Source organism: Dermacentor andersoni, chromosome 10, assembly GCF_023375885.2.
Source record: "Dermacentor andersoni chromosome 10, qqDerAnde1_hic_scaffold, whole genome shotgun sequence".
NCBI classification, from domain to species: Eukaryota; Metazoa; Arthropoda; class Arachnida; order Ixodida; family Ixodidae; genus Dermacentor; species Dermacentor andersoni.
The window spans coordinates 102,543,384-102,802,697 of record NC_092823.1 but is presented as its reverse complement, the minus strand read 5'-3'; the positions used below and the strand labels follow the sequence as shown (position 1 = coordinate 102,802,697).

Below are 259,314 nucleotides of genomic sequence, written 5' to 3'. Positions count from 1 at the left end.
AGCGTGAATGTATGGGATGACCGCTAGATTCCTGCGAGCAGTATCACGTGGGCCGATCAAGTGCGCGAGAGTGTATATACATTAATTAATTATAGGGTTTTACCTGTCAAAACCACTTTCTGATTATGAGGCACGCCGTAGTGGAGGACTCTGGAAATTTCGACCACCTGGGGTTCTTTAACGTGCACCCAAATCTAAGTACACGGGTGTTTTCGCATTTCGCTCCCATGGAAATGCAGCCGCCGTAGCCGGGATTCGATCCCGCGACCTCGTGCTCAGCAGCTTATATATATACATGCCTTTTTGTAATACACACCAGTTGGAAGTTTGCGCTTGTCCTTGTCGCCTTTTTAATATCCCGTGTCCACTCCTGCGCTAGTCACTTGAGCTCGCAATAAGTTTCGCAGCGCACATATTTTATTACATGAAATTCATACGCAAAAAACAACCAGCGCGATAAACAAACATGGCAGAACGCCACAGCGCTATTGCGTGCAGCAACCTGTGTTTGGGTTTCCCTCGCACTTGGCTTCAGCTATGCACTAACGAAACGCCTGAGCTGCCATCTTGTAGGTACATGGATCTTTCTTAAATCTGAAACGTGCACCCCATGGCTGCCGCTTTCTTTTATCGTTCTCTTTCTTAGCGCCCGTATTGCAGCCGCGTATACGCGACCGATAACACGACACGAGATTCGTTCGCTGCACTCGCTTCCGGTAACAACTTCCGGGCTACTGACAACGCAGCGAGTCGTAGGGAGTCAGGCCCACTCGCCAAGAAACGCCCCGGTACATCGCGTCCACCGCTGCATTCGCGAAGCCCAAGGAACAGCAAAGCAATCACCGGGATCGGCATGGACGGGTCCCCGAATCTTCGGTGAGGCGGAAACGATAGCAGGGTATACATGGACCGGCGCCTAAGATGAAAAGATAAACTTGTCGCGACGCGTAAGATCAAATGACACAAGGAAGGGAATCCGCGACGAAAAAAGAAATCTCCTTAATCTCAATCACCGCCCAGAAATGGGCGCTGCTAGACTTTTATTTCGCGTTGGGTTTTGGGGGGAACTGGCGTCGCAAAACGTTCTCTGGAGTAGTGTCGATGTCACAGGCGTTTGCTCGGTTTGCCTGCAACCTCATGATTGTTATTGTAGGTTCTTCTTGTCTTCAGCTGGTTATTTTTATGTTTACGTATATTCTTTTCGTTGTGTGTTGCAATTACCTACAAGCATCTTGCGTTTCCCTTCTGAAATTGGCTGTGATTATATATATATGTATATATATATATATATATATATATATATATATATATATTTCTTGGGGGGGGGGGGGAGAGGTGGCATCCCTGAAAGCTGCTGAGAGCCTTTAGATTGTTGACAAAAGATGTTTGACAGCTATCACTGCAGAACAGTGGCATTCATGAGTCTGTTTTCTCGGCAAGAAATTCTGACAGACCCTTTCTTTCTCATTTTCATTTTACTGTGGTTGCCGTGATAGCCTCTTTTGTTTGGCTTTGGAAGCGTCTACTGAACTATATATATTTGCGTCTAAAAGCACACATATACAAAATGAAAAAGCGAGAAGCATTCACGATGACACGATTGTATACGTTAAGTTTTGTCTGTTTCTGTGCGTCATCTTTCCAGCAGTTATTTCGTTCGGCAAATGATGGCTACGCCAAGGAGCACGTACAAACCACATTACGTGTAGGCCACTTGTGGCCGTAACCCCAGTGAGTCGCAAGTTGAAAATTTAAAGAGTGTAGGCCGGTTGGTGATTTCAAATAAAACCTCTGTTTATTCGATATCGTTGGCATTGTGGCATGCTGGATTAGTTATCTATACTATACATGATATTGCAGCTAATGTTAGCTAAGCTGTTCAAAGAAAATGAAAATCCACGAAACACGTGGAAGATACCAATAAAAATCCTGCGGTGTTACACCCCAGGTTTTTAGTCAAGCCACTCAAAGAAATAAGCAAGATGTAAAAAGAAGATGGCTGGGACACACGGTATATACTAAAAGCGCAGATACACTGTGTATATATACTATATAGATATAATGCAAATGTCTATTTATACTAACAACTGAAGAAGTACTGAGTCAGGGAGAGCACACGATACAGTGCCATTTTCCAACAAATGGTCCATGCTCTAAATATAATAAATACCTTCGATATAACGCGTCACCGAATTGCTGCGCGTTCTCATCACCTTAACTCACTTTTCAAGACAGCTTCATCTCTGCATTGTACATTAGGTTTGAGCAATGTTTTAGCTCCCTAATGGATGTTCCTCTGCTTTTAAGTAAGGGCTTGAAATTGCTGGCCAAGTTGACGATTGTCTGTGCACGTACACAAGGGACGGATGCGATAGGCTTAGTTGACAGGAAGCACAGTTTAACCGCTAACGGCAGCCAAAAAAAAAAACATTTTGTATCAAGCTGAACTAGAGCCTTCGCCAAGGTGCACTCGCAGCACTACACCACTGCAGTGACGAGCAGCGGTCGAAAAAGCTATGTCTCGAGTTTTGGCCAACGTTTCAACAGAGGTAGTCGTCTTCGTCCGAGCAACGATCCTGACTACAATTCACCTTGTCGAAGCGTCTCTACCTCCCTGCATGCATACCCATCACCTAGTTTGCATTTATATTACTGTAGTCAGATTTCGTATTCTTACGATCGATGCGCCCTACCATCAGTAGGCCCCTTTTTGGTCGCACGGGGACAGCGTCCTACAGGATCGGTTTTCGAAATCGCAAATGCAATCACGTGCAAGCCGAAAAAGGAGTTAGCATAACTCGGCATGCTCAATGTATAGGCATGTTGGAGACGCATGCAGTTGTCGAGACATATAGAGCCCCTCCCTTCACTAATCTGTGTTGACGGAAGACGAACCGATGCGATAGCCAGTGGCACACTTGAGCTTCGTCTACGCCCACTGACGCGGTATGCCATTAGCATATATGCCAGTCTCACGACACATCCGCGGCGAAAGACAAGAAATGGCGCGGTCTAGTGGTCGCTATACCGCTTTCAGGAGTGTGTGTGATAGCGATCCACGGTGGCTCATACGTCTAATGCATGAGATCGAGTAGGTGGTGTCAGCCGCGCTGTCATTTTGACCGGCAGCAGGGGATTAGCGAAAGCGTACCTCTGAGGAAGTGGCTTCGTGGGCAGCGCAATGAAACATGTACGCGACATTGCTTGCGGCACGCGCCATCTCGTCGCTGATATACGGAGGATAGCTGACAGCGATACTTTCTTTCGGGACTCGTGTAGTGAGGGGAAGGGTGGGCTTCGGGCGGCCGATATTGGAAAGCCAAAGCGTTCCATAAAACCGACACTGCAGATAAACCGACATTTTAGCATATGATAGCACGTCGAGACCAAGGCAAGGAAAAAGACTTGCCCAAACTTGTAAGATCCTATTGGCCTCGATGTGAGCTAAAGTACGTATTTACAGTTCGGCAGACGAACGCAATTTCTAGAAGACTAAAGGCAGCTTTTATTCCCTGTCCTCGCATTCATATTGTAATTGAATTAATCAATGTCAAGTGAATGACTATTGACTGATTAGTTGAAAAACACAAGAGCAAGTAACCAGCGAGGACACCGGTGCTGCCTTCTAAATTGCTAATAAAGAAAATTACTCAGATGTAGCGAACATGTTGGAACCTCTGTGTAGCGACGCGTCTGTGAAGCGCTCAATTAAATGCTATAAAACCAAGGGTGCGATCGGAGATGGTTGTTCGGCGCGTTCGTTCGGTTACCGGCGCGCGCGATTGGCCTACTCCGCGCCGACGTCGCCAGCCGCGGGGCACCGCCCCGTTTTTGGTGACGTCAAAATGACGACACGCTCCTGTCAATCATCCGCCCACCGAGCATTTCGCCCGAACGCGACGGGAGTTGAGAGAGAGAGAGAGAGAGAGAGAAAATGATAAATGAAAGGTAGGGAGGTTAACCAGGACTGAGCCCGGTTGGCTACCCTACACTGGGGAAAGGGAAAGGGGGATGGAAAGATTAAAAAAAAAAGGCAAAAGAGAAAGTCCACTGGAGATATCAGTCGGTCACTCAGTCTGGATCACAGACGCTGACTCAATCCGGTCGCTTTCAAATATCGCAGCAGCGCTTTTGTGGCCTTTTGTAGCTGTGATATGCGAGGCCATGATCCCAAGATCTTGTTCAAGGTGAACGGCTTTCCATCTAGCTGATGGAGAGCTGTGCAGAGGTCTTGCCTTTCATTTTCATAAGATTGGCAGTAGCACAGTAGGTGTTCGATGGTTTCCTCGACACCGCAGGTATTGCACTCGGCGCTATCAGCCATTCCAATCAGAAATGCATAAGCATTTGTGAATGCGACGCCCAAACGTAAGCGGCACAGCACTGTTTCCTCATTTCGCGGAAGACCGGAAGACGGGAGTTGAGAAGTTTGGAGCGATCATACGGCTTCGCATAGCGCGTCTGGTGGATTGGATTGGATCCAACAGGCGGCCTTTTCGGCTGCGGAATAGCACGTTTGAATCCAATCCATAGTTTAATTCGAGAAAATGGCGCTTCCGTTGGGAACTTAGGTTGTTGCGCTGGCGTTTCTAGAGGAAGGAGGAGAGCGGGTGGCGGTGCGAAACGCGTTTGAAGAAATGGCAGAAAGTGAATTCCGGCGTCGTTTTTGTTTCTCAAAACAAATAATTCGTTGGTTGTACAGATAAATCGACAACATCATTGGTGCCAGCGAGCCACTGGAATGTTGTCGCTGCCCCTTGAAAAGTGCGCCACTCCTCCCGTCGTTTTCTTTTTCTTTTTTCTTCTCGCTGTGCGCGACACCACCTAGGGACGACGCAAAGAACCTAATAGTTATAAATTGCAGTAGTCACACGTACTACTATTTGAAAACGTGTTTGGGCTTGAGAAGAAAAAATACATTTTTTTAGATAAAGATTTAATTCATTTGGAAGACGAGAAACATTTGGTTTTGTAGTATACCGTTTGCAAGCAGACGACAAACGACGGAAGTAAACTTCCGGGGAGGTCACCGCTTCCTGATTGGCTGCTCTCTCCGCCCCGCTGTCACAAATTTTGCATACTGCAACTTTGTGACGTTGCAGCAACTGAACAGAACGCGTATCGAACAGAATATCTCCGATCGCGCCCCAAATGAGTACAATTGCGTTTACTGCAATTATGTGCGACAAATAACCTCACGAAATGCTTGCGTTTATACACAACAAAGGTCACAACTTTATATGTCACGCATTGTTTATGTCCATGAATTTACACCACGCGCAAGCAATGCCGAAATTGAAATAGCAGTTCTTGCGAATGCCCGCTCTGACACGTGGACGTAGTGACGTCAGGAGAACGAAGACGGCGTTTGTTGTTTGTCGAGGGAAGAATGACGAGGAGCACGTGGAATACGCTGGTGAGGTTAGCTCTTATTCGCTCGCTTTGTTACAGCGTTAGTTGCCAAATGCAAACTGGCACGCACACGTGATTTAGCACGCACGTGCAGCACGGTGTCCCACACGCGGCGACTGCCTGAAAGAGCTACTCAGCATGGGTACGAGAGCACTGTGCGGCCTAATGGGTAAAGCATCGGAATCATGTGTCAAAAAACCGAGGTTCAATCTCACCGTTGGGAACGTACTTATTTATTACTATTTTCTGCTTGTTACCTATTCGGCAAGACGACGGCGGGGACAAGGACAGTAATGGCGGCGGCAGAACCAGCCTCCAAGCCGCCATAGTCAGCAAAGTCGGGGTATGTTCACTAAGAAAGTAATTCGCTTTAAAAAATGCAAATAAATATATAAATTCAAGGCTATTCCGCACTGCGAAAGTGGATGACCAGTGGAGCTGTAAACATAGCGGTAAGAAATGTTCGAAATCGCTCATAGGTTCTTTTCAAACCAAAATCCGTCACACACACGACAACTGAAGCCAAACGTTTTGTCCACGAAGTCTCGGCGGAATCGCGCATCCGCACCCCTGTAAGCATCATCCTTGCGAGCGCGGTACCTCCGTCGTTGCGCCGCACTTATCGCTTCGCGATCCGGGGAGGGCTTTCGGCCTGAGCCCACCGCTTACGGGCAGCCTCCTCAGCACGCTCCTCGCTGGTTCGTGCCGCCCGCAGCTCTCGCTCATGATCACGTCTGCGGTCCCGAAGTTGAGCCTCGTGAGCAGCTTGCTCTTCGGCAGTACGTGCTACACGCCGCATCCCCATACGGTCCAACGCAGCATACTAACTGCCAATTCGGTTCATTGCGCAGGCGCGGAAATGCAGCAGATGACGTGTTAGCAACCACCTGTCACACCAAGTGAGTGAGTGAGTGAGTGAGTGAGTGAGTGAGTGAGTGAGTGAGTGAGTGAGTGAGTGAGTGAGTGAGTGAGTGAGTGAGTGAGTGTGAGTGAGTGAATAAACTGTTATTGGGTCCCGCAAAACGCGATAAAATGCTCACCCGGCTAATCCCATGACGGCACTGAGAGATCTAGTCTGCCGGCCCGATCGCGGGCGGGCTGGACAGCCAGGATTTGGTCCTCAAAGACGGGACTTTGCAGGAGCGCGTCCTAGACTTCGTTGGTGAGCTTCAGGCCCAGTGACCCGCAGTACTAGAGCATATAAGGCAAAGTAGCAACCTCAGAAGTTTGCAGGGACGACATGGCCACAATTAGTACATGACCGGGGTTGTTGGAGAAGTATGGGAGATACCTTTGCACTGCAGTGGGCGTAACCAGGCTGATGATGATGATGATGATGATGATGATGATCAACCTCACCACAGGGCACGCAAGAACAATTCGGACAAATCTCGGGGTATATGCTGTTAATGGACGCCGGATTTGGGTAGGAGTTCGTTTGCAAGAGTCTGAGCGCGACCGCCGGCGGCCTGCTTAGCTTGGAGTGAGGCGGCGGGAAAACCCTTCTCTCTAAGCAAAAGAATATGATCGATGCGTGCTGCGGCCATTAGCGTTCCCTCAGCGCAGACAAACCGAGCAGCTGGCTTAGTCAGGAGCTGGGGTATCTGTCAAAACCGCATTACGTCCACACTTCGCGACATCTCGAACGTCACCAATCGCCATCAGATTGGTCTCTAACAACAGTCTGTTGCACACCGCACCGCTTTGTGCCTGTCCCTGATAGTTTGTCTTTCGTCGGTCCCTACGCTGTAGTCGCTTCGGTATGGATTACAATCTAGCCCGTTCTCATGTTTTCTTGCCCACTATAGCATCTGTGTAGATTGAAACGAGAACGCAAGATAACTGCTCCTCGGAACACCTTCGCACTTAATTACATGGAAGTATTATGTGCAATTGCTCTGCAGCCGGTTTTCAAACGTGGAGTAGTTACAGGTTACATTCCTAGGTCACAGGAATTCCTAGGTTACAGGAATTTGAAATGAGCCACTGTTACAAATGCATGTGGACCTGCAAACAGAAAAAGATGCATCGGAGTAGCTTCAGAATCGGTTGCGTTTGAACTTATGCTAGTAGCACTTCTGTCAAAAATATGACTGTAATGTAGCGCCCGTATACACGAGCGTTTTTGCATTTCGCCTCCAACAAAATGTGGCTGCCGCGGCCGGCAACGAACCTACGACCTCGAGTTGAACAGCGCAACGCCAGATGTCTTTACCGTGAAGGGTAACTGAACTGTGGTGCATTTTGAGTACAAAATAATTATTTTGTTATAAGTTCAGGCCTCTACCCAACACCTACACAGGGTGTCCCAACGATCATGCACCAAGATTTTAAAGTATGGAAATGTTACTTAGCCGGACAGAACCAAGGTATACTGTTGTTTGCCGAGTGACTGTTCGATCGAGGCACTTTGCGTCTATTTGCGGGTTTCTTTCATGCTCGTAACAAAACACTTCTTTGAAGTGCGTATTGAGCAACAGAAAGCTGTATCAGGAGTTTTTCATGTTGCTCTACAATTTTCTCATTGACACTTTTCATCTAGTTATAACATTTGAGAAGTTGATTACATTAACTACGTAATGAGGTGGAATGCAAAATTTAATCTGAGTACTTCCAAGCGACGTCAAACGACGTTAGCTTGATTCTGTTTATCTACGTGAAATTTGGATATATTTGAAACCTCAGTGCATGATGGTTTGGGCATCTTGTTTAATCATTGTATTCCTTCCTTGTCACCATGCGCGCGATCGGCGGGTTCGAGCGTAACAAGCTAATGTTGAACTAGGCGTTTTCCTGTTAAAATTTCTCCCACTTGATCGTGTGCTCTATACTTGCAATCTCTAAACAAGAACAGCGTTTCTCACAGGCACCAACAAGGCTTCCCTTATACCGACTCCCACAGTGCATGGGATCCGCATATTCACTGTTCAATATAAAGCCGACTACCCAACACCCATATAATGACTCCATTCTCTTGTGCTATCACCTATCCGACAGCTTCGATAAGGAAGCGTTAAAAGGCTGGAGACCCCTTTTGGCATACCACCTAACGCAATTTTCGTACGCGAATTCCGCAGACTACCCCGCTTCGCCATTTATGCATAATCATCTCCTAATCGAAACACGTCGAGAAGATTAGTGCAGCGCGAAGGACAAAAATTAGGTGCGCAGCTATTCGCAGACAATGACCTGTGACCCCTAGGGCATCGATTAACCACGCCGCTCTTCTCAAGCCGTCGGTAAGCGGCGATGTCACCGATAATTACGACAAACTCCGGTAATGGCTTCGCGAGCCATTCCATAATGCGACACGGGGTCAATATTTGAATAGCCAGCCATTCGGCTGTGCTAGTTCCATGCTGTGAGCCAGGCACTGTTGTCAATCGCGTCACTGTCGCGGCCGGAAATGTGTTGGCGTTTTCTGGTAGCGCCACGTAAACATGGAATAAAAATGCAGTGAACTAAGGCACCAGCGCATTTGCAGGGCCCCCGTCAGACTTAGCCCGAACAGCAATTGAGAGCGTTTTCGTACCTCCAACAGAATGACGATACATATTTCTGGCTGAACGTCTCGAAGCTGCTAGCTAAACTAAGCGAAACGATGGTTCGGGCTATCTGGTAATGCGCAACACTTAAATTTTTAGCGCATAATAGGACAAACGATGACGCAAAACATGCTTGTGCCTGTCGCTTTGCGTTCTCTTTTGTCCTACTCCGCGCTGAACAACTATATGTATTACATTTTAATGCGGTTTTCTCTCCACAGCCTTCGTTGTTTGCTCCTTAATGATTTGCTCCAGGGTGTCAAACTGCTGGGCATGTGTATGTTTTTCTGAGTAAGCTTGAGGGCTCTAATACATAGTGAACCACATCGGGACCTCCTGTGCCAATTAAGTTCTCCGCCACTCTTTCTAGTAGGTCTAGCTGCTCGTCCCCGCCTTTTTTGTCTCTATATACATGCTACCCTGTGTCTACGGTTACACCAGAACCTCATTCACGCTATTGGTCTCCATTCATGATTGACTTTTTTTTTCAAGTTGCGACGTTCACCCTTGTGTTATAATAAAGCGCAACTGTCATTCTCGCAAACGAAGACAGGAGAGTGCAATCCGCAAGCCTATCGTGGACCGAATAAATCGAGAAATCCAGCCAGTTACATTGGATGATAATATTCGACCTCGCCAAAGCAATCTGGAAAACTTTTGCCTTCGGTGGACGTAGCCCGCTCAATTCGTCTATGAGAAAGACCAGGTCGTCAAGTCCATACAAACCGACCACGAAAAATGCGAACGTAAACCTGCGTAGCGGATATCCGCACAGCATCTAATGCTTAAGGTTAATGTGATCTCCTTTTTTCTCTCTGTGGTTATTTTAAATAAAGACGTTACAAATCAAATCCCTTCCCCGATTTTTGGTGCCAATACGCAACTCTCTGAACGTTGAGCGAGCTAGTGGCCATGACCGCGCCAGGGTTCTGTGTAATAAAGCAATAGATTACGGCATGAAACCTATACGGGTAATGTCGGCTCATAGGTATCCCAAAAGCACCGAAAGTTTTTATTGGAGTAGCACGTGATGTTCAGCGGCTTTTTGGTTTTCCTAAAACTAGATGATCGTCCTCTGAGTGAACATGTATACTAGAGCACCATCCCCACCGATCATCGGCTCAGAAGGCAGTGAAGGCACTTCTGTGCTTTTTGAGAACGTCTGGTTTGCATGAGCGGCTTTGACTCAAGTACTGTCCCGTACACGTCTCTGTACTCTATCTCAATCTCGTTTCCCTCTCTTTCCCTTCTCCCTCCGCCCAGCGTAGGGTAGCCAATCGGCCTTTGGACTGGTTAACATTCCTGCCTTCCTTATATCCATATCTCTCTCTCTCTCTCGCTTGGTTTTCGTATATTAGTTGTATTTTTTGAAACAACATTCTTGGGGGGAGGAGAAGGAGGGCACTGGTCATGTGCCCATTCTGCGCCGATCCCCCAGAATATATATTTGCCACTGTAACAAACGGGGCATAAAAGCCTTAAATCTATTTAGACGTGTACATACTTGTCGATGTACATACGCCTCTCTTCAAAATTGCTCGCTCGTCTACACAGTACTACATCTTCCTCCTGCTGACGAAGAGAGCTAATTAACAGCTACACGCGACGAGGCCTAGCGTGTGTCGTCCGCTACTGCTGCTACCTCACTAGCGCAAACAAGATTCGTCTCATTTAGATACAAACACTGATGTGTACTTGCCTCATTTTTTATTGTTTCATTTAATTACTCTCATAAAATGAGCCACACCTATCAATCTTTATGCTGAGTAAAGATATTTTAGTTTTACTTTAATAAAAGAAAGGCTAATGCACTAACTACTGCAAGAATTCTATACATATGAGAAAAATAGAGGATAAGTAACACGATAGTATGTGCCCTAGTTAGAGACTTCCAGAGCCGACTTTGCCTCCTCCTCCTCCTCCTCCTCCCCACACCGTAGGCGTGCCTCGCATTGAGATCATGGTTTCGCCGAATAAAACGTCGGAACTGAATTTTCCTTTTTGCGTAGCAGCATGCAAAATCAACTTCATTAGAAAAAGTTAATGCTTTATCACAAATCGTATTTCACATTCCCCTAATCTTGCACGAACACAGCTGCATACCAACAAAATCGACCTAAGCAAAACTCGAACGTACATTTCGCTCACATCATGAAGAGTGAGCGAAATCCCATAAACTGAGACTGTATATAAAATATCAATCCTCCTAGCCAATTAGGTATCTCGAAATTGGTCACGCGTATCCTTACAAAGGAAGCATGGATTAGTAGCTTTATCGTGCCCATGAAAAATGCCTTAGAAAATTTTTTTTTCTACGAGGCGAAGCTCGAACTCTTGGACCCTTTCCAGAAACATAACAATTCCATTGAATCAGACTTGTGCTGCCATCTATTGGATTCTTGTTTACCTAAGACAGTGCGAGCGTGACCTCCGAGATAGTCGGCTTCGGGAGCGATCGATGCCTTGCAGAGCGCTGGGGACATCAGACGCCATGGCAGGAGCCAGTGCGGCATCTCGCCTTGCTTTTCGAACCTGAGACAGAGTTAAATTCATCTATGACCAACATCATTGAAGTACACCGCAAATGCATTAACTATCTCACTTTCCGAATCGGAATTCTATTCTTTTTATTGCCGACGAACGCTCGGGAAGTTGACAATGTCAAAAGGCTCAAAACTTGGGTGAACTCAATACTGATTCAATCTCTTCACGCTGCTAGTTTGAGTTACGTAATTAGAAATAGGCAAGTAATAATGCCTGTTTGATGATATCAGATTTCGGGCGACGCATGTCTATTACGCTTCTAAAAAATGCTTTCCAGCGTCTCAGACTTGTCACTTATCCTCGTAGGTAGAGCCATAACATTTTGACAAAAGTGTATTTCGGGATCAAATTCCGCATTACTGTCAGCAGTGTTCATAATTAAACAGAACTATGGTTGATTGCATGAACATTAGCCTGCAACTTCATATTAGGCGTTCTCATATAACTATATTTATTCCTTGTTTAAAAAGAGCACGCAGGTGCTAAGGCAAACTACGTTTATGTTCATCAACAAACTGCAAAAGCAAATCCATCACAGTAGTGATCTGTGAAATTGCGGCATACTGCGCCCTATATCACATACGAAAACAAATGAAGGATATGTAAGGGTAATCACGCTATAATCGAGTGTAGCACAAGAAATTTCAGAAACAAATTCAGTTTTTTCTATTGGTGGCATTGCTGCAGTTACTTGCGTGCTTCAGTGCATGAAACGACGTTTTTGTTAACAAATTAATTGGAACGCCAATGCATTTCTCCGCAAAGTTCGGGAATTTGTATCTCGAAACTGGTATCATCTTGAAAATTCGTTCCAAATTAATCCGCCTTGCGAACTCCACGGCTACAATTTGCAAATTGCATTATTTGCCATAATGTAATTAGTTAAAATATTAATTAGTTGGTTTTTTATTAATTAATCAATTTTGCATCTCAATATTTTTTTGTGCAAGTATTGTCCGCCGCTTCGAGTAGGCCAGCTCATGAACTAGAATTGCGATATCTGCTACAGGCAACTTGTAAAGATTTTTGAAAGTGTTCGCTGAAACACCCTGTATATACCTATACTACGTTGCCGGGTCACACCACAGAATCATTACAAAGCGGGACATACGCAAGGCACATGGCAGGAGGACAAAATACATTAACTTTACACATGGCCATGACTGCTAGTGGTGGCACCCTGTTGCCATGGTAGCACATTTTCTGAATCAGCATGGCCTCCGTGATCTGACGGCGCTCGTGACCCAGTGCGCCACCAGATCCTCTGAGGCGTCAGAAACAACTAAGTCGTTCCGGTTCCTTACTGTAGGTGGCGCCAAATGTCTCGGAAGCGCACCTCTCCCTACCGATAGACAGCCGCAATGGTGGCTGCACGTAGGAATAAATAAAAATTGCGTAGATCCAACGGTGGTGTGTGAATCTCTGCGAAACGAAGCTTTCGTGATGCGGTTACTGAGATGCTTACAAATTTGTCCATTTCAATCATGCGCCTATAGCGTAACGAAAACTGGCGCGCGCATGGGCTCTCTCGAACACGTGTGCTACGCATTGTGACGTTTGCTGTAATGGCTCATCTTCCTTTATTTCTCCAGGCCCCCCTTGTGGGTGCGTACCTATAATGTGAAAAATCACCATCATAAACAACGCATGGCGAACATCTGCGTGAGCTGGTTGGTATTGGCACGGGACAAGTATACGTGCGTTTGCTACCACCTGTATATAAGTTGCCTGCCGTTGCCACTTTTACAAGTGCGAAACTTTTGCTTTTTCTGTAGTACGTGCTGCGCACGTCGTGATTTATAGATGCTTTCTAGGTCATCAATATGTTGTATGTTGGCCAGGGCTTGCATGTTTCTTGCATACAGTGGAATCAGTACCAAGTAAGATTGCAAAGATCGTTTGTGGCCTAATGGTTAGAGCATCGGACAGCTTCGATCCCACGATCAGACGCGTGATTCAATCTTCTCATTGGTAGGGTTCACAAAAAAAATGGAGCTTCGCTTTAAAACAATGGACGCTTTGCCACGAATCAATGAAAGCGCATTGACTGAGCAGAGAGACAATAGCTGGAACGTGATTGTACGAATTGAGCCATTCAGCACGGAATTCCGGCAGAAACTTCCGATAATGATTGTCAAGGGAAACCTTAGCTTCTTTGAAGGTATTCAAAGGAACTAACGGAATTCCTTCTTTCAAGGAATTCTGTTGAGTTGCGGCTTCTGCACGCCGCTTTTCCAAGCTCCCTCGAACTGCAGAGCCAGCGTCTCGTAACGATTTTCTTCATTTTCCATTATTTCTTCCCTTCGTCATTGTCTTCCACCTAGCCGCGCCGCCGATATCGTCATAGTTTTCCAAATAAAAAGGCCGACGATAACAAATGGACGCATTCGTACGGAAAGAATCTTCACAAAATACAGCCACATGTGCTCTTTCTACAATGATGACGAACGGCACTCTTATGTTGGGAAATTCCTTCCTTTCTGCAAGTTGTTTTCTTAGCAATTCATCATGTCTTTTAAACACCACTTGCCTACTCACGCAGTTCAACCTGCATTGGTTTCTAGTCTTCCTGTTCCTTCAGCAAGACAAGCAACCAGATCTCAATGTGTGGCCTGTTTTCCGGTGTCCTCTCTGCCAGCGCAACCGCAGGCTAACCACAGTCACGTTTTAAGGCCTACTTTGCGTTTGTCCTCGAACGTTTACTTAAACTAGCCCGAGCAGTTCAACCGAGTTGTAGGCGTACTTACATTCCAGGTGTTGCATGTGATGACCGTGATACCATACTTTCTACGGGTGCGAGTAGTTATGCATCCTTGGTAGACAAAGCACGTTTAGGTGACGAAAAGAAACAAAACACCACTGTAAAGATGGTCATGACCGTAAGGCGTCGATATAGGCCCGATGACAGCAGCGTGACGTAGTTGCAAGTCAAACAGATCCATAACAAAAAAACTAGATAAACCACTGCTGCCAACATGCCAAGCGTAGACAAACAAACTTATGCCGAGACCATCCACTCGACATGAACTGAATCTCAGAGGCCCTGCCCACTGTAACCTTGCCCGCTGCTGTGTTTATCCGCTATATGTTGGCGAGGTAGCGGACGAGGCATCTAAGATCTAGTACTACGGAGATTGATTCCGAACATGTCCAATGTCAATAAAAAAAATAACTTCCATTCGTTTGCCGGTTCTAGCCGGATAGATAAGAAATCTAAACTTGCATAGCCAAGCCAAGCCTGTGGAGAACTCTGCAGTGGAAGTCCGGATAATTTTACCCCCGTCTAGTACTTACCTTAGGTCAAATGGCGGTGGGGGCTACAAATTTATTTAGGCCGCAAGGGGTTATTTAACATGGATTATCATCAAAGTAGACGAGCAAATTGGATTTCCGCCCCACTCGGAATGCGGTCGGCACGGTCGGAAGTCGAACTCACAACCACGAGCTCAGTGGAAGAACGCTACAGCAGCTGAGGCTCTCTGCGTGTACCCGGTCGAAGTATAAAGGCTTTTTTTTCATGAGAATGCTGCTATCTACACATTGTCTCGCTGGTTTTTTTTTACTTTCCTTCCGAGCGTAACGTCCCGTGGTACGAGTCACGGCAGCGATGGCCGTGCTAAGCTTTTCTGCGAAGGATTGGGCACTTGTGACAGTAGTCTGCGTGGTCAAATTTATACCCGAGCTCTACACCCATCTGTCTCTCATAGACCCTCTGTTGATTCGGGACGCTGAATGTCAGCAATCAGTCGGGACGCCACCGAATCCTGCTTGGCGTATAGAACCACTGACCTCGTATGGGTAGTTTACACTTCGCGTCACGGATGTCATCATCTGACCTCATTCACAGAATCGTCTGCCACGCTAGCGCTAAGCTTGAAACAAATGGGTCAGATTAAGGATCAGCTTCCCATCCTGTTACTACGGCTTTATGATGTCGTTGCAAACTGAGTTTTAAAAAAAAATAATTCTACAAAGCTCAGCCACTAAGGTAATGTTGGTCCATACAGGCGGGTTTGTCTCATCTTCGTGTGTGTTGGTTCAAACGTGCTTGTGAAGTTACTTATTACGCTTTATCTTTGTAAATTATGAAGCATTCACTCTCCTCTAAAGGCAGCTAAGAAATTAGTATCTGCATGTGCACGCTATCTTTGCGATTATTTCCATTCATAACGCATTCGGTTGTAGAAAGTTATAAAACTGCCTGGTCACAAAGCCGGTTGAAGTTTCAGCAATGTAGTCAAGGCACATCCGTCATTCCTGCTTTCGGTGAACCCCTATTTTTGCAGGTACCATTGACACTAGCGCCACAGATCCCACTAGTAGGTTTTGTTAGAAACTATATGGTTGTACACTTCATATCTTAACATATGTAATACATCTGAATTTAATTTCAGGATGCTTTAGACACTATATGACAGCAGTGGGTGCTTTTCGGGCGGTGTGAAAAAAAAAATACACGAGGAATAAATGCAAACAGTACACATCAGTTTCGTTAAGGTATCTCAGTATATTTATTCTACACATACGAAAGAAAGTAAAGAAAAAAAAACACGGAAAAAAACTCGGGGATCTCACACACAACATTCAACATTTTGACACGCCGCTCGACTCTCAATGCGGCAATGGTCTCAACTCCGCCGACATGTGACAGAATGGAGCGAACAGTTGAGGTTGAAACAAGCAGCATTGCACGACCCGTGCCAGTGTGTGGGTTGCTGACAACCCACGCATTCTTCGGGTTGCCTCACGTTAGCAATCGCGGCGAGAATTGTTCGGTTAAGGGCAGAGAGCAACCTTGACTTAGGAAAACCGCGAGCGTGCGTACGCTGGCACGAACCTCGTTTAGTGTAAATAATGTTTCGTATTCGCATTTCTATATCTCACACTTACGACTAGACATCGGAGCTAAATAAGTTTCCGGCGAAGGCTAGAAATAAATGGAAACACAAGTAGAGCAGATATTTAAGCACGACTGTTAGGGAATATAAAAGTACAAAACGCTCCCGTGAAAGAGCAGTACAAAAAAGGTTGCGCAAGGTTCTTCAACATACCTTGAAAGCGCGGATGGTTAGCACAACTTCGCACGACATATATTGTATGTTACGTCAAGGAGCATTCGCGTGATAGTGAGTGACAGTTAATAAATGAAGGCTCAAGAAACGAAAGTTCGTTGGAAACAGGTGGCTGCATGTTTGAGGGGGCGCTTACTAGTGCACAACTTCATAGACGAGGATTCAGCACTGCAGATGAACGTGCGCAATATCTATGTACACTATATAGAAGAAACAAAAACACACACTGTGTCCATATACAGTTGACTTGTTTGTCTTATGTACAAATGTTATGTATGTATATATTTATATGTAGCTCACAACGGTAACTGACAAACAGACTTTGTGAGAGTTCATCCGCATTGTACAGTTGGTAATGATGCACAGACCAGCTAAGTAATGCAACATACAACACTTTCTTTGTGCTATGTTAGCAGAGCTGTCACAAGTTGAGAAACTTGTCCAGACATTCAGCGCTCCAACAGTGTGTAATAGCACAGAGATGACTAAACAGACAGTGTGAGGTCTTTAGGCCAGTAAAACAACGAAAATGAAAATGTTGAACAAACACTTGCATATTTGTGAATCAGACTGAAGTTCGCTAAACAAACGTTAGTCCACACTTGCACACTAAGCTCCATTGTTATAGCAAACTAGAAATAATTATTTAGGGAGTGGTTAGAGCGTTCGCTTCAACAACGTAGCCGATGATTGTTTTACCGATATAGGCCCTTCGTAGCGTATCTCATAAAAACTCTATTTTATGACACTGATGATATATTCAAGTTATATTGTTTTGAGAACTAATTAGGAGCGGCGTGTTAAAGTGGGGCACCCTGTACACTAGCAGATAACAACCAATGAGAAAGAAAACTTCCTAAAGGCGCGTTAGAATGGGTTAAAACGAACAGCATAATTATAAGAACAATTAAAATGTTAAGAGTTACACGATCACAAGAAAGTTTGTTTTAGATGAAAACCCATGACGTCAGATGATCGGTATAAGTAAAACATCATCAAGGCGGTCACGAAATAGATGTTATAGAGGCCATCTTACTTGCGATACGATGCTTATATATTCAAGGACAATCAGACCACAATATCAACGGCAAGGACAACGCGGAATAAGAAAGTATGCAAACGCGTTTATTCGGAAACATTATCTATCAAATTACACTTTTATTTTGGTGAGTACGGCAACATTGGAATGCATTTCGCTTCGATTTCCTTCTTCCTGTTGTACAACGGAGTCACCTTATCACATATGTAGTCGTTATATTCACGTATTCGTGAAAGCTGTGCGTCTGGTTCAATGCTTTTCCGAAGAAAACAAACTAATTGTCGGTAAAATTACAACACTGAAATTATCCTAGAGGACACAGTTTAGATGATTGGAAAGGCGGCTTTTATTGATCCTTCTACATTTGACCAATACTTTGATCTCGTCATCATATCTGTGCATTTACCCTTAGTTCCTTGCACATATGTGTGAATTATATGTGAATTGCTCACACATAATTTTTAGTTACACAAAATATAAAGCTATCTTAGCTGCCAATTACCGCGGTGAATTTATTTAACAAACTCATTTGCGCGCGTTCTCTCATACCGTTCGATTTTGAGTAAAGCTTCCAAATTTTGAATGTGCGTTTGCTGAAATTGCCTGAAGCGAACGCATTATCGACAACAGAACGATTATTACATCAGATCAGCACCTTATAACCTTTCCTTGCGACCGACTCCTATGAGTGACGATGGCTATTCACAAGTTTACGCAAGTAAATTTCTTAAGTTCTGGAAATGTCTCGCTCACGTACTCGTAAGTCCAAGCAGGCTTGTCAAAGTCTATAAGCATCCGGATAGACCTCTTACATTAAGATATGTTTCTCTGTAATACATTGCCTTTTCGTGTCGCATAGCGAACAGACTGATACAGTCACACAAACTATAATCGACGCAAAAGAGCAGTCACTGTTTGTGTTTGGATAGATTACAGTGTCTCACAAGTACGAGAGTCACAACGGAAGACCCGAGCAAAAGCTGGGCCACGTGACACAATTACCATATGTAGCTGCGTGGTGACACTTCTCTATATGGCACTCTTTCTCCTAATCTAGAAATGGATGAGTCTTCACAACTAAAAGACAGACAAGAGGGTGGAACATGTGTCTAAGTACTATAGAAATGCTCACTCACTTGTGTCTACTAAACACACATACGCAACCTGACTGTAAATTTTCAATTACCTGTACCGTTGCGTATGCTGCCGTTTCGTAAACCCATATCAGTAAACAACCAGTACGTGCACATAGTCACTTGATATTCCGTGCCTACTTCCATCCATCTTTGCTTCAAACGTTTCAGTGCTTCCGGAATCAGAAAGGTTCACCACCCATCATATTAGACACGCAAGCAGAAGTTGTTTTAGAGGCTATTTACAGCAAGGAGGTTTATCTCCAAAGCTAGAACTACGAGCTACGTATTAGATAAGTTCACAATCAACCCAGTCGTCCAAACGATAACGATCGAATAGGAAGGTTGCATCGTATCGATAAAAAAACTTCGCCAGGCCGGTCGTCCTTGACTACTTCGTTTGTTGCCATCAGCACCTTCATTACGTAAAACTAATATGGCCAGTTCAGTAAGGAAGCTTTGATAAACAAAATGTAAAACTGCAGTTTCGGTCCTGTTCCGTGTACTGCATTTCTGTTCAAAGTTGAACCGAGATGCCCATTACTCCTGCGACATCTTAGCACCTCAGTGCACTGACCAAGCCTTAACTAGCTTACATTTACCCATTTAATACAAATAATGTAACATCCGCGCTGACAGAAAACGCAAACCCAATGGTCCACCGACCCAACCACTCATCAGCATGTCAAGGCAATAGCCATGAGACATTAAGTGGCTTAAGTACTTGTGGCAGAAGCTGTAACGTTAGCACTGACTACCGCATTGAATAAAAAGCAAGCCCAAAGGTTCATCCTCTACGAACAAAGCAAGCACAAAACAGTAGGAGCAGTCTGATGAACAAGGCGTCACATCGGCCAAACCCTTCCCAACACGTAAAGGTGTTAGTCTTGCGGGGTTAACTAACTTGTGTACTTAGAAGCTGTAACATTAGCATTGACTTCCGCCCTGAAAGGAAAAAAGCCCAATGGTTCATTCTGTAGAAAGAAAGCAGAAAACAAATGGGGGCATAGTGATTGAGCAGGCCTCATGGACGGCTCAACCACGTTTCAGCGCGTCAAGGTGACAGTCATGAGGCCATAACTAGTGTACGTACTTATGACAAAAGCTGTAACGTCCGCGCTTACCGCCGTCCTTTTAGAATTCAAGCCCATCGGTCCATCATGTGTGAACAAGGTGCAATACAGAATAGCAGAGGCAGACTGCTAGACTAGGCCTCATGACTTTAGCTTCCGCGTCACTATGCGGTCCCGAGAGGTGTCGTGCAATGCCGACCCGTTGACGATCACGTGATGCCCGTTCTCGGCCAGCAGCGAGGAGGCGTTGTTAGCGGCGGGGCTGCTGCCGCGGCGTCGGTTGCGGCGCGTCTTGGAGAACTCGTCGCCGAACACGTCGCCCGTGCGGAGCGCCGATATGAGGTCGTCGAACTCTCCCTTGTCGTCCGCCGTCGCCCTGCCGTTGAGGGCAGCGGGTCCACCGGCCTTGAGGCTGTTGATGGAGCCGTTGAGCGTCGCCGAACCGTTGGCTCGGAGTGCGGCCAGGCCTCTGAGGGTGCCGTCCTTGCGTTCTCGCTTCTGCAAGGACGAAATGGAGAAAGAAAACAAAAGCTTAATGAGTTAAATAGACATGAAATACAGTCTGTTTACACTGACATTCTTTGAGAGCTATTTTCGTAAGCGTCGTGATAATAGGTTGGTTCTTATCAGATCAAAATAGGGTGAAAGTTCAATTTCTTTAAAGTTTCGATGCCGAACCCCCGTGCCTTTATGTGTGACGAAACTTATTTCATGGTGTTTCTTTCGCATTTGCGCTTCGTTGGCTCTGTAAAATCTCGTGAAACTTCCCAAAGTTCAATTTTCGTCTTTTCTAGAATACAGCGTAGGCCATTGTTACCAATTAACAAATAACTATGCCCTATCAGATGCCGTCAACAATCTACAACGTTACGTCGAACTTACGTGGCGACTTCAAGGCGGCGTCGACATCCGTCTTTCGTTTTTGCGGACTTTTGGTTTATCACGCCTCTTATGGTAAGAGTGGCTTTTTGGTATATTGCAGAACGGTAAATTATATTACAGGTAAAATCGCTTTTCTCTTTAGTGTCCCTCTAAATCTCTTCAGGCACTGTGTGCTCAGTGGTATACGCCATATTGGTGCATCGAAAGGAAGAGCACGATGAAAAGCAATAATATAAAGCGCGTCGCATACATCTTGAAATATTGCCGATTTGACCTGCGCTGTAAGATTCTGCTGCGCGCGTAAAGTGACCATGTTTCGAACACGAACGTCTTACGTCGAGAGGCTTAGATGAAGGTTACTTGGCTTTTTGTTTAAGAACCAGGCCAAGTAGGAATGCCCAATGTTACATTGAACGATGAGCACCATACAATGTAAAGGGTTTGGGACAAACACATTTTCCAAGCCTTTAGATTATCTAATGGCCGGGCACTCAGGCGACAGGGAGCTTGTAACTATTAATGCGGCAGCGTTAAGTACCCCGTGTCACAGAAAATCAGGTGACGGCATACCGCGTCCTGCAGCGACCGTCTTTGAGCGAAAAATCATTCCGAACCACGCATACGCAAGCAGTTGATAGTCCAGTCGTTGTGGTGTGAACATCTCATCTTGTCCTTTGTGTTTTTGACTGGTTTTCTCGTTCAAGTATGTACCAACTGGCCCAGATTTCAACCCTTATACCCAACCAAGCAGGCCGTCCGTGTAGCGCAAAGACGCTACTGAACTAATTGAATTAGTCAAAGTAAAATGCATCAAAACAATCGTAAAGTACGATTTACACACAACCTACAGACATGATAGCGTCCGATTGTAACTTGAATTTACGAGAAAACACAATTCTGTTACGCGGAAACACAAACCCCGTTTCCAGCGTTTGTACCATTCACAGAGCGGCGCACCTGGTTTCTTTCAACGCCATCCAGATGGCGCTCGCCTCCGCGCATACGCGGCCTATGCAGAAAGCCGCGCTTCTGCCAGAAAGCTCGCACTCGTGCATAGCGTTCGCTGCCAGCATTTCCGGGTAAACATTAGGGTTACATAAGCTGCAGTTTCCGGGAAGCGTGATAAACCAGTCAGGGATCTTTGAATGCTATCTCTTTCCACTCTTAAAGGCTAAGCTTAAGCGTCCTCCAAATTATTTCATAGTTTCGGTACATGGCGACCGCTCACACGGCCCCGGTGGAAGCTCTACGACTAGGCCAACTGTGGTTGAACAAGGGGTATTCATAGACCACTCCTACAAATTTCCATATAAGGCTCCCTTTCGAGATATGAACCCAAGGACCAGGGCGTGGTTCATCTCTGCCCAAGTTTCTAGTTATTTTGAGTTGATTGAAACATGATTAGAGGATTAGAATATGCACAAAATGGTCCCATGGTGAGGCGACCGTACCGGGACCTTCTATACGTAATTGATAGAAGCAAATCACACACTAGCTGAAAAACTGAAATTTAAGCAAGACGATGGAAAAACTGAAATTTACGTAAGGCGATGGAAAACCGAACCAACTGTAGAAATAGGCCATAACAGAAAAAGTGAAAAGGCAGACTAATCAATACACTCTAATTATAGAAACCCGAAGTAATAGTGCGAGTACGCAAAATTATCTTATCTACGACACCAGAAATTTATTCCAGAAATAGGAACTCTAACCAACAGTGAAAATGTACAAGTGAAGTTACATCGTTATTACATAAATTGGTTACAAACTACACAAGGAAAATAAAAAAAAAAAAGGAATTGAAACTTACCCATACAAATGCATGTGAATAGGGTATTTATTAAAAAGATGTTTTTGATTTATGTTAAATATAGAGACGTAGATGTTTTGATGGGGTAAGGAACACAATTTCACATTTTAATAGGGTAGAATGAAGCTGTCATTTTGGCATAATTAGTAGATGCTTTAGGAAGTAACAAAAATTCTTTTTAAGAATGCGAGTAAGGTTAACATTCGTCAAGGAATTCAAATGAATGCAGTGTTACCTGAGCTCACTAGAAAAAAAATTGACCGCCTGGCCACTACTGTGAAGAGGGGTGCAAGCGCAGCTCAGGATCCGCAGCTTTTCGTTGTAACGCCTCGGCTTCGCGATTTCTCACGGCGAGGTCGGCACATCGACGACGAGCGCTTTCTCGAGTGAGTTCCCGGCGACGTTCATCAAACATAACCTATTCTTCGGCCGAATGCACAACGTATGGCCCGCTCCCACTGCCGTTCCTTCAACGCAGCCTGCTCTTAGGCAGAACGAACCAAACGCGGCCTCCCGATCTGACGGCCGGGCCAGAACTGGCGGGAAAAGGCGGGCGCGAGGCGAGTTACCACGCGATGACACCCTTTCCCTCCTTCGAAGAGAGAGGACGCCTGTGACTGGCTCGCACGTGGCGCTGCGTCTACTTCTTCACACATATAAAACTCTGCTTTAAATGGTACGTTTAATGAAGCGACGGTGGCTGAATCGGTTAGCGTCGTGGCCTCGCAACCCGGAGGTCGGTGATTCGAATCCGCAGCCCGACAAGCAATTTTTATGTTGGCGCGGCTTGGGTTTTTTCGTACAACACCAACACCAGCAGGAGTGAGGGAATATAAGCTTGGCTTCAAAAGCTATGCGTTTTCGGTGGCACCGGGATTCAAACCCAGCACCTTCTTAATGCGAGGCAGGTGCTGAACGGGGGGACCACCGTTGCTATAGAGAGTAAGAAAAGAGCAGCAGCAGCACGAAAACTTCCTTTTTTACATTTTCAGGGGGAAAACGCAGCTCTCTGAACCTAGGCTAACGATGATGAGAATGGCTCGCCATCTGCGACCCAGTTGTTCTCACCTCGGCCTCTTGCCTGCTGCGCCGCTCCTCGTCCTCCTTCTTCCGCCTGAAGTTTTCGTTGTCGTTCTTGGCCTCATTGAACGAGACCAGGAACGAGTCGAAGATGCTGAAGAACTCATCGGGTGGCACCTGGACCGGGTCTTCCCCAAACCTCCGCGCAGTCTTCTCGTACTGGCAAAACAGAACAGAGCAAGGCATAGGCTACAAAAAAGGCATATGTAGGTTAAAATTTGAGCAGGAAAGAAGCTAACCAGGAGATGAATTAAGAGGATATGATTAACAGCGGCTCACTCACTTTCCACTCACTCACTTTCCCTTTTTATTTGGTCTGAGAAGCGGTTTCTTTCTGTCTTATTAATCAGGGATGAAGTAACCGAGTACTGCGCCACAATATGCCCGTCAAGAAACTAACCCTGAAGCAGGGTACTACTCACCCTCGATTTCATGTCGAGAAAACTGTCCTCCAGCTCCGAGAATTTGTACGTGGCGCCGGTGATGAACTCTTTCATGACGAGAACGAACTTGTCGCCTGGCTGGGCCGGTTGTCCTCGCAGAAAGTCCAGCTCCTTCTGAACCTCGTTGAGGCCAGTCTTGAGATCCCTGATCTCTCTCTCAAGCTCGCCCAGGCTGCGAAGGAAGTTGTTAAGATTAAGATCGGCATACTGAACTTGTAAATGCGCCTACTTGCAGTCTCCATGCATCATCGCCATTTTGATGATTTGTGAGCATAAAAGCTCAGACAGTGTTAAATATGACTAAGTAGTGGTTGTAGCTTTGTGCCATTTTATTCTGCTACATGATAAGCGTATAAATGCTCCTAACAGGTCATGGCTGGAGTGGTTCTAATAATAATTGTTGCATTGTTAAAGGATAAGCGAAATTTTAAAGCCTAAGCATACTTTTTTTGTGGTGGGCGAATATGCGAAAGTTGGAATACGGTTTGAACATTACACATTAACTATTCGTATTCGAAAATGAAGCATTTCGTATTTTCGGATATTCAAAACTAACCAAACATACCGCAGCAGCCGAGTGTTAAGTTCTGGTTACAGCTCTCCGTCTGCTGAAGAAAGTATCGTAATTTATGAGAAGTGAAAAGATGCACAAAGCTTTTTAAGCAATTGAGAGAACTAAAACGGGTAATGCAAAGCTTTCTTTAAGGTTTCGCGAACGAAGGGTACATTAAAAGCTGTAACATTTGTTTTTAGCCTCTAATTTTGTGTTTCTGACAGCCTAGTTATGGAGCAGTTATTTATTAATGCTACAGCCAGTGATGCTTTCCTTGTAACGGGCTTTTTTATATTTGTCATTGGCACACAAATCTTTAAGCCGATTTTCATTAGCCAGAACTTCTTATATATATATATATTTGCAGCCATGTCTTTAGCGTTTTTTGGATAGCTAGTGATACAGCAACAATCCTTGCAAATATTGTTTTAGCCAGGCGGTAGAAATGTTGGAAGGCTATTTATGCAGGTTATATTAAAACAATTAGTAACCTTGTGTTTAAATCTCATCCAATGTCTCTGGCAGTTTGCTGTCCTTATTGCACTACGACGTACAGGCTTGATGCCTAATTATACCGAATATACTTGCTGTAAATATATGCGTGTGCACTGGGATATTCTATATTCGATACTTACATGTCGTATTCAGTTCGCACTTGAAATAGTTTATATTTGCCCACCTCTAATATTATTTTATTTGCCCACCTCTTTAATTTTACAAATTATTTAACAAAACTGCCGAAACCTGGATAAGGACGCAGCTACGACGATTAATTTTGTCATTAGCTCAATACCTGTTTGCATATCTTCATCCACAAAGAAAATGGATATCACAATTCTAAGAATTTTCTTTAAAACGTCCAAACTGGGCAAAATGGACATAGTATGTGCTGCTCCGCAATGTGAATTTGAATATTGTGAATGAGATTGCTGAAAAACTCACGCAAACGTTCTGACGACCTCACGTAGGTAGTAAACCAACATAAGCTACCTGTACTTTTTTTAACTGTGATAGATAAAGCTTATGGCAGAATGCATCTATTTTTAGTGCAGAATTACAAAGTAAACTTTGTAGTTGTATATTTTGTTACATTCAACGTTCTTTAGAAGCTTCGTGAAGCATCTCAGGCTAAACGGTCGGTGGAATTTACCTGTCTTATTTGCGATATATTTTGTTCAGAGTGGTTGGGATGATTTTGACAGGAAAAATTGCTGTTCGGTCCACGGAGGATGATGCTAGGAAGTGTTCTTATTACGACTGACTCATACAGCAGAAGGACTGATTTCGCAGCGTTCAAATAAAGTGATATATTCACACTCGCACTTGTTTATTTCTTCACCGACGATCAGCCATTACAAAATTAGTGCTCCCCGTCAGAGGCGCTTTCATGTATCAGAACTTCCTTGTCTTGTCGCTGATACCATAGCAAAAGAATCTTGTCCGCAATCAGATTACATGAGGGAGGAGAACAGTGGTGTACATTCTATTTAGTGCACAAGAACCAGAAATTACGCTGAAATTGATGACGAGCCAGGGTGCAAATATCCGACGCACTTGACCCATAGATCAGATCTCGACGAAACACACCTGTGCTCGCCACTATCGTGGTGTCTGAGTGTGCTTTGTTTCTGTGGGCATAAGTTCGATCAATAAAGAGTTAGTTTCGTGACACTGAGCCGTGCTATGGTCAAGTCGTTCAACGTCATGACAATTTGACAATATGCCCCCACTTTAGCTAATATGCTGTGATGGCCATGCTCTGCGCATAAACAAACTGCCGTTTTCAAAGTGTCGAGTTATTCCTAACAGAAAAAAAGTGAGGCATTCTTAAATATTCAAGGAAATTTCTCTCTCCATGACAAAATCATCTATCGGTTGACACTTTATTCTAAAAACAGCTTTGTAGATTCAACATAACTACATTGTCACTGCTGTCTAGCTACCGCCAACATTCTTCAAACATTTTCCATATTTCTTGCTACTAACTACGCAGACTAATGACGGGGTAACACAACTTTGTCTAAAACAAAGATTGTCAGCTTTTACAGTGAGGATGCGTTCATTTCTCATGAGATAAAAAAGAAAACGTTTTCTAATACTCACTTCACTTTCGCCGCTCTCTTAACATGGTGTATGTCCTCCTCCAATTTCAGCGTATCTTTGAACTGCAATTGAAAAAGTTCAATGATATTCATAGATTACGCACAAATTTCTTAAAGTAAGCAAGAATGACAGCATATAATGGCAAGAACAATTGTACTAAGTGCCAAGTGCTACAAAATATATTGGGAGCAAGGAATAACTAAAGGTTCTTCTTGTTCATGTTCTATTGGGCTCAGGTTCACTTCCAACGGGGCAACCATATTTGATACTGTGTTCTGTTGAAGACCGATTTCACATGACCGGGCTGCTGCACTAAATATATTGCCATTCGAAAATTCGTGCTTACCCTTAGCACCAATAATTTCTTTGTAAATTCTCGAAACTAAATGCCAAATTGATTAACTTTGGCTGAACGTACTTGCACAAAATTTCAACAGGACTCGAGCACAAAGCGGGTAGCTATTTTGCAAGTATTTGTCCTTGGTGAGCTAGGAAATACCTCTGGAACTCTGCAGGTTAAGCCAGCAGAGTAATTGAAAGCGTTTAAAATTTTTAAATTGTTTAAAACTTTTTAAAATATGCTTATAGATGTAGATGAAGACCTCGTTTTAATGGTCATCGACAGCTGTAGGGATGTCCATCAAGAACTGGAGCATGAAACATTTTACCTATAGTCAGCAGACTTTAATCACATGACCGGCTAAAACACGAAAATAGTGGTTGAAGTAAACTATAGCGAGGTCTATATGGTGAATGTTAGTGAACTGAAAAGCTAAGTGGCTTGCTGTTGCGTAGAAGACCGAAAGCGTAGAAGTAAACTCCAAGGAACTACTTTGACATCAAACAGAAATCAATTCAACTTTTCCTTGTAACTAAAGCATAACCACTTTTCTGGAAATTGACTACTCACCTTCTTCTCTAGAGTCTCAATTAAGTAGTGAAGCAAGGTGTAATTCCTGTTGGTACTGGACTTGGTGTCGGCAAGGTGGTTGAGACTGGACAGTTTAAAACCCACTGCATTCCCCCGCTGGCCGCGATTCATGTAGTTACCGAAAGCCAGCACAACCTCCAGGAGTTTCTTGAGCCGTTTGCTCCGTTGTACCTCCTTCGATGCTTCCACAACAGCTGAAACACGAGATGACCGAATGAATGATGTGGACCGTTAGCAGTGTAGAAACAAAGGCACAGGTACGGTTCACTCAAGGTACTCAAAAAATCATGTATATCCAAATCGCACGCTGAAACCTATGTGAATCGAAGCTTCGGGGAAGTGGTTCTATTTGTGCTGTATACATTTAAAATGAAGCATACAATTGCATCTGCGCTCTTCTTTTTCAACGAATGATCTCATGCAACGTTTATGCCCCCCCCCCCCCCATGTTACAGCATTATTGTCAGGCGTTCATTATCTTTACTCACTACAGTGTTCCCAAGCTTGGCAGAAATGAAACCACCAGTTCAAGTGGATACACACTGTCCGACGATGGTCATGCTTGATTCTTCACGTAGCATGAATTGTGTGAAGAGGTGTATGACGATAGTAGAACGATACACATCTACATCTCAGATAAACTTATATCAAAGTAAAAATGTGCAAGCACATTTAGGGCTTTTGAACCCCCTGTGGGAGATTGCCCAGGGATGGGCACATACATTGTGGCCAAACAATGGGGGTTGAGTAAATAGTAGAAATTTCAAAGAAACCATTGGATATCACACTTAGTTTCGTTAAGACGTCTGTGTGCTTTACAGGTACTTATGAAGTGGCACTGCTTGTACATGTTGTATGTCGTTATTTACCACTTGATTATGCACAAAATAATGTGCATGCACGGACACTACATATCATGTCAACATGTCATGCCTGTATAATCCGGTATTCATGCAACATGTATGTATGTATGTATGTATGTATGTATGTATGTATGTATGTATGTATGTATGTATGTATGTATGTATGTATGTATGTATGTATGTATGTATGTATGTATGTATGTATGCATGTATGCATGTATGCATGTATGTACGTATGTGCGTATGTACGTATGTACACATAAATAAATCCTGTGAGATACGGACAGACAGAAAACCATGGTGGGTTAGGCAAAGAAAACTGCTCTAAAGCTCGTCTGCCAAAATAATGTATTTGTCAAACTTCCTGGCACCTGTTTGATACGACGTGGCCATTCTAATCAGCTTACAAATTGCTTGATACCTTCAGCCACTAGAGAATAAGAAACAGCCAAAAGGGCTATAAAAAGTGTTTCATTCTCTTCTGCGATATGAACTGACATCAGTGGAGCTCGTTTTGCCAAATTCTATGCATAACCCAGCCTTTTCCTGACACTTTCTGTCACCATGACCAAAGAGAACAAATATTTATTATCAGTAATAGTAAAAAGGTTTGTTTGAACACATTATACCAAACAAGCTCGTACTCTTGCTCTTTGAACAGCTGTAGTGTGCTCAAGCACCCGAAAACACAATTTTAGACTTCTCGTTTAAAAACCGAAGCTGTGGCTCACATCTACATACATTAAGTCAAGCCTTTGCGTTTTTGTCAATGTAAATTGTTCAAGCATGTAAAAGTAGTATAGTGTGATAATACTAAGTTCATAGCACTTAAGTAGCTCGAAGAATTAAAACGTTTGTTTCAATTGCATTAGTGTTTCGAAATGAAGTGTACACTGTTTCTTCAAAGATACCACTGGTAAAGCTGCCTGAAAGATGCACATTGACATGCCTAAAATGAGCGAGCGTACATTTAATAAACAATTGTGACGAATGCTGGCCAAACTTTTGCTTTGTCCAAGCTAGCGCTGTGAACTTTCGTGTTCATTACGCTATGATAAATTTTGATGGTTCACGTATAATACGCAGGTTCGGGCAGCAAGAATGCTTGTGAAACTCACCAACGATCTTCGGTTTGCAGTCCGAAACTCTTTCCTGAAACTTTTTCTTGTAGTACAGCGTCCTCAACCGCTGCTCGTAGTGAATTATTCTGGAAAAGAGCAGCGATATATTGTAATCGTTTAAGTGCCCCCTATACATTTAGGTTGCACGAAGTCGTGAGAACAGGTTTGCAACCCTTGGGAGAGCAGTTCTGAGGAGCCTCGTGATAGGATCACAAAACGCACCATAAGTGACTCTATCATATATAATAAACAACCCTGGTGAACGCTAAACTACAGTTTAATTGTTATCATCAAAATTGGAACTAAGCTGCCCTAACAGCAACTACAGGAGACGCTGTTGTATATATATGTGAGGTGATTCAAAATTACCTTAGAACTAATAATATAACAAAATCGAACGTGTTTATACCGTTATACCGTACTTGATGCTTACCTGCTGATTTCGTAGAGAAATCTGTCAGCCTTCGCCATGCTTTCCATCTCACTGCTGTGTTCCTCCAACAAAACTTTTTCTTCAGGGCTTGGAAGGAACTTGAGTAGCTGTCACAAAGGGAAATCAAATACTTCAGTTCATTTATTTTCTGCCTTCGCTGGCGAACCTAATTAGAATTGCAAAAGCTTCCAATGTTGCGCCATAAACATGGATACACAATCAACAAATCTGCACTAAAGCTTCTAAAAAAGTAAAAAATATATTTCACGTGCCAAAACCGCTTTATGATTATGAAGCACGCCGTAGTGCAGGACTCCGGAAATATTGACCAACTGGGGTTCTTTAACGTGCACCTAAATCTAAGTACACGGGTGTATTCGCATTTCGCCCCCATCAAAATACGGCCGCCGTGGCCGGGATTCAATCCCGCGACTTCGTGCTCAGCAGCCCGACACCCTACCCACTGAGCAACCATGGCGGGTAGTAAAACTTTTTTGACAGCCTTCACAAGTCATCAAAAATACGGTTGAATGCCTTATCTCCTTCTCCTAAATCATTGCACTAATCTTGAAAGAACAGATTTTACAGGGTGACACTGGACACAGGGTGAAAACCACAAGGACAGAATGCTAACAACTTGATGCTCTACTCACGAATTCGGCATACAAGGACATGTACTGCACACGAATTTTTTTAAGAGATCCCCATCAACGACACTCCATATATTTTGTCAGTGCTGAAAGGAACGCCATGTTGACGCATGTCTCGCCATCGTAATCGTAACCCGGCGTATATATTTGGTCAAATTACTCAGCAGAACTACAATGCGTGGCCGAAAAAGAAACGGCGTGCTGTCGCATTGGGCCAGTGAAGTATTGTGATGCGTTAGATCTCATGAACACACAATTCTGGCTTTTCTTGTTACGCCCCTGGAGGGCACATTAATGCGATAATGCATTTCGAGTGCTGTAATGCGCAAATACTTCGCTAAGAGGCTCACCTGTTCCACCATGTCCTTAGGCAACTGGTCCTTGGAGTCCATCGAGAGGATGGCGCGGCAGATCTCGTCGTTTGTGAGTCTCAGCTTCGAGAGCAGGATGGTGCAGTTCTGGGCCCGGCGGCCATCGATGAGCGAGAGCTCCCGGACCCGAGGGCTTCGGCACGTGAGCGCGGGGATGTCCTCCAGCGAACCGTTGGTCTGAAAGTAAATAGTGGCTGGAATCGTGAGGTTGTTTTCGTAGACGCTTAGAAAGTCAGTCTGTAATAGGGAGTATCTATAGTAAGCGAGTACCTAAGGATGCCACGTCAACTACGCTACTGCCCATCTCAAAGAAAACTTGCGTGCAGACCAGAGAGGACGCCGCTACATTGGGAATGTCGCACCATCTCAGCTGTTCCTCTCAGCTCAGCTGTCAGGCTGGTTGCACAAGCGTTTGGCTTTACGAGAAAAGCCGTTCGCCGAGCTGCGTAATTGCTTCTTTAGCATGTTCTCGTTTTAAATTGTGGCGTGTGAACGTGAACGTTATGTGGTTCTGTTCTCTCGACAATTAATGATTATGTGTATTTCTGCCTCTGCTCAGAATAATTTTGCAAATCGTTTTGGTTAGTGGGGCATCAGCTCTGCCCTACAAGTTTCCAGAAAGGACTGCCCTGCGGTTCCTCGCTATTATAAAGAACGCACATATCGCTAGACAACTACAATGCATTTGGCACAACGCAAGAACAAACATCTTTTTCCTGTGTTCCCACCTACATTTCAACTTATTTATGTCGGACTTGCGCTGTCGTGCGCTGGATAAATAAATCTTACACGTAAGTGTAATCATGTAGCGTATCAGAAGAGTGGTATCCCGATATGTTTGAGCATCATTCAACAAACACGTTAGAATCGCTACTTCACGATGGCCAAATCACAACTGCAAGCTACCGCTGGAAAAGATGCCGGTTCACTCCTCCTCGTAGTTCACACGGCGAAGAGGTGCGCGTCGAGGCGGCGAAATTGCGCTGAGTTTAGGGCTACGTTCCTCTTAGCCCCGAAAATGGTAGATCGATTACGTTCACACATTTCCATGGCGTCACAGCGAAGGCGTCCATCTCGACGACTCTCAGGAACTATGTTTTGGAGTGCGGGAGCAGGCAAGCGTATTGTGGTTTTGTGGGCGAAGCGTGAACTTTATTCTTAGGTTGTCACTGAGCATAGTCACTCCATAATGAAATGTATCTTTTACTTGTCACTGCTATGCCAGTACCACTCTGATCCTCCGCTAATGTGAGAGAGATTCCACAAAGTCGACTTTTTTTTCAGTTTTATGGTTGTTGTACATCAGGTTACTGCACTAATAACTGAACTCCTCCCGAGACATGCATTCTCAGCAAAAAATGTTGACTGTTCATCTGCCATTCCAGTAGAGCTAAGGTCAAATTTAAAGGATTTCTTTTCTTCGTAAGTTCTGTTTGGCATCGTCCGGACCCTATTGCTAATAATGTGTCCACTGTCACGATTGACTAGCCCGTGCTTTTAAGAAAAGTACTGCAGTAAGAAATTTCTTGTGAATATCAATTGTTATCTTTCTATAAAAATATCATTATCCTTCATTCACAGATGTGAGTGGAATGATGTCGAATAAGTTGAGCGGGTACTTTACATACCCCGCACCCCTGCTGCTTCTGATATGCTGAGAATGTCCTGTCGATGTCGGCCAGGTCGATGTCCTTGTACAGTTTCGTGTCGTCCAGTTCAGTCCACACGGTGCCGTCAACCCTAGCCTGCAAAAGTGAAACAGGCATATAGAAACTAAACCTCACTCCACCTTCAGTTTGGCATAATCATATTGGATATAATTGTTACGCTGTTGCAGTACGCCTCGAAGAGCACAGCTCTCGTCAAGTTGAACGAATCAAGGTATTGTTACGGCATTCAAAGCGTTCCCACCACAGAGTTTCTGCAAAATTTGACAGAGGGAACTCTGGCACCAGTGCCAGAGTTCATGGGAGGTGCAAGAACGGTGGTTCAGCTAGTACGGGAATAGTGTGAAGTACGTCGATTTCACTAAACGCCGTCATTATGGCTTCAAATTGCTTTGTGGCTTTGTATATCGTTAACTTTAATTAATATACTGTGTCATACGTGGAACATTTCGCAATGATTACGAATGTACGTTGAGAATAATTTCCTTGCAGCGCTTATGAAATTATGAGTGTTTGTCCAAACGAAACGGCTGTTCGCGCAAATATATGAAGGCTTGAAGTGAATAACACCGCTCGAACAAGCCAGGCTGAGGCTTTCCTGATCCGCACGCTATTGATAACTTGTTAACATATTTTGCCATAGTTACTCTTACATACTATCTGACATTTCGGGGTGGTTGCGGGCTTGGCGGCCTTGGAAAATATTCGGCCGCTCGCGTTTGCTGGCACACTTGGCAAGGAAACAAAATTTACTTTCCAATTTAATAATTCACATTTTACTATTTTCGGTAATTATTAATTTTCACTGTATAACTTGCTGTTTTCACTTCTAATTATTCAATATTAGTAATATTTTCATTTGCAGAACTACAAGAAGCACTCATGGCTGCCTGAGCGCGACCTAAGACAAGGGCCAAGAATCGCTCATTCCATACTTTCCAGTTTTATACTTTTGGAGCTTAGCAGCTTGGCGCTGCTCTTTCTTCCCACTAAATTGAGCGGGCTACAAGAAAATGTGGAAGTTGGCAGGCGCCTCCGAAGTATTTGTGACCCTGATGTCAAAGGAAAGCTTCTTTGGAAAGCTACAAAAGCTGCAAGCAAAAAGCTATTACAAAACTGACAGGTTCCACCCAAGGACGAAGCATTTACAGTGATGGTAGGGTGCACTAATGTTCTCTAAAGCTCCTCGCGGTGCGCTAAAGCTCTTCAGCCGATGTTATGACACTACACGGATGCGACATTTTAGCGCGACACTACACGCGACGCAACCTCTGCTGTGCAGCATAAACAGTGTCCTGGACGCTACCAGGCGTCTCACAGTACTGACGTAATGGACAGTGCCAACAGTCCTCTAGTATCAGCTGCTGGGGGAGTATAGTCCTGAGGCAATGCGTGGGAACATGCTGCTCCAGCCGTTGGTATGGCAAGAGGTTTTGGGGAAAAAGGCTTGCCTACTGCACCGATCTATGTTTAATTTGGCATTCAACCGTCAACGCGCAGCGCGCGTATACAGATCTGCGTCCCCCCTGCCGTATACATTGCGATGTGAATGAAGCAGACGCGATCACATTCTGCTTGCATGCCCAGTCTACCAGAGTCAAAAGAAAGTAAACACGGTCGCTGTGGCCGGGAATCGAACCTGGGACAATGTGCTGAGCATCGGAACGCCATTGACACGGAGCCACGGTAGCGGGTACGCTTAAATTGGATGCACTTTCAGTCGACACCACCACTTACTTCTGGCAACTTGGACCAGTTGAAGGACTTCAGAGGGTTCGTTGGCTGGGGAATGTTCTTGATCCTCGGCGTCCGTGTCGAGGGCGGAGGACATGGTGGCGGTGGTGGTGCCATGCCCATGCCTGTGGGGGAAATAAATAAAAGCAGCACCCCTCCAGTCACGAGTTATCATAGTCTGCCAATAATTGCGTCAAAGTTGAATCATTTTTATTCCAAGCCTCCGCAGACTCAACAAAAGAAAGTAAAGCTAGTAAGAGAATGCAATTTAAAATTTAGGGGTTCTTCATATTTATAAAAATAAGTAAACTGATAGTACGCGTTTACGGCTAGATGCGCCCGGCGTTTTATATGAATGCACAGAAAGAGACAACGGCCGAGTGGAGTGAGCTCGAGCAAGAACAACAACCGTCTTCTGCCTCTTCGTCGTCTCATGGCGCCCGTATTTCTCAGTACGATCACTCCCCGGCGAAAAAGAAGCCATCCTGGCGACTTCCACTTAGTGTACAGTAAACAGTATCCTATTTTATTGCGATAGCAACTATATAAACACTAAGAGAATTTTTGCCGTCGTCGTCGCCGTGAGGTTCAGTATATATTTAGACATATCTATACTGTATGACATGCGATATATGGGGGTTATATTGCCACGCGGTTCTATCACTAAAGTTGCACGTGCCAGGTCCTACATTCCTAACAAAATTATTCCTTAGTATTTTGAGAATGGCCGCCTACAAACAAATGTAACGAAACAAAACACTGACAGCGCATGCCTTTTATCTTAAATCTTCTCAGGCTTAAGTATTAAGAGCGCAAAACAATAACAGAACTCATACCTGAAAAAGATGTAATTTTATTGGCGCAGCTATGCAGCTGCCTCCAGTATCAGTGGATAAAGAGATTAGAAACAAAGCCCTTGCGCAAAAGTGGTGGTATACTCGCTAAGAAAGATGTAGGCTTTTTTAAATATAAATAAATGAAATTGTCCGATGGCAGAATTCAAGCAGACGACCCCTGGTACAACAGCTCGTTTTTACTTCGCTACGTTTACTCCAATTCATACTGCCGCTACAACGACAAGTATTACAATTCGTGCCATATTCCAACATGCTGCTATCGCATTCATTGTTTCGCTTTTATGGCAAAACTATTATATATATTTTTGTCATTTTATAAAATATTTTAGCTGCCGGCTTATGGCTCGTGCTAGAGTGCACGGGCCATTTGGCTAAAGGCATAACAATGAAACAAAAAATAACTCCTTCACCATCGTTAAGGGAGCGCGGCACACCGAGCGTCCCGTGAATCATGACACTGCCTTCTGTGTGGAGGTCTCGTGTAGCAGTACTCAGCGTGCTTAACTGAACTGGAGCCGCACTGAATATTCAGAGGGTTCAATTTACCAGGAGTGAAACGTCGGATGTTTTTTTACTTGCCACAACTCGACAGAAATGGCAAAAACAAGTCGCGCACACAGATCTTTGCCTCGCGACTGAAGGCAGCAGTATTTTTTTTTTTTTTTGCAACTGCGGAAGCAACGTTGCCGCACTCTGTCCCACCTACACAGTCAGTCCAGCGAAACACACACTTCAGCCAGTGAGTAACGATAACCAGAGCACGTCAACCGTGGAAAGCAACTATTCAGGATGAAGCGGTGCGCAATGGGCGAGCTGATCTTTCTGTCAGACGCACAGCTGATAACCCTTCCTGGTTTGCGGACGCGCGAGCACATGAACGAAATCTAGAACTGCGCACTCAGTGACACCGGTATCGTGGCACTGCTCGCGTGACTTAATCAGCCAGCCACGAGCCATGGTTCAGTTCAGTGCAATTCAGTTTATTTCTCTATTATGCAAGAAAGAGCAAAAGCCAAAGGCCATGTGGCCTGGCAGAGGCTCTCGCTCCTGTTGACCTTCGGGATACAGTTATATTTCACATTCCATACAAGCATGTTTACATGTATTGTATGCACATTTACTCATTTGAAATTGTTCATTTCAAATTAGTAACTATTTCGGAAGACCAGAAGCCCTGTTTTGTAGACGCACAGGTTTCCTCAAGTAAGCTGCATTTTTAAGAGACTATCCTCATCTGAAGCCACAATAGGACAAATCCTAACTGCTCTAGGAGGTTCCAGCACCATGACAAATGTTTGACCCTTGCGAAGTTAACGCGCTATGACACACGGTCGCAAGTTTAGTCCGACTATACTCAAAGTGCCAACCAGTGATGTTTGCAGTAATGATGATGATTATGTTGATGATGATTTATTGGCAACCCCTCTTAAACGGAGCGGTGACACATAGTCACCTTCCTGTTAGGATGATATTAATCACGCCGACGTGTGTCATTCTAATTCAACATACACTTCACAAAGTGTTTGAACATCTCCGATAAGTTATTATTTGTCTTATCGAGGAATCATCATCATGTTACCACAGCGTCAGATACCTTACCTGGAAGTGGCGGTGGAGCCGGCGGTGCTCCATTCGATGGCATTGGTGGTGGAGGTGGTGGCAGCGTGCCCATTGACCCGATGGAGTGCAGAGGCCCACAGGGCAGGCTGCCGCGGTGAATGGACAGGCGCGAGTCCTCGGGCAGACCATTCCTGATCGTGCTCTCGGCATAGCTTCTCTCCCGTCGCTCGGAGTCCAGCTGCAGATGAAGCATCGGTATTAGAGTAAAACCTTCCGCAGAAATTATGCAAACATTTCTTTCATCAATTTTTTTTCTGAATGCCGGGCAACACAAAAAGCAGCTCCAAAACAGACCCAGCAGAAGGTATTCTCACTGCCCCAGCATTTTTAATTATATTATTGTCGACGTTGCGTTTCACACATCATGTAGTCTTTGCGCACGTGGTTCAAACTCATTGCGTGCTTAAGACATCAGCCCCGAATAGTGTTTATTAGGTCCTAAAGCTCAAATTTCCCAATAGTCGGATGATTCGAATACTTCGGACAAAACCTAACTTGCATAGAACGTTTCTATGAACAAAAAAATTGGTTCAACATTTTATTAGCACTGAATTCAATACGTTATTACTGGACTAGTTGAACAGATAGCCAAGAGCTGATCGGTACAGAACTGAGCATACATTTGACGCAGCGTATCATGAAAAGTACGTACCAATTATTTCACAAAACATGGTCAACGTACAGGCAGTATATTGAATACAACAATGCACATATATTTTCTTGGCAGAAGCAACGACATCTAACAGAGAATTAAGGTAGTAAGTCATGCGCCTCGTCAATGTACACTACGCATAGAGTGCTCTGAGAATACTTTCCACAGTCATTCCAAAATACAGCACGAAAGGCTGTGCAGAAATGGTCACCTTTTGCGTCATTTCTCTTATCCTGTACTCGAGTTCTTCGATTTTCTGCTTGTCCTCCAAGTGGCTCACCGTCTCGCGTTCCAACTTGTCCTTTGTCTTTGCCAACGTACTCTGAAGGTCCTCCTGCACAGGCAATTCACAGAAATGTGCCATTTGGAAGCCTAACAACAACCAGTACAAGGAAATACAGCGGAGCATTTGCAATTGATATTTCCTAGCAGCCCATTCGGCGTACGAAGACTAAGTTGGTATGGTCGTGTAAAAGCGCTTGATGCGCATCGCGGGATTAGTGGCCGATCTGATGTAGTCATATTCGAGCTTTCTACAGCAGCACTTCTCAAATGGGCGAACGTTTATGATCAAACCAGCTCAATTTACTTGGGCACAACGTGCCACGGACTGTTAAACCTTACCATGCCCTAGCTAACTGACAGTGCATTTATGTGGCGAAACAGAGGAAGCAGTGTGAAGGAAGCCGTCTTCGCGATATTACAGCAAATTTTATTTGTAACCTCAGAGGGATTCTATTACCCTGAAGAACCTTTAAAATCTGCAAACTCTTAACTACTTTTGCACGGCAAGTGTCTCTTTAATGAAATTCTATCTGGGTGTAGCTAACCTGTAACTTTGTCATAAGACTTCTGTCTTTATAACGTCTATCATGATAATCCTAATAAATTATTATCCTATCTTATTAAAATTGCACATTTATTTCCATCAATGACAATTAATCTAGGTTTAATATTTCACGTTGCCGCACTGGTTTGTTTTTTCATTCTTTTGTTCTCGCGACCTGCGGCGGCAAGAACCATCTTCTCGTTCAGCATAGTACTATGTTGTTTGAGTTGGTGCATAGTTATTTCGACTCACTCTGGGGCAAAGTTCCAATATGTCTTGGTTCACAAACTACCCGCTTCATTCTGTTATACCTCTGCCCTCAGATAAATAACAAAATTATTGATATTCGTGTTCCCCACCTTTTCTTGCGTACTCTGTTCCAGCTCTTGTTCCTTCTTCACAATTTGAGTCGCCAGTTCGATGTTTTCCTTCTCGAACTTCTCGGCATTCTCCTTCGCAATCCTCAACTCCTCCTCAGTGGCAAGCCTAAGAGAGCACGAAGATTCAATTCATGACGACAAAATTGAAAATTCGCGAGTCTCAACTTTTACAAGCACAAAACAAGCAGGCAATGACTACCAATTCTGCATCCAGAGTCGTGAACTCTGCTGCACACAGAATTATCAAACGTATGTTCAAGCTTAAGTGCCAACTTAGCGGCACTCAAGGCACAAAATCGAATGACGCACTTGCCTGCATAAAATTAAAAGGCGTCACGCGTGTTGTAGAGAAATTAATTTCAAAACAGCGAAAATTACCGGTGCTGTAACACAGTAATCAGACTTACTCCTTGAGTATTTTCTTGACGTTGATCTCAATTGGGGCGAGGTCGTAGTTCTCTCCATTTTCTCCCTGAACAACGATTTGCTGAACGATTCTGTCGAACAGTATCCAATGTTCCGCAGAGCCTCCAATATCTGGTGCGAAATAACAAAACAAGATATACAAATCTGGCGCATTTTATTGCAACAACAAATTTGTGAGCCCAACTTCCATTGCAGGGGCAAAACTAAATGTTGAATGCAGCGACCATCTCGTGGCGACAGTTGTACACTTTGAATTCTCAAGTGAAACAGCAAAAAAAAAAAACAAGCATATTATGTCAACACGCAAGCGACTCATGTGTAACACCAAAGACTACGCAAGGACCTCAGTTTTCTTGAGCGCAGAAGCTATTCGATACAATACGCTTACAATTCAAAGCACGCTTGATTTGTCGAAAGCTTTGAAGACACTGAGCGAGTGGCGATATTTGTAGCCGGGTCCTGTCTCAGGTTTTCATCTACAAAAAGTAAAGATCTAAAGCGCAGGAGTGTGAGAAGGATAGTCCTTAGTTTATGAAATCTTCACAAAGCAAACGCTCAAAGAAGGTATACCCGGAAATTCCGGATGATGATGCCTATAACGGGGTTTGTAGTGACTCCGAAACTTTCGCCTTTAGCTAGTGGTTTCCCTTTGCCCATTTATGATTGTAATGATGGCAGCATGTGTTACAACGGCAGCTCTACCTGGTCTGTGAACCTTTCGCATGGGAGTTTATTTTGCACATGGCCCATATGCTGCATCATTAGAGAACCAGATCACAAACTTACATTACCATAAAACGTAAAATAATGTTATGTTCCTAACCCCACAAGCGAAACTAGCTAAACGGTGAAATCTGGTGCAACCCTGCAAGTACTTTAGCACTACATTTCACTGTACGCATGTACGAGTTCCAATTATCTCTTGAAAGCACCTAAAACACATGCAAAATATCAACAAGAGAGCTCTGCCGCTAGTTTATCAAAAAGTACTCAACTGTTTTTAGTAGTACTTAAGAGAAGACGAGCATCTTAGTTAAATTACATTTTCTTGAGTCAACAAGTCCTGAATAAATGCTCAACTGATAGTCAAGACTCAATTTGGTCGAGACGCACATCGTCAAGATAATGATAAACAAGCTGGTGGTTCGGGTGATATGGTACTGTATAGTCATAGTATACCAGTACAGCAACAGATGAAGACAAAGGACAAAGACAAGGACCAATACAAAAGCACCATGATCAAGATTTTGAAATAGTGCTAGGGTGCTACTTACAGGGTATGAGCAGTGCATGATGAAGTAGTGACAGAAAGTGTGGATAGGCAGGCGTCATGCAGAGCTTCTTTTTTATGGCTTCCACCATCGCTGTACAGCTTTTAGTGTCTACATGCGCCTGGAAAATGACAATAAAGTAGACTTGTAAGTCGCAAAAAATGTCTTGTGGACAAACGCTAGCACTCCTCGACACGCATTGCTACAATGTCAACACCCACCATGTCAAATTTTCGTGCAAGTTCCTTTTCATCTTCGATCCTGACCATGTCAAAGATGTCAAGATGCCTGAAAAGAAAACATTTGGAATTTGTGTTACTCTAATCTTCTACTTTTTTTCTTTTGCTGATATTACGCAGCTGTTAGGTCAGGTAACTGGTACAATTTTTCTTCTAACAAGTAAAGCTGCTTGCTCTCCGTGATTCCAATCGTCTTCTTTCTTCGCAGAGCGATAACGCACGCACGCGAACCACGCGACGTCCTTAGACCTTGGCGCAGCGTGCTTCGTCGTGGTGAACCACTGCCCAGGCTTTGTCACTACTCTTTTTCCCTCTCTCCCTCTATCTCTCGCGCTCTTTTCAGTTGTGATGGAGCAATATTTGCTCGCCGGGTCAGCGCATCGTCCCTACCCGAAGAAAGCAGACAACGGAGAGCACGGTGGCGTGCACAATACTGAAATTGCAAAACCTTCTTCACTTCTTTCTTTCTTTTGTTGTTCATTTTGTTGTTGTTGTTGAAAGCGCCCCACTTTAGCTTCACAGGGTCGCCCCGGAGAGCGTGCCGGCAACAGTTTTCACGTTAGAGTTTATACTGAGCACGACAGTAGCAATCCTGCTTAGCCTAATACCTTGAGTGTCCATCTAACGTCCACCTTCCAGTGCCAATTATAGGTATACTAATCTTGAGTGCCACATTGGAGGCCACTCACCTGTCCAGCGTAGCGTTCTCGTGTCCTCTGAGTTTTTCGATGATGGGCTGGATGCCGAGCATGAGGAACTCGTAGCGCAGGTGCAGTCGGAATTCCAAGTGTTCCTGGCCCGGACCGTAATTCAGGATCGCGTTCACGAAAGACATGATGGCCGTCTTGAGGTTCACCTCATCCTTGTAAACGCCTGTGCTCCGGTCCAGGTCATTGAGCACGGTCTGCACATAATCAGCAAGACGGGTGGTCAGAACATTGATTCCGTAATTGATTGACTGATCGCTTAGTGGTCGATGATCTGAAGAAATAACGATGTTAATAATAGAATTCGTAAGCCGTTTAATTAGGTTAGCATGCCGAAGCAACGTTTTGTATGTGTCATACGCGGGAATATTGTAAACCTGAAACTTATCTGTGATTACAGACGTGATTATGCTATCGTCAGTGAAATACATCAATTGTGGCCGGGAATAGAACTGCGACCTCATATTTCGCAGCAGAACATCCTAACTATACTGAGCCACCACGCCGGGTTAGGGTGAGAATGTCGATCACTGTTGAAATGTTACGCAATAAGATTTCAATTTGGGCCACTCGGCAACAATCGCACTGCAACAACCCCACTTATCACAAGGGCGAGCTAGTCACTGTTAAAAGGGGTGCTCAGTTGGAATGGAAGCTTACTTTGTTCAATATATTCTCGGGCACTGAAAATCCACGTGGCGGAAGTTTGCGAATTATTTTGGACCTGCTGTCGGTCTTCAGTGTGAATCAAAATCAAGGTAAAAAAGACTTGTGGTCAGCCTTCATTAGAATAGGCCGCCGCGACGAGCAATAGAGCCAACAGCTACCAGCCCTAGGCTACCAGCCCTAGGCGAATTTCCCTTGGTAGATTTAGTGATCTTCAGTCTTGTTCGAAGAAAAGGGGAAACATGTCCAAATTTAGGGAAATGACGCGTTAAGACGTAGGGGAAAGAAAAAAGATCAAATGCGTGAGAAGCTACTGCTGCTATGCTTTGTTGGCTGAAACGAGTAACTGCTGATGGGACGGCGTGTTTGCAGTTCATTCAGCGCAAATTGCCATTGCGGTTCTATGCTAAGTATGAGTTCTTATCGTACTGCATCCCAGTGAACGCATCTCGCAACGTAAATGTGTGTGTAGGTGCCCTGATCGCTAACCAAGCACTGCTACTACGCTAATACCGTTCGGACCTCTAGGGGTGCTTTTGATTTTTCTGCACTTTCAATGTAGTACTGATCTCTAAGCAGCAATACAAACGTATGCTGCAACACCGAACAAAGCAGCACAGGCAAATCTCGACGTAAGCGCACTTAAACAGCGCTGAGCAGCCAACACTGTGCGCATGTACTGAAATTTAGTGGGAACCGCTAACAGGCAGAGAAACCTTGGAAAGAGTTCCAGTGGCCACGTGTTTGGGCGAGTTTTTGCATAGAGAAAAAAAAAACAAATGGCCTCCTCTTTGCGGGCTTCGCGGCAAATGACATGTAAGCGCATAAGCGTGGTGGTGCTACATCAGTGCATGACACGCAGGAATGATTTAATGCACATGTTTTACATTGTCCTCGTGAGTTGGCACACTGTTTTTACACTGTTAGATTCAATAAAGAAGGTCCGGTGGCTACCTTCCATGCGATTATGATAAGGTTTCGTTTCCATCTTGGCAATGTGTTGCTTTTCAATGCTGTTTACATGTAGAGCAAAGTATAAATGTGCTGACGTGTTCTGTGAATATGAGCCTCAAGCACAAGGCTGTGTTAGCCTAACTTGCACTGGGACGTAATTTCAGCTCGACTGCAGCAATATTTTGGTTGAACATATTAAAACATATTAAAAATTGCCAGTCTGCTTGCATAATGCTAATAAGAAATTACCTTTAAGAAATCACAATGCCAAACTGAACCACACCGCACCTTCCAGATCTAGAGAACTCTAGATCATCTTTAAATCAAATTTAGCGGCAAACTCACTGCTCAACTTGGCAGCACTGCGAACGAAATAGCTAATGCTGGGCAGCCAACCATCATAGCTACCTTTCCTTGCTCAGAACAGTGCGCGTGAAGCTGTTCAGAAAACTGTATTTACATCATGTAGCTACAAGCAACGCAATACAGCCGGCAACATCAGGGGCAGACGACGCGACAACTCTTCGCCTTCTCCTCTGTTTCGCGCTTTCTGCAGCCATGCATGTGTACAAACCAGTCCCACAGCAGGGTTCAAGAAACAGATCGAATATCTGATTCAGCATACACATGAGTGTAACGTGGCTAAGTGGCACCGAATCACGCTGAACACAAGGGCACTGCAGCACATCGGCCAAGTAGCCACTTTTTAGCCTCAGCCGATAGTCCTAAACTGTGCAGCTGAAGCAAATATGCCAACTTCACCGCGTACTTTTCGTGCTCATTGTCTCGCCCTACATTTAATGAGACGTTCATATTTCCAACTATTGGTGGTTATAGTGGTATGTACAAGCAATACTGCCTTCCACTGGATGGCATAGGTAAAGAAAATCTGGCTTAATTAGAGGTGACTGCTTACCTGAATGCTCCTCAAGAACACATGCGGTATGTTTATACATCACAGTTTTAGTAATACATCAATGAAACTTACTGTAAGCATCGCATTTGCGACGAAAGAAAGGAATTCATTTTAGTAATTGCCAGTCAGAAAATCTAAACTGTCTTGGCACTCCTTTTCATGTTCTATCAGTTTCAAGGGCTACAATTTGTTTTGAGGCTGTACGAAATCAGTCAGACAACGAAGAAACATTTTCAATTACTTTTTTTCTTGACAGTGGCTATGCCGCCCGGGCTGCACTACTGTACTTAAAAAACACTTCCTTATCAGAGAGCTTCTGGCGTTCGTCTGGTAAACTAAATTTTAAAGTCACGTTACTTAGAGTCACTTGGAGTATTGCACTTTGTTCAGTTCCCGCAAGAATCACAGGGACAAAGTCACGGTGGCTCACCTGGAATCGCGTACGTTCGTACGCGTGCTTCTGATAGTGCAGCATGGCCTCGAGCACTTTCCGATGGCCTCCGGGCACAAGGCACATGGCGCCCAGGATCTCAAGGACAGCGATCTTGGTCTTGATGTTCTCCGTGCTCAGGCTTTGCGCTATGGTGTTGATGGCCGTGGGGTGAGCCAGAACGTGGGCCCGGCCATTCTGCAAAACGAAGACGACAATGAGGGTTGAAGCTTAGTAACTTGTTCGCTCTGATGGCTACGATGAGCTCCACGTCGTGCCATGATGGCAATGGCTCGAATTTGTAATATCTCTTGTTTCTTCATTAAGCAACTGTGTAGCTGTCGAAAGCACGTACAAAATAACAAATAGCCCCTTTGCATTCAGTGTCAACTAGTGCATAGTATTCCTCTGCTCTGATTCCGTTTTATTTGCATCTATTATTTACCTCTCTGTCACTGCGACAGTTCTAGTGTCCGGTACCATGAGTGTTTACAGATATATCGCAAGAAAAGGAAAATAAGACGGTGAAAAGTGAAGAAGTGAAGGGTAATTTTAACTGCAACATAATTGTCCAGGAACACGAGTCTGCCAACCTTCGTCAATCTACCAAAATCTCGTCGTCGCTTCATCCCATCAGTTTAAATAATTAATCACCATTTTTTATGCCACCCAAAGATAAGAGCTTATGCCATTTAGAGTTAACGTGCTTTAATATTCTGTTGTATTACCTCAAATCTCCATTAAACATGATGATAGCATGTTCAATTTTTCTTATCTACAAGTGCTAAGTGTCAAAATTTAAAAGATTGAAGAAGCATTTTATTGCTGTAAATTTAGGGTATTGTTAAATTAAATTAATTAAATTATCGGGTTTTACGCGCCAAAACCACTTTCTGATTATGAGGCACGCCGTAGTGGAGGACTCCGGAAATTTCGACCACCTGGGGTTCTTTAACGTGCACCTAAATATAAGTACACGGGTGTTTTCGCATTTCGCCCCCATCGAAATGCGGCCGCCGTGGCCGGGATTCGATCCCGCGACCTTGTGCTCAGCAGCCTAACACCATAGCCACTGAGCAACCACGGCGGGTAGGGTATTGTTGGAGAGTTCTGGGCTACAAGGTTAATTTTCGCACATAAGCTGCGATGTAATTAGAAGTTTGCATTAGGAAAGTTGCTTGCTGCACTACACCACCTCAGGCGCCGTAGAGTGCTCCGCTCTTACCGAGTTGTTCATCAGTGCCTTCACGCATCCGATGAGGGAAGTGTGGATGGGACTCTGAGCCGTGTTGTAGTCCATGCCAACCAGGAAATTTAAGAGGCAGATAAGGCCATCCTGGTCCAGAAAGCGTGTCACGAAGCTGCAAATACAAACGACTGAGTTAAGGAAACCACGAATACCACAGCACCCTTATAATAACGCTTATACACCCTTATAATAACGCTTATGACTGGATGAATGAAAGCGAAATAATTTTGTGTGAAAAAAAAATCGCTAAAACCCATCTCACGATTAATGTCGACGTTAATGTGATTAGCAGTGAATTAATGTAGCACAACGTTTCACTTTCCCCGCTTAGCAAGAATTGGTGGGGTAGATGACTGCACGCATTTTTCAGTTTGAAGCAAAGAAAACAACACCTCAACAAGAACACGAAGTGCACGCTGCAGGCTTTGTACAGACAAGTAGTTTTGGATGTCGAAAAACAGATTTATTTAGGCTAATTGTTGCAAAACACCTGTTAGATTTCTTTCTCAAGCCGTGTCGTACCCATAGCCCTAAGAGTACCTTTGAATATATGTGCGCTGACCGCCAGTCTACGAGGCCATTTGAAACTTTGTTGAGTCAGTACACCGGCACGTGTGATTGATTGATTGATTGATTAATTGCTTGATTGATTGATTGATTTTAATCCTAGAAAACCACTGTGGCTATAAATGAGGCCGCAGTGGAAAACTATTGTTTTGACAACCTGATGTTGTTTAACTTGCACCTAAGTGTAAGTACACGAGCGTTCTTGTAAACCACCCAATTGGAACACGACCTCGTGTTCAGCCATTGATAACAACTGGTACGGAACAACCGCAGCTGTTGTGATGAAATAATTTGTTGCACTGTGTCTAAACACGTAACTTTCGCGCAATAAATCTGTTTGAGAGTAGGTATTCATTTGTACTCTTCTGTGTTGTGCCATATTTTCCGAGCATGTGCATCGTGCCGATGAGAATGTTGCTACAGCGATGTTATTCTACGGTGCACGCGCCTTCAAGCACTAACTTGAATTTTGTGGTTGCTAGTTTTCCATAGATACAAACAAAAACGCGATTTGTGAACACTGCTTCCAAGATGCAGTGCAACTTGTCAACTTCTTGGACTCTGCCAGTGCTAATATATTGTAGCAGAAAAGCATCTCTGTGTTTGTAGTGCTACTAAGGAAAATTTTCTGCAGTCTCATACGAATAATTCTGCGCATATGTACATTAACATGTGAAATTATGTATCATCCAGAATGACAAGCATTTCTTGCGCACTTTTCTGCAGCCTTACCTGTTCGGTTGTGTACGGAGTGCAGTTTTGAGGTTATCTAGAAGTTTGGCACGGGTGTTGACTTCCTCCTCTTCTCGAGGAAACAGTAGCTGCAATAATAAAAGAAATGTCCAGATAATGATCACACACCTTGCACGAAAGAAAAGTTGCAGTATTAACGAGCACAAGAAGAACCAATGTGCCTACAACGTTGAGTTCATTTATAATGTTGATGGCGGAGCATTATATCAGAGCGTTAATCTTCTCAAAGCTTAAACATTGCAGAGTGACAGTTGGTTCCGAGAGGCACTTCAGGCACATATGTAGCTAAAAAAATAAATCAATTTGTGCGCCAAATGCACAGTGACGCAAGATCGAAATTCCCACAGAACGATCTTTTTTTTAGGCACAAGAATTGTAGGAGGCTGAACGGTGTGGCAACACCCCGTTAATGTTTCCTCTAGATAACTTTAGCTAAGACACAGAAACATTTAGGTCAGCAATGATAACCTACCACTGTATGTAACCCAGCCTTACCATTTTGATGATTTTGCTTAACTTCCTTTATAGATTTCCATTCGCTTAAGGACACAACTTAACGAAGAGCATATGGTGTAATTAGAAGAATGTGAACTTGTTTACTATATCTCACATCGTTCAAGCACAGCCGAATGACCTGTTCGCAAACAATCTAGGATCTACAATGTCGACCCAGTCCTGTTCGTCTCGGTTTTTGTCCCAAACCACAAAACAGTGGTCAAAAATAGTTCCCACTTTCTCTAGTGAACTTCACAATAGAGTCATCACAAAACGCGGTAACTTGTTTCAGAATGTTAGTGAGATCTGCCAATGCAAGGTTGTTTGATTATCTTTGAGAATAAACTGTACAAAATTCATACACACTTAAGCCCTAATAAACAGAAAATTGCTAGCTGCATAGTGGAGCCAAAATATTAATTGAACGTCGTTTAGCACTAAATGTGCAGAAAGAAAAAATTGGAGGACGCTTAAGCTTCGCCTTCAAGAGTGGAACGCGATAGCGTTATCGCACCCCGTTCGCACCGCCTACTCAAACGATCTACGCCACCCAAACGTCGCGATGGGCACAGATTACCGGGCCGCGGCACGCCATGAAGGCGGACGCGATCATGGGACGAGTGGCGCGCCGCGTGTCGGGGCAGCGCCGTACATTGCGAGGAGGGGGTCTTCTGTGTTTGCCGCAAGATGGCTCTGCGTGTGCGCAGAAGAAATGTAGCGGAAACGTACTTCGCTACTCGTGAAACTGCGACTTCTGTAAGTTACATGGTCATAATTACCGATATAGACCGCAGTATAACTTTCTACGGCGCGTTTCTAAGGCACCACCGCATTCACTAGAGGCGATTTTGTAGCGCTTTGAAGGAACGAACTCGTGGCTGAGTGGTAGTGTCTCCGTCTCGCACTCCGGAGACCCTGGTTCGATTCCCACCAGCCCATCTTGCAAGGTCTTTTTTATTTATGAAGTGCCTTGAGGAATTTATCGCTCACGGCCAACGCCGCTGACGCCGACACCGACTTTTCTGCGACACGAGCTCCTTAACGCTTTCGCGTTAAAAAAGGCCCTGTGCCAATGGTCATATTTCCTTTAAGTAATGTGAATTACAGGCAATTTACTTTTTCGTTGCTGACTCTTTAGCAAACAGAACTATCCAATTTCTTCTGCGCAGATTACATTCTTGCGCCCTTAGTAAAATTTGTTGCACATTATCAACTTCAGCCGTCAAAAGTTTAGCAAATTGTTTAAAACAGCGCAGCAGCGTCAGGCCTGACAGCTTCTAGCTCTGCCTCGATTTTCTTGTCAGGTAATGACTTGCCAGGTAAGGACTGAAACAAGACAAGGAATTGCGGGTTCGATGCTTACCATGGACATAGCGTTCACTCGTTCAATGTAGTAATCTGGAAAATGGGATGATGTTGTGTCGTGCTGTTCCTGCAATATGGAATTGAAAGAAAATATATAATGTGCCCATGTAGAAAGGATGAAATGTTTTCTTTTTCTTCCGAGGTAATTCAGACTACAAACAACGGCCTTCTTAGCGAGCTCGCCAAGCCTGGCATACAGCTTTAAAAAACGTGAATATATGCACAAGTGTACAGTGCCAGAAGAAAGAAAGGCGAGGAAATTACCTGGACTTTGACCAGTTGGCTACTTTCACAAAGGCAAGAGAATGAAGCAAGGAAAGAGCGAACGAAAAGGCATAGTAGTTTACACAAGCAATGCGCATTGCTCAAGACACTGCGTTTGTATTGCCGGGCACTTAAGGCTTCTGCAATCACAAAGATTAATTATCCCCGCCACCGCCAAACAGTTTTGCGGCTACCGAAGGATGAAGGCATTTCCCAGCAATCAATAATCAACCCTGCCTTGGATCGCTGGAATCCATAATACGCCAGGAGTTTCTCAATCTCATAACACTACGTCGTCATCTGCCGTACACGACTGCGCTTTCGTTCCCTCGTCACCCATTGTGTCACACTAATACAGAACAGGCACTACGCGTACAGTAATGCACAACAGGCTGTGCGCATTACATTGCCTGCTGAAGTACCCTTATTTATTTTAATCTTCACTATTATACCAACTTGGCAAGATAAAAGCTTGAGCCAGCTGCAGGCCATCCTAACTATGCTTGCAGCGTGATGTGGTACTTAAGTGTGCCGTCAATTGCTCTCATTGATAAAGTCAGATAATTTTAACATAAGCGTGCTTTCGATGTGAGGTAGAAGCGACAGCGTTTCCATCTGGTAGGATTGCATGGCAACGGTGCTTCAGTACTATTACTTTTCATTGCACAAACCTATGTGAGTGGTATATCTGCGAATAAAATCAATCGGAAGTAAGTGATGTCCGTGTTTATTGTCTCGTGTGTTTGCCAACGTTTAACGTTGCGCTGCAAGCAAACTTAAAATATCAGCTACATTAATTTGCTTTCTGATCACTACTGCCATTTAACTTTATCTTGACGTTACATCTAACAAAATGATATACCCGGCTAAACAATCTGTGCTGAATTGGCTTAGATGTCAAGCCATTTAACGACAGCGAATGACGTGACACGATTCTTACCGTTTTCTTGCTGAGATAAAGCTGCCACTTCTTCTCCGAAGGCAAGTTGAACATGACCTCTTTCTTGGCGGCCGTAAGGTCAAGTTCATCCTGTAACAGAGAAAACGGGCTATCTTACAACACATCGGTATATCTTAGCGTCGACCGATCTCTGGCTACTCACACATAATTGAACATTTTACAACAGTGTTCGTTCACAGTAAGCTACCCATATCTGACAACTGAGAGGAATGAATAAGTGCGGTTCAAATCCACATCAAAGTGACGGCTCTCTCTCGGCCACAGATATGGAACTCAAAGGTCATGCTTTTGATATTTGCAAGCACTGGACGCTTTAGCGAAGCCGGGAGCATTTCATAGACAACATTTGTGCACCTCACTTATAGTGATGTCAGGTTCGAGACACTCTTTGAAAACCTTTTCCACAGAGCTCTATGGGCATCGCCATGATGTTCGCTGGACTGTTGTGCAACCGAGTTGAACCCGCGTTGCTCCCACTCAAAAAAAAAAAAAACACTGCACCAGCAGAAGCATGCTCCCTTTTTCTTTCTTTTTCTTTTTTTTTTCGACGCACATAGTCGGCAAATTATGTCTTTGGCATTACTGACACTCTCACATTTCTGAATATAGTTGTTTTTTTCTCGATATCAGATGTTTACTGCAAAATATTAGGATATCTGCAGAAATTATTGGGCCAGATAGGGTCACTTGGTCTGCTCTTGGACATTTCGCCTGTGTGCGCAGTCGTGTAGCTCAGAACTTACGAGCCCAGCACTTCATGCTACTACGTCGTGTCGCATTGCGCGGCATGACGAGATATTATGACATTATATTTAATGAAGGCAGTTTAACTATATACTTCGTATTTTCTAAAGATCAGACAAAACTAGGTGCTATAGATGGGGTCCAAGTCCGCACCCATGCGATGGCTCCATCTCACTTGCAGAAACAGATCTCGATGGCCATAGTTTTGAGGGCTGCATGCGCCGGAAATCATTGGGGAGCCGGAAACACTTCAACTGGCGCTTACTGATGAAACAGCGCAAGCTTTATGCAGTGCAGATATCACCAATGCGCAGACTTCACTCCAGGGACACATTCTTTAAACAGAAATATTGTCTGTGAAACAGACAGTATCAGTCTTCGAAGGTCCTGTCAAGCGTTTATCGGCTACGATACCCGTGACAACGATTGTGTTTATGTGCTTGGCGTCTGAGATCCGACTGCGCTCTGGCAACCGTAGCATCTCATAAAGAATGTATACCAATTGCATATTGCCCACAGTGGACTCCCGCCACCATGGTGAAGGATGGACGTGCTGGCGATCGCCGGACTTGCGTATAAAGTTACGGACCACGTTCCCTCTACTACAAGTCTCATTCAGTTTGCTGCGCTGCTGTGGCATACAGATAGCGTGTTCGCCGCATACGATGGTCTTGCGAACGAAGGCTTAATTCCTCACAATAGGATAAGTGAAATTTCTTGGCATTCTCCAGCATTGCACCACGATTGTGCAATCGACTACTACAAAGCGAAAGTGGCAACGGGGACAGGCCTTGACGGCAGGAGCTGCAATTTCTTTGTCCAGTCTTACAACACTATGGATTCCGCTAGACCAAGCTACAGGAAAAGGAGGGATGCAGACAAAGAAGCGCTGCATGCTGCTACATCTTGTGTAGTACGTGGCAATCCCATTTAGTCAACCTATAGCACAGCCGATGTATCCTCGCAAACGTTAGAGTATTCGGCCACACAGTCGGGGTCAGTTTGTCGCAGTCAACATTGCCCAGCATATGCTTGGCTCAACCAAACTTCACTGCTGTGGCCTAACACAGGTTTAGGCGAGTGGCCTAGCTCAGCAAGACGATGGTGTAGCTCACAAGTGTGTAAAACGGATAACTAGCCATATGTGCACTACACACATTTCTCTAACTATAGTGTTTGACTGTAGAATGAACTCCACTGTTAACTTTACCCTTACTAATACTGTAGAATGGTCGGCAAGGGGACGTAGCTGCCGAGTTCCCAAGGGGAGTCGTTGCGTTAAACGCCGCATTGAATTTTGCGCACTTGAGTATACGTTACTACCACCGAAACTGCACACGCAGACATTGATTGCATAGCGGCACTCAGCTTTAGGCTGGCATGTCGAATATCAACGAAGGAACGCTGGAGAAACCTGCAACTGGAGCCTTCCCCCGTCTATCCCTGCAATGGCGATCGAAAACAGCCTCGCCTCCCTCCAACACAGAGCTGTCCGCCCTATACAAATCCCGTGTACAAAAGGGAAATCCAGTTCGATTGTTCAGCGACCACAGAAATGGCAGTAATATGTAGATTTCTCAACCACCATGCTACTTGCGTGAGACGTTCTTGTGGAGTTGTTTATACGCTTTATCTCCGTGAATTTCGAAAAACTCCATTATGTTTAACACAGCAAGTTAATACGGTTCTGCGAACATGCATTCTCACTGTGATTTCCTCCATCTGTAACGGAATCTTTTGCTGAAAATGATCAATTCGAGAAGCCAGTCACAGTGCTGTTTCCAGCCATAATGGCGGAATGTCTAAGTTCTCCCTCCGCAACTCGAGGTATTCCCACGCTGACCGAACCGCCGTACTTGCAACTCTCGCAGACCTCTAGCGCCAGATTTCCCCGCTACCAATTTTTGTAGGAAGCTCAATGCAAACATGTAATCCCGAGATCCGCGACCATGCTTTAAAACAGCGCCGGCAATCTCGGAAGCCACGCTGCGTGGGCGTTCACGTACCACCAGCTCGGCGAACTTGGCGTTGAGCTCGGCCTCGTCCGGCATCGGGTGCGTTGGGGTGAGCAGCGGGGGCGGGGGCAGGGTGACAACGCCGTTCTCGACCACGTGGTAGGTGATCTCCGGAGGCTCGTCAGGCCCCGACGAGAAGCAGGAGCACAGGCTCGCCGCCGCGCCGCCGCCATTCACCTTTCCTCCTCCCGCGCCTCCTGCTCCCCCGACTGCGCTCGCCCGATTGCTGGCGACCCCCCGCCGGCGTCGAGCGGGCATGGCCGGCAGTCCTCCGGGAAGCGAGAGCACTAGTTGCTGCAAGAGAGAAAGAAGAAAGAAAGGTGAGAAAAACGATGCTCCTTTGATTGTCCGTAGACCGGAAGAACAAAGCTGATGCTCGTAATCACTCGCCGATATTTTAGCAGGCTATGTACACGCGCTCACTCGCCACTCATACTCCCCGAGACTTACACGCGTACGCAGAGTCACTCCATCTGTGGTGGGACTCTGCGTAAGTACGAAGTGTAACTCTGTGTAACTACCACATGCCCGTTCACACTTACCGGTACTTACTTACGCTGCGCTAGTACTTGAGTCCGCTAGCCCACTCACGGGCAATCACCTGCACACAAACTCACGCTCGGTCACGCTCGCCGACAGCCGTCTACGTTCATACTCACGTACCCTCAATATCACCCTTAATTGACTTTCCGTTGATACTCAAGGTACCAAGCACTCACTCCCGTTAACGCTCACGTCCGCTCACACCTTTCGTCACTCTATCCCGAGCTCGTGGAATAAGTATGGAGTGAGTGTAGGCCAGTGCACTCGAGAGGAAGCATGCCGGCCTATGGATTGTTCATATTAAACGAGCGGTAACACGAAGGTCTATAGACTTCACATAATCATCAACGCGCGAACAAGGGATTCCTTTAACGTGGAGCCAACGCTTCGACGAGGGGACAGTACACAGTGTCTGAGCGGACACTGACGAGAAACAACAAATTAGTTTACGCCGTTTAAGTATTCGTTCGCAACTATTTTCCTTAATTTCTCACTGATTCAATATTAGAAGAGAAAATGAAAACCAAATTTTCATTTTTGTATTTCAGTCATCCAACCGAAACCGCAGCGACAGTCCGTCCGAGTGACGTCATAGATTTCGTATGGCTAAGTAAAACTTCTCAAAACTTGCGGAGTTCCACATTGGCACTTTTAAATCGGAGCGTAGTTAATATTTATTTATGAATAACTAATTGGGCCCGAGCAGATAGCCGTCAAAATTTATGACGTCACGGTGAGATGGGGCGGAAACTACAAGGCAGCGTCACCACCTGTCTTTCGCTTTTGCGCCTTTTATTGCATAACTAAGCGTCTTCTCGCGATAAGAGTGGCTTTCATGGTATATAATGGGCGGGGATAGTTTAATAACACAGCTCATATTATTTTTCGCTTTAGTGTCCTAAGTTTCTACCGGCCGTTACAGGTGGCCTGGAAGTCGATTAAAAATTATGCTTTCTTGTAGAATGCCCATTACCCATTCATCATATTTGACGCAGGTTCACGGTGGTACTGGCTTTCATGCAAAAAGCTCTTCAATGCAAATATGGATGTCGCCGTGATCGTTCCAGCGATATGCAAGAAATTGCTCGGTACGCTAAGACATGCGTTCTCGAGTCAACACATCCGCACCGTGCGAGCGACGAGGCCTACAATGCAGCCCGATAAAAAAAACCATGCGAATTCTTCACGTGATCACAGACCGCTGAGGTCCAAACCTGCTTTTTTAGGTTAAGAAGTTATCGTACGTCATCCCTGACGATGTAAGAAGTCGAACGGAAAGAAAGCGATGGCGAGTTTTGCAGTGAACCGTGGTTCAAGGCTGCGACGTTTCGCATTGGAGTAACACAATCATTCAAGATTTGCGTTTGCGCTATAGGGCTCTGAAAATTATTCGAAGCGTTTCGGTGCAACGATTATTTCTCTTTCGTATTCTGTGTTTTCTGGTATTCCGACTGCCACAGTACAGTGCTGTAACGTACTGCTTCACGAAACAAACCTTCCGGTCAGCGGACATTAAGCCAGTTGCCCTTCTTGCATCGTTCATTTCCGAGGTTGTATTCAGCCATCACTTACAATCATGGCCTAACGCTGCGTCTTTTACATTTCTGGGCGACCGTAGTTAGTAATTGGAAGTAAGTGTGCCATACTCCTGTTAAATGCTAGTCTACGTGCCCTCGGCTATCTTGCAACCCTAAGAGTAGTCAGCCCCTGTTAAACATCAGTATGTGGTCTGCACTTTACGAAACTCATCTGCATCCGCTATTCACACGGCGCCTACCAGAGCCGATTCGTTGCGAACTTTGCGCTGAATACTTCGCACCAGGGCATCACCAAGCAAGCAAAGTGACTTTTGTACTCGATCCATTGTGCTCTATGTCATTCTGTGAGCTCGTTATCTTCCTTTAGGTAACAGCGTTTAAAACCCTCACGAAGGATATTTAGTAGTCATATATATAGCTGACATATCTTGTGGCATGCTACCTGATTACTTTCTCACATTTTCCGTTCACCAAAACATTCCGCGTAGTCATGTTATTGTCGTCTCCTGTCCTTCCTCAAATTGGTCCCCAATTTAGAAAGCTGGGCCGATGACATCTAAATCGACCCGAAAGCATGCCCCAACTACCAAAGCCTCTTCCTCCCCCCCCCTCCTCCTAACCTAGTTCTAAAAATGGGCACAACACATTGGATGATGAGTGACAGTCACGCGATAGCTACCCGGTAGACTTGCCTTATTGGTTAGCTATACTGGTTTAATGCTATCAAGCGCGCGAATTCAGTGATATAGCACTGCCCCCCCCCCTCCCCACATGATCGGCGCTCGTTACAAACCACATTAAAACGTAGTATCAATATCGGCCCAGCAAGTCACCATCTTTCATTACACTGACTACGGGATCGGGCATAGTTTACTCAGCCAGACCGTCTCCGGAGGAAAGTGGGCGGAAGAGCTGTGAACACTGTCAAACTGCAACACTGTAAGCACTGGGGCGTGTCTACACATATAGTCGCTGATTCACCAAGCATTTTTACCTCTCGCGACGGATCGTCGACGTGTGTCCGGGAAGCTCGGGTCGTCAGGACTGCACATCTTTTCGCCATCGCGTTCACTCGAAGTCGTCACATCACATGCGGTACCGCGGCAGATCAAACCAGAAGCGGCGCCACCGCTGACGATGGCTTCATCACCATCGACCAGCTTGCGACACATTCGCTGAGGAAAGCCCACTCGATGAACATAGCGTCGCCAGGAAAGCGTGCGTAAGGAGCGTCGAACGTTTCACCCTCGGCACCAACGAACGAAAAATTCTTTCGAACAAGCTTCTGTCTCGTCCTACAAGCAGCACCGAAGCAGTATCCGAAAAGCGAAGTAGCGCGCCGTACGATACAGGAAAGGTCAGGGGGCCACTCTGGCCATACTGCGGGCTACAAGGTTCGCGAAGCTGGAAGGAGGATGGCGGCACGTAAGGAAAAGGACGGCGAATGTGACAGCACGTGACTACCTCGTCACAGCTATGCGGTCGTACGACTATGTAGAAAGCAGACGCTGATCCCTCGGTGAGATAAGGGGCTTCGACGATAGCGCCGAAGTTACCGAGTCTCCATTGCATCTTTTGATAAGGGAACTTCATTAATCTTGCCGAGTCATACGTGCGCGAGCAGTGAGACTCGTTCTTGTGAGTAGTATACGAGTAACTTAAAATTCTTCCGCGAATTGGATTTCTAACAAGTGATGCAACAACCACATCGGAAACCATCCGATGGTTATGCGGCCAAACAGTTTACTCGCATAGACAAAAACATCATTTTAGCAGACATATAGCTGGTTATTTTCACTTCTTCAACAAGGTACACGGCGAGCCGATGCTTCGAACATTGTTCTTGTCATATTCAAGCATCCAAATAAGAAACCACTAAGCGCCTCACAGCGGAAAGTTACATATTGTGAAGGAAGTGGCACAGCACGTCAGATGTTGCCAGCATGACCGTGTTTCATGTTTCAACGAATCGTTGACCCCAATGGTAGCTTGAGATATTCTCTTTTTCCTACAACCCCGACCCTCGCGTTTTTGCTGCTTGATATGCGCCGATGACAGTAACTGTTGTATATGTTTAACACAGTTATTCTTTACGCGCGCCGAGAATTACGCTTTATGTCCGTCGAAGAGTTTCGATGCAGACTTTATCTAACAATAGCTTGAACTATCCCTTCAACTATCATTTTAACTACGCGAAAGGACGTGCCGTAATTGCAACAACTAACCGATCAAAAAAGGCACAGCACGAGAAAAGCGCACTTGAACATGCATTTTTCTCGTTGTTTGCTCCTGCAGTGTAAAACTGACAGTAGCTCCATCTATCAATAGGTTCGTTCCTCTGCCTCTCACAACGAGTTTCTGTAACTGCAGTACATAGTTTGGAGCCCAGCACGTGATCAATCAACAACAAATATGCGCTTTCTTGAGTTACTTTTAAAAATGTCATACATTTCCCATTGCTCTTTAATTCAATAATTTGGGTTCGGCATTTTTGTCTATGTGTTGAAGTTGTACATCTGAGCACAATTTTACGAGGAAAAAAAAAGTGCACCTTCGTTTCAAAAGCAGCAAACCTCTGCACATTCCTGACTTCTTAACCCTTATTGTGTGCAGTCTGCGTCAAAAGTTTTACGAGATGCAGACTCCGTGAAACAGCCGAATTTATTCCCAATACTTTGCCTACTACGATTAAAAGAGTACAAGGACATAAATTGCTGGCGTACACTGGTTGAGATCCAGCAAATCTTAATTAGTCGTTGCGTGCCTAGTCTAATGAAGTTCTCAGTTCTTTCTCAGAACGGGATGCGCTTGGTAAACTTTCGACACCAACTGTACACACCTTTCGGCCGTTACCAGCACACATCCCTGTCTACCGCGACTACGTGACGGCGACGCACGTTGGCTTGAGCTTTTGCCTGCTTTCCTCTGATTAAAGATTGTTATCGATGTATTCAAGCGCGTTAATTACGCAGATCAAGTCACCCCGATCAGCGCCCTAATTGCGCCTAGCTCGGCCTCTTAATTCGCGATCTTTATCGGAGCACGCTTCTGATTCCGGCCACAACGAAGCCGTCTCAGCGACCCACATGACCGCATCGTTTCTTCGAATGGTTATCGTGGTGGTCGTTGCACGACGTAATACATTGTAGGCCACTCATGTCCGCTCCGCCATCCGGATGAGCGGCACGTTGCAACACCACGTGACCTGCATTGCAACGGCAGACGATCGGTGCATGTACAACGTACAGTAAACGGTTGTGGCACGACGACGGATTCATCGAAACGAGTGACATTGTTATCCCCTAACCCCGGAAGCTCGCATCGTGGAACGGGGCCGGAATGGACTGTCGTGATGGGCCCCAGGGTAGTGCGCACCACACGTTCTCCAAGGATGAAGTCGAAACGCCGCGAACTCGGATAACAGGAACCGCGCCGTGGTTGCTTAGTGGCTTTGGTGTTGCGCTGCTAAGGACGAGGTCCGGGGTCCAAATCCCGACCACGGCCGGAGACCGACCGCATTTCGATGGAGGCGAAATGCAAGAACACCCGTGTACTTCGATTTAAGTGCACGTTAAAGAACCCCAAGTGGCCAAAAATCAATCCGGAGTCCCCCACTACGCCGTGCCTGATAATGAGAACGTGGCTTTGGCACGTAAAACCCCATAATTTGTTTCTTCTCAGATGAAAGAAGAAGACATTCGTTTTTATTCTCGGGGCGTCTTATCGCCTGATTATCTCACAACTGATCTTGCGCACACTTCCCCGCACATCACCACCTCGTAACGTCGCTGCTCGCCTTGTATACATCTCCAAGCCCGACATCGCCTCATGATCTCGGGACTCACCTTGCGTATGCGCTTGTAAGCACAATGTAACCTGATGAAAGACAGACGTAGCTGTCACCGCTCGTCGTGTATCTAACGTGACGTGGCGTGTGCAATATGAAAGAGCAATACGAGCACATGGATGACTGACGTAGAAAATGTACTCAAGCCTTAGTATTATCCACTTGCCTTCTGATCCACGAGTCGAAATGTGGTTTATCAACACGCGCTCTTGCACGGCATATTTCGTTTGAACGCGTGGCGCCCCGCTTTCAGATCTTCGTTAGTTTTGCGTACTTTCCCCAGTCGCTATTCTTCTTTTCTTCTTAGTTTGCTTGCTTTCTGGTTTGTTGCTTGCGCGCTTGCTCAAGAACTGCGCAGTGTAGTAAAGTAAGGACAATGGGGGCCTTTCATGCAAGTCTTCAGAGTCTCGCTGTGCACTTGTCTACAATGCCGCGTGCGAAGCGCTTCGAACCGCGGCGTCAGAAAAGTGTGTCGATGCCTCCTGAGAGTTACTCAGTTACGAAAGCGTGAACGTTATCAGCGCCGCGGTTCACCTGTTTCAGCTTCCGTTCAGTTATAATAATGGCCTCTGCCATGACAAGCGCCACTTCTGCCAGACCTTCGTGCGTATCGATCTCGGAGGCCACGTTGAAAGCGCTCACTCGGACCAGCGGTGCGAGTTCGCGATGTCAAACGCGCCGGCCCTTACAGGTAGCGTCGATCGGTCCTCAGGACGAGAAACGCGCGGAAATTCTTGGCATTAGAAGAGAGTTTTAGTTTAGGGGACGCAAGCGGCTTGCATACGCAAGAACTAGGGGCCACGGTACTGCGCATGCGCAGACTCCTACGTCTGGGTCGGCGCATGCGCAGTACCATCGCCCCTAGTTCTTGCGTATGCAAGCCGCCCGCGTCCCCTAAAGTAAAACTCTCCATTGCTAGGCTAGCATTGTCGCGTAAGTGTTGGTGTGGCCGGCGCTTGCGCGGCCTCTCCACCGAGCTCGCGCCAGTCGCCGGTGCCCGACGCCAGATGTCGACACGGATAAGGCACGCGCGCGGCGCGCTGTCGATTTGGTCGCGCCCTGTTGTTGTTCGCCGCGACGTTTCGGCGCAGGCGCGTGCTAGTCGGCTCGAGCCGCTCTCGCGGCCGACCGCCGGTCGAAAGGGGTCAACGGCCATCGTCGGCGCGTTTCGCCAGTCGATCACGCGTTGAAGACAAGTGCCATTGTTTGTGGCCCGTCGACTCTGCCTAGCGCGCCGGGGCGGTGGGCGGTAACCCTTAAAGCCTGTTTCGGAGGAAGTAACAAAACGATGTGCGTAGAAGGAAGAGAATTGAAATGAAAAGGGAACGAAAGACGAGGCGCCACGACTGCGCGCATGCGCAGAAGCAGCCCCGCGACACCGAAAGTGCGGAGAAAGGAAGCCGAGTGGCCGCTGCCGCGTGCCAAGGAGCAGGATGAAAGCAACCAGACCATAGAATGTGCGAGCTCGTGGCCGCTACAGTACAACGACGGCGATGCAATGGTGACGCAACGCGCCGTCCCTGTGCGTACGGCCTCCTCCTCGCTGAAGCCTCGAGACGGTATTATACGAACGGCGGTGGTTGCATACGTGTAAGGCACGCGAGCACAAGCATTTTGCGGTCGTACGCGCGCTTCTTTGATGCGCAGTACTCGCGCAAGATCGCTTCGCGCAACCGGTACGATGCACGAGGAATTCCGCGGTTGCGCTAACGCGTCGAATGATGATGGACTCGCGTTCCGCATACGTGCTAGCCCTGAAGCGAAGAAACGCGCTCGCATGGTTTATACGCATTCGCGTGGCCTATCAACGACCTCGCCGCTTGTAATGAATCTGCGCAGACCATTCCTTTGAGTACGTGTATGCGCATACGTGGTGGCGCGCTTGCGTGATTCTGTCGAGCACGCAGGTGTATGCAGGTTTACTATACGGTGAATCTTTTCTCGGTGCTTGTACACGTGCGGGTGCAACAGAGAGATTTCGAGAGCGATAACGCTATTTCGTGGCGCGAGAGATGATGTGCGTTGAGCAGCCACTTTATTACGGCGAGAGCGGAAAATCGATTAAGCTCGGCGCGCTGTGGCACTCGGGGTCATAAGCGAAGGTAGAGCTGGTCGCGATTTCAATTTGTCGAGATCGAGCGCTGCTCGATGTGTTGACGAGTGCGAGCGGCTGTGATTTTACGTTCATTAAGAGCTCGCGGAAGGCATTCGGCTTTTCCGTCGTTGGAAGCGCACTCTTCTCCTTGCCGATTCACATAATTCGCGGTCGTCATCGCGAAAGCGAATCTGTAGGAAATCATGTAATGAGGAACAAGTCTTGCGGAAGCTTTTAACGTCTTGCCCAGTGTCTTGAAGGAAAGTGAAGGATACTTTCAGATATACCGAGTCCGCGAAACTACAGAAAATCACATCGCGTAACTCTGCTTTGTAGATTCGGGTATATACTGGCATTTTCGTACTCGAGCTGTAGTTTCTTGGACGCTGTCTGATAGAAAGGTCGCTCTGACGGTCTTACCACGATACCTCCTCCGGAACTAACAGCATATGTGGATATGAGACTCTTATTTCAGACTGTTTCAATAAACCAAACCAACCAAATTTCTGCTAAAGTAAGAGGACCAAGACGGCATGGCGCAGGGTAGAGGCGATTGGAGATCTGCGATAAATTCATTTGCTCTGTTGACATATATAATTATGGGCTTGCGCTGATAATTATTATGATGATAGTTCATCATGATGCTCTGACCTTCCTACAGCGACCATGACGTTGAGGGTGCGGCAGTGTGGCCGCAACAATCGATGTATTAAGATTCGCCTCTCTATCGTTTTCCCCTGGTGATATACCTCTTATTTTCGCTGAATGATTTATATTCTTTTGAAGAATACTATGGCGATCGGAAGTGCGATCACCATAGTAATATAGTACTATTGCGCTTCATGGAGGCCCCTTAGGTCTTTGTATGGTCAGCTATCGTTTCCACGCCTCACGATTCATTCTCACGAACAGGGTACCCTCGTTCCAACTCAAGAAGCTCCCTTTCTAGAACTGATTGAGAAAATAAAACAAGGGAAAAAATGGAATTCGCAAGAGAGAGTGACAAGCATTGTTTGCTTTACTCCACGCCTTCTTGCGTGCGCAGATTTCGCGACTTTTCCCACGCCATTCATGGGGCAGAGACTCATACAATAAACGCGTTTAAAGGCATCTGCCGCAACAACATACCCATTAAGTCAAGGGGATTGGCCTCGTCGTGATGTGTGTCCCCATTTTTATGCTTGTGGACGAAAACTTTCTACTCCGTGTCCAGGCAGCAGGCGACAAACGCGCAAACGACGTCTAGAGCGTAGCGGTCAATTCATGTTCCCTTCAACACCCTCCCCCCGCCCCTACTCTTTTCTTCCCTAGCTCTAATACTGCCATCTATGCCGTTTTATTTGTATATTCTCAGTCGCTATCTGTCTTTTACAGTATGTCTCAAGTGAACAGCCAGCGAATGGTAGAAAATGAGTTTCCTGTGTATTTCTTTTCACCTTTTTGTTTTCGGTCCGAGCTCTTTATTTCATTATTGGCTCCTTCCCACTTTAGTGCCTTCCTGTTTTTCTTTCGTAGTGCGTTCTGTCTGCTTATTCCTATCAGTGTCCCCCAACCTCCCCCTGCAGGCACTGCCTGAGAGCTTATTTCCTCTATACTTTGCCTCGCTCGACGAGAGCTGCTCGGAAAGACGGCACTAGCCACCCTGAGGAGCCTCTGTAGGCAATGGAGCAACGAAGAACACAGACCTGGTGATCGTCTTGCCACTGTGCGCACGAAGACCGTGAACCAAACGCGCGTGAAAAAAATTAAAAAATAAGATATTTCTTTGTTTCTTTTGTTTACTCTATCCCAGATTGTTTGTCTGTTTCTTACCCGTGCACCACTTCGAATGTTCCTTCGTACTTGTTTTCTTAATGCTCCAGCTCGCGGGAAACGAACCGTTTCGAGCGATGCGTCAGTGCCGAACTTTGCAACACATAGCCGATGGCCAGGGGTGGCACGCTTCGAAAGATGTCTGCCGTCAATCGGGAGTGCTGCCGCTTGCCGACGGAAACGCTCTGGAGATATTAGCGGCGCTTTCAGGCGCTACCTAGCAAGCACAGTAAACGATTAACGGAAGCGACTACTTCGCCTTTTCGAGGGCTGCGACGATACATTATGTGTGCGTGAGTAGCCTATAGTGGTTTCTAAATGGTAGTACCGTTACAAAAGGACAGTGCAGGTAGCCATGCACACACGCGCCTTAAAGACAGGGCGCTTGTGTTCAGGAGGGCTCCCTGGAATATGGTGGTGGTGGTGGTGACGATGATATCGACGTCACTCTGAACCTTCTCTGAACCGGAGTGATCACAACAGCTGCTAGCCTGCGTAAGCTACTTGCGTATCACCGTATAGTAATCTAGCACCCTGCCTATGTCTGATTTATCTCATAATATACACCTACACGCCAACGATGAATACTGTCGCCATCTGTCCTCCACTCTTATTGCGATGGACACTCCGGACGAATTTTAGCCTTCGTCATCGCCATGCGGCTGCGTGTAAAGTCTTAGTGCGATAAATGACGAAAACCTAAATGACACCTGGTGGGAGCGCGCCTGCGACGCTCATTGTGTTTCCTTCAGTGCATTCACGACAGGCGTCATTCTGATCAAGTCAAGCATGTGCTTCAATTTAGAGTGCATTTTCGAATACTGGGGTAAGTGACCATTTGTGACCACGCCATTTCAAAAGCATGCCAAGGACCCTTCATCATCACGAGAAGCAGGCCAACAGGGTGGAGAGCCGAGCCGCGCGAGCTTTATATTAGACGTTGAAATGCAGATTGATTACCATGTGAATGGGTGTATTACGTGTATACAATCGTAATAACATATAAGACGAAAAAAAGAAAGGCTCAACAAAGCACCGACGCTAAACAAGATAAGGTCGACGTAATATATGAAATTAATTTCAAGCGCCATCCACTGACTGGCCGCAAAGCAACGTCCACCATCTTGATAATGGCACGTCAAAATTAAACTGCTGGCTTTGTAGCACAGCTGCTGCTATCACCCGCGTACTATGATGTTACACCCCTGCTGTTCACTGCTATAAGCGAAGTAAACGATCCGTGGCGATGCCCGCCACAAACTAAGGTTGCTTATTGTCAGTTGTGGGTTCAACAAAACGACATCCGCTTGCTAAGGACCGGTACGACGGCGCCAATGGAGAGGATGTTGCATACTGGGTTCTGCTGTGAGCAGGCAAGAGTAACATTTCTCTTACGCCTTATTCGATCTCTTGCGTCAGTACTGTTATTCGCAAAATACTACTCCTCCCCTCCCCCGCACCTCAGAAAAAAAACGATTTCTGTTATTTTTTCGCCCCCTCATGCAGCTTTGTTTAAGTTTTCGCTCAATGGCAATGCTACATTCCGTACAAAAAATTGTTTAAAAATGTCGTTTAGTATGTGACCGCGACCCTTTTTTGTGCTTTTCGTAACAATGCACTGTGAAATTTTAAAAATTCTGGCTGCTAAAGTACTTGATGCAAATAGAAAAAAAGAACACATTGCGGCAATTGCGGAATGTTGCCGCATACATAACGCCGTAATTTTTTTGCCATGCCGAGTGAAAAACGAAGAACTTTCTATAAATGAGCACGATGTTCACGAAAATTGTATTTGAATTCGTGTTGAAAAAAAAACATCAGCTTTGACACAATAGTATGAGCGTGTTGTAGAGCTTTTATTATTGCCATTTATTCACTAAGCATTTCAAACAGCTCAGCAAAGTTCATTAAAGCAGAATTACTTTTGCCAAGCCGGTAAAATTCAAAATTGGTTATTAAGCCTGTGGCACATTGCTACTGTACATCTTAAGAGCAGTGCACTAATGGTAGAGATAGACAAGACTCGCGCACTCTATCCCCAAGCTATCTTATCGTTTTTAGCCTCGGCATGCATTTGGTTTACCCTTTCTTCTTTGTCTACAAATGAATTAGTACTAAAATCTCGACGTCGCAGCGCCTATTCCGAATATCTTTGACCCGCAACTATTTCAAGGCCACAGTTTCAGGTGTACTTTTCTCGTATTCGAAGATGTTAACTTAAAGGACATTACGGAATCTTAGAAATTCTTATCAACAAATATTTATGTTAAAGTCGCCCGTAGCGTTAAATATACCTGGGGACAATACTTCCACACAAACCCGAGCTAGCACGGAGGCTTTTCAAGACAGCGTGCGTTAACAGCACCTGCAAACATTTGGCTTCATTGGCACTGTATTATCGCCGCCTTTAAAGCTGCCATAACCTCTCTCTTGTAACCTGTTTGATGCTATCGGCACCACCAATGAGATTTTTTATTCACCGTACTCTGTGGCATACACACAGTCCCTCGAATATACAACCTCGGCCGGGTGTAAGTGCAAAGCAGAAAACCACGACTCCGGCGCTTGTCCAACCTTGAAGCGAGTTGGCGCTACGGCAGTTATTGAAAAAGGATAGCGGGGAACCCACGAACGCTGAGGATATCTAGGCAAAGGGGAATGTTCGTTACAGTGCGCTCAGAAAAAAAAAACCTCTCTTCGTTTGCTCCTCTCAGCCAAGTGTCGCCTACCAACGGGTAATTTTTTCCCGATTCGCCTTTCGCAATACATGTTCTTTCAAAGACTTCGCTTGTCCGAGCTCGTTGCTCAGTTTTTTCGCCTTGGTGCAGTCTTCAATGAAGGGGCTGATCCCCGAGATAGTGCAGTCTACAGTGTCCATGCGCATGTGTCACTTGTTATGTCGCCGTGCCACTGGGTATGTCCCATTGCGGTCATCGTCATGCTGCCATCGCCACGTCATCGTTATCATACACTCGTCACATCGCCTCCGTCGTTCCATCGACGAATGCGTCCACACATCACTTGGACTTTCGGATCATTTTGGGAGCGGCCCAAACATCACTTTGTGAGTGTGTGCGTGGGGGGAGGGGGGAAGCCGAACGCCAGGCAGGGGTACACTTGTGCCCATTTGAGCCAGTGGGTGCCCGGCGGCGGTGGAAATCGAACCCACACCCTCCCGCAGCAGATGCGGGTGCTCTACAATTAGGCTACGGCTGCGTCAATGAGGCTATCGGCATTCGATCGCAGTTGTGCAGGTCTTGTCAAGTCGTTGTCGTCATATAGTCATCGTCATGTAATTTATGTTTTCGTGCTCGTTCCATTGTCATAATTCCAGCTTCGCGAAACGTTTCCCGTCATACCGTCGTTGACAAGCTGTCGTCATACAGTCATCGTCATGCAGCCTTCGTCACGTTGTCGTCATCGCACACTTGTCATCATCCCTTTGTCCTCGTCGTCGTGCCGTCCACGTCATTGCGCCTTATAGGCTGTACCAGTGTATACACAGAAAGCCGGAGAGCGCTCAAGCACCGGAGAGGAGCGTGAAATGGAAAGCGCTATAAAACGTCCTTTAGACTGGGTCATGGAAGAAGTGGGACATTCACACCCTCAAGCGATTCCGCCTGACAAGCCTACACCACAGTTGATGCTTAAACATTTGTCTTTTACACACTCGTAACCGTACTTTGAGCTTCTTTAGAGCGAAGAGCTTTCTTCGCCTCTTTCTCCCGTTTTCGTGGTTGGTGGGACTTTCAACTTTTCCCCGTCGATGCAAAGGGCACTCGCGCAACCGAGGTACGGTGCGCGTTCACCGCCGAATGACAACGAGCTTTTTTTGCGACCCGCACGCGCTCCCGTATGAGAGCATTGTGGCGTCTCAAAGTGGCGGGGGGAGGGGAGTCGCCACACTGAAGATCCGGGCAGCGGTGCTTGACCGGCGTTATGCTGTTCTTTTCCTACATGCCGCCCAATGTCACCGGGGTAGTCCTAAGGAGTGCCCACCTTTGCGCACGCGTCACTAAATCCCCGCACCCTGCCTCCTCAAAGACGATGGCTCTGACCTGCGAGGAATTGTCGCGATGGTGCGGCTTACAACTTCAAATGGTATAGTAAAGCGTTCGGGAAAGACAGCCCTCGGCGTCTCCCCGCACTCTCTAACACTGTGGCGGCTGCAAGAGATGGCTCCCATTGTGCGAGAGAAGCTCGGCCGTCACTATCCGCGCCCGCGCCGCTGCGGACAAGACACGGATTGTACGCAATATGCCGTGTCGCAGAAAATCCTGCGTCCCGTGTCGGACATCGCACCGACATAAAGATTTTCGAACCACGTATAGCCAGACCTTCCGTGTGATGCAAGGAATTGACTGAACAAATTGAATTTCTCAAGCTAGAATGCGCGGAAACGTCGTAAACTACGATTACACACACCCTACAGATACGATAGCTCTCGGATTGTAATTTGACTATTCGAGAAAACATAATTCTGTTGCGTGAAAACTCAAGGAAATCCCTTCACACACACAAACTGGCTGCGGCGGCCGCCATTTTGCGCGCGCGGCCGCGATGGATGTCTTGGGGGCCACGGAGCGGCCCACCCGGTTGCTTACTCCAGCTGGCGCTCGCCTCCGCCGCATCGCAGCCCACACAAGAGGACGTGGTCCCACCACAAAGCTCGCCTTCATGCATAGCGTTCGCGGCAAGCGTTTTCAGGTAAACATTACGGTTATATGCCCTCCAGTTGCCGGAAGCGTGAGAAGCAGTCAGTGATCTTTGATTGCTATTGCGTTCCACTCTTAAAGGCGAAACTTAAGTGTCCTCCAAATTTTACTTCCTTTACTACCGCTACAGATGTCCTGGTTAATGGCTCTGTTCTGTTGGGAATTACGCGAAGGCAAATTAGTTCTGTGGAAGCCCGCCCGGAATTTGTGCAATAAAACAGCAAACGCTACGCAAATATCTACAGTGCAATATGCGCGCCCTCAAGCACATCATTCATTTAATAAAACAAATAGCTTTCTAGAAGCGTCTGGCTACTCACTTACATAGCCGATCATCGCAGATGGTTTCTGCATAATGACAATGCCATAGCAATTAGACTAATGCTCGTGGCCCGTTTTGCCTATAGCCGTCGGTGAAGTAAACACAAAAATTACACTGACAGGTAATTCTAGAGGGATACTGACAGTATTGATTAGGAGTTTAAGTCACTGAATTATTTAAACCAATTTTGCTCGTAGCATTTGCAGAGCTTTGCGCAACGTTATCACTTCAGAGACTATCTGGTCTGGAGTGATAGCTGGTGTTCCCTATATACAGGTGATGCCCGGCGCGAACATCGAGTTGAGCACAGAAAACAAAGAAGAAGGAAAAGAAGTTTGAATTCGCCAAAGCAAACCGACCTAACTATTCTGCCTCACGAGCCATTTCCGCCACAACGTGCAGTTACTGTGTTAAAAATAGGACTATAAGCCATCAAATCTTCATTCAGCCACCGCTATAGCGGGAATCGCTATTCGATAGATTCCATCGACAGTAGTAACGACTGCTATCCAAGCCGCCTGCATAGACTCCATTCGAAGATTCAAAGTGTCCACAGTGTCAGCGGCGTCGGCCGTTCATCGCTTGATAGTCACAATCACCGTTAAATCGATTCGCCATGCTTCCGGAGTCCATCGGAGGAACATCTGGGTCAGTGTACGCCGAAGCCCAGGCGCAATTGGGAGCGTAAGAAAGACAGGCGGGTTCATTGACCCCAACGCAACGTGCCAGCGTTACGAAGGAAGGAGTAGCCCCACGGAGTTTCCTACAGCATACCTTGATTGCAATGACTGTGACGTTTCAGCAACTTAGTGCGCGTGCGTCACGGGCGACCTTTCTTATTATCATCAAGGTAACGTTTCTGCACCTCGCATCTTTTACAAACTTGCGATTTCGTGCACACTGTGATGTGCTCCCGTGCGCCTACCGCTCCTCGAGTTTTCTGTGAGGTACCTCTAAATTATAGTTAAAGTCCGGCCATAGTGATATCGCATTAAAATTACTAAGAGGGAACTCCAGCGATAGTGTCCGCAGAAGCTGCATGTATGACTGTGTGTATGCATGTATGTAGCCAGCACGGGTATGATCGGTTGAGTTACAGTGCGTTGATTAGCCCAAACTTCATGCTTCTGGCGTCTTAAAATGGATTTGTGATTTTGCCAATAGATCATCTTTCAGAAAAATATGTGGCGTTTAAATTGCGACAACGCGTTATGATTATGAATGTGCGCAGATAATGATTGTATTGCTAACCGCGAGTGCATGGAAATTTATTAAAGAAAAAACATCATAAATGACGTCGCAAGAACGTATGAAGCCGCTACAAGCGCGAATGTCGGACAAATCCATGTACTACTCATAATTGCCATCATTGCTGAACGATTCGCCGTGCCACAGTTTTGCCTAGCAAACTCTGTAGAAAGCCTTTATGGGTTCGCTGACCCCGATGCAACATCCCACAGTGACCAAGGAATGGGTCTAGACGAGCCTCTTGCAGACCTCCTGCCGTCTTCGCCATTATCATGCAGAGGCTGGCTCGCATGCCAGCCTCATCGTTGTGTCGCATACTCATTGTCGCGTTGCATACTATAGCGTGCTTCGAAATTGCCGGAAAGGGTGGCGGAGGGGAGAGAGAGAAGGCGGGTCACCGGAGGTCACGTTCGCCGCCGCCAGCGAAAGTGCTTCCCCGCTGATGACCGGTCATCCGTGACCGGTCGCCTGGAACGCGGCCGTGTCGGCGATGCGCTCAGTCGAGCGACCGTCGGCCAACGATAGCCAAGCCACTTCCGACGGGCTCGTCGCCTGGCGCATGTAAGCGCAGTGCGCGTGTGTTCTTTGCGGCTGTGTTTATTTGTTTCCGGCTCCAGCCGGACTGTGACGTCCGATGTCCGGGGTCGAGCGGCCGTGTCCGAAAGAGGGAGTGGCGACATTGTCCTCTAGTCACTGGCCTTGTCGGGAGAGACGCCGATGAAGCGTGCATGGGCAGGGGAACTCGAGCAGTCACCGTCTGTACAGGGGCCGTATTCTGAAACGTGCCACTTCGGCGATACTATCGCCTCGGACATGCCTTCGCCATGCGCGCGCACTGATTGGCTGTTTTAGCAAAATCGGATGAGCTACGTCATCCGATTTGACTTGACCAGCCAATCACCGCGTGCCTTACGGCGATACTATCGAAGTGGATCATTTCGAAATAAGGTCTCAGGTTGCGTCCAGCCCCGCTTACGTGTATATCCGCTCGAACCAAGTAGCCACCACCAGGCGTCGCCCTCGTTCACTGTAGCTCCTTCATAAAGTGCGCTTCAAAGAGCCGCGAACGGACAGCCACCGTGCATCACTGAAGTGTTTTAGCGTAGCCGCGGACCCACAAGGGACGCCAATTTGAAATGAAACACGCAATCGATAGCCAGCCTACTATTCGTACAGAAGTGCGGAAGTACGGGAGTGCAAAAGTCCACTCTGGTAAAAGTCAAGACATCACTTAATGGTTTCTGGGGTTTCACATTCCGATACATTACGGGGGCTAAACAAACACTGTAGTGTTAGCCTCCTAATTCCGATTACCTGAGATCCTTTAACGTGCCCCGAAATGTATCTCTCCGTATTTCACGATCTCCTCATTCGTGGCGAAGATGAAGCAGACCCAACAAGTACGTACAACCCGAACCTATATCGGAGGGCTAAGCTCCGCCATAGCGTAGTTGGCTGCAACTCATTTAATTGCTTCAGTCATCGTCTGTACGTTTAACAGAATAGGGTTTCTGCCTTTTCTATACTTACTACTAAAGCAATAATACGGATGCTCGTCACGCATTCCCGCCGTCACGACGTCCCGCTATCGACGTTACGGCTCGCCTCTGCAGGGTAGTGTGTCCAGAGAAACACGAAATGTGTTTGGCTGGAAACAAAAACTTTGAAGTGGACACGTGGTCAACATCCCGATCAATCTGCTCCGTGACGGAGCCAGGACAGCATTCCACTGGCGGGCATGAGCCCTGGGCGCACACTCATTATTGAGGACAGATGCGGTCCTACTGAGCTGATGTATACAGTGTATACAGTGTTCTAAGCGGGACGGTATAGTCAACTGGCTAGCCTAAGCAAACTACCCTTATCTCGCATTTCACTGTGCGCAGACCAAAGCCGGCGGTTTCCTGTAAGTCTCGTCTCGTGCACCGTCCAGGTATGCGACGTACGCCAGCAACTCCACTGGCGCCGCTCCTCCTCGCGAGAGCGTTGTGAAACGCCTGGTAGTGGCCAGGGTGATGTTCCTTCTGCAAAGCACGCAAGGAAACTGCCGCTGGTAGTCATGTATAGGAGAAAATGACAGAATTAAGCGTCATTTCCTCCTATATAGATCACTATCAGTGGTAGTTGCCTTTCGCGCTGCGTCACGCCGACACGTGGCACACCCACGTATTCGTTTATAACACCGTCCGGGTGAGTTCTCGCGCAACGCTAAACCTTGATAACGCTGTAAATGCTTCTCGCGCTTCGAGTGAAACCGCCAAGTATATATTCTTTGTTACATGTTTCCGAGTAATGTCTTTCCCATAGCTTTAAGGGCTGTATTATTATACGATATTCATTTCACTCTCATATGCTGCCTTTTTTCGCGGAAACAGCGCAAATTCATTAAACTCCTCTTGAATGCCTTTTAAGCCATTAGGTCAATAATGAAAGCTTACTTCTCTATTATCAGAAAAAGCACAACTCCCCGGCGATGCAAGGCGCCGCAGTACAGATGGCTTGGGATCAGTCTGTTCCGTTCGAATTTCTTTAAAGTGGGGTGAAATCATTATGCCCTCCATCTGTCTCAGATATAAGGAGACGTTAGTGCCTACATGAGGCCACCGGTTCCTCCTCTTCTCTGACATAATAAACGTGCTCATAATGGTCACAACAGGAACAAAGACGATAAAAAGGAAAGAGACAGGAACATCACTTCTAAAGTTCGCGCACATGGTATATAAACGTTAAACAAACATAAATGCTGACAAAAATACGAATGTTCTTATGCAGTTGCCGGTGAGGCCCGTCCTGAGTGCCACGTACGCCAAGCACCCGCGAACGCATTCAGAAGAGCTATAGCCACAGAAATAAGAAAACGCAAAATTAGGTATACATCGTGTTTGAATGAAAGAAATCAAACAATAACAAAATGCGAGTAAGAAGAACGAGGCTCCGTCTCCACCGAAATGCGACTCTGGATTCGAACCCACGCCCGCGTGTTCAGCTGCGTCGCGTCAACTCAGCCGAACCCGCGCCGATGGAAATGAGTAAGCAAGCAATTAGAAGCCATTAGAACACATCTGGCAAACTGCTCAACAGTGACGTCACCGTGGTAGCCAGTCGGTATTGCGGTGACGTCACTGCCCAACGGTGACGTCACCGCAATAGCGCAGCGAGCAGCGGGGAAAAACACGGATCGATACGGAATCCGCCTTGGAAAGCCGCTTTCTTTCGGCGCTGGAAGGCAAGCAACTGCCGACGTAGTGCGAAGCCTTTTCGAAGAAAAGGAAGCCGCGACGCAGAGGGGATTGTGTGTTTTCGTGTCTCGCCGCGACAGCCTAAGAAGCGGTGGTGGTGGCTATAGGTCCCGTTTCCTGTTGTGCCTGGCGGCGCGGACCCAGCTAGACGGGAAGGGTGGGGTGGGGGTGGGGCGGATTTTCTCCGCTTCGCTTGGGGGCTGCAGCCGCCCCGGATAATCCCCCGCCAAGTGCATGCTACAACAGCATTCGCGAGAGGCAAAAGCGTGGTGGTTTTTTTTTTTTTTTTTTTTTCACTGAGCCGTTGGGATTTGCTCGCGAAATAAAGTTACCCAAAGAGGAACGACTGCTTCGGACTTGCGAGAAAGATTGGCCTGCCGTGATAACCTAATCGGTTAATTGCTTGTGATAATGCATTTGTACATTTTGCGTTGGGTCGTGGGATCGTGAATGTAGAAATGGAGCGGGAACGCGATCTGCACGAGGTGACCGAGGTTACAATCTATCTGTACGTAATAGGGAAAAAAAAAGAAAAAAAAAGGACAGCAGAATACATTGATTCATCTGGCTCTGAGCTAATTTACTGACAGCAGCATCAAACCACTAGTAAAAATACCATTTTATTTTCGCTTGCCTGCTTTTTTCCCTCAAATAATTGCGTTAATTCGCCCACTACGAGGAGCTACAGAGACGAACCCAGCGGTAAAGGTGCACCTTAACCGTGGTTTGTGCGGGTAAGAGTGCAGCCGTATAAGGATGCATTAACTTGAATAACTTCAGGGAAATAAACATTTGGATATTATTTAAAGGGTAATTTTAATCGTGGGACAGTACAGAAGAAATAAGAATGTGGATTAGTACAAATCTGTTCTGACATTACTCCTGTGTGATGTGAGCAACTTCCTCTCTGTGTGACATTGTAATGCACTTTGTGGAATTCTGACTACGTGCATACGCATACTTTAGCCCTCTTAGAATTCCCCGGTGAGCAGGCAAGAATTATTTGGCTGAAATACAGAGCTTTAACGAAGATTTTATTCGTACCTGTTTGGCCAAAGGCTTAATTTGTTTAGTTTGCTGTGCATTATTTTCCCGTAGATTACTTTCGGCCACCTCGGGTTTTTTAATGTGCATGCCAAAGCCCAGTACCCGATAGCTTTTTTGCATAACACCCTTCAGCGTTTCGGTACACTGCTAGAGGTTGTCTTGAGTATTTCGTAAGTCCTGTAGTCTATAGACGCAGTGCCGTACAAGTCGACAACTACCCATATACCTTTCTTTTCACAGAAAAGCTGTTAAAGAGTAGTTCCCCCAGGATTGTGTCCGTGTGTAGACAGAAAGCCGTGGGCCGATCCCGAAGATAGTGCAACGCCGCGCCGACCCGTGGCGGAGATGCAGTTCGCCCTTAAGAGGCCCGCATACACAGCTTCGCTAGTCATCCTTCTTCACAGAGTAGAAGGGCATCGAGTTCTTCTAGTACTACTCACCGCGATGTTCGCGATACGTTGTGTCATTTGCCTGCTCAACAATCTTTCACCCGTTATAAAAGAAACATGAGCAAGTAAGAAGCTTTCCTCTACACATGACAGGCATGTTCCACACTAAGCCTCGTGAGTAGGAAGTTCCCCAGTTTCGTCAAACCGTGCGCGGCACAAGCCGCTTCCATTCTGACAAAAGCGAAGCCTGCCACGATGGCAATTTCTGCAGCTGTCATTCGAGCTTACTTTAACACGTCATCAGCCAGTGCTCACTGAAGCCTGTAGCCGGATAGGGGTTGCGTCGTTTTTTTTTTCTTTCTCCCCCACGCTTATCGACGAGGAGGTCCTATCATTACCGTTCCTCGCTAAGAGGCCAAACACGAGTGTTACAATCCGTCGGCCCCGCGTAGCGTGGTCTGCTTGCGCAGACAGAAATTTCCGGTGCCGAGGCGCCGTCCATCTTTCAACGCCAGAAAAATCTTTGTCTCGTGCACCGACTGTCCCGTCTTCACCGGGGCATCTTATTTCCGGTCATGCACACGGAACGCAGTTTTTGCTGTACTGTGCTGTACTGTGCTAACGCTGCATGGCAGGAGGGGGGGGAGGAGGGGTGTTGAAGCGATTCGCGCCTGCCTCGGAAACTTCCTGCCTACCTTGTCTCGCGTCTACGGCATTGACGCGGAAGTAGTCTCGCACGTGTTGCGCGTGCGTTACAAGCCGACTTCCGGGCTGGTTCCGGAGCGAGATTTGCTCTTGACTGTGGCGCTGCTCGGAAGTGCCAAGGTCAAAGGTCGTAGCGCCGAGCATGCGGCTTGAGAAGCGTGTCCGCTTGGTTATTAAGTAGCGGCGTGTTAAGTGACCTGTTCGCAGACTAGGGTTCTCGTTATTGAATGTGTGACAGCTGTGTGGTCACGTATTAAAAGACTTAGCGCCTCTTGCAATTCTCTTCCTGTTCTCTGTGCGGCGGCGTTTCGTTTTGCCGGTAATTGAACAGTCGTTCGAGGCATGTACGAAAATTAACCGTAAAGGGTCGTAATTTTATGACACGTCCTCTGCAAACGAGGTAGCGCTGCCTGACAAATTAAAAGAAAGCAAGTTCAAATGTCAAGAGAACGTTTTTGGCCCGACAACAAAATTAAATAAACTAAAGATATAGGGAGGTATCACAACGAGGGAAACGACTACCATGTAAATGGCTGGTAGCGTGTTTTCCTTTGTTTTTTCCTTTGTAAATCTTCAAGTTCATTTGTGGAGTCAGTAGTGCTGAATAAAGAGTGAATTAATATTGTTTACCTTAGTAGGTTCGCGTTATAATATTCCTTGGCCTTCTTGACTAAAATGCAGTGGTCTAGGTTCATCAACGCTACTTGGTTTCTGATATGCTGATGCTGAATATCTTATTCATTACAGCTTTTTCTCCTTTTTTGTTGCATTGTTGGCAGACTGGCCCTGTGCAGGAAACCAGTATTCCGGGGTTCATTGCTGCTATTCGCACTAATCAACTTTGTGCTATTATTATTATTATTATTATTATTATTATTATTATTATTATTATTATTATTATTATTATTATTATTATTATTATTATTATTATTATTATAACTTCTATTTTACTGCGTTTATTTCTGGCTGTTGGTCATACTGGATACACGAAGATGGATATCAAAGATGGATTCAAATGTGGATATCGTCTTCGTATGCGATGAAAGAAGACCCCAACCAATCTCAATTTTCGCACGAAAGCCTATATTAGCGAAAAGCATATTCCAGAAGTCCCACACTTACAAAGGGCAGGAGGGCCTACGGCAGTGACGTCCTTTCGCAATAATTTTCTAGCCACAGCATGTGACGTCAAATCCACGGCCTACGACAAAGAGTCCGTGTAGGAGATATGCGATACTCTGTAAGCAGGCTTTTCCGCGCACTTGGTGTCAGCTAGCCTTGATGGCGGACCTCAGGTTAGAGTCGCCATTAGGATCATCCGAGCTCTGCAAACGCGTGTCTCAGGTTGAACAGTGCTGTAGCAGGGAACGCGACCATCGTGGCTAGGGCATGTTAGATGTGTGGGATAGCCGGCCTAAGAAATTTTGCATGTATCGTGTGGAGCCCCCTAGATGACGCGATTACTATTTCGCCACCAAGAGCCTTGACGGCAACCCTCCAGGTCTCGTACTTCCCTCTCGGTTATGCCAACTCTTGTCCTCTCTACTACAATGTACTTCTTGCGACTTGACTATACGCTCCAAGCTGCGTAAGGAGATTGCCGCTAATAAGCCTCTGCGGGGATAAACCAGCAGATTTCTCCGTCCTGTAACAGTAACGACGACAGCGTCGTTTGTTTCTGGCTTACCAAATCCACGAACAATCCACCTCCCCCCTCCCGCCTCCACACCCACACCCCCCGCTTTCTAAGCGACCAGTGGAAGCATACAAGTAAGCGCTGCCACGATGAAGTCACGCAATGCGAATTCAGCTCATTACGTCCCGTTTCAACATCGCAGTAGAGAACTGCAATTACGCGGCGAAGCCGGGAGAGGGGGAGGCGGGTCACAACTCTCCACGAGTCATGGTCGTCGCTTGCCAATACTTTGCGGCTTCCGGTTGGTTGTGTTTTTCTGTTTCTTTTTCGCGCACTTATTTCCTTCTCGCGATCGTTACGGTCGTGGCTCCTTATGGTTTCGTGCTCTGTTAAGCACGGAGAGCCCCGTCGCGTGTCGCTTGTTGCCGAGGCGATTAGTGCGCCGCCGCTATCTCGTGGGACTTGGCGTCCTTGCGGGGTTCAAAGTTCCTACGAAGTGCGCCGTCGGCGGTCATCTCCTGACACTTGTCGCCCGTCCCGTTGCTTCCTTGCGCTTACAGTGTTGAAAGCTGGGCTAGTTTTTGTGCGGACGCATTGATCTTCCTGCCGATATTTCTTTCGTGGGGATTCCCTGCGCTGTGCTGTTGTCGTTAAATTGAGGAGCGGCACTGGGGGGTGGAAGTCAAAAAGCCAACGAGCCGCTGCCTCTGGACAATCGTTTAATGTTTCTGAGAGAGAGAGAGAGAAATAAAAAAGAAGGGAAGGCAGGGATGTTCACTAGGCTGCACCTTATTTACTACCCTACACTATGTACCCACTGCGGTGCAGAGGAAACCATCAGCCAAATTCTGCACCAGTGTCCGCAATATTGGGCTAAGAGATGCTGATTTACTACCGGGCTCAGAAACTTCGACGACCAACCTCTGTAGGACGGGACAATCCTCCAACATAGACATGGCTCAATGTTTAATGAGAAGACTGTTAAAGCATATATTGTACTTTCTTGCGATATACAAGAGTCAGTGAACGCCTGTAGTAGTTGGTGTTTTTTTGTTTCTGTCTCATTCTCCTCTTTCTCCTTCTCCCCTTCCCGTTCTTCAAAACCCCCTTTTCCCCAAACCACGTGCAAGGTAGCAAACTGGAGATTAGTTTCTGTTTAACCTCCGTGCCATTGCTTTCTGTCTCTCTCTCTCTCTCTCGAAATTGAGGGAAAATGAAATGTGCCGAAAATTAGAAAGGAAAAAGAGAAAGAAAAGAAAAACACGTGGTGTGCGCGCACACACGTATCAACGACCAGCGCGCAATCGCAGGCCGTCGCAGAGCTCAGTCGTGGGCACCGCGAGAATCGAAAGGGAAACAAATAGAGAAATGCCAGCATCGATAACGAACCCGAAAGCAGAGAAGCGATTTGTGCTTCGAACGGGCGTGCGCCTCCACTGGAGCACACAGCTTGCAATTTCCCTCTCCAGACCCGATTCCTCGAAATTTCGACCAAGCGTCGTAGGACGATTGCGCGAAATTTCTGCCCCGTTCCTGCTTTCTTCCTCGGCAAACTGGGTGCGCTGACGCAGCGACCCGTGACAAAGCGTGTCGCCTAACAAAGCGAAACAAGTACAGCACGCCTCGATCACTACCAAATTTCTTCGAGCATAACCAGCACGTTTCATTTGTTCGTTACTGCTTACAGCGCTTGCGGTTACCGCGAATTATCCACTGCGATCAAGGAAGTACGGTAGTTGGTAGCCTTTGCAGATGCCTAATGAAGACTATCGTCGTGTCTTGACAGAGGTCACTCAACTTTTGAGCTTGTTTGAAGTAACGGATAGATATCAAAACTCACGATCGGAGTTTTTCAAGAAGGAAATCCAGAGAAAGAACCTCCAGAGCATCCAAGGAATAAATGGATCAATTCGGGGAATAACTACAAGGCAAGAGGAATACATTAAATGCAATACGAAAATAATGTACAAAAGTGAGAACCCAATGGTACAACTTAATAGAAACTGTAAATGCTCTTACACAACATTGGACGACTAGCCAACAATAAAGCAGAAGTTTGAATGAACCCATTCAGTAACTTTTCGAAACGAATCCGCTGGCAGCTTTGTAACGGGCCCAATTTAAAAATGTATTTTTGTCAATTGAGCAATGTAATTGTGGTCTTCAGATTTTCACTGCGCACAATACACGGCCCTAACAACTATCGGCAAGAGTACCCATCACCTTCATCAAATGTTCGCCCCGATACGTGGCCTCGTTTACATGAGGCGATAACTTTTAAAAATTGTTTTCAGGCTGCTCTTTCACAAGCACGAGTGAGATTTGTTAGCGGCGGAGTCACTTTCGCGTAAGTTTATTATTATTGCTTCTTTTTGCCTACGTTTGTTGGCTTTTGCATACGCTTCCTGTATTCAGTATTTTCGTCTATAGTATTAAGGTTCTGAAAATGAAACGAGGATGGTCGCGTCCTGCACTGGCTTTAACATCATTAGGGAGTTTTAGAATAGCGTAGGCAAGCGGCTTAACGTATTCGATCCCAAACTCGGCTTGCGTTCTTTTGTTGACCTTTTACGTTGTTTTGTCCTTCTGGCCGTTACCGCCCGCAAACATTGCAAGGGTCCTTATTCATAAAACTCCCTATTTCTAAATCTGCCTAATTACGGAACCCAGGGCGCTTGAGAGATGAGATACGCAAGCTGCTTAATATACGCAAGAAAACAAATCCCGCTTGGGTCATCTCGTACTCGCTTTACTTTTTTTTTTACTTACACGGTTGCTAGCAACCCATAACTTTGATTTGTCTGTTTCTAATGCTCCCTATTCCCTGGTCTCATATACATTGCGATACAAAAAAAAAGGGGGGGGAGGAGGCCACTGCGGGCCTCAGTCTGAGTTCCTATAAAGGTGGACGCTTATATGCGAAAAAACACGGTGTTCTTTTTTTTTCGCTCCGAGTAATCCCGATTTATACGGTCCGGCTATGTACGGCTCTCCGGAGACGTCAGTGCCGGCGCGTTTTCGGGGACAGTAATGATTCGCTGCCATCAATAAAGTACGATTGAGTATAAGTATGTGAGGAGCGAGCAAGAAAGCAACACATTTCGTACAAACAAACAAAAGAAAACACGGAAATAGACACAAGTACCAGCTGCGCAGCAGGACAACAACGCGAGCGTGGTATCGATCCCCGGACCTACGCGCGCCCATGCCGTAACCCCGGGAGTTTTCGGTGCGAGGGAGCGGCCAACAACGACGCTACTGCGCATGCTCAGATCAATACGTAATGCCGTCTTTCTTTCTCTCTTTCCCCTTTTCCCTCCTCTGCTGTTCTTTTCCCTTCGTTCACCGCAGGGGAAACCGGAACGCCCCTGTAGCGTTCGCACTGTAGAACACGTCCACCGTCCTTTCCACATGGTTTGGAGTTTGTTCACCTCTCCAGGTACCACGTGTCCAGTATACTGAGGGGAGCAGTCCATCGGGAAAGGTCGTCGCAAGATGTGCATCTCTACCTGACAGCTCCGTCATGGACTATCCCAAAGATTTTTGTTTTCTTTTTTCTGTTTTACTTCTTTCAGCCAATCAATGACGATGAACTCTGCCCCGCAATGATGTTTGCGCAGGCAGATTGGTACACCGAAAATGAACTCGGTCGAATGAAGTACTATATCGTCTTTTATTTAGCGCGATAAGACTGCAAGCGAGCTCATCAGACCCGGGGAAAAAGATAGGTTTATGCGTAGCGTCTCCATCGTCGTGTTTCTTAGAGTTCACCATTTTGTTGAATCGAATAACGCAAGAAAACAGTGGTGTGCATGGAACGTGCATTACCATAAAGTGCCTTGGGAAGCCTAGGGGGAGCGGTATGGGGGGCAACGAAGAAATGGTGATTGTATTAAAACAGGTGGGGTTACAATGGCGCATTCGGCTGACACGCATTCCGCCTGAGTATACGTGGCCTTCTAATACGAGGTTTCACCAAGAGTGGGTACATAACCTGTCAAGCCAATTCTGTGCATTTTTGTCTCTACACCTGACGACTGTATGTACCGTTGTCAAATAAACTTTCAATTATAGGTGCGAATTTGTGATATGTAAGTAAATGAAGCCATCTCCAAATTATTTCGTTTCGGCGCGCAATCATGCCGCCTCAGGCCACGAGAAGATTCGCGGATGAACAGCATAGTAGGAAGCGTGCTGCTTCCGAACGATACATATCGGTCTGTATTCTCAAATGGCTACTTCTTACGCTATAGAATCATTCGTAAGAGCAAATTCTAGCCAATCCTGATGCTGGACATGCCATGAGCGAATGTACCCGGGCTGTTGCAGAGGGCACTTAGAGCTAAATGCTTCGAGGATTCCGCGCTTCACTTCCTGCAGACAAACACGATTATTTAAACATGCGTTTCCAGCAAGGCGCTGTTTTGATGAACCAAGCAGTGAGAGTACGTGCGTTTTTACTTTCGGAGTCAGTGTCGTTGTTTAAACATCCCAAACAACCTTCCGTTCATTCTTGAAGTTTAACGCCCGAAAGAGAACACAAGGACTCCGAGAGACACAAAAGTGAAGGAGTCCCGATTCAGTTTAACCGCCTGGGATTATTAAACACGCACCTGACTATTAGTACACCGGTGGTACTGTATTTAGTGCCCGCTAAAACGCGGCAGCCGGAATTCGAACCCGCAACCTCTTGCTCAGCAGCCGAACGCCGCACTGCACTGAACAACGGCGGCCTGCCAACCCAAACATAGGAATTACGCCGCTGTGAGCTCTGCTTCAGAAGTTTTCGCACAACACTGTGGGAATCGCCCTTTGCGAGGGTTACCGTGATAATTACACACCAATGCAGAACGTTCTCTGGCTACAACCCAGCTTTCTCAACACTGACTGACCGCAGTCTGCAAACCTCACGTTACCACGGAATCCAAGCCGGGTGTGTTTGCTTTGTGAGCTGGCCGCCGATTCCCATGGTATTGTGTCTGCAATCGTACTTTATCAAAGGCCCCGAACCGACATCAGGCGACCCATACGCTAGTCGGGTAACGAAGGCGCGTTTATCACCTTGCGTGGTGTACCGCTCGCGACAGCAACTTTTCTGCATTAGACAGAGAACAGCGTGACCAGCGCTCGCCCGCTGCTAAGCGGTGTAGATAAGTGAGATACACCGTGCAGACACACCTTTTCCCGCGCTCCAGACAAGCGCGGCGGTGGTCGCCGCACGTATGCCGGTAAACTTGAGACTGTCCTCACGTGCCGGCCCCAGTGGGAATATACCGACGCGTGATTTACCGGCGTTGCAGTTTAAGCTTTCCGTATATGAAGGACATGTTTTATAGGACAGAGGTTCAGGTAATATGCACACGAATAAATAGTTTGAATGAAACATACTCCCTGACAAGGACAACGCAAGCGCAAAAAGAAAAAAAAACGTACAATAAGTGCAGACAGCGGAGATAGCCATGTGCGTTCCGAGATGTTTATAAAGTTTTGTGTACTCAGGGGACAACTTTAAGCGGATGACAAGAACCTTAGGGGAGCCCGTTAACGATCTGAAATTCGTAGGCGACTTGGCTGATTTGGGTCAACTGTGGCTGCTCCTTGTAGTCCCGCCACAGTGGTAATCCTTCCGAAACAAGGCGAAGGTTAAACGATACGTTATGGAAACAAAACACGTCCTTAAATATGTTCATGATTGCATACCCGCTGCTCTTTAGTTGCGTTATCCACTAAGGAGAAAACGTTTGTGTACTTGCATTCTCTCGCTACCCGCTAACCCCACCCAGGCTATTAACTACACTTTGCGCCACTGGAAGCGTGCGGTGGCATTCTAGATTCCACGGGCCGTTTAAGAGGGCAACAATGGTAAGGGCCCGGGACGCAAGACTTTGTTCCGAAAACCCGCATTCCTTGTGACACCGCGAATGCGCTGACGTGACCCGTTTGCATCTGAAAAAGATATCGACAAAAGAAAAAGCCAAAGCCGAGACAAAGACAGGTTAGTTTCCCATTGTGGCGCCAAAGCCACGGAGCCTCCAAGCCGAAACACAAAGCGACAGTGGTTTGACGCCTACCCTGTAATAGTGAGGACTGCTTGAAATAAAAAAAAAAAGAAATTGGGTTGGACAGGGGGTCACAGCGGCAGTATTGCTAAACCTTGCAACCAGTCGGTAAAGGAGCGAGGGGAAGGGGGAGGGAGGGGGCGGAGCAGTTCCTGCCATAATCTCGTCACGACGCTAGAGTCTAAGCGCGCCATTCATGACCCCGCTGCCGAAACCGAATACCCCGTGGAGCGCAGTGTGCTAAGAACGTTTCGTAATATCCGATCCAGCACACTATAGTTCCCCAACAGACTGTTGTCCGGCGTCACCAACTCCTGTCTTTTTTTTTGCTCTCTGTCTTCTTTTTCTTGCATAGCTATATCTTTCGGGGACGTGCTGCAGTTTTATGAGTCTCGACATAATCGCAAGGGGAAGGAAATAAAAAGAAAGAATGTACTGGTACGCTATGTAGAAGAGTGCGCTACGAGAAAATGAGCAACAAGAAAGAAAGGAACGGTGCATATTCAGCAAAAAAAAAAGTTCTTACGTTAGAAGTTTTCGTAAGACGAGATGCGAGCGAATTAGGATTCGGGGCATATATTTTGCAGCAAGATCAGCCAGTCAATGACAAACAGGTTTCACGAACGGAAATCTTTATGAATTCAGCACCAGTTTAATGCAAGACGAGATGGGGCAGAAACAAACTTAGTCCACGTAAGGAAACAAAGTGATCTTTTTATTTATATTTTACCGCAGTGTATAGACGAACACGCCCGGAGTTATAGAGACGATGCCGATCTATTTCTTAGAGAGGAAGTATTGCGTACTTTGAACTAGAACATTAAAGCAAGATTTTCCTTCCTGATTACAATGTCACTGGCCCTCCGCTGTGAGCTCAATTGTTTCAGCTTGTCTAGGTGCTATATAGTGATCCCTGTCACAGGTAATGCTCTGCCTCTTCTTTACAGTATGCAATACACTACTTACGCTATGCGTATATTCACGAGATTTCTTTGCACAGAATCTTTCTTTGTATTCACAGTTGAATTCTGCGAGTCTTCTTGTATTTCATTTCGGTCCAAATTTGTTTCGGGTTTCATCAATAGCCACGATCTTGGAATAGCAGGCTGCAAGCAAAGCTTCCCATTTTATTGAGCACAATAAACACGAAAAGCATTTCTATTTATTGATGGTTTTGCCACTCGGAAACAATATAACCACAATCCGAAGAAAGAAAGCTTCAAGAGAAACGCCCATTTCTTATGTAAGGAGCTACAAAAGTGGAAAAATAAATAATAATATTGTTCCTTGAACATGGTTGCTTGGCGGACACAAAACTAGTATTCTGAGGAAGCTACCAAAGTGATATTTGAGGAAGTGCGTAAGCATCCGCTATAGGAGGAGGAAAGCGCGATTTCAAAGATAAGCACAAAAATAACGCAATTGAGATCTATTATTTTCCGGCAGAGTAGAAATAAGTAAAACAAGAAAGTGCATCCTACCGCAGAAACGCGAAATATTTCCTTGACGTGTTTCGAGTTACTGTGGCTTCATCGCGCCGCGTTTTATTGCTCCCGTTAGTGCCCGATGACTCACGTCCGACGGACGCGGCGCCATTAAAGGCACAACGAGCGAGAGCGAAGTATGACGCAAAATGGGCTGGACTCGACTTGGCGCTTACGTTTGGCTTCAAGTACGTACGTCAATGGCACAAGCGCTATAGTTGCGAGATTCTTGGTGTACGGGCGTCTATAGCGCTTACGAGGACCGGTCTGCGGACTCAACGAACTCGGAACCCGTCTGCTACCGCCCATTCCCTACGCGGTTGGTAAAGGAGGCGAATAAAGTTAGATTTCAGGAAGAAAAAAAAATCCTGCACCACGTTTATAAGGTCCCCCGTTTATTAGTAACTTTATGGTTATTTTTATAGTTCCAGTTCTACTTTGAATGTAGCAAGTGTACGCAAAGCAGAAATGCAGTCACGTGGTATGTGCCTCGGGTTCAGCGCATCAAGACAATCCGTAGGTTCTGAATGCACTTCAAAGCATTTTCAATGCGAGGCTCAATACTCCGCACCCCGTAACTATAGCAGTTACGTAAAGAAAAAACAGGTTCAATCAGATAATCTTGAGGAAGTCTTCGTGGATCTGGGCCAGCAATCTACAACGAAGCGAATACACGTGAAGTGAGGAGCACCATCTGGCGGGAACCAATAAAACAGGACACGAACTGAGGTAACGAGACGAACGAAAGATTGTCCAGAACCCATCAGCCGGGCTACGTGCCCCCTGAGCGTTCATTAGCCAGCAGATAGTAAAGACTGATGCGAAGCCATGCGGGGCATACGCAGTGAACTTCCGGTTCCGCTTGAGGTCGGCCCCTTCGCTTCCCATCGAATCGTCAGCGGCCAATCACCGCTTGACACGCATCATGCGCCTGCGTTTAATCATCACCGAAACACTGTGTCTTTTCTTTTAAGCTCCACCTGACCAGTTCTAGGCAGTGCATAGAACTGGTCATGCAGTTCTATGCAGCGCATACGCGGCGCTTTTACATCCAAACAGGAATGAAAACCAGCCGAAGGACTGGCCCATTTCCCGCCTTTGATACCAGTGTTTGTCACACTGGTTTAGTGGAAAGATCATGGAACAACCGATCGGCAGCGAACAATGGGCAAGTCCTCCGTAATTTGTTGAGGTTGTTTGCAGTAGGTTAAGTCTAGTTCACTTCCTGGAACTAATCCCAGTATGTGTGGCATCGGCTGAGCAGAAGGATCACAGTGCCCAAGCCCTCCTTCGCGTCTTTCTTGTTCTTTCATTTTTTGCTGGTTTGTTTGTTTGAAATATGTTTCAGAGATATTAGCTAAAGTAACAGGATAGTTATGTTGCTACAATAAAGAGGTAAAAAATGTTAACAATTATTCGACGCACTTCTGCATTTCAATGTAAAGCCGGCACACGAACGCATCAGGTGCATGATCAACATGTAGTAGGCAAGACACGCCCTTGCTCAACACATAGGTGCAGTTAGCACATCAGGATGCCATCTCCAGCTTCACTAAAGTCAGAATCTCTCTATCTCACTCTCCATGTCAAGGTCTGAAAGTATCATTGAGTGATAATATAAAAGCCTGATAAACCATGCAAAAGCGCGTTGCATGTTAAATCAAGTTTTATTGAACTACACAGCTCCCCGGATACGTGCGTCACGTACAGTTGGGTCTCTGTGCCAGCACAGCAGCATGAGCACAGAAGCACACAATCTTTGCCGATAGTCCTCAGCGATTCTCTCCTTTTTTTTGCTCTGCTAGAAAGGTTTTCTGGGCAGTAATTGAGCGCCTTTGCAGCCTATATACTGACCAGGGACTCGGGATGTTTCCTATACACTGTATAACCAGCTTCCAGATAGGTTTCACAAAGTAAGTCCAAGATGTTTTGTAGTCTGCTCCGCTTACTATGTAGAACTTATGCAGAAGAAATATGCTTGAGCACCGTATCTACCTTCGGTCCAGCTTCTTGCCTATTTTTTACTGTCTAAAACTGTTAACATCGACCCACGTCAGTTCCACTAAGTGAAACATGTTAATGTGTTTTGTTGACTAAGATGAAAGCAATTGTAAAGATGTTCCCCTTGCGTTGTGGAACTTCTGCGTAACGATATTGAGATTGCAGCGACAGCGTCTCCCAGACACGCACTGCATTCTAACTCCTTATTGGCTGAAATGAGCCCTACCTTTTCCCCCTAGTGCATAGAGCTGCTGAGGAGGCCCTCTCAAATACCCCTTCCTTCGCAGATTCGCTATAGGGTTTCCGTAGACGACACCAACGCCGCATGCGATCTGCCAACCATTTCCTGACCCCGGCAGTAGATGAAGCGGGAAGCTTCGGCGGCTAAACATTGATGGACACATCCTCATTCCGAGTGGCGACCGATTCGGGGACGCATGGGTCTTCTGGGGGGTTCTCGCAGTTACGGGCAATGGCGACTCCGCTGTTGGACGGATGTCGACGGCAGATTGACATCCATCTTGTTCGCGTAGAGCTGTCAATGACCCGTTTCCCCTTTGTTTTTGGATATCAGTAGCTCAAGGGACAGTTATAAGCCTTGCCGACGCTGAATCCTGTTTGGAAATAAGCTTAGCCGCTGGAAATTGCGTGGACAACGTCCACTTCAGAGGTATAATAATAAATTAGACAAGACAAGCGCCATGCCTTTGAATGGAAATAGAATAAGTCTTTCCAAAAAGGCAGCACCATATCGTTATTTAGAAGGCGCAAGCTACGCGTATGACAGGAATCATTCGAAGATATATATATATATATATATATATATATATATATATATATATATATATATATATATAGGTACATGCTCACTCTCTGGCAATCGAAGCGTTAGTATAGTGGTTAACTTATTGCTATGTGCAACTAAATGGCGTATGTACATTTGTGTTCCTTTTTCATTCTGTGAACGGCGCAATCTCATGTACTGCTTATGTTTGTGCACTATACACCTGTTCAAAAGCTGCGCTGGAATTAAAACAGCAGTCGATGCGGATGCACAATGTGAGAATTCGGCACAGCGATGTCACGTGGACGTTGCACAATGCCGGTGAGGGGAGAATCGTGACGAGATGTGTGTGGCACAGGGAAGTATAGGACACGTACCTAAATACATTTCAGAAGTGTACTATGTAGCTCCTGTGTCACATATAGTGATGCGTAGGCATGCTGGAGGATCAGTCGAGAATGGGCACGTGATCTAAGCGGCCCGAGAATGGCGTAGCCAAAATATAAGAAAAAAAACATACAAAAATCAAGAAATCCGTCGAATGTCATGCGTCAATTCAATATGAGCAATGCGTGCTTTAGAGATACCTATGAGTCGACCTTATGTGCAGAAGTTTGTGTGCACACCGCATACCGTCATAACACGCCATTCGAGGGCACAAATCAGAGGTTGCACAACAATCTGATAGCCCATATTAACAAAGTAAAAGAGACCGTTCAAAAGAAAGAAACACAAAAGAGAACGAAAGACAGGGAAGACCGTTCAATAGTTTGTGCTATTCCATAAGGGTGTTTGGTTCCTGTAGAGATCACTCTCAGCCGACATTATATATACAGTTATACATTGCTCTTCTTATTTTTCCCAGAAAAGAAGAGCTTTCAACGGCTCTGTGCCACTCATAAATTCCGTGCTATATACATTACCTATTCCTGATCACAGGCAAAGAACGCACGAAACCCGGGTAGAGTGGCAAATAAAGCTTCGATTTAATAAGCAACCGCCAGAAGGCAGAAAGTGTACAACACCCAATGTAATCTAACGAAGACTGCGGTGCTAAAATGTACTACGTTACGCCAAACCACAACTGAGGCCCGGATGGTGCAGAGCACATCGTGAATGGCGATATTGTGCACGAATGGATTCTCTGGTATCTGTTTGGGAGGCATAGGTATGTAACGGTGCGTGCGCTGTTTCACGCAGCAATATAATACTGGATTTTTCTGCACATTTATTCAGCGGCGCTTCAATGAACTTTCATCTGTTATTGCAGCTAGGGCTTGTCAAAATTCTTATACCTCTTCCGTGCACCCTCTTTCTCCTCTATTTTCCACTTTATCCCTGCAATTACGGCGCTAAAACAGATGAAGACGTTAGGATACGAGGACCCAAGACGAGCGTTGTGTTCTAGGCAGACCATGTGAACCTCTAGTGTTGATGTCACAGCGGTCTAATTAAGTGTGGACGATGTGAAGGCTTTTTCTTCTTCCGTTTCTCTTTTCATTTTTTTTCTGCTTCGCAAGCACCCTTACACTTCCGTCAGGCGAGCGTGTCTTATGTTCCGCGGCAGCTCGCCACGAGGGGCCAATTCATCAAGCTGCGCTACAATTTGACAGCCACGAGGAGATCAAAGACGCCGTATGGGTTGAACCGGCCGGCGAGGCCATAGCACTCCCGCGTTTTCCCATTGCCTTGCTACTTTTTGAACTATCCTAGGGAGAAAATATAAGATCGTGGTAATCAAAAGTGAAAACTACTACAGCGCAGAAACCGACCAACGGCGAGTTACAGGCTGAGACGCCAGCATTTGGAAGTTAGTTCTGTAAGTCAATTTTGCTTGTCCCCGTTATTTGTTCTTTGTTTCTGTGCTATAACCACTTCACTTTCGTGAGGAATTACTGAGCCAATACGAAGAAAGCCACACCACACAAGAAGATTCACAAAAAGAGCAGTAGTATACTTTGCACTTACGCTGTCTTCATTCGTTTCTGCTTGTGCGGTGTCCTCGACTTTAGTCCCTCAAGATCGTCTTCTCGGCTGCTCTTTGGCAGAAAGCTAAGTCCATTGACGGTTTAATTCTGCTGGTATTAAACGCGAACTCCTGCGCGGCCGCTTCTTGAAAGTGAACACATCCTCAGCATAACCTTGCGCGTAACACTAGCAGTTCAGTAGCACCCAGTAGAGGCTGACTACATTTCAAATGTAATTTCAGGCATGCTATCCGCTAAAGCTGCTATACCATCATCTATAGCATCTACCTTGCAATGAACTAGCGCGTAACATTTCTTTGTCCATGGTGCCATAAGGAACTGCACAATGCCTTGCACTGCAGCGCCATCGCACCTTGTGCCTGTCACATACGGTCTCCTTAGACAATCTCTTGAGCTGCAGTGTAAAATTTCATTCGGTCACAGATTCTCCTGTATGCACTGAAAACCTAGGACTAGTGTAGTGTACTTTATTGTGTGTTTTCATCACCATGCCTGTTTATCTGAAACATTTTAATCATTCGTAGCGTCCTAGCGCTTACATTTCAAGGTGGTATATCGTCCTAGGCGCTGGGTTATCAATTCCATCCGCACATTATATAAAAGAGGAATAATTAGGCATCTATAGTCTCCCCTTGTGTTGACCTATGTCAACTGTACCTATCAGACAATATTTATTGAAGTGTTGGAAGTGCGAGTTACATGTCCTCGGTCTGAGAAAGGCTCGGCAGCAATCCGAGGGTTCCGCCATCGGGATCCGGCTCTGCGCCGAGCGGGCCAATGGGGTGACTTTCTTGAGCTCTTCCGCACATCTTCGCGCACCCGGCGTATAAAGCGCGAGAAGAAAACCCAAAATGGCGGCGTAGGCTACGTAAATAGCAACACGGGGGCTCAACCCCGTCTTATGAGGGTGCCGACCCTACGGGCTGCATTCCTCCGTAGACTCTCGTGCGGCCAAATCAGGGCTCACGAGGCAAGGGCTCGACGACAGCCTCCGCAACGTCCCCCATCCAATCTATTTGGTGCCCATGCAATGTATGAACTAGGAGAGCTCTGTCGTCAAGCCTCCGGCTCTAAGAAAGAAAGAAAAGTGCTGCAGTGATGTCGCATCTTAAAAGATAGGTCAACGTTAAAGGGGCAATAAAAAGGAAGAATAAGGTACCATTAAGTGAATTGTGCTTCTGGAATAGCGAAACGCTCGCCCTTACCGTTGGGAGATGCTTAGACTGCTTGGGGGAAAAAGTAAATATGGGAGAAGGGTATTAACGCCGACCAGCTTTTCCCGTACCAGCATGCAGTGACATCATTGATTTTTGACAGCACTTACTCGCGTTTGGTTTAGTGTTCGTCGCTGAAGAACCCCCGCATCGGAGAAGCACCAACGGCAATAGCAGTTGGTTGCCCAGCTTTCGTTGCGTCAGCCGCTGTTGTTGCAGTGATTCATACGCTCTTGTTCACTTCTCACCAGTTCGCCAGAAAACGAAAGCTCGTTCTTACCATCTTCACCAACAGTGCCATTCTGGACAGTATAATTCTGCCATGTTGGCAATTCGAGCCAATCAGAGAGGCCGCAGCCGCCCTTCGAGCCAATCAGCGCTGACAGGATGGATGAAGAATTCAACAAGATTGTGAAACGTGGCATGCAGTGCGCAGAACGGCGCCCCAGTAATCGGTTTATGGCTAGCAACTTCGGGGCCCTCACGCCCTCTTTGAAGTTGTCATCGCGAAGTTGCCATCGTCATCAGGCAGACATCATCGTCATTTGGTCATCGTTGCTCTTCTCTAGGGTGAGTTTAACAGCTGAACATAAGACACTGAACAAAAAGTAGAAAGCACTCCGGGTCGTCCCGTATCTCAACTTCGGCTGTTAAACTCGCCTTTGCCGTGAACTAGCTATGTCGAATACCACGTTCTGTCAATTTGCCGTTGTCGCGTTTTCGTCGCCATATTCCCCGACGTTATCATTGTTGTTATCGCATCGTTATTTTCGGCCTTGCATCATCTTCGCGGAGTACAACACCCGCTCTTTGCGCGACACTTTAGCCTTTCCTAGTAGCCCAACTTTAAATGTTTCGTTTTTATTTTACTTGCTCGTGCAAGTATTATGAGGCCTCCTAGTATGGACGGTTAAGCTTGTCCCATTAGGTGGCCACAATGAACTGTCACAAGGCCAAGTGCGTGTCAGAACAAAAAAAAAGCGAAAGTTGCATCAGCGAGCTTTCCAGATGGGCCGGGACTCTGCTCAAATCCTTCGCGCTCCTATTACCATAAACAGCACGGGTCTTATTAAATCAGAGAACACGTACCTTTCCTTCTCCGGTTCTGACGTGGCTTTTCGCGACAGAGACCCCGTCGCAATCGCGTCGGTACGCCTAAAGCATCCATTCGAGGCCTCTCCGCGGGGCGTATTACGCTGTCTAGCCGTAAAGAACGGCAACGTAAGAGCGACAACATTTAGCGCCTCTGGAGCGCCGCGCACGGTTGCGCAAGTGCCCTGCCTCTACTCGCATCTCCAAAGAACTGCACCTAGGCATCGCTGTACGCAACAAAACTACGGAGGCTTCCGTTTCTTTTTTCTCTCTTTCGTAGAATCGGACGCGAGCGACGTCGACACGCACACTTCATTTGTATGCAGCCGTAACGTTACCGCTACTTCTTTCGCAGAATAGCTCGCGTTCGGCACGGTTGTTGTTGGAACAGTCCTTGGCAAGACAATGATTGTTCCAACAACACGGCCAGCACGTATAGGGAGTATGTTAAAACCGGCCAACATGGCCGGTTCCAACATACTCCCTATACGATGTATGGCCTGTACCGTACATTGTATAGGGAGTATCCACCTGACGTTAGGTACGCCATATTTTTTTCGGTCCTATTCGCAGGTGCCGTTGATATACCGAACATATGCGGGCTAACATCTTCTCAATTGAAAGTAAAGGAGTCACGGGAATCGCACTGAATTTAAGTAGGTTTGCTAAGAAAGCGCTGCAGAAGAGAGTATAGAGAGTCAATAATTAATTAATAGGAGGGCAAGCGAGAAACCTGCTGTAGGGGAGAAAACACCCTCGGCTTGGCGTTTTCTGATAATAATGATATTACGCAGTCTATAAATTGCTTACGTACTTTGTGTTCTTTCAAGTAGATAGTAGATTTACGGCTGCATAATACTTCTATGTGCTCTGCAAACGCAATTAATTAAAAAAAGTATCTTTGGACTTTTTTTCAATGAAAAGTGTGTTACGCAGCAGTCTTACAGGTGGTCTATATGCACGATTTATAATGTTCACAGAGAATAATTTATTGTTTTTCTGTAGACAATATAAATAAATTTTCATGAAGCCATTCTTAGAGCGATTCATCTTCGGTTCGCGACACCAACCGAGATGGAAATACTACAGTACCTGTACGAGTCGTGCTATACCTTCTAGAAGAAACAAGACTAGCCTCAATACTTTACATATGCTGCAGTGCTGACGACTAAATTCTCCCCGCACCACTATCCTTGTCGTCATCGTCGTCAACATCATCATCCATTGATCCATCCCTCTTTCGTTCCCTCTTTTTCTTTCGCCAGTACAGAGTAACATGTTAGAGCACACACGCTCTGGCCAATCTCTCTGCCTTTCTATAAATAAATTCTACTACTACTGATCTGTGAGGGTTAGGAGAAAACGAGAGGATAGCGATCGTGGCCTTCGCAAGCAAGAAGATTATGCACGGAACGCAGCGGGAACTGGACGGAAACACTTTCATTTGTAGTGCCCACCTTGGGGGGACGTCCCGCATGTACCGGTGTAGGACGTCCCGCGGCCACTCCGACCGATGACGACGACGAACGAGGCAAGTTTGACGCGTGTTCGTGAAGTGCGTGCGTGCGTTGCCTCACACCTAGTGAAGGCTTGCTATCGCGGTCGCCGTCACTTCAAGGGCGCATTCCTCTTGCGCTGTAGCCGAACGCCTTGAGACACCCACGGCGGGTATCGCCGTCTCCTGCCGCGTATATTCGTGCGCCAGGCTATTTCCAGATCCACTGAGATGTGTTACGGGTATGCACAATGCATATACGCTTGCACAGACGTGCCCGTGCGTGACTTGGTCACGTCAAAGAGTGAGGTAATTGGTTATGCATGATTCATTATTACTTTGAACCTGTTAGGGCGAGTTGTATGCATGTGTGTGTGTGTGTGTGCGTGTGTGTTTGCGTGTGCTATAGCGTGAGTGCCGTGTATGGTGCGCAAGTTTCAGAATGAGCTCGACGCCACCGCAGTGTTTACCACGAAGAGTTGGATGACCGGGATTCAATCTCATTCAATGTCCCAAATGAGTGGCACGTGTAGCAAAGAACGGTACCGCGGAGGAGCGCTCCGGGTTAATATTACTATATAAGAAAACGTTCGTTTTATTTTTTTGCGATCCACCGCTATAGTAAATAAGGTAGCCGCTGCCGATGATCGAAACCGACCCCTCGCGCTCCCTCTCCCAAAACCGTAACCACCCAGCCGCCCCGGTGGACTATCCTCAGGGTTACGCGGTGTGCAAGATGATATCTTCGACTCGACGTACAGACGAAGACATTTAGGCGACGGCGCAAAAAGTACTTTGCACCTCCGTTGTCGCTTTCACATTTTTTTTTTTTCCTTCACAGATGCCAACTTCACAGATGCCATGTTGAACAATTTGTCCCAGTTCACCCAACAAGGTGTACATAAGCGACGCCTCTACACGCGGCTTCTTATCCGCCAATATCCTCGGGTGACTCCCACGGAAGTCCTCGAACCGCACCGCGAGATCGGAACCCACGCAATCACCGGCGTCGTCGACCATGCACCGGACTCGCCTGACGCCGCAAAGAAACTCGGAAGCCGCACGGCCGCTTAAGAAAACTGTGTTAATGTGTTCTCGAAAATCCACTCGAGCTTATTTGCCTTGGATGCTTAGCTCCACTAAGCTCCCACCCGTATCGGCGCACAGGATAACGCTGCGTTTCGAACTGCCCCGTGCGGAGTGTTTGAGAAGCACTTTCGCTTTGATCGAAAGGAGAACGACTTTGTGGAGCTAGTCACTCCCTGGGACGACAGCCCTTTTTCCGTTCCGGTTTGCGGCTTTGTTAAGCCTCGCCTTCTCTTCAGTGCCCCACCTTATACTAGGCATCTGCTCCCCTGCTGCGCAGCGCGAAGACGCTTACACTTGTGTTTTATCAGCACCGAGTGTGCCGCTGTGGATGTGTACTCTGTCCTGGTGCGCAGCCGAGACTTTTCTTTGGATAGCCCTACTTTGATCGTGCTGATTCGGCGTTTTGATAGAACAGCCGCCTCTTCGTAGCCGCACCTAAAATTTTCGCTCCGTTGCTTTGTCGGTCGGTGGGCTCTTGTCAGTGTTCATCAGCGCCAGTCCTACCGCTGGGAACGTGCTGGAAGCAGCTGGCTATATCGAATGTGGAACTTACAGTGGCGGTTTACCTCTTCAAGTGGTATCTGATAAATGCTTGCGGAATGTTTGGAGTGTCAGGGTAAGAGCAAAGCAACCTAATAATAAGGCACAACATCAATCCTTTATAGTGTTTAGGCAATAGAAGCAGCCAAGGAAGCCGGTGATTATCACTAATCACATAGAATAAGGCGCGGGCTTTTAAAATGAGATTCTCAGGCGACAAACGCTTTTTTTTTTCTTGAATGTCCTCTCTTTTTTTATCAATAAAACTAACCAGGAAGGCATTATATGGCAGTGCTAGCTCAAACTGATCGACTAACCTGAGTGAATGAAGCTCAATATATATCCATCGATGAAATCCCGCGCATGGAAGGGGTCAAGGTAGGCGTTATTCACAACCGGGGAGTCCACATCATTTGGCGGCAACAATATGTGACTCGGCCGTTAGCGGTTGCTGATGTCCCGTTCTACAGTCACGTAGCTAAAAGCTGCAGCATGCCGTGTGACTTATGCAAGAATTCCGCTCGCGTACATCCTTTCTTCTTTATACCCGGCCACCCTCACGTAAGCAAACAAATAAACGGTAACGCATAAAACGAACGTAAGCTGTTTATGGGTGGCACTGTGACCCCACGTGGGAAGATCACTCAAGAGGCTTATCAAATGCTATGTGGTGTGCCATTTAATGACAGCCGAGATATCTCGTACAGGAAAGGAAAACAACCACTGTACTATAGCACCGTCGCAAAGGAAACCCCGGGAATTATGACGACGAAAAAAAAAAATAAATGACGTTCCGGGGGCGCTTATCGCACGACGCGGATGAAGGCCGATCGCTTGTTCTCTTTCTTGTTTCATTTTTTTTTCTTTTTTGCGACTCCGGATAATGGCTCTGCGTCGGTGGTTTTCTCTCACGACGTCTGAAGAACGAGCTTCGTCTCTTCCACGTTGCTTGGGCTCGCGAAAGCTTCTGATCGCATATTTATTTTTTTTCGTACTTCATCTTTTTTATGATTGGAGATTGTCTGCTGGCTCCTCCTCGATTGAGAGTCTACGCCCTGGTCAGACAGTGTTTTCTCGCGAGAAATGTTCCGGCAAGTTACGGTCACGCAAACCAAGAAGGAACATTCGTGAGAACGTGGCTGGAGACATCCCTCGCCCGTACGTTGAGGCCGTGGTTTGCGAAGCTCATAACCGGAAAAGTTAGTGGAGGACGGTAACAAATACAGCAAAGTGACCTCATCTTTAATGTTTCAAAACAAATCAGAACAAAAACAAAATAGCACTCGATTCTGCTGCGGACGGCGGATTCCGGTGATTTACTGGAGCAATTTGCTTAATGTGACTCCGTCTAGTAATTTCACGGCGCAATTCAGCAACGAAAAGCTTGTCGTTCGTTTTTTTACCGGCTAATCTTTCAATATGCATCTACAAGTTTCTTTCCTAACCTCCTCCGCTTTCCTGTAAAAGAAAGAAAGAAAGAAAGAAAGAGAGAAAGAAAGAAAGAAAGAAAGAAAGAAAGAAAGAAAGAAAGAAAGAAAGAAAGAAAGAAAGCGTCAATGGCGACGCCTAGCCACGCACCGACTTCGGTCCCGGACGTATGCAGTGTAAACTGTAAACACGCCGCAGTTTCCCGCTGGCCGTGAGACGCGGCAGCGGATGGGGCGCGGGCAGCAGACGCCGCAGCGCGCGTAGGAAGTGAACGTCGGCTCCCCGTTGCTTCAGTGAAAAGAGACGCGGCGCGGTTCCCGGACGAACGAGACGGGAAGTCCCAGCAACCACTCAGCCCAAACGTACACAAACAAGAAAGAAAGAAAGAAAGGAACGTATACGCGTTGTTTCCCAACACCGCCATGCGTGCCCATTGGTTCCCATACGTTGCCTAGTACACCGGAGTTACTCCACCCTCCTTCGTCGTCACGTGGGTTGGATGTGACCAACGTGACGAAGAACGGGAACTGCGATGCAACACGCATGGTGTGGGAACCAATAGCCATCATAGTCATCACGATGGCGTAGACATCGAACGCGTGTTCGTTTATTCTTTTTTTTTGTCATTATTTTTTGTTGTGTGTTTAGGTTGCGTCATTCCTGCGGCTTCCGCGACGAGATCGCAGATTTCTCGTTCACTCCGGGAACCGCACTGCATGCGGTGGCTTTCGCTGAAGCAGCTAGCAGCGCATCCTGGGCAGAAATGCCGATTTGCCACCGAACACAGCGGCAGAAAAAATAGTGACAGATAAGAGAGAAACCTAACAAAAGAAATAAGTTTCGTTTGTAATTCGCACACAAGACAATATAAGACAATGATCATCACGAGCACCAGCATCAGTAGATTATTTTAAGTTGACTGCAGGTTCGAACCCTCTGCCAAGCGATCTCCTATTCCCTCTGTCTTGACACTATTAGTCGAGGCATTCGATATTACCGTCATCACGAGTGAGAGAGAGAGAGAGAGAGAGATAAAGGTTTATTTTGGTGGTGAGAAGGGGTCAGCGTGCATCGAAGTACGAAAGCTAATCGAAAGGGAATCAGCTATAATTGAAATTATAAAAATAAAGAAAAGTCGGAATGACTAGGACGAAAATGATGATCTGAATGAACGTGAATGCCTAAGCGTACATGGTGATAATTTTTAGGTTTCACGGAATTTTCAACAACATCGACCGTTGCACATGACATAATTCTGTTCCTTGAGCTGGATTATTCAGAGAGCCAGACCCTACTTGCACGAGAAACCAAACAAACATACTCAACTGATTAAGAAACTTGGACAAATTAAGTTTTTTATTTAATTACATTAGGGCAATTTATGAATTGCGGCCAATGAGCTTACAAGGCATAACATTTTGGAAGGAATTTCGAGAATGACACATTTTTTTAGATATGCGCCATCGAATCAGCCTTAAAAGGTCACTGTTTTTCCACCTACTTTTTAACAAAAAAAAAAACGGCTTTTGTGCACTGAAGCACAAAAGTAACTGGAACGCCCATGTATTTTGCCCCACGCTTCGAGAAACAATATCTCGAAACTGGTGTCATCCAGTGTATTCAATCCAAGTGGATACGTCTTGCAGGCTACAATTCGTAAATTGCGATATATGTGCGGTAATCTTACTAATTTGGGAGCAAAGTAGTGAATTTTCGTTAATTAGTTCAATATGCGTTTCGATTTCTCGTGCTAATAATGTCCACCCCTTCGAATATTCCAGATCAGGGACAAAAATTATGCTGCGACAGGCGATTTCTCATAAATTGTCCAAAACTTAAAGAATGATCACCCCGCATATTCAAATTCTCAAATCAAGACCACTGTCTTGCAGAAATTTGACAATAGCCTTTGGCACAGCCCGCCATCGTCAAGTTCGGTCAAGACCTCATGAGAGAGCACTTTCCGGTAAAGTTTGATGGTCATAATTCGAGAGATGTGCCAGTGATTGTTTACTCACGATGTGGGGAACAGTGAAAAATAAAAGATCTCCTAACACCAGTGCCTAAAAGGGTAGCGTACGTGTTGCTTTATTGTCCTACTGTTGTGCTTGCTCTTCGCAATCTTCGAGCACGCGGCAACCTTGACAAGTTACCGCTCTTTAGGTCGGAATAACAACCTTTTTATTTCACGGCCACGAACGAACACTGCCGTCAGCGCATTTCTTCATCACTCTCGCAGCGCAAACATTGTCAACGCCATAGTCGCCAGTGCAAACATTGTCGACGCCATAGTCGCCCGGTAACCTATTACGACGTCAAGGACATCGCCAACCACCGATACTTATCTCCGTCGGCCTCGGCAGGGATGAAGGTAAAGGCCTTTTGTTCGGCGCGGTGTATTATTTGGCTGGTGATGAATTAAGCCACTCAGCGGAGCACGACAGTTGTGATACGAAATAATTGATAAAGTGAACGGCTCGTGATATCGTGTCGTGAATCGACAGTCGCTAAGGCCGAGCAGCGACTGCTGCTGCTCTCACAAATGCGCACATTGCAGGCACAACAAAGCAGGCCTGTGCGTGTCTCGGAAGGTCGTGTGGTCAGCATCACTGTCATCGCCATCATCTACGGTGCGAACTGCCGCTGTTAATCGTCCTACTTAGCTGTTGCTGTTTGTTTTATGGTCATCCAGACCTTACTTGATTTTTTTGAAAAAGCACGGGCCTGGACTGTAGGTTTAAGTAGTCTAAATAGCTTACTATATGCTTTACACCAGTCCTCATCATCGTCACCCATGACGCACCTTTTTCTTCCCTCTTTCTTTCCCTCTTCCCCTTCCCCCAACGCAGAGTAGCTGGCTAGAGGAATGCGCCTCAGGCCGACTTCTCTGCATTTCGTATCATTGAACCTTTCTCTAACTCTCTCTTGTGCGTCAGCGATGCCATGTGACGTCACTCCAACAACCGCTTAACACTCAAACGCCCGGGTTACCAGGAATACCTCTGACGAGGATAGGTCCACCCGTCCAAACGACGGCCAGCCTATTTCTGATATTTTGCCCCGGATCATCAAGTTTTAAAACAGCACTGCCTTTCCATCTGTCGGCCTTCATTTTGACTTCAAATCTCGACGGTTAAGTAAGGCACTGAACACAATGCGCACGAGAAAGATGACTAAAACAAATTCCCATGCTCGACCAAACTGCCCAGCAACGCTTCTTCTGATCACCGCTGGACGGTGCTATGGCCTAAGCGAGTACAGCCGGAGGTATACGAGCCATTACCGACCTGAGTGCCGACAAAGACGGAGCGCCTAATGAGCCATGCATAGCCGTTCGCTATACTAGAGGCAAAGCACGTCAGCTTCGTGGCCGACGCACCGCACCTCACTAGGCCTCACAGATTCCGCCCTCCTTTCCCGCGTGACAGGCGGCACGAGCCGGGGCAACGTATAATTGTAACCGGGGCGTTGCCAAGGTCGCCAGATGGTGCTGCGAGATGCGCCACATCCTGGCCCCCCGAGCTGCGCTGACCCGTCCTTCTAAACTGAAGCCCCCTCCCCTCAACTACCCCTCCAGCTCACAACATCATCACTCATCCCTCCCCTTTCCCGCCACTGAACCATCCTCCTCTACTTGTTAACGAGTTCAAGATGCAGCCCGGCATTGCTTCGAGCTGCAGAAAGAAGCGGGAAAGAGGAGATGGGTGTAAGGGTGCAGTTCCTTTGTTTTGCAGCCCCCAATTGCGGTCGTAAGTTCTCGCTCTCTCTCTTGCTTTTCCTTTTTTTTTTTTTGCTTACCTCCCACTTCTAGCTGACCACGCTCTGTGCCACCGCGTCTCTAGTGGCACGCGCAAAAATCGGAGGCCGAGTTTCTCGATGGGAAATAAAGGCTGTGACCTGCCGGTGCTTGGCAGTGAGAATAACGACACGTGTTGTTTGGCGTCTTGCTCGGCCGTCCCGCGTTGCCGTTTCTATCTAGCACTCCTGACCTCTTAACGAACGCCTGGGAACGGAATCTAGAACGTTATTTCAGTACAAGAAGACAGGGGCAACTTAAGATGTGGGAAATAAGTCTTCCTGGACAAGACAGCAACAACTAGAGTTTGAAAGAAAGAAAGAAAGAAAGAAAGAAAGAAAGAGAGAAAGAAAGCCGGACACACAGATAGATAGATAGATAGATAGATAGATAGATAGATAGATAGATAGATAGATAGATAGATAGATAGATAGATAGATAGATAGATAGATAGATAGATAGATAGATAGATAGATAGATAGATAGATAGATAGATAGATAGATAGATAGATAGATAGATAGATAGATAGATAGATAGATAGATAGATAGGAATATAAACAGTAATCTGTTAAGTTTAATCGGTGATGTAGCCACAGCTGGGTGAAACCATGCAGACGAAACCAAATGTAATATCTTACTCGCAGTTCGCAATGTGCGGGAGTGCCTTGCGCTAGACCAAGCATTAAACGTTTGTGAGCACATTGAGGCATCATCCAGAAGGACTGATACAAAAAATCAGGCATCTTCAGTGATTCCTCACGTTCTGTACTCATTCACTTCGTCAGCAGCATGCTCTGTCTACTGACACCGATGACGATGATGGTGATAATGATGATGACGCACCGCCTTCCTCATAGAGACGACTTCGTGCGCTGCTGCATATTATCTACCGTGGCCTCCAAAATACTCGCACAGGTGCTCCCTCTGTCAAAGTTTGTGACGCACCTAACCCCCCCCCCCCCCCCCCCGCAGAGAAAAAGGTTAATAAAATCTGAACTCAGGAAACGAAGCTGCGAAATCCCTCCTAGCTGGCAAAGGCATGCCAAAGGCCGAAGCAAGTCGCAAAGAAACCGCCAAAACAACGAAGCGCGGGAAATTTTAGTTACGTCCTCTGACGCCACAGCGTCACGCTCGTTGTCACCGACACTCGGTTGTCTCGTACAGCTAGCAAGGCGCGAGACCCCGTTCATACGGAAACGACGAGGACAGCAACAGCGGCAGCCGCAGCAACAAAAATGGCCGCCGTTGTTCCGTGCAGCAAATCTTCCGTCGTCGCTAGCCCCCGCCAAGCGTCTCGTCAGTCAGCGCTCGTCTCAAAGGGCGTTTTGTGAGACCGTTCCAGCTGGAGGCCCCGAGTCCTGAAAGATTCCCCTTTACCTCGCCAACAGCCCGTGACGTACCCTTTATGATTCCTTTCTTTCTTTCTTTCTTTCTTTCTTTCTTTCTTTCTTTCTGTCTCGTGCGCGCTTCCTAGCTTAGCGGGGCTCTTAGCGTCGGTGGGCTTTATGCAAGCAGTCAGCGGCGTATCGCTACGCGTTACAATCACAGTGCTGACCGTAAATGAGAGGCTAGCGCGCAGCGAGGCATTCTCCGGCGGCGATGTGGGACACCTTGATTGCGGGGTCACCACTTCGGGCATGGCGACGATTCGGGGGCGGGCGAGGGGTCGAATGAAGGTGAGTGGTCACGTGTCGTGTAAGTGTCTGAGACACGTGTCCTGGATGACTCGAAAAGCCACGCGCGTGCGACTTCCGAAAAAAAAAATTACGGCTACGCAGTGTAGGCAAACAAAGTGCTTACTGGTCATGCGGGAAGTTGTTAGCGAGACAATTTGGACTGTGGGCGGTAAGTTGACGATCCGAGGCGGGTGAGAGACGGCATCAGGTGATTCGGTCACGTGTCATGCGCGTGTCTCTGGCACGTGTGTTCGGTGACTTAGAAGGTCATGCGCCGCTTCCGAAAATTTGTAGTCTGTGGGCCCACGTTGAAGGCGAGGGGGCGGGAGGGGGGGTGCCAGTGTGACGGGTGTGCATTATTGCAATTATTGGTGCTTCAAACAGGAAGCCTGAGCTCCTGGACAAGAACGAGCTGATAATAATGATGATAATGAAGCACCTCCGCAGTTGCGTCGGCTTACTGAGTCTGAGTTATGTCGCATGTGCGTGTAGAATATCCACGGCACAGATTCCTGCAAGTTGTGCACAATATGAGCAATCATGTGGACGAAATTTGTAAATTCTGAGATTTACCACTTCAAACAACGAGCTATGAGGGATGTCGTAATGGAGTACTCCGGTTTAACTTATAAACTACCTGGGGTTCACCTGGGCACCTCCGCAGTACCAAATCTGCCTGAAGTAAGGCGCAATCAGTGCCCAAGAGACAATGACAACATCAATCGTGGGTGATCTTTTTCCTCCAAGGCAGAAAAAGAAACGAAAGAGTAGCCTTGGTGTCGATGATTACTATAACAATAACGTTTTAAAAATATTTCAAACTATTGCGGTTTTACGTCCCGAACCAACATTCTGACTCTGACAGACTCCTCATCACACAACTCACGGCAGCTGGCTGCCGGTGCATTCACGACTCGGAACACTGCAAGCAAACGTAGAAGGTAGATATCCACGCTATATCGTATGACACGACGTGCGTTCCTCGTGCCACACCGTTCCCGCATACGTTCCGGAGCGAAGTAACGCTATCCGTGGTGTCATTGTAGCATAACAAAAACAAAAGGCGGCCATCTATCGTAACACCAACGCAAGGCACACGGGAAGACCGACAAAGACGACGGAGAATATTTGAAGCTGTCATCGCGCGAGTCGCACCACCTGTTCGTTCGGATGACACAACAAAGGATCCCCGTCACATTCTTACGTCATTGTATTTTTTTTGTCATTCTTTCTGTCCTTCCTTTCTTTCTTTCTTTCTTTCTTTCTTGCTTTCTTGCACATAATACCAAACATTCTGTTATGGGAATCCGGGAACTCGCCAGGAGACACGCTGTCTGGTAAGATGACGCAGTACATTGTCTCACTGACTTCCTGGGAATGCAGTTTTCGTTCGTTTGTATATATATATATATATATATATATATATATATATATATATATATATATATATATATATCCCTCTTTGTGCCTCAGCTATACCGTGCAGCATAGTGCTGCCATTCAAAAACGAGAGTTTTCCATAACACACGTGCACTTTTTTCACCGTAGTGATTACGAAATGCCCCGATTTGTGCTTTTCTTGTGCGCCTGAAAATCACAAGCTATGTGTGCAATGCTACCTGCGATTAACGCCATGAAACCTTCAGAAAGAAAGAAAAATACACCCAGGCTTCATGGGCGTAGCGTTCTTAGGTTTGGCTCCAGGTTTCCTAAGCACAAAGAGAGTGAGCGTAACCCGTGAGCGAGCACCAATACCTGGGGAAATGGAGTAATCAAGGAAAAAGGTATTTACTTACCAAGTCAACTTGGCAAATACCTACAAAGACCTCACAGCTATGTCAGTTCCCCACAAGAAAGCGAAAGAACTTGCATCAAGAAAAACGTAAGGAAAAGCGACACAATCTGCATGCTTAGAGGTATTCAAGCCATTAGACTGGAAAGAATTGGGAGTGAGGATTAACGGCAAATATCGCTGTAACCTGTTGCCTGCCAATGACATTGGACTGTTCAGCAACACTGGAAACGGCTTGCGAAAACTGATTGGAGCCCTTAGCCGAGAAAGTGTAACGATAGGATTGAAGATTAATATGCGCAAGGTAAAGGTTATGTTCAGTAGCCTGGTAAGAGAACAAGCAATCATGATTGGCAGTTCGCTTCTGGAATCCGCGCAAGAGTACATTTACCTAGGCCAATTTCTCCTAACAGGAGATCTTGATCGTGAGAACGAAATTTGCAGAAGAATGAATGAATGAATGAATGAATCCTTTATTTTGAGGAAGAGGCTCATATAAACTGCTTAAAGCGCATACCGCAGGCATTACGAAATCATGACCGGGAACTTACTACCGCTATCCATTAAAAGAGAAGTCTACAATTATTGCATTTTACCGGTACACACTCAGGGAAATTACACCCTCGAGGGTGGAGTGTATGTCGGAACACCCTTTTTGTGCCCTTACTTTTGGTGAAAAGTTAGAAAATGGATGCGCTTGTTTGCATGACACCCTTTGAGCACCCTTTCATTAACTTCGAGGTGCTAAAAGGGCGTTTTCTGCGAAAGATACGCTTGGCAGAATTTAAGGATGCTCGGGAAGTTTGACAATCCAGGCAAGTAAAAAGCCATAAGTGTCTATTTCTCAGGGGTTTATATCGCGTCATCGTTGGAGCAAGTCATATGATCGCAGTAAGATAAACATGGATGTCAACGTACATGGCGCCCCCGGTGGTGAAGTGACAAGATATAGCTTTTTCTTTTATCTCTTTCTTGCCTTTCGCTTTTTACCATTGGATTCATTTACCTTGCTTCAGCTCGATGTTGTTTTATAATAATCAGCGAATCATAGCGCGACAGCTAATCATACTCATTCAGACGCATGTTATCTCTGGCGTAGCACCGTGGTCGGCGCAGCATCAGGCACAGTAAGCCTCGCGCTGTTTCAAGCAGTACGGGTTGAAACAAACATTCGCGGCTACATAGGGTGCAATCTACTATCACTAAGAACAAAGCATTTATTGTGGAGGAGACGCACCCTAATCGCAATATGTAAATGCGCAACTACTTTGTCCTCTTCTCTCCTTCCTTTCTTTTACACCTTACTATTAAGTTCACCTAAATTGTGTGACCTTGGTGCTGGTTTATACATCAACTGAAGCACTGAAGAGCCCGGTGTCAGCCTATCAGAGCACCTAGAGCCACTGTGGCGTTTTTAAGGGGCTATATAAGTAATGTAGTTCTGTCGGCGCAGTGGAAGAGAGGCGAACAAAGTAAAAGAAAAAAAAGAGCTCAGTCGTCGAGAGATGAAACTTCCGACTGGCAATATGTAGGTCCACAGTTCGAATCCTGGCTGCGCGGGTTTAGTTTTTCTTTTTGTTTTCAGCGCTTTAGTTCTTTACAAACGTCTCGGAATACACTTCGCGATTACTCCGCCAGTCGTACGAAGAACTAGGGTACCAACAGAAAGAAATATATCGCTGTAAAAATAAACCGTAGGGTGCATCTCGCAAAACACACATTGGGGGAAACGGTGCAATTCCTAAAAATCATCCTGTCAAACGGGCGTGTTAGTTCGCTTAAGCACACTTTTGTACGAGTCTAAGAGCATGGGTAATATAAACGAGAAAAAACGCCCTTAAACATACCATTGTTCTTAGCGTGTACGACATATGAGACAGAAACTTGGAGGCTAACACATAAGCTTGAATAAATTTCCAGGACTACGCAGTGAGCGAAGAGACGAAAAAATATACGCGTATAGCGTGAAGAGAGAGCAGGACAGCGATATGGATAATTAAGCAAATGGGGTATAGTCGATATTTGAAAGAGTATTAAGAGAAATAAATGAGCTACCAGCAGGCCATGTAGTGCGTAGGACTGGTAACTGGTGTTCTACTAGTGTTGCAGATTGGGCGTCAAGAGAAAGGAAGTGCAGTCCAAGATGGCAGAAAATTAGGTGGTGTTATTAAAATAGGAAATTTGCGGGCACAAGATGTGGTCAGCTGGAAGACAGAGGTAATTGGCGATCGCTGGGAGAGACCTTCGTTCTGCCGTGGACATAAATGGGCCGACCGAAATGATGCCGATGGCAATGATAATGTCACCCTACTCGCCCAAAATTGTTTTCGTTCTTAAAGCCTTCCTCGCATGCCATTCGTGCCACTTGGAAACTAAAGAGCAAATATATGCACCGTCGATGTAATACGAAAGCACTCATAAATGGAGTAAGGCAAATCGCACATTGTTTCTTGATGCACCGGACAAATAACGGCGCCAAGTATAACACTGAAGCAGTGGGAACATAAATGCCGATCTTGCTATGAAATGTGTGCAATGTCAATGTGAGGGTAAACTCAGAACTTTGGCCTCTAGGATGAAACTTGACACACGAGTCACCGCATTCAAAGCGTACTGTAATTACAAGCAGCATCGACACCCTTAAGGTGCCTACACGACAGCCTCCACAGCGCTGCAGTCTATTGGTGGCACAGAAGCGCGTTACTTCTGCGTCGCGACTCTCCTGTCAGTTCGTCGTTCTCGTCGCCGAAGTCGTGATTCGCGGAGGATCACGCGACGCCGGCATTGTCTCCTTCCTCGTGCCGTCTCGGTTGCCGCGTACTCCGACCCCACCGCGACTCTATACGGCGAGGAATCCGAGGTCGGCGTTTCCCGAAAATATTTTCCCAGCGGCTCTCTTTCTCGTACCTGTTGCGAGCGCGTGACAGTGAAGAAGGCACTTCTGTTTCGAGAAAGTCAGGCGCACTCCTCCCCCCCCTCTCCCCCCCCCCGTGTGCTTGCTCTCGAAGGCGCCATTGTTTTGCAGGAGTGAGGTATACTGGTGCGTCAAGGACCTCTCACGCTGTCTGCCGTCGAGCCCAGACGAATTCCACTGGCTGCGAGTTTCGCCTGCTTTGCGAAACGAGAAAGGCCGGCCGTTACAAAGCTCCCAGGCATCGCGTGTCTTGCGAAAAATTGCCCGCGATGAAAACCAATGTGCCAAGCTATCGCAAAGGGCCACGCGAATTTCCGGAGTCTCCGAAGTCTACAGTTCTCAGTGACCGACTCTGATAGTCCATGTGCGCCTCCAGATGAAGTGGCACTCTGAAATCTCTCTCTCTTTTCCTTGTACCCCTAACCGCTCTTCCCACAGTGTAGGTTAACCCCCTTCTCTTTGCCTAAGCCCCTTCTCTCTTCAATCCTTCCAACGACAAGAAAGCGCAGCCGCTTTTGAACATACCCGAGCGCTCTACCAGCGGCCTTCTCTAAAAAAAAAAATTGCCCCTGCCGTAGAAAGCAAACATTGTTGGGTGTAAGAATAAATGCATTGGGCTGTAAGAAACTCATGCGGAGGTGGAACGGTCCACTTAGTGGCACCTGTGTGGAGCGAAAATCAAGTTTGGAGTTCCCGACGAACGTTCTATGTACCAGCCTGAAACTTCAAGATGGCGAACGCAACAAAGTGTCGTGTCTCTACTGAGCACGCGTCGCTAAGTTCCTCAGCTCTCTCTTTCTTTAAGGAGGCAAGCGAAGCGCAATGAAATCCGGCCTCGCCTCCATGCCTCCCCCCCCCCCCCCACCCCTGCGCAAAGGAGTGGCTACGCGGAAGGTCGCGGTTCGGTTGTGTTGGCCGCAGAAAGCCCGCAAGCATTTATTCCACTTAGCCGTGTGTATAGTACGCGTGGCGGCACGAAAGGCTTCTCGAGTGGTCGTTGCTCCGTGGTAGCGCGTAGCAATGCCTACAACTTCGCGCGCGGAGTCGTATAGGCTTATTATTTGGAGTTACTCTTTCATTTTTTTCTCTCTCTCTCTCGTGCGAGACAGCTCGCATTCACCCAAAAGGAGCTCACGCATGCACTGGTGTCTCGCAACAGGATATCATTGAATCTTTGCCTGTTTTGCTACTGCAGTGACAGATAACAAATGCATAGATAGATAGATAGATAGATAGATAGATAGATAGATAGATAGATAGATAGATAGATAGATAGATAGATAGATAGATAGATAGATAGATAGATAGATAGATAGATAGATAGATAGATAGATAGATAGATAGATAGATAGATAGATAGATAGATAGATAGATAGATAGATAGATAGATAGATAGATAGATAGATAGATAGATATCTCGAACCGCGGCTTGACGCTTAGAAGCAGAACTGTGAAGCCGCTAAGCCACTTCCGCGAGCATCAACTGCCTTAGAATTGCTCTGCCGTGTGTGACAAGCATCTTTATATTATTCTCTGTATCATTTCCCTTTATAACATTAAAGATCATCTCTACGGGTTGCATTACACAAACGGTGTGTCATATCAATGCAATGTTGACACATTCAATGCTATGCAAGCACATAAATACGCAATCAGTAAATGCCAAGAGCATAAGTACATTTCAATGTCCACAGCGAAGTAAAGAAAGCGAACACATACCTTCAACTAGAAAATAAGCGCAATCAATAAATCATTAGCACATTAATGAAATGAAACCATAGTAATATACATTAAAATCAGGCACTCAAACGCATAACTGTACAGCGACAATGATGCCACGTGGGCCACCAAATCTAACTTGGGATACAGCGGTGGTTGTCGATCACCTGCTTCCGCAAGGAAACCCAGGTCGAATTCAATAAATACTCAAACGTTTGTCCTTAATCACCTTCGCTACATATAGCGTGTCTTCTTCCTTTCTCGACGACTGCGAAGAATAAAACGCTTCTGTTCTTTCCGCGTTGCAAATCAAGCGACACCTATAGTAACAGTCGCCACAGCAGTAGGTGCTTCGGAAGTGAACACATTATTGTCTCCGCGTGAAGAAACGCTGAAACGCCTATTTCCTGATTTTCGATCATACCCGCGGAGCACTTGACAGTTGAAGTCTGGGTACCTCGTCTATTTCAGGTAGCTCCGACGCACCCCGTACAGCCATCTGGAGCCCCCTTTTTTCCTCAATCGTGAATCTGGAACGTCAGCGTGTTAAACTCTACGTTATAAATACTAACTATGAAATGGAAAACCGCCATCCGCCAGAGGGCATCAGGAATCGATCGAAGTAAATGCGTACGCACTTTCTCAAACCGTGTCTCTCTGTGGTACGGTCATCAAACCGGGGACCAAAAACGCCTTTCCAGGGAGCTCGGTCTACCGTTCTTCGCGTTGCACATTTCCGCACCACTCTTAGCGAAGATTATTTTCTCAAATACACCTCTGTCTATTGTTTTTCTTTCTTTCTTTCTGGCGTCTATGTTTTAAAACGTAGCTATGCACCATGTCGACGCCTCTTTATTTGTTTTCTTTTGTATAATAATTTGTATATTCATCTCAATAACTGTATTTATTTATTTTTAGTTTGTTCTTTCTTTTTTTCTCACTTTCTCGCACTAGGGCGGTCTTGACAGAGTACCATTTCAAAAGCTTGCGATATATTTAGCACCGTGTATCATAACCACGGTGCTTCTTCGCGGTTTCGACTGTGGGACGTCCCATTGTTTCTCGCGCCCGTGCAGCTTGCGGTGTCCTAAACCTCGAACATCCTATAAATACTCGGAATGCGCGTGCCTTGCGAAGCCGCAGGATCGTCGACGCGGCAGAAAGCAGCAATGAGTGTCGCGTACCGACATGGGAGACGACCTCCCTCGCGAGTCTGTACTCTGGAAGGCGAAGCGCTTCGGGAGTGTCCGACCGCTCAATCACTGAAGACTCGAAGAAGAGAGAGCGCCGCTCTCTCGAAGAACCGCTCGGTCCTTCCGCTCATTGTCAGGGATACACGCGAGTGGGGCGTCCTGAAGCGCGCATTTCCTGTTCCTATACGTCGCGTTTCTAAATTTAGACCAGTAGTGTAGAGTCGCGAAAATAGGAAGGTTTAAAAGCGCTTTCTGTAGTCGCCTTCACCAAAGAGGGGAAGACAATTTTCTCAGTCAGGATCCGGAAATGGCAAAAAGAAAACTTTAAAAAGAAACAAGAAAGAAGTGGTTTCACCTTGTTGTCGCGAAGCCGCAGTGCAAGACAGCAGTTGTAGGCTTTGCAAGTGCGCTTTAATTCGTCAACTTCGAGTTATGGTCCCCTGAATTGCAAGTTTTTCCTTAATTTCTACCTACCCGCCGTGGAAGCACATTGGCCACGCATGTCATTGCGCTGCTGAGCGCCAGGTCGCGGGTTCGAATCCCGCCCGCGACGGCTGTATTTGGATGGAGGCAGAATGCAACAACGCTCGTGTGTACCTGGCTTTGAATGCATGGTAAATGTGCCCTGAGTCCCAAATTACGTATGTTGGTATTTTTTTCTTTTGTACTCCACGTTTGCTTACTATAGGACTTGGCGATGCCTCCAGCGTGGGTGAAAGCCAGAGCATCTGATAGTTTTAATTCTCTTCTGAAATCAGTTTCCTCGCCGACTGTAGCAGTGCATATACATCAACAATTTCTGGCATCAGGTGCGGCGTAACCTCACGTCACTTATACCATATCATGTAGCACGTACATATGACCAGCGTATAAAATTCATTCTGTATGTTTTTCCCAAACATCCGATGGTCATTTATAACATTTACTCCTTGTCAGGTGCATTTGCGGGCGCATTAACTAGATGACGTCACCATATGGAATGAGGCTACGTAGGGAAGACCCCAGCGGTAAGACACTTCCGGTACCACGTGATGTATGCCGCGTTTAGATTGGAGGCAGCATAAGTCCTCGATGGGTGAGCGGAATGCGATAGGGTATGCCCGAGGAAGTCAAAGAAAAATTGCTTCTCTTTAGTCACCTTGGGTATGCCTCTCTCTATCAAATGTTTCTATTCTGAATTTATAAGTTGAATAACTTTTGTTTGGCCGCGTCAATGTTCGTTTCCGGAGTTTCTTTTTTTTTTTCAGAATAGTTTTAGATTTGTTGCTGATTCTTCAACTCCTGACGCGACAATGGTGGTGACCAAACGCACAATAACCAAACGTCACACCCAGCGAAGCAAGCGTCTAGTGCCGAAGACCACCTGAAGGGGTCGCCACCTAGCAACCGGCCGGCTTCCCCACATCTTCCAGGCCTGCGCTTAGGCCTCGTCCTCCGCTTTAAACGCGAGCGCGAGGAGCTGCGGAGGAAGCGAGCAAGACCGCGCAGGGATTAGGCCGGAGCTGTCCCGTCCAGATGTGGCCGGCGTTCCTTTGACGAGAAAATTGCGGTGCGCGGTCAAGAGCGGCGTGTGTTAGGGGCTCTTCAGTCACGTCGAGCAAACCACCCCGATCTTGTTTCCCCTGGACGAGTTTCGTGGGCACTCTGCAAGCCTGGCTTTCAACTCTTCTTTTTGTTTGTTTGTTTTCTTTTCTACGCGTAGCTTTTAAACCGAGCACGTGTTCCTCTCTCCAGTGGGAGTTGAAACGTGGTCCCGAAGAATGCCGTCAAAGCTAGCCCATCCGGAACGTCCATCGATCATTCAAGAAAGTTCAAACTGCAAAATGGGTGCCGTGATAGAAGCGATAAGAAATGAAAAAAAAAAGCAAAACTTCAAGGAGGAAGAGAGGAGGTTGTAGAAGCACTCAGGGAGGTTCGCTAGACTACCTGCTCTTTGATGACGCAACTACGAAGTGTTGCGCAAAGCGACAGGAAGCCTGAACATGAACGCCAAGAAGAATACCAATGATGAACGTAGACGTTGATCATATGGGTCGCCTATTTTGCGAGAACCGGTTTGATGCGCTCGAACTTCAAGTTCAGGGTCCCCTCAAATGACTGGGCCAACGGACGTCGTTGTGTTTGTCGTTATTCGACTCGAAATGCCACTGTTAAAATAAATTATTGACCTAAAAATGTTCTCTATTTGATACGTGCAATAGTCCCGATATATCTAATTGCACGCTTTTACGACTCGGCGGAGTTCGCAAGACACCTTCGAACTACCGTTCGCGTTATTCTTGAGCTGAACATATGTCGCAGAGCTCTCAACAAAAACAACGTCTGGAGCGGGGTACGTAACAACAGAGAAACGAAATATGCAACTTCGTTTCCTAACTGTTGCAAACTTACATGTAGGCAAATGTAACATACTCAGATGAAATTTAGCATGCACAGGCTTACTTTACCTTTTTGGTACATTTTTTTAAAGTTTTTCATGGTATACTGATTTGTTCCTGTTACAGAAACGGGAGCATGAGGGGGCGAAATGATGCTCATGCTCCGGCAGACGTTTAGTCCCCGGTTAATTAACGTAACGTATAACACACTGATCTCCACATTCATGTCACAAAATGAAACAATGGTACATTAAAAAAGAACGTACTGCTAATTATCTATTGATACTAATTAATACTACTAATTAGCTGTTATTCTGGAGAACATTCTGGAGAAGCAACAACGTTGTGTACGAAACAGTCATGCCCTATCGAACTTCGATTCATCACTTGGCTCGCGTGTCTTAGCTCGTGGTCTAAGTAGCCTGCGAGCCCACGACTGCGCTTAGCGCTTAGTAAACCTCACCGCTTCCGCCAAGGAACGCTGCGCTAACATCTGGGTTGGTGCGGGAAACCGAAGGCGCCCACGCATGTCTACGAGGAAGCGGCCATCAATCAAAGCTACTCCACACTTCACGTATGGCAACCTTGCCAACAACACAGCCCCACTTCTCCGTCCAAACCACCCGCGACTCCCGACCTGCTTCCCGGCCACTGGTTTCTCCGTTTCTGCCCGAGAATACAAGTTTGGCTGCAGGGCTGTTGTAGGTGGCCCGCCTCGTCTCGTCAACACTTCCTCTTCCAAGCCGTGGCCAGACGCCTGAAACCTTATAGTAACGGACACGCGATTCCACCTCCGCAATTTTGAAGCCCCCCCCCTCCTCCTCCTCGAATCGCGTTGTTAGCCCTCGTCGAGAAAGCTGCCTCCTAAACGCGGCCATACCAGACCTTTCCTTACGCACTGGCCGTTCTCAAGATTTTTTTTTTTTTTTGTTTACGCCAGCACCCAAACACGAACTATCAACGGCCGCCTCCTTGACGCACTATCTGCCTTCTCTTCACCCGATTTCTCCCCGTTTCCGCGTGTGTTTATTTCAATTCTTTTTCTCGCGCTTTCTCGTATAGATCTTCCGGCACTGTGCTCTCATATAGGGCGTATAAGCCGCGAGTGCAATCGTTCACGGTAAGACGAGAGCAGCGTAAGAAAAAAAAAGAGGAAGCCGCGAAAGACAAGGGTTGTTTCTCTCAGATTTAACCCGGTTCTCGCATGCCGAAATAGCTCCAACTATGTCTTTATTTACTGCTGCCTCGTCGTATCGCGTTTTTTTTTTCCTCTCTGAGGCAACTGCCACGCGGGAAGTGGTCTTCAGAGAGTGACGACGACAGACTACAAATCTTTTGGCAGTTTCAGTTGTTGTTTTTTTTTCTCACCCACCGTCGAAAGCGGTAGTGAAGGTTGTTCTCAGTGAGTTAGTGCCAGCTTCGATCTTGAAGAACACGTTTTCTGGAAAGGTGGACAGTTTGAACGCTCTGCACAGTGGCACTTTTCTTTTTCTTATTTTTTTTTTTATTTTTTGCCTCTGTAAGGTCCCAACTCGAGGCGTTCTCTATAGAGCGAGTGAGTAAGACTCCCCTCACTGACAGTGTTTGAATCCTAACGCGTTTAACTGAACCATGAGGAACAAATTAATTATTATAGTTACTATGGCAGCAGCGCGATACCAACTCGCCCAATTTTACACCCCGTTGAAATAACTATAACCGCTGAGATTTCCAGCTAGAACCACGCGAACTTCAAACGCAGTATTCTTTTTTTTTTCATAATAACCATTACGACCACTGCCTCACGCTTAGGAAAGACGTGCCATTGAAGACATTACAATCAGGTTATTTCATTTCGATGCTCATACCAAGGCCATCTTGATTCTATTCGGGTGCTATGTACCAGTCCACTATCACAAACCGCAGCATCTGCCTCCTGGTAAAGCCATGCAGTGCTGCATGCTATACCGTTTATCCAGGCTATCTGATACAATCTACATACTCTATTCCAGCCTGCTCATTTTTCCGTGTTTACCTTGATTCCATTTGCATAACGAATGCTGACAAATCCAACAGTAGTAGCAACTGTAGTACGCGGATGCTTCAGCACTTACCTAAAGAACGAAGCTTAGCCCCTGGCATTCTTTCTCCGCATGCCCTGACGTGGCCTGTCGGCCCGACAATAAGCGCCCCGAATACGCATTGCTGCCCCAACTATTTGGAACCCTCGGTCACAAACAATTCTAAGAAGCCTCGCTGGTAACCGTTACAACTAACTGGGAAAACCTCCAGCGCTGCTTGCACGCATGTCATCTAAAGCACACTGCAGCTCCGGTTAGCTGTGTGTGCCATCTCTTCTCTTGAAGATGCAGATGCCGTTTCGGTAGCAGTCGAGGCCATCCCACTGTTCCCAACCTTGTACAACTGCAGTCAGACTTAACCAACAATGAACGCGCATCGATAACAATTTAACTTTAAGATGCACGGGCTGTGAGGAGCAAGCACCAAATGCTTTGGAAGTGGGACGCATTAAACCGCAACCATTCCAAGCGTCCCGACCAGAAATTTCCAAAAGCCTCCACAGGAGAAGCACAAAAAAAAAGAAGCCTTTCGAGACTCGTCCTCGTTAAGTTTGACCGTAACTGTACGCCTCGCACACTGCCACAATGTGTCCCATATTGTGTTATACCAGTGCCATAAAGTGTACACCACCGTCGCTATCTCGGCTCCTAATCGGGCTTGTCCTATGCTGCAACGTTATAGGCGCACGCTTCCAAACGGTTGCTGAATATACCCTTTCTTTTGGTTCATACTGTATGCATAACGAATTCACCTGGAACACATCGCACGCGCGCACCAAACTAGCCACGGGACGCATATCCTACGCGCGTTCCACTAGCACGACGCACTCACGCAAATCGCGCACGCGTCAGCTGCGTTTCTCTTTCTAAACTAATGAGTAGCTCCTGCACCCACGCCGAGAGCAGACACCTCCACCTTCGAGGGGCTACCTACATCTTCTAAGTGCTCCCCCCTCACACCCCGATCTCCGAGCTGCCCCGAGTTCTCCGAGAGACAACCATGATAGAAAACAGTAACAGCAATAATAATGAATGGCAAAGGGGGGAGCGGGGGGGGGGGGGGGGAGGACAGCCTCCGATTAGATGCGCCCCATTATAAGTGCAGAGCGGTCCTCCCAATAACCACCCCTCGCCTCTCGAAGATGCGGAGCAGTTACACCCCCCTCCCCCTCGGGGGGGCAATGGCGGTTCAGGACAGGAACCATCACCCCTCCACACAGCCCCCCGCTCCGTCGTTCGCCTGCTTTTCGACGGGTCAGTGGGTCAGTGGACGCGCGCGGCGGTCCGAGACCCATCGAGGATCATTGAAAGCGGCCTCGCTCTTCTACGAGCATCGATGGCGAAATAAGAACAACGCCGCCGTGTACCAATGAAGAGAGCGTACACTACACAGTACATCGGCCAGCGCAGGCCGCAGGCGCAGCAGCCGTGTATTACGATACAAAGGGGACGCCGTTAAGACAAGGGACGCTTCGTGCGGAGGGGTCCACTATGGACCGCCACTATTACACCCCCCCCTCCCACTTCCACAACGCAACTCCTGTTTGCAAATGTGTAGCAGCATCTCGGCATGGCTATACAGCGGCCTCCGCTTCACGTCGTGGGGTCGGTCGTTATAGAAGCGCAGCGCTTCTTTTAGAGCTGCTTCTTCGACGCGGTCTCCTTTTGACGATCGACGTTTTGGCTCGGCCTGGCTGCGTACGGCCGGATTAGTCCGAGGTGCACCCTCTAAGGCTTCGGCAAGAGGCTGCGTGGAAGCGCCAGAGCAGTCGGGCAGAGTCATAGCCGAAGGCCCGCCGGCTACGCATTCATTTGTTTTCAGACTCTTGGCTGCTGTGCCTTTTGACGCAGCAGCAGGTGAATAGAAAGGGCAAAGCTTTTCGTTCGTAAGCTCTCTTTAGTAGTATAATGGTCGGCATTGAAATTTTCTGGGAACTGCTCTTACGAACTGCTCTAAGCGTAAGAAGTTATTTTTTTCTTGGGAGAGGGGGAATAAAAGTCCAGCTTAACGCGTGCGTTTGGTATCGACTGCACATAAAGGAAACACCTAACTCGTGATTAAGGCAATGTGATTGAAGTGTTTCTTCAACTCTGTCAGAAAAATGTGACTTACGGGAAGCGTGAAGCAAGGCAAAGACGCGAGGAAAAAAAGGAAGAGGAAATCTGCTGGTCTTTGCATTATATCCAAACTGTGATCAATGGCAGAGTACAGATGAGACGTTCCCTTTAAAAGTGTACCGTACTGTATATCAGACAAGTGAACAACAAACGACTGTAAGCCCATGTTCCCATGAATGGACGAGCCAAATTATTCGATGTAAATCAAGGATAGTGATTTTGACAGTTCAGTAGTTTGACATTCGAGTTACCGCCATAATGATACGTGCGCGCATTCGTCTCTCTCGTCTGTTCCAACGCTGCCTCTATATACAGTTTTACGTAACCGTCCGAGTGTCGCCATGATGGACTGCTAACACGGTCGTTTCCTGACTCTGGAAAACAATGCACTACGCCCCACTGTCGATGTGCTTGCGTGGATACAGTTGTAGAGACCTATTCGGTGGCCCGCTACCATGTGAGCTCGACATCAAAGCGCACAAAGTTGAGAAATTGTTGCTATAACAGTCCCAAGATATCAAGCAAACTGGTTCTGGCGGGTGGCTGTACTATAGTAGACGGAATGCGGCCCTTCAATGAAGGCTTCTCTCCGGCTATCTTAATTTTCTTTTTCTATCTAGGCGAACAAAGTCACGCTCCTTTCAGTTGTCACGGAGTAAGAAAGCGCAGACAAAGACGAAGCCATAGCTGAGACGACAGGCGAGGACGAACGCGACCGTCTTCTGAAGTGCGTGATCCCGCCTCCTTCTTTCACTGGAGGCGATGCAACCGTGTGTCCCGGTATGCCCACGGCGGGGAAAGCGGAGATGACGGAAGCGTCACGTAAACCTTATAAACGATTGCGACGCATCCATGCTGGTCGATATCTTGCGCATCTTTATTTTTCGTTAAGGCAACGTACGAGAACTCTTCGAGAGAGCGCTATGAGACGGGCCTGCCTTGAACGAGGCCAAGTATAACGGGGCTGTGGGTGAGCGAAGTATGACGTGGGTGAAAGAGCTTCACCCTGGCATGACGCAGGCGAATGATAGCGAGTGACACGAACAGCGTGGCAAGAGCGAATGGTAATGGGGACGACGAGGTAACATTGTTTTGTGTTTGCCTTAGTTTTGGTGATTCTTCTTCCCCCTCTCGTTATGCAATGTGTATATATCGGTAGCGCATTGGGTACCACATCTGTGGGGGAAGGGGTAGGGGGGGGGGGTGTCAACGCTGGCTCTTGTCTGCTATTACAATGTGGACAAGCTTCCCAGAGTCAGGTCTACGAAATATATACGTCGAGATCTAGAGCACCCATATCAGTCAATTACTCTACCTATAATATGTCAGTCTGTCTTCTAGAAGATTAGGTAAGAAATTTACATTAAATTCTGTATTATATTTGTATTATATAAATCAATACTTTTATCATCACCACCATCTCTTTACGACAGAAGTCCCCGGAGAGAACACAAATTCACTTTCAAGTGGACCCAATCACTGGCTCGCGACACGGGAGACAGCCATCGTGACGTCATCGCGTCCTGATCTTTCTCTCGTCCTTATCGTCGTTGTCGTCACTTAAGCCGTCAACGTTTTGGGTGGCATTTAAAGACTTCCTTTTCAGTAGCCTACAATTCTTTCTCTTTCTTTTCGCCAGCCCATTTTCAGCGCTGTTGTTCTAACAAGGAACTATACTGGCAAGTTCAAGTTCGCACGCTATTCGCCGAGAAGAAGGTCTCCAGGACGTCAAAAGAGGCGAAGAACGGCGACGAGCACGACGTCTAAACACACGACCGCTTTCAAAGAACGGCCGAGCAGGGGACACTTGTCAAGACGAAACGCCGCGTTTACGCGGGAATGACTCGGCGTCAATATAGGTCGCCTCCGCCTGTATTCGGCACGGCTGCGAATGAAAGAAGCAAGAGAGCTTGTCGCCGCGCGTTTGCTCGACCTGACTCACACGTCAGCCTGGCGGTCCTATAGCCTCGTTCCAAACAGTCGTTTATGGAAAATGAGGCCGTCCCCTGAGTTTGCGTTGCAGAGTTAGCGTCACCACGGAAGACCAACCAACCTGACGTGTATGCACACACCTTCAAAAGTTCCCAGGCTGCCGCGTCTCCAACGTTATGTGTGACGCCGGGCTGCTCGTTTAAAGTACGCAAAAAAGTAGGCTCAGGTAGCGAACTAATAGAAGAGACTATAGCTATGTACGTGAAGCTAAAGACGCGTGATTCAGAGGTGGCGGGAGAGAACACGTGGTGACGTTGATGAAATGGTGGTCAGACGATACTGTAGAAGCTGGCGAATATTCAAAGATTAAGAGAAAGTGGGCAAATATACTCGACTACGCCATTCGAGGGCACCGAAGTTGAAGTATTGCACGTCTTTAGATGGCCCACAATGATTCATTAAACATAACTGCTTGAGAAACCCGCACAAACGATTGAGTACATCCATGCAACCTCTGATGATGACATTATCTGCATCGAACTCCCTGTCCAAGATAACTTCGCAGTACTGTGTTATCTCTCTTACTCTATTTTAATTTATTTTTTAAGAAGTTACGGAAGTCTAAGTTCATGAACTACACTGTAAAATTGTGGAATACCTGTATCTTTCTAAAAAAATTTGGTGATCATAACTTCGAACTGTGCGGCTATTAGTCAATACATAGCTTTCATTCCTGCCCCCCCCCCCCCCTTGAAAATATTGATTTCACATAAATATTTTTATTGGTAGCCTAAAACGAGCACTGCTTTGTCTCAAATGTGTCTAAACGGGAACCGCGCGAGCTGAGGCCTTCTTTTAAAGGGCGTAAGCATTTCGATTTCACAAACGTAAAAGTGATAGTTGGCATATATTGATAGCGTCAGTGAATAGCTCCCAGCTGAGTAGAACAATCCTTAAAAATTTCTTATGACTTAGAAATTTCAGGAAATAAAATGCACCCTCTGCTGGCTTGTTCAACTGTGCAATGTCAATGAACAGTTGCACCCTAAAAGACAAGTCAGTGTTAAAAAGGTTGAGAAAACGCATGCAGATTTAAGGGCTTGTTGGCAATGTTCTGGCTCGTTGAATAGTTTACAATTCTCGCATCTGCACTTGCACGCCATGTGTGCCGTTACCACGGCGGCCGTTGAATGCCATATGGCAAATACACCAGATGGCGCGTATACTCGCGTATACATAACACATGGGGCACTCTCGCGAGACCTTACTTGATAGCAAATACACTGCACCTCATGCGTGAAAGATCTTCGGCTGCAATCAAATCCCGCCGAATCCAATGATCATACCTCAGAATGGCTTCTCGGGCAGCATCTGCAGGCTTACTCAGCGTGACGGCCTTCAATATGCAGCCGCTCCGAGGAGCAGGGTGATGCGAGACGAATGCGACAGGCGAGAGAAAGCGGCGGGGTTTGAGAAATGGAGAGTCGCAAATACGCTGTTCACGCTTCGTGAGGTTATTAGTCGCGTGGGCACCGGTTAAGCGTAGAGGCGTGCTATTCCTTCGGTCAGCTTCCCCGCACCATCCGGCTGGAGTGGAAGAAGGAGACACGGACCTGCTCTGGAACATTTCTATTTTGTGAAATCTGAGGGAACCTTCGTTTCCCACACGAACTCCAGATAGAATGGAACATTAGTTTTCACTTCAAATTTATAAATTATGTCTCTGTATATATTTTTTCTGATCGTTTCTCCTACAAGCGTAACCGCTTTGAAGGGAATTACCATGCCAGAGAAAGAACAGTAGCTACCTACAGGCACCAGCACATCATTTAATACCATTAAAGGAGAAAGCTTCCTCTATTTGTTAAACCCAAGAAGATCAAATACAATTGCATCCAGCAGAATTAGAAAAAGCTTGATCTCTTTTCTTGGTATGGAGAGTACATTGTAACTGAAAAAAAATTAATAAAATGCTATTTAACGTACGGAATAGTTAGTATAGTAATTATTTAATTAGTGACTAGTTTGATGAGCTATCTACAGCTGAAACTCCGCTCCAGTGTGTTATAAACGCTACAAGGCGAGTTTTGTTTTACGTTTCCCGCTCGTAAATAAACATTTCGAAGTGTCAAACTTAGTGAATCAAAAGGGATACATCGGACTTTGAGGCGTCAAAGGAGTACTGAAACGTATCTTCGAAGTTGTAGCACCGTTTGGTGGAATTATTAACATGCCGCAAAGCTTGGCTCACAATACTTGAGCTTTTTAGCGCTCGCTTGGTTGTAGATGTCGCCTGATTCGCGCCAACCACTTTAACCACGAACCACCCCTCAGCGTATGTCCTTAACGTCATCAACTTGCTTTCAATCGCGACGGTTCAAGGCTATAGCTGCTACAACAAAAGTGTCTACAGAATTTCTCCGCCATGGTCGAGAATAGCCTTGCGGCATAAGAGATATTAACGCCCCAACAAGATCTAGTGGAGAACGGATAGCCTGGTTTAGTTAAGGAAGAAAGCTGACGTTGTAGGGCCGTAGTGTGTGATCCTAAAGCCTCAATATCCTCAGCCAAGGAAAGGGGATTCAGGCTACGCAACAGCTCCGAACTTGAGTAGTTGATTTGAATTTGTGATTCAAAGAGGAGTGGACAGATCACAAGAAGAGAAAAAAAGCTGGAGATGCGCCTTTATGTCACTACCGTCTTCTAACATGCCTACAAATTTGTCGGTTAAAATTGGTTTCCTTCCTTGCAGCAAACGGTTCAGCTTTGCGGATAAATTTCGCGCCCGCAATGCGCTTGTTGAAGCCTCAACTTTCAATTAAGAATGTTCCGAATATCTGCAGAAACACCTTGATCGGTATCGGCTGTATCGTAACATTAACAAAAAAACATTGTAATGTAACGCGCATTCAAGTGCATCTGCAATCGAGTACAGATGCACTTGAATATCCTTAATGGTGATTCAGGTGCATCCACTACAGGCCAATGTTTCAATTGTGGACTTGCTGAACATTTGCAAAAGCACCTGGACGATAGCGCAGCTGTAATGAAACATCTCGGGGCAGCAGCGTTGGAATGTCGCAGTACTTCCTTACGGCCGTGAGAGGAAGGAAAAATGTTCTCGCTCCGAAAGTTAAGCGTTGTTGGGACCCATGCTTGCAATCTGTGGGCATGTGCGCGCGCTGAAATGAGACGTGCTGGCCGGGTTCCAAATCGACCACGCGAACGCGGGCTGCTTCCTGCTCGCACTAGACAGTGCGAACTCCCGCTTGCAACCAGTGCTGCCCCAGTGCAAAAACGTTATCGAATCAGGGTTTATTAATGCTTATATAGACGGCAGAAGAAAGCTCTTCTGTGTATTGTCAGTCATAACAGGCTTTTGGGGGTGAGCGCAGCTAAAGGACGTGGGGTCAGAAAGTCCTCGCAACGTGCTTTGTTCGGCGAGTTGGTACGTATTAGACGGTAGTAACGAGCACACAGGAACGAGGGAGGACGTAGGACAGGTAGGGTAGCAAACCGGATGCTGTTCTGGTTGACCTCCCTGCCTTTCCTATCCTTGTTTTCTCTCTCTCTCTCTCTCTCTCTCTTAGGACTGCTATTTACTGAAACCAGAACCTCGAAAGAAACATACCCCCGGTTTGTGAGACATGGTCAAATGGAAGACAAGCATCCATCGAAGATTGTACAAAAAAAAGAAACTTATTGATCACGTGAATTTCAGTTTTCCTAAGCAAAGTATATGTGTCACGGATACACGTATCACCACTACGGCGAATGGTTGACACCTGTGGTGAGCTTTCAGATGCACGTATGTGGGCGTCTGGCACCAGACATGCGGCATTGTTACTCTTTTCCGAGCACCATATACAAAACCCGAACGACGGCTCGTACTAGCACTCATCGCCATGGCGGGTACGCGTCTCCACTGAGCACAAGCCTGAAAATCCTGGGCAATGTTTCTTTCGACCTGCTAGTTTCAATAAACATCACTTGTAATGTCGGAAGTGGTTTTGTGCCCTCCCTCGTTAACAATCCCTCCAGTATCAACAATTCATAAACTGTCCAGATTTGAAATGGCTATAAAACACTTTCGAACCGGAGCCCGCATTGTGCTTTTCAAGAGCAGACACAAACTCTCGATCTGATTTGCTTATCGCTCAGATCGTGTATATCTTACCTCGAAAAGAGCACTAATGCAGTTCTGCGCATGCTCGATTCACGTACGTTCGTATATGTTGGTCTTGCGGCAGAACAAAGAAAGAATGGCCCGTTCTCTTCTGTTTCTTTTTGTGGCATTGGCAGGCTTCGCAAAAAAAAAAGGGCAAAACGCGGCTCCCCGTATTACACGTCACACTTCGTTCCGGCTTCTACATTTAGCAGATGCCCCGTGGGCCCCAGAGCATATGGCTGGCGACGCGGTGCCGGTGAGTCGGGGTGTAGGCCGCCAGCCTGTCTGTTATTTTCTTGTTCTTTTATTTTTTTGTGCGAAGCCGGTGGTGGAGCCCAGTCTCTATTATAGCATTGCCGATGGCACATTCCGAGAAAAAGCTCCGATGAGCCCTGCCGATTATTGGCAATCTGCTTATCGCCCCCTCCGAGCAGACGAGGAAGACCAGAAGACGCTGTGTTCGACGCTCACGAGCCAGGAGAACGGACTCTCTCTCTCTCTAGTTCCTCGTCTCGACGGCCTTATCACGCGTGCCTTGTTTAGGTTTTCGTCGCTTTTCGCGTCTTCATCTCTATGGCCGTGCCAGCGCGTTTTCCTTAACCTTTCTATTGCTTTTCGCAATTTTCGATCGCTTCGTGTAGAATTCCCCAACTACGGCCGTTATCTTTGCTTTTCATTGTTCTTTGAGCTTCTTCTACTTCTCCTTTCTTTCTTTCTTTCTTTCTTTCTTTCTTTCTTTCTTTCTTTCTGTCTTTCTTTCATTATTCTCTTGTGTTCCTCCCAAAAAAGCAGCGGTGTCTATCTTGACATCTTGCAGTTGGCTTTGCCATCGTCTGCTGTCCTTGTTTAGCCCTAACTCGATTGACTTGGACGCTTCACTTTCCTATTCGCATGGTGGCATCGCCTTAGGAGCCCGTATTTGAGAAGGGATGCGTAAATATAGAAAGCGCGCTTCGGCGAGTTATCGCGCCGAAAAAAAAAAAAAAAGTAAAGCCCCGGTGGTGCTATGCAGCGTTATCTCGGCAAAGTGAAGGAAGCGATACGAAAAATATACAAAAATAGCTCTGAGCCTGTAAAAACTGGTCCCGTAGCTACATCGGACGCGTGGACGACGGTCGCCATGTAAGCTGGCTGGTCAGTCGATCACGTTGATTCGTAATGAAGTGAGCCCGGTACCACCTGTTAATGCAATCAGTATTGAAACGTAGGTTGCAATGTACGTGTCTGCGGTATGAATGTAGCTGGCCCCAAAATAAAATTTCGTCGTCGAAAGAAGGTGCCCTGTCTGTCGTTCCTTTCTTGTGTCCGCTGATTTGAATCGAATTCTGGTGTTTTACGTTCCAAAACCACAATCTGCTTATGAGACACGCCGTAGTGGGGGGAGGGGGGTAGGGCGCTCCGGAAAAGTTTTGACCACCAGGAGATCTTTATCGCTCATGCACCCAATGCACGGCACAGGGGCGTAGCTGCATTTTGCCCCCACCGAAATGCGGCCGCCGCGACTGGCATTCGATCCCGCGACCTCGTGATTAACAGCGCAACACCATAGCCGCTAAGCCACCGCGGCTGCGTTTCTCGTGCCCGTGTCCTATATTGTCGTCCTACACTTTGTCTCAACTACATGAGAAGCGTGAAACCACAAACACCGATCATGGCAGAAGCAGACGCACCTTCGAAATAGCTGCCGCAACTTACACGAGCGACAAAACAGTCGCTCGCTCAAGTATTAAAGTCGCGTGATCGTGCTTTTCAAGTGTTGTTCTACCGACCAATTCTCTTATAAATTTTACATTAATCCCAATGCGAGTTTGACCGTCGTCGACATAATGCATATAATGTCGGCTGACGGGTGTGTCTCTAAAGCACACAGACCTCGCAATAGAATAGCGCACGATATTCTACGGCTCCCTCGAATTTATAAAATTTCTTATGTTTGGCCTGCCTTCTTGGGTTATTCTCTTATGCTGTCGCATTCTTGGGCCACTATGCATGTAGCACTACACAAAATGGTAATGTGCCAATGTGGAAAAAGGTGCATACAAGCGGCACGCGCGTTTACGCATGATCGCGCTTCTCCCCTGCTTGCACATCTCCTCACGGTTTTACCATCGACACTCAGTAAATATCGCCTTCGTCCTATCGACATCGCAGTGTCCACGTTTCACAGTGTCCATTCGCGTTGACTACAGTTCCCATTTCGGCAGCACTTGTGCGCGATTTAGTGCACAGGCGTCAGCATTGCGTAACATTAAAGCAGCGACCTTTTCTGTAGTTCAACGTCAACAGCGCGTAAGATTACACGCGGCATAAAATCAAATAGAAAAAATACGGCCGATTGCATACTCATCGCCTTTAGTTGCATAGCATTCAATTCACCCAGCGCCTGGAGTAGTATGTTGGGCGAACAGCCGGGCTCACATCTCCAGCATATCATTAAAGCCTCTCTCTCTCTCTCTCTCTCTCTCTCTCTCGAGATCTTCGTTTCAAGTAGATTCCAACTTGTGCGGTGGTGCATGCCTTACTTTTGTTGCGTTTTACGCCACCAAAAAACGCATCGGTGGTAAGTAATAACGAATTGCTTAACGCGTGTTTCTGCAAGCTTCCAAGATGACAGCGTCTCCTCCTGCCGTCCTTCACATGTTGGCAGAGGCATGCGACGCCATCGCTGTATTAGCGCAAAAACGTGGAAACATACGGCGAAAGCGTCGCAACCTCTCCGTGCAAAACCTGGCAAAAGGCGTGACAGTGATGCGAAAATGCGTAAAAATAAAACTCTCGGCTGCGTCAACCTTCCCCCCGGTCACGGTCGTTGTCAAATTCTTCTTCCGATCTTCTTGGCAAGAACGGCTGGTTTATAGCGTTGTTGGAACGCGAAAAGTGTCGCCTCTGTTTCCGACCTTGGAGCATCGACAACCGTTTCCAATCAAGCGATCACAAGCTGCAGGCGTTTTACAGCTGGCGTGGTTAACGTGTATCACTGGCCCCCCTTTGCTTTCTACCCACGTCCTACATACTTTCCCTCACGTGGGCGCTCTTTCTTTTTTTTCTCTTCTCGTTTTTTCCCTCTTTTTTATACAAGCAACCTGCAATATCTCCTGTTGGCCTGTGCACTCCTAATCTCCCCCGACCTTGAAGAATCGTCTCGACAAAAACAACTTTCACTGCTCTTTGAAAGCTTGCGACGCACTTGGCATCGTTACTTGTGGGAAATGGCGACCCCAGTGCATGTTATATTCCGGATGGGCCGTCGAAGAGGAAAAACTTATTTTTCACATGGAATAGAGCTTCGCCAAAAAGAAATACATAGTTATGTATTCGACAACGTTGTTGGGTACACCTATCCTAGCTACTCGGGTGAACATCTTTGTGTTCTATGATTTTACGACTGATCTTCTGGTGGTTAGCAACATTTGTGAAAGTATTTCTCTGCATTCTTTGTTTGCATTATCAGGCACTATTTTTGAATAAATATACAACTATGACTATATACTAGAGTCTACTAAATAACTTAATTGAACCTGTATCTGTTGCTTGAATGGCAGCCCCTAAGTTTCATCAATATTATCCACATCCCCTTCCGCCTTAAAATAAGATAACATTTTATTGCGGTTTTCAGATAGATTCTCATGTTATTTCGTCACGCTTTTTCTTTGTTTTGCTTACTGATATGCTTGTATCAGTTTGTGCTATCTTCTTTTGTGTGTATTCGCTATATAACTATCTTTCATTTACTTTTGTTCGTTGGTATTTTCGTCGCTTTTTGTAGTTTCAGTGTTCAAATGAGATCTGGGCGGTAGGGCTGTAAGTTTACTGCCTTATGAACTATACACAGTGGGCCTTTACTGGCCTTCGGCTATTGGTCCAGCAGTTCTCCCGCACATGTCATAGTATTTCTACCTCGCAATAAAAGACTAAATAAACAATGCAAGTGCGCTATTCCCTAGCAAACGACACTGGGAGATTGCACGCGTACATAAATACCAGGGTAAAAGAACGGGGTAAAACGGTGCCGCGGTAGCTCACTTGGCAAGGTCGTTGCTATTGGTAAGAGAATCGGTATTCCACCTGCGGCCAGTTGTTTCTTCGTCCACTATCATTTTTTATTTATTCATAATTTCTACATTTCCATCATATAACAGAAGTAATTACACCTATTCTTTCCTTGTTGCCCTTGCCTGCTGGCGTTACGCGGCTATGACTTACAAGAAACGGGGCCCCACACCATACGCAAGGCTGATTAAGCCCTCACTGCCACTTTCTTTTAAGAAAAAGTTTATTAGGAAACAGCGATGTCACTGCATGAGCAATTGCATTGCCTTTTTGTCAATTCCCTGGCTTGATTAAACCAGTTCTAAGATGCTAGAAGGCCGCAGGAAATAAAAAAAAAGTTACGCGTCATTAGCGGACGCCGATGTGAATGAACGTGACCGGAAAACGTTTCACACCTCAAGGTCACAAACGCCGTTCGACCGCGAAGGTGTGTGCTCTCGCAGCTGATATATAACGTGCGGGTAGCGAGCCGGCTGGAGCAATAGTTGCGCCATATTGTACGCGCCGAGCCAAGTTACTCAAGTTTTTTTTTTTTCTTTGCACGGGAGAAGCGCCCAAGGTCGCGGCGGGGAAAGCACGCGTACGTGTACCGACATTCCCGCACGTATGGTATTACACTTTGCTACCGTGTTGCAAGAATTCGATCCGCCGAGCTATAAGACGTTTTAATTTCGTATCGCATCTGAGAGGGGTGCATGCGCTGAATGAAACTCAGGAGAGACGCTTTCGAGGCGGTAAGCCGCGCAGGGTAAAGTTGAATCCCAGTTTCAAAGGTCGAGATCGCCGTTCTGGTGTCACGCCGCATTCCCGTACGAAGTGCTTTGTCTCTTCCCGGATTGTCGAAAGTGTTGTAATTAAACACTACCGGAATAATGATCTTAAAACACTATATACGCCTGTCCGCTCCTTAATACCGAAGGAACCCTACGTCATCCCCAAGACTGCGACAAAGTGCGGAAGGAGGACGCGGCAATATTATGTTCCAGCCTTATTTAATAAATTCCCAACGCCTATGTTAGCAGCAAACACAAGACGTGGGATTAAGAAACTGCTTAGCATTTTCGAAGTTTAAAGTAACATTTTGTATACCTATTCAATATTTTGCTCCGACCCGCTAATAGCTAACTCCGCTATTAACCCTGTGCAATTTTCTGTCACCTGACTTTTAGGCACTGCCAGTCAAGCCCTCTGAGGCTTTGGTAGGCCTGCTATCTGTACTTTGTTTTCCTTTATGCACTATAAAGATGTATTGTATTGCATTGTATTGTATTGTATTGTATTGTATTGTATTGTATTGTATTGTATTAAAGTGGTTGCGTCGTCGTTGTCATTGGAAATGAAGGCTCTGAAGAAATGTGGGAGGCGCTGTTTTGGCTATGCGAGAGATGCAACGTTTCCTTTCCCAGCAGTCTTCCCCACGTGATAATGCGTACGCCGGTGGAATTGCTCTCTCGGTGCTATTCCTTGTTTCGCGCGTAATCTTCACGCCGCGTGGGCTAGACGATTCGATCGGGTTCCGAAGGTCGGGAATGTCGTTCCAGTGTCGCCGCATTCCTGAAGGGACTGCTTCGCGAGAAACGTGGTTGCCTCGTCGGAAATCGAACCGCTAAAGAAATGAGAACGCCTTATTCCAGCCGCCGCTATAGTTTAGCTATAATAAATGCAATGTTTCGGTTCTGTGCAATCTTCCGTGCGATTAGGTTACACCGGTCACATGCTTTTTGGCGGTGTGCTCATTGCGTCGCGCGTAACTTTTGTATATTCATTCCAAAGTGGCATTTGCTACTTTTTGCTGTTTCCATATCTTTTCATTTCAATGTACGCGTGCACAATTACTTTACGTTGCACGAAGAAAAATGGAACGGAACGAATAAGCGAATCCAAGGTGCTTGATTTGTGTTAGTTAGAACCACATAAAGAAAACTCACAGTAATACATACAAAATGGCCTAGATGAGGTGTACGTAAAGCACGGGTAAAGAGAACCATAAAAAATAAACTGCAATACAATAATAATCGACGGCATAAAGACAAAAAATAATGTGCTTCACAAGCGCCAATTTCAACGTAATTTATTTTTTCGAGGAAATGGCATTATATAATAAATGTAACAGACCGCTTATGAAGTCGGCGGTTGTGATGAGCGTTTATTGTGTCGTTGTGCTCTCATTTAGTTCACGGATTTGCCTATATTATTATTATTATTATTATTATTATTATTATTATTATTGTTATTATATACCACCTAACCGAAGTAACTGTACTATTACATTTGATGAGCCTGCGTTGATGTGCATGCAGCAAGGCTGAATTCAATAAAAGAAATGAAGTAAGAACTTCTGAGGCATATGGAAGTGCATTGTAAGAATGCTTGTAAAACTAGAAATGCGCCTGTTTCAAAAACAACATGTTTTTTACAAGTCGGCCTTTTCATATGAAAACAGGGAAGGAGATGGGTATTGCTGCCGCATGATTTCTTACGCATTTCTACAAGTGATTCGAAAGTGGTTTAAGCGTTCTTTTACTCCTATTTTTTCGTAATGTAGGAATATCGTAGGAACATTGGAACATTGTTAATTGGCATTAAAAATAGACGATGTTAAAGGTGGCCTTCCAAACCACCACCACATAAGCACCACATAAATGAGCGACAAGATGGGTCTAGTATAAAAGCACAAGTTAAGCGTTTCTTACTAGTGCCCCATTTATCGCGTTATCTCGAACGAACGCCCGTGACAAATAGGGAAAAATTCAAACGGTAATATACTTTGGTAGCGGGCAGAATTTGTGGATTGCCTTCGAGAGCGCCTATTTTTCATTGTCTACATTTCTAACGAAAAGTTAAAAAAAAATGTAACTGCGCCTCCCCATTGCTTCCTAGTAATAACCAAAAAGAAACAAAGAAAAACTAACGACACATCTACCGTGCATATTACCGCTAACTGGAGCGATAACTACATATGCAGACTAGGTCGCATTAATTACATTAAAAAGTCACTGCAGTAAAACACTGCTTGCCCAGAGGCACTGACACTCCGGCTTCCAACTGCTATACTGCCAGTTCTGTTATTTCAGAAGAGAAGAAAACACAAACAAAACTGTATTACCCTTACAGCTGGTTGCAAGCTCGTTACGTAAATGTAAGCCAACCGGTTCGCAATCCTCTCGAGCTCCATATAAGGTCCGGAAAAACCACGCCGACCTCGCAGGACTCAAATGTCACGAACGTTGGCGCTTTATAAATAAACATGACCGGAAAGCCATACGCGTGCAGTACGCGGACCATCGCAGACGCGCACTGGGACCCCGAGTCTCAGAGAAGCGAAACGTCTGGTGCACAAAGCGAGAGGTCAAGCGATGCCTCATGCATAAACAAATGGAGCGATGGTCACCGGTACACGATACCCTCCAGTAGAGCTATAGCTCCAGGCCTGTCCGCAACTTTATTCAGGGTCGACACCGGATGCGTTCTCCCGGTGCAATTACACAGACGTAAAGATGTAGTTTGTGGATCTCAAGTGCGCGCCCGAAATGGATCTTGGCTGGATCGATACCCAAAGGCAGTCTCCCGAACCATATAGCTAAGAGACAGCGAAGTTAGGCATTGACCGAGCTGTTGTGGATAGTTTTGCTTTAAATTAGGCGGAATTGATCACTTCTCTAATGATTATTCACATCGTCATGGACTAGCTATCTGCGCCCATCTAAATATCTCGCGGACCTTTATCCAGAATGTCACCAGCTCCTCTCTTGGAATGCGGGTTTGAAGGCTACTTTTGAAGGTTACTCTCAAGGCTGTGCCGAAAACCACTCCGCACTCCAAGAAAGAAAGAAAGAAAGAAAGAAAGAAAGAAAGGAAGAAAGAAAGGAAGAAAATATTAACAACGGAATTCCCATTTCTTTCTTGTGTTGTGACATGCGTTCCAGATGGGACGCACCCCGAATGCATTTTTTTTCACTTAGGGCACCAGTGGGTGGTAACGAGCCCAACGAGAAGGCAATGATACCTTCACTCTCCTTCCCTCTCTCGACCTCGCCGCTTCAAGGCTTCTGAAGAACTGCGCGCGTTTCACTACGCTGCAGGCCCGGCGCTGCCGCCATACGCCACGCGTACAACATGACGGGACAAATTGTCGTCCGCGTATACGGCACACGCTCGGCCTCCCTGCTGCCAAGCGGCTCCGTGTTTGATGCGCCAAGAAAGCACCCATCCTCCATGCGCAGCACGTCTGCATGACGTGGGCGTACGGGGCACTTGCAACCCGCTTATCTCCAGCCGGTTATCTCGAGCTTCAAGGTGGGGGAGGGACACGGTTTGCTACACTTGCGATGCACACGCCACCTACACTAATTTCAACATATACACTGCTGCTGCTGTATACAAATGGCGCTGTACAAAGGCAAGAGACGTGCTGTTCCCAATGTAAGTCAAGGCACGGTGGTGCTTTATAAATACGACTGTTTAGTATTTGCATTTTCTACCTCGCCGAGCGCGCCCTTGACTCTGAGAGCTTGGCCCGAGAAAGAAGACCTCGACTTTGGAGTCACGTGACTCCGCCCCGCATTAATCGCGCAGCTTCGCTTTCACGAGCGAATCGCGCTGCTGGCGCGTGATTTGTTTTCTTTTTCTTCTCTCTCTTCTTGCGCGGCGTTGAACTCGGTTTAGTTGCGAGAATGATTCCAAGCATAGTGAGTCGGCACTGGCCTAAGAAAGACAAAAACGAGATCACGCAAAAGGCATAGCGCGTGCCACCAGTGGAGGCAGAAAAAGTTCGCGCAACTTGGGTGTGTAGGGCGTGTGGCACGTTCGCCGCAAATTAGCGGTATCTGTAATCGCACAATGCTATTAGTAAACGACGGGTATGAACAAAGCGAATCGTCATATCTTGCGTGGTACAGTTTTTTTTTTTACCGCAGACAAAAGTTGACGATTAGCACGCTAAATTGTTAATGACCTTTCGTGCGTAAGAACAGAAACTGGGTTTTACTAGTTGTTGATTACAAAAGAAGCATATGATCACGTGGACAGTGCGCTTTGATGCCAAAAAACGATCGGTGTGGTCCTCTCCTTGCCATAGTAGAATATATAGCAACACCAACAGACAAAAAAAGGAGGTCGTCAATTTGAAACCAGCATACTTTTTTTTTCTTTTTTTTTTAACATATACATCAGCACTGCGAGCGCAATATGCGGATTCTACCTTTCTCATTGGTCGTCATCATCTAGCGTTAGATAACCATTTTATTTTCTTCACTTGTAGACATAATCATCAGCGTGGTTCGCGTCTTCGTCGCGAAAGCTATAGAAGAAAAGTCGTTCATTATACAGTAAAGCCAGGAATCAGGTTGAACGAACTTATTGTTGCCGCAGAAACCGAATTAAGTAGGTTTGCAAAACTATTGCTGTAATAAACAAAAAACCTCAACTATCACATATCCGAAAGCAACCAAGATTTTATCCTCACCACACTTAAACTGGGAAACAAGAATTCTCAACGGAATTACCAATGTCACAATATTTCACGCACTTTCCGGTATCTATCTACGTCAAGAACAAACCGTTCTTCTTTCCCGCCTACTTGTTTCACTGCGCATGTGCAACTGGCTGCGTGTCACTCGTCAACGAACCTCTTTGACGCCGACTTTCAATTCAGACTACGTCATTCATTGTCTTGCGTCTACCAGAGTAGGTTTACCAGTGTTCGCAAATTTGCAAGTGAACTTATACATTCATAGACCTTATTACAGCAAAGCTGTTTATGGCAACGGTTCCGTGGATTTTTCGCATCCGTCGACAAATCAGCGTCTGCAAAAACTCAGTTCCCGAAATTGATGCAAAATCGCTTCATTCTATACAAAAGCTCATACGTCTCATCACTTGGATATGCATTTTCAGTAAATTAGTTATGAATAGGTACCATTTTTAAGATCAGTAGACTCTTAGGTAATTTTTTTGCTTGCTTATGCGGGTGTGAGCAATTGATTAAGGGAGTATGAGCCATTCAGTGTCTTACGTGAGGGACAAATTTCTCTTTGGGTAGGCATAGAAATGCTTGCGCATTTAATAACAGAGGCGTGTGCGTACCTATTTTTAATCTTGTTTTATCAAAACTATCCCTAGAAATATAAGCAATAGACCGCTAAGAGAACTCTATTAATACACCTGGTTTCATTTGCGTTTACTAAATAGGTGTCGTCGTAAAAGTTATGGAATTCCCGTCTGGTGTCAATACATGGCCTGCTACGGCATGGAAACGGACATCCCCATGTTTGTCTGCTACGATATAACTCTAGTCTTTCCAAGTTTCATTAAGCTACTAACCTAAGTATGCTGAATCGCAAATTACAGACAAACGTGTTTTGTTTCATGCACTCCTTTGTATGGCATCTCGGTCAATTGTATTTGTTTCGTGCCCTCATTTGGCTTTGCTGCAAACCACGCTCACACTACGGATTGGTGGGGGCGGGGGGGGGGTAAATTGGGAGCACCTTCAGAGTGGATTCCACCTTCATAGAGTGGATGGGCCCCCAATTTTCCTACCCGAGTCTTGGCCAATCCCCCACAGTGGGTATGGGCCATATTGCGTGAGCACAACAACAACAACACAAACGCTGACTAGGATCACCGGGAATCCGTCGCTCTTCAGTGAATTTTTTTTTACTAATGTCACTGGATATGTGCCACCGGGTATAGCCCGCTCTTCATACCCAGGAAAGTACCAGAGAGGAGCCCGTATGCAGCACGCACCTTATGCATGACGCGCTATAGCGGTGGCAGTAGGGTGCGTCGCTACATTGCTTCAATGCTAATCGGATTCACGTCCAAAGCAATGCCAAAATGATTCGTGCCGGAATTTTAACTCAGGCGCGCGAATTCATACACAAAGCAAATGCATCGCCGCGGCAACGCTTCGCTCGCGAACGTGCCGGTAAACAACGGCAACCGTCCTTCCCAGCCGCGTCGATCGTTTGTCCTTCTCGGGCGGGTATTTAGAGCGTGGGTTCAATGTCAAGAGCTGCCGCAGCTGCCGCCACGCACTTTCGAACGCAGCTCGCTAATGCGCTATACGCAAATGAGACGGCTGCAGCCGTTGCTGTTTTAGTGAGCCCGCTTTTCGGGGCTGCGCCGCCAGCAGCGCGTGTGTGTGTGTCGTGACCACGTCCAAACAGGGAGCCGCTCTCTGCCGGCTCGCCGCCGTTGCTGCTGCTGCGCTGTCGATGAGTGGAGAGGGGATGCTAAAGCCAACAAGGTCAGGAAAAAGAAGAGAGAGAGACAAACGAAGGCGACAGACGGAGAGGCGTGAGCAACGTCCTCTCCCACCGTGCCTCTTCCTTATAACGCTTGAGGAATGTGGGACGCACTCGGCTCGGCGACAGCGACTGTGCCCGCTGAGCTTATTACGGGAACGACTGCTGGATATGATGATGATGATGATGATGATGCATTCAACAATTGCCCGAACCCACCGCAGGGGGATAGGCCGCCAACCTGATTGGTATTATGATATTTTTTTGTGTAACAGATGATATGAAGGAAAGCGATCATAAACCAAATAATATAGTGTACAATAGATTAGTCAATCTTGAACAAACGAGACGAAATAAAAATAGCTTTAATATAGTAATAGTACTTCTGGAAAACTAAAGAAACCAACGCCGTCGCCCTATTATTCCTTATATTTTTCTGAAACAGCGATAGCGTTTGAAGATGCTTCTTCAGTTCTTTTTACAGCAATAGTCGTTAAGGGCACATACGGTTTTAAAAGCAATAGCTGGTAAGGGTCCCTCTTCATTTTCATAGGATTAATGACCGCTGACGGGGATTTCATGTTCTATGACTCAAGGTTGTCTGATCATGTAGTAGCTTAGTGGCTATGAAGTTGGCTTTCGAGCTCGCGAGGTCGCGGGGTCGATCGCGGCTGTGGCGGCCAGGTTTCAATGGGGGTGAAATGCAAAAGTGCTCGTGAACATATGTTTAGGTACGCGGTAATGAACCTCAGGGGGACAAAAATTAATCCGCAGTTCCATACTCCGGCGTGCCGCATTAACAAGATTGTGCTTCTGGCACGTAAATGTGCGGAATTCTCTTTAGATTTATGCGAAGCATTATATAGGAAGCTCTCAGCAAGGTCACTCAAGGTCATTTTTAATTTTTCGGTTCACTTTAAAAATCAGTTTTCAGCATGGAAATCCGGCAAAAGAATGCTACAATCCAAAACTATACCTAATGATGTCGATAACAATGATAATGATATAAGCAGTAGTTGGTGCAAATTAAAATAGGCTATCATTCTATCATATCGTCGATGTGGTCATATTCTCCCCCCCCCCACCAATGGCTCTTACCCACTACAGGGAACTGGCCAAGGAGGACACGAATTTTCCCGCGTTTTTATTGTTATTAGAAGCCAAATTAAGCTAAAAGATTGTCACAGCGTGGATGAGATCAAAACAAAGTGCAGTGCAAAGGTCATTGTCATAGTCGCCACGGGGCCAGCTATCGCTGCTCCTTCCTTAGTTGCTCTCTTTTGTATTTGTTGTTGTACTCATCATCATCGTCGTCGTCATCGTCATCGTTGTTGTTCCTGCTGTGTTTGCCGTCATCAATCTTATCTACGTACGTCCATCTATCCTCGCTCTCTCAACAATCAACACCTTTTCCCCCCGCCTGTATATGCAGCGTCCTGGTGATGCGAGGCCTTCGCGAAGCAAACGAGTGTCTGCCGACAACAGTGGAAAGTAACGCCATCACCTTCTTTCCATTATCCCGGCTACTTCTAGCTTCTCTCTTTATTTCTTTCCTTCCTTCTTTCTTTCTTTTTCGTTTCTTGCCCTTACAATGTTATTCACGCTCTACATTTTCTCCTATCTCTTGCCACAGACTCACCAGCCGACGGCAATGGGAGGCTTCCTAAAGAGAGCGAGTGTCCCTGCAGGCTGGCGCAAAAACAAAAAGAAACGAAGGCGATTCCCTCGCCATCCTTACCTTTCACTCTCCGTCTCTTTAATTTTCGTTATTGCAGTCATTTCGCTATTCGCGTTCTACCTCCTCTGCCGTCTCTGGCCACCGTATGGGCAGCTTTCGGGGATGAGAGGACTACGTGAAAACAAAGTCGCCTCCTCTTTTCTTCCTTCGTCATCGCTCTCTTCTTCTTCTCCCTCTTCTTTCTCTTTCGTTATAAGAGCTACTACGCTATTCCCGTTTTATGTGTCTCCTCGCCGGCCTAAGTCCTGAGAAGCCATCCGCGATGAGAGGCTTCTCGGGGAAAGGAAACCGTCCCCTCCGCGCTGCTACGTAGAAGCAAAACGTTGGTCTCGTTGTTTTTTAGTTTCTTTTTCATATCTTTTTTTTCGTTACTGCCGCCACTACGCTATTCGCGCACTTAATCTCCCACGCCGTCCTCCACAACCGTCAGTGATGAAGAGGGGGGGGGGGGGGGAGCTTCCTCAGGAAGGCGAGTCTTTGAGGTTCTTCGTTTTCTTTCTTTCTTCGTTTACTGCGAAAGGGGTAATGTCGTTGCTGCTTATACGCGCTCTCTAGATTGCATTCCCGTGTCATTTTCTCTCCCGCATAGTTGTAGCACCCGATGTGGAAAATGAAGCCGCGGAGTGGAGAAGGCCTGCGTGCACTGTATTTACGAAGCACATTCTTCCGAGCTGGAACGGGGTGGCTGTGCAAATAATTATTATTATTACTTGGTATGAAAAGCAACAAATATACAGACGGAAAGTAGGAGATGCAAGCGAACGTTCAGTCGTATCGCCGTCATGTTTATATCAATAGTATCGGGTGTTAATCGGCTACCAATCTCTATATCATGATCATATGCTAAGCGATGTCGATAACTGTGAAAGTAATAGAGATAGCAGACGACTTAAGGGAGGCCTTCCTCTAACATTGTGAAATAGGACGAATTCTTTGGCGTCACTCGTTATCGGTTTATTGATCAGTCGTAAGCTATTCGTATATAATGAGGTGACGTCATTTATGCAATGCCTGGCTCGGCGGCCACGAAAAAGGGGCGAGGCATCGATCGGTATTGGCGTCGGTCACCACGAATAGCGCGCTCCACTTTTCGCGTGAAGCGCGAAGCCAACACAGTGTTCAGCCGCATTGAGGAGAAAAACAAAGGCAACGAGCACAGTTACTTATGCCGAGCAACGCTTGGGGCAGCTAGTGTCGGAGCGCGCGGACGCGTAATCATGCGACTGTTTTCACATCGTGAGTTTACTTTATAACGCGAAAAAAAATAATTACGCGAGACACGGCACACTGAAAACAACAAAACCGACTGCTTTGAAACGCACTCATCACTTTTGCTATCGAAATTCTCGCCCTCAATTCAGTAATCAAATATACGTTAATTAATCTAATTATCGATACTTCAATTATGCAAAACAATCATCCTGGTCTGTTGCGTTACTGTTGACAGAATGCCATTGGTTGCGTGCTTGTATATTCTGCACTCTGTTTTTAAGAGCTTGGCTAACGTTAGCTGGGGCACCCTGTGTATTTCGCATGAATTCAAATACCAGTTACATTTTTTTACGGCAACAACTGGTTCAACGCAACAGAAAGGCGAACACAATTAGCATATCACATTTCAGATAACTCACAAATACGCGGTTAACAAGTACGCGTAAGCACAAGCACTAGATATGTCAAAGCATCTCGGTGCAAAATCTTGCTCTATCAAAATATTGATAGACGCTGCGCAGTATCGTCGATGCCACTGCAGTGGTTTGTACAAGTGTTTGCAGCGTCGGCCGTTCGACCTTCACACGGAGCTGCCAGCTGCACGGAAGTAGACGGCTGTTGCTAGCGCACGCGGAAATATCGCCGCAAAAAGGGTTTTTTGCGCCGCAAACAACTCTCGGCTCTTTGTTTGCCATCCACTTCATGCACGCATCCCATATCGCCGCCTCCATCGAGGCCTTCACGCAAAGACCTTCCGATGCTAGAGAGAAAGCTATACCCTTCGGCCATGATGGTTAAATATAGCGATAACAAACGCTTCGACGTACTTCAGCATTTGCTTTAACGTTGGTTATCGGTGCTTTCGTGCTAGAGACCCGGTCGAAGCTTGAACGGACGGGGTGCTTGAGAAAAAAAAAAGCTTCATATTTTCTGTCCCTTGGCAGGGAAGCCTGGATTTCGAATCTACCACGCGTGTGACATTTTGACTTTCTCGCAATATTTGCGTCCCGCGAACTTCAGACACCGCCCATGCGTGCTTCGAATTCAAACCGTGCACAACTGCGTATAGTCTGAACACAAGCGGTGTGCTGCCACAAAGCATTGTGCCGGATCAGGCGAAACGCACCAGCTTCGAGTAAGAACTGCGCCACTCATGGAACGAAAACAAAAAGAATGCCTCTGTCGTTTCTGTGCCTTCATTTTCTCCACGTCTCATGCGCGCGTAGTTTTTAACTTGAATTCTAAGCAGATATTATGATACATAGGTGAGGCTTTCTTAGGGCAAAGTATGGAGTCTTGCAAGCCAGGACGGCGACCGACGTATGCATTCTGAAACCAACACCCATGCAAAAAAAAAAATTAACCAGTATCACTCTGAAACACAGAGAACGCGAAAGAATCGCGCTTGTAGATAAAAATAATTTAGACGCCCTAAACAAGATTGCATGCCAAAGAGGCTAAACAGTAGAATTCCGCGGAAATACGCGAAGACTTTCCGAAAGTAGCCACCTGATATACTGTCGGACGCATGCATATGTTCCATTCCTGAAACTGGTTCAGCAACCGGAAGTAGCTGCTACGCTCCGATAGAGGCACGGCAAATATGCGTGGAAGAACGCTCATGCACTTAGGTTTGAGTAGACGGGAAACAAACACAGGTTGTCAAAATTTATTTGGAGTCGTTCACTTCAACGTGTCTCATAGCACTCGTGTTGCTCCTGGAATTAAGCAATCGGTTCTGTTTCTCTTTCTCAAAGTGTGCGCTCTTCATAAAAGCTGTCTCCTACAATAGCTTGGGAAATTTATCTACCGTTTTACACATGTATAGCATAGGCCCGTGTTCAAAGTTTCACGTGTCGCGTATGAAACGTTACACGGACGACGTTGACTGTACTGTAGCGTTGTCCATTCCATTTCTTCGAAGCCACAGTAGCCTTTCAAGCTCAATGCAAGCTTCCTCATAACCGTAAGATAGCGATCACCATTTCGACGCAACACGATGGGGACAAAAACTTTCGCGCCATTCCGTGCTGACCTACTCCAATTTTTTTTTATTCGCCCCAGAACAACAACAAAAAAGAAACTGCGTTGAGAAACATGCGAAGAACATTATCAGCTGTGAACGACCAGCACACCATTACATAACGCTCGCGACCTTGGCAGTACCGCTCCATTCTGGCGCACTCCGGCATTTTGCGACTCACTGTCTCACGTGTCCATTCACATTCCAACTTAGATGCGAAACAGTAGGACCGAAAGAGAGAGAGAGAGAGAAAAGGTTTGGAAACTTTGCGTTTTTCCATCAAAGCACCAGCGCGCGCTTTGGCGCAGCCAAACGGTTCCGAACGACCACCCTCAAACCGGAGAGAAAAGAGTGAAAAACGCTGCAGGCGGCGGTGTCCAGCGCTGTCCTGCGCTGACACGACCACTTCCCCGCCACCACCGACCTAGACACGGACACCAGGGTCATCGAAGCTGAAGCCAGCGTTGTTACAACCTGCCGACAGAACTGGGGTGTGCATTTCAAGACAAACCCAGCCGAACACCTCTTCCCCTTCCCTTCCTCCTCAAGAACGTGCAAGCCATATACCGCGGATGGTTCACCTGTATACCGTACGTGCTCGCGTATTATCCGAACCCTACAATCGCTTGGATCACTTTCCTTTAAAAATAAATGTTTCACCGATGATTAGGTGTTGAGCGCATGGCGTTCGGTATGGGTTTCGTCGCTGAATGTTGTAAAGTGGCTGGAATACACAATTCTACGGACGGCACAGAGGACGACCACATTTGCGCGTGTGCCAATCGGGCAGTACGCTCCGGTGACGACAGCTGCGACATCGAGATGTCGGGAGCGATAAGGAATTAAGCGGAACGTAGTCTTTGTTTCCGTATCTCGAATGAACGTGTGTCCAGCGCCTAGCAGGTGTTTGCATTATTACGCCCGTCGTTCGCGCCGTCGTCCACGGTTCGAGCAGGCAGCGTAAATCTTGTGCCCGAATCGCGTACGAGTTGCGCCCTGCCAAGATTCCGCGGAAACACCAAAAAGCGAGTAGGGCTTTTACACCAGTAAAACGCGGTATTCCTTCCGCGCACCTCGAGACCTGCTTCGGGGTATATAGCCGAGGGGAGGTTTCGCTGTGTAATTTGGCAAGCTCCAAATTGTCCCCCGACCCGCGGCACGCATAACGCGTGCGCGTTCTCCTCGCACAACACAAGAGACCGGGACAGACCTGCCGCCGCCGCTACAGCAACAACAACACAACGACCGTTTCTTTAGTCGAGAAGGAAACCGCGCCATTGTTCTGCGAGCGGGCAACCCGGGAGCTGATGTTTCTTGCGAGCCGCCGGCGTAGCATATAGAAACAAAGGCAGCCAGAACGCCCTTGCAGAGGAAATGAAAGGGTTTGGCACCGATGGACCGGAGTCATGCATAAACCCTGGCCGGGGAAAGGGTGGGTGCATAAAGGGGGGAGGAAAGGGTTATCCTCAGCGCAGACCACGGTACTTTGGAGAGAGACATACAAGGAAGGTCTTTTTATAACAATGGAAATGAAGGTGTTTAACATCCGAAATGAGCTCCGAGATGTATGAGGCATTTGCCCAGGACGTAGACTCGATCTCGGTCGGCGCGCAGTTCTGGATTGGGTATACAACCAGGCGTTGCCTGCTTGCTTGCTGACTAGTGTAACGGAGGGGGGGGGGGAGGCTGTTTTGCATATTGCTCCCAATGATATGCGGGCGTGATGTCTGGGAACCGAATGCCGAAGCTTGGGGCTTGTACTGCGCGGTAGATGTATAGAAAAAGATGCGAACACAGCGTTTGGCCTTCGAGCGAGTGTTTAACGCATAAGAATATGAATTGGAATCTAATTATTGCTTTGTTATTATATAGGGCACACCGGATTTTCCCGTCAGTGTGGATGCCTAGGTGCAAGCGCGGATGTTCCGCGGTATAAGGAAATTTTGACTGAAGAAACAAAGTCATCGTAAACACCTTTGCCCATAGAAAGCTGGAGTGACCGTGTACGCGAGAACGCAGTGCCATATATTTACAAGTTTTCTTGGTGTGCAAAGTACTTTCGATTGCCAGATACTGTGAATGAATGAATGAATGAATGAATGAATAAATGAATGAATGAATGAATGAGCTCAGAACGCCGAAGTAGCATAAGAACGCGTGGGAAACCTTCAAAACGTGCACGTAACAAATTTCTCTTTGTTACAAGTGCGTTCTCACACGCACAATAATAAGATCTCAGGATCTTAGGCCGTCTCCCCCACTTGCCCTGTACAGAATATAATGCAATACATCACATAAAGTAAGAAGACGCAGAAGAGTATATCCGTAAATAAAGTTTTCATAACATTTCGCGAACACGCAGCGTAAGAAATTGACACTATTCAAATATCCAACGATTTGGGTACTCACGGCACTGATAATGCCAAAAGAAGGAAAACTACGCTTACCACGAAGGCGTCAATAAATATTAGATGTTGCGGCTTCGTACGAAAGCCGGAACGGCTATTTTTCCGGCGTCCTACTGGGTCTTTCTTCTTAATTTATTATTATTTTTCGCTTGAGTTTGTCGTGCTATAAAAGACGCGATGTCCTCAATTCATAGATTTGTTGTTGCTTTTTTTTTTCGTGACACTGCGTGAAGTAGATTTTGTTCCCGCTGGTCAATGGGCGCGCACTCGTGAGGCCTGTTCAAGAACCCTCCAGCTATAGGCAACAAATTGTCGTGACGACTCGGAACAAGAGGCGCTTTCTCAAACCCACATCTTGATTCCAGACCGCCACCTTTCCCAACATCCGCGTGCATGTAAGGTAACCGTGTACGTGCGCATGCGCACAATATACACTCGTGCTCATGCTAACACCGATGGGAAAACCCAGGAATACGCGAGGGAAGCGAATTTTCCGCGTCACCGACGCGATCGTGTATACGCCTAACTGTTAGTGCGCCTGCCTGTTAGGCTATATAGTTCTTTAATCGTGTCGCTGCGCCCCAACTTCTTGCCGCTGAGAAACGCGGGAAATAACGAAACTACGGGCGTGACAGTTTAGCTCGGTTTGCGCGTCTTGTGTGTATCCGTGTATATATATATATATATATATATATATATATATATATATATATATATATATATATATATATATGCCGACTTGCTGGTGAATCGCGCGGGATGGCGCGTCAGCGAGGTTATTTTGGGGAGCGTTCGCCTAAGTTCCGCCTGTGGGTATAGGCCGCCCTATACCACTCTCGCTATCTTCCTATTGCGTGCCAAGGAGTGATGGAACGTGAGAGTTGCCGCATCCCTTTCGTACAGAAACGCCCGCTGTAATGAAGAAATGCCAGGTCGAAAAAGAAAAAACCTGTAGCAAGCTCGACGCGTCTCGAAAGACGTCTCGCTGGGAGCCGACAGATAATGAAGCCAAGGAAAGTGCCGACAAAAAAACACCGCGCATTTTTTTTTAATAAGATGCAGGATTAATAAAGAAAAAGGGAAGTGTGAGCTTAAAGAAATTTCCCGCCGGCGGGAACCGATGCCACACCTTCCGCATTAACTGGATGCGATGCTATACTGGATGCGATGCTCAACTGGATGCGATGCTCTACGAGTTGGGTTGCAGCGGACCCTCTCTATCCACGTTCCTGGGTGTAGGATGTGCAGTTGGGCAACAGCTGGTATTGCGTTCTGGGAAGAACCTAGAGCGCGGTGCTAGGTTTTCTTTTTACCGTTGCCAAACTGTTTGTGGACGTGTGGTAGAGCTGGCAAAGCGGGAGTGTTAGCCAGCGCCACTTAAAGCCATAGCGGCGGGTGTGAATTCAACCACAGGTTGTCACCAGTTTTTCCGAAGTTACCTGCGTTCAGGACGCTTACTCTGCTGCCGGTTAGATTTCAAGACGTGCACAGCTCTGTTTTTATTTTTCTATTCTTCTGCCAACGCTCCTTCAGGGCACTTTCTTCTCCACGTCCCGTTCCCTGCGAAGTAGCCTGTAGACGAAAGAACACCGGCTAATTCAATAAAGAGCTTTCACTCCCTGTTGAGAAATAGGAGGGGTGGACTTCCCCTTCAATACAAAACAAGGAGGGCTCAGGGCTTATTCGACTTTTCTGTCCTTATTTGAGGAGGGAGGGAGGGAGGGGCGGTTATCAAACACCCAACTGCTTGCGAAACACATATCTCGACTGACTGGCGCTATGGGCTAAGTCAGGAAGCGGGACACCAAACCCTACGAAAGCGTCCTTCAACTGGCATGCCAAGTTTTGAACCACACTGCAAGACACTTTTCAATACGATCTGTTGTCCCATATTTGCGGCCCTGGTGAATGGCTTGCTGCTAGAAGCAATAATTTTAGTCTGAAGAAGGCAGAAAGATTGACTGAGAGGGATTCATATTTAAAAAAGGGAGGAACCACATGGCCTTCGTGGTGGAGTACACTTATGATAGATTTAAAATTTGACGTACTATATCTTGTCCTCTCTATGACTATCAGTCCCACTTTAAAGAATTTCTAAAGAATCTCTAAACAGGGGTTAACGCGAAGGGGTGGGGGAAGCCTTATGCTTTCTTACATTTCTTCTTCTTCTTCTTCTGCTTCCTTGCTACCTTCCTCCACCGTTCTACTTTTTTTCGAGAGCGACTCGAGCTTCGCAAGAATGTCGCCGTCCTTCCAAGCTTTTCTCTTCCCTTCATATTCCGCTTCATTTCTTCCTCACGTCGGTCTTTTCCTCCGCGTCCACCTTTTATTACGTTCCTCCCGCAGTGTCTCCTGTTCTGCGCGCCTCGACAAGTAAGGGCGCCTAGCTGACCTGGAAAGGCCAGGTACCACTCTACCTGCCTCCTCACTCTATAAAAGTTCACTCTCTCCGTATATATCCATCTCTCTCTCGCTGCTTTTCGTCCGGAATGTTGGCATCCAGCGAGCCTCCGAGATGAATCCTCCATTCTTACACCCTCGCCCTTTTGCCTTGCTCCCTCTCCTTTCTCTCCCGACACCTCTGACCCTGAAGGCGAGAGGCCACGTCGCGGCAAAAAAAAAAAAAGAAGAAAAAACCGAGCGCAAGCACTTTTGTCCTCAGCGCCAGACGTCGCTCTGTCGGAGAAAGGGCTGACCCGCAAATATTTGAGTCAACGCATTTTCGTTGTTGCTTTTCTGATTACTTCTTCCGTCTTTCTTTCATTCTTTCCTTCTTTCTTTCTTTACGCTCTTGTTCGCTCTCTGCATCTTGTAACCACCGGTGAATTGAAGTCGCGCGCGCACCATCTTTTCCCCGGTTGGTTCGTTCCTCCGGTTACCGCGCTGACTGACTCCCGGACGAACTCGTTTGCCTTGCGTAATGGCCCTGCCCTCGTGCGTGATCCAGCCTCGCGTATAGATTGACGAACGGGGCTGCTGGTATGTGTGCGAGTGTCGGGGGCACCTGGAAGGCAGTCGGAAAGACCTGGCGGGACAGCGGCTTACGAGTCTCCGGGGCGCGGGTCACCAGTGTCGGTCAGCAAAGTTCGCGTATTATGCGAGAGTATGTATTATGCGTGGGGTAGGTGCAGGCGCTGCGGACCCGTAGGCGATGGTTTGCCCAAAGCGATTGGAAGGTAATAGGAAATCAGATAAGGAAAAAGGGGGAAAGTGTAATCGCGCGCGTCTAGTGGTGTAGGCAATTCTCGCTGTTTTATCTTCCGCGTTGTGAATACTCAACGCTATCTCGTGGTTTCGCCTTCGACGAGACTGCGATTACGGTGAGACATTACGATGCTTTGTGATGCTAGCTGCCGAGCAGCTGTGGCGACCTACCTTCGGGTCAGTGAAAAGGACCCTTCAAGGTGCGGCCGTTGATGGTCGCTAGTTCTGAATTATTCGGAAGAGCTCTGGAATGCTTAGATAACCTGGGCTTGCCGAAATGACGCTAGCTTTCTTCTGGCTACTATGCGATTTGGATTCTCATCTTTTTCTTCAATATGCAATTGAATCGTTGAGTCACTTCCCCAAGTCTGTTGTTGCTTCAGATGATGTCTGCGCTTTTGAACATGCTCTGTATATGTATTAGCGTGAATGGTAATATGTGTATGTATTACCATGAATTTGATGCTGAATTTTTCTTATCCATTGACTGTTTTGTATAGGTAAGTGTTTCTTTAACTGTGCTTATCTTTATCTTTATTTTGCCCTCCCTGCGATAACCCGCAACCAGCGGTTGACAGTAGTCAATAAATAAATAAATAAAGATATAAATAAAGCCTCTATCACGTGTTTGCTTTTCCTTCTATTGAGGCACGGTTCTCAAAGTGTAGATAGATAGATAGATAGATAGATAGATAGATAGATAGATAGATAGATAGATAGATAGATAGATAGATAGATAGATAGATAGATAGATAGATAGATAGATAGATAGACAGACAGACAGACAGACAGACAGACAGACAGACAGACAGACAGACAGACAGACAGATAGATAGATAGATAGATAGATAGATAGATAGATAGATAGATAGATAGATAGATAGATAGATAGATAGATAGATAGATAGATAGATAGATAGATAGATAGATAGATAGATAGATAGATAGATAGATAGATAGATAGATAGATAGATAGATAGATAGATAGATCCAACTAAACCAGGAACGAAGCCACCTGAGGCTACATTTCCTGGACCTTGTCCACGTTCATAACGCTTCGCGTAATTCCCTCACAGGTGATCAGAGATGACGAGGCACCGGAACCAGGGAGCAACCGCGAAACATGTTTCCGCTTTCCGAAACAAACACAATCAGCATCTCGTTCGGAAAGTTTCGTTCCACTCGCCCAGCTATTCGTTACCGGCTCGCGTGCAGGCGCCTTTTTTTCTCTCGCAGATGAATCGCACCGGACGAAAGATTTAAATGTTCGAGCCAGCTGCCACCGCGAAGCGTGCTTTAGGTTAGCTTTTGCGAAACGAACGTGGCTGGCACGTTATTCGTCCGCGTTTCCTCGAAGTTTGCCCGCGTTTCCCCGAAAACAGGCGGTCGCGTCGCATACAGATACTCGGCAATTGCTATAGCCACGTGATGCTAACTCCCCCCCCCCCCACTTCCCTTCCCTCTCCGTTAACTGGAGCAACACAACGCGCGAGACACCTGACCGAAGGCGTGATACGCGAGAGCGAGCGTATAAAGGCGTCACACGATGCGGCGACCGCGTGCGATGTAGTCGTGACAGACACCTGAGCTGTGCTGCGAAGCGGACTTTGGCTTCTGTACTGAGACAGGTACATAAAAACTCTCGCCGAGTGTTGGAACCGGCGGTTCCTGGAACAAGCGTGAGAGACTGTGACGCATAGCATACGCGCTGTCAGCTGCGTGCTACCTGCTGCAGCTTATTGAATGATGGGGGCTGTCGAGAAAGCTCCGAACGCGCGCTCGTTTTGGTCTAGATTTGTTTGATTGTGCCTCAGGTCGACTGTTGTTTTTTGTTAAGTTTCGCAAGGTTTTTCGTGTTTTCGTAGCGATCAGTGTAATGTGAATATACCGGCTTGAAAGATGGACGCAAGCCATATACTGCAATTGTTGTGCGTGCGTTCCTTTCTGTCCCTTTGTTCTTGCCTTCTCGTCAGGCCTCTCCTACAGTTTAGCTTAGCTTAGTTGACCTTACTTTATTTAGTCACAGCGTTGTTCTTTCCCGAGGTCTCGCATTTACTCCTCTCAAACCGAATCATCATAATAGAATAGAATAATAAACCAGCCATATTATTATACTTTCCTACTTCCCGCTCTTTCCGTCTTCATTTTGGTACATCTACTGAATGCAATTAAAACAGTGCCATATTTTCGACGTTCTTTAAGCTCTACCATAGATGCCTCGGACGAAAAGGAATAGCACTTAACAAGTGCTAACAAGTGCTACCATTTGAAAGCGTTTATAAGATGTTTTAATTTGATGCTAAAGCTGATCAGGAAATGCCATACCTGGCGTCATCCGCAATAAAGTGTTAAATGGACGCCATGGCACAGAGCAATATTTGGTGACATCGCCCATCAATAATGCCATGTGTGATGGCCTTACTCATTAAGAAGATGAACAAGGGTCGGGTGGGCAATTCTCCTAGCTCTACTGACGTCGGGCAGCCGCAACAATTGCAGAAGCTGAAGCGACTAGGCGTACTATGACGTCACGAAGCGTCCGCCTTCTGGCCCTAGGTACCGCTATCGAACGCGGTTCGTAGACACAAGTACTCGTACATTAAATAGGGCACTGTGGCTTTTGTCAGTACATTTTCCCGGTCTCTAGAGGGTTTTGAGCATTATCTAATGCGAAAAAAGGACAAGTTGATAATAAAAGGTCAATACTCCTTTAAAAGGCCCTAAGCCTGATCTTACATTTACATTTCAAACAATTTTTTTAAAAGGACACGCACCGTATACAGAACACTGCGATGATCATATTTATCCGAGCGTGGCAGCCACGAATTAAAGAAAGATATCATGTGCTCCTCTTCGGCCTATTCCGGTCTCTCATTCCCATGTCATGACGCCAACAGGTTCCTGCACGTGACGTCATCAGGGTTAAAGCTGTCAATTGGTGCGTCGAGACACGACAGCCGGCTGTGCGTTCTCAGACAACTCGAAATGTGTGAATTTCATCTGACAGCTCGCAAACGTCACGTCAGTGCTCTACCTTCCGGGAGAGCTTAGCCCACTAGAGCTTATTTTAGCATGGCTCGCAGCGCATACATCACAGCTTCCGACATTCCGACAGTACGAAGTAGTGGGCAAACAAAGAAATGCTCGGCTAACGTGACTAAGAGCGGTGAAAGGTTCGTGACAAGGGCGCGCATACGTTGAAGCGAGAGCCGTGACGTTTACTCGCTGTCGCGGTGACGCTATAATACAGGACGGCTCACAGGGCACGAGCGCTGAATGAACGTGAACATGACGTCCTGATAGGTAATCTAATAAATAGCCCAATAGATCCAATCTACTGAATTCCGAAAACATGCGAAGGTGGAAGCTTGAACTGAGAAACCGTGGCACGACATGGAATGTAGCCAGAACCAACGTTTCGAGCCTTGTTTTACCACTGTTTGTCACTTCACAGTAACAGGTATCTTCTGGTCTCTAACAAACCATGCCGCAGACGACATTCTCGCTCAGAATTCTCCCAATAAATTAAATAGGTTAGCGCCCGATGCGCACTGGTCCCAACCTCTCCAGTTGGACGCCATCTAACCTAAAAACAGTCGAGTTTCGCTACAACGAACGCCTTATGCAAGCCAATGACTTGTATAACGAAGAACTAATTCTGTGCCGTTTCTATTGTGAGCAGCGCGGCGCGCAACCTTTACAACGAAGTTACCTATATAACGAATAATTTCGGATGCCCCTAGGCACTTCGTTATAAAAGGAGATTCTTAAAGAGGTGAAAGAGGGATCAAGTGCAACGCATTAACTGTCTCTCATTAGAGGACACTTAACGCGTTCGACTGCACGCCTACACCCCGAGAGAGGAAGCGTCGCAAGCGGGACTCCGAACCCACAACCTCCTCGAGTCGCATGTGCTGCGTTCACAGAAGAAGCTACGGCTGTATAACTGTGCATTGCGACAGACGTATACCCGTGTGTTAGCTGCGTAATATACCTCCGTCGCCTATCACCAGACCGCGCTGCAATCGTCTCCGTTTATATCTCGCACACGTACTCCGCAGTCGTTTGCCGGCATTCCGTCTCGCAGACCCCGAGTGCTGCTGGAACACGCTTCCTTGTTTGCGAAAGAAGCTTCAAATTAGTTTCTCGGGCTTCCTGTCTTCTTCTTCTCTGTTCTCTTTTTTTGAGTTGTTACATTTCTAATTTATCTTTCTCTCTTTGTACCTTGCCTCTACTTGCAACAAGTAGATGGCATTAAATTACCGCCTCGCAAGCATCGCAATCTCGGCACAAGAAAAGACGACTTCCTCTGCTACCCTACTAGCCCAAGGGCTCGAGGCCATCATCAAGGTAGAAAGGCCTAGGTCTCAAATCTGCTGTCCTAAAACAAAGTATATTCCTCCTCATCCTCTACTGGCGTCTAGAAAACGGGAGCTGGTGCTACGCGGTATAGTCGTACAAAAAAAATGTTTATCATGTGTTTAGCCAGCCCAGCCATGGTTGCTTAGCACTGCCAAGCACGAAGTCGCAGGATCAGTCCAATCCTGGCTATGGCGGCCGCATTTAGTGTAGGGCGTTGGGGTGGGGAGCGAAACGAAAGAGAAACGACCGTGTCGGCTGCACGTGAAAGAACCCCAGGCAGTCGAAATTAATCCAGAGTTTCCCACTACGGCGCGCCTCATAATCAGAACATGGTGTTCTGGCGCATAAAACCCTATAATTTAATTTTCATTGTGTTTAGTTAGTGTGCTGGTATTTATCTGTAATATATGTAGGGCATAGCTAGACGAATTATATAGGTATTCAGTGAGAATGAAGACAACGGTGAATAAGTGCAAAGCAATTAAATCACACGCACAGTGCACCTTGTGCACTTGCTCCTTGATTCAGGGCCGTCTGATCTGGTGTGAGGCGTCTGTCATGCGGTGAGACAACTCTTCGGTCAAGTTTCAGAATGTGAATCGATTGAAACGTTAAAGTAAAATGTAGTCAGTTTATCAAGCCTATACTGCAGAAAACAAAAGAATGAAACACTTGGAGGGCATTCAGAGGGCTACTATCTTCTTTTTTTGCCCCCTAAAATGCGACGTCTTTTCGAGAAATATCTGCGCACGTGATAACATCTGTTAATCATATACGCCCGCGCAAGCAAATAAATCACGTGATAGTGAAAGAAGATATTTCGGCCGGACGACTGGCGTTTAGTTACGCAAAACGTTTGGCGTTGTTTCTGGCGTCCGAGGCTTTGTCAAAGCCATCTGCGCGGACAATATGTCACCAGCCATAAGCGCGCACTTCCAGAGTTTATACACGTATATGTGTAATATGCAAATCGCATCAGCTAAGACGACGAAAGCTGCTTAGGACTCTGCAGCTGAGGGAAAACGTGTTTATTTCTTTTTTTCTGGCAGAGCGTCGTTACTGGATGCGGGAGAATGCGTGACCGATGCTAATTAACCAAATTAGATACGGTATCTAACAAGCATTTGCAAATGAGCCAGGTTCAATTTTAAAGTCGCACTCGCGTAAATAAAGCCCTACAGTTTTTAACGCACGCTCATCGCCCGCTTTAGCAGGCACCACGAATTTAGCAATCAAGCTGCGAAATGCATTTGCAAATCTGCCAAGTGTTATCTCAAAGTGCATCAGGAATGATTCCGAGAAAACAATGCATGCAGCGTCAATGTGGTTTATAGACAATGTACCTTCAAGGCCGAGTATCTAAAAGCTAGTTCTCTAAGCGGACCAGCATTAAGAATTGATTGGCTTTGATACCGCAGGTGAATCACGTGGCCTACTTATTGGCGACGTAGTAAGCGGTGAACGTTAGTTGAATAAAAATCTTGTGATTACGCACCTCACGGCTTCTTATGTGCACTACCGGGAGTAACACCCCGCCGGAAGAATCGATTCATTATCCCTCTGACGTGCCTCAGCTTCAACCTTCGCGCAAGCAAGCTGTGTTGCACAAACGATAGAACCACGTTCCGCTAAGAAAGGGCAGGGTTCATTTTTAAATCATTAACGCAGTGTTCAGAAAGGCATTTGTGGAGCAACACTCTGTGAGCAAGCAAATCTTATTTTTGCACTCATTGCTACTACACATGTTTACAGTAAGGACGCGGCCATGTGTATATATTATTAACGAGATTAATAAATAAATTGTTGTTCGAGCTCTGTACTCCGTAGAAATTACGCGCATACTTATTTTTACCCCCTATCAATTTTTACCAGATAAACAAGGCGATATTCGCGCAATGCACGCAAAATGTCTGGAATAGGTTATCGTTAATCTCACTAGCGCGGAAATATCTTATATCGAAAATTTATTTTGCCTATACCTTGTCTCATGAAGTAACATGACCTAAGCCACAGTGTCAAAATTTTATCACTGTCACTAATATTCCTAATAAAACATTATCAGCGTCGATAAAGCTTGGCCTTAACGAGTGAGTCACAGACAAAATTACAGCATCGGTGGTGCAGTACAGCATTCTGGTAAAAATGAGTCCCTTAATTTTCAGCATTTTTGAGAAATGTTATACAATCGATATTGGCTTTCGATGATGCGACAGCAAAGCCCGTTCAAGAACCTCGCTCGAATCTTTTATGTTAGCTTGGCAAAGAAAAAAAAAGACTAAAAACCAGTAAAACGTGATATTAAGGTTCCTTTCAGACATCTTTCCACAGCGATAAAAATGAAACACTATGCTTAGAAAATACTTCTAGAGCTTCAGCGTTTTTGTCTAATTTTCACAATACACTCATATTCATGGTTTATATAGCGTTATCACTCATGTCGTCTTCATCGAGTTGATTAAACCTGCAACATGGTTAAACAGTTGATCATAGAAGGACAAAAATTATAGCTCCATGCAATTTATATAGTTTAGTTCATTAACCTTATGTTATTGAAGAAACATCTACTGGAAGTCGATACAAACAGCGCTAGCGCGATCTGGAAGAACTTTCTTCGTTGACCTTTATCTTACAAAGGTACTGCATGTTTTAGATGCTCAAGATGAAAACGATAAATATGAAAATAAAGATTCTGGCTACAGCTGTGGCGAGCGCGTCACAGCGTCTTGCAGAAAAGAAGTTCACGACCGCTCCTTGTAGAGAGAATTTTTTTTCCTTGACAGTCTAGCATGATGAAATTCCCAATTGAAATGCACGGTTCAACCAACTCGAAGCGAAGCCGCATTGCTTTCAACTTCCGTATGGAAAGCATCGTTGTGATACGCTATTCAACAAGCTCAACGCAAAGCTGACATTCAGCGTCATTCCTGCGTTCAGAAAACGCGAAGCCATGTCGGCAATGGCGCACAGCTGACAATTGATCGGTATCAGTTCTCGCACTAATTCCAGTAGCGTAAGAATGAAACTAAATTTCACGTTAACGCAGTATCTGCATTTGAAGGTCTTTAATGTTGTTGTAGCGAATTTAAAAAATGAAAAAGAAAAAATATTGCGCAGCATTCCAGGAATTCCGGATGCTCTTTTCAATAGTGAGTGATCAGTTTTACTCGAAAGGCTCCGCAGTTTTTGTAAAAATCTAAATTATGGGTTTTTACGCGCCAAAACCACTTTCTGATTATGAGGCACGCCGTAGTGGAGGACTCCGGAAATTTTGACCACCTGGGATTCTTTAACGTGCACCTAAATCTAAGTACACAGGTGTTTTCGCATTTCGCCCCCATCGAAATGCGGCCGCCGTGGCCGGGATTCGATCCCGCGACCTCGTGCTCAGCAGCCTAACACCATAGCCACTGAGCAACCACGGCGGGTCGCAGTTTTTGAAAATAAGTTGAATACCAACAGCCTTTCCGTTTCATAAGTCTAATATTTACGGCTTGCTGCTATGACGTACGTAATAAGAATGTCTCTAATAGTTGTCGATGTCTCGTTTAGTGAGAATATCAACATCATTATACGACCAGGCAAAACGCAATCTATGATATTCTTCATACTTTCATAATCTTTTCTCTTGGACTATTTATTAAAAAATACGAGTAATAGAAGAAAAAAAAACGTCTTCTCATATGTCTGTGGTAGCTCTTTCGAACATTACTCACCTTCATCGTGGAGGTCTTTCCGTTAGATGATGCGTTATCCATAGCGGCTATTTTTTTCTCCGTTTCGCTCTTTAGAGATTCACCCCTCACTTCTTCGGGCCGAAGAGAACAAACAGCTCACACCAGAGTCACTCGGCGGCGAACACTCAACGACACCCCTGTTCCCATCCCATCGGCGCCCAACTAGAAGCCACACACACTCGGTTATCCAGCAAAGCAGATGGATGCGAACCACGTATAAACACAAGAAAGCGCGTCCCTCCAGACGTCGCTGGCCAAAAAGAAACACTCTGGCACACGATAGAGAGCAGACGACGCACGCGCTACGACGGTTTGGGAAAGCGTCGTCGCGTAGCAGACGGCACCCGGCACAGCTGCTGCACTCCGCTACCGCTGGAGTGCACGAGTCATCGCCGAGCACTGAAGCCGCGCGGGATTTCGTCGTCTGCTCCGAGCGTCGCCGCGCTTCGGCGGCGGTGGCGGCGCTGCTATCGCTCTGGCACGTAGCGTGACGTAGAAAGAAGGGGAGCACCGGGGGGAGTAAAAGCGGTGCGCGTGCGGACGCCGGAGGGAGAGCACCGCGTAGAGAAGGGTGTGTTTTGACGCTTTCAGCATGATCCTTTTTGGCGCGCTACTTTGGCTGGCGCGCAGGATAAAGAGACACGGGTACAGCGGCGGAGTTGGGAACGCGCGCGCGCGCGCGCGGCTGTGTGCGCGCTTGTGGGGGCGGGATGGTTGGACGAAGAAGGGGACTATGCGTGGCGCTTTACATTTCATTGATTTGTTTGACCCTGCTTTATCTCTTTTCTTTCTACTTCTCGTGTTTGCTTTGTAGAGATGAGGGAAGTGGCGCACATCTGTGGACGGTTCCGGGGGCTGAGGCCAATCTCCCCCCTCCTTGGAGAGGGAGATTAGTCGTCGGTTTTTCCGCGGGGAGGATGTAACCCTCAGTTTCCGGTATGCTATAGAGTGGCGCACGCCAGACACGTGGTTCTCTGGGTCTAGTACGATTTTGGACTCATCAGCGCTAAAGGAGCGGGGGCTGAAGAAGGGGGGGGGGGGGGGCAGGGGGGTTGCCCTAAGCTCGTTTTCTGTCCAGCTGTTTGGTCGCTCACGGCTACGCTTCAAAGGCGTCCACTGCTGCTCAGCTGAACAAAGCAGGCGCAGCTGTCCGAGTACGGGCAACTCAACACTTGTGGAAGTGCGTGTCGTTTTGTGCTTTTATTCAGCGCTGTGGGGAAGGCGAGAACAGCAGTTATCTCTCTGCCGACGTGGTTTCGGCCAACATCTTTTTGTGTTTTCTTTATTTAACGTTTCACGTGTGTGTCTGCCGGTAAAAAAAGAGGGGTAGGAGAGTGCGTGCTCGCGAACATGTTGATTTGCCTCTCAGAATTTCTTTTTATTCCCTCGCTAGAGCAAACTAAACCCCATGATCTTGAACTTGGAGATAAGTTGAGAAATTATTTTCGTGGTGACTCGCGACACAATCAAGAGGTCAAATAGCGGACAGCTTCAGCACTTCTTCCTGCAACGTAAAATTAGGCATATGCCAAGTAATTGAGCGGAAGTGCCATGGTATGGAAGATAAAAGTTATCAAACTGTCTGATATACCGCGAAATGTTTGAGATCTCCCTGGCAGCAACGCATCGCGTAACTACGAACAAAAGCTGCGGTGAAGCTTCTGCAGTTAGAAAAGTTCATGACGAGAGTGAGTTCCTTGCTAGACTGAAATTAAAGCAAGCAACACAAATGAGCCTTGGTGGTGCGATTGATCTCTATGGACATATAACTGAGACTGCTATGCAAGGTATATTGGGTATTTATGAAAATTTGTAAACTGATTAGATTTCCTGTCTTTGATCTGCGGATTGTCTCGTTGGTCTCATTGATGCATGAGCATAACACAAAACTGGCCATTTTCTAATAACCTCTTAATTTATTTTCTCGTTAGCGTCCGTACTACGGGGAAAATAGAAGTTAAACACACTTGTTTTCGGTAAATTTTTTCAATCACTTCACTATCATAGTTTTAATCATTACCTTGTTTTATAGCTGTTAAACAATGGATATGGTTATTACATTTTGTTTTGTGAAATGAGAAGAATTAGACCCTTCAATCAGAAATTATAATCGGCTGTCGACAAATGTGTTCAACTTGCATAATATAATATGCTAATGGCCTGGAGACCGTATGAAAGCCAGTCAGGGTGTTAGAATGCCTCTTTCTGCATTTTATAGTGAGTCATAGTAATGAGAGTAATGTAATATATATTTATTGTAGAGTCCGTCATGCTACGTTTCTTCAAAAAAATTATTGAATCACCCTCTCGAATTACGTGCACAAGTTAATTATTGTGTGCACGCAAGACTAGAAAGAAAAACAATTATTTCACTAATAACACCGAAACACACCATGTCAAACATCTCATTAAACACGGTAGTGCCAAAACCAGAGCGGTTGTATAAAATCAGTGTACTTTATTTAAGCGGAATGTTAAATTTCCTAAGCAATGCTCGTGGTTTATTGCCTTGCTACACCTGCACAAAAATGACAAAAGTAAGTCGCCTGCACAAACATGTGCGCCGTGACCGAAGGGGTTTGTTATACATGGAAGCTTTCTGCTCAATAAATGCAGGCGTATCTTTAGATCTGCGCGTATCTGGCTTCCCTGGTTCAGCTGACAAAATGTAGCTGATCAGAAAGAAAACCTTATTATATCATCATGTTGTTTACTGAAAGACAAATCAACCAGTTTTCCAGTCCAATGAGCAACAGGAAGGACCAAATATTTATTTTTATTTTTCTCAAGAAAGATATAATGTTTCAATTTTAAACTGCAACTTAACACCCCATACTGACGCCCAATGCTTATCCTATTCCGCAAATCTTACGCTTACTGCATGGTGTAAACTCAACTCGAACCCCGTCCGTAAATCTAGTGTAGCCATCGTGGAACTAAAAATACCGCGTATCTTCATCTAAACGTCCACGACAGCATATAAGAAGAACATACACTAAGGCACTGCCTTATCCGCTCCAAATCAAAGTAAACTTGGCTCTTGGCACACCAGGAAGAGGCAGGTTCGATGGCATCTCGCAAATGAAACAGATTATCCTCCAAAGGCAAACGTCAACAGTCCCAGCATGGCTCGTTTTTATTGCTCAGCAGCAGCCATAGTAGGTGAACGAATATAGCCAGATAAACGTGTCACTGCGCGCAGTCTCGCTAAATCGGTGCATCATTGAGAATGCTAGAGCTTGCACCCCTCAAAACATGGAGAACCATGCGGTTTGAACCACGCTCTCCCACCTAGTCGCCTGCTTTGTGCGAGGTTACCAGGTAATTTTTGGAAGACTAGCCGCATGAAAACGTGTGCGGCTGAACTTAAACGGCCAGTTATGAGAAACCCTAAATTATTTTTCACTTGCAGAGCATTTTATACCCTAATCGTGTTTCCTTGGCGTTAAAGGAAGGGCGACCATTGGCGAAATAAGTGACACATAAAGCTTCTATCTTTATTTATTTCCTGCCGAATCAGGCCGCCTATGACGTCGCCCATGGTGTCAGAGTATTTCACGTTACTTTCGCGCACATAGCGCATTCTTGCGCAGATCAAGAAAGGACCAAGAACTCCCAGGCAAATCATTTGCTTTCTTTGCGCAGGGATAAATATTTATGGGCAAGATATTCAATTTAACACGAGCTGCCTTCACTCGAATTTCTGACGTCACGTTGAGCCTGCACGAAAATTTCCGAGAGTTATAAACACCTGCCCTTCACTTTTCCCTCATCTCCGGCTTACCAATACCCCGCTTACGTGGTATACTGACCTACTTAATGTCCCGCACGCGTTGTCTCATTATCCAAACTAACCTAGTAGTTTTCTTTAGGGTGCTCTCAAGGTGCGAACAACATCCCGTCTTCATTTTAAACTCTCGCGTAATTACACGGTAACTCTCGCGCAGCCCAATCGCTGCATGGCTGTTTCGACACCTCGGCACCACTCTAATGAGACAAGCCACGGACCGTGCTCCATAATCCGATAGACATCGAAGCCGGCGAGATTCCTCCTCTTCGGTCATGTCTTCCGCGGCGTAAGGCAAAAGCCGACACGACCCTAAATCATAGAGCGAAGAAGAAGCTGAACCGTGAAAATAAATCTCCTCGCTGTCGCTTCCATCTCGCTTCGCCTGTTGATAAAGTGGGTTGCGAAAAACCCCGAGGCAGGAGCGCTTAAGATCCTCCGATCTCGCCAGCGTCGAGGTGTCGCGAGAAGCACGGTAAATGGTAAACGGTGTGCCACGAAAGCAGAAAAAATGAAGACCTGGTCGGCTGGTAGGAAAAAGAAAAAAAAACAATCACTTCGCGGTGCCTCCGAAGCTTTCCTCGAACATATATATCCGCGCTGCAATGAGCTCACCGTTCTATCGGAGAGAAGACAGGCGTTGTCAAAGCAGAAGGGCTCCGTAGATTCGGTGTAGCAGCATTAGTTAACGCAGTAAGCTGGGGCTTAGTTGATTTCCTGAATGACGAGCGTATAAAGTTGCAACGCTAAACGCAGAATGAAACACCGAGTAGGCGCAAAATAATGATACAGACGGTACGGGCAGTGGACGTCAGCTCGTTTGACACATTCGGGTGATCTCGTAGAAACGTACACAAAAGAATTACAGGTACGAGGGAACCACACAAAACATGTGCTTGTTTATAATCACGCGAATATGTATCCAGCGACACCAACAGCGCAGATTGTTAATATGGTCTATTACAGCAGAATCAGTGGATCAACAGGGCTTTGAGCTGCAACCAAAAGCGGCACATCCACGCTTCGAGCGTTTTCGCGAAGCAGCGTTTGACTTGACTAAGTTAATGGGATTGCTTTTTCTGAACGTTTTCTTCTTCTTCTTCAAACAAAACAATAGCAATAGCATTGGATTCATCTCCGTCCAAGAAGAGTTCCTTTTGAGTACCTAATGCTTCAATTGTTATTCGGTTATTTTAATGATAACAGCCAATCAAAAGTTTGCTGTCGAAAACTGGAGCGCACTCGCACCTTCTTCAGAATGCTGTATGCATTCGCATGTTGGCACACGATGGACACAATTTGTCGTATATAATGTCATGCTGTCTAAGGGGAAACGCCACTATAATATTCAATCTAAGTTCAACGTTTCTTATACGTTCTGGGAAATAAAAAGCAGTCGCGCTCACACCTAATACGGGCATATTTTCATGAAGAGATAACTAAAAGTCTTCATTCCAAATTTAGGCTGCTATCAGTCATTGAATAGTAATTGCCTGTCAACTCTGACAATGGACAACTACGTGCGTGGGATTCATACTTTCTGGCATTTCTTAAAAGTTCGTTGAACCCATGGATTGGCTGACGTCATGAGACGGTGTTCCGCAGTTTCCGTGCTCGACAACTGCCAAGATTCACTGCAGTTAGACATAAAACCTTGATGAATGCGCTTTTGTTGCTCAGTAAGGAGGCGCCTGTGCCAAACTGTTTAGTCAGCACAGCAGTCCAGACCTATGCTGCTCATGAAATGTGAACATGGGATAATTATGACTAGGGGTGAAATAAAGTTTGACTGGCATTGACAAAGAATAGCCTAATGAGACTAGCACATATATAAATGACAGAGGGAAAAATTGATATACGTCACCGAATGAGAACTTTGGTAAATTACTGAAAGGAGAGACTGCATTGCGTTGAGCGCCCGTGTGCAGCTCAAACAATCCTGGAGTGATGCGTGATCCTTAATTATTCACTGTGAATATTTTTCAAGGACCATTTGGTTAAGGAGGAATCAAGCATTCACAAAAGCTTACGGAGCGACAAAGCACGATGTACCTTTCCATACAAAAACTTCATTACAGCAGCTATAAAAAGTATGATCTACTGTTAAGAGAATACATGATTTTACCCTTCTTTTATCCTTCTGGCAAGCATCGAATCGGGCACATTTTTAGCAGGTGAGACGTTGTTAGTGGTGCTGACACCATCTATACTATTGTGCAGTGTATTTACATAGCTTCAGCTGGTACTTGCAGGCGGAGTGCCAGCGAAGTGAAAACCGCACAACGGATATGTTTCCCCTAACGTTGGACTGTACTGTATTTGGTCTGGTGCTACTGAACTCCCACCTAAAATTCACTACTAGGCTGTGTAATGTGTGGAAAATACAACTAGTGCCTGTCACTAGTGTACCAAGTGCGCACAATGTGACAGTGGATGCCGGGGGAGAGAAAGTGCATTCGAGGCTGGCCGAGAATTAGACGCAATGCGGAGAGATCGATCACGCAACTCGTGAGCAATAAAGTTCGGTCCAAGCAGGACAGACACAGGTGAAACACTTTGGAACAGTCATTTCTTGCAGTAGGCTTCATTAAGCTCACAATGCTGACAGACTAAAAGCGCATCACTTTAGCGTAGTTGCGCTGGAATCTGAAGGCATCCTTTCGTGTTTCTAGATCAGCCCATTTGAATAAGTGCGGTAATCACCGTCTCCACGTGAGCAGGTCACGCCCTATGCTTCTTCAGCATCACGTCGTCGTAACGCCCGACTAAAATATTATCCCGTTGATTTTTTATACGGCCCGTTAACGTACCCTTTCTTGCCTACGTATTTACAGTTCTGAGTGGCAACTGGTGAAAAAAAAAGTCGAGCACGGATTGAGACTAAGTAAACGTAACGGTGAACGCAATACGTGCTGCGAACTACGGCAAACGAGATAAACGACGCGCCTCGATGAGTTCGTAGAAACGAAAAAAAAATTTCCAGACTCCGTGACGGTGATGCAAATTAGGCATAAAGATCTATGGTTCTGTACTCAAGTGTGTGCTCAAGGGCTGATAGCAAGAAAAATAAAAATCGCGGCTTAAGGAGAACAGTTCCCCAACGATCGCTACACATAACCTGTATGGCGTGAGTGAGCGGCGCTTCTTGATGAACTGCGCATAGGCTGCAGGTAACGCTCGCTTACTGCGCGCGCAGCTCGTAAGGAAGAACTCGTGCCAATGTGCGAACGAAAGGGGGCAGTGCATACAGCGAGCGTATGGGCAAGGTGCTAGAAGGCGGGTAGCGTACAGCAAGAAAGGGACGCGGGAAGGCGTTGCAGAGAGGGGTCACTGATCCAGCGACGCACACCCCGTTAGCCGGCTCGTGGGGGACAATTGACACCATTCCTGATGGAATACCCACCCCTTGCCCGGTCGACCCGCGTCGTCGTCACAAGTGGCCGCCAAACGACGTGCTTCGTGCGCTGCGCTCGGAGCAGACGACGGCCCGTAGCCCGTCGGCTGTACGTCTGGTCAGCTGGGGGTCAGCTTCGCTGGGAGGTGATGATCACGACTCCGCTAACTGTTTCGACACACATAAAAAATAGTGGTGGCTGTTGCGCGGCTTGGTCGTTCGACCAAGTCCTACTGCGTCCTCTTCAACTACAGCTCGATCATGGCGGAACTTCGTGCTCGTAACGCGCCGACAGAACGACGTTCGTCAAAAAATACGTGCGTCACTCAGGTAACGACCGGAACAGCCTACATGATGCCCAGGGATGGCGCAGTAGTAGCATTTCGTTTCCGCATCCCAGCCACGGTAGGCAGAGCCAGCGGTTCTAATCTGGACAGTGTCTAATTCCGCCGTATTGTCATATTCCTCGTCCTGTCATCTCTGATTGGTTCACAGCACGGCGACGCCCTATCTGATTGGCTCAAAGCGTGAGTACTGTGGAATTTGACAATATGGAAAAACCTGAGTGTTCAGAATAGCAACCCGTGAAACATCTTGCGAAAAGCGATCGTCTTGTACATCACTTATTCAGGAAACTTTCTCTGCTGAAGTGGCAAAGGGAAACTAAGACATGGTCAGGACTTTAGCCAAAATTGACAATGAGTGGGCTATTTGGAGGAATAGTCAATGCTCGAGTAGCTCAAAGTTGGGAAAGTGAGGGAACGTTAGGTTTCTTACATGGTTATAACGTGTCATTTGTCACCAATCAACAGTAGCGGCCATCTCCTGAAACGTTCCTGATTCCAGATGGTAAGAATAAGGATGATGAGTCCCTCACCACAGCGTGCTTCATAGTCAAATCGTCGTCTTGGCACGTAAAACGTTATAATTTAATTTTTGAGTATGGGGGGTTCCCAGTTAGAGAAATGACGGCAAACAACTCGCTCGTCGGTCTGATGCTCTCAAATTCAAATTCAAATTCTTTATTTATTCTTGAAAACACAATAACAGTGTGTCCAGTACTGTTTGGACCCGTAGCCATAGCCTAGTTATGGTTCCAAAAAATATAATACAGACACTTCGTCACATCCACAATAAAAACTTGGAAGAGCGAAGAGGGGGATATATACATAATACAAATGACAAAAAGAAAGCATAACAAGGAAGACAGTCGCTTCAATTCAAAAACATCGTGCATGTTATATTACAATGATAAATGGAACAGCAGATAGATGTCTTTTAACATGTTTACTGCATGCATGGAAATAATTTTTTAGCTGTAAGTGCAAAATTTTGAGCGTATTTTATTTCTTGTGGAAGAGTATTCCATATCTGAACACCAATGAAAGAGAGCCGTCGTTCTCCGTAAACGTTGTGCGTGGGCGGTTCGCATGTCAAAACTCTTACGGAAGTGGTTTTGATACCAGGGCACGTGAGGTCACTGGAGTGTAGTGAAACGGCTAATCTCCTCTCTCGAGAGGCATGTACAAGATCTCCCTTCTTCACCGACTCCGACCAGCCGCTCATGAATACAGATATCCTCAAATCACATCACTGGTACAGGATGAGACTCTCCGCCTATCACCGCGCGTTTGGCCAGATGAAAAGGCACGTATGTCTGCCAAACGTGAACGAATACCTTACCAACGCCAATGAGGGATCATCTCACATGGTTGTTGGCAACGGGTCTCCCACTTAAATGCAAGCACTGCAACGAGCGCCCTAACCATGCATTTGTCCTATGGGAATATGAAGCATGTTCGCAATCACTTCTCTTTAAAACATAGACTATACCCCATCTGCCGAGCGGCCGATTCAGGCCCCAACCACTCAGCCTAGAGGGTACCTGGTTGCTTACATCGAATCGGCAATGATACAAGGAGCCTCTTAAAGAGTCGATCACTTATTGACCTATAACATATATATATATATATATATATATATATATATATATATATATATATATATATATATATATAGAGAGAGAGAGAGAGAGAGAGAGAGAGAGGTATCAGCCTAATAATAACATTTAAGTGTCACAAAGGCACTCTATATGATATTAAGGAATAACTCGAGGTATGCATTTTCGCAGTCAACGTATACTGGTGAAGGTGCATTGTCGCATGGCTAAACTCTATTTACTAACATTCGTAGCGCCAGAAAAAATTTTGCGTGGCTCGGTTGTCAAAAATTACTGACCGCTACAGGAAGGGCAAAGAACACAGCTCCAAATCAATACGCGGACGGTACAAACGCCATACTATCAACTAGGCTTAACTCAGTTTGTTGTCTCTTGGTAAAATTCTTGTCATCTGCTGTCGCCCCCCTGGTTGAAGCAGTGAAAAGCGTTCTTCAGCATTAGAAGTTGCAGCCCGGGGGCTCACCCTATAGCGACGAACTAACGTTAGATTCGATCGAGAATAAAACACAGATCCCACTCTCAGCCCGAGAAGCCCTCTGTGAAAGCCAGCGCGTCCCCCCCCCCCCCTACAATGCTATTAATATGTATCTCACGCATGCAAGCAACGATCAGACTTCCTCCTGCATAGCCACAAAAGCGCAGAAAAGCGTCCACATCGTCGCCTGCTTCTCGAACGAACGCTCACATAAACCGTGACTGGACTTGAATGCGACAAGACACTCGACAAACGACCGGCTGTCAACAGGCGAAGGCCATCGGCACATGGCAGGAGACGAAGCCGAGACACAGCGCCGCACTTAGACAGCAGGAGACAACACCACCCCGCGTCAATGCGTCGACCTCATTTCTGACGCACGGTTCGGCTCGATTGAATTATACTTATAAGTGCAAGATCGTGACGCGTGTACGTCACGTGCACTTTCTCCAGCCAGGCAGCGCCGTCGTCGTTCGCACTCACTTTTCAACGACACGTCTGCAAACACTGTCGTCTGCTGTGACTTGTGGCAATAAAGCTGTGCAGTCAACCGGAATCCGCGGAGCTGGCGCCGATGAATAGAAGGTGTTGACCGGTTCGCTGCACGGTATACTTCAACGCCGTCCTGTGTCGCCAGTCGGTCGTCTGTCGAGATTCGGTCATTTACTTTCTCATGCGCGCAGACGACAGCCTCCTGGACTCCCCGTCACTTCGACATGGATGCGCAGTTTTAATTAGGTGTACCATGCCACTAGTTGCTTCAGCAATCACAATTCAACAGTGGGGGCCGGTTCGACGTTTTTTTTCTTTAATTGTAGCGCAGACATCGTGAACGCTAAATACATATAGCTCTCGTTTTTCTTTTTTTAATCTACATCTCCGTTAGCTACGATCTTCGATAACACGCTCGCATGCTTTAGATACTTCTCGGAGCACGTAACATTTTCAGTAAGTATGTGCTTGGTGAATCGATTATGGTGTAATCTCTTCATTATAATTAATATATCCACGTCCTCCTGAGAAGGCGGTAAAAATGTCGTACGTGGTAAATCAAACGTAGCTTGAAATGTCTTTACAATGCAGTGATTGTGTTCTTTGAAAGAGAATGCTACTCGCGGGAGACTGCCGAAAAAAAATGCAGAGGTGAGTGATGAATATGAGTAAGGCAGCTCGCCATTAGCTTCCTCATCCAAAGAATAATAATTTGATTTTCAAAATGGCAGATGGGGATAGTTGAATGCTTTTAATCATTATACATGTTCTCATACATCATGTGATTGCTTCCGTGTGCCCTCTGGTTTGCTCTTTTCGCCTGTTTTTCTTGTTTCTGTGCGTATCAAATCAAATTGTCGGACATTCCACGTCCGATAGAAGTCAGTGCTTACCCGCCGTGGTTGCTTAGTGGCTTTGGTGTAGCGCTCCTAAGCACGAGGTCGCGGGATCGAATCCCCAACCATGGCGGCCGCATTTCGATGGGGCTTAAGTGCAAAAGACCCCGTATTAGATTAAGTGTACGTTAAAGATTAAAGTGCACGTTATTAAGTGGACGTCATTATTATTAGATTTAAGTGCACGTTAAATAACCCCAAGTGGCCACAATTAATTCGCAGTATCCCACTACGGCGTGTCCCACAATCAGATCGTGGTTGTGGCATGTAAAACCCCATAATTAGATTAGATTACGAAGTTAATGGTTGTGCAAACCGTCTTGCGTTTTTGCATTCTGGCCTATTCCGCTCAAAACATACAGGTGTTCACTTGGTGTAGTCATACAGGGGCGGTCACACTATCTGGAATTTTCCCTGGCACGCTTGGCATACTGCCGCCTAGTGGCGGTCACACAGTCTACATGACATATCACCTGGCGAGCTCGGCCTCACGTGTCACCTTTTCTGCGTCCTAATTCGGTAACGCTATGCATGCTTTTGAGAGTAACATCCTCTTGCCGGTGGAACATTCAAATCCCGCATACGGGACTTCCGGTTCGTTTGCTTTAGGTGATGTTGTCCAAAGGAAGACCTCGGCATCCATGTTTCACTATGTAAGCCAGCAAAGTAATCGTACGCCTCCCTCCCCCCCCCCCCCCCCCCCGTTCCCCGTCCATTCCCTTTTCCAAGAACAAAAAGTCAAAGCGAAGAAAGAAAATGCAGCTGAACCAAAGAGCATACTTTAATGAAAAACTTAAGAGAACAGCATAGGAAATGGTCTCGCGTGCGATATCTGTCACCTTGTACACTTCCTCAAATGTGTGCTAAACCTGTGTGCTGAACTATGTTTCGGCTGCCCGTATCACTTTCCTTGTACTGAATTTTAAAAGTTACATGAGGAAAGTGAAAGAAAGCTTCGAGCCGACGTGCAGTTTTACGAGCTGAAATACCAGTGGAAGAAGAGTTGCAGAGAATTCAAGCGGAGCGACCTGCATCCCATTTATACGTCGTATCTCGTTGCGAGGGTCGAGAATTTGAAGCAGGCCATATAAGTGCTACACTTTGAACACTTTCGAGGAAGACGCGTTTTGCACGCCTTGTCGGTTCCTTAACTGGTTTTCGGGGACACGTTACACGCTTAGGCTATCCGGCTTCACTTTCTTTTTCTTCCTTCATTCTATCTTTCTTTCTTTATCTCCATCACTCTTCTTGAAGGGAAGTTTTATTCGAGGCAACGGTTCTTGTGGACGGTATCGACAGCGTTCAAGACCTGTTGGCAGCTACAGCCGCATAACGTGCTCCCAAAGACGTAAGGCCTGTTTTCCAGTGTTGATGAAAAAGCTCGCACTTCTCCTTTCTATGTGAACGTAGTCGTCATCATCATTATCATAACTGGTCCATTCGATGTACAATGCAGGACACTGAAACGTCGATAGAGTTACATATGAAAAGTGTAGACATGATACCATCCACGCAGTGACGTCTATAAATGGCGCTAAGCCTGTTTGAGTGAGGGAAGCAGAAGCAATAGTGGATGACTCTAGCACAGTCTTGTTTCCTATAGCTGTTAGCTATCTTCGTCAGGAGGACGAAGTCGATCTACGATTCTCCTTGAGGGAAGAATCTTGATACGATGTGCGTGCGCGGAGAAGTATGACACATATCTTAGGTCCATGGCCATCAGAAAAATTGCAACGTCATTGCTGAACGCGAAATGATACGTTTATTTGTATGACTTATAAACATTAAAAGTTACTAAAACAGATAACGATTCCATTCATCTTTTTAGTCTTGTCTTTGTTCTTTGTCCTGTTCGCATTATTGTTGACGTTTATTTATTTATTTATTTATTTATTTATTTATAACAGACACATCCTTGTTGGTTCCTTGTATTTTTGTGTTTCTGTGGCTCCCATCTACAGTTGTGTCCGAGCAAGCGAATGTTGTGCTTGCAATGCGGCACTCAAAAGAGCCCTCACCTGCAACTGCCCCAGAAGATTTGTATTTTCTCTACAATAATGTGGTGTTAACATTTATACTGTGCGAACATTTATATTTTCGTTCGCGAGCTTTGCGAATGAACATTAAGAGCAAGGTTGTCATGTCAGAGAAGAGGAATAGTCGGCGCCACATATAATATGGTGCAACTTCTCCGTAAATACACTTCATAAAAAGGTATCGAAAGCCTGTCGCCAATGATTTTTGAATGAACTTGGACTTAGATAATTTCTTCCGCGAAGGTTATGCCGTCTTTCGCCAACAAGACTGTCTTGAAGCTTTTTGAAACAAAGGTCTTTTATCACGGGATCGAATTACCACGTCGCATTAACGTTCATTGTCAAGCGCATCTAAGGTAGCTTCCACGGCACTTTGTACATGTGCAAAGTGCGGCACGCTCGAACGTCGTGTCGTGCAATGTAGGCAGCTTTATGAAAAATTGTCTTCCCTGAAAAAAAAATTTTTTTTTCGAAGTATGGCGATTCCTCTAAAGACAACACCGTTTAAACAGCTCCAGTTTAAACATGTCCCATTGTCCAAAAACACTGAGGTCTCTTCGTGGGGACCAAGCTTTCGTCACACCACACACGTCATCGACGAAGATGTCGCGGTGCTGTAGGTTATTGATGAATTTTTCAAAACCGAGTTCTCTTGGCGCTAGCAACGTCGACTCACCCCTGAAGATACCGACAAAAAAGAGTGATAAGATGTAAACATATTGCGAACGTCACAGCTTGTTACATGTTTTCTTCAAATTAACTGGGACGTCTAAATTCTACCAAGACCATCCGGGGACGATCAGTTTAAGTTGGCAACACATCGACTAGTGCACTGTCTTGTATTAGGCCAAGTATAATCGCTGTAATATGATCATAGCAGTTATGGTGCGTTGCGCGGTCAGCAGACACCGTTCAAACTCGGTAGTGAGCAACGCATTTCGACTTGTAGCCCATGCTTGGTCGTCGGTGGTGATGATGATGACTCTGAGAGTGCTGGCGTCTGTGTCTGTGCTTTGGAAAGCACAGCAAATAATAACTTACAGAACGACGGCAATATTGTGTGCCTCGCAAATAAGGCAACTGGCACTAAAAGAAACATTTGGAGTAGAAAAGTTTGTGAGAGTGCATAAAATACCTCGTATTTCTTGCGTGCCCTCCAGAAATATATTAAGAAAAACCGCTTTGCTACCTGGAGCCAGAGTTGCGGTTTTGAAGTATGTAGCGCGCACACTAATGTTTAGGACTGCCGTTACGGCGTAATCTTTTTTTCAAAGTTTCAAGAGTTTTATATACAGATGTTTATAGGCGCACCTCCGCCTACCCAACAGGGAGTACACGAATTTTCGACTGGGCGAATGCCGACGACGTCAGCGTTTTTGCTAAATCACTCTTACTCCAGTTTTACATCGTTCTCGAATGATCATACAGTTTCAGTAGATGGATTATGGTCAACATTTGAAAGAATCATTCAGCACTGCTTATCAAAATATATTCCCACAAAGATCAAACCAGTACGTAAGACAAACCCTTGGATAACAAGAAACATAATACAACTAAAGCGAAAAATTGCCAGATTAAGGAAACTGAGAAATAAACTACCGCTACCAGGCTACACTACTAAAATACGCGAAAGCTCCCTGTCACTAAAATCAGCCGTAAAAAAAAGGCAGAAGATGAATACATGAATGTCACCTTAAGTAATTTTATCAAAACATCTCCGTCTAAGTTTTGGCGATACCTTAATTCGAAGTCACGTCAGACCAGTAATCCATCACCAACTGAAGCTATGGCAAAGGCTACACAGTCCAATGAATACTTTATTTCAGTATTTACACAAGACAACGGTAAACGACCGAACCTCCAATCCCTTCCTAGCTACTCAGCAAAACTAGACGACTTAACCTTAACCGAATCGGGAATTTTTCCCCTCTTACTTTAAATAGACCCCCAAAAAATCCTGTGGTCCTGACAACATACCAAATTCATTTCTGAAGCGCTACGCAGAATGGATGTCCAAGTTCTTGCTGATTATTTTCTTTTAAATCATTGCAAATGGGCGAGGTTCCGGTGAAATGGAAAACTGCTAAGGTTATCCCTATACATAAATCCTGTTACCTTACCAGCACAGCAAATTACCAACCAATCTCGCTTACTTGTACGGCCGGCAAAATTTTTGAACATATAATCCTAAAACACATAGTGAGAAGAAAGGAGGTTAACCGAGGGCCCGATTTTTATTAGTCATATCATAAGAAGCCAACAAACACTGACACCAAGGACCCATGTTGTGCTTGGTGTCAGTGTTTGTTGGCTTCTTATAATAAAACACATAGTGTCATTCGTAGAAAAAAATAATTTAATTGTCCCTAATCAGCATGGCTTTAGAAAAGGATTGTCTACGGCTACTAAATTGATTGAGACAATCCACGACTTAGCGCTTACGTTGGACAAATGCAGTCAAACCGACATGATATTCCTGGATCTATCTAAAGCATTCGATCGAGTTTCCCATCCAAAGTTACTTCAGAAACTTATCCACTACCTCGGTGATAACAACATCACCAAGTGGATAAAAAGTTATCTTGCAGGTCGACGTCAATATGTATGTTTCAAAGACTACTCTTCGGATTGCAGCGATGTGCTATCTGGCGTCCCACAAGGAGCCGTTTTAGCTCCTATCCTGTTTCTTATTCTGGTTATCCTCCCTGCCTTCTACTTTTCTCTTTCCTCCTCCCTTATCAATGATTTACACATTAATAATAACGCCACAGTAAGAATGTTTGCAGAGGACTACAAGGAAATAACCTGTCGTGATGAACCTTAAACAGTGCACTTGAAAATATAACAAAATGGTGCCAAACGTGGCAGATGGTGATTAACACAGAGAAAACAGTTTGTATGACAGTGACGAATGAAAGAGCGCCCATGAACTACCCGTATTATTTACAAGGACAGATGTTAAAGAAAGTAGAAGAGTATAAGTATTTAGGCGTCATAATTTCATCAGATCTTAAATGGGACAAGCAGGTAACGTATATTGTTAATAAATCACTGGCAGTTCCATACTCGTTAAAACGCTCCCTTAGATCCGCATCAATAGATACTAAACGCTTAGCATACCTGTCACTAGTTCGCTCTATACTGGAATATGGAATAGTATGTTGGTTTCCCTTCCGTAAGCAGTACATAGCAAAATTGGAGAGCGTACAAAGGAAAGCGATTAGATTTATTTTTAATAAGTATCGCCGTCTTGACTCCCCCACAGAAATATTAAGGCGAGCTGAACTTCCCCCTATACAAAATTGAGCTTGACTACTTCGTCTAAAGTTTCTTTTCCTTCTTCTTAATGGCAGCATGAAAATCAATGCGAGTGACTACTTGCTACAGACAGATACACGTAGTTCTCGAACAAAACACACCAAGCACTTAACAGAATACAGATTTCACAACGACATATTCAGGTACTCCTTTTTTCCACATGCAATCCGTGAATGGAACATGTTGCCTGATGACGTTGTCACCTGCACATCACTCGAAACTTTTGTCGCCAAGTTATCAAACAATGCTCTGTAGCTACGATCTGCACGTAGGCGAGCTGCGTCGTACAATGGCATTCTGATTCACTTCTCAGTGTCTTGTATTCTGCCCTGATATAAACACCTGCTGAATCTTGTCTCTTGCGCATTGCGCATCCAAAATATTTACATTTTCTTTCTTTGTTCTTCTTTTGTGTGCTAAACTTTCCAACATGGCGTTTACTACCATTTTTCACCGCTCCTGTTATAGAAATTGTATAATGATTATAGAGCACATATGTACTGTCTTGTTCACCCAGACTTATTCATGTCCGCGCCTACTTGAACTGTGTTCTCTTGAATATGTATCCTGCCCCTTTCCTGCAACAGCCTCAAATGTGAGGCTAACAGTATGTTCAAATAAATAAATAAATAAATACATGTGCCAAGGTTATGTGTGTACCGAAGGATAGTACCAGCGAACGGCTTATATAATCCTTGTACGCTGACCAATAAAGCAAGCTGAGTAAGCGCACCGCTGTTCTACGTAAAAAAAAAGACAATTGAAGGATAATCTGCCTTGCGAAGGTGAATGACCAGCGGAGCTGTAAACATCCTGGTAAGGAAACTTGTAGTAAAGACTTTATTGCATCACTCATTGTCACTTAGTAACGACGGTCACAATGGTTTTGTGGTCGCTGCGATACACACTGATCGGCACAGTCCCAACTGCAAATACATTCTGTGACCATGTCATATCAATGCACGTACACGCCGTTGGGTGGTCGGTTGGGCCGGATCGGTGTGGCATATTGCAACCGATATGTTGAGTGGAGGAACGTTCTAGAACACGGGGGGTGGGACTGTCCCGATTCACTTTCCAATCACGTCCTGCGCTTTCTTTATTATTTTCACAAGCTACCTGCGATGTCTCTTTCAGGCTTGTGCACTTAATCTCCGTTAACCTTGAAAGGGCGTCTCGACGAAAACAGCATTCACTACTTCTCGGGAGCTTATAGGGGCACTGGACACCAGCAAAACGTTTTTTTTTTGTTGTTGTTGTTATTGTTGTTGAAAACTTAATGATTTTTCAAGTTTCTCGATGTTAGTTTAGCTCGATTCAGCGCCGGTGCAACGGCACAAACGTTGCAATGCGCCGATGCAACGACCGCCACTGTTTCCCGCTCCCCACCGAAGGCCACTTTCACCGGCTTGCGCCAAAAATTACTCACGCCACTGCCCCGGTCGAAACCGCGGTGACTAAACTACGACCCCACACACTCGCACCACACACAGCCCCTGTCCTTCCCACTCCAAGCACTTAGGCAAGCGCATATGCGGTCGCCGCGTGTATAATCAAAGGGCTCCAGGACCGGGCGCTCGCACTATAGTATACGTGTGCGGCGCTCGCCCCAAAGCGTTCCAGGTTCTCCTTCTCGAACGGGAACGTGAGCATCGCCGGCTTGTACTTAACCGGGAGCGCCGAAAAAAAAAAACGGCTTGGGAGGGCCGCGTCGGTTCTGACTCTGTCGTCGGTTGGTCCACCACGATATAGTCTGCAACTAATGAGAGATGTCCCAGGAATGGCGGTCATGACGTCACTGGTCCTCTCGACCGCCCAAAGAACGGCAAGAGCATAGCATGGTTTCCATTACTCGAAGAGAGCCGTCGCTCGAGGCCAAAGAGAGTGGGGGGGGGGGGATATTGCGACGTGGGCGCCAACTATATATTGTGCATCCTTAGGTACACGTTAGGTGCTAGACGGTACAGTTCGGACTGGCAGGAGGAAAGGCAGCACGAATACAAAAAGAACGGACGTGTAAGATCGCTGAATTCCGAGTAAGAGTGTTTCTTTAATCGCGCAGCACGCATGAAATCAAGAAAAGGTCAGTTGAAAATGAGTGCTTTCTGCGGCATCTTCCTATAATTTTGTCCTGTACCTTCTGGCCTGTGTGAACGTGGTGCTGGGTCGTAACAAGCTCGCCCGAACGCAAAGTCGACTGATGCCGACGAGAACTCGCTAGCAAGACAACTAGATATCACTAATTATCTTCGTAATGAATAAGAGGTCTCGGTAGCTACCCAATAATTGCTTTGGACAATCATAGCAACCTAAGTGGGCTATGGTGCGCTGTCACGGCGGGCGAGAGCTCTTCCGGCCATCGACAATTTCTGAATGGCGACGAGGGATTTGTAGTGTGGCACTTCGGTAGCTCTGGCTTCCACAGTACACTGCCCTGCATTAGCCTGGCGAAATACATGCCCCCGTCACCGCTTGTTTCCTGCTCTCTTGCGAGCCCGCTAAGATGCCTTTTGGCCTGAGTGTTGCCTTCATAATTATATGGCTTAACTATGGCTTACTCACGATTCACACTTAAGATCTACCTCAGCAAGCCTTAAGAGTGCCACGCGACCGTTCGGCATTCGAGAAGGCTTACAACCTTCCGCGAAAGTGTTAGGTAGAGGAAGTGAGTCAACTACGATAACGCGGTGTCTGTCCCTGCGTGAGCTGTACGCATCGGCTTATGGCCGCTGGCAACTCTTCCCACCGCGTAAGAACAAACTTCCTGTGTTTACCTAAAGCCACGGGGTTTTCCCCGCATTCTGCCTTCTCATAGAGACAGTAAAGGTGAATACTAAGTTGTATTGTTAAACTACGCATCTGGAAATGGCAAAACGGCCACCCATACGGCAACAATAGGCCTGGTACAGAGGCAGCATTTGAAGAAAAAAAAGAAAAAAAAGAAACACGGCTAGCGATGCTGCCTGGGACTTTTCACACCACCTCGTTCTGAAGTCATAGATTTTGAAAACATCAGCACGGGTCCAGTGAATTCTTTATCGGCTAAGAAGAATTGAATTTAGTTGTACTGGAACTCAAGACTCAACGTAGAAGTTTTTGGGAAGAGTTCTCGCACCATGGACAACTCGTAAAAATCCTAAATGATACCTTGAAATCCGTGACGTCACACTGAAGTACCGGCGCTGAGGCTCCGGTGGGAAATTAAAAAAGAAAGACACGTTGTTTTGATTTCGTTTTCAGCGCTAGTAACCAGCCCTTCGTTTCGGGCAAGGGAATGGTAAGATGATTTTGAAAGAACACCTCACTTTAGTTGGTGACAACCTAAGAATACAGTGACATACGCACCGCTGTTGTTTCACAGAGAATTCTTATAGTCACGCAAGCCGATTGTATTCGCTTGTTTTCATGACGTGATATGGACAATGCCGATGAAGAAGGAATCGGGTGCTAGAGCGGACAGCATGTTAAAGAAATTTCACTTTACTCCAAAAATAAGTTTTATATTGTGTATATGCATTGTGTTTTTAACTACATGGGTATAGGTTGGTCCATAAACACTGAGAGGGATGCTTGAAATCTTTATTTCTGAAAACTATTCATCCGCTCTTTTACACCTTTGAATATACTCCCTAGTAAGTGAAATGCACGCGTCCGACCCTTTCTACCATGCCGAGATAACACGAGTCAAGCCGTCTTTCTACACCTTACTAAAAATTGCCTCCACTATGTTAGCGACGCCCTGGTTTCATATCTTGTTTCATGCCAAAGCAACGTCCTTTACCGTTAACTAAACAATCACAACCATCCCCTTATCTGTCCTACAGTCGAGATGCGGCACCCTCCGACTTCTTCAATTACCTCACGGTAAAAGAAGGGCATTTGCTTTATCACGGAACAAGGTGTCAATACATGGGATGGGAGGCTATTTTTGCAGCTCTTAAGTGATGTCTTCACTCATGCTATGTAGTCTTGGTAGAAACGTTTGGACACGTGCATTTCGTTTACTGGAAACCATATAAAAAGGAATAAAGGTGCCGATGAATAAATTTCAGAGCAACGGTCTTAAAGTAAGTCTCAAGTCTTTCTTAAAGAACCCTAATATTGCCTCCTGCATTGTTTATATCACAAAGATCTCCTTCCTGTGGCATTTCCTAAGGGGCTGACAGTGTTCAATAGCAAACAAATAACTAACCAAATAAATGAACCCTTCTATCTATTATTGTTCGTGTGCGAGTTAGCGTATTATTTCCAATAACACTGCCCGTTTCGTTATGTATTCTACTACTCCAATACAATGTCCGTAGCTGTGCTGAGCATTACATCACCGACGACGCATTAACATGCAGTAGTTCCGCATTACTTCTTAAGCTACATCAAGCCGAGTTAGCTAAAGAGAGTAAATAAAGCCCTCATGTAGGTATAGCCCTAGACATACGGGGACATACAAGTTGCACCGAACACCGGACGAGGTACTGACACATATACGAGTATAATGAACGCCGAATAGGCATACATCGAGGCCGTGATGTGGTCCGAGATCAACAGGCGTACGGAGGAAGAAAACACGCGGATGACCTAGGCATGTTTTTCAATCTGTGTTGCGAAAGGATCGGCCCGCGGACGACCCACTTGTTTGGACGCATACGACCCACGTGTTTGGACGTATGCGTAGCACAGCGGCATCAACATGCGCTTCAGATCGGAGGCTATAATTCAGAGATGTGGTGTCGCAATGTAACAAAGTAAGCGGAGCAGGAAACGGACACACGTCGAAACGTGGCGGAAGGTCGAGCGCAATTTCTGCACCAGCGTAACCTGCAATGCCGAGTGTTTTATCTTTGTTTGTGCGAATCCTCGATTACACGTCTCAAGTCGCTCGCAAGTCTCGGCACGGTAGATCGCATCCAGCCGTGTAATTTGGCGCGAGTGAATCGACAAGCGGCCCCTCGCGGGCCCTCACCTCTGGTGCCAATGATAGGTTGACGAAACAGGGTGTGTGGAGATTGTCACGAATTGGTTCGTAGACGTTGGCATCTCAACGTCCTTACGTATTTCATTTTTTCAATGCATTCACATTTACAAATTCTCACGTGTTTGCACACGATCAGTGCGAGCTTTTTCAGGGACTATGCAAAAGAGGGCTAGGGCCAGCTTTTACACTAAAAGGTGTCCAAGGTTCATATTCTGGGCACTGTCAAATTCCACTATACCGTGAAATTCTCCATCTTCTCTGCTCTGATTGGCCCACGGGGCTGCTACAACCTCATTGATTGGCTCAGAGCGCCAACGAGACGAAATACGACAATGTTCAGACAGCACCCTATAGATTGCGTCTGAGTAGTAAAGCCTCTACTTGTGTTGGTTTTCTTTATTGACATAGCAACATGTAACGCGAACTGTGCGGTCTGCTTCTTGCCTGATGAACAGAAGGTGTTATACACAGACACTGTGTTACACTTGCTTAGTTAACCTGTTGCGGTAGCCCATAGCCCAGTGGCTATGGCTTTGTGCCGGCGAGCTCGTGGTCGCGGGTTCGACCGCGCCTGCGGCTGCCCCGTATCGATGGGGGCGGAATGGAAGAACGCTCGTGTACCGTGCATTGGGTGCTCGTTAGAGAACCGCAGTTCGTGAAAAAATTAATCGGCAGCCCCACTACGGCGTGCCTCATCAGAAAACTGGTTTCTGGTTTTGGCATGCAAAACCGCCGAATTTAATTCAATTACATGCTTAGTTACTCATTATATATATATATATATATATATATATATATATATATGCATGTGTGTGTGTGTTTTAATGCGATGGTTCTGTAGGTCCGGTAAGCCCCTAGGTTAGAAAGGACACATGCAAAAAATGTGGGTTTACTTGCGAACGTTTCGCCCAAAAAAAGAAAGAAAATGCATGCAGTAGCACGTGACGATACCTTCAGCTGAAATACAGCGTTCTGTTCTCTTTTCTCTTTTGTACGTTCCAACAGTTTTTTAATTTGTTTGTTTTTCGTATGCGTATATACTGGCGCTGAAAGCTACCAGGGAGCAAGCTTTCCCGAGGAAACGAACGCCGCCGTTGGCGCAGACGCTGGTCAACGCAGTCCCGAAGCAAAACTATAGTTTAGGGTACGGAACTGAACGAATGGAAGAGGACGGCCCAACGGAGCATCGGTGCGCGGAGTACGTGGCGCGACTTCCTCCAAGTCGCTGCTCCGATTTTTCTGGTCGCCCTTTAACGACCACTCACAAACACGGACACGCGCAAAAAAATGCCCGGGGCGCCGCACTGGCCCCGAACTGCTATACCGTAAGACGTCGCGCCGAAGACCACGCCCCCCCCCCCCCCCCCCCCACTACCCTCCCCTGCGTCCCCCCTTCGCAACTCCTTAGAGAGCGTCGATCGTATAAACGCATCCTTGGCGTTTAAGGCCCACATTGTGTACAAGCGGGCCTGCCGTATTGCCTGGGCTATAGCTTCTGTCGTTGGTCAGGGTGGCGCAGTACTACCGCATGTTTGCGAATACAGTCAATTCCAGTTAGGATTGCACGCCCCAAATTTTTTTTTAGGAGCAGGCCTGTTTTCAAGCTTACCGCACAACCTGTCTTATATAAGGTATGCTACGCTCTGAAAATATGAAATATGCGACGCTATGAGTTCACTGCCATACCAAGAGTGATTATAAGCAGAGTATTCGTGACTCGAAGGGTTGTCAAGAGGCAAGGGAAGAGGGGGAGGGGCTGGAGTGCTAGCTGCTGGTGCAGTAGCAGGCAGGATCAGCCCGACACAGTCACCCGGCAGTCGTTCCAGTTACCGTTGGTACAGGACCAAAAATTACCTCTCTGTAGCTCTCTCCCTCTCTATCTCTCTCTAAAGCGAGCCTTCCTTGTCTCTATGCACAACCATTCGTACAGAACCACAAATCTTCTCTCTCTCTCTCTAAAGAGAATATTTCCTTTCTCTGCACGGAACAGTTCGTACGGTACCACACGTCGGGCTGCGGAGTACACTGCGTAAAAGGCGGTACTGCAAGAGGACAAGCACAAGTGCAGTGGAGCCACGGCGAAGCGCGCGAAGAACGCGCTCGTGTCAGCCCGCTCTCGGACTGACCAAAACGAGCGGTGTGGAAACTAGGTTTCCATTCGGCCCACAGGAGCGCGCGTGGTAGTAGTTTCGAGGGGGGGGGGGTGGTCGTTACGGGGAGGCCGAGCGGCAAGGCGCTTGTCCCTCACCGAAAACCCCATGAACGATGAGGGTGTGGCAGGACGCCGCAGTGCCCGAACGGCGTGTTATTCGTGTATGCGCAGCGGCGTCGCCCAGCGCGTTCGGTGCGTAGTTTCTTTCCTGGTGAGTCGGCGTCCGTGTATACAGAGCACTGTGTCTTTTACACGGAGAATATCATTGGCACGAGAGTGGTTGTTGTGCGGTCGAGAATTAGGAAATGTGGAATCGGGCAAGATGCTATAAGAGGCTGGATCGGGACCACGCTTAAATGCACGCATCCTGTACCTTTGTGTCTGCGTACGAGTTTCGGTGCGCGCTATTGGAGAAACCGAGGCGGAAAGGAATATAGCCTAGGTGTAGAAAGAGACGTGTCTTTTCCTACTAATGCGTCGTGCTCTCTTTCGCCAACCCGTTGCGCTAATTCACTGCGGAGCTATTTTCGACGAGCAGTCCGGCCGGGGTAGCTAAGAGGATTCGCATGTCTGGTTGTCGTTGTGTAAACCGCTATATTAGTAACCATTAGCCTGCATCTGCGGTTGCCGTTTTGGGTATGCCGACTAGGTTGCCCACTATTTTGTTCTACTGATTTATTAACGGATCGAATGATCGACTAATTCATCAATAGCTGACAGACAGATTCATTGATTGATTCATTGATTGATTGATTGATTGATTGATTGATTGATTGATTGATTGATTGATTGATTGATTGATTGATTGATTGATTGATTGATTGATTGATTGATTGATTGATTGATTTTAAGGTTCCAAAGGTATGAGAGTCCGTAGTGCAGAGCTTCGGCACACCTTTGACTTAAACCACACGCGAATCACGCTACACAGGCCGTTGCTTTTTCGTTTTTTTTTTGCACACTGTATCCATTGGAATGCGGCCGCCACCGCTTGGGAATCGAACTCTCCACCTGTCTGCCCCCCCCACCCCCTTCGTAACATAACACTACCACTAGAACCACCTCGAATCACCGGGAACATTTTGTCCACCTCTTAATCACTCCGATCGCACAACAAACCCCTGGCAGATTGGATGTGTAAGTCAGCTGTCGACATAAGCATCTCAGTCATAGCCACCGCCTCAAGCTCAAGTTCATGCAAGACAAAGTCATCCTCCACTTGTACTGAAGTAATAGGCCAATGTATGAAAGCCTCTAACCCTACAGCTAGAATAGAACTGAAAGAACTTTCCAAGTTAATCAAGAAGCGTAAGGTAGCTGACATAAGGAAGTATAATATGGATAGAATTGAGCATGCTCTTAGGAACGGAGGAAGCCTAAAAGCAGTGAAGAAGAAACTAGGAATAGCAAAAATCAGATTTATGCTTAAGAGACAAAGCCAGCAATGTCATTACTAATATGGATAAGATAGTTCAACTGGCTGAGGAGTTCTATAGAGATTTATACAGTACCAGTGGCACCCACGACGATAAGGGGAGAGGGAATAGTCTAGAGGAATTTGACATCCCAGAAGTAACGCCGGAAGAAGTAAAGAAAGCCTTGGGAGCTATTCAAAAGGGGAAGGCAGCTGGGAAGGATCAGGTAACAGCAGATTTGTCGAAGAATGGTGGGCAGATTGTTTTAGAAAAACTGGCCACCCTGTATACGCAATGCCTCATGACCTCGGGCGTACCGGAATCTTGGAAGAACGCTAACATAATCCTAATCCATAAGAAAGGGGACGCCAATGACTTGAAACAATATAGACCGATCAGCTTACTGTAAGTTGCCTACAAACTATTTACTAAGGTAATCGCAAATAAAATCAGGAACACCTTAGACTTCTGTCAAGCAAATGACCAGGCAAGATTCCGTAAAGGCTACTCAACAATAGACCATATTCACACTATCAATCAGGTGATAGAGAAATGTGTGGAATATAACCAACCCTTACATAGAGCCTTCATTGATTACGAAAAAGCATTTGATTCAGTCGAAACCTCAGCAGTCATGCAGGCATTATGGAATCAGGGCGTAAACGAGCCGCATTCAAAAATACTGAAGGATATCTATAGCGGCTCCACAACCACCGTAGTCCCCCATAAAGAAAGCAACAAAATTCCAATAAAGAAAGGCGTCAGGTAGGGAGATACGATCTCTCCAATGCTATTCATATCGTGTTTGCAGGAGGTATTCCGAGACCTGGAGTGGGAAGAATTGGCGATAAGAGTTAATGGAGAATACCTTAGTAATTTGCGATTCGCTGATGATATTACCTTGCTTAGTAACTCAGGGGACCGATTGCAATGCATGCTCAATGACCTGGACAGGCAAAGCAGAAGGGTGGGTCTAAAATTATTCCGCAGAAAACTAAAGTAATGTTTAACAGTGTCGTAAGACAACAGCAGTTTACGATAGGTAGCGAGGCACTGGAAGTGGTAAGGGAATACATCTACTTAGGGCAGGTAGTGACCGCGGATCTGGATCATGAGACGGAAATAATCAGAAGAATAAGAATGGGCTGGGGTGCGTTTGGCAGGCATTCTCAGATCTTGAACAGCAAGTTGCCATTATCCCTCAAGAGAAAAGTGTACAATAGCTGTGTCTTACGAGTACTCACGTACGGGGCAGAAACCTGGAGGCTTACGAAAAGACTTATACTTAAATTGAGGACGACACAACGAGCTGTGGAAAGAAGAATGATGGGTGTAACGTTAAGGGATAAGAAGAGACCAGATTGAGTGAGTGAACAAACGCGAGTTACTGAGATCTTAGTTGAAATCAAGAAAAAGGAATGGGTATGGGCAGGGCATGTAATGAGGAGGGAAGATAACCGATGGTCATTAAGGGTTACGGACTGGATACCAAGAGAAGGGAAGCGTAGCAGGGGCCGTCAGAAAGTAAGATGGGCGAATGAGATTAACAAGTTTGCAGGGACAACATGGCCACAATTAGCACATGACCGGGTTGTTGGAGAAGTATGGGAGAGGCCTTTGCCCTGCAGTGGGCGTAGCCAGGCTAATGATGGTGATGATGATTATGATGATGATGATGATGATGATGATGAATAGGCACGGACTTTCTGTTCTCGGGTCCAAAGTTCAACAGGATTTAGTATTCTGGATGCTTCAACAAACGCGCAAAACAAGCAAATGCACTACCAGACAAAGAGGTTGAATTCTCGCGTGAGCTCCGGCGATGTCACGTGGTTTAATCAGTGCGCTTGATTAAACGGACAGGTCCTAACACTTCACTCAAGTGACTGCATAATGCAACAGCACCACCATATGTTTCACTTTACAACCATGCACGCATACATATGACCACTTCAGACCTTTGGAGACATTTCGACCATATATAAATTGAAACGTATACAACACATTCAACAAACATAAATGCAACATTCAAACTCAGATTTTTGTTACTATATTAATGACAAATCCATGTGTAATTTTCAACTATCTAGGCGTAACCTTAGCATCTAACCTTCCTTGGTGTACCCATATCGCTAATATCTGCAGCAACGCCTCTCGGTCCTTGGGCTGTTTACTCCGGAATCTGAGAAAGACGCCGACTAATGTACGTGCTCTAACCTATCTAACATTTGTTCGCTCTCAAAATAAATTTGCTTCTTCAGTTGGGTACAGTCATTACACTTGTTTGATTAAAATGCTACAATCAACTGAAAATAGAGCCGATAGATTTATCTCGCAAAATTACAACCACAACTCAAGCATAACCCAAATTAGAAAACAACTTATCGATCTCTCCTTTGAACATCCTTCTTGATATAGCCCCCCTATCCTTGTTTCATGAGTACGCAGACAGATCGATACCATTACCGATAACTTTGCAAGTCTCTTCGTTTGCTTCACGAAGATTACATAATCATCTTTCCTTCGCGCGCATCTATGGCAAAACAGACGCGTTTAACTCATCCTCGCTTCCACACGTCTTCAGCTTGTGGAACGACCCTACCGATGTCATAGTACCTGAACGTAACAAAGAACAATTTCGTCACCACCTTGACACGCATTTCTGGATTTAAAGATTTATCTCAATTTCTTTCTGGTCAGGATTTTATGTGTTAAGATAGAACTTACAGTGACTACAGTGATTCTCGTACTTCTTAACACTAGTGTAGACTTTTTTTCTGCAATCTCTACCAATGTTCATTTCTTTTTTCATTATTTGTATGACTGTATGCAGTTTAGAATTGACACGTTTTTTGTAGCCCTTTCTTTATATATAGCACTTTATTACCTTGCGTGTTTGATCTTCCGTGCACTTGTTCTTCATTATTAACAATGTTCTCTTTATAATACTGTATATAGAAATGTTACAATTTTCTATTTATATAATCTTTATTTAACTGTAGCTGTCTAAGCCTTGTTACATTTAGTGAAGCCCCCTTTACCCACTGCTCTTCTTGGGCCTGTAAGGTATGTTGAAAAGTATACAAACAAATGACACATTTCATAATCAACAGTGTCACACAGTCTATTGTTAATACATCTTTTTTTTTCTTTCATTGGAAATTGTACCGTGTGCAACTTTTTTGTCAGTGTGCTTTCGCAAGAAAAATATTGCAATAAATATGCTTTGTGGTGTTCACAATATTTATTTATTTATTTATTTATTTGTTTATTTATTTATTGACTGACTGACTGACGGATTGATTGATTTAACGGAAGGCGTGACCTCTAAGTCCCGGAGCGCTCCTCGTCTTCGTCCCCAGTTGCGATTGCCATGTAGGGCAGCTCACGGCAGCAGTTCCCACACAATATATGCATGTGTGTGTGTGTGTGTGTTTCCGGCGAAGCCACCAAATCTGTTGGTATATCTTTCCAGTGAACTTTCGTGACGTATATGGAAAACGACATCGTACACGCCAACCTTTCAACGCGCAAGCTCTTTTAATAGGAGCCGTGTAGAATATGTTCGAACCTCGCGCAATGCTTATTGCGACCACGTCGTACATTTACTCTCGTGTTGCAACGGGCGTCGGACAACGGGAAGAACCTAAAACTGTCCCGTCTGACTCATCGCGTGCTGAGCCTGCGCAACACCGCAGGACCACTGGGCGGTTCTTCGATCGGACAGGCCTGACCGAATAACGGCACTTTCCCTCTCCAATGTCAGGGTCACGAGAAAGGGGTTGGCAGCCACCGCTGCCTCGGCGGACAGACATAGCGGCGCCATCTATGAGCGAGACACAGTGGCGCCGACGGCCCTCCTTTCCGGGAAGCGCCAGCCGAAACCACGCGTTGGCCGCCGAAAACTCTTTCTCTGTTTTTTCGATAGAGGGCGTAGTGCACCGCCCACTGCGTCGTCATCTGTTTCGTTTTCGCGTGCCGTTTGTCTGGAGTCATCAGTGACTCTCCCACCCTAGCGTCTGGAAAGCATTCGCCTGGACGCACTCACACTTCCTGTCCGTCGTCTGCTCGACCCCCAGACGCGATAAAAGGGGGGGGGGGGGGGATACGCGGCCTGACGTCACTCTGCTAGATCGCGGCGCATTTCCGGTCAGACAATACTCAAGAGCATTATGCAGCGAGCCAAACACGCAACGTCCTTTGCTGGTCCTGGATTTGTACTTACTTTTTCTTCCGGATTTTTTATTCTGCTTCGCTTTCTCCTAATAAAAGAAACCCATTATCTCAATACACATCTTGTTCAAGTGTTAATGTTACTCTATGCTGTAAACACCTGGCTTACCTATATGTGAGTTCGGATAACACTATACCGTATTGCAATATCTTTACTTGTAATTTATGTTCACATTGTCTCATCCCCAGTTCATATATGCTATTGTATCCTGTTTTGCTGTAATAGCTTCACCAGTTCTTTTCTTTTACTTGTTTCATTCAATCATTATATGCTGTTTGTTCTAGGTATGTGTTCTGCAAAACCGTACCGGTAATGGCCACCACGTACATCTGAGACATCTACTGTGAATGAAGAAATGGCATCGAGGAACAGAGTATCGCCACCCGACGTGAAAAACACGTCTCGATTGACTTGTAAGCTGCGTTAATCAAGCTACATCTCATGGTAATGTTGGTAGAAGCAAAGTGCTGACGCATATTTGCTTTTATATACGCCTTTAAAAGGAAGCTTTAGCTCCGGTGCTCCTATCTAACTACGTGAAAGGAGCATTCGTTTCTCTCGCCAACCACTGCGCCAAATTTGGCGTGGTTTGTTGCATTTAAAAGAAAGCTTAACATCTAGTGACTGTTGGTTTCGAATATGCTATTTAGGTCGTCAATTTTTTACAAAAAATTTGAAGAAATTAAACATTTTTCAGAAAACGAAACTATCAAGTTTATAACTCTGTAACTCGGCAATGAAAGATGATACAACAATTCTGTGAATTGCATGTGATAGTACATCTAAAGCAGACAAAATTGATATGTTACACACGAATCACAGAAAATTTAGTAACATGGAAACACAGCTTTTGCAGCACCCTTGTACAGAACGTAACATATTCACGTAAGATATAATATGACATATCGAATTTGTCCGCTTTTAATGATCTAACGGATGCCGTTTACAGAACTGCAATATCTGTTTTGGCCGCAGAGCTATTGATTTGTAAACTTCGTGCTTCTATTTTCTTCAAGCTTCGAAATTTTTGAAAATCTATGTAACAAAATTTAGGCCCTTAATCAAAATTCCGCTTACAACAGTCACTAATATTTAGCTTTCTCTCTCAAATTCAGCAACTTTCATTAAAATCGTCTCAGGGGTTATCTCAGAAACATGTTATTGCACTTTCCATGTATTCGAATAGGCCGCGTTGGAGTTGGGTCCGAGCTAAAGCTTCCTCTTGAGAACCGTCCATTAATTATATTTTTTCTAGTAATTCTCGCTAAACTCTAATCTTGTGTGAGCTGTACAAATTCATGCGTTGTGTCGCCTTGTATATGCATACCGAGAGTATTACTTTCTTTTTGTCGTTGCCTTTCTTGTACTTCATAGTAGGTTATCTTGACCATCCAGAACCAGCTACCACGCAAATCCAGAACTTAAAATATGAAAGTTGATAACAATTTGTTGGCGAAAAGTTGCCAGTCGAGTACGTACTACTAGCTTTGAAAAAGTACCATTTTGCCTCCCTTCCTTCGTGCATAAAGCAAGAACTCGCTGAAGCTCAAACCGTGTAGTCTCAACAATACACTAAATCCATGTGAGAGTCTTCAAAATGTTCATTTTCAACTTTTCGTATTCTTTCTGTCGTCTCAATCTGTTTTTACTTTTTTACGCTGGGAAAGCTGAACTCTGGGATGCACAGTACCATAGGAATAGCCAATCAACGCTGTCTGAAAGCGGTGACGTAACAAGAATGTCCGCCCCTTTTTTTTCCTTTCTTTTAATGGAAATAGAAATGGCGGAATAACGCCTGTGAAAGAGCTAGGTTTCACAGCGTATTTCTTTATCATCTGAAATTTAAGAAAAGCAAAATGGAAGTGCAGCTGAATTCTGTTCGCATTGTCGCGACCGACGGTTGGATCTTGTGTTTCGGCCTGCTTCCTTGTTTGCATAGTTATTGGCTCCATTTCACTATTATTTAAAATTTTTTCGATGTCGTTCCTAGCTTCTGCGTCCGCTATTTCAGTTCCCATTTTCCTTTCTGTACTATATATATATATATATGTATATATATATATATATATATATCTCCGGGGTTTTTTTTTTGTGCTTAGTCTTCGCTCACTTCACCGTCACCGTTCCTTTTACCTCCCCTCTTTTGCCGCGCCACGCGAGGGTGGGTTCTCCGCACCAACTGGTGCGTGACGGCTAAGCCATCCGCACGGGGAGAATAGAGAGAGCTTTGCGGGGAAACTCGCTGCATGAACACTCTTTATGGACACGGCGGTACGAGCACGACTTGCTACATTTGCTTGCAGTTTCTGGTGGTGTTTGCTTTCCATGGGAGGCGGGGTCTGAATCTAGGTGTCTCGGGAATTGAATACTGCGAAGCTAGCGTTCATTCTGTGAGCAAGCTTTTGTCGGGTCTTCATCGGTGCCTTGTAGCCGAAAATTTTTTCGAGGTCTTCTGCTCACAATTTTAATGAAAGGAGGAGCTTGAAGAATGTGCGTGCGTGTGCGTGCGTGTATGTGTGTGTGTGTGTGTGTGTGTGTGTGTGTGTGTGTGTGTTTGGTGTGATTCGATATGTATGTAAGTTTGTGTTTGTGTGTCACTGTGTGTACGTATGTCCTAGTGCGTGATTGTGCGTAGATTTGTGTGTAACATGAGTGCGCTTGTGTGATTGTGCCTGTATGTATGTGTTTGTGTGTGATTGTGCTTATTTTTGTGTTGTTGTTTTCGCCTGAAATCGTGTGTGTACATGTATGTGTTTATGTGTAATTGAATGCGTGCATGTGTGTGTCCGTGTATTATCGGGGGAGGGATGGGATATTTGTACGAGCCTGTGGGTGCACTTGTGTGCTTGTTTCCAGAAGTATGTGCTGTTGTTGTGCCTTCACGCGCTGTTCTTGCGATTAAAGCGCTAAATTACCTCAGCGACTGGGTCACGTCATTGTTTAAAATTTACATCAGCCACATCTTCCTCCTCTTCTTCAATTGTAACTCAATAATAACGTCAGTCGTGGCCGTGGTAACACGCAAGAAATTACAGTTCTTTCAGCACTACGAAACCCAACATTCGGCAGCAATTTCTTCCAATGCATGTAACACACTTCTCTCTGCTATTGCCGGTAAATACATTTGCCATCGGTGGAACGATATGAGGTCATTTTTTTTTTTATTCTTGAAGCTAAGACAAAGGCAGCTGTCTTTCAGACGCAGCGACACGCGTTGATTGTAGTAATTATCGTAGAGAATGCGTACTCTTAAAGCAGCTTCTTACTTTGGTATTTTAATTCGTTCTTATTGGCAGTAGCCCTATTTATATACATTGTTCTGTAGTATAGTCACGCAATGCGTCTATTTCTTTTGCATACATTTCACGAGTGACCTTCATTATATAGTTGTGTCTTTTTAAACGAACTTACTTCAACGCCTTTCTCTGATGTGTAAAATTTAAGAAAGACAAAGTAGAGATATCGCAGAAGGTTAAATTCTTTAATTAGAAGCTTTTCTAACATATTTTGCTACGGCACACCTAAATTATCAAGAGCAACCCGCAAAGGTGCCTTTCTCCACAATAATATGCGATTGCCTAATGTTTCGGTTTCTATGTCACATGCACAGGAAAAGAACTCAGAGAGCCGAGAGGTAGGGAGAAACAAGAGCTAACGAAACGAGTATGGCTTCGCATAGCCAATCATTTTTACTAACCACTTTCTTTATTATTAGGACGGCTTACTGAAAGCCGTATGCATAGAAACGACAAAAAGGGAACACCTGGTAAACGCATGCAGCCCTGTGTGATGCAGGTATGCCATCAACCACTCCTTTAGGTAGTTTCCTGTGGCTTCAGTGTGATTTTGTAGCAACCCTTGCGAGATCAAAAAAAAGAGAGTAAACCACGTGATCGTCATTTAGGCGCATATTTGTGGTACCTTCTGCTCTAAATATAACATACGTAGGTATTGTGACACCTTCATCACCACAGCAATTAAAATTGTTTTGGAGGCGTCGTTAAACATGACCGTAGCAGTTCGTCTCTTCCGGAGTTTTATTGCAGAAAACCGGGCAGGGCAAGTTTCGAAGTTCATTTCCCGTTCCTACTCCCCAACTTTAATTACGCCGAACACAGCGACTGGATCGACCATTTGCTTGTAGAAAATGTAGCTATTTTCTGCGTTCCTTATCGCTTACTTGTACGTTCGTTTTTTCTATACTACTGTTGCTTTTCACATGAATCAATATTTCTGCCTTCTTTCCGAAGTTACACAATGTGCAGTCATTACAGCTTTACCTAATTCACCAAAAATTAATAAAACACAGCTAACGAATAACAATCGCTATAACTTTGTACGAAGAGCTACTAATTTGGGCTACAATTTTCCTTCATCAGCTTCTCAGCAGAATAATTACATAGAACTGAAAGATTCAATACATGCCCTCCTTTACGAAAGTACAGAACGTACAATCATTGCAGCTCTGCCTAATGCCTCGAAGGAAAAGAAACGTGTGTAAAGAAAAAAGGGAATGCACTCAATCACTGTCAAATTAAATAGATAAGAGTTAATTTTGGATATAATATTCATTCCCCTGCTTCTCAGCAGAGCAACTATTTCTAAAACCTAATATTTCTGCTTCATTTGGAAGGTACAGAAAGTATTCAAAGACAAGCCTACTTAAGGCGACACCAAAAAACACATACAAAATGATAAAGAGCAGCAGCAGTCGTTAATACTTTGCGTAGATTGTTAAGTTTGTGTGAATAGCTTTATTACTTTATAACATTTATTACGTGGAAAGCAATAATCATCGTCACCTTAAAAGAGGAAGGCCAACTTGTTCGCGGCATTTTTATAAAGTAAATATGAAAAAGGCGAGGCAATGGTGACAATGAACAAGTACAAACAGAAGTAAAATAGATGCGCAAATCACTGACAAATAAATGGAGAGAAATGGAAGGCGCGAATCCCAGAACAAGAAAAAAATGAATACGTAAGTGCATCAGCTTCCAAAGCAATAGTTTAAAAGAGGGGTTTCTCTCCCGCCACTTATTATAACAGAAGTTGAATACCCAGTTAGCAGTAAAACTAATAAAACTAATTGACTCTGACATTACAGCAAGAGTAATCAACTCCGACCGAGCCTGGCGGCTCCGTTCCGAAGGGATTCAGTCTAATTTGAATTGCGTGCGCCCGCCCTGACTGTGTCCTGGGAGAACAAGCCCGGGCTAACGAAACACGAGCGTAGGCTCGTGTTTGAATCAACGAGAAAAGGTTGCAAAAAAATTTGATTTCGTGTTGTGCTGCCTTCATTCAAATGTGTTCCCGCTGCATGGTTGCAGCATTTCCCAATGATTTCATCTCCTCTTCAAGATATCCGTATTTATAGAACTTCTGCTTTACGAAAGCAACTGTCTTGCTCATCCTATATGCCTGTCCTAGTTGAACCATATGCACATGAACATTCCTTCCAGTCTTTATCCGCCTAAACCATCCAGCTCTACCATAAATATTAACAACCGCTTACCCTATTTGACTGCTGTGCAAGCGTTATAACCTTATAACCTATTTGACTACTGAACAAGCGGTATAACCTCTGGATTTGAAAACGGGTTAAATGGGCTTCATTCTTTCAGTGAAGCCAAGTTCAACCTCCCTTTTCTTCAAAATTATTTCAGCTTTTCTTTTTCAAAGGTATAAACATAGACTTTTTTAAACACTACTTAACTAGTCTAAACCAATTTAACCTCGCACTGCAGAGTTCCCGTGGCGTGCATCGCGTCCAAATTTGTGACCTCCATCGTCTGCCCCGAATGCCATGACGTAAACATGGAAAGCGTGTTATTTTAGCGCAGAAGTCGTAGTGTCACGCGCTGGCATTGTTCCAATTATTGCGTGAATTGTGTAGCCTCATTCAGAGTCACATCAGTGTTTCCAAAATCGCGTCGTCGTTCCCTTCCACGCCTCTTCACGTAGTCGTTCTAACCAAACCAGTGTTAGGGAACTCTGCAGCCGCTTAAGACACAAAGAAAGCGTTTCTATCTCAACTCATAGCGGCCAATGAGGGCGCTCTTTTCATTACTTGCCATCAACGAAGAAATCGTTAGCGATTGCGAGCTGACGTTCATGAGCACACGATTCTAAGTGGACTACTATAACCAGACCAACACACTCAAGAACTTAAGGTAAAAACCCGTAGTAAAGAAAATAAACGATATTAAACAGTACGGTCGCCCAGAGCAATCAGTGTTCCCGGGATACTCTCGTCCAATCAAATCACGAACCTGCAATCTGCGCGTCTCAGGAAGTTGTAAAAAACTCGTCCGAACATATCGCCGTTACCACGTTCCAGGAGATAAACATAGACGGCGTGCGCCGCTGACGCCGAAGTCGGAAATGCCGCCGCATGCACTTCCTCTCTCTGGATCCTACGCGATCTTTAAAAAGCCCGTGCCTTACGCGCAACTTTCCGCAACTTTCGCGCTGAACATGGTTCCTCAAAAGTCCATCACTTCCCGTTCTCATAAGCAAGTCCAAACAAACGCAGCGCCGGGATTCCTGGAAACCCAGTTCTCTCCCGAATCGGGAACGCTAGCGGCCCTGCACCGCTCTCGCTTCCCTCTTCCCGGGGCGATGCCCTCGCCTCGCACCGGCTGGGGACCAGCCGCTGGCCTGGCCTTGACTCGACCGAGTCGTAGTAGCGTCGCGCTTCATACAGCTGCAGACGCCACCGCGTTTTCTGGGGCTCTTGCAAAAGCAACCGTCTTGCGCAAAGCCCAGACCGACGGGCCTTCGGAACAGTCGCGCATGAGGAGAACGCTTGCTCAATCGCGCGGGAAGTAAAAGGGAAAGCAGCCGAGCGCTACTCACCGGAATCTTGGAGCCTGCGTCGGGCCGACGTCTCTCCACAGAACGGCCGCCATGACTGGAGCTCCCCGTCTGTCGTCATGGCGACCGGGGGAGGCGCGAGAGCACGGGGGAAAAAAGGGGGTTGTTGGGGAGAACTCGCGCGTCTCTCTTTCCCCATCCTGGTTACTATTCCTTGCTCTCTCCCGACTTGTCGAAAAATTCGATCGAGAGCACTGAAGGAGCGTCGCGTTCCTCTTTCCCTGTATGCGTCGCTCCCGTCTCAGCTGCTCAGTGGCTTTTCCTGGGGGAGGGAGAGAGGTACAAAGAAATCGGTGCCCACAAATTCCAAGACAGGGGCGAATTTGCAACGACCTCGTAGACACGTCTGCTTTTGGCGGTGTTATTGCGTCGCGAAAACATGGGCGCAGGTTCGGAAGCACCTTTCATCCGGTCGGTTGCAGCCTAGTTGGTCCAACTGCTTCAAATGAACGTAGGTGTATACCTATTTTCAATGAGTGTTTGCAAGGTGAATAGACAGGACACGCAGGCACACAAATTACGTAAGCGGGTACTGACTTCGAGTGGTTTTGTTGTGGTGTAGTAGGATGAACAGGACAGGAAGGAGGGTCACTCGCAACTAAGCCTATTCGTAGCAGACGGTTTCACTTTTCGCAGGGAATATGGCAGGGTGCGATAACACATTTGGCGCTATTCCACCGCAACAAGTAGTTTGGTGCGCGTACATTGCTTAACCTTTCTCCGGCGACCCACTCTTTAACCTTCTAACAACTGCAGAAGTTATCGTTCGGCTGAAGGGGAGCCCGCATGTTGTCGTCGATTGTTGCGGTTATATATGCTGTCGGTCGAACCTTGTGCAAACAGACTTCACGCGAGACGCGAGTTCTGGAAGTCGCGCTAGCGACACCCATTACGCTGGAACCTTCGACGAGTCACGCATAAGTAGCCGACGCGCTAGACCCGCAGAATCCGATTCCTACGATCGACGAATGTTCTCGCCGCTATCGCTGCGTTTGATTGTTGCCTGTATTTCCTGGGCACAAGTTCACCCAATGACGAGTTAATTTTCGTTACTCACAATTTTGGCCACTGTCTCGGGCCTGACCGACGCCCGACAACGTGACAATATATGCGAACTGACTAGGCCAGCAACAAGTACTGATTCGTTACATCCGAACTGTTTATTTGGAACCATCAAGGGGCTAACGTTGCAGACAAGCGTTAAAATCCGTTCGCATAGTAATAATCATCAAGCAAATGCAATTATTCATCATTGATATTTACAGCAGGTAAACGTGAAGGCTCCGAAATAAACCTTTGAAAGTCTGCGTCCGCGTACGTCGTGTGTGTGTGCTTTCACGTCGTGTTTAGGGTTCGTACAGTGGTACCCTGAACGTGAAAGTGCCGGTTAGAGTGTTAGGAAGCCCTTGAGTGGGGCTTTCGGCTAAACAAAGTCAATTTTACTTGTGTATCTGAGCACGTTGATTATGGAAGCCAAGATTCAAGTGAATTCAATCCGATTAGCATATTTCCGGTATGGAGCCATCTTATTTCTGCTGACTGCTGATGACGGTTTACGCGAGAAAGGCTTAGCGAGCACTTCTTTATTATTTCGTGTGATAAAATAATATAAACGTTTGCTCGTTAAAATAGCGTCCTGCTTTCGAGGTGTCACGCATCAGGATGTTTTTAATCCTTGAAGATACGCTGGCAAAGCCTCGAAAGTCCTTCAAAAACCCTTTGTTCCTTTTTTCACCGCAAGGCTGCTGTGAACCGCCACTTTATTCGGGCTGAAAATGATAAGCTTGCAAAAACAAAGCACCCAGGAAATAATTCTGCGATAGCGCGGCGTTTCGTCCAGACATCGACATTTCATCGACAAACTATCTACAAGATCGTGGCTGCGTACACCACTCGCTTCGTGCTAATGCGAACTGAACAAAGCCACAACACTCTCACGGGAAGTGTTCGAACCATGACTGCCGGTTTTTCGAAGCCCAGTACATACGAGTGACAAGCTGCTATAAAGGTATTAAATTCTGGGGCTTGACGTGCCAAACCATCACGTGGTTATGAGGCACGCCGTAGTGGGGGCGGGGGGATTCCCTATTAATTTTAACCACCTGGCATTCTTTAACCTGTACCTAAATCAGAGTACGCGAGCCTCTTTTTTTGTATTTTGTCCTCGTTGCAATGCGGCCATCGGGGCCGAGGTCTAACCTCCGACCTGGAGCTCAGCGGCGCAATGCCATAGCCACACGGCTACTGCGGTGGGTAGCGAAACTGCCTATAAGGGTTGATGGCTGTGCGAGCCAGGTGGATGAATAAGGACGATAGAATGTTGCCGAAAGGCTCCTCGTCCCCCCAACCTTTATACCAAGGAGCCCATTCAACCAAATGATACTATATAAGGAGCCGTTTATGCTTGCATGGAATGGTTCCTTTGCTGCGCAATATACAGGACAACCGAATAAACAAGACAAGACAGAGCGCTGGCTAATCTCTAGTCCCATTTTTCTTCCGGAATGTAGGAAATCATCAAACCTTAAACAGGTGCACGAGAACTGGTGCCATTATTTCTTCGTAGGAAGTTATAGTACTTATCTGACTGCCTGATGGAAGATTCTTAATTTACTACAAAGGGTTAAAGAGAAATTGAATCATCTTACCTCTTTCACTTGTAAGATGCAGTCGACAACGTTCAGTGAAAAGCATTTAACGTGAAGCGCCCCAATACGAGCCGTAATTTATGTCTGCGATAAGTCCTGGGCCGTGGCGAATAGCACGGCTGTTTCCGGCAACTTAGCACAAGGTCTAAAAAGTTGGGCGTATAGAAAACGCGGATGCAAAAAGAGTGACAAGGACAGCGCAAACATCGACTATCAACTGAAATGTCGTACTGCGACGGAAAAAAAAAGGAAAACGACAAAACAAAGATATCTGCGCATGCTCTGGGAACACAACATCAGCCCGCCAAGCATGAGCACGCATGTGCATTTTCGGCAAATATCGTTATCAGACACAACTCTTCTGTATGAAGAATAATATGCCATGCGGTGCTTCATTCCCAGAACGTTTGTGCGGCACATTGTATTGTCTTGTCGCGCAAAGCATTTGCACAGTGCCTTATGAATACAAGACGAATGCTTCACCCACCTTCAATTACCCCTGCCGTGTGTCAGCTGCTTGTACGTATATATATATATATATATATATATATCGTGCGTATACTAGAGATGCCAAGCCACCATTGTCGGTGAACAGCGTTCATTTACGTGCGCTTTTTCCGAGTACCCCAAGGTCGTCTGAGCGTATGTAGTTCAAGAGTTATGCGGTACACGCTTCATTCTTACAAAACCAGTGATACCCTATACTTCTATGTGCACTAACCACGAGAGAGAGAGGGGGGGGATATAAGGAGGCAGGGATGTTAATCAGTCAGAATCCGGTTGGCTACCCTATGCTGGGGGAAGAAAGAAGGAAAAGAGAGAGAACGAAGGTAGAAAGGGTATAGAGACGTGCACGGACAGTACTTGAGTCAACGCCGCTCGTGCAAACCAGACGTTCTCAGAAGGCACAAAAGTGCCTTCACTGCCTTCTGAGCCGATGATCGGTGGGGACGGTGCCCTAGTACTGTCTGTTTACTCAGAGGACGATCATCTAGTTTCCTCAATGTGTTGGACAAAGATTGTCTTTGTGCTCGAAATTGAGGACAGTGGCACAATAAGTTGTCAATGTTCTCCTCGCATCCGCAAACATCACATGCTGGACTATCAGTCATTCCAATTAGTGCTGAATAAGCTTTCGTGAAGGCAACTCCCAGCCACAACCGATACGCAAGAGACGCTTCGCGACGATGCAGTCCGAGCGGAAGTCTGACTTGCAGTGAAATGTTTAGTCTGTGCAGTCTTGTGCGCCTTGTGTGTGCGGTATTCACCACCGTTAAGGAGAGCGTGCGTGCTAGAATGCGAAGTTGTCTCTCATCGTCGGTCCTGGAGAGAAGAAAAGCGACGCAGCGTTCTTCTTTGTTTGACGTCCGAGCTGCCTTATTTGCGTCATCATTTCCAATGATACTGCAATGACCTGGTAGCCACGAGGCGTCTAAAAAAAAAAAGACCGGAAGCCCGCCTGCGTGGTGTGCAATACCGCATCGCAAAACATGCTTGCGACGTTTCTCAATGGATGGCGCTGCGATTCCACAAAGTTTAGGGTGCCTTGATATCGGCGCCGGAGAAGCGTGGTATCGAGGCACACTAAAAAAACTTCTTTCGCATGACTGGAAAAGCGCTTAGTATTAATGCAAAAGTGCTGCGTCATAGCTGCAAGGAGGAATGCAAACGACTACGGTATAATTTTAAATGCCAGATCAATACTATGCCTACCCCTAGTTGTTTTGTTGAATCTGAGCTTCTGAAGTCTCGGCGATACTAGGGCCCCACAGGTGGCACCATAGTGCCGTCTGATGTGTGGTGCCTCGACGCCCTCCAGAGGGCGAAGGGGGCATCGAGTCACTTTAGTCTGATGCGTACTCATTGCTTGCATCGGAGTGACATAACACGATGGCACTGCGCTGTAATAGCCGTGACCATTATGATTCTATAATGTATAAGATTATGACGATGCTCATTACCTACCATGACAGGGACATCATGACGATACTAATTCCCATCATCATGTTCTTGGAGATCGTGCCCATGGTACTGATGAGGCTGTGAGAGAGAAAAAAAGCTTTATTTTGATTGAACACGGAGAGAAGTGAATCCCCGTGGTGGGCGGAGCCTTCAGTACAGGACCCCAGCTCCTGTGGCAGCACTGGTGAAGAGGAGGATGATAATAATTCTTCGGACGAGTCTGTATTAAAATTAGCTCACATGAACATAAACAGCCATCGGCAGTCGGGTTCTATCTGTAGTTTTTGCTTACCAAACAGGCTCTCAAATTCAGAGCGTGGGATTACGGCCTAAAACGCATCGAATTTCTTACAAAGATATCGTCTCCAGCCATGCAGTGCTCAATTCGCTCAAGTTAAGCATTCGCAGGTCAAGTCGCCGGTGTTTTTTTGAAACATTCTTACATTTCAGTTCACGTACCCACTTAATTCCCAATACCCTTTCAACGGTTTCCAAATGACGCTGTGCACTTCAGAAACGCTGGGTATGAACTGCAACAAATGATTGACCACCTTAGCCGAGAAAGTGTCAGAAGTAATGAAGCTGGGCAGGCCATGTAATGCGTAGGACAGATAACCGGTGATCTAGTTCACGTGAAGGTAAGCATGCACAGTCGAGGATGCCAGAGGTTGTTTGATGAAATTAGAAATTTTCAGGCATAATTGGAATCAGCTGGCCAAGGCAGTGGTAATCGGAAATAGCTGAGAGATGGCTTCGCTCTGGCAGTGGACATAAAAATAGGATGATGATCATGACAATGATGCCGATGATGATCTTGCAATCACTGGTGCCCTCCCTCAAAGTGAATGAACGACACAGAAAAGCTTTTTTGAATGTTGTTTTAATGAGTTTGATGAAGTCATTCTCGGAGGGTGCGTCTGCTGTGCATAAGAGTACCGGGTGAAGAAGAGAACAAGTGCACGGCTGCCGCCCCGGTTGTTCCAGCGTCGTGGTATAGGGGGCGCGGCGGTCGTGCGGCTTTCGCGAATGCTATAAATAATCGTGGGTGGCGCGGACAGGCAAAACTGAGGCTTGCAGGAAGGAGTAAAAAAAAGAAGAACACACACACACGGGGGCGCTCGTGGCGGTGGTGGTGGATGATGGGAACGATGATAACCGGTACCGGCCGGTGACGGATGCGTGTGATTGTCCCTCAGTCGGTCTCGTTGCATGCGCTGTAGAGGTTGAAACAGTCCTCGCCGCTGCGGCCGCTCCGGGTGGCATTGTAGCTGCGTGTCATCGGAGCCGCCTTCTGGGCCTGCAGTGCGTAACTTGCCGCGTACCTGAGAGAAGCAGACGTAGAATATAAATTAGAACGAGCGTGTTTCGAGGAAGAACTAGGCGCGTTTTATAGTGACACGCGGGAATGTGCAGCTCACACTCAAAGCAAGTATGGTTCAATCTAAGCAGCTCAATTACTGTTCTACAGTCATGGCAGCGCTTGCTCTGTGGCCGGAAATGGCTTATTTCATGAATGAATAAAGTATCCAATTTTTTGTTGCATTTGAAGCTACCCACGATGAACGGGCTGACAGAAACCCCCACGTATTGTGCTTCCCTGTCTGCAGCCACCGTCTGCCGTGTGCAGTCGACGCAAACTGAGTGAACGAAGGTCAGCTTTGTCATGCGAAACATTCTTACGGCACTAGTGAAAGAACTTATTCCTACAGGGGCAAAAAGGATTGAAGCACGAACATTCAGTGTTGTGTAGAACGATACACCCCCCCCCCCCCCCCCAATGTTACTAAACATTAGGTAGTGAAAGTTCAAATATTTCATAGCCTTTATGCGTGTTCCTGGCTTCGTGCACGTGTGCTGTGCCCGACGTTGCGCTAATATGGTAACGTTCCGACACGCATCCGGATGTATATTTAAGCCCAAATTGGCCTACAATTACTGTAGTACCTGTTTATTCGCCTTATCGGCTCAGGCGACCGTGGCATATGACGCAATCATGTACATTCCCTACACGACAGCCGTCGTTCGACCTCCGCAAGTAGAGCTTCACGCGCTGCGATGTCTCGAGCCAGAAAAGCCACGCCAAGCCTGCAGTGAACGGCTAAAATTACCTCGCCTGCGGAAGCAACACTTGGAGGCGCCACTGGAAGACCACCTCACCTCTACGTGGCTTCGCAGATTGATTTCAATAATCCTCATTATCGTAATGCAACAAGATGTCTCACGATGGCTGATTACTGACCGCAACCTTGGGCCAACGACAAGACGCACAGAAGGCGTCGACGACAGCCATCGCGCCTTCTTTGGTAATTGCGTCAGGGGCTGCGCAGAATCTGAGTTCCGGGACCGAGGTACTCACCCTCCAAACTGCGCCACGAGGTAGCCGACCTCGTGCGCTTCTTTGACGGCGTCCCGGCTGGCTTCGCACAGGTATCGCTGCATGCAGTTGTCGTCCTTGGTCATGACGGACTTGACGAAGCCCTTGAGCATGGTCGTTCCCGCAAGCGCTGCGTCGTCCAACGCACCGCGGAATCCCCGCGCCGTGGACGACCGCGCGCGGTTGCCGAACGTCGTCTTCAGCATGTCCAGCACGGTCACCAGCAGGTTCAGGATCTGCCTGAAGGCGGCGCAGAGGGATCGCGGAGCAAATTAAAGCAAACGTTTATGTAGTTTGATCTTGCATTGTAGCGCGAAGTGACACGGACAGAGACTAGAAGCCGACAGGACAGTCTCTGTCCGTCTCACTTCGCGCTACAATCCAAGACCATGTTGCCGTTCCAACTCGCCCAACTTTCTATCCTTTTGCTTATGTAGTTGCTTAGTCAGATGCGACGTCAGGTGGCCAAAGTTCATTGGAAATTGCTGCCCTTCCTAACTGCGTATTACCATTACAGAGCTTTAGATTGGAATACTGCTCTTTATGGAATACTATAGGTTACCGGAGATCTGCGTGGCAGTAGCGGCCCTCTAGCGGCGCATCGTTATGCTTTCTTCAACCGCAATGCGCTTGAACCGTTCTTGCGTTGAAGGAAAATGAAGATAGGTGTGTGTGTTAGCGATTATGTGGCTATGTACTGACAATTTACACCAGAAATTAATGAAAATTTAGTTCGCAACCTAAATAACAGCCTTGTGTCATCTTCAGTTAAATTTTACGCCGCAAGGTCACTTTGCCAACGTGGTTTCACATGCGCTTCTCTAGGGTGCCTCAGTGCCAGTTCCGCTTCCCCACTCCCACCTAACCCAACTTAACCAACACGCACTATCGAGGCACCCTAAGCTTCCCACATATGCATACCTGGCGACCTGGTATTTCGTGAAGGGTAAGACGTTATACGTACTAGCTAAAGAGTTAACAGAGACGTAAACGTGAGCGGTAGCGCTGGCGGCTCCGTCTCGTGCAGTTGAGACTAAACACAGTGTGCTCATTTATTAATGCAACGACGGGCTACGGGCTACTAATATTATGATGTAAGGGCGTCGGCAAAGGCAGAACTATGAATGTGCCTATACTGGCGCTCTTTTTCTTTTCTTTATTTCTTGTGACGAGAACGGCATCAAATTAAAAGAGTTTTTCGCGCTTTGGAGTTGCACAAACCGCCACAAGACGTCGTTACTAACGCTGCTGCTGCCATCGGCATCGCCGGTGTTCAGGCATTCCGTGCATTGTATTCGTTTGCGGGTAAGTTCAAGCTGCCCAATAAAGAGTTCTTGCAGAATCATCGGTACTTTGCGGCAGCTGTCTGGCCGCGACGAATTTCGAATACCGGAGCTTGGGCCCCCATTTTCTCCTGCTGATTTGGAGTCAAAGCTAGAATTATTCAGAACAATTCTCGTGCACAAAACCCCACGAACCCTGGTCTCAATGCCTCCGCGCTCCAAGACACAATTCCCGAAATGACGCTGATATCAAAAGAAGTTTGACTCCACCGTGGCGTCACAGGAATGACTGAAAAATAATGACCCCTTCTATAAAAAGTAAGCTCAAGTAAGGTTTTGAAAGAACACCAATGTTCGTTTTCTGCCCCTTGTTCAAACCTTATGGAGCAATCAAAAGCCGAGAGCACCCTTGCCTGGACGTGGCCGCACTCTCTTCGTCACTGCCGAAGACGAGTTTGACGAGCGTCTTGACCAGGTTCTTGGTATTCATGAACTGCGTCAGCTCCTTCTTGGGGTCCGCGTCGTACTTGAACTTGCGCTCGTCGAGGCGAGGTGCTCTCCGAGACGCCGGCGGTGCTCCGCCGATGACCGGCGCGGCCACGGACTCGCTGGCCGTGACGCCAGGCTTCGAACCTGTCTCATTAGGCAACGCGCTCACGCACAGGCAGGCCAGCCACAGCGTGACTCCGGCCACCACCAGGAGGCGTCTGCTCGACGATGACGTCATCTGTAAGAGAAGAACGGAAAGTTGCAGGTTGTGGTTACCCTCTCAGTGTCGTTTCACATAAGTTTCGCTAAGAAGAAGTGAAAAAAAGAATTTTTTTGAGAATGTGCTCAACTTGCTTCGCGGAACCTGTGCTCTCAGTGTCTTTCCACGTAGATTTCATTAAGCTGAACTTGAGCGTCGGCTGTTCCCGCAGTCGAGCTTCTTGTCACTATGACTGTACTTCTACCTTAATATCGTTTCGCATTATTTTAGGTAAGTGGAACATTTTAATATCATTTCACATAGGGTCCGCGCCAACTAAATGGAACATAGTTGCAAAAAAAAAATGTTCACTCACTTAGCGGACGCTATGGGGAGCAATATTTACAGTGACGTACAATAACAGTGGCATAAAACTCGACTGTTGGAAGAGCCGACGCTCAAGTAAATCTGTTCTACGTAGGTACCATTTAGTAAGCGGAACAGCTTTGCAAATATGTTGCATTTAGTGGGACCTATTCAGAACTAGTTCTAAGAGTGAAGAATGAAAAGGTAAAGTGAGGGGCCCGATTTTTGCTTGTTACGACCACGTGAAGTCAGCAGACATACAAACCAAGGAAAGCATTGGGAAAATTAACTGACGTCTTTAATTCAAATGAAGAGGTAAGGAAACGGGAAATCAAAGTGGGCGAAACGATAACTCGCCGCCAGTGTGAGGCGAGTCCACATCTGGCACATTAAACGATCAATGCTCTACCAATTGAGGAACGATGGAGAGTAGCATTCCGCCCACTTTCTGTGGTATTTGTGCATGTCTGCTAGATGTGGCGCTTAGAGTGTAAGCCAGCGTACCTCATGCCCATAGCGGTTGATGCCTGTTGTCTGATGGTTTCACATAAAGGTCGCGGTTAGAGTTACACATACTTCACTTCCCCATTCATCGTCATTATTATCGTTGTATTCATCGTTGTAATCAGCGAACCCTGAACGTCTACCATGAAGGAAGCTTCGTTGCATATTCCCATTCTGGTACCCTTTAAACCACCGGCGGTTTGTTCTTAACCATCACGTGATATGTTCAAGTCCGCTTTTACAATTGCTCTCTACAATACCAACCAAGCACTGCAGGCCGTTGTGTCAGTTACACAGCCCGTCTGCAGCGGATTGAAACAATAATATCAGATCGCCCAAGCGAGCATCAAGTTTACACGCCTCCCATACCGGACTGCAATGTCACGCTGCCCGAAGCTCAGTAATCCTTTCAAGCAAGGGCACTGTCCCTCACCATCATCGTAGCTCTTATAATAAGTGCCGCTGCGGGAGACCCGGACACCGTTTTGTCGCCCGTGACCCACTTTTCCACGGACCAGGGATCCCTTTCACGCCGGCGACGCGGCGTTTCTCATGCGTGCGACGCGTACCACACTGTCACCCGACAGAATGCCTAGTGTCCCCGCCAGGTTGCGCAGCTATTCCTCTGCGCTCGCCCGCGCACGTAGCCCAACTCCGTGTCGCGCTTTTGAAGAAGTTGCGAGCACTCCGTGGTTATCATACTGCGCCGTCTCCGGGTGCCTTCGCTCCAAAGAACTCGGTGCAACGCTAACCTCCGTGACAATGCAGTAGGAAAATCCTCAAGCGAACTTAGAAGCTTAGAAGCACGATGCTTAGAAGAACCATCGAATATACTTGTAATGCAAAGCTAGTGCTGTAATATTATACTGGCTATAAATGGACGATGCACTGGCACTTAGCTGCTAGCTCACTGGTGACACACTGTTAATGTACCGGCAATGTACTGCGCTAATGATTTCGACTCACGTTGACGTCTTACTCTGTTTAAATTCTTTATGGCAAAGTAATTGAGTGAATGATTCCGTACGATTTGCCAATCAACCATAGAACGAACTGGTAATGCAATAAATGTGTGCTAGTAATACTCTAGCAGTATATCGCAATGTAATAGTTACTCGCTGGTAATTTACTGCCTTTACGGTGGTATTTTGTCTGCGTAGGGCTGCTCTCGGATAATCGGCGCCTGTTAACATCTACACATGTGCACACAGTTTCAAACTCAAGATACTTGAGCTAACGATCATCAGGACTCTTGGTAGGACTAATGCCTGCACTGGTAATGCAATTATGACGTGCTAGTAAGGTTCTGGCAGTATAGTGGAACCCACAAATCACTGATAATTCTTGGCACTACATTGATAAGCCACTCGCGTCGAGTATTCACTATTGCACGCCGATTGCAAATGACCGAACAACCATCAACACTTCGTGATAAAAAATTACGACATCAAAATGACAAAGCGGTCATGTTGGTGTGCAATCGTTGTCAGGAAAAAAGCGAAGGGACAAAGATAGCAGCAGAACACAAGATGAACGTTTCACACAGAACGATCATCTGTCGTCTTTGTTCCTTCGTGCTTTTACTAACGAAAATTACGCGAATGGCATAACATCTAAACCACCTACTACGCAGAAGCTAAGTCGCAGGGCAACCTTGCAAGTACTTCAAGAAAGTCTTTCAGCTTGGCCACTTGTGCGTCGGACGCTAGGTAGCGCCCGATCGCCTTCTGTTGTGAAGAGTTTATCAGCCGCAGCAGGCGACCCACAACTCGAAATGTCTGTGTCGTGTGTTTCTTGACGTGATAAACCAGGCTTGATGAACTCCTCAGTTACTTTCAACACTCAATACAGCGTACACGACCATATTCAGACACCATACTGATATCAAGAAATTGAGTGTCATTATCGGTCGGTTTCAAATTCGTAAGCATTTGTATGCTTAACCAGCGAGTAAAAACATCCCCCCGTCAGGTAAGACAATCGCTGTCAAGATAAATCCTGCAGTAGCGAGGGAAATAACCTTCGTGCTGCCTCTGGCATCAACGCGAACTAAGCGGCGAGAACACAACGCGCACGACGCTATCAGCCCTCGTCGCACTGTGTTCCCATCGCAAATCGCTTTCAAAATAGGAGCCCGCACAGTCGTTCCATACGTAGCCTTCACTGGAGTACAGTTCGTCGCGGCTGATAATGGTTTGACGCTGATTGATGAGGTGCTAAAGAGCGATAATGGCTTATAATGATCGGAACGTCATCAGCACACCTGGCACCGCCTCCTGCGCTAGTTTGCTTGCCTCACAAGTTAACCTTGCGCCATCTTCAGTAGCAGTTCGTTTATACTGGTCCGATCAAGCTTCATAACCTTGATAATGATACAAAGCTGCGTGGAAGTGTACAAGTGGCACGATGTTTACGCATACTTAGATAGCTCACAGAGTAGTTTATGCGTGAATTTTTTGCAAGTCTGAACCCTAATCTCTCACCTTTTTAATCCAATTTCTTTTTATATATCGTCGGTGCTTGTGTCGTTCAGCCTCTTGTGTCTGCGTCCTAATTTTCGCGCTCATTTAAACTGAACCTTTTTTAGATATTCTACCGGGATTGCTTGGCGGTGGCTTTCTGGCGCCTCGAGCACTTCGCACACAACGCATGCATATGCACAAAACGCTATGCCAAATTCAATACACTCAAGTATTGATGCATCAGTCCAGGCAACGCGGCTCGCATGGAAGTGTTTACGGGAAGCCCTGCGGTGTAAATTCAAATGGTGGTGAAATGAGACCATCAGGCGTGCCTGTAGGCAGACCACCGACCAAGAGAAGCAGCAGAAAGCCGAAAGAGAACGTCTACGCTGCGGGCCCACTTAGGGCCGATTTACGCTCGAGCTGCCCATCGTCGCAAACCGCACCGCACTCGTGCGGTGGCGTGAAAGATTTCACGTATCAAACACTTGTGCACAAATTTCGGTTTACAGTGTGTAAAGTATACACTGTGCACACAGTGTAAATGGTCATCTGTGCACAAGTGCTGGATACGTGTAATTTTTCGCGCGACCGCAAGCGTGCGGTGCGGCTTTCTGCGATGGGCAGCTCGAGCGTAAATCCGCCTTTACTCTGCAACCGCACGCCGCACCGCACGTCTGCCGCACGCTCGCGGTCGTGCGGAAAAGCACCGCACGTGTCGCTCACAGATGCACAAATCACGGTTTCTACTGGGTCCGCACAAGCGTAATAAACTGAAATGTGTGCACCTGTGCGCGACAAGGGCAATTTTCCGAACAACCGCACGCGTGCGGTTCGAAGGTGGCCCTGCAGGAAACGACGAGAGGGGTCAGCGACAGATAATGACTCCCACGCAAACACGTCGAAAGCTTCGCGTTATTTTGATTCCGACGCAGGCGTTGGGCCTGCACGATCTTTTTTTTAACGTGATAGCATTATAGTCCGACTAGGTCCGACAAAAAATGTGGGTGGATCCCGAAAGCAGTGCAGTCTAACATAGCATCTCAAAGCACTCGTTGCCACGGAGGAAGAATACGGTCACGTGCCAGATGTTTAAAACAGCGCCTTTGGCACGAACGAAGCATACGTGCCATCACGGTCTAATTGGTGGAACATTGGGATGCCGCGCTGGAAGACAAGAGGTCTGGTCCCATCATCGGTCACGCATTTCTGTATAGCATTATAAGCGTGACTTCACCCACTTTGGAGGTATCTAAAAGAAAACTCGGGGTGTGTTCAACTTACGCGAGCGCGTTCCTAGGTTGCACGAAATCGCAATTTTATTACGAAATACGTTGTAGGGAAACGTCACTTCAAAAAATGAGAACAGTGCGTGGTGGCCCGTAATACACGCGCGCGCAGCTGCTGATACGTGACTATCATCGCATTCTAGTTCACTCTCTAACCTGCTTAGAGTTAGCGGTGCTAAAACTTCTGGCCTAATTTTTTCCAGCAACAGTTCTTAGCAACCCGCTCAGCTGTCAGTATTAGTAGAAAACGAGTACATAAACATGTCTCTTGTGCCACAGCACTGTTCACTGTGCGCCAATATTGTTTGCATTGCGATACGTCAGGGTGAAAGTGACTGTATTATTTGCAACAGAATGTCGTTTATTTGGATTGATTGATTGATTGATTGATTGATTGATTGATTGATTGATTGATTGATTGATTGATTGATTGATTGATTGATTGATTGATTGATTGATTGATTTTTCGCGTTCTCAAGAACCACTGTTTGGCACCGATGGACGCCGTAGTCAGGAACTCCAGAGGAATTTGGGAACGTGGTCTTCAACACACACCCGACGACGAAAGTTATCGCAGCCCGGCATACGGGAGACAACTAGAAGTTCATCAAAGTCCGCCCAAGAAATGAGAAGGTGAGTGTGCGGATTTTTCCGTGCGACCACCAAATTGCAACCGCCCTTTCAACTCCCACCCCACCCCATAAGATCTAACAAGCCAAATGAATATATTTTTGCGTTATTCCTACTCATAATGACCTAGGATTCCATTATGAACTGATACATTTGTCTATACTTGCAAGCAGTAGTGTGCATTGCTCACTTTAACTGCTGTTTGTATATTTAAATTGAGCTTAGGTAAAAGTAAATTTAATGCTACTGTTTTCTTTTTCTTTTTTTCGTCTCTACAGACCATGTTGTTTTTGCACATTACCACTGTCCACCTGCTCATGTCTCACATGAAACTGGCGCTACTGAAAAATAATAACAAATAACATATTAAGTAAATAAATTCCGGGGTGAGTTGCGAAGTCCCGAGAAAATGTCACGTTTCTTTCATTTTTTTTTTCATATCAGGTGCTCCGAAAACTATTTCCGGCTGGAGGCACACCTCCGCGCAAGGACGCCAGAGCCGGAAATCGATCGCAAGACACGTCCGAGCAGTGGTAGGCCGCGGTCAGGGGGCCAACCTCAGCGCGTAATGAGACACAACACAAAATTCGGCACCTGCAGCTCCCGTACATAGCCGAAGGTAGACTTCGAGTAAAAAAAAAAGAAAAACCCACCACGTCGCGTTTTGACCCAGATACTCGGACTCCCGGACGCGCTTCACGGCACGTTGACACATTTCTTCAAAGGCCCCGTCAACGCCGTCTCGCAGCTACAGGAAATCCGGGTGGGCCCGAAGAGGCGCGATCGTTATGCGAAATCCTGCCCGAAATCCGGCACTACACATTGGCTGCCGATATCTTCTTTTTTTAATTATTTCTCCGTTTCTTTTTGTTTTTGTTCGTTTTTTTGACACCGCTCGGTCGCGGAATCTAGTCCGGACAAAACGGCATCCGCGTAACTGACCTTTTGGGCCTGTTCTTCAAGACTCCGTGACGCCCGTTCCGGATCGGCGCGTCGCTCCAGAGTGCAAAAAGATAAAAAAACGAGCGTCTTCTCCAACGAGTGCAAGAATTTGCAAAGGAAGCAATACGCATAAATAAGAAGGTCACCGGCGCTAACGGGACCGTACGTAGCGGTTTACAGGCAAGAGAAGCGTAGCACGGAAAAACGTCAAGCTCTGTGGACAACATCCTACATAGGCATGCAACGAGGTGTTTTAGGGAACCGTTTGCTCGGTCGGTTCACGTTTTCTCTTTTTGTTTTCTTTTTCTTTTATGTTTGATACGACATGCCACGTAAGTGCCCATGCGTAACTTTGTCGATCGCTCTGAACACGCGCACATCTCATCGCTCGGCTTTTAGAGAGCGTCAGGCGCACGCGAGGTCCTGAAGCTACCCTTCGCCTCTTTTCCAACGAATGGCATTCGTGGTTTCGCCACCATATATATGTATATATATATATATATATATATATATATATATATATACACAAATGTTCTACGTGCTACGAATGCAAGACTCAGCAAACTGCTTTGATAAACTCTGTACGTTGACTGTCAACGTAGTGCGAGGAAGCGTACCTGCACTCAGCGCATCATCAAAAAAAAAAATAATAATAATCAGTGCATGAGTACTGTGCACAGAGTGTCAGCTCATAGAGGTACCTCCAAGGCACACCAATGTGTTCATGTAATAGCGCATTATATTCAGCAGCTTGCTCGATTTACTCGATTTTCTGTTATTTAGCCGTTCGATGGGGGTCACTGGGCGTGCGCCCGTCTCTGGCTAATTAATCCTCCAGAATGGGTGTGTGCCACGGGAACAACTTGTCACCTTCAGGATGCCTATAGGCGTAACCAACCACTGCACAAAATTATGCGTCGCATGGGAAGGAAGTAAACACAACTGCACGCATCGGCATTACTTGCGTAGAATTTACGTAAACGCTCAACTAAAGATTCGCTTCACATTGACTCCGACATTATCGCGTTGGACCTGCACGATATTTTTCGAGGCAACCGCGCTAAGCAACGCAAGATCAACATGCTGGATAAAATACTCGCCATTTCGCGCTATTGAAACGGAAGCTGTCGTCACGGTATGCCCGCAAGCATTAGAGTGCAATCACATCTCCGTCGTTATACGGTCCCTTTTAGTCCCCATGTAAAAAGGAGCGCCATCACAACCATGCGAATTAGCTGTATTCATTAGGCGATTAAGCGGTTCTGCCAGAATATTGAAGACTTCCCACAAGGTATAAAAACCATGCACAATTTCCTAAAATAAATGAAATTGATTATGTATACTTCGTTTCGCGAATTCCACGCAGTACAACGAAGGTTAGGGCTCGTGTCAGGCAATCAGCAACGAGAGCCAGCTTCGTGCTCCATGCGAGACAGAGTTGTACCTAACGAATTACGTCTAATTAATTACTTGTCATCAATTGCATTTTTGGCACTCTTGCAATTTGACGATTACATTTCTTGCTCGCTAACGCTCACTGTAATTCAATTACGTTTTAAGTAACCAATAACATGTAATTTGTTACTTTGTTGGCGAGACAAGCTATAAGCGCTGACGCAATTTAGGGAACCAGAATTTGGCCGGAACGACATTACAACGGCCCGAGATCGTGTCATGCTGCAGCCGATTCCGGCAGGCATAAACTGGGAGCTCAATATCTCTGTTCCTCGTGTTAAAGCTCCACCAGAGTAGGCCGACGAATTTAAGCGGTGCTGGTATGTCGACTCTCGCCAACCCCGAAAAAAAATGGCTTTACTGGCACAAGATGATATCAAGCTCTTCTTATCATGATCAACTACGGGCTGTCCAGAGGGTCCACGATGACTCCATAAGGCTCGGCCTGGCGGTGCCGACGTGGACGCGGCCCGGCTCGGTCTGAAAAGACCGGGCTTCAGGACACTAACAAAGTTTTGTGAATGAATGAATGGTATGTCTCGATAGCAACCACCACTCAAGACGTTATTGCCAGGTACTACCCACGCAGACTATTTTTACAGGTTTTTATTGGCCCCAACGGGAGCGCGTCTTCTTCAAGTTCCAGGAGCAATGAGGGGCTGCGCCTCAAAGAGGAGGCTGAGTAACGGCGAGGCTTGCGTGCGACATGTCCGTACGTTCCGACACTGCGCTAGTTCCACGCATGCGCATGCGTGAGTTTTCCGTGTCATCACATCGTAGCGCAAAAAAAAGAAAAAACACGGAAAGAATTACGAACTAGTAGTGCCGTCTATCTTCCTGACCTGCCTGTCCCTATTGATGTTTCATTTCGGGATTTGTGCGCTACAGTATCACGTCGTTCCGCAAGCGCCAACTCGCCTAAGAGAACGTTAATAACCAGTGTCGCATGCTGATATTTTCACGACAAAAACAAGCGAAAATGACCAAATAAATTTTCGAAAAGCAATTATTAGTAAATATAAATAACGAAGGGCTGCAGGGAGGTCGCACCCAATGTGCCAGGCCAGCTCTTTCTCTTTACGATATCTGTACATTGTTACTAAATGTGTGGAGGAGATTAACGCAGAAGTAATCGATTACTTTAGAGTATTTCCTCAATTATTTTCATTGGGCAGAGATTGGCAACTGTGACCAACTACATTTTTTGAGTGAAGAAACTGTAATCGGACATTTTCTTCTGTAACGTGTACAAGTCTGATAGCCTGGAGTACTTGTTCATTGTACGCCGCTAATCGTTCCGTGAATCTTCTGTTCTGGCACTGTCGCGCAGATAACGATCAAAGGCGCACGATGGAGGAACCCTTCTTGAAGTCCTCTTTGGTTGGCTGAAGCGACCCTTAGCTTTATCGGCACCATATGGAGCTAATGAGATGGATTATAGATCTCTCGTGTCTAGCCGCTTACAGGAGTTGGGTATCACCTTGTTTTCGATTCTTCCGTTATTTCGTATAAAAAGTGGAAATTTCTTAACTTCAGAAGGACACGTACTGCCTCAAAAGTGAGGCGAAGTGGGCCATAAGAAATCAACATCATTTTGTAGGTCCATGGTTGCTCACGTGTATGTTGCCTTTTTTCTTCTCGAATATGCTATAGAACCTGCATCACACACATCATGACGCGATTCATGGGGAAATTGTTCCATTCCAAACCAAAGACAACGATAAAAACGACTAACATATAATTGTCAATCTGTGTGATGGTAACTGAACTTAGGGATGGGGTGCCGAAAATATAACGTCCACAAAGTAGCAACCCTCTGCGTTACAGGACGTGAAGTCACATTATTACGGCTATGAAATTCCGTCATCTACGTTTGCTTTCTTTTCTAATCCGCATAACAATGTGATGTGAATTTCGTTTATGATATTGCTGTAAATGTATGAGAAACTGGACTTCTCCTAAGCTTACAAAACTCTTTTTTCATGTTGTTTCTTAAATCACCTGCACGTTCCTTAATGCACTGGGACATTTTTTGTTAGAACGTTTAGCACTGAATCGCAACAGACTAACAGATCGCTACGGCCCAGTGAAGCAGTCAAGGAGAAGTCAGTGTCAATGAAGTAAGTATGGCAGCGAAGTCAGTCAGTCAGTCAGTGAAGTATAGCGAAACGTCTCTAACTTCCTCGCATAACGCTAAGCAATAAGAAATGAAGGAAACGCTGTCACAGTTGTTTGGTAAAGCATCGTCAAACAGATTAATATGGTGACAAGACGTCATGTCGGTGACGTGGCCATTCATTTGTTTCGACTGTGATGCTTGTCATAAGAATGGCATCCTGACATAAATCACTGCCCTGTGTTTTAATGTTCGTTTGCCACACGGATAACGTATCCCAGGTGTTTTCAGAAACTGTTTCAGTGGATCTTGCGACCGCAAGTTTCAAATGTTGCTAAATCTATTGTCGTAAAGGTAACGAAGCCATAAGACGCAGACCGTGAGACGCCCTATGGTGGAAGGTTGATCATGGCAGAGGGTATGACGCACAGATGAACGGTATTGGGGAGTTCGAATGTTAAGGTTGGAATCGTTGGACGGAACCAGAGAAAACTTGAAGAAAATTCTTGGGATAGGACTTGGTCTCGCAATGAACTTCAAACATGATAGTTGTGGTTAAATATAATATGCGCATGATGAAGTTCTGAATGTGTCTCAAATGATTCCAATCACGTATAAACCTGTGATGCCTAAACTCTTTCTCGCCAAGCCAACAGTTGTCATGTGGGGCGTAACGGGGCTTTCAAGGCTGCTACATGCGGCTTTTCCCTCGCGTCCTCTCTCTTGTAACGATAAAGAGAGGAGTAAACATTCATTTCACGATCATTGCGGCATGATGATGATGATTACGACTAAGCATGAGATCAGTGAATTTGTAAGAATGTGTTTGGTTGACGATGTAGAGGGGCGACTGGAAGTTTCCGTTAGAAGACTCGTTTATGCATGACTTAAAGGATTATGATGATGATGATGATGATGATGATGATGATGACAATAATATTGGTGAAGGTAGTGGCGTGGTGATAATGACGAATGAATGACCAGTCTGTTAGCCAAAACACGTAGCTAATAATTACAAACTGGCAGCGCAGGCCATATCGGAGTGACTACGCCGCGAGGCGCTCTCCAACATCCGCAAGAACCAGTAAGAGGTCATGTCTTAACCGCTTGCGTTATTGTTACTCAAGGGACCATAAAAAAAAAACAGCACACCAAACGACCGCCGCTGCAAGAGGACAACCGCTTGTTCCTGTCCTGGCGAGAGGAAGAGCCGGGCCGGCATTTCTTCTTATTTTTTTTTCGTGCGATCTTAGTCTTCAGTCTTGCTTTGAGCACACCATCTCTCCCTCCCCTCGCTTCCTCTCATTCCGTCGTCTTCTGTGCCGTAGCCGTAGCCAGTGCGCAAGCCCTCTCACCTACGGTGACCTGCATTCCGTTCCGATGAGGGGAAGAACTTCGTGCGAATCTGGCCGAGCGAGCTTCCATTGCCGAGCGCCTAAGCAAGACCGCGGACCGGTCTTTCGGAAGCAAGTAACTGGGAAGGGGAAGGGGGGGAGGGGTGAGACACGGTGTTTTGATGTTGTTGCTGCCTGTTCCTGCCGTCCCTGCTGAAGTCGGTGCCGATGCGGCTCCTTAAGAGAACGCGAGCACAGACAGGAAGAGGGGGTTGAGCCGATCAAGGAATGAAAAAAGATATGAGGGACACGGTGCGGCGGCAGAGTCATCAGACTTGCCATGCCTTGCTGCTCCGCTCTCTTCTCTCTCTCTCTCTTTATTTCTCTCCCTCAAACCGATCTTATTCTGCCGCTGCGTCTGCAACAAGAAGGCGCCGCTCCTCCTGGCCGCACCGTTATGTCGGTGACGCGGTAAGGAGGGGGAGGGAGTGGTTCGCAGACGACGTCGTCTTCAGCGCAAAAGCACAACTAGGAACCTCCGAGGAAAAGAAAACAAAAGAAACGAGGTGCGCGGAGGCAGCGAAATAAAGAGGAAGGTAACGGGAAGCTGGTGGAAAGGAGAACGAAGATGGCTGCCGCGACGGCGGTCAAGGTCAGCGCAGTCCGCGCCTTCGGGATCGGGGTCGCCGAGCGATGACCCGGTTTTGTGTTTGCTTTGGTCTTTCCTTCGCGGTTCTTCGACTGCGTCTCTTTTCTTCTTTTTATAGGCACGTGCTCGTGGCCTTGCGTCGCCTCTAACGTCGCCCTTCGTTCAAAATAGCACAAAGTAATGAACTAGCAAAAACGAAAAGGTCGCAGACGATACCCGAAAGGACTTAACGTTTCATTCTCTTTGTAAAACCTGTACGCTGCCTGCATGGGGCGGCCTGCAACCTTAGCAGACGACGTCTGATCTTCGCCGCTTTTTTTATTATTTCTTGCTTGCGCTGCAGGCGACCACCATGCCTGCCATTTCTTTCGATCGTGGGTACTCACGTATCGGTGTCTGTGCGCGTCCTGGGTAATTCCTGTTTTTCAAAGCACTGAACGAACAAAAAAGGGGGAGAGAGGGCACTCTAAAGTCTCCCACGTGTATGTGCCACTTCTATTATCTCGGTGACTACCCAATTTTGACAGTATCTTGCTAGCAGAACCGCGAACCCGTTCAATATCTGCAGTGTCTTAGACGCCGCCAAGTCGTTAAAAGTTTGTCATGAAGTACGAACGCAAATCTGTCGCCCTTATCAGTGCTCATCTTTCCCGGTTCCTACGCGTTCTATTTCAAACAGGAAGAGGGAATATTACATCCTGGGTTGTTAGGGTACTGTGCCTGACCTTGTTTGTCGAGGAAAAGGCCACCGTCGTATTCTGTGAGGCGCTTTCGATCAGGAATGAAGATGCGCGAACATTAGACGCCTCGATACAACGGAATTTGAACTCAACATCGCAGATTCGCGGCTCCCATCACATCAGATTGTTTACCTTTTACTGACTGTTCATGAATGAAAAGTTTCTCCAAATTTAGCTCGGTGAACTTCAGTTAAACTTCCCGGTTTGAATACGCGATGTCTTTGCAACAAGGAATACCGAACGTACAACAAGTTTCTAGCCTAACAGATCCCCCTAGGGTCTTTCGATAACACAAGGCACAGTCTCGCTCACAGATCGTTTCCCGTCTTCTACATGTTCCGGTTTGAACCGCAACCGATCCATATTGATATCGAGCTTGCTTGATCTAGGTAAAGGTCCCAAGCAAATTTTTAGAAAGCTTTGTGACCTGAAACATTAAACGTGTTTCTAGACCTAAATATCATTCCAGTGTTTATCGCTTCCTTGTAATGCACGCGACCCAACATAATTGTATATCAATTTGTAATTCGTTCTGAGGCGATGAAGAAGAGGCAGATATTGAGATTAAGTTTGCGAGAGATCGCTGCGAAGTCCGCGATGTTGCTCTTTTTTTTTTCATTGGACATAAGTAACGGGCCGCTAAGCTTACAGCTAAGATAAAGTTCCTACGTAACAGTTTATATTCATCGCGCAAGAGGGCTACCCGATTCAGTAGCCCTCAAATATGGCGCCGCCAGCAACGAGTCTCTGTTAAGCGTGGCCTTTTATTAAACCAGGCGAACGACCCGTTAAGCATGAGCCTTGCTTGTTCATGCAACATGTGACATTGCGCGATTCAGGTTGATGCAGCACTGCATGTGCCTGGACAGTGCCTTCAAGTCAAACTTGCATATTGGATTTCAAACCTGTTCTTCAACATTTATCACTGCTGACTATTCACGTGCCCTGCCAGTGGTGGTTCGAACAGGAAGCGGGACACGCGATCGAAACAGGCTTTATTGAGGCACAGGTCAGGACGGCATTCCAACAAAGAGCGTAAATCCACGATTATAGTAAGCCTCTTAACGCGAACAGGTCATCATTTCCAGGATGTCTCAGGGGCTTACTCGTGTGTATGCCCTGACAGGCGGTTTAAGATAAACGGGTATATGCAAACGAGAGCAGAGCCAAGAAATAAAAATAAACCGTCAAAGCGTCGTCTGGCAGCGTACTTAAACCTAACCTGTTTATGTAGATTATACATAGAGCAGAGAAGATGTCATTCCGGCCCAATACATGAACATGGTCTGATCAAGAAAAGCATTCTGCGAACGCCTTTGTTGGCGAAGACTTGAGCAAACTGTGCTAACTTTGTTCTGCCGTAATGGTAACAATGAGTTCATTCCTATGCTGGAGATCTTGCCTAAAAAGCTCTGTTTATTTCAGTGAAACGATTCCAATACATTTTTTTCCTTGCCTGTCCGGTCATTTTCTTCTATCATCGATCTTCCACCTGACACCCATATCTAAAGAGTAGTTAATCCCACTGAGTATATTGCGGCAGGACTTAACTTTTGTTATCAGTACTTTGAGAAAATTTTCAGATATCGTTCGTTTCCTAGTAAGCAGGTTAGAGCAGCGAAAAACGGAGTGCCAGAAGACTAGTTACACAGCTTTCTGATAAAGTTACATGCAACAAAATCAAAGCTGTTTTTTTCTTTAGCTGCATGCACCTCTTATTTACAATAGTAGGAAAAACATCTGCAATCATAGTTTTGTGAACGGTTCGAGAAAGTTCATCCGGTCAGGTAACGTCATCAAGTTGTGATGACTTGACTATGTCAGTGAACTTTGATGTGGCCAATTACCGGAACTACTTCAACAGCATCCTAGTTTTACACGCTCAACCATACGGTTTCGCAAACTTTGTGTAATAACTCCAATCGCGACTTGACGCGATCCAAGTCACTGCAAGAAACTTATGCTCCTATCATAATTTTGGGCATGCGATCTTACTGTGATTCTTATCGATCTTTTTGCTATCGACATTGTTCTGATATCGGGTTTCATAAAAAAAAACACCTACGTGAAAGATTTCTCATGTTTCTGATTTTGAACAAATATTTTTCAAGCTTGCTTGCAACGTGACAAGCACACTGCAATGTTATTTTATACAGGAACCGAATCCATTTCTATCATTCATTGCTCCAAGCTAAAATCGAAGACGCAATTTAATTAATCCCGCCATTCAAAGATTTTCCTAAAAGCTAATAACAGTTGAACGCATCTCACCGTTCACGAAAGCCGACATGACCCGTATGCAGAGGCAGAACATCATGCAATACCTTGCTGAATTTATTTCATTACAGTTTGTGGGTGCTGCCCTTTCACATTTATACTTGGTTTCCAGTCCGTTACAACATATATTTAGCATAGAGCTTTGATGTTACAACGCAGTTACAGCAAGTGAAATGCAAATGCTTGGTCTTCTGTTTGTTTCTTCATGAGCTACAAATATTTTTTGGTTAAATCGTTCGTATTGTTGCCTTCCTAGTGCTCGATTTCGTCGGCACAGTCCCTACTGAAGACCGCTGCCATCTCGAGCAAAATACATTATGAAACGTTTTAACTAAACGCTTTTAGGTGCAGCCTGCTCGTTATAATGGTGTATTTCTGCTCTGACACATGATCATACTCAAATGCATGGCTTCGTTGTTCATGGACATTATTTCTGAGCGAAAAGTTAGGGTAATTACTTAGTAGTTCAAACTAAGCTCTATACTACGAAAACTCGGCGAAACAATAAATCATATAGTGAAAATGTTGTTATATTATTATATATTACATGGGATGACTTCTACAGCTCGGAACGATTCCACTGAAGAACTCATGCGCGAAGAGCAGTCATGAATAGTCATTTAACATTTAGATACATTTCCTCTCGTCAAGTGACGAAGCCTGTCAACTTACTATCACTATCAATTTTTTTACTTGCATCATGGACACCTGTTTTGTCTCATCGCTTTCTTGTTAGAGTTTGAATAGCTGGTGAGAATGAAAGAAATCACTAAGCCCACTGGTCCCTCAACACCAGTGCCGATACGTGCGTTTCTAACAATAGTAATTTTTAACTGTTGATAAAGCGACATGTGCAGTTTTTAACAGTGATATAAAAAAAACATGTGAGTTGATTGCTTAAGATCTTATGTGTAACCTCAGATTGATCTGTTTAGGTGAGCCTGCGTGTGGACATTGTAGTTCATTTCAACTACAGTCACAGTCACACAACACCTTAAAACCAGACGGCAACAGCTTTCATGTCTGCCTTCCATGTGCGCAACGAACACGGCCTTTCGTATGTTCAGGATTACAGAACCGTATGGGCGCACCGGAAATCAATGTATGCTTTCTTCCTGTGACACAAAGCTACATGTGTAACATAAAATCATGTTGCTTAGTTCAGCTGTTTTACAGAGATCTCTCCCCAGAGCTTCCTAAAGACCACTGCTTGTGGAAAGAGTGGTGTCTTCTTGATGGCTTGCCTGTACGTCGCGAGTGCACTGCCAACCATTGGTTCGAAAAAAGAAAATGTCGCTGCGAACTGCAGGAAGCCTCTTTTGGCACCGTTAGTGTTTCGAGATGTGTTGGTCTAATCCAGATGGGAGACTTTTATCTAACTCTGTTATTTAAAAGGTATATTAGCAAAGGGTAGACTAACCGCAAAGAGAGCAGTGCAAGTTTCTTGTCCTTTACAGAACCTGCTGCACACGTCACCGTCTGCGAATAGTTACGAAGGTATAGTAAGGTGTGGATGAGCTCGTGAGAAGCTGCTGCATAGGTTTCCTTGTGCTAACAATTAGGAAAGTGCTTATAAAGATATCAATTTTCAGCTTACTATTGTAATGCTCTTCAATCCATAAATTGCGTTTCCTGGGATGTGTTTCAGTGGCATGTGTATGAGTTTGGATATAGATTTCAAGTTTTATCGTGAGTTACTGGGTAAAACGAATGTGTCCGATGATCTGGTCGTCGTTTTTTTTTTTCTCTCACGTGCACAACAAAAAGAACCTGTCAAAACTGCAGTGTCAAGCATCACTTGTGATATCACTATTTCATTTCTGATATCTTATTATTTCCAATAGAAACGTTCAAAGGCCGCATGTTGAACGAGAATGCATCTCACTCTAATTCCCGCTACTTCGCATGACTTGTACCTTTTAGCCATGACAGAGCTCCGAATACTGCGATATGACATCGATTCCCTGCGTTACTACATGTTAACCTGATAACGAAATCAATCAGTGATGAGCCCAAGGACAGGTTGTGTGCCAACGTTGACAAACACACAGTGGCATTACCATGCGGCATATGCAATATATGAACACAGCAGGCAAACGCATGCAAGCAAAAAGTATCATCTTTTTCTTGTACAGATATAACATCGATTTGGCAATTAATTTATACAAAAGAGTTTGCGCAAGCATACCGACCGATCCAAAGTTTCTGCGGGATGTGTAGCTTAAGTTTCTCACTCATTTTGTCCAAACATATTTGCGGCTCATTCTTAGTACTTATTCCTCTCTAACGGCAGTGAACAAAATTGAGGCAACCATGATTTAGCAAGAATCCTGCCGATAATAGTAAAGCAAACAGCATTCTTTTTTTATGCCTTCCATGGGTGTTAGCGGCAGTCCTTCTGGCATTACTGTAGGTCTAGGATTACAATGTTCGTTCTTAGCTGATATGCGGCAGGACCTGCAGGATCAGTATTGCTTTGTTTACAAGTTTATTTCTGCAGTCCTCCTTTTCAACCAGCTCTAATTTTTCTATACTATCGTCTTCAATAAATAACTGAAGATGAGTGCCGCTGGCGTTATTTCTAATGGCTCGAGTGATCTCAGAGGCATATCAGAAATTGCAGTTCATGAGCAGTCAAGTGATTACGGACACTTGATGCCAGTATACGCTTGCCGTAAGGGCCCTGGGGACACTAAAATAATGTACTGCACGGTCAGTGGCACCATCCTACACACAAGCTCACTGGTTCTCTCCTATTTTTTCAAATGAGTTGACATTTCTTTCAGTATTTCACGACGGTGGTTACAAACGCTGCCTTTTGTTACTGTGGCAAAGGAAATCTTGTCAAAATGTTCATCACTGGAAGTTGATTCGAAAGCTGAAATTCATTTTATATACAACACTATTGCGAGAAGCAAGGCTAATGTTAATCCCATTTCGCAGGTGTCAAAGAAGAACTGCCAACGTTTGCATGCCATAGTAATGTGCAGAGCCATTCTCACCATCTTTGAACCATTTTTTGAAGGCTGCATAGAAAACCATCTGAGCATCTCTCCCCTCTAAATCTAGGTTGTTGCTCGTCAGCCCCAGAGACCACTCTAACCGTTAACTGAATCGTGTCACTTGCAAACCTCCCGAAGTCCAAGCACAGATCTGGGGTCAACCGGCCCAGTGCCATCCGAGGGGCAACCATTCCACCACCATGACTGACGTCCGCGGGCATCAAGCCTTTCGCCATTAGAGACAACGGCGATAAGATCCCAGTGTCACCGTAAGCCATAATCCACCAACGAGGACCGTCCAGAAGTACTCTCTGATATCGGCGAGGCTGATGCTGAAGATAACGTCATCCAGTGCGCCGGTAATTTCAACCGATACTCGCAATACAGGGTCAAGGTCACTCACCTCCACACTTGTACAGGGTCTGCGAGTCCCGAGATCTGAAGTCGGTGGGGTGGAGGTGGCGGTATTGTCGGGGTGTCCTCTCGTTCGCGCGATCAGGTACCGGGCTAGTCAGGAAGACCCTGGGAGGACCACCTCGAGCGGTGTGAAAGAAAGGGACCCCCGGGGTTGGTTCGCTATGGCACGGCAGTGACTGTTGCTGTGCTGGTTGCTGGTTCTTTGGGTCGTGCTCGAGGTTGCGGCTGTTGTGCGGGGCAGCGCCACTGGTCCGAATGCTTTTATAGGGCGAGAGGCGAAGCAACCTGCCCTCCTCCACCTGTTACTCCTCCTCCTCCTCCCGAATCGCGTCCCCCTCGCGGCGCGGTCGTCCTCGAACTTGAAGTCGTCATCCACTGCAGGGTTGGGTACGTAGCGGTTGTGGAGGTGGTGGTGGTGGTACGCAGGGAAGGGAGCAAGGCAGACGCGCCTCTCTCTCTCTCTCCCTCCCTCCCTCCCTTTGCTTCTTCGGGCCGCACCAGACCCGGAAACCTACAAGTCAGGTCACGCCGCCGAAAAGCTCGCCCGCCTTCCCCTCCCCCTCCGCTAGCGGTCGCTCTGTACAGCGGATGCCAGTAAGCGCGAGCAAGCGTGCTTCTTTTCTTCCTCGGCGTCCCGCGCGCGCTACGGCTGCACGCACTGCTGCTCTCTCGGTGTGCCGATAGAAACCAATGTGTGCGTATGTGCGTGCATGCGCGGAGTGCGTGTGAAAATGCTTGTTGTAATTAGAGAGTGGCCGCCGGCAGTGTCGCTTCCCATCGGAAATTGGCTCGGAGGCGAAGGGTTTAGACACGCCTCTTCGGTTGCGCGGATTTCGGGGTTTAGAAAAAGAGCTACAGAGATTGGCTAGCTTTGTTGTTTCGGCGGTGGCGGCGGCGTAATTTCGGGTGGGGAATTAGTTACGCGGGGACGAGTGAGCTTAACCGCAGGGGAAAAAAAGCCGATGTCCGCACGCCGATGTGCGCCGAGAAATGCCACGAACAAGTGGTGGAAGTGAGCATCGAAGGAGTTGAAGCGCCCCGGGCAGTTCAACTTGACGAGGTCTCGCTTCCACGGTGAGACTCCCGTCGCTTGCATCTTATATCGCAAACACGTGTATCGGTACGAGTTTTACAGAACACTCTAGTGGGATACAGCCACAAGGCTACCGGGTATACAAGTAGCTACCTTTAGATGTCGTTGGGTGTGGGGGCGTTCGCCTTTGAGTTGTCAAATAGCCTAGTATGGCTGTGAAGTAATTGTCGTGCAAGGTAAAACCCATGGACGACGAACTCTGAACCTCCGGAGTATCGAGATACAAACAGCTGCTTACTACTGCTGCCGACAGACGAACTCAATCATGGTTACGTTGGTGATTCAAAAAGTGTGTGCTTGCCTTACTACGCTTAAACTTCAAGGTCCTCATCGAGCATGTCAATTTAGCAGATAGACAAGGGCATCGAAGCTTATACATTGTGCCTGTAGCTTCTCGTGTGCCACCAAGTCCAATCTGACATGTTCAAGCAAACGCTAGTGATTGTCCAAGAAGCATAGCCGATGGCTACGTGGGGCCCAAATAGTACGCAAGAAATAAGAAAACTAATAAGAATAAAAAAGGATATGTACAAACTCGAAGTATTTGCTGTTTCTCACCTTTGATATCGACAAAAATGGACCTCATTTCAGGCCAAGCCCAAATAGCCCAAGCAGTCACATTGTCATTTTCACTTCAAGCAGAACCAAAACTTGCCGATAAAAATAACTTTTCCTGCTTTAACCGATACCCACTTGTTTAAAAACTACTTGTTAGTCTCTTCAATACGTTGATGGTAGTTTCACTATACGCTCTTTTTTTTTCGGCGTTCGGTGCTCTTTTCCTTTACACCTTCACGCGCTAGGGTAGCAGACCGCGTCACTGGCTGGTTGACCTCCGTATCATTCCTCATTTTGCTTTTTTTTTTCTCTTACAAACATCACAACGTTTTGAATTAGAACAAGGAAGTAATATGCAGAACCAATCGAAACCGTTCAAAATGATTCATTGACTATGATGTCAGTTCATGCCGGAATCAAGTACCCGTAAGCATTCCAGATATATCGGGTATACACCCTTTCAAAGCTGAAGGTCCCTTCAGCATTTTCAAGTCAACGTGATTAAAATTTACACTTTATAAAAAAATGTAGGTTTCGGAGAAAGATCGACAATGTGGAGGCGAAATCAGCGCCATCTCCTTTGTGTTTGTCTGGATGGCAAAATCTTATAATTTTGCTGAGCGTAGACGCGTCGTAACAAACTCACATGAGCAAGAGGGACCTTTGTTTGCAATGACAGTTGATAAGGGAGAGGGGGAGGGAGGACAGAAAATGAAACACGGGTGGGGGGAGGGTTTAAACAGGATCTCTCCGGTTAGCTACCCTTTAATGAGGAAAGAAAAAATAGGTAGGGAAGCTGAGAGAAAGGAACGAAAGAACAATTACTGCAGAGTGTGTAAGTATTATCATACACATGCTGTCGAATTCCAACTAAGACAAAGGGGAAAGGGAAAGGCGGCGACATGAACTGATTAAATTTTGACGAACAAGAACAGCCCCGGAAAGAGCGAATTGGTATCATTTTATGTGTGCGCTTTTTACTAATTTCCAGACCCCGAAAGGAATGACTTCCATAGAGCAAGCGCATCGTTGCGCCAATGCCGCATTAACTGAGCATGAAAGGTCGCTCAACAAAAATAGACCTTTGTGTTTCTTCCCTGGACACTGTGGTCAGTGTAAGCGCAGGCCTATGTTTGAAAAAAAAAAATTGTGCTGCAGTAAGAGTAGGCCCACTGTAGAAAAGATAATACAGACAAGAGTATTAGCAGAACGTCAGTCATCTTGCATGACGCTGAGGTTTTGTGCCTCCATCGATCAACCCTATACTTAAATTGCTTTAGTTTTTATGTTTGTCCATTTCTTTTTGTTTTTGTTTTCTTCACTGCCTAGTGCATGCGGGTTGTTCTTGCATACGATGCTTCTTTTTTTATGTTAAGAGCATTTCTGGGGAACTTCACCCAATTTGCAATATGTCTCCATGCATCTATCCATGTACGTATGGCCACGTCTAACCTCTTTCCCGCCAACCTGGATCGCTGGGTAGTCCATGGTCATATGGGTAGAGCGTCGGGCTGCATTGCTGGGAGCATTGCTTTGTCCAAAACCAACAACTGGAAGCACTTGTGTAACTGGGTATGCAACATTGGGTATGTGAAGCGCTTCAATTACCCTCTTCGTTGCCAGCTTGGTTCACTAGGTGTGTGTCCCTAAGTATGTGCTGCTAATCATAGTAATCATCATATAAAACGTACCCTAAACAATTACGCACCAACCATAAGATAGATTGCTAATAGCATTAATGTCGCCATTCATCTCCAAAGGATGGACGCATAGGCAATTTTCTCTAGCACAAATTCAGCCGCGAGTCGGAGCTCATGTTGTGTTTTCAGTGTCCTTTGTGCGCTGTTTTTACCCTTTCCCCAGCACAGGGTAGCCAGCCGGTAATTAAACCTCCCTGTCTTTCCTCTCGTTTGTCTCCTCTCCTCTCCTTTAGTCTTCCAAAGAGAAAGCGGAGGTTGGTGCCAACGTTTTTAAGGAGAGACTCGTCTTGGTCAGTACAACTCCTTTACTGTAACAACTGCGTCAGGTGACGCAGTTGTCGCCCTGACGACGGCAGGTCCCATTGTGGAAACGTCGACTACGGCCCGAGGCTTCCATAGTTCACCCACTGCCGATCACAAGGTTGTGAATTGTCACGCAGTGTCACACACAGAGACGAGCCGGATATTTCATAGTAAGGGTACTCTATGCAATGTTTGTGGTGTGTGTCACGCCGCCTAGTGATCGCGAACGAGGGCATACGAGACTAGTTCCCAAAACTGCCATTTCCGCAGTGCAGAAGAAAAAGGGGGAACGAAAGAAAATTATCTCACGACAAAAATTAGCTATCGAAAGTAACTGGCCGTTGCACATACCCAAGCCCCACTGGGGCATTATGGTGAAATTACAGTACCGTGCCACAAAGCACGCAGGTTCCTGGACAATATATTAATTTTACAGCACAGCCAAAAGCTTTTACAGGTTGTGTTGTAAAATGTTCAAATGTCCCAGTAACCTACGTACCTTTTGTGGCACGCTACCTGAATTTCACCGCAATGCTTCAGTGAGTTTTAATTATTTATAACCGCGAGTCATTTTCTCAACCTGATTTTGTTCGTCAGATATTATTTCTTTAAGGCATAAGCATTTCTATGCCTACCCAACAAGAAAACCCGTCCGTCTGTCCGTCCGGCCATCCATCCGTCCGTCCGTCCTTCTGTTTGACACGTAAGACGATCACTTTCAATATATGGTCCGCAGCAGCAAGCGAATAGACCGTCGTGTTGCCTCTCGCTTGAACGTGAACTAAGTGGCGAGAACACAGCACACACGAAGCTATCAGCACTCGACGCACTTTGTCCCCATAGCAGATCGCTTTCAAGAAAGGGCACGCGCAGCTGCGAAATATGCAGCCGCCATCGGAATAGGTTTCAGCACAGTTGATAATGATTTGCGTCGAGAGGACGCAGCGTCATCGACTACGTGTACCTACGAGGTCTACCAAAGGTGACACTGTTTTATTACGTGACCTACTACAACACCCATCTGCCAGTGCTCATCTTCCACGAAGCAGCGACATCATTCCAACGCACCATCATACAATTTGAAGATACAATAGAAACGCAACAAGAACCAACGATACATTGTACATAATTAATTTTGTGTGTATTTGCTTCACTTACAAGATCTCTCTACTCATTTCATCCCACATCCACGTCCTTCCTCTTGGAGCTATCTATAGCATGAGTGAGCATTTCTACTACTCGCCTCTTCGTCTATTCATCGTTAAGCAAGGTGCTGCGCCATACAAACATGGACGAGGAGAACACAAGGATGGGCACAGACTCGTTACTGGGTTTTATTGAGAAGAACACGCATATTTATATCTTCATGTCTGCAAAATCATTGCCTGCGCGCATGCTAGAAACCTGCTTTCTTTCTGATGCAGTCTGATCAAAGCATTACTGACACAATCATCACCTGTGTTCCTTATGACAAAAGCCTCAGCAAGCTCACGTGCCATCTGGTCACGACTTCGTCTCAAAATTTTTGTTCTTGCCAGCAAAGGGCGGCGCGGATTATCACGTGTAGCCAATGGGCAAGCGCTGCAGTGCAATGTCACATCAGACCCTTTTTCTGGTCTTTATCAAAAGCTGGTGCTCCCTTAGTCGTTCATTTATGCATCGGCCCATTTGACCAATGTAAGGCTTCCCACAGGTCAGCGGGATTTCGTATACAACCCCAGCCGAGCACGCGACAAACTGAGTGACGTGATGCTTAGTGCAGTCTCGCACGCTCATTTCTCCGGAGGCGATCCGGGGGACCAGTGAGGCCAACATGCTTGAGGCGGAGAATACTACTGACACACCGTAGCGACTGGCTACATTCTTCAGGTTGTGAGACACCCCGTGCGTATAGGAGACAACCCCCGGTCAGACCGGCCGTTGTTCTGGATCGCCTCCTGAGTAGTAGTAACAAATGCTTACGCATCATTTAGAGACTCCGCATTAAATTTTTTTTTATCTTCTGTTCTCCACTCAGTTACGGCGAGGCGCGCGGCAGCCACTGAAAGATTGCGCGACATGTACATGTCAGAAAATCCTGGAGATAAGTTATCGTATTTCCCGCCAGTATAATTTCCTAGCAGAAGTTCAACAGCACAAAATATGTATTTCTCTCCGACCATAGTTCGCTAGGAGAAGCGTGAGGCACGGGTCATTGTATCGACGTCGTTCTGTCGTCATCGCCGACGTTACCTTTGTCGTCGTGCCGTCATCGCCCTTGTCGACGTCGGTTCGGTCCAGTTACCCCCGTTTTTCACCGCACCTAAGCCTTTCCTTATAGCGCTCCTCTCAAATATTTTCACATACTCCAACGCCTACCCCTCTTTTTTCACTATATGATTATACAGCTTTGCAACTCCGTAAAAGCAGAGCATTCGTCGCCACAAACCAGTAGCGTTTCTGATCTACTGCAAGCAGTCGTAACTGCCGGTGAGCTAAAATAGCGCATCGAGTCCCTAATGATTCTGTTTTTCAACGCACCAACAAGAGAGCGTAGCAGAGGCGTGTTCCTCTTGAAAAATACAACTTCACGAAGTCGCAAACAAACCTTACCTCTGTTTCAAGGTCGGCTGGGCCTAGCCCAGCCCAAGCGCAATGTGCATAAGAAAGTGCCGCAATTAACCCTCTCCTCCCGTTTTGTTCCGTCATGGGATGGAGAATGAAGTCGTACGTTCCTGACCTCATTTCCGACCCTAAATAACGAGAAGAGGGTCGGGGGGACACGGGCACACAGCTCTCCATCTCGTCGCGCGTTCTTTGATACAGTGTGACGTGAGCAACGGCCACCCACAGCTCACCACCAACATTCGTCACGTGATCACACCCCTTCACAGCTGCGTACGCTAGGCCCAGCCAAACAGAAAGCGAAGATGGTTTTTTTGCTTGTCCAAAACGCAGGAGAGGTCCTGTCTTGCTCCTTTCTCTCTTCGTTTCTTTCTGGTCTTCTTTTTGTCGCCTTTTCGGCACCATGCCTATGCCCGATAGCACTGAGGCCGCAGAGAGGCAGCAGTGCCCAGACACGAAAAGACTCAGGCGTAACTCTTACCACGAGATAGCAGGGGGGCGTCTCACGTGTACGTGTGTATTCACGAGCCCGCCGTCTTTGTGCTCGGAGTCAGCGTTGCTCTCGTCTGCCGCGGTATACCCGGCGCTGCTCTGTTTGTCTCGACAAGAAGGCAGGCAGCGTTCGCCTTCAACGCGGCGAAACGCCACGTGCGGTCGCCTCCCTCCACGCGCCCCTTAGTGCGAACCCCTCCTCGTCACGTGTCGAGCACCTCCCGAGACCAGCCGCCACGCGGCGCCCTCTGTCTTCGTTAACAATGCCGCCCGACCTTAATGGTTCTCATATGGCGTCCTAGATTAAGGTTATCAACACACGCCGCTTTCGGTACTCCCGAAAGTACTCAAGAAACCGTTGCTGCGGCACCGGCTGATGGACGAGCGTGGAGAGCCACTGCTTGATGTGCTGCTCGGCGCGACGCGAAGCCGAGACGTTTTTTTGGCTCGCCGTCACCATCAAGTTTGTGCCGTGATCCAGAGCGGGTGCCGGCGCCGGCGTGCCAAAGCACAAGGGACGCTGAGGGCGTGAGAACGAACGGCGAGCGGGAGATCGGTGACTTGTGGAACATCGTCGGCCAGACATGCCGGAAGTAGAATAGCAGTACGACAGGCAACCTCGCGCAAAATGCGTGTGCGAGATTTGAAAATATCTTAAACGAATGTCAGCCTCCGAATGCACGTTTCGGCCATTCCTGCGATTCAATATTTGTGTACATTATGACGCGCGCCTTCTAGCTTATATAGATATTTGTGCACGATTCACCGCATCGTCCAAGGTCTGATGGCATTTTGCACCATCCCGTTTCCCTTCCTCGGATGCTCAACCACGAATCCACCCGTCCACTTCGGGTCCAGATTAGGCCTGCGGATAGACCAGGCTAGTGGCAGTTCCTGTCTCGGTATGTGGGACTTTCTCGGGCCTTGAAGCAACGCAGCTCGTGTATCACATGCACTGATAATGCTATTAATTCTTCTTAATATCGCCGCAAGCAAACTGTTGTTCTCTGCACATTGTTCGCTCACAAATAGCTAACATTCAATCCGTTTAATGGAATAAAAACTATGACTATACTCGCGGACAACTTTCTCTGGCTATGAAGGGAAAGCTACGGGGGCGTGGTTGCTGCACAAGCGTTATCGCGCCATGTAGTCCGGGAGCGTTTGACAGCGCTTTTGGTTGCTCGAAAGAGACGCTGAGTCGACGCAGCTTCCACGTGCAGTGGTTTCGCGCTTCCCAGACGCGGAAGGGAAAAGCAGCAAAATAAGTAAAATTTTACTCAGTGGCGTATTTTGTCTTATTTATTGTCTTATTTACCTGTTGCTAATAAGGTGTTTCTCTTTTCTCTTCCGCAGACTAAACAAACGGAGGATTACAACGTGGAGATCTTTTCGGAATCGCCTTTACTTTTGCACGCTTTGCCTCCGTAGCTTTCCCTTCATAGCCACAGAAACTAGTCCGCGAGTATAAAGCAAAGTTCAACGCTAAGGCAGTCATGCTGCAAAAATATTAAAGTGAGAGTCCATACACAGCTTCTGCTACAACCACGAACTTTACTGAGCAATTCTCTAAGGACGTCTGGTAATTAAATGTTAATCCTTGCCGCCACCAGAATCCGCTATACTGAACATTGGCATTTGCTCCAATGAGATCTAACAGAGGAATCATATGAGCTTTTGCAACAACTATGATCTCCTCTACTGAACAGTGGCACTTGCAAAGTACGTCTGGTAGAGGCTTCACGTGCCATTTACACAACTCCGATGACCTTCAGTCAGCATAAGTAGCTCATTGAAGCATTCAAGAACATTCAGCAGAGCTAGATATTCATATAGAATTCGTCACAACAATGGTCTCCTCAACTAAATAATGGTATTTGCCAAGGACATCCGGCAGCAATCTTATATGTCATTTCCACAACGACGATTTTCTTCAATGAGCATTAGCATTAGCATTCTCTGCCCGACGTCCAACAAGCAATGAGCCTCTCCGAGGAACGAGCAGTGAGTCCAACGAGCCTCTCCTACAACCATAACCTCCCCTGCAGTTGCACAAGGGCATCCGACAGAAAGCTCGTATGTTATTGTCAAAACCATGGACTCCTTTAGTGAGCATTGGTAACTACTCCTTGGACTTCTAGCAGAAGTTTCTCATAGCCTTTGCCACGCCCACGGTATTCTTTACTGAACCCTGGTGTTTGCCAAGGTTATCCGGCAGAGGGTTTGGGTTTCTGTCATTGTCCCAACCATGATTTTCTTTATTAACGAGCGTTTGCATCTGCTCCAATGACGTCCACCAAACTTTTCATACCATACCCGCGACTGGGACGCTGCCTATACAGAACATTGCCCGAGTTTACACGCCGTTCAAGAAAAAAAAAAATAATGAGACGTGCACGGGCTAGCATTCCTTTCTTTGTTTCGCAATGGCTCTTCTCCGACCAGCGCGCACGGAGGTCTCATCAAGAACTTGGTTGCGATGCTCGGCACCCGGACAGTCACATACGCAGCACACACACAGCATACAGGACGCTTCTGGTAGAAAAATATAAAGAACAAAAAAAAAAGAAACAGTCACCGGGAGATGCGACCTTGCTCCGCTCATTACCTCTCTCCCTTTCCGTTCTTTCTTTCTTTTCTTCCTTCCTCTTCCTCGGAAATGGTGCGGCTGACCCAGACTCGCGACGATGGTGCTGTTACCTCCGCGGCGGCAATACGCCGCCGGACGTCTTGCCCGACCGTGAATCTACGGGCTAGGCTGGTGGGATGAGAGAGAGGGAGAGAGATAAAGAGAGACAGGGGGCGGAGGTGAGGAGGAGGGGGTGCTCCTGCTTCCGCCGCGGCTGCTGCGACCGGATCTGCCGCGAGGCCCACCCGCTGCAAGACAACGATGACGAGTACTCGGACGACGCGAGAGCAAACGTGACGGTAGAAAAGAAGCCCCCGCTTTCACGCTATGCTCCCCCTTCCGTGCAGAGGCCTCTGTTCTTGGTTACAGCCGCATATGTGTTTATAAACCTTTCTTAACACGTACACCGAGAGGTCCCTGAAAACTTCCGGTTTCACCCTCTGGAACATCCCGCTAAATTTAGCGGGTAACAAATAGAAAAGAAAGGTCTGCTGAGGTTCATGTCGACTCAATGAGGTCACAACCTCGTGGTCACAACCACAATGAACCGCCACTATTACAACAAACGAGGGAACGCGAAACCCCGCAAACTACACATTTGAGTGGGCGTTATGACTCTGGAGTTCTTCCTTCCTTGCTTGTTTGCATACAAGGAAAACCACCGCGTCGTGACCGCCTAGACTTGGCGTTCCCCTGTTGACCGCAAGGTGCGGGCTTGATTCCTGGACAAAGAATATCTGTTCGCAAAAAGAAGACGAGAAAAAGCATCAACAAAACCGAGCCGTGCGCCCGACTCCGAACTGTTTTGTAGGCGACAACGTTCAGCTGGTTCTCACAGTGGACAACACCACCTTTTCAAGAACGCCTTCTAAAAATAAATTCTCAAACATGGCGGCCATGACTTGTTTCCGGCTCCGCAGTTACTTCTGGCGCATGTAGTCCGGTTTGTTTCTGTTACTGAGAAGCAATCATCCCTTGGAAATGGATTTTTGCGCCACCCATCAGAAGAGAGGCGCAGCTTGACATACTGTGCATACACATACGCGTAGAAGGACACACAAGAGGAGCGCTAGTCTTGCGTCTATTTCTTTGTGTATATGTGTCAACTTGCGAACATCTTTTAATTGAATAGCTATGTCCCCCCGACTAGCCCAGCAAGAGAAACATCTTCCTGGTGAAGCACGCAACGTCGTCCTCGTCCACTACGGTATTTATTGTCTGTCCTGGCCTCCGAAATCACATTTCAAGATGTCACCACTCTCGGAGTCTCTTGGGGTGCGCACAGCACCGCACAAACGGCGAAGCACTAATGCTGCGCGTGAGCGCGAGATATGCTTTATTATTTATCAGATACTGCCAGCCACCTGTTTGCAGCGGCAAGAGTGGGTACATCAGAATAAAACAGGAGAAAATAAACAAGAGAATTAATGATGCCGACAGCATTGACCGAGCAATCACCAAGAACATGCAAAATAATTTATACATTTCATGGTTTCTTGCCTTGTTGTTTTTATAACCATTGTACTTGCCTATTTTTGTGTGTGTGTGTTTTTTTACCATGCTTTCTACATAACACTGATTTCTGTGCTTGCTGCAGTAGGTTAGCATGCGTTTCTGCTAATTTGTGCACTCGGCCATCCTTCGTGTCAGAACCAACCAACTACTTGAGGTATAGCAAATAAAGAAACAAACACGCACGCGTCATAGGCTATCGGCAAGTGCGAGAACACAGAAAGCAATAGACCACACTACAATGGCTTTAGAACGACTCAATGATTAGCAGTAGTCAGCGAGTGCGATTCAACTTGTCGTAGGAGCATGAGTGCGAATCCCGGTAGCAGTGGTTGGCAAATTGTCCTTATTTGCCATGGGGCGATAGCGAAACTGCCCTCTTAACCTCGTTCTACATAAGTTTCGACAAGTAACTGGTACACTTTTGCAAATGTGTTCTTAGTGGAAACTATTTAGAGTGCGAGGATGAGGAAGTGGCCTAATGACAACGACGCGATGACGACGAAGGCCGTCATCGTAGACGAAATCTACAGGACTGCTCGACACAGCGAACCCAGAAATAACAACAAAACAAAAAACAAGCAGCGTGATACAAACAAAATTGCTCGCAATATAGCACAGTTAGTTACAATGAAAAAATGCAAATAAGGATTGTTTGAACTAAGCATGATCCGTGATGGAAACATTGGCAGGAAGGTCGTTCCAGTGACGTGAGGTGTTTGGTATGAAAAAGTGTTGCATACATATGTGTTTGTGCTTGTGCGAGGAATGCACACCCTACTTTACTAATGTGGTCAACCCGCGATGAAAGATACGTAGGTGGAGGGATGAGCTCAGCGTGTAGATGATGATGATGGTAGACTTTCTGAAATAAGCATAAGGGAAAAACGTTTCTGCGCAATGGTAACTGATACAACGCTGAACTGGCTTTCATTGCTATTGTGCTGGATGTACGAAAATAAATGGCTAGTATGAAACGTGCAGCGTTATTCTGAATCCGTTCAAGTGCATTAATAAGGTTATCACGCTCAGGATCCCGAACAGCAGCGGCATATTCTAATTTTGGGCGCACACTGGTTTTATAAAGAACAAATTTTAGTTCTGTTGGCGAGTTACTGAAATTTCGACGTAAGTATCCTAGCATTCTATTTGCGATAACAATTATTACGGTGACGTGAGTTTATCATGTTAGATCATATGTTATATTGATTCCGAGATAACGATAGCATGAAACTTGTCCAAACGCACTACTTTTAAGTTTATAAATTGGGCGGCATTAGTATGTGAGAGAAACATGCAGTAATTTGCATTTATTAATGTGTAATTCCATAAGCCGCTTATCACACCAGCCCATTATGGAAGCTAAGTCATATTGTAATACGTGCTCATCGTGCTCAGAGCTAATTTCGCGACATATAACGCAATCTTCGGCGTAAAGATGAACATTAGAAGGACGACAACTTGGTAGATAAATAATTTAAATTAAGAAAAGCAATGGGCCTAGAACTGGAGCCATGAGACACGCCATATGGAAGATATGATTGTGAAAAATTCTGATCGTTAACAGTGACATACTGAAGTCGATTGGTAAGAAAGTATTCTAGCTATGTTAGTAACTTATGACCTACGTTCAATGCTGAAACTTTAACCATAAGAAGTGTGTGGCATACTTTATTGAACGCTTTGGCAAAGTCTAAATATATGCAGTCAGATTGGGAATTTCTGTCCAGTATAACTCAGCTTTCTCTCGCAAATGGAACAAATTGCAATCCAATGGTCCATCGGCTCTCTAAATAGAGCGTTTATGCGTTTTGCATGCGTTTTATGCGGTGTACTGCCGCACCTGTACGCGGGTGCAGGAACCTCTGCCAGCACCTCATTTGTACATTTGAAAATTAAAAATAAATATAATAACAGGGCCGTTACAGGTGAGAAACGTGAATGTTTAAGCGTTAGCTGTGGTTCGTTAGCTGTGTTTAAGCGTTAGCGTTTGCTTCCGATCTCGAGCTCACCGAATCGCTTGTGGGTCTGAAGGTCCCACTTCCTCCATGACGTTACAGTGTAAAAAATGTTTTACGGCGTTCGCGTAGCCCAACGCAGCGGACACGCCAAGCCACCAAAATTGCAGTCTGCCTTCCCTGTCCGTCAAAAAAAAAAAAAAAAAACTTGCTCCAGATAAGCCGTCACTGCACTTTTTAATCTCTTTGCACTTAGTTTCCGGATGTAAGTGGAAAATTATTGCAGGCATGTTCCACATATCTACCTGGAAAGAGGGTTCACATAAAATCGCAAAATATTCATAACGTTGTTTCGTATACCAAAATGTTTCTCTGTTTAGTTACACATCACAATAAATACGTGGAACTGTGTTTAAGCGAAATAGCCATTGTTATAACAAGGAATGGTGTCACTGTTGGTTTGAAGGCGTCACCGGTAAAACCGGTAAAGTTGCATACCTGTAACCTCTATTCGGAACATTGTTTCAGATACCTCTACCAGGAACCACGCTTATCTATTGGGCACCTCAGTCGAACAGAATTAAGGGAGTACAGATCTCTATCCCGTCATAGCATCACGCTTCGTTCACAGCGCAAACGACGTCGTGAAACAACAACAACAAAAAAGACCTCCCTTCGCACCGCCCTCTCGCAAGCGTGACGTCGTTGACTCGTGCCACAACGTCGATTCCTTCGTCCCCCGAAGACATCGGAGGTGGAGGAAGGAGAACGAGGGCGGAAGCATAGTTCCGGAATCAACCGGACCTTCCTTCGGCCTCGCGAGCGTGCAGACACGCGAAGGATAGAAGCGGCTCTTAGGAATAGAAATAAAGAACAAAAGGAAGGAAGAAAAAAATAGGACTCGTTCCACATCATGCAGATTGGTGTGTAAACATGTGATATAGCGGAGCACGGGCGCGAAAGGCGAGCACGAAAAGTTGGAGGACTCGGTCGCGTTTATGCGCCTCCCGTGAACGTACGCGTACTACCGCCATACTCACCGGCATCACTTCGACTCCCGCGGCAGTTCATTACTATACGGACGCACGCGTCGGCCTCACGTACCGTATTTTCTCGTACTTAGGCGCACGAGGTGGAGTTCCGGGACTAGAGAGTACAACGAGCGTGCCGCTTACGTCTTGTGGTGAGATCAAGGAGAAACTGTGCAGATCCATAACGCATACGTTGGAGTGTGTGTAAAGCGAAGCTTCAGTGAAGCGCTCAAATAAATGTTATACAAGTAAAGGACACGCGTGTACGATTCCATCTACTTTCAACCTAGGCAAAGTGCAATCGATCTGCTCATGCACCGCAGCGGTCACATCTTCTGTATTCATGGAGTCACACTGGCACAGAAATGACAGCAAATTTGGGGCTTCTGCGTGGGTACTACTCGGTCAAACTGGCACATACCCTTTCTCGACGGTCAGCCAAGAATAATCAGCGCACGCCCGGTGCCACATACCGAATGCCTGAATCATAGAAAATCAAGTAGATCAAAGGAGCCGCTGAATATAACGCATCATTCCATCAAGAGGTCGACGTGCTTCAGCGATTGACGCGTATGAGAAGACATTTTGTGTAGAAAGTCATTACTTTTCACTACGCCTAACGCATGTGCGCTTGTTGGCGTTACTTTGACGCCCAGCAATACAGGGGTTACACGAACCCGTTTGCAGCTACGTGCATACGAAGCACATATGAGCTTCTCATATACAGCCACATATATATCCGGCGAGGTTATTATTGGCCTCAGTGAGGTTAGAACTGGTAGTGCTTATACAGTTCTTTGCTACAGTTCTCTTCTACAGTTCTTTGCCACAGAGGTCATCCAGGTAAAAGAGAATACTGGGTGGGATTTCTCATTCGTAGGGGCATAGCAAGCAACGCTGACGAGGAAACCACATGCGCCAAAGTTCGGGGAAGAGGCAAAGAAAGCTTAGCTTTAAAATTTCGGGCTATAGCTGTACGTAGAAAAAAAAAACGATCTATACACAAAAAAAAGCATCGCATCATTGCAAGAAGAGAGTGGACGCTTAGGTTCGAGTGAGTGCGGTATCCGGGCCGACGCCGCTGGTAGTTCCGCAGGCGGCGATGCGTCCTTGCTGGAGGTCGCCTCGCCGCCCCGTCTTCCCCGCATCCCCGTGCGATTCCACCACTCCCGCCGGCCCTTCCTCGTGCACCGCTCGAGGCTGCGCCATACGCAGGGGGGGGGGGGGGGGGGGACCAGGCGACGGGTGGGACGCCATCTTCTCGCTTCTCTGGCTGTGCCCACTGTACGTTATAGAGCAGCGCGCGCGGGCGACGGAGCTATAGGTGCGGCGGCAGCGTTCTTTCTGGGTCAGACCGATGATCGGCCGGCCTTGGCCTTCGCAGTCCTCCCTGCAGCTACGGTGGCGGGCCTCCGCGTTCGCTTGTCTCTCTTCTTTTGCCTCTTTTGCTTCTTCGGTGGTGCTCGTATGGCCTTTTCTTTACATAGGTGTGCGCGTGTGCGCGCGGGGGGTGGGAGGGGGAGGCTGCATGCGTGCGTGCGTTTGACTTCTGGCCAAGGTGGTCATAATCATGCTCCCGTCGCTTTTTTGAAGCACCAACAAACTGCGTGTCTGCACGTCTTCAGCGTTAACATACCGTGGTACTGGTGGTTCTACCGGAGCTGGAAGTACGACGGTTCAGCCAGCGTGGTAATATAGTACTTAGTACTTGGATAGTTATTACTTAGTACTTCGCCTATATGGCTTCGGACGGCTTTGTGAGCTTGCAAATTGCGTCTTCGTCGTTGTCCTCATCTTGTCTTACGCCACCTCACGCATAATGAATCATTACAAACTAGCGTGGTTGGAGTGTATATATTAGTGAAACAACTGGCAATAAATAGACATGTGCGTAGTGACTTATTGCCTTTCTGCGTTTAGAAAAATGTGCTAGCGCTAAATTTAGTCAGATGAAGCTTAATAAGTAACGCCGCAGGAACGCTTGAAGCCACATTTACAAGATTAGACAAATTCATTTAGTACCCATGTTTCATTAGTAAATACGAAGGCGAATCAGGAAGTGTTTGCCCATATTTTTATTAGTCAATGTAAGGTACATACAGGCAATTACAAATATACGTACTATTCTACGTACCTTACACTATATTTCCACACAGCCCCCACACCGGTTCAGACATTTGTCCTATCGCAGCACTAAATTTGAGATGCCCCAGTGGTAGAATTCGTCCGACTGACTGTCATGCATGTCCGGCTGTCATGCTAGTCTTCACGGTGTTCTGCGAACTCGCCACACCATCACCTCACAGTTCTCAAAGCGAGGCACCTTTCTCCATACGTGGGCTGCATTTTCCTGTAGATTTCGATGGGCGTTCGTCCCTTGCTGCACAGAAAACGAATCACACTTCGTTTGCTCGTACGCCGTCAACGTGTGAAGCACAACCGCCATCTTGAACTACGGACAGCGGAGCTAGCGGCAGATGAGGCCGGGCTGGTCCACGAAAGGTCCACCGATGGGAAGGGATATGTTGACTTGGCATTTACAGCCATAATTTGGCTAAAAAATGGGGCAAATACTCTCTGATTCTCCCTTGTCTACTTATTTATTTCAATGCCAACAGCGCCAATCAGCATTACCAAGGGAGAAAGCAGCGTGGGTGGGATGGGTTAGGGCTAACAATTCAAACCAAGAAATACAGTGCAATGAAGGTATATAAAGATTAGTCATGAAATTATACAATGTAAACGTCGAAAATACAGCTAAGCACGAAGAAGATGTCACCATTCAACATTGAAGCAACCCATAAAATGATAGCTAAAGGAATGTCGCTACTGTGTCGCTCTATCCAGCGATCTGAACATCATCGGACCGTTTGTTCCACTCCGATATTGCAGGTGGGAAGAAGGACATTCGAAAAAAATCTACTTTCTACATCCAGCTTTTATAATGTGGTTTACGTCATCGTCTGTGCAGAGGGACACATAACCTGGTTGTAATAAATACTGGTCTCTGTTTACGCACGCTTTGGACGAGCTCGTGCCGTCGCTTTCGTCTCAGTTCAAGGCAAGAGGATCTTATGGCACGCCAGCCTAGCCCTCACTCGTCACTGGCTACCGAGAGGATTGCGACACGCATGGCAGAACCGCTCACGCGCCAGGGAGAAGACAGTGAACCACGAAGAGCACCTTTGCTGCTTACACCTTTGCACCGCCTGCGATCGCCCGCGTTCGCGTCGAAGGCGCAGGCGGTGGGTATTTCGGGACGACTCAGAAGAAAAAAGCGAAGAAGTAAACTTGTCACGCGGAAAAACCAGAAAACTTCTCGCTCGCGAACGACCTGCAAGGCGGCGAAGAAGACATCGTCGCGAAACTCAAAACGTCGTGGTGAAAAAAAAAAAAGGAAGTCAAAGAAAAGAGAGAGAAGCAGAGTTCTTGGGCGGTGGAAGAAGACAGTCTCGCTTTTAAAAAAAGATCCTGCTTTCTTTTTGTCTCTCTCTCTCTCGTTTTATTTTCCACGCGGTTCAGTGGTTGACCCCGAACGCGCATCGAATTGAATGACTAGTATACGAAGGATTGTTCAGCGACGAGTATCGAAAGAGGAAGGGATGAAAGAGAGAGAGAGAGAGAGCTAGAGAGAGGGCAGTGGTCAGACCTACCTCCGCATGCACCCACACGCGCAGGCCACTCGTTCGCTGATCATAGCAATAGTGTCACGTTTGCCAAGGAAGCTCTGCGGGATGTGCAATAGCACAAGCTCTCCCTCTACCGTCGTCGTTGAATCAAAGCTTCGCTTTGGAAACGCATTGAAGCGAGCGCACTACAACTTTCGATGCTTTCCGAAATACGCTGTTTCTAGGCGAACCTATGTTGTATATGGGCTATATACGCCGGCGAAGGAGCGAAACTTTCAGCGTCTAAACAAGTACATTCTGAAACAGTCTTGCACGCTACGGGGCTTATCTTACCACGGAACTGCATTCGCCATCCGTGTTGCGTGAATATATCTTTTCTGTAGAAATCGGTGCTCACTGTACTTTCCCGTCACGGACGCTATGTCACGCTAGATAACGCGCGTTTTTTTCGTGACCTGAAAGTACCGGCAGAGAAAGGAAATTCACGCAAGATGGATGACGATTATCGCGTAGAGAGACAAGGTATAAGCGCCATAGAGTATAAACTTTTTCCTTACAGTGCAATGCGTCACCCGTCATACTCACGCCAGCAGCAATCCACGTCTCATTTTAGAGAGTTTTAGTGCGCCCGTAGAGGGTTTCAGCTCGTGCGTAACCTTATTACAGCTTAAATCCGCAATGTGGAGGAAGTTTCACTCATACGAGGGGAAAGGCATCTCATGAGTAGCACGAAAGAAGAAAAACCCATACGGCTTCCTGAAACAGGAACCATCCCAACGGGGAAAAAATGTGCGATAGTCTGGACATCGAACTTGGGACCCGAGTTTTCTTTGTAGCTTTGTGCTATACTCTCCGATCGATGTCGATTTTCCCCTTTCACTTGAGAGAGTACCGCAGCTCTGGTGACGTGGATGGCTGCATCAGCGCCGGTAGCGCCGTCTGGAGACGATTTCCTAACCACAACACGATCGGGAGGTTTGGTGTTGCGGTTTTGTGTAGCGCCAGTTTTCAGTTAAAAAATAGAGCCCAATTGCTTTTTGATCTAGGCTGAACAGAAAGTGTCGCTTTCACTTCCTGCGTATAGCTCACATTTTCTCTGTATCGTTGTCTCCTACGCGATTTAAATCGCTTTATTTTCTGCTGTATTTTCCGTGTATATGGTATAATTTCCCGACCACTCCCTGTGCCATGTTTACTGCACTGGTGTTCATACAAGCATGTGCACATACGCCGTGTAGTTTATTCGATCACTGAAATTCTCTTGTTCCGTTTTGCAGACTCACTGAAGTCTGACCCATGACCAGGTAGGCCTCGTCAGGCGGCTGGCTTTGGCTGCTTCTCTTGGTTACAACTCGTTAGCTTGTTGCAATGCACTTATACATATCTGAATAAAGTTCTAAGTGAAATCAAGCCATTGCTTTCGCAGGAGGAAAAGAAAGAAAAAGGCATTCACCATACGCTAATAATCCTTGCTACCGTCCCCTCTGAATCAGAAGACGGGCAGAACACGGTTGGGGAAATTGCAATTATGTGTGCTCTCGTTCACTTAAGCGTTACACGTTACAAGATATGGCATCGCCAGTGCAACTGCACCCGTCTGGGCCTGCGACATTTATGTATTCGATAAACTGTGATACGTTTACAAACAGGCTAAAATGCTGTGTCACCGCTTGCACAATACTCGACAGAGTGAGAGGGTTTCCCTCTCTCGGATCGCTGGTGGCGCCGTTTAGTGACGCTGAGTTTAACTAGAGCACACCGAAGTAAACTTGCAGTGACAATATTCTACTTCACTGCATATGCAAAGCGCCGGCAGCCACAATCATTTCTTTAAAGCGACATTTTCACAGCGAACATTTTTCGTATCCATCCGTGAACAAAAATTATCATCATCAGCACTAGATCATACCCCACTAAGCAAGAAGAAACGCTATGTTTCTTCCCCTCGTATTGGAGAGGCTACAAGCACTCAGCAAGGTGAAGCGAACACTGCATACATTTATTGCAATCACGCGTACAACGTATAGTACAGCGTACGCTTCAATAAAGAACAAGCTGAAAACAAGCATCTATCATCATCAACAATAGCTCATACCCCCGTAACCCCGCAAATATGCAATGGCTCATAAGGCACATGCTCCAAGCGCTCAGCAAAGTGAAGCGAACAGCGCATACATTCATTGAAATCACTCATACAACACCCATAACAGCAAACGTTTCAATTAAGATCAACCTCAAAACAAGCATCTGAACCATCTTTAAAGCATCGCATACCCCTCTCAGCAACTGCAGTGGTGGTTCTGCAACAGCTTCGCTGGACATCCACTTTCGCAGGGCCAGGATGGAAAGTCAATTTTGAAGGCAAAAGCCTTAAGTGACTCATACCACCGATGGCCTCGAAAGAAACGTGTCATACGGTCCAATGGTACAAAAACTATCTTCAGCAGCAATGCTTCATACCCCCCTAAGCAAGCAAAAAATGCAATGGTGCATCCCTCTCATAATGCAAAGGCTACAAGCACTCGTCAAAGGGAAGCGTACAGTGCATACATTCATTGGAATCGCGCATACAACGCACAGAAACGCGGCGTCTAGTCGAATGCTGCAAAAAAAAAAGAACGACCTGACATTCTCAGTGGCTCATACCCCCGTAAGCAAGCAAGAGATTCAATGGCTCCTACCCCCGTAAGGCCGAGGCCACAAGCGCTCAGCAAAGTGAAGCTAATAGTGCGTGCATTCATCATTGAAATCACCCATGCAACGCACAGAACAGCATATGTATCAATGCCCCGCTGAGAGGATGCAGCGTAAAGTCGAAGAGAAACGTCGTTGGCGCGAGTCTGACCCCGCTATACGAGCGCGCGAAGCCGCGGCTAAGCGTCGAGAATGAGCCGAAGAAGCCGAACTGCGAAAGCAGCAACGCGACGATGCGAGACGAAGCATTACCGACTGTGCAGCAAGCTTTCGCCTTCACGTGTTACAGTCGTGTTACACGTTACCGATTCTTTTTTAATGCGAAAGTATTATATGTCCCATTATAGAAAAATCAGACGGCGGTGGCGGCGGCTGCGTGACCGAGCGATGGTACCAAAGATGGGCGACGGCGCGAAGACTAAAAACACGTCAATAATGCTCGGATTGACATCGAAGTTCTCGGAGAGGTTCCTGTAAACGAAGTAAATTAATGACTTTTAAAAGAAAATTTGGTACATTCCGGTCTGAGTGGGAATGTAGCCTTGGCCTCCGGGGGGCGAGACAAGCCCACTTCCACGACGCCTCGGTGGCTCCACGGTTCTTGTTCTCTAAAGGTGTGCCTACAGCGTGCGTCATTGGGCACGTGACGGAGCAGCCAATGGGCAGGAGGTGGAGCCACGTCATGAGCGCATAAAATGAGAGCGCTGCCTCCTGCGCGCCACTTGCTCTTCAAACTTCATCCGTCAGGGTTTGCTATGGTCAGCAATCCCTGATCATAGATCATGCCAAAGCGACTATAATGCTTTCGCATTCCCACACATAAGCAGTCTTAAGTGTTTGTGTCGATCTGGTTTTCCTTTCCGTGAGGACACACATGCAACACTATACCGTTCGTAGTACATTGTGGTTGAACGAAGTGTTGCGATATGTCGCCACCAGCACTGCGGTCATCCGCTGTTCCGCTAGTCTATAAAATATCATTGTATACGGGTGGGCTACAACTCTCCATTAAGAAGTATCTCCTTTCTGTACTTCTCTCTGTAACAAGCTCGTGAAGAAGGACATGTGTCCCTGTCGAACCGATGAATCTATATCCCAGACATGTATTCAATGTCGTCTTATCGTTCCTTATGCGATTGCATCTTTGCCAGCGCGTCTCTAATTGAATGATCTGTGATGATTTAGCGTCTCAAGGCCACACATGGGCTGTGAAACACACCACAGCTGAGTACGTGGAGGTTGTCCTCTGTGCATCTTTTTCTGTGTCAGTTGACTCTTTTTCACTTGTGTTCTGCAATACCATTGCGTGTTCATCAACTGCTACAAACCCATTCTGATACACAGACTATGTCCATAAGTTCATAATACTATATGCGTACTGAGCTACCTGATCACTAGGCAAGGAATAGTTGTTCGCGACGCGGATTCATGCACCAACATTTGCAGAAACGTAGGCCTTTGTGCGCTCAGAAAAGATGCGATTGCTTAAAATAAAGGCACAGCGTTGGGAACAAAATCCACAAGAAGGTCTGAAGCCACGAGCACGCATGTGAGAGAAATCCATGCACTACCAATCATTTCCCGGGCCAGCAGAGCGGTCGCCACGCCAGAGTTCCTCCGGGTAGCTTTTGTACGAAACTCGTACGGCCGAAGAGGGCGTGTTGGCGATGCCGGCATCGATTAACTCGCCGAACCCCTTTGAGGCCCTTGGAAGGGGACTCCCGTGCACCTCTTATCGCTAGTGTCATCGGATGGCGGAGGCGTGCGCTTTTATTTTCCCGGTTTGCGAAGCTAAAGTGTAGTACAAGTTGAAACAGGCTGGGTATGTGAGCTCCTGGTACAGCGTATATGGTGGACAAGCACCGAACAGCGTTTGATCGTGCTGCGCGGGATCGGGAAGTGTTTAGGAATGAAAAGATACATAGCGTAAAATACTCTCGGGGGAGTACGCTGTGTTCCTGGTGTCTGCGAGGACGTTTGTTTCAGGAATCGAAAAGCAGAAGGAAGGACTCGTTTTGACGCCAGCCGTTCGAGGAAGAGGCGCGAGGAAGAGTTCGTTCGGAGTTGGGTGTATATGTGTGCGTTTATATATGCGACCCCGAAAGGAGATCAGGGGTTCCGTGTGCGCGCGTATACGATGTGAAAGCGCCAAGCCACCAATCTCGAATGTCTTTCTTGATACAAAAAAATGCATTGATTCAATGCACCGGAATCTCGGCCCAGAAGTGTTGGTGCTCTTTCTCCATGTGTGGCCCTTGCGCCTTTAAACGCTGTACATCATAATCTAGCCAGAAGCTAGTTGAGGATTCACTTAAGTATGAATGAGAAAAATGTTAAAAAGAAAAACGCTAAAAAGGTTGAGCATATAACCAAATTTACATGAAAACGCGAAGAAAACTGAGCCAGAACACAACGAACAACTTAACGTGTTACGATTTACTGCTTCACACAAACGACTGAATTATTTAAATAGTGCATGATACATTGATCGCAAGGTCAACATTATACTAATAATGCAAATAACAAGAAAAAGACTTCCAACACAGCTAACCAGTGAAATTCTGCAGCCACTTGTCTCACAAGCATGCCACCTGTCTCACGAGCGTACGCGAAGAAAGCCGGATACCTCGGCCTCCTGGTCGCATCCAGCTTTTCTGGACATCAGGGCTTAGTTCGCGGGAGTGCCACCACGTGGCACAGTGACTTTAAACTTTTCAAACTTCCCGCGGTGACGTAGGGATGACGTCAGCGAAACAAAAAAATAAATGAATTAAAAGCTATCCCTGCGCACTCAACTTCACCATTAAGTTTGTCCCGCCGGCGTTATCAGTGTTCTTGATAAAGAGTGGCCGCTCGTCGGCTGGAAATTATTTGTCATCGCAAGGACGTTTAGTCGCGACGGAGCAAAACCCAGGAGTGATTGATTCCGGGTTCATCAGAGGCTTCCCTAAAGACAGCCATGGTCTTCTTTCTTCTTTTTTCTTCGCTTTTTTAATGCTGCAGAGTCAACGAGCTGGTATAATCGTCGGAAGCACTTCGCGGCAGCTTTAGCTTGGGGCCCTAACTCCGATGTCGCTTACTCAAATGCATGTAAAACGCAGAAACGCTTTTCTTGAGATAACCAATGGGCCGAATTTAATGAAATTTGTTGCATTTGAGAGAGCTTGCTAAATTCTAGTGAACACGGGAAGCGGAATTTCGAATTAGTTCTGGATGTTTTAGAAGGAATTTTCAAGAGTTGGTAAGCTTGAAAGATATAGAAGCACGAAGCTTGTACAAGCGCAGCTCTGCACCTAGAATAAATATCGCAGCTCTGTAAACTGCATCCACGAGAGTATCCAAAGCGGACAAATTTGATAAGTCCATTTATGTCTTACCCGAATTGGTCACATTGTTTACAAGGGCATCGCAAAGGTTCTACTCACAAATTAGTGGTATTTTTGAGAGTCATATATAATATATCAATTTCGTCCGCTTTACATGCACTTTTAGGTGCATATGACGAAATTGTGGTATACTTTCCGATTGCTGCGTTACAGATAGTTTCGTTTTCTGAAGGTATGCGATTTTCGCCAACTTTTACTAAAATATTGACGACCTAAATAAAGAAAGCTTGGAACCAAGAGTAACCATGTTTAAAATTTTTCATTTAAATGCAACAAACCCCACCAAATTTGGTCCTGTGGTTGCCGAGAAAGGGGATTTCTCAATTTCCATGTATTTAGATAGGAGGCCTGAGCTAAAGCTTTCTCGGCGTCGCGCAGCGTCTACGAGAGACGTCTTCGTGGACAGCTTTTGATTTTCACCTATCGGTTTTGTTAAGGTGTCCCCTATTATTTCCCTAGCAATTTTGTTTTCCGCACTGATCGCCTGCCGCAGCAGCTGCGGACCGAGAAAAGATGTGCTTAGGTATTTGGATGGACACATGATTAAGTTGGTTCTGCACCTTGGGGCAAAAGGTATGGCACAACAATTGTGCGAACTGTTTCGTTGTCGTCGTCCATTAGCATGGTATGGCCGAAGCTGCTTGCAATATTACGTCACATTTACTGGTCAACCGACCAGGTACACCTTTGGGCACGACATATACAGTACTTGCATTTAGTTGCCAAAGCACTGCCCAGTCACGTGCGTGACTGGGCAGTGCCTGGGCAATGACTGGGCTATTCACGTGCGTGAAAGGTACCACTAGTTAAGATTATTGTACACTAATACGTGCAGGAGTGTGAGTGAGTGAAAAACTTTATCAGCTCTAGATTCGCTGGTCTTCTGCGGTCTTCAGATGGAATCGTCCATCGTCTAGCACAACGGTCGGTTGCCCTTAGTCCAGGGCTCCGCTGGATGCTGCTGCCAGTTGTGCTCGCCGAATCAGACCTTCTTGGTCGACCTGGCGATCGCTGGAGAGCACTCCCTCCCATTGCTCCGCACTCGGGTTTGGTATAACGAGTACCACGTCTATTTTCTGGTATGCCCACGTTATGTGATACAGCATGGGTGTTTCGTGGCACCAGGGGCACTTGTCATTGTACTGTATGGGATAAATTTTGCTGAGTACGTTTAGGTTCGGGTACGAGCCCGTTTGTAGCTGCCTCCACGCGACAGACTCCTCTCTGCTAAGGGAGTTGTGCGGTGCAGGATTTGTCTGTTCTCCGTGTTGTCTACCATATTGCCGTTCTGCTTTTATAATATAGCCGCAATGCAAACTTGTAGGTATAGAACGCCAAAAAGGCTCTCTACGTACTCAAAGGTCTCGCGCACAACTCCTCATACTTGCATTGAAAAACTGTGCTACTGTCGAGGCCATCATTAAGGAATGTTGGCAGTTCGAGGAAGGTGACAGTAGACACATGTGACCATTTGTTCGCATCCTTATTGCGCGAAAATTGGTATCAGCCTTCGAAGAATGACACCGTAGAGTGCAGTGTAATTAATGTGATGGAGTCCACGTCCCAAATTTCTGACCCATGCCTCACCCTGTAAGGACCCACCATGTGAGACTGACGACTAAGCACCTCACTTATATGTGTAGTCATTCGATAGTTGCCGGGCGCTGGCGTTCGCCATAGGACATACTGGACCTCTCTTCAACACTTACCGACATTCTTACCTTATTTCGTACCATCGAGTTTCAGCTGAACTCTTTCAACTGGAAATTTATTTATACCGAAATTCGGCCTACCTGCCAACGAACGTTATGGTTTTCGATTTTTAAGTTATCTTTAAGTTATTTGGACCACCTGGGGATCTTTAATGTGCACCTAAATTTAAGCTTGTGCTGTCCAGACATTTCCATCGGTTTCAGTATTCCCAAGATACCCCCATTTTTGTCGGCCTCTGTTCATATTTTGGAAGATTTTTGATAGACGTTGAAACCATAGCGTGGCCCCCGGACCAAGCTGCTCAAAAAGTCATTTTATTTTCCTGAGGCCGTCTGCAAGCTTCTGCCTTCTTGCCGTTCATCAACTTTCTGAGTTCACTATCAATTGTAGCCCATTTTGACGAGTACGTTCTCACGGAAATCGGCAACCACGCAACGGCCGCTGAATTGAAGCCGTTTAAATGAAATCTAACATGGACACGACAGCCGCTTTTTCCCGCTTCGAATATAACTATTCCATTAATGAGCGCGATCCTAAAGCGTATAACTCCGCAGTCTAGAAAATTATGCGCATCCCACGCACTGTGGGAATCGATGTAAGCGAAGCTCTCTGTGCTGTTTGCTTTGATTGGCGATATTCAACTGTGATGATGGCTGCAAATGTTTCATTTCTGAAGAACGAGAGCAGTGAGTTGATGCTACATGTTACCTTGCGTGTACCACTGCTGTTTGTCTGCGTAGTACGCTAAACATACAGGGAGACGTGTTTACTCGAAGCGTTGTTGTGCGCCATTCTTTATAACCTATGAGAAGGTTGAGCATTGTCATTGCCTCACATGGCACATCGCATCGCGGCAGAAGTGTTGGCAGAATTATGGGGCTGTATGTGCCAAAATAACCATCTGTTTATGAGGCACGCCTTAGTGAGGGACTCCGGTAATTTGGACCACCTGGGGATCTTTAATGTGCACCTAAATTTAAGCACACGGGTGTTTTCGTATTTCGCCCCCTCCGAGATGCGACCGCCGTCGTCCGTATTCGATCCCGCAACCTCATGCTTAGCAGTCCCCCCAACACCATAGCTACTAAGCAACCAAACACACACACAGAAACACGACACATGTTCATCCCCATACATATTTACACGCGCCCACGCATGCACACACGGACAAAAATGTACGCACGTGAGCACACGGAAATGCGCGCACACACAAACGCGCATATGCTCGCACGCGCATGAACTCACTCATGCTCACGAAGTTTCAAATACGGAAACACAAACGCGCGCACATGCGCAAATGCAAGTACACACGCACGCACGCTCAAGGCGTGCTCACGCATATACAGTCCCTCTCCTTCCCTGCTGCTTCACAAAAGCATACGATAGGTGCGTGCAATTAAACTACTCGGCCACGCCTTCCGACGTTTCCGCAATTATACGCTTGGGTTTATCAAGATAGCACGTGAAGTTGCAAGACGGTGTTTCAAAAATCGCTTTGTGGTAAAGTGATACGAAAGTGGCAGCCGTATACCTAGATCCCACGAACCCTAACTCTATCTGAAAGTCTACGATGAAGACCTTGTCTTCAAACGATTTCTCGAACGAAAAATCACGGCCACAAGTAACGTTCGCCGCATTGAGCAATCCGCTTGGACAGGCAAAATGAAGCTATCTCTTTGAAAAAAAGGCAGCCGTCTACATCGATTCCTTTGGCTCTCAATTCAAATAAATATGCTTTCGAGCAGACAGCGGTTATATGAGGGTATTTGTGCATGTTTCCTACCCTTTGGAATGTTCGTGGGCGCCACTCACGTCCATGACGGTGTATGTGAAACGTTCTCTCAGCCCATGGTAAAAGATCAACAGCACAGTGGAAAGACAAGAACAAAGAAGCCGACAGGAACGGTGCTTTGTGTTTTGGTCCTTGCCTTTTACTTGCGCTGTTATTCTGTTGCTATTAATTACCAAGACCGAAACTATACTTATCCTTTCAGCCTAACACGTCACGTAGTAAGTTGACGTGGTATCTAGCAAGTGTCTAATGGACCTTCGCATGCTACCACTCGGCATCCCGGCGGCCAATTAAAGTCGAGGGCCTCGCTATACAGCGAGCAAGAAGAACAAGCTTGAAAGCGATACCTTTCTTGGGCTCTTGCTCCCGCGTTCTGGTTTGCGTATTTCTGGCCGTTTATGGGAAGGAAGTCCAGTTGGACCACCAGGTGTGTGTTGACTGCTGCCTCGCCGAATAGACAGTATGGGCCTCTGCGTATGCAGCCGAAAAGACCACTTGCTGCTGTCTGCTATCTGACCTACAATAGACGACTTCGATCACTAGCTATGTTCCCGAACAGATTACTTGCTGCTGTCTGCTATCTGACCTACAGTAGACGGCTTCGGTCACTAGATATGTGCCCGAATAGACCACTTGCTGCTGTCTGTTATCTGACCTATAGTAGACGACTTCGGTCACTAGCTATGTGCCCGAACAGAGAACTTTGGCCTTGAGTGTGTAGCATTGGTATGGGCCCATTCTTGGCAAATCCCGCGTAATGAATGCGCCAAGGTGAAGCAAGGAGTACGTAGCCATAAATATATTAAAGTGATAGGCCCGCATCCACGACAGATACCTCAGCGTTGAGCGTGGCCGTTTGGCGGATAGCCTTTACGGCGACGTTGCGGCCAGGATAATAGGGATAGTAGGGGTTGCTAGAGTTTCAACTGGGCTGCTCTGATTACAAAAATATACACTGTGTCGTGGTATAATTCAGTATTGTGGTTGCCACGTCGTGCCTCCTCTGATGCACATAACCTTTCGTTATTCACGGATGACACGAAGGTACAGCGAGGAAGCTATCGTCATGGTCATGGACGTGCGCCAAACCGTAGTTCAGTTACATCGACTGAACGTTTTTCACCTGAGCGAAGATACGCCTGCCCTCCTTTTTTCCGAGAATGTCCCCATGCTGCAGTATTTGTGGCAGATGACATATTGCGTACCAGGAGTGCAAATATCTTCACACGGAACCACGAATATTTTTTAACTCAAGCGCGTATTTACTACACTAGGTTTGTTCTGTTGGTTGCTTATAGTTTTTATCAATATTTGTCACGCATCCACATTGTGTCGGTATGTCGACTAGGTAAGAACTCTTGTAATTAGTTTAGCTACCATGCCACTTATTACAACGTAATTAATGCAGCTATAGCAAACCTGTTTCTCCTCCGCAGGCTGTTTACAATAATTCTTTTGTCTTTATATCGCCCGTTAGCTGTTCAGTAAAAATGTTTTCATCGTGAGCAGTGCGTGTAAAATGCTTTCGCTTTTATTACTTAAAGTTTTCGCTGTCAGAGCCCCGGTAAACCCCCTTTCTTCTCGCTGTCAGAAAAGTCACTCTCCGTAGACGACCTTCGTACGCCTCTCGACATGCTCGTGATGCTCAACAAATATTTCTTCGATTGGATTACATTTGATATGAAGTTGTTTCATCGTTGCATACGAGCAACACCAAGTTTACGCAGGACTCTGAGTGTCGGAAGAAAAAGATACCTAAAAAGATATAAGATGCTCAGCTTTTCTTACAAAATGACGGGGCATGTGGGAAACAAAATTCGCATCCGCTCAATACTTGGCTTATGTACCGAATCATTCTTTCTTTCTCTTCTTTCCTTCTTTCTATCTTTCCCTCTTTCTTTCGTTCTTTCTGTTACGCATTTGTTCTGCTTTTTGTCGCCTTCCTTCCACCTTCTACCGTTGTCCACCAGACGGCTCCCCGCTAGGAACGCTCGGGCCCAAATCGGAACAGCATTACGGCATTCGATTCGTCGCCGGCTCACTTATAATAGTATCGTCGCCTTCCGCACACGCGCATTCAAGATCAGGTGCCGCGCGCAGACACTGCTAAACACACAGACAAAACGCACGACCGAGACAAAAACACACACACACACACACACACACACACACGAGAACCGTGAGTCTCGAACTGTGCGGCACTCGCTACGCACCATACGCCCAGAGACCGCGGCGCATTGTGTCTGGGCACGATTCGAATCTCGTCTCTTTTTGACCGTGCATTTGTGTTTGTGCGCTTGTTTTCTTTGCGTGTTTTTTTTTCTTTCTTTTGTTTGTTGGCGTCGTCACGTGCGTGACCCCGATTTCGAAGATGACTGGCGAAGACGAGGCAGGCGCCTCCCGTAACGTCTTCGCCGTGGGGGTTTCATGCTGGACGATCAAGCCCTCGGGGGCTGGTACGCGCGTACTCTGGGTCCGTGGGAGAGGCGAGAAGCCCCTGGCATTGTTGCGTTTAATCGTCCTGCCTCTTCCACTGGGATGCTTCTTCTTTCGGCCATCTTGCAGTGCAGATATGTTTGGTTTCCTTTTTTTTGTTATTTTTTATCTTTGCTCACATTCTGATTCGACGCCCGTTCGCGCGGGCTGCGTACGTTTTTCTTGTGTACGTTCCTTCAACTGTTGCACACGGTACATGAATTTCGAAAGGTTGTTTTGAAATCGGAGAGGAATTGATCTGTGGGAACGGTGCATAGCTTGCAAAGGACTCCGTCTGTTCGATGTAATCGCGGTGCTCCTGAGGACACCGTTCTTTTGGAAACCTGGTTACACGCACTTAATGTCACTTCAGAGAACAATGTGAAGTGTAAGAGCGTGAGAATATTTGAAGTTTTCAACACTAATTGAATATTCTTTGTTATTCTATTCATATTCGATTCGAGCCTTCGCTATTCGAAACTGTCGAGTAACCGTTTCCGTTCGATTAAGAGATGACAACATTTACTATGTCATGTTATACCAAATATGGAATAAACTTGTATTTGTATTATATTATATTGCAATGGTATTTTATCGCATTGTATTTTATTGTATTGCATTATAATGTAGTGTAGTATATTGTGGACCCGCCGCGGTTGCTTAGTGGCTATGGTGTTGGGTTAGCGGGATCGAGTTAGTACGAGTTAGTGGGATCGAATCCCGGTCATGGTGGCCGAATTTCAATGGGGGCGAAATGGGAAAACACCCTTGTATTTAGATTAGGGTGCATGTTAAAGAACCCCTGGTGGTACAAATTATTCCGGAGTCACCAACTACGGCGTGTCTCATCATCAAGTCGCGGTTTTGACATGTAAAACCCCATATTTATTTAGGATATTGTATTGTAGTATATTGTACTAGAGCTTTGGCGGAGAAACCGTAGTCGAAGTAGGAACTGTTCCCAGTTGTTCTTTAGCTTGACAGCCGCCGCTATACCGCAGAGGAACCAGTTCCGTAGCAAAATTCTGCGCCACACATAACCGCCATTTAAACAAAAGTGTCTAGTTTCTAGGCAGCGTAAAATTTGTTGCCTCGGTTTATCAAAGCAATCTATTTGGCCCATGTCTCACCCTGTTTGCATTATTTATATTATTGTGCACAGTGCTGCGGTATCCCACTTATCTCCTTCAACCAATACAGCCCTCTGTGCATATATCTGCTGACGTGCGGTTCTGTTGTTGTATTACTGACATTGGCACGGTGTGCTGCAGATAACTGAAAGTCCTTGTTTCTCATTTCCAAGAGCCTCAGTTGACGAAACGTCCAGTTGTGAACGGCATTACGTGCACGTATAAAATGTTGTAAATTATGTTTTTTTAACAGACCTACTGCCACACAAAATTTGTATTTCATTTTATTTAAGAATTAGTAAATATTCTTTATTTGGTTCGGTATTCGAAGGCCATTTTTCTCAAGAGTGCGTGTTCTATTCCATTGGGAATTTTACTATTTGAATACCCGTAATATAAGTTTTACCATGGGGAAAGACTTTAGTTTTACATTTACTGGTAAAATACACTTGGGGGGATATAAGAAAGGTCAGACATATGCCATTTGCATTGAGTATTGGTGCGTAATAAAACGCAGCAGCAAAAGATGGGTTCGATAAACATTGTAGACTCTCGGACAGCAGCAGGCATATGACAGCCTAACGTCAGCCTAACGTCGTAACTTATCGATGGCCATGAGTTATGCTGATGTCGGTGGATGATAACCAAACGACCGCATCTCATAATGCTATCGCATTATAGTCACTTGAGTTAATCATGATGAGCTGTTAACTTTAATGCGATTAGCAATCTTCGGATACTTCGCGTATTTTACGTGTCTGTCTGTCTGTCTGTCTGTGTCTGCCTGTCTGTGTCTGTTTGTCTGTGTCTGTCTGTCTGTCTGTCTGTCTGTCTGTCTGTCTGTCTGTCGCTAGATCACGCAGCGTGTCAAGAGGGAAGCCTGACAAGGGAGTCCTGCTGCACACACGCCTCATACATGTCATACATCAAGTGTTTCCGTAGTGGCAATACGGTGCGTCGGTACATGGCTTCTATTCTAATAGCATTAAAGTCGACGTTAATCATGTGATGGGTTCTGTCGGACTTTTTTTAGTTACGTGGTAGCTGTATCATAAGAGTGTGTTTTATCTGTATTGTGTGTTCAATGGGGACCTGTTTCTGGGCTAACACTCGCGGACAGACAGATGGATCATCACGTCAATACATGCGGTAGGCTTCATTGCTTCCGCTTTACAGTCAAAGCCACAGCAGAGCAGCCGGACAATTGCGCATCGATTAAGCACTACCGGGAACCAACCACTCCCGGCTAATGCGCCGAGACTCAGAGGTCACGTGTCGGGCCCATTTTTCGGGGGGATGGCTTCACGGAGAATTGGCTGCGTGACGTAATGCTCACTCTCATTTTATTTTCTTCCTTCGCGTCTATATTTCTGCTCCAGTTTCTGGGAGTACATACTAAATCGGCGTGGTGGCTATAGTTTCGACGATTTCGAATTTGCGAAAACGCGAAGGAGCATAGCGAAAAATAAAGTTCATATTTAACATTGAGCGGTGTATTTTATATTTTATTTTACTATAAGCTCCGTGGTGAGTAAGATGTTCAGGCTTTATGTTCCCCAGTTAAAAAAAAAAACATGAAATGAGACTGTGGGACTAGTCTCACCAGCGCTGTCACGCTTCGCATTCTAAAACAAGCGCATATTTTATACAAGTACGAAAGAGAGTGCACAGACTTTTGGGATAGCTGCTTTAATGCAGTTACAGTGACTACAGAATGAAGCGGACAAGGAAGAGCGATAGGACGAGCGCTACCTGTTTGTCTCATAGTTTAAACCATCAAGAGTGCGTTTAGAGCCCTTTCGTAGAATTGAAATGCATGTGCACGCATTCACATCTTGAAATTTGTCCGTGAGTCCAATCAAGACGAGGTGCGTAAGCCGCGAAAAACAATCAGGGGCACGATTTTCTTTGAAAATTAGATTCCACATGGTTCATCATCATCATTATCAGCAGCAGCAGCAGCAGCAGCAGCAGCAGCCTATTTTATGTCCGCTGCAGGACGAAGGCCCCTCCCTGCGATCCCCAATTAGCCCTGTCCTGCGCCAATCAATTCCAACCACAAATTTCCTAATTCCCTCGCACCACCAAGTCTTCTGCCGTCCTCTATTGCGCTTTCCTTCTCCTGGTACCCATTCTGTCACCCTAATGGTCCAACGGTTATCTAATCTGCGCACTACATGACCTGCCCAGCGCCATTTTTTCTCTTAATCTCTCTTACAATATCGTCTATACCCGTTTGCTCTTTGATCGAAACCGCTCTCTTTCTGTCTCTTAAAGTTATGCCTAGCATTCTTCGTTCCATCTCTCTTTGCAGGGTCCTTAACTTGTTCTCAAGCTGCTATGTCAGTCTCCAAGTCTCTCCAAGTCTCTCCAACAGATCCAACCGATTTTTATTCTTCTATGAATTTCCTTCTCATGGTCAGGGTTCCCTGTGATTAGTTGGCCTAGGTAAACATGCTCCTTCACAGACTCTAGAGGCTGACTTGCGATCTTGAACTCTTGTCCCCTTGCCCGGTTTTTATCATTACCTTTGTATTCTGCATATTAATCTTCAACCCCACTCTTACACTTTCCCTGTTAAGGTCCTCAATCACTTGTTGTAACTCATCCGCAGTGTTGCTGAATAGAACAATGTCATTGGCAAACCGAAGGTTGCTGAGATATACGCCGTTGATCCTTACTCCTAAACTTCCCAGTTTAATAGATTGGATACTTCTTCCAAGCATGCAGTGAACAGCATCGGAGAGATTGTTTATCCTTATCTGACCCCTTTCTTCACAGGTATCTTCCTACTTTGCTTGTGTAGAATTAAGGTGGCTGTGGAATATCTGTAGATATTTTCCAGGGTACTTACATAAGCAGTCTGTACTCCTTGATTATGCAATGTCTCTATGACTGCTGGTATCTCTACTGAATCAAATGCTTTTTCGTAATCTATGAAAGCCATATAGAGAGGCTTATTGTACTCTGCGGATTCCTTGATAACCTGATTAATGACATGGATGTGATACGTTGTAAAGTATCCCTTCCTGAAGCCAGCCTGTTCCCTTGGTTGACTAAAGTCCAGTATTTGCCTTATTCTGTTGGAAATTATTTTGGTAAATATTTTATATAATACTGGGAGTAAGCTCATGGGCCTATATTTTTTCAGTTCTTTAACGTCTCCCTTTTTGTGGATTAGTATAATGTTTGCATTATTCCAGTTTTCAGGAACCCTTGCAGTCGATAGACACTTCGTATAGAGAGCCACCAGTTTTCGAAGCATTATGTCTCCTCCATCTTTGATTAGATCGACTGTTATTCCATCCTCTCCTGCAGCTTTTTTTCCGTTTCATGCCTTAATTGCAAGGCCATTCTGATCTCATCTCTAGTTATAGGAGTTTCTGTGTGCTGTTCAGTATTGTTTCGAATAGAGTACTCCCGAGTCCTCTGGGTACTGTACAGATCAGTATAGAATTCTTCCGCTGCTTTTATTATACCTTCGAGATTGCTGATGATAATACCCTGCCTATCTTTCAGTGCATACATCTTGGTCTGTGCTATGCCAAGTTTCCTTCTCACTGATTTCAGGCTGCGTCCATTTTTTACGGCTTCTTCAGCCTTTCTCACGTTATAATTTCGAATATCCCTTATTTTCGTTTTGTTGATCAGTTTTGATAGTTCCGCGAATTCTATCTTATCTCTTAAGTTGGACACTTTCATTTTTTCTCATTTTTTTATTAGGCCCTTTGTTACTTGGGAGAGCTTGCCTACTGGTTGCCTTGGTGCCTTGCCTCCCACTTCAGTTGCTGCCTCTAAAGCCAGCCTAGTTACGGTTTCATTCACTACCTCTATGTCATCACTATTATCTCTCTGTTCTAAGGCTGCATATTTATTTGCAAGTACCAGCCTGAATGTGTCAGCTTTTACCCTAACTGCGTCTAGGTTGACCTGTTTATTCTTGACCAATTTAGCTCTTTCTCTCTTCAAATTCAGGTGAATCCTAGTCCTCACTAACCCAAGATCACTGCATTTACTCTACCTATCACTTATACATCCTGCACTATGCTGGGATCAGTAGAAAGTATGATGTCAATTTCATTTCTTGCTTCACCGTTAGGGCTTTTCCAGGTCCACTTTCTGTTGCTACGTTTCCTGAAAAAGGTGTTCATTATTATCAGCTTATACCTTTCCGCGAATTCTACCAGCATCTCTCCTCTAGCGTTTCTAGAATCGACGCCGTAGTTGCCGATTGCCTGTTCATCCGCTTGCTTTTTCCCGACTTTTGCATTGAAGTCACCCATTACTACTGTATACCGAGTTTGCACTTTTCTCATCGCTAATTCAACATCTTCATAAAACTGATCTACTTCCTATTCGTCGTGACTGGATGTTAAAACGTAGGCTTGTACTACCTTTAATCTATACCTCTTATTGAGTTTGATTACGACTACTGCTACCCTTTCGTTAATGCTGTAGAATTCGTCAATGTTGCTTGCTGTGTCCTTATGGATTAGTAATCCTACACCGTATTGCTTCTTATCAGGGAGACCTCTATAGCAGAGGACATGGCCGTTATTTAGCCTCACCAGTTCTTATAATATCACTAAGGCCGCTAATATCCCATACAACGTCTGATAGTTCCTCAAAGAGTCCTGCTAATCTAGCCTCACTGGAGACGGTTCGGGTGTTAAACGTTGCGAAGGTCAGCTTCCATTGACGGCCTGTCCGGACCCAGATATTCTTAGCACTCTCTGCTGCGTTACAGGTCTGACCGCCGCCTTGGTCAGGTGCTCCGCAGCTGCTGGGGACTGAGGGCCATTGGTTAATTGTAGATATCATCAGGGAGCCTGCGGCCGAATACTGCACCAGGGAGGCCAATTCCTTTTCTGGTGCGGGAGTGTCATTGTTCAAGCTTTGTGGGCCTTCCTAATTTGGTTGTACCTGGATTAGTATAGCCCCACTCACTCTCGGCATCTTTCGCCGGTGTCAGGCGTCACTCCAAGCCTGCAGATGTAGTGTGCTAGTGAACGTTGAAAAAAACCGGAGGGGGGGGGGGGGGGGATTTGAGCTTCCGTCTACCGTATTCGACATAGCTCAATAAGATAATGCCGCAGGCGGCTAGGCTACCTTGTCGCCTAAAAGTACGACCCAGAGGCCCCTACATGCCTAAGTGACCACATGGTTAGAATCCTTAAATAAGGGACTCCTGTGTGGTTTGATAGGGGTAGGCTTAGCACTGTTCTGACTTTGGATTGCATTACGGGCGAGGGGCGGAAGTGCGAGCGCGCACCCCCATCCCCTCACTACCAAAAATTGCACGCCCCCACCGCCCCAGTTTGGGGCAGTGGCGAGCTTCAGTGCGGACCCGCAGTGCAATGAGCGCCGCACCTCCACCCGGGGAGGCCGTCTTCGTGATCACGACCTTCCCGACGCCAAGTAAGTATGTCTTCAGCCGGCACCGCGCCTTCCCTATATGCAAAAGTTCACGCAATACTTTTGATGGTGTGCGGGTCGTCGTCGTCATCATCTTCTATCACGTGCTCACGCTACACGAATACGAAAGGACACGATGCCAGCACGCGCGGAGGCAGCGGGCTCAATGCAGCGCTCGAAGCCGTGAAAACAGCCCCCACAGAGTTTTTCTACGATAATATACGAGAGGAGACTATGATCGTTCAGCTTCCATAGAAACGACGAGCTAGGGGATTTATTTATCTACAGTATTCGTACTTGTGGCTTACAAGTGGCTCCTTGGGGGCTTCACGCGTTTTTGTGACTGTGTATATCGCTTTATCTCTCTAGCGTTTCAAACCCACGTAGTTCGGAAAGGCTACCTGCCGGCGTCGTGGAGGTGTTAGAGAATGGTGAAACGCAGGTGCCGAGGGAAGAACTGGCAAGTGCTTCCAACTCGGGACAGGCTTGAGCGGTGGGGCGTTGTCCCATCTTCGCAGTGTCCCAATTGCCCCCTTCAAGAATCCAATAAACATGTACTGCTGCAATGCGTCGTTGCCAGGATATTTTGGAGGGCCGTGCATACTGGATTTCGTGGCCTTTGTGTTAACCGCTTTATTACATCTGGTCGCTGCTCACGTGGCCGCTTCGCGCGACCTTTAATTGCTGCGGGGACCTTCTGTCTATGGCGTAACCGGTGCGAGGCAGTTGCCACGGGACGTAGTCACCGCGCTCTTTTTCCACTTATGGGGAGGCTCTACTCTGAGCTACTGTCGTTTCTGTCGGAGGAGTTGTTCTTCCTTGGAGAAGGAGAGTTCCTTCGACAGTGGTCATGTCGTTTCCTGTCGGTGACTGATGGACGCGTATGGCTGAATTTTCGTCCAGCCTGGTTCTTGTAGCCAGACCATCAGAAGTATTCATTTAATGCACATAGAATGCAGGTGCCCGTGATTTCTGTGTGTGTGTCATCTCGTATACATGATCATTTTTGAATATACACATCTCGTGCACATCACTTAAAAATTGTGTAAAGTGTTCTATCACATCATCATTGTACATAACCATTGTGTACACTGTATATATTGAAAATCATTTTGTACATGTGGCATTTAGTTTATGTGTAACTGTGGCTTTCCGTGGGTATACGTGTTTATATGTTGGTGCGTGAGGACTCGGACATTACTTACGTTGAAAACGGGCTGTGTTTCGTTTCTTACATGTTATCGTCCCGGTGGAATTGTGCCGTGATTATGACTCAGTGTTCGTATCGTCTCTTGTCGAAATAAACTTTTTCTAAACACACAAATACCTAGGGCCATCAGTCTTGATTGTATCTGTAGGTCCAACTGGCGGAGAGAAGGGTCGGAATGGCCGCAACGGAGACTGCGTATGGAGAACCCTAAGAAACATATCGACGCTATTCTGTGCTCGTATCGATCGAATTAATCACAAGGAGCACACAAGAATCGACATTGTAATGTCGCGGAAGCCAGCATGTAGGGTCCACTGGAAGGCCAGAGGGACATTGTGTGGGTCAGTTTTAATGAGCTTGGCTCGTCGCTGCGCTAAAGTATCGCAGCAAGAGAGAGTCGGCGTCCCAATGGCAACTGGCCAGACTGGTACGTTAATACAAAGGAACGATCTAGTAACCGGAGAGCGCAGCGACCAAGGCGGCTACTCGAGTCATTGAGTCAAGATAGACAGCAGAGGGCGCGTTGGTCCGTAGTGACTGACAATGAACGTGTGGAACTTTTCAGGCAGTCCAGACAACCGTGGTCCGTACGAACGCAAGGCACTCGCGCTGAATGATCGAATAGGTGTGTTCAGAAGGGGAAAGAAGGCGGTTGGCGTATGCAGTAACAAATGTCAGGCTGCGCTGGTGTTGGACGAGGACAACGCCGATATCCTGTTCACTGGCGAGTTCGAGTGCTGAATGAGTGCTCGGGTGCTGAGTGCGTGCTGAAGTTCTCACTGACAAACTTCATTGCATGCAGATGGGTCGAAGTGGACCAGTATAGGTGATGAAGTCAGCAAGTTGATCAGCGTAAAGAATGCGGCGGCTTGTTCGCAGCCTGATGAGACAAAAGGAGTATGCGCTTTATTCAAATTAGAAATATACACAGGCACTTATGTACAATGCACCTGGATCCCTAGCTCAAGGCTAGTTTGGATCCTGCGCTCGTACTACTGGCAAGTTTCTGCCGTCTACTTAGATCGCGAAAGAACGGCGCTTTTTTATACGCCCGACAGCCTGTATTAGTACAAAGCGATGCCTTTTGGACTGTGTAAGACTCCGGCGACGTACGAACGCATGATAAACTCTTTAATTGTGACTTTATCTGTCCATCGGCGTCTGTGACCTCGACGACGTCATTGTGCTTTCGCCAACGTTTGACAGTCACTTTCCCAGACTATCGATCATTTTATGTCGTTCACTTACAACTCTCCCGGCAAAACGGCAAAAAACTAATTACGACAGAAACCACCTCGCGATGAATGTCGATGTTAATGCGATTAGCATTGAAGCAATGTAGCGACACATCGTATTGGCCACCACCGAAATGTGTCATATATGAAGCATGTATGTAGTCAGGCTCCACGTAGCGACGCCGCCGCGAAGTCCTCGCATGGCGCGTGTCTGAATAAAGTCAAACCTTGTCGCAACAAAACGTGACATAACTAAATAATGGCTTTAACTAAATGAAATTTCCCTTGAAATCCCCAAGGATATCCATGTATTTACAACGCCCTTTTAACGAAGTTCAGTTGTTCTATCAGTGGATATAACGAACTATAGTCGGGTACAACTTTGGAAAAAAGGAGGAGGCCCCACCCAGAGGATTGAAGTGTGACAGCCGATTGCCTCCGCGACTAAAGTACTCCCGCTCAAGAAACCGTGCTTCTAAAACGCGCAATTTTCGGTATAAATAAAGTATTTTGTGTTTTGATGACTCGTTGGGTAGCGCTCTCGTAATTGGAATGTTACAGCACATGCCGGATCGCGAGAGAAAACTAAGCCCGTGCCTTCTATAGCACTGCGCGTCATCTGCTTTTTATCTTCATTGCAAGGGACGAAAACAGAAAGAGCAGCTTTGCATGGCTTTTCTGCATGGCTTTTACATGTACACGGAACATTTACTACTCGCTTTCCGAGCTTAAAATGAATCAGATATGCTATTTAACAAGTACTAAAAAAAAGCTATGCATTTATCGAAACCATTACAAACCTGAGGCGAGAAGACGATCTAGGCAGGCAAGGTGCAAAAGTGCTTAATTATGGTTTTAAATAAGTACTCTTGGTTTTAAAAAGCATAAGATTTATATTTTTTGAGATTTGTGTTTCACAAACTTATTTTCAAGAATCTTAGTGGTGTTTTTTCGTTTCTTTTCACGTTTTCTTTTTTTTTCTGCAAGCCTGCAGTCTCGCCAGTTCGCGTAGCGTCAGCGATGCGCGCTGCAATCTTTCATCGCCGCATCACGACTAAGGACAAACGCATGCTGCACAAATGGTGCATCGCAAGCTCGCAATAATATTTCCCGCATGACAGACCACCACGAACAGTTTGGGAATTCACTCTGACGAGGGGCAGACGCACACAACTGACGTGACTCGGCCCAGTTCGAAGCGCGAGCGGCCATCTTCTCCATCGGTGGGTCACCGGCCGTCCGGCTTGTGACGTCAGTCTAGAGTGTGCGCCGATTGGTGGAGGCTCGTGTGCATCCGCCTTGGAGGAGTAAACGCCCTTTTTTCTTTTGGGCTTTTGGGCGCGTGGAGGATTGTTCACTGTGCTCAACATGCCATAATATCACTTTTGAACTTTTTAAGTGAGACTGGTTTAGACGATCGCCTCTAGAAGCTGTGAGACGTGCAGTTAGTGCAAAATGTGTTTGCGCAATAACTTTTTGTGACAAGATTACTTTTTGTATGGACAAGATTGCTCTTACGTGTATTGCGTCTACAGTGCGCATCCGCATATAGGACAACGTGTATATAGTATCTCATTGTACCATAACATAATCACCCGCCACCTACCTTTCCCTGTATTTCCCCTTTCCCCTTTCCCTAGTGAGGAGTAGCAGGCTAGAGGCACGCTCTCCAGGCCGACCTCTCCTCCTTTCTCCATTAAAATCTACTCCTCTCCTTTTTTCTCAAATTGTATTCAACTATAGATTTGGCCTCTAAACAAAAATAACCCCGACCCTTGCACGCCGAGTATATCGCTTTTCGCGGAGTTCGGCTCGCATTCGGTGCAGAAGTTCACATAGTCGAGCCATGTGGGAGCGGAAGATCAGCCTGGATTAGAGGTACATTCGGCGAACCGTGTTGTGCACCACGTGCTGCTCGACCACGGCGAATTTCGCTCGCGTTGTGGTGTACAAGCTGTTTTCTTCAAGCGTGTCGCCGTTTCATCGGCTTCACGACGCTACAGACGAGCCAAGAGGAAAGCGGAAACTGAAGACCATCGCACTGGAACAGAAGGGCGCTATCGTAAAATCTAACCTCGTATGGTCAGGCAGGAGGAGTATTGGTGGAATACGTTCTGTGAATCACTTGACCCTCGCAAGCGATTGTCCATCATATGGAGGACGGTGCGGGGTCTTGGCTCGTCTCAACAACAGCGACGTCCATTCTGCGCCTTAGTCCTCCACCAAGGCCATTCGCAGGTTGATATAGCCGAAGATTTCTGTGTAAAGATTGCGGGTACTGGGGTCACCATCAATGGCGAAATTCTGAACAAGGTTCCTGCGACACGCTTCCAAGGATTAGGTTTGTCCTTCTCACTTGAGGAACTGGACGCTGCTCTGGGCACATGCAGGCGCTCATCATTGCCAGGGCCGGAAGGCATCACCTACGCTGATTTATGCCACCAAGGTAAAGATGGCCGAGGTCGACTTCTGGAATGTTACAGCCAGTCACGGAATGATGGCGTCGTTCCTGAACGGCGGAAGTCCAGCCGCTTGATACCACTCATGAAGCCTGGAAAATCGCCACTCGTCGTACCGACCCACTGCACTGTCCAGCTGCGTTGGGAAGGTAATGGAAGGAATGGGTTTCACAAGCCTAGAGTGGTATCTTGAGCACCACAACATATACCTCGAGACCATGGCTGGGTTTAAAAGAGGCCGCTCCTCTGTTGACGTCATCGACCTCGTGACGTTTGTACAAGAAAAAAATCTCAAACTTATATCGGTTGCGCTTTTCGTCGACATGAAAGGCACCTGTAATAATATAACCAGGAAGCCATCCTTGATACCCTAGAAAATAATGGAATTGGTGAACGAATGTTTCGGTGGTTTCGGAGTTATATATTCAAAAGATCCTTCTTTGTGCAAAGTGGGGATGGCCGAACCACTGACCATTACACTTGCCGTGGTGTCCCGCAGGGCGGGATTCTCAGCCCCACTTTGTTCAGCATTGTAATCATTGGACTTGGCGAGGTTCTACCACATACATTCAACGTTTCCATATGTGCTGACGACATATGCATCTGGGCCTCGGCAGTTGCACGTCTCCGGGTACGTGCACGGCTCCAACAAGCACTGTCCCTGACATTGTCGTACTCGCGTGCTCAAGACGTCAGTATTTCGACCGAGGAGTGTGCCTTGGTCACTTTTACCCACAAGTTCATGACCTGGTACCCCATTTCTATTGACTACCAAACAATTCCATACGCGAAATGTCACCGATTCCTAGGCGTTATTATTGACAGGGACCTTTCATGGAGCATCCACATATCATACTTGAAGAAGAGGCTTACCTCTATCGCCCATATACGAAAGTTTCTTGCAGTAAAACGTGGAGCACATCAGTGGCATCTATGCTTCAACAATACAGGACGCCCTTCCTAGGATGCTTGCGATACAGCACACCCGTGCTTTCCAATGCAAACAAAACTAGCATCCACGTCCTACAGAGCATTCAAGGCCAAGCCATTCGTACATGTCTGAGGGTACCTCGATGTGCTCAACAGTATCAACAATTGCCATCGCGCAATACCACCCGGTAACGACTAATATAGCTGTCGACACACTCCGGGCGCATGTTCGCCATATATCCAGAGTTCCTGACCACCATCTCGCTCGCTTGCCTGAGAAAAGGCCCAAGGCAGTTTTTGTCAGATCAGTAGCGGCTAAACAGCACTCCTTGTCCTTGAGACATTCGCCCGCAATAAGAACACCAACCCCTTTGTGATGCCTGAAAAAGCCTCCTGTGTACCTTGCTGTTCCAGGAATTGCGAAGAAGGCTAGCCTGATCACCGCGGCCCACAAATATCGAAATTTTTGCATTGTTCGTACGCTAACCCGAATCCATGATTACACGGACGGTTCGGTCTCGGAAAATTCGACGGGCGCCATTGTTATCCCATCTCAATCAGTCGTCATCAAGTTTAAGACTTCAACATCTACAGGTTCCGAACTGGGCGCCCTTCATGCTGCGGTGGAATAGATTGAAAAAGAACCGCCTAGCAAATGGACAATACTTTGTGACTCGAAAGCAGCCCTCCAATGCGTGCGAGGTTTACTACGTGGAAATTACGACCGACTTTTGTCCCAAATCAACGAAATTTGCCATTGCGTTCCTGAATGAGGACATGGTATACTCTTTCAGCGGCTGCCGAGACATTGTGGCATCGTTGGTAATCACCTCGCCGATGACCCTGCCGGCGTGTACCGGCGCTGCTTATACCTTTATCGAGAGTAGATACTTCAAGAACGCTACGCAATTTCGTGCGTACCATTGCGCTGACTTACTGGCATACTCCCCAAAACTATAACCATCGGTTATACAGCCTCGACCCATAACTGAAATCACAATTACCGACAAACCTTTCACGACGTGACGCAACACTGCTGTGTCGGCTGTGGGTAGGAGTAGCCTTCACTAACTCCTGCAACTATCGTATTGGAATGGCCGCCTCACCTATGTGCGCTAAGTGCAAACGTGAAGAGACCATCGATTATCATCTCTGCCACTGTTCTCTATTCGATAAACAGCACCAGGCCCTCCAGTGTGCCTTGAATAGACTGAACAATAGGCCATTTACAGAAGCAAAGGTGTTGGGAGCTTGGCCACTGCTGTGCCGGGTGGTCCTTCAGAGCGGGGGATGCCCCACCAGCGACATGCAGTTGTCACGGTTGGTGTTCACGCCTCATCATTTACTTCACTTCAAGACAGCAACGTCGCCCTCCTGACCGTCACGAAGTGACCCACTATCGATGAAAGGGTCGTTCCTGGGGGAAAGCACCGAGACAGGCAGTTGCCTCTCATTGTGACACGTTGAAGACAGGTGCACCACGTGCACGACTAGCTAATCGGGGACATGAGCACCGCGAGCAGCTTATAGAAGACAGCACCCGAGCTGCACGCTGGCGACCAGTGAGGGGCGAAGGAGGTGAACGATTCGGCTTTGTGATTGGCCAGTGAATTCCCTCAACGAGGGAAAATAGGGAAGAAAATGGCATAGAAAGCACATCCAGATCGACGGCTGCGAGAGCAGAGACGCTCGGACATGCATAGGGAGACGCTCCGACATGCAGGAAGAGACGCTTGGACATGCAAAGGCGCTACTATAGTGTGCTCTGGTAGTTGAAGCCGTGTTTGAAAACTTGATCATATACCTTTTTTTTAATATAATCCTTTCTTTCATTCACTTCAAAGTCGCTCGGAACCCATCTTTCTCCCGGCACCTGGTACGGTACCATCAAACGAACCTTCGTTGGCCGCACGGACCCCCGACTTCACAACACCATACAGTACATCAGCACAGAAAGCTATTCGAGCTCTTCTACAGTACGTGAAGGCGGCAGACTTGAGTGCCCGAGTTTAGACATGCAACACCTTAGTGCATGTTAAAGTGCGATCAAGACTCATGTTTTCTCTCTCTCTTTCGTTCAGTCCCCCATCCCCCTCCCCACATGTGGGGTAGCAAACTAGACAAAGGCAGTCGGTTCAGGTGCTGAGAAGTCGTATGTTGCGCACGCCGAATGTTCTTTTGCTGGCTTATTAAAATTCCATAGCATACGTGGCCGTGTAGCGGTTCCGTGGGCCACAAAGTATTCTCCTATGCATAGTTAAAGTTGTGGACCGCAGTGGGCATAAATTGCAGTATAGGTCAATAAATGATGTAACGAAGTAATGTATAGAATTGGGCGATTTCGGCTTCCATTTCAACTTCGTTATAACGACGTTTTACTGTATATAGTCATACAAGATTCTCTGGTACGTACCCAGTGGCTAATACACAGTGATCCAAGTTGGCGTGAAACAGGCTCATTCAAGAGCGGCATATACCGAGTGTCACCTTTAGTGACACAAGTTGGCCCAACGGTTGGTTTCGAACAGGGTTCCCTCAGCACAGCAGCCTATAACACATTAGACAATGGACTACCCAGTCACATAAGTTGGCGGGAAAACGGTTAGAGAAATACAGAAACATCCCGAAAGGTGCGTGAAGCATCCTAAGAATGTTCCAATCACATTAAAATTAACAGATCACGTATATAGAAGGGCACGTCCTTTTTTAGAAGGTCGTTAAGGGTACGAGCGTTGTTTGCAATATGCCGTGTGGGGTGTCAGATGTGAGACATAATCCAACGAAGCTCCGAACATGTTTAGCGAAACGGCACAGGGAAGACCTTGGCGGCGCTAGTCTTGTCTCAGGTTGGACATGTCGATCATGGCAACGCGAGGCACGTCGTCAAATGATGTATCGAGATTTGCGGTCAATATACTGTGGCGGCGCGACGATCGGTAGCATCGCCGCCGATGAATGTTAGCGTGGTAGACCAACCCACGAGATTCTCTATTTACGCGGTGGTCATTTTTAAGTTTACCGGGATTGTCAAATGTCGTCTGTGGTAGATTGCATAATCATTGTCATTGAGACAGATTATTCGAATAGGCGGATATTACTGGGTGCACAGCTCCAGCAATGATTCAGGTTGCAGCATACAGCATGCTTAGTGCCCTAAGTAGGCACTAAGCATGTCCATTAATCATTAACTATTGTCATGGTTAATGGACATCTAGAGGCATTTCCCTGTCGTATGTTTGGCCATTCACGCCCCGCCGCACAGGAGCTGTCTCTATTCGCCGCTGCCAACACAACTACGTAGATATCTTGTGTCGGTACCGGTGTCACTTAGATCTAATATGCTACCAAAAGCTACCTTTGGTAGTATATA

At 46.3% G+C, this 259,314-nt stretch overlaps 2 protein-coding genes, 1 long non-coding RNA gene and 1 other non-coding gene across 7 annotated transcripts; 1 reads left to right on the top strand and 3 right to left on the bottom strand.

The window, feature by feature from the left end:
* Positions 1-15,988: 15,988 nt before the first annotated feature.
* Positions 15,989-186,913, bottom strand: DAAM (disheveled-associated activator of morphogenesis-like protein). Of its 3 annotated transcripts, none has more exons than XM_055077696.2 (24): positions 186,841-186,913; positions 52,811-53,113; positions 50,040-50,129; positions 48,834-48,902; positions 46,955-47,043; positions 45,632-45,767; positions 44,407-44,604; positions 41,423-41,637; positions 40,716-40,782; positions 40,498-40,615; positions 39,205-39,334; positions 38,777-38,903; positions 37,800-37,922; positions 36,916-37,114; positions 34,463-34,584; positions 32,687-32,803; positions 31,038-31,235; positions 30,038-30,144; positions 29,602-29,690; positions 27,600-27,814; positions 26,690-26,751; positions 24,013-24,205; positions 23,579-23,749; positions 15,989-20,316 (listed from the first exon to the last, which is right to left on the bottom strand). In XM_055077696.2, exons 2-24 carry the CDS (start codon positions 53,075-53,077, stop codon positions 19,960-19,962), a joined length of 3,459 nt encoding a protein of 1,152 aa, XP_054933671.1. In that variant the 5' UTR covers positions 53,078-53,113; positions 186,841-186,913; the 3' UTR covers positions 15,989-19,959. The 3 variants fall into 3 exon arrangements, with proteins under 3 accessions (XP_054933671.1, XP_050047859.1, XP_050047858.1); XM_050191902.2 differs by lacking the exon at positions 186,841-186,913 and adding an exon at positions 150,834-151,256; XM_050191901.3 differs by lacking the exon at positions 186,841-186,913 and adding an exon at positions 55,895-56,247.
* LOC129387926 (uncharacterized) lies at positions 144,272-222,961 on the top strand. Its single transcript, XR_008615078.1, has 4 exons — positions 144,272-144,386; positions 180,270-180,398; positions 200,914-201,067; positions 222,103-222,961. It is a non-coding gene; the product is annotated as an uncharacterized lncRNA (long non-coding RNA).
* LOC126543587 (uncharacterized) lies at positions 192,330-214,245 on the bottom strand. Of its 2 annotated transcripts, none has more exons than XM_055077697.2 (4): positions 213,983-214,245; positions 195,533-195,852; positions 193,825-194,082; positions 192,330-192,790 (listed from the first exon to the last, which is right to left on the bottom strand). In XM_055077697.2, exons 2-4 carry the CDS (start codon positions 195,850-195,852, stop codon positions 192,661-192,663), a joined length of 708 nt encoding a protein of 235 aa, XP_054933672.1. In that variant the 5' UTR covers positions 213,983-214,245; the 3' UTR covers positions 192,330-192,660. The 2 variants fall into 2 exon arrangements, with proteins under 2 accessions (XP_054933672.1, XP_054933673.1); XM_055077698.2 differs by having other exon boundaries at positions 195,539-195,852; positions 213,983-214,244.
* Positions 222,962-249,950: 26,989 nt separating the features above from the next.
* Positions 249,951-250,121, bottom strand: LOC126546392 (U1 spliceosomal RNA). Its single transcript, XR_007602583.1, has one exon. It is a non-coding gene; the product is annotated as a U1 spliceosomal RNA (small nuclear RNA).
* Positions 250,122-259,314: the final 9,193 nt, after the last annotated feature.

What these genes read in the sequence shown, in the direction of transcription:
- DAAM (XM_050191901.3), bottom strand. Translation starts at nt 55,963, where the DNA reads ATGGCGAAAAGATGTGCAGTCCTGACGACCCGAGCTTCCCGGACACAC. An exon ending in CCAAGTTCGCCGAGCTGGTG is followed by an intron (nt 50,130 to 52,810) that starts GTACGTGAACGC and finishes TCTCTGTTACAG; the next exon opens with GATGAACTTGACCTTACGGC. An exon ending in GAGTGAACGCTATGTCCATG is followed by an intron (nt 47,044 to 48,833) that starts GTAAGCATCGAA and finishes TTATTATTGCAG; the next exon opens with CTACTGTTTCCTCGAGAAGA.
- LOC126543587 (XM_055077697.2), bottom strand. Translation starts at nt 195,852, where the DNA reads ATGACGTCATCGTCGAGCAGACGCCTCCTGGTGGTGGCCGGAGTCACG. An exon ending in GCGGCCACGTCCAGGCAAGG is followed by an intron (nt 194,083 to 195,532) that starts GTGCTCTCGGCT and finishes CGCCGCCTTCAG; the next exon opens with GCAGATCCTGAACCTGCTGG. An exon ending in CTCGTGGCGCAGTTTGGAGG is followed by an intron (nt 192,791 to 193,824) that starts GTGAGTACCTCG and finishes TGCTTCTCTCAG; the next exon opens with GTACGCGGCAAGTTACGCAC.